Here is a 288,358-nt window from a genome sequence, read left to right on the forward strand (position 1 = left end):
CGAGCAGGGGAAATACTCGTCCGAGCAACGAGCCGTTTCGAGTACCTTTATACTCAAACGAGCATCAAGCTCAGACGAGTATACTCGCTCATCTCTAGTGAACTCTTAAAGATTGTTCTCCCCCGACCTAAATCTTTATATTAGGAATAGAACTTACAGCTAAAGGAAATTTAGTAATTTTGCCAAATTCTTGCAAAAAAATATTCCGCAAATTCTGTATTGATAAAACTGTGCCAATTTGATACATATTTGTGAAGTCGGAGTCAGTTTATTTTATCAGGACTCCCCCAAAATGGTCTCCAACTCCACAGCCCTGCTTAGGAGTACAAATTATACACAATCCAGCCAAATTATACAGCACCAATATAAATACATATTTTACAAGGGCTTAAAGGGTTTGGCCACTTATGCAATACTTTAGAAGGGTAAGTTATAGACCCTAATAGGGGCACCTATATTATACTTACCCGGGTAAAGTCTCTCGCAGCTCCCTGTGGCTACTGAAAATCTTTACCAGACTAAGTATAATATAGGTGACCATATTAGGGTCTATTACTTACCCTAGTAAAGTTTTGTATAAATGGCCAACCCCTTACAATCCCCTCCATGTATAATAATTTGTCTGAATTATATACAATTTGTACCCCTAAGTATCTAGTTTTTAGTGGAAAGGAAAAGTGTGGGCGAAAGTAGATAGCTAGGGGCCTGTCTGATCTGCCTCAGTTAACTATGAATGCCATAATCTCACTTTTAGTTACATTTCTCATAGAGGCTGTATCATGGTTTGAGCCATAAATATAGTGATTATGTTCTCCCCACTGTAAAAAAAATTGAGAAATGATTGACTGACAAAATATTGTAGTCAAAAGGAAATGGAAAAAGGAAATATATTGGCTACGCTTTGCTTGACTTTGGAAATACCCACCAATCTTTTTTCTGTTTAGTATTACTATTTCTGATACTACACATATTTAGATAAGTTATTTGCCCTTGAAAAAATCTGCACTTACATCACCCATTGGTTATACCTCTAGCACCTGGAAATATTCACACTATACGTTAGCACTTCATGAATGGTATATAAGGAGACACCTCAGACAGGTTGGTACGGAAGGTTTCCCAGGGAATCAGCTCACAATGATCAGGCTTCTTGTTCTCGCTGCTCTTGTCATTTGCGGTACGTTCTCCCTTTCTTTGTGCACTGAGAGGAACAAGATTATTCATTATTAGGGGAGAAAATATTAATGATGATATTATATACTGTATCAATACCAAAATTACACCCCAAAAAATCTGATTATTTATATTGTGGCTAGTGATGGAGATGTTTCAAAATCTTTTTTTCTTTTTAATAGATTGTTTTGGTGTTTGGCCATTAATTGTCTAACATTATTTGCTTATTTGGATAATCTGCTCACAATGACTAATAAGTTTGCTTATCTAGACTGGATTGTTTTCAGAGAATCTCCCACTCTACCTGGTGTCCTTATGTATTAGGCAGAGCTTAAGTGACCTTAATAATTTCCCAAATAGTCTTTAAATTTTTTACACTATTAATGTAATCTAATCTGATCTACATTGACCTTGTAAACTCATATTGTCAATGTAATGTATTATTGAATGGCTAATTTCTGTACAAAATATAACATACATATATAATTTAACATATTGTACATAATAACTGTTGATCCATACACCTGTCATGTAACATTTCCTTGTAAGAAATCTACAAAATGTTTTTATTTTTGCATTTTTAATCTCATTATTATTCTGCCCATAGGACAATGTCTTGATGACATCCGCTATATTGAAGACATTGAAAATGATAATGGACGTGTGGTAGGAGGAACTAATGCCGCAAAGAACGCCTGGCCCTGGCAGGTCAGTATTTACATTTATGCAGTAAAAGATAAAAATTTTATAGAAAAAGCTTACTAGTAACATGTATTAAGTATTGTGACTAGAGATAGTCCACCCTTTTATTTCTGTCAGTTGCCTAATAACCTAACATTAATCCACTTGCTTCTAGTTCATGATTCTCATTTGTAGCAATAAGAAATAAGTTTGTATGCACTGAGCTACTGGAGAGCTTGTGTTGTAACAGTGGAGTAAGAATAGGATGAGCTTTTCTGTAAAAAGGAAAGACAGGGGCAAATAATTAAAGCGTATTCTTCCTTTATGTGCATTAAGTTGGGATTGCTATAGAGAAAGCCCAACATGGTATGAATCTGTATTTAATAACCTAACCTAACCTGTTAAAAGCTTTATTTTATTAATATGTAAATTAACTGCAGAGGCTACTGGAGCGTGTACTAGCCTGACTGGGCATTGGGATTTAAGGCTACTCCACGCCCCAGTAGCCTAATGGTAGGTTTCCTTTAAGTTAAAGTGTAATTTACAATGTTTTCTATCATTGGTTTCCTCCAGGTATCTCTCCAGTATCTCTCTGGCAGCAGCTGGTACCACACCTGTGGAGCTTCCCTCATCCGTGCTAACCGCGTTCTGACTGCTGCTCACTGTGTGGACAGGTAATCCTGAATTTTTAAATATCTTCTCACTGCCCACTCTCAATGTGCCTGTGGGGCCCCATCTGTCTTGTGCCAGCAACCATATCTTAAGACAACAGGAGGCTGTAGCTAAAGGACAAGTTAGCATCATTTAAATACAAACAATCGAAGAAATGTATTTCTATAGCTTATAAATGAAATAAAAGGCATATAGGTGAGATGGGAATACCCCTTCAAGTATAATTTCTTACGTCATGACATTTCTAACATTCCACTCCAAAATCAAAAAAGTACTCAAGATCTTTAATCAGTTGCTAAGTGTGAAGTCACTCTTAAAACAGTAATTCCATTGGGAAACTTTGCTATATCCACAGATGAGATAGAAGTCTTGACTCTTGACCACAATACTCCTACTGAAGTGAATAGAGTTAACTCCCTATGCATAATGACTATCTCTTCACCCACTACAGCTGGTTTGGGGGGACCCCTCATTTTGATTGTGATACATAGAAGGTCTAAGTTGAGACCTGAATCTGTCGGACATCATAAACTGCCCATCAATAAGCACATACAGATAACACAGTTCATTCTATAAGGTTCATACAAAATAAATCAGGCAAGTTTAGCTTCTTGATATTTGATAAATTAATTTGCTAAAAGCAAATGTTTAAGCAGCAAATACAGGCCATAAAGTATGGCTCTATGTTAAACACGCTGGAAAATATATATGTAAATGTTATCTTATATAGACAGTTAACCAACAATTTTTGTGACCATACATCTATTACCCAAAATGCAAAAGGTTTCATGTTGCTTTGAAAAATGAGTTTTTGTATCTAAAAGTTTGTATCTAATTTTTGTATCTAACAGAGTTGTTTCCTTCCGTGTGGCCCTTGGAGAGCACAGTCTTAGTGCTAATGATGGCACCGAGCAGTATATTTCCGTCTCTACCATCAGAAAACACGCTAGCTGGAACACCAACAATGTGGCTGCTGGGTAAATCTTTTTTTTATGTAGAATTTAATGTCTAAAATTTCCAAACTGTGTATAATGCAGGGTGCGGCAAATTCATGATTTCTGGCAAAGGTTCTTCATGAATCTGGTGCTCCCTGCACTGTCCCGACAGAGTGCACAGACTTTTTTTTGGTGCATCTCTAACATAGGGCATGCAACACATTTCTGTCGGATTCTGCATGATAAATGTGTCACACGGCGCGACTGAGCACCAAAACTCCCCTTCCAGCGACAAAATTTGTGTCGTGTGAAGAATAGTGCAGCTGTCACTGACACTTTACAAATACATGCGCAGGCAGTTTGCATATAAAAATGGGCAAGGTCCAACAGAAAACCTGCGCAAGAACCTTAGTAAATGTGCCCAAATTTATTGTAGAGATCTAAGTCAATTTTTCATTCATCCCCTTTTCTATGCCAATGAACTCATATCACAAACCTATCTCATGGAAGCCACTTACCTCTAGCACTGTTAATATATTTTAGGATGTTTAACATTTCTATGACAAAACTCTCCATGGTGTATATTGTATCATTTTCCCATACAGATATGATATCGCCATCCTGTGGCTGGCCTCCAGTGCTACCCTGAACAGTTCTGTGAAACTCGCCACCCTGCCCGCTAGTGGATCTACCCTGGCCCATAACTACAACTGTGTCGTTACTGGATGGGGTAGAACCAGCAGTAAGTTCTTTGTGTAAAATCATCTCTAAGACTAGGGGACTTTTTTTGGGACTTGCAAGCTAATTAACGCTTCTGGTTTGTTCGCATATATTAGGTGCTGTTACTTTTTTATTCTAAAATCATATTCTTTGGATCAGATTAACCATCAGCTGTGTTGATTTGAGTTTAAAATAACTGATGGCAATTGATTTAGTCATCCAAAAAAGGAAAATATATTTGACAATATATTACCGTAATTAAATTAGAAATTCCTTAATAGTCACACATAAGTACAGCACACTCAGCCTGCTACATTTATACACTTTCACACAGCCCTGCTACATCTATACAATTCCACACAGCTCTGCTACATCTATACAATTCCATACAACTCTGCTACATCTTTACACTCACACACAGCACTGCTACATCCATTCACTCATCCACAGGACTCCTACTTCCATTCTCTCACACACAGCTCAGTTATATCTATACACTTACACACAGCGTTGCTTCCTCTATACAATCACTCAGGTCTTCCTACATACATACACTCACATGAACACACTCAGCTCTGCTACATCCATACACTCTCTTTCTCTCTCACACACACAGCTCTTCATCATACCCAGTCCCAGCAAAAACTTATTTTCTGACTTCTCTGGCCCCATCTCCTGGCAGCAAGAAAGGGTTTAGGGACCATATAGTGGTGCAGGAACCATGTGATCAGTCAGATACTTCTGATATAACTTTAGGTCCTGCAGTTATTCTCACTTCTGATCTCCAGAACAGCCAAGAGATTCTGGCAGTCCAAAAATTGTTGGATTCCCTGTTGATAACCCAGTTTAATAATTCTCACAAGCAAAGTGGCATGTACACAAATGTAACCTAATGAAATTTTCTATACCAAAAACAATACTATTATTTCCCACACAGCTGGAGGATCTCTTGCCACTATCCTGCAGCAAGCCACTCTGCCCATTGTTGCCCACTCTACTTGCTCTCTGAGCTCCTGGTGGGGCAGCACTGTGAAGACCACCATGGTCTGCGCTGGTGGAGATGGAGTCAAATCTTCCTGCAATGTAAGTTGAAATGTTGCTGAAATGTTTACCCTAAACAGAGAATATAGCGAGTGCAACCATTACTCAAAATTTTACTCACGTCATTTTAAACATGATTCTATATCTTAGGGTGACTCTGGTGGACCCCTCAACTGCGCTGTCAACGGTGTGTACGAGGTCCATGGTATTGTCAGCTTTGGATCCTCTCTTGGATGCAACTATTACCAGAAACCTTCCGTCTTTACCAAAGTCTCCTCTTACATCTCCTGGATCAACAGCGTAAGTGAATGATTCCAATAATATGATACAGGATTTGTCCTTATAATAGCTATAATCTCCTGTATCAACAGCTAAAGGGATTGATATGATTTAATTGAATGTACTTAAGCACCTGCCCCATATATCAACCATATACTATGATGTCGGTATTAAAGGAAACCTACCATTTCAAATGGTAGGTTTAAGCTGTAAACAACGAGCACCAGCTCAGGGTGAGCTGGTGCCGGTGCTTAGTTTCGTTAGTGTTAAAACCGCGGTATCGCGGTTTTAACACTTTTTAAACTTTATAGCATAAACTGCTTCGGCGCTGCGTGCGCACTTTTTAAACTATAAAGTTTAAAAAGTGTTAAAACCGCGATACCGCGGTTTTAACACTAACAAAACTAAGCACCGGCACCAGCTCACCCTGAGCTGGTGCTCGGTGTTTACAGCTTAAACCTACCATTTGAAATGGTAGGTTTCCTTTAAGCCCCTTTCACACACGCCGTGTGGGGAGCTATATCTATATGTCCCCATAGATGGCTATGGTGACCCGGCAGAGGTATGAAGCCAAACACGTACACAGGGAAAAGATAGAGCTTGCTGTATATTTTCCCTTGTTTATGGCCATGAAGCACATGTTCATGAGAATGCAGCCTTACATAATATCTCAAGGATCTACGGTAATACATACAAGATAAGTGCATCAGATTTATAAATACAATGCACTTGTATCTCACAAAACAAGAGCTGCCTATCCCTAAGTATCATAGAAAAATTGCATAGAACGTGTCCCGGAGACTATACAAATATCTGTAAGCTCATTCTGCATGAGGGCAGGGGAGGAGGGAGCAGGATGTAGAGTAGAAAGCAGTGTGAAGATAACTGGTTACTCTGTGACTCCATTCTCTTTGCTGTCAGGGAGCCACAAATATTTTTATAAACCTTTAAAAGTGAGTGAAATCAGTAATGTGAACTAATTAAGCAGATTGGAAGTTAGTATTAAAAAGCCTGGGAACCTGTCATTAAGTGAAGAAGTGAAATCATGATGACAGGGTCGCTTTGAGCTATAAAATCACTGAAGCTAAAACGTATACAAATGAAAAGCTTATATTTTGTATATTTTCTCTTGCAGAACATCTAAATGGATGGCACTTTTCTACCTTGAGGAAACAGCAACATCTCACAACCTACCTGTGTTGTTTTACATGCCAGATCGCTAATAAAGAAATTACCTCCACTAAACATTACACTCTCTGATTCATTACTACTTGATAGTATATGATAGAATTATTGGACATCTCACCCAACATTTGAGGCTGATAAGATAAATAGTAATGAATCCTATTAGAGAAAAAACTACTTTTTTTGTCTGTCCGACTCTTCTTCATCCCTTAATTGGTATTCACTTTGCAATTTCTACTGCAGCTCAAAGAGGTGCCAGATTTCATAACGGGGCGGTAGGAAGAAGTTAGATTTAACTGAAAAGGGGAATACAGGGGAATAGAGGCTATTACTGCTAAATTGTGGGTGTTTGATATGCATGTGATACTCAGTACTTGTGTAATGAGGCTGACAAGGGATGTACATCCAAGGAAAAAAATTAAGGGAGAATGATGAACCTTAACGTTACACCCATCCAGCTCTTCCAACCAACTTGCAAGATGGTAGACGACGACTAGGTGTGGTTTTCTACCCAGCGCCACTTGATCTCCTTCTTGAACATAAATAATGCACACTTACAAGAAGAAAAAGATATCAAAATACAACAAGATCAACTTTATTCATATGTCAATTGTTGAAACACAGAAAACTTGATGATGAAAGCATCTGTCATCACAACTAGCTTAACTGTCTGCAGCTTTAAGTACAGAAGTTAATGTTAAATGTGCTGAGCACAAATGTTACATTACTCATTCTTTTATGAGGAGCCACAGGACTCTCATTGGCCACACCATTCTTGGGAGGGTTCTGGTGATGGTATATTTTGAGAAGACAACAGACATTGAGGTCCTTGTCAGAGACCCTTGTTCGTACCTCAGAACCATAACCCTACCTAATGAACGAGGTACTGGACAGAGTTATGGGCCAGACAATACTGGACTACAATTGGAACTGGCGGTGAGACACATAGATAATAGAGGAGGAACTTTTTTTAATGGAATATAATGTATAGAGTCCATGCTAGGCAACTGTAATCTAAACAAAAGTGGATAAATAATGTCAATTATACTGCACGCACCAATATATAACGTGGATCACATTTCCAGACATAACCCTGAGGCATAGGTTTTAGTAAACAGCAACAACTGTTGCCCTAAAACATAATCAGGACCAGAAGAACCATTTTTATTAGCCTTATGTTGTTGCCTATTTTGAGCTTTATCCAGGATCAAAAGAGCCTGGACTCAGACTGTGCAGTCATTGATACATTAGCTCAGCAGTGGGGTTAACAGACATGAAGGAAGGCGCAAAATACTTTATTATATACTTTTATTACACATAGTGATGGTTACTGGCATAGGCCAGCTATGTAAAGCAGTTTTAGACTTCTGATCATTTTATTTCAAACATACGGCTGGGCTCAGAAAGAAGAACTGGCATTTGGAAAACAGACGTTTTACATATTTTATTTTAGCTGCCCTTAGGGCCATTATAGAACTGAGCTAATTTGGAATCTACACCCCTCCATGAGTTAATCTAGGGGTGTATCGAGCATTTTAACCCTACAGGTGGACCCCAAGGAGAATGCGTACTGAATAGTGCATAGTAAAAATGATGTCATCTTGTGCGCAGTTCTTGCCACGGGAGGCAAACACCCCAAAAATCATGATGTGGGTTCAGCAATACCACATATGTGGCTATAATCTGCAGATTGGGCACATGGCAGGACTCAGAAGGGAAGATGCGGCATGATATATCAGCTGTGCAGAGTACATGAGGGTAAATCATCCAGAAAATAAAAAAATTACATATCCAGGGAGCTGGGATAAATCCTAAAACAATCCTCCATACTTGGTTCAGGTTTTTCAGGGCATGTGTAACACTGGGAAACGGTTTGTCTTAAACCCCTTTTGTAGCACATCCTGCACCTTTTTAGATTCCTTCCCCTGCTGGCAGTTTGGGGAACTTCTCCTGAAAAGTGCTGCCCTTGCACAATATGTGTGGCCTCCAGAAATACTGGCATTCCCCCTGTCCTAGTCTCACATGCTTGACTACCAACTCTTAAAATTCCAGGAAAGTTCCCCTCTGGCCTGAACAATGTAACACATAAGCATTATACAGTACCATCTGCATGATGTGCATGACCAGCTTCTTGTACTACACCTTCGACTTCCGCATAGCGTTATATGACTGAAGCACCTGGTCCGACAAGTCAACCCTTCCTATGTACTTATTGTAGTCCAAAATGCAATCACATTTAGGAGTTTCTGTTCTGGTACCTCGTACTGGGAAAGAGGTGTTACCCTTTTCCCCCTAGCAGCGATTTAAGGAGACCTCTTTGATTTCGTCTTACAGTGCCGCATGCCGCAGCATTTTTGGAAGCGAGGCACTTTAACAGGGTAGTGCTGGTGTAAAAATTGTCAGGTAGCCCTGGTCCAGTAGTGGGTGCACCAAACCCCAGACTACTTTTCCAGGGGGGGGGGGGGGCATTCTGCGGGCACTATTCTGGAGTCCTTTCCTTCATACACTCTAACCTTGTATATGTACCCTGATGCACTCTCACCCAGCTTATACATCTTCACGCTATACCTGTCGAATGAAGTCTCCCTTTAAAATATACCAGGGATTCGTCAGTAGATATGTGCTTCTCTGGGGTATATACTTCCATATATTTGGCACTCAAATGGTCTATGATGGGCCTAACCTTATATAAACAATCATATCTGTGGTCATCTCAGGGTGGGCATTGTGTATTGTTGGCATAATGCAAAAACTTCAAAGCTCATCCTACTCATCACCGTGTGGAACATCGGATGTGGTACAAAATGTCTGTTCTCAAATAGTCCCTGATTTGGAGCTTTTTTACCAGTCCCATAAAAGGTACCATGCCTCAATATTTTTTCCATCTCTGCTGCAGTGACAGGGGTCCACCTGTGGGGTTGTTTGTAAAAAGAAGTGGGGTTTTGTTGTTATTATTATTATTAGGCAATATGTTGTGCAGCATAGGGATTTTCTGGGATACTATCATACTAATTAGGTCCTCACTAGATAAAATCTTAAAATAGTCCACTAGTCTGAGCACTGCCGTGTCTATGTGTGTCCCAGGACTGGCCATAAAATCAGGGACCTGAGGGGCATAGTTACTGGGGGTCACCCATGTGGGGTCAGAAGTCCCAAACACTTCTTCAGCAAAAAACCTGGGCACTTCCTCAGCACTAGTCCAAAGGCACCTTCTTGGGGGTTCCACTGGGTAACTATTTGATGATGAGGATGACAAATAAAATGGGCATTCGCCCCCATCAGCAGATTCCGTATTGGAGGCAATAAAACTGTACTCCTCCAATGTTGTATATGTTTTACAAGTCATGATTTTCCCTGACCTGAAAAAAGGAAAACAGAAAATCGGAGGGTAAGTACACAAACAAGGCGTGCACAACTACCTCCTCCACAGGCGACATACACTACTTCGAACGTCACATACAGCGTTCGCTACTTCCTCCTTCACACACGGCATGCACAACTATATCCTCCAAACATGGTGTGCACAACTCCCTCCTCTAAACATGTGTGCACTACTATCTCCTCCAAACACACATGGTGTGCATTACTACCTCCTCCACACACGGAATGTACTACTACCTCCTCAACACACGGCATGCACTACTAACCCTCCCCGCATGGCGTGTACTACTACCTCCTCCACACATGATGTGCATTACTTTCTCCTCCACACACGGCAAGTACTAATACCTCCTCAACACACACCATGCACTACTACCTCCTCCCCGCATGGCGTGTACTACTACCTCCTCCACAAACGGCATGCACTACTACCTCCTTCACACACGGCGTGTACTACTACATCCTCCACACACGGCATGCACTACTACCTCCTCCACACTACTACCGCCTCCACACATTGTGTGCTCTACTACCTCATCCACACATGCCATGCTCTACTCCCTTCTCCAAAAACACGAGCACTACTACCTCCTCCGCACTACTACCTCCACCACAGACAGCGTGCACTACTACCTCCTACAGAAACCACTCTTCCATGCACTACTCCTACTATCACTGGGTTGACTGGTCAGACCAGAAGCTTGTCCCCTATAGCACCATGTAGAAATCAAGGGTGCAACATCTCCCACCGGGGCCTAGAATTTTCTTGGGGCCTGGAGACAGCCGGGACCCAGAATACCGGAGTGGCTGGCTAGTGTGGCCTAGGGCACGCTGTTTTTCAGGTACTTGGTATGGGAACTGGAGGGATGTCCCCTTATTGAACCTCAAACAGTAGGCAACAGCCCAAACACGATTAACATCAGATTCTGGTTCCTGGAGTGGTCATGGAGAGTGGTCCGCGGGAAAGGTGCACGAGTCTGATAGTAGATGCAGGCTGGGATAGTTGAGGTGGACCTGTGTCCAAATTGTGAAAGCTGCAACTATGGGATAGAGTGCCCTGACTCAGTTCCTGGGATTGTTATCAGTGGCAGAACTGAAGGTGTACTGCACACTCTATCTCTCTGTTCACCCTGACTCTGCAGTCTGAACCAACAGACCAACAGACAAAGATCATGTGCTCCCACTGCACAGGGGTTTTATACTCCCCCTGGTCAGGTGGTAGCATCTCTCCAATCACACTCAAGCTTACAATACAGCCACATAATTGGATAATTACTTACACCCATTTAACTATTGCCGTTCCAGTCAGAATCTACAGCTGCAATTTACCTAGCATTATCCGCTCACCAGATAGATCCTGATATGGAGAGGGCACTATTCACAACTACCACCTTGCCTATTCTTTGGCAGGGGTGTTGCAAGGGTGTGGTACAAGAAGCTGGCTGTGCACATCATGCAGATAGCACTGTATAATGCATACATGTTACATTGATGTGTTGGTCTGAAGGAACTTTCCTGGAGTTTCAAGAGGTGGTTATCAAGCATTTGCTTTATGGAGACCATGAAGTGGGGAGTGCTAGTGCATTTGGAAGAGAGGCCACACGGCTTGTATCAGGGCAGCACTTTCCAGGAATAGTTCCTCAAACTTCTGGCAAGTATAGGAATAAAAAAAAGGTCCAGGACGTGCTACACAGGCATACAAAGGGAATTCATTTACCAGTGTGACACGTGCCCCAATAAACCCGGACTATGTATAAAGGAAAGTATCACAACTCCCTGGATGTTTAATTGTTTTTTTTTTATTATTATGATTTACCCTGATGTACAATTCACAGCTTATACATAATGCTGCATGCCGCCTCCTCCCTTCTGAGCCCTGCCGTGTGCCCTGACAGTAGATTATTGCCACAAATTGGATATTGCTGTACCCGGGAGTAAAAGGACATGTTTGAGAAAAGATTCTATTTTTATGCTGCACCATGCAATAAATGCCGTAATGTTACTTTTACATTTCTCATAGGGGCTGTATCAAGGTTTGATAAAGGTCTGCTAAATATAGTGATTATGTTCTACCGACTGTAACAACTGAGAAATGATTGACAAAGTATTTTAGTCAAAAGGAAATGGAAAACGGAAATGGCTTTGGAAAAACCCACCAATCTTTTTTCTGTTTAGTATTACTATTTCTGATACTACACATAGTATAGATAAGTTACTTGACCTTGAAAAAACTGGGCTTACATCTCCCATTGGTTATACCTCTAGCACCTGGAAATATTCCCACTATACGTTAGCACTTCATGAATGGTATATAAGGAGACACCTCAGACAGGTTGGTACGGAAGGTTTCTCAAGGAATCAGCTCACAATGATCAGGCTTCTTGTACTCGCTGCTCTTGTCATTTGCGGTAAGTTCTCCCTTTCTTTCTGGTGGCATCTTCCAGAAAATCAACTTTAAAGTGACATGTAATTGGTTGTATAAAGTCAAAGAGGTGGAGAGTTTAACACTGAAGTCAAGCTTTCCTCACTTTATTAACCAGATCTCCTTCTTTCTGAGGTGAGTGGAACTTGACTTCAAGGCTGAGCTCTCCGCCTCCATGACTTTAAACAACCAATTTCCATATCACTTTAAAGTTGATTTTCTGAATGATGCCACTACACAGAGCCACTAAAGAAACATGATCTTGAAGGTATTCATCTGAGAAGTTGCGTGACTAGGAGAGGCAGGGCCCCATAGCAGGCCTCCCCCCACCATACATTGTATACATACACATACAGCATATATAGATCACATATATGTACAATGTGCAGCATAATATGTATATAATGGTGCACATCCTCCACTTTTCAGTTTGTCAGGTCAGATGATGGGGTCCCTGAAGCTGTGGGCCCCATAGCAGCTGCTATGGCTGCTACCACTGTAGTTACGCACCTTCGTCTGAGTCACAACATACTGGTAATGGTTAAGTAGGTTCGATTTCTGATGACAGGTTCCTTTTAAATGTCTTATTATTTGCATATTTGGATAATCTGCTCACAATGAGCAATTGTTCACATGTTTTCTTATCTAGACTGGATTGTCTTCTAAAATTGTTTCAAATAATCTCTACCAGCTCAGTCTGGTGTCCCTATGTATTAGACAGAGCCTAATTAACTAAGTTCCCAAATAGTCTTTAAATTTTTTTACACTATTAATCTAATGTGATCTACTTTCATCTTGTAGACTAACATTATCAATGTGATGTATTATTGAATGGCTCATTTCTCTACAAGATACAACATCTTGTATATTATAACTGTTGATCCATACACCTGTCATGTAACATTTCCTTGTAAAAAATCTAAGTAAGAAATCTACAAAATGTTTTTCTTTTTACATTTTTAATCTCATTATTATTCTGCCCATAGGACAATGTCTTGATGACATCCGCTATATTGAAGACATTGAAAATGATAATGGACGTGTGGTAGGAGGAACTAATGCCGCAAAGAACGCCTGGCCCTGGCAGGTCAGTATTTACATTTATGCAATCGTATCAATTTTCGCAATAAGAGAGAAAGTGTGTTCTTAGATAGTTCTGCATAGAGAAGGGTTAAAAACATGAATATTAGTTGATATTATCCCTTCTCAAAATGTAGTATCATATAAAGTGAATATTTACATTATCTGTGAGGTGCAGCAGCTCCTGTGTGCAGTAAATTCTCCCTGTAATCTGATGGCTAAGAATCTGGTGGGGGAAGGGGGGCGGCACTTATGGGGGATATATCTTTGGCTCTGTGACACATAGAACCTCACTTCTTTTTTCCTACAAAGAAGAGAGTCTCCTCTTTTATATGAAAATGTCAGGAAAATGGAGATATTAACTGTTAAACTGCCATCGGGAGTGATTTTTTTTTATATAAAAATGGCACCTGATATTCTCACTTTAAACCTGAATATCTCTGGATTCATAGAACCTAGAAACAAAATTCAAGATTCATTTGAAAGAAGAGATTCTCCCCTTGCCCTGGGCAATTGCCCACTTTTCTTACCCATAGAGCCGGCCCTGTCCGGACTCACCAAACCAGTGATTTTCATATACTTGTCTCATTATGGGAAAAAAATAAGCATGGACTACAAGTTTTAATATCAATAATCTTTGTCCAGCGTCTATAATTTCACAGGCTACTGGGGTGAGTACTAGCCTGGCCGGGCACTGGGAGCTAAGGCTACTGCATGCCCAATAGCCTCTGCAGTTAATTTACATAACTTACATTACTTAAATAATCTTTTTAACAAGTTAAAAAGTTTCATTTAACTTATAATGTCATTTACAATATTTTCTATCATTGGTTTCCTCCAGGTATCCCTCCAGTATCTCTCTGGCAGCAGCTGGTACCACACCTGTGGAGCTTCCCTCATCCGTGCTAACCGTGTTCTGACCGCTGCTCACTGTGTGGACAGGTAATCCTGAATTTTTAAATATCTTCACATTTTCTATATTACTGTGTCATATAATATATATAACTGCCCACTCTCAATGCGGGGCCACCTCTGCCTTGGGGCAGCAGTCACATCTAATGACAACAGGAGGCTGTAGCTAAAGGGCAAGTAATCTCCATTAAAATACAACCAATCGAAGAAATGTATTTATATAGCTTATAAATGGAATAAAAGGCATATAGTGTGAATACCTTCAAGTGTAATGTCATAGTATATTTTTTTACATCATGACATAATGAACATTCCACTCCAAAATCAAAAAAACACTCCAGATCTTAAATCATGTGTGAAATCACTCTTAAAACAGTAATCCCTCTGGAAAAATTTGCTATATCCACAGCTAAGAGAGAGTTTTCTTAACCTCAAAAGTCTTCTGAAGTGAATAGAGTTAGATGACTGATGCATGATGACTATCGCTTCATACACTACAGTTGACAGGTTTGGGGGACCCTTGTTTTTGATTCTGATACATAGAAGGTCTAAGAGTTGAGAACTGAATCTGTCGGACATCATAAACTGCCCATCAATAAGCCCATACGGATGACACCATTCAGACTATAATGTTTATACAAAATAAATCAGGCTTCTTGATATATGACAAATTAATTTGCTTAAAGCAAAGTTTTAAGCACCAAACATGAGCCACAAAGTATGGCTCTATGTAAAACATGATGGAATATATATGTGCAAATGTCATGTTATACAGACAGTTAACAAACAATTTTTGTCATACATCTATTACCCAAAATGTAAATGGTTTCATGTTGCTGTGAAAAATGCATCTATCTTTCAATCCTGTCTTCTCCAACAGAGTTGTTTCCTTCCGTGTGGCCCTTGGAGAGCACAGTCTTAGTGCTAATGATGGCACCGAGCAGTACATTTCCGTCTCTACCATCAGAAAACACGCTAGCTGGAATACCAACAATGTTGCTGCTGGGTAAATCTTTTTTAAGTAGAATTTAATGTCTAAAATTTCCAAACTAATCAAAAGAGAAATATCTCTGCTATAGTAGTACATACTATCACTACCTCTAATGTACAATATTATTTAGTGATTTTTAATATAATAAATTGTTTTTATGATAACCTCCTGGGACCAAATTTACTGCAGAGATCTTAGTTAATGTTTAATTCATCCCCTTACCTATGCCAATGAACGCATATGACAAGCCTATCTCATGTAAGCCACTTACCTCTAGCACTGTAAATATATATTACGGTATACATATATATTATAAATAATAATTATATCATAATTATAGGTATATATTATGTTTTCTGAATTATATTTCAATGATAAAACTCTCCATGATGTATATTGTATCATTTTCCCATACAGATATGATATCGCCATCCTGTGGCTGGCCTCCAGTGCTACCCTGAACAGTTCTGTGAAACTCGCCACCCTGCCCGCTAGTGGATCTACCCTGGCCCACAACTACAACTGTGTCGTTACTGGATGGGGTAGAACCAGCAGTAAGTTCTTTGTGTAAAATCATCTCTAAGACTAGGGGACTTTTTTTGGGACTTGCAAGCAAAGTAACGCTTCTGGTTTGTTCGCATATATTAGGTGCTGTTACTTTTTTATTCTAAAATCATATTCTTTGGATCAGATTTACCATCAGCTGTGTAGATTGGAGTCTTAAATAACTGACGGCAATTGATACATGTGATATATACCACATTTCCCGACTATTAGACACACCCCAGACTGAGTCATCCAAAACAGTAAAAATATGTTTCATATCAATTAAAAAATCCCCAATGGTCACACATAAGCACAGCACACACAGCTCAGCTACAGCCATTTACTCCCAGACAGCTCTGCTACATCTATACACTCACCCACAGCTCTACTACATCTTTACACACACACAGCTCGGCTACATCCTTTCACTCACACACAGCTCTGCTGTATCTAGACACTCACACACAGCTCTGCTACAGCCATTCACTCACACACAGCTTCGCTACATCTATACACTCACACAGAGCTTCGCTACATCTATACACTCACACATATCTCTGCTACATCTATCCACTCACACACAGCTCTGCTACATCTATACACTTGCACACTGCAACACTTCATTTATTTACTCACACATAGCTCTATTATATCCATTAACTCACTCAGGTCTGCTAACATACATGCACTCACATGAGCACACTCAGCCCTGCTACATCGATTCACAGTTCTTCGTCATACCCCGTCCCAGCAGCCATTTCTTTCTGAGTTCTCTGGGTTTAGGGACCATGTAGTGGTGCAGGAACCATATGATCAGTCAGGTACTTCTGATATCACTTTAGGTCCTGCAGTTATTCTCACTTCTGATCTCCAGAACATCCAGGAAGGTCTGGGATGCTGAGATCCCCTGCTGGGGACCTAGTTTTATAATTGTCACAAGCAAAGTGGCACGTACACAAAGTAACATAATGCAATTTTCTATACCATTAAATACTATTATTTCCCCCACAGCTGGAGGATCTCTTGCCACTATCCTGCAGCAAGCCACTCTGCCCGTTGTTGCCCACTCTACCTGCTCTCTGAGCTCCTGGTGGGGCAGCACTGTGAAGACCACCATGGTCTGCGCTGGTGGAGATGGAGTCAAATCTTCCTGCAATGTAAGTTGAAATGTTGCTGAAATGTTTACCCTAAACAGAGAATATAGCGAGTGCAACCATTACTCAAAATTTTACTCCCGTCATTTTAAACATGATTCTATATCTTAGGGTGACTCTGGTGGACCCCTCAACTGCGCTGTCAACGGTGTGTACGAGGTCCATGGTATTGTCAGCTTTGGATCCTCTCTTGGATGCAACTATTACCAGAAACCTTCCGTCTTTACCAAAGTCTCCTCTTACACCTCCTGGATCAACAGCGTAAGTGAATGATTCCAATAATATAATACAGGATCTGTCCATATAATAGCTATAATCTCCTGTATCAACAGCTAAAGGGATTTATATGAATTTATTGATTCTACTTAAGGACCTGCCCATATATCAACTGTATACTATTTATACACTTTATTATATTTTCCTGCTTTGGATAGATGTTTTATTATACCTGGTCACGATTGGATGGCCATACTGTTTCTCACTGCACCATGGGGGTTATTTAAGAGGGCTTCTATGGCAGAAACTGTGAAATATCCACAAATGCTAGTGATCTGCCAGCACTTGCATTATTTTCCCCTTCACGGCAAGGGGCATGAAGGTGAGCTAGGCCAGCGGGAAAGTGAAGGCCAACGAGGCGAGCCAGAACATTATACACTTTAAAGGGTTTTAATAAATAACCCCCGTGACTAAGCCGTGAAGCCAAGCTGCTAAATATAGAGCAAGTCCTATTCCTGCCCAAATGTGAGTTGAGGATGCTCAGCTTTCAGCTTCCTCAGTTTCCCACCCTCCTTCTCCACTCAGCCAAAACAGGCCTCAAACTCTAGGCCACAAAACACTAGGTTGGCATAGGTCAATTGAATTGCAAGTATTACAACTTGGGGCTGTTTGCATCACCGTCACTTTTGGGCCAAGGCTTGGCTGCACAGCCACCACTAAGTGTGAAAACACCTTGAGGTAATGCTTGAAATTAGACTATAAAATTTCTTTTGGCACACTTCTGCATGAGGGGAGGGGGAGGAGGGAGCAGGAAGTAGAGTTGTGAGAGCAGTGTGAAGATAACTGGTTACTTAGCCACAAATACATTAATTAACTTTTAAAAGTGAGTGGAAGCAGTAATGTGAATTATATAGGCAGATTAAAAATAAGTATTACAAAGCCTATGGGAACCTGTCATTGAGTGAAAATGTGAAATCATGATGACAGGGTCGCTTTGAGCTATAAAATTATTGAAGCTAAAAGGTATACGAATGAAAAGCTTATATTTTGTATGTTTTCTCTTGCAGAACATCTAAATTGATGGCTCCTTTCTACCTTGAGGAAACAGCAACATCTCACAACCTACCTGTGTTGTTTTACATGCCAGATCGCTAATAAAGAAATTACCTCCACTAAACATTACACTCTCTGATTCATTACTACTTGATAGTATTTGCAATTATTCATTGGACATCTCACCCAACAATTGAGCCTTTTAAAAGAAATAGTAAACTTTTTTTTGTCCATCCAACCCCTCTTCACCCCTTAATTCACTTTGCAATTTCTACTGAATTAATCTTGTTAGAGCAAGACAGACTGCAGCTCAATGAGGTGTCAGATAAAGGGGGATAGGAAGAAGTGGAATTTAACAAAGAAAGGGGAAGACAGGAGAATAAAGGCTACTAGAGTTAAATTGTGGGTGTTTGATATGCATGTTATGCTCAGCACTTGTGTAATGAGGCTGACAAGGGATGTACATCCAAGGAAAAAAACTAAGGGAGAATGATGAACCTTAACGTTACACACATTCAGCTCTCTCTACCAACTTGCTGACCCTACCCAAGATGATAGGCGACAACTAGGTGTTGTTTCCCATGAGGCCCCACAACATCTCTTACTTAAGCATAAACAATGTACACTTGCAATAAGAAAGAAATATCAAATTACCACAAAACCAACTTTATTGGTCGTAACATAATTACTACCAGAAGAGCATTTTCTATTAGCCTAATGTAGTTGACGTTGTCTGATTTGAGCTTTAGCCAGGTTCAAAAGACCCTGGACTCAGACTGTGCACAATCATTGACATGTTAGCTTAGCAGTCTTAAGATCTTCATTTAAAGGATTCTTGACTTCCTTTGCTGCTGCTGCCGGGTGCTCTTGTGACTCATAGCACCTGGTGGCTACGGAGAAACTTTACGAGGGTAACCCTTTCCAAACCTTTTAGGTCCTTGCGCGAAAGTTATAAATTAATTCTGAATAATATTTTGTGATAAAGTATCAATCTTTTAGTGGAATGGACAAGTTGCCGAAGTAGGTAATGGGGGGGCTGTCTGACCTGCCTCGGTTGACTGTAAATCCCTTGCTTGAGTTTCTCATAGGGAATGTACCAAGGTTTGAGCCATAAATATAGTGATTATGTTCTGCCTGCTGTAAAATCTGAGAAACAATTGATTGACTAAATATTTTGAAAAAGACAGCAATCTATTATTCTGTTTAGCATTACTGTTACTAAACATATTTGTAGTAGTTACTTGCCCTTGAGAAAAAATGGGCTTATATCTCACACCTGTAAATATTCCCACTTCATGAATGGTGTATAAGGAGACATCTTAGACAGGTTGTTCCCGAAGAATTTCAGACAATAAGCTCACAATGATCCGGCTTCTTGTTCTCGGTGCTCTTGTCATTCACTGCAGGTTCTCCCTTACTTTATGAACTGAGAGAAACAAGGTTATTGATAATTAGAAAAATTAGTAACTAATGCCGTAAAGAACACCTGGCCCTGGAATATCAGTATTGTGAACCTACTGCTCTATCTATTAGGTTTGTCTTTGGGCATTCTCCTTGGACCTCTCCGGGATTCATCCTTTTAACCCTTTACAGGGATCTCTTGTGGTGGTCCCAGTATTAATGTCAATCCGGTCCTCCTGGCTTTCTTCTTCATCCTCCACTTCTATCCCGCTTCTTGCTTGCTTAGTGAGCAGAATATTCCTCTCAAGATTGTCAATTGCTCGAAGATGCGAAATATCTTACTCCAGATCTCTAACACGAGCTTCCAAATGAAAAATATGGGCACATCAGTCACAGCGCTATTTACCCTGGAACTGGTCCAGCAGTGTATATATACGGCAGAGTGTGCACAGGAGCATACCATAGACATATCCAAGTTACAAAACCTTGAAGAGTATTTAAATAAAAAGATATGCAATGTGGATTACTTACAGTTCTGTGAACCCCTCCTTTTTGGAACTCTGCTTGTTTCCACAAGCCAAAAAGAGGTGCAGCAGGAACAGCGAACACACAGATAGGCAGACACCCACACATAGAAAAACAGAGAACACATAGGGGCTTATTTACTAATTGTCCCGTGGCGGCATTTTGGTTGGGTTTCCCCGACTTTGTCGCACACAATCGTTTTGTGTCGCAATCACACTGGCTTTCACATCGGACAGGTCGACGGACGATCCGAAGGATTCGGACTACGCGCGGGATTTAACAATTCAAATTATGTCGACGGGAATAAGAAGGTGAACTCCGGCGGACTTGAGCGGGGAAGCAACACATGCAGGATCTTGGGGGCACGATCTTGTTGAATCGTTGCAGACTTCATCCTCGTCGGACATCGCACCTTGGGGATCGCGCAGAGACCGGGTAAGTAAATGCGCCCCATACTTACCTCAGTCTCCCCTCAGCAGTGCTGCAAACTTATGGCATACTTATGCCATACAGATATGATATTGCCATCCTGTGGATGGCCTCCAGTACTACCCTGAACAATCATGTGAAAGTGGCTGGTCTGCCAGCAAATGGATTTACCCTAGACCACAACTTCAACTGTGTCGTTACCCGAGGGGGTTCTACTTAACTTTAATGCATCTAGAGGCAATTCAGACCATTTTTGGTTGAGCGCCAATTCATCAAACCTTTGGACCACAATATTTACGGTCTGTGTGCCAAAATTCATGAAAGCCCCCCTTTGTTTACCAAACAATTTCACAAATGAAATGTGATTTAACAGTGGTAAAAAAAATGCTCAAAATCACATGGGCGACTACAAGTGTGCCATGTATTTAGAGAGGACCTGTAACCAGATTTTGACCAGTAACAATGCCTGCTGATAAAGGGGTTACAATTCTCCCCATTTCACCTAAAATTAGCTGCCAGTGAGACTTTGTACCTTAATTACAGACATTTTTCTGATATGCAAATTAGCTTTACTGACTCATGTCTGGTGTTTGTGACTCTTCTCTCTCTCAGGCTGGCAGTGAACTACGTCCCATTATTCAACTACAGACATATAAAGCTTTATGTACAGATGGGAAATATTGGGGCAAATTTATTTACCTGGTCCTGTCGCGATCCCCGATTCGGACGGTCCGATGAGGATGAAGTCTGGCGCGATTCATGAAGATCGTGCGCCCAAGTTCCTGCACCCGTCGCTTCCCTGCTGAGGTCCGCCGGAGTTCACCTTCTTCTTCCCGGTGCTTGTAAGTACGTGTCTTGCGACACAATTCTAAATGTTAAATCTTGTGTATTGTCCGAATCCGGCGGGTTGTCCGACGGCCAACCCCCCCATTTCTGATGCATGCAAGCTGATGCGCCAAAATCCGATTGTGTGCGCCAAAATCCCCTGTTAAATGCGCCGCAAAACGGAAATTGTCGGGAAACCTGACGAAAATGTGCTCCGCTGACCCATAGTAAATGAGCCCCATTGTGTCAATTTTTTACGGTGCCTTGTGTTACAATCATCATGTGACATCATCCTAGGTCCTTCAGCCTTCTATACTGTTTAATTTCTTTGTAATATTTATTTTATTCTGTATCTTAGGGTGACTCTGGTGGATCCCCGTAATGCACTTTCAGTGGTGTGTACGAGGTTCATGGTATTGTCATTGTCAGCTTTGGATCCTCTCAACTTTTACCAGAAACCAGCAGAGTTCACCAAAGTCTCCTCTTACACCTCCTGGATCAACAGTGTAAGTGATGTGTATGAATATTATCCAGAATATGTCCATATATCAGTGACAATCCCTGGGAATCAATAGCTGAAGTCATTTGTATAATTTTATTATTTCTACATTGAAGGACCTGCCCCATGTATCAACTATATGCGATAATTTCAATATTACTTACATTGATATCTGCTGTGCTGCTATTAAAATTCACCTTATTTGCGTATTTGGGATTGGACCTTGTAGCACCACTTAAGTAAAACTTAAAGCTATAGGAATCTTGAAGCTAAAATCTTAATTTATTCATCTTGACAACTGAAGTATACAAATGAAAAACTTTTCAGTTTTTTTTTTTGCAAAACATCTAAAAGAGATGACTCCTTTCTACCTTGAGGAAACCTGGTAATAGCAACATCACACAACCTAATAAAGAGCGTACCCCCAGTAAATATTGCACTCTTTGATTCATAACTATGTGATAGTATTTCTGGTTATACATTGGCAATCCCTGCTAAATTTTATGGTTTTCAAAGCCATAGTAGTAGATATAATCAGAGAGATTCTTTGTCTGTCAGACTCCCCTTTGCCCCTAAATTTGCATTCACTTTGCAACTGCTCCAGAATCCTTCTTGATAAAGCAAGACAGACTGCGAAGGGAAAGACACAGGAATAGACAGTGAACTTAATTGTGGGGGTATATGATATTTACATGATGTGCAGTCCTGGTCTCTTAGAATGTATACAATGCTGCTTCTCCTCTTTCTGTGCAGTTTATGGGAGACAATAGAGGGGCTATCTACTCCTCTATCAGCTCTGTGATTTATATAAGAGACCAGGAACCACTTTGCACAGAACAGGGGAAATGTATCAATCTGTATCTGCCAATACTGGAGTAATTTGTACCCGAAATTGCTTGTGCCACATTTATTAAGTTTTTCCTATTCAGTAGGAAACTAGACTAAACGCTCATCTAAAGTAGATCCACAGTTGTAAACTACTTAAGATATATCATCCAGTCTGATTTATTCCATATGAGTCTAATTTTGAACTGGTGTATTTATCTATATTTATATTAAATTTCCCCATTTACTTTGTAAATCTGTATAGTTGTGCAGGTAATAAATTACATATCCTCACTATATATATCTATAACATATCCATATAAAATATACTGTCTACTGGAATTTGCTCTCAACCAAAACTATGTATTGATAAGAAAAGTAAATAATGGAAAAATAAGGCTTTGTAATATATGTACACGTCGGACATTGGAAATTGTTTTATGTTTATAGCGAACATATTTATTAGCTATTTGCCCTTGAATGAAATTTGGCACCATTTTGCCCACAGTTTTATCTACAACACCTGGACATGTTCTCATTGTTTGTGCCCACTTTCCAGTGGTATATAAAGGAAGAGACCACAAGTAGGTTCTTACAGGAGATTTCTCGTGGAATCATATCACCATGCTTAGGCTTCTTGTGCTTGCTACTCTTGTCCTTTGTGGTAAGTATCTATCCAAGATACAAGGAACAAGATGTTTTCTTAAGAATATAGCACTGAATATAATTAAACTGTATGCTTTTATATGAAGCTATGCCATGAGTCATGAAAAGGGCAGAATTTTCATAATCTAATTATATTTCAGAATTTTAGACGGTTAATACTCCAGCTTCATACAACCATAGAATTGCATGATAAAAATTAAGGAGCAGTACAGGTAGTTTAAAGACATAGATGTGAATCTCTAATATATCTCCATCACATTGATTTTGGCAGAACATGAAATTTCATCTAGTTTAGCAAATCGGCAATAAAAAATGTGCTCGCTCTGCAATATGGTCAATAATATCTGTACAGTGGTCCAACACTAGGTAAACCTTAGTAAATGCCATACCCACTGGGTTTTTGGATAAATGTATGGTATGCAGAGGCCCATATACACCCATGGTCATCCCTTTATGTGAAGACATCTGGTTGTAACGTTTGTAGGTTTCAATGGCGTTGCTCGACAACATGTCCACCCTTATTGTAGCTCAAATTTGTTGAAGTACTAAATTTACCTATATCTCAACATGTGTAATCAAGAGGAAATACATCGAAGGACATATCCGTCTAACCTCATAAGTATCATATATTGGAGGATCTAGCATAGGCTAATGTACATTTGCATTATTGATCAAAGCTATTTAACAATGTTAGTCCTGTTTACGGAAAGTAATTATTAAATTTTTCTTATTGGAATTGTTTGTATTATTTAACACAAAGGATATTGTCATGATGATGACATCCGCTATTTTGAAGACAATGAAAATGGACGTGTGGTAGGAGGAACCAATGCAGCTAAGAACGCCTGGCCCTGGCAGGTCAGTACTGGTGATCATGATATGCAAAGGACGAAAAAGAGAAAACAAAAAATTGGATAATATAATGTTTTATTTAAGTTATTTCTGGGTGCCTATTAATTGTATGGTGCTATAAATATTTAAAGTACAACTGTAATGTCTAAAAACTTTTGCCTAACACTGGCGTAAGCAAAAATAAGCAATTATCTAATTTATTCTAATTAGATTTCTGCAGGTATGTAGCAGATAGCATAGACTTTACATTCCCCCTGGCTCCTCTCCATTTGTCATGCTTTCTGGTAACCATGGGAAACCGTATAGGACAGCTAAAGAGGAGGCTTATTGGGAGGAGCTGTAGGACCCAGAGTGATGTAACAAGCATGTGACTCACCACATGCTTTAGGTTGTCCAATTATAAAACTTGCTATCCTTATTGATGTGAAAGACCACAGGACTTGCAGTGATGTCACAAGCATGTGACTCATATCATGCTTCAGGTTGTCCAATTACAAACATGGTGGCTTCACTGGCTTGAGCTGATGTCACAACCATGAAGTGTCGCCCACATGAGAATAGCTGAATATGATTTATAACAAGGGGTGAAAGATATATAAGGCTACCGTATATACTCGAGTATAAGCCGACCCGAGTATAAGCCGAGACCCCTAACTATACCACAAAAAAACTGAGAAAACCTATTGACTCGAGTATAAGCCGAGGGTGGGAAATGCATCGGTCACAGCCTCCCCAGTATATAGCCAGCCCCTGTCCCAGTATACAGCCTGCCAGCCCCCTGCCCCAGTATACAGCCTGCCAGCCCCCTGCCCCAGTATACAGCCTGCCAGCCCCCTGCCCCAGTAGATAGCGTCTCCCCCGTCCCATCCATCAGCGGCTCCCCCGCCCCGTCCACCAGCGGCTCCCCTGCCCCGTCCACCAGCGGCTCCCCCGTCCCTTCGGGCAGTGGCTCAGCCATCTCGTCCATTAGTGGCTCCCCCGTCCCTTCGGGCAGCAGCTCACCCATCTCGTCCATCAGCGGCACCCCCGTCCAGTTGATGAAAAAAATAAATAAATGAAAACCCACCTTTCCGGTGGCCCCCGCGGGTCTTCTGTGTGATTCGCCCGGGAGCGGCAGCGGTCCATGCGGCGCACAGCTCTGACGTCAGCCGACACCGCTGACATCGAGAGTGTGTGCCGGCTGCCGGCACACACAATACCATGTGACGTCGCACGGACCTGCCGCCGCTGCCGGACAGATCGCACGGAAGACCTGTGGGGGCCGCCGGAATGGTAAGTTTTGAGTTATCTATTTTTTTGACTCGAGTACAAGCCGAGTTTGAATTTTTCAGCACTTTTTTTGTGCTGAAAAACGCGGCTTATACTCGAGTATATACGGTATATCTCCAGAAGGGAAGAAGCCAGAAGCATAATATAGTATTGTTGAAATTGTTGTCAATGGCTCTCTCCAGCTGTGCTAAAACTAGTTTTTGTCAGTAACATTAAAGTTACGCTTTAAAAATTGTACAAACATAATACAATAAAGGAACAATAAAGTGCAACTCACTGGGGTTTATTCATCAGGCACTGGCACTCCTCCCATCACTCCAGAAATATCTAGAGGCTTTGGCCAAGCAATTCTACCTCACGTCCTGCCTGCCATAGAACCGCACCAGTTCATGCCGCAGGCTATAGCTATATCCCTCTCTACCTCCTGGTGTGGCCCCCCTACAGCTCTGTATGACCACTTGTTGTGGAGGTGGCATTAGGGAGGAAATACTAGCAATTCCTGGCCATTTACTATTTTTTTAAGGTTTATGTGCCAAAACTGTCTGGTGCAGTATGGGAGAAGCTTTAAATCTATAAGGAAAGGGTGATTAAGACTGGAAAAGTTTATCCTTTCTGAGAAAAAGGGATCACATATATAGCATTGTATGAAATATTATCCTGCTTTTAGGCAATCATATCTTTCGTAAGTGCATGAGCAAGGGAAGTATGCACCCTACAGCTCAATTGTTACTACAATTTGAAAATGAACAATTTTGTTTGTCAAGTTTAGGTAATGTACTATTTTCCTGTCCTTCTCCAGGTATCTCTCCAGTATCTTTCTGGCAATAGCTGGTACCATACCTGTGGGGCTACCCTGATCCGCGCTAACCGTGTACTGACTGCTGCCCATTGTGTGGACAGGTAACAAAAAATATGAATTAATCTTTGCAAAAACAATGTAATATACCGTGTGTTATTAAAGTGCTTCTTACTCTAAATAGCAGATGTCTATTTCCAACATCCACACTCCAAGCACTGACTATAACTGATCACTCACACGAACTCTGTAGTCAGAAAGATTATTAGCCTCATTGAGAGTAGAATATGAGGTTTCTGACAGAGATAGAACTATAGAGCCACACAGTGGCACTGCTGCTACTTATTGCTGCTGTATAATGTCCTTCGTGTTGCTGATATTGCTGCGTGTTTGTGAGATGTATGGTATTTGGAATATATATAACAAGTAGTTTACAACTCTAAGAAATGCATTAATTGACCATATGGTCAAAAATAGTGTTTTTTCCTCTAGTGTACATACACAGAATTACAACAAAACACATTGGAGTGGCATCAGAAGCACAGTACAATGTTTGGCTAACTATGCCAGTACCCGAAATATGAAATTTAGTACTAATGTGCTGTTCAAACAAATTCTGTTCATCCAGAATTGGGCCTCATTCTTTTGCCTGGAAAGATAAAGTTATTGGCTGAATAAGCTAAAATAATTATAGCTTTCAAAGTACAACCAACAAAAATATAATTCTCACTCCTTTTCTTTTATCAGATCTCTTACATTCCGAGTTGGGCTTGGAGAGCACAGTCTTAGTGCTAACGATGGCACAGAACAGTACATTTCTGTCTCCTCCAAAAGGGTCCATGCTAGCTGGAACACTAACAGTGTTGCTTCTGGGTAAGTTTACATAATTTTGCATTTAAAGTTTCCATTTTTAGTGTGTAGTTTTAACTTTTATAGTCACTACATCTATAGTGACTCCTATTACAGTATGAGCGACACAGATCTCATCTACCATGTGCCAATTATTACACTGGTGTTAGTTATCTCTTGTTGCGGAGTGGCCTATGGGTCCCCCTAGAAACAGGACCTGGGGTGCCTGCTATCTGTACCCTGTATGTAGCTACATTATTATAACCACAGTACCTCTCTGTACAGCACTTTCTTCAATGCATCGATTATTTCTTAAAATAGGTACTAAAAGGTCAGCCTCCAAGGTTCAAAAATAGTAGATTTAGCATAAGATGTATTAGATATCTTAGATGTCTTGTTTAAAAAGGCACATATCTCATAAGATTGAAGGCACTTGAAGGGTTTATGCATCTGCAAGAGTCTACAAGCTACATCTCAGTTGGTTAATAGATACATCTAAATCACAGGGACTACATCAATTTGCATCAACGTTACTCAGATTCCATATCTTAACCTTAGTGAGCAGAAGATCTAATATAAAAGTGAGTAAAATGCAACATTAAATGCAACAAAGCAAACAGTTTAGACAAAAGATACCCAGTGACTAAAATGACAATTACTGTACACCCAGCACACTGACATGCTGGTGTGCAGCCCCTCTGGCAGGATGTGCTCTATTTTAAGCTTCTAATGCCTTTTGTTTTAAGAAAATTATGCAAATGAGCTGGAGGGACTCCAGGCTCCATTAATACTTATGGAACCTGGAGCCCCTTAGGCTCATTTGCACAAATTCAAAACCCAGGACATAAGAAACTAAAAGAGGAGCGGTTCTTGTCAGAGGTGGTGCACACCAGTATGTCAGTGTGCTTGGTTTACAATGGTAGATTTCCTTTAAATAGGGGGCTAACAAACATACCAATTACTTAGGTAAGTGTCAAAGCACTGAAACATATTGTCTAGTTTTACCCATTTGTTTCATTATGACAAACATCACTTCCCTTTCAATACAGATATGATATTGCCATCCTGTGGCTGGCCTCCAGTGCTTCCCTGAACAATGCTGTGCAGTTGGCCGCTCTGCCAGCAAGTGGAGCTACCCTGGCCCACAACTACAACTGTGTTGTCACCGGATGGGGTAGATTAAGCAGTAAGTTCTTTCTGTGTTGTATTTATCAGACAGTGAGCCCCCCTGCTCAAAATAAGTTATCTAAGCCTATGTTTTGGGGGCATCTTTGTTGCCCATTATAACCATAATAGCACAACTTTTATTTTAAAAAAAATCTAATATATGTTGTAATTGGCTACTAGATAAAACAGTTTCATAAGTTTGCCCAAATGTTCAGTAGCTAATGCACTTAATACAATAGAACTGGCGCACCCTTGTTATTGTGTATTGTGTATTTTAGACGGTATTCTGAGGTTTTAATATTGTTAGATCTTTCACCTCTCAAAAAAATTAGAGGGTTCAGAGAAGGTTTTGGGAACTAAGAATCAACTAAAGAACTATTTGTAATACAAAACATAACATTCAATGATCAATGAATCATTATGCTTGAAGGGATTTTTCAGGCTTCTTTTTCGATGGTCTAATGTCAATATATTACATTGTGTCTGCAGCTCAGCTCCTATTCACTTTAACGGCTCATCACTACAAAGGTTGACTGTTGGCAAAAACTGATGAGATGTTGGATGGAAAAAAAAGTTTTGAAAATCCCTTTCAAATAATGGTTAAAGATCACAATTGTGTAACACAAGGGCAAGCATAGATGAATTTTGGCTTATTCTTGTTTTGTGCACCAAATATTTGAAACAATAGAAACAATACCGAACTGTGTTGAAGAACCAGTTAAGCATCTGGCACTGCACTTACAAAGCAGCTGTGTGTCTAAATTAAAGGAAGCATACTAAACTAAACAGGCAGGACTAGGGCTGGCTAAGCAGGCCCTGGGCGACAGAGCCTTAGTGGGACCTTTTTCAGTAAACTTTCGTTCCGGTCCACACCACCTCCTCCGGTCCACACCACCTCCTCCGGTCCACACCACCTAGCCACATTGCCCCCCCCCAAGTAGCCAAACTGCCTCCCTCCCCCCCTGATAGCCACACTGTCCATCCTACTCCAGTAGCCACACTGTCTTCACCCCAACCCCACCCCCCATTAGCCACAATGTCCTCACCACCCCATAAGCCACACTGTTCCCCCCCAGTAGCCAAACTGTCCTAACCCCCCTCTCCCCGGTAGCCACAGTGACCTCATCCCCCAGTAGCCACAGTATCCTCATCTTACACCCCCCCCCCCCCCCCGTTGGTCACATTTTCCCTCATTCCTCCTTCCCACCACTTGCTCACCATTCCTCGCTCCCCCGAAGCGGCTTCCTTCTTTCTTCAGTGTTCGAACACTGTTTATGCTGGCTTTGGAGCTTTGCGCCTACAGCGGGAGCGCAGCTTTGGGGGAGCAAGGAAAGCTGAGTTTTGGATTCAGTCTCTAGGCAGAAAGTAAAAGCCGGAATGTGATAATTTGTACCAGTGTCTTAAAGCGACACTGGTACAAATAATTTTTCTTTCAACCCCCGCTAGCACCCTTGGGCCCTGGCACTTCCCTGGGCAAGCGAGTGCTGGTGCCGGGGACCATGGGGAGGGAGGCAGGTCAGGTTCACAGCACCAATCAAATAAGCAGAGTAGAGGAACTTATTCGGTTGTTTTTGCAGCCCCAAAATACAAAAAACAGCGTAACATTTAGCTTGCAAGGGAACAAGTGTAACAACGTAATGTTTCCATGATACCCAAGTGAATAATGTAAATAAAATTGTACATACATTGCCTATTAAAAATAAGGTGAGAAACATTTGCAAGGTTCCAAAAAAGAGAAAAGATGTTTAATTAAAAAGGGCTTTGGGATATAGACATTACTTGTTGCCAAACAAAGAACACGTAAAATTGAACATTCATTTGCCCCCAATGACATGCTGTTTTGTTGTTGATGGATCTGGTGTCTGAGTCCATTTTGAGCTCTCCACCTTGGAATCAATTTTTTTTTTGTTTAGGACAAGTTTCTGCTTGTTTTTTCATGCGCCACTAAAAAGCCGAAAAGAAAACTGTGGTGTGTGGACCATGATAAATGCCCCCCAAGATGTCTACAGGGTGTGTACACATGGGAAATATACAGTTACAATAGCATCAGTATCATATTTTTCCAAATATATGTAAATTCTTCTCCAGTGCAGTTTTTGAGTTGGCAACATGTCAATTTATACTGTTAATTTTCAATGGCGATTTTACACATCTGTGGCCAGTGTCAGACAGTGTCCTAGGACCCAGTAAAGGAAAATATTCAGGGGACCTATCCTTCAGTATCACAAAAATTTAGGTTACCTTCTGCTGTATCTCGGAGGCCCAGTATTAGGTTAAAGTCTAAGCCATCCTCTGGTGGGTCAGTCCAATCCATCTGTGGCAAAATAACTGCATTGTGGATGTTGCCTTGATTCACCAAACCTTCCTGCTTTCCATGACATAACCTAACGGTGAATATGATAATATCCTATATTATGATAAACTCCTGTCTACATAATAAAAACGTATATTTTGCAGCCGGAGGATCTCTTGCCACTATCCTGCAGCAAGCCACCCTGCCCGTCGTTGCCCACTCTACCTGCACTCTGAGCAACTGGTGGGGCAGCACTGTCAAGTCCACCATGATCTGCGCTGGTGGAGATGGAATTAAGTCTTCCTGCAATGTAAGTTGTCATTTTTATCAACATTTATATTTAACAGAGAACACATTAGGGTACAGTATACTGTGTAATATCTACTGTAAATCTTTACTATCTTCATTTTTTAAACATGACATGAAATATTTTAACACCTTGAAACATGCAGTAAGATGACTGATGGCAAATACAGAACATAAATTCATGGTCCTATTGAAAAAACATTAGTATTATCAAATGAACTTCAAAATATTTTTTTTTTACATCCTAGGGTGACTCTGGTGGACCCCTCAACTGCGCTGTTAATGGTCAATACCAGGTCCATGGTATTGTCAGCTTTGGATCCTCTCTTGGATGCAACTATTACCAGAAACCTTCTGTCTTTACCAAAGTCTCCTCTTACACCTCCTGGATCAACAGCGTAAGTGACAAATATGAATAGTTCCAATAATTTTATCCATAATTAAAGATGAACGGATGAGGGTCACACAGCTGAACCCCTACCCTAAGTCCAAACACAAACATCTCTATCCATAATCTGTGTATATAACGGTAATAAACTATGATTTAAAAATATGGCAGTCAACTGATATCATATTTTGGGCGATGGTCATTCAGCTGACTCAGGAAAAATGTAATAGATACAATTCTGGATGGTTGGGCATGTTAGTATACACAGCACTCCAGCTTGGTAGATATGGGTGGAAGTGGTCATTGAGGTAATATGCAGATGGGTTATATTTGTGAGAAAACCCTTTTACACCTAAAAAATATAACTTTAAAGTTTAAGATTACTATAAAGATTAAGACTATGGCCATGCAAAGACTAATGGTTGCATGTAATTCTCTGTTGACCACTACACAACTAATGATCAGCTTTCCAACCATTGAAAAAAACACAAATCAGTTAAACTTATTGCAATGTTTACAAGTCTTAGGGGGTCATACATTAGTCTGGACATTTGTGCATGTCTTTTTTGTTTTTTTTCCTAAGATTTTGGACTTTTGATTTGATTTATCCCAGAGGGTAATTTATGAAACATGTGTGACTGTGGTTGCTTTGCGATTTTCTTTTTAAACGGACACAAAAATGTTTAAAAACCCTTTTGAACTTATTCTTACATCCACACAGGAATAGAGTTGATTTGCTGCTAGATTTAAACTTTTTTGCAGTGACTTGCGCCACGGTTGCAACTGTTTTATATGTACACATTTGGATTGTAAAGATGTATCAGACGCAACACTTTAAAACTCTGTAGAAAGGTTAAACATTTTGTGCATGAAAATGAACCAAAATACTCACATATAAAAGAGAAAAAGAATAAGAAAAGACTAAGATAAATGACTCCCTTAGAGTTTAACCAATGCAATGGGAGGGATTTATTATTTCTGGTGCTAGGTGTTGTTAGCTTTTGCTCGATTTTAGCATTGTTTTGCACAATGATTATATATTGTGGAGCACGGCCTTAATGCCTTAAGCAGTTGGTCTGCTTATGCAGTAATAAAAAATGTCAGGAGACTAGAACTGCAGAAAAAGTATTGGGAATAGAGATGAGCGAGCACTAAAATGCTCGAGTGCTCGTTATTCAAGACGAACTTTTCCTGATGCTCGAGTGCTCGTCTCGAATAACGAGCCCCATTGAAGTCAATGGGAGACTCGAGCATTTTTCAAAGGGACCATGGTTCGGGAATAAAATGTGTTAATTAATTGAAAAAGAATGTCTTCTGATAAGTTAGCAGATGTATGCAAACATCTGCAATCTATTCTTCACTGTTCCGCGTGTATATTATCTCCCGACAAGTTAGCAGATGTGAAGAACAGTGAAGAATAGAATAAAAACAGTGAACACAGGATCATTTAAGTGAAAAACACAGTGAAAAACACAGTGAAGAATAGATTGCAGATGTTCGGCACATCTGCTTACTTGTCGGGAGATACGCTGTCCCGGGATCCGCTGCTCTTCTTCCACTGAAGTCTCCCCGATGTCTCCGTGCCGCTGCCCGATGTCTCCGTGCCCCTATGTCTCCGTGCCCCTATGTCTCCGTGCCCCTATGTCACCGTGCCCCGATGTCACCGTGCCCCGATGTCTCCGTGCCCCGATGTCACCGTGCCCCGATGTCTCCGTGCCCCGATGTCTCCGTGCCCCTATGTCTCCGTGCCCCTATGTCTCCGTGCCCCGATGTCTCCGTGCCCCTATGTCTCCGTGCCCCGATGTCTCCGTGCCCCGATGTCACCGTGCTCCGATGTCTCCGTGCCCCGATGTCTCCGTGCCCCGATGTCTCCGTGCCCCTATGTCTCCGTGCCCCGATGTCTCCGTGCCCCGATGTCTCCGTGCCCCGATGTCTCCGTGCCCCGATGTCTCCGTGCCGCTCCGTGCCGCTGCCCGATGTCTCCGTGCCCCGATGTCTCCGTGCCGCTATGTCTCCGTGCCCCTATGTCTACGTGCCGCTCCGTGCCGCTGCCCGATGTCTCCGTGCCACTGCCCGATGTCTCCGTGCCGCTCCCTGGTGTCTCTGTGCTGCTCCCCGGTGTCTCTGTGCTGCTCCCCGGTGTCTCTGTCCTGCTCACCGTGTTCTTCAATGTGTTCTTCACACATATATATTGTTCTTCACATACTATTTTGTTCGCACCGTTCCGCGCGTATCTTCCGACAAGTAAGCAGATGTGCCGAACATCTGTAATCTATTCTTCACTGTGTTCTTTACTGTGTTTTTCACTTAAAGAGAACCCGTCATGCAAAATAACCCCCCTAAACTAAATATATTTTCATAATCTGCCATTAGAGAGCATTGCCTCTATCCCTTCATTGTCCCTCTACATGCCTGTAAACCTAAGCAATGAGGTCCTAAAGCTGTATGCAAATGACCTGTGAAATGTCCAATGAAGCATTAGCATATTCAAGCTGTCCACTCTATTCATGAGTGGGAGGCACAGCCACACCCCCAGTGCATGACTGACAGCCTGTATAATGATGTGAGGCTGTATAATGATGTGCTTCCTGGTGCTGGTGGCCACGCCCCCTGCAGCCTGTGTGTGCATGTGTGTGTGTGTTTAGGAGAGATACAGCAGCTCCAGGCTGCAGCCATGTTACAGCAGAACATGTCAGATTCATGTGTAGCTGATGTCTGTGTCTCTCACCTGTATATTAGGAGGATGCAGCATGTCAGCAGGTACAGCACTCACACTAGCCATGCTTTACTATACATTACACACAGACATGAGCAGGGGGAGGAGAGGGGCGGGGTAACAAGGGTGACATCAATGCCTCTGACCATGTGACCAGCCTCATTTACATGATAAAAAATAGATGATTTTACAATGAATAATGTATGAAATAACTAGATAAAGGCTGGGATGTGATCCTTGTGAGCTGCTCCAACAGGTAGAGGTGACAGGACTAGTGGCAGAGACCTGATGACAGGTGTCCTTTAAATGATCCTGTGTTCACAGTGTTCACTGTTTTTATTCTATTCTTCATTGTTCTTCACTGTGTTTTTTTAATTAAATGCTCGATCTCGAGCAGGGGAAATACTCGTCCGAGCAACGAGCCGTTTCGAGTACCTTAATACTCGAACGAGCATCAAGCTCGGACGAGTATACTCGCTCATCTCTAATTGGGAATCAAATTGCGCCACAAAAATAAAAAAAAAAAAGCTGTGAGTGGGGCCAACACAAATAGATGCAACCAAGATTGCCCGACAAAAAACAGACCCAAAAACTTAAATATGCCCCAACGTTACCAGTATAACACAGCCCTTCTCAAAAATTGTGCAACGTGCAAAAATGTAGATTTTTTTTCCATTTTTACAGACTTATGTGAAAAGTTACATTTGAAACTTAAAGAGAACCCGTCATGCAAAATAACCCCCCTAAACTAAATATATTTTCATAAACTGCCATTAGAGAGCATTGCCTCTATCCCTTCATTCTCCCTCTACATGCCTGTAAACCTAAGCAATGAGGTCCTAAAGTTGTATGCAAATGACCTGTGAAATGTCCAATGAAGCATTAGCATATTCAAGCTGTACAGCTTATTCATGAGTGGGAGGCACAGCCACACCCCCAGTGCATGACTGACAGCCTGTATAATGATGTGAGGCTGTATAATGATGTGCTTCCTGGTGCTGGTGGCCACGCCCCCTGCAGCCTGTGTGTGCATGTGTGTGTGTCTAGGAGAGATACAGTAGCTCCAGGCAGCCATGTTACAGCAGAACATGTCAGATTCATGTGTAGCTGATGTCTGTGTCTCTCACCTGTATATTAGGAGGATGCAGCATGTCAGCAGATGCAGCACACACTAGCAATGCTTTACTATACATTACACACAGACATGAGCAGGGGGAGGAGAGGGGAGGGGGAACAGGGGTGACATCACTGCCTCTGACCATGTGACCAGCCTCATTTACATGATAAAAAATAGATGATTTTACAATGAATAATGTATGAAATAACTAGATAAAGGCTGGGATGGGATCCTTGTGAGCTGCTCCAACAGGTAGTAGTGACAGGACAAGTGACACAGACCTGATGACAGATGTCCTTTGATCTCTGATATAGTATTCACTATTTATGGCTTAAATAAAATATCACATAATTAATGCTTTTAACTGCATATAATTTCTTTTTATTTTTAGAACATCTAAATGGATGAAATCTTCCGTCTTTCCCCCAAGGTGAAAATATGCAACAGAACATTATTCTGTATTAGTTTCCACAAAGACAACATTGAATAAAGAACCAGCAAAAATTTTGTCTTTCATTTGTTCATGTAATTGGTGATGTATGATGAGTACAGAAAAGGGTTTGATCTCTTCTGATTAATTCCGGATTTTACACATCTCCAAGCTAAAACTATAATCTAGCTCCTGCTTCTTCTTCTAAATCCAGGCCTCATGTCATCCAAACCTACTTTGGTTGTGATATGGTCTAACATGGCAAGAAGTCCAAAATCAGATAAAAGCCTTACCTCTTACTAGGAAAATATGCAAATAAGTTTTCCTGGATGGGATAAGGAAAAACATGTCTCTTTTAGCTACCTTGTAAGGCAGCTCCCTTGACATCAAGCATGACCTACAAGAAGCCTTGTGACATTATGCGGGACTAAAACCAAACCAGTATATCTATTCCAGTCTATAATTGGCAGTCTCTTGGTCTGGAGAGCTCTTACTTCCCTTACATCTTACTAGACATTCATATCTCTCCATCTCACTGGTGTTCTGCTGTAAGATATCACATTGTTGTGTGTACAGAAAAAACAGCATTGTTCCTGCCCCTTATATAACTTGTATATAGCATTATTTAGCGGTGTTCCCCTCTACAGGCTCAATTTCTATTTTTAGTTGTATCAAAACAAGTGGTTGGGAAAAATCTACTATGATGTCCCCGCATAGTCCACAGAGATAGATTGTCTTTACACATACGTGTTCTGCCTCTGGAATCAGACCCATGTACTAATCACATCCCATTGATCAAACAAGAATATGATGCAAGGACTCGCTGTCTGCCATCTGAACTTCAGCGTCTGTTACAGTGCCGGCTCTGCAGGAAGACAAGGACTCCTTGCATCATATTTCTCTATGACCACATGACCGAAAACTCTTTCAGCCAAGACAGAGGTATAAACAATGTTGACTTGCTTTAAATGTATTTTACATCACAATATTTTAGAGCTTTAATATTACAATACTATACTACATATCACTTAGGATTCCACTCCTCAGAGCTCCAAAGTGACATGACGTAACCTATCATTCAAGGCCAGATCATGCTTAAGTCACAATAAGTTCAGTTTTTCTTTATGGGATAAAAAAGTTACAAACATGTGTGTTGGAAACATGGTGATAATCTCAAGGCCGCTAGTGATTTTATTTTTTATTCATGGAAAAACATTCATAGTGTAGTAGCAATTTTAACTCATGTGTCTTCATGAAGCCCTAATCTCAAAGACAACATAATTAAGTAGATCAAATACGTATACCTTTGAATAGTGGCGATATAATTCCTGCTATGTTCTATATCTGTACTATAATCAAAGTACAGGTATCAAACACACAATTTTACTATGCCACTGCTGATTCAAAGTCAAAGTATTTGGCATACAATCCAACTTTCCCAACACTATCAATAAATTATCTGAATAGTACCAAATTTTGTTTTCCAAACTGAAGAACAAACTGTTTTAGTGTTAAATTAGCAATAATAAACTTATTTGACCCTTCTGTTTTGGCGCTGGATCAGAGGGCTCAGATATGTTTATAATTGTTAGTTTAACACTATGGGGCAGATTTACTTACCCGGCCCATTTGCGATCCAGCGGCGCGTTCTCTGAACAGGATTCGGGTCCGGACGGGATTTATGAAGGTAGTTCCTCCGCCGTCCACCAGTGGGCGCTGCTGCGCTGAAAATCATCTGAACGCGCCGGAATACACCGAGCTGGACCAGGTGAAGGTAAGCGCTTCCCAAGCGACACATTTTCGGTTTTTAAATACAGCGTTTTTTCCGAATACGTCGGGTTTTCGTTCGGCCACGCCCCCCGATTTCCGTCGCGTGCATGCCAGCGCCGATGCGCCACAATCCGATCGCGTGCGCCAAAATCCCCGGTCAATTCAGGTACAATCGGCGCAAATCGGAAATATTCGGGTAACACGTCGGGAAAACGCGAATCGGGCCCTTAGTAAATGACCCCCTATGTTTTGCATTTGTAGAGATCACTACCCAGGGAGTGGTAAAATCCAGCTCTGATCTGTCCTAAACAGCACATGGGGATACATTAACTAAGAATAGGGCTGTGCCTGTGTAGTGTGCAGTGGTGCCAGTTTCAGGATTTCTGGCACCCGTTCTTCATGAATCTGGCGCTCCCTGCCCTGACAAAGTGCACAAACTTTGTTTTGGTGCACCTTTAATATAGGACTTGCAACACAATTCTGTCAGATTTGCATTAAAAATATGGCGCACGGTCCGACTGAGCACCGGCACGCCCCCTAATTTATGTCACATGATGCCTAGTGAGGCTGCGCCAAAAAAGGGTCACGTGCGACACAAATGTGGTGCAGACACTTCTTAAATACTTGAAAGAACACTAGAAAGAATGTGCAAAGTCAGACAGAAAACCTGCGCACAGTCCTTAGTAAATGTGCACTATTATATGAGAACAGCTGAAATGAAGCATTACAAGGAGGAAGGCACCTTTATATCAGTTATATAAACACAAAGCTACATTGAAGAATATTTGTGTTTGAGATAGACTACCCTTTTTAGGAAAAAAGTGAAAAAATAGAACAAATAGTATACCTCCCTCACCAGACGACCCCCTCCTGCAAAAGCTCTTTATCCTCTAGTCCATTGAATAAAAAGACATTGGGGCTCATTTAATAAGGGTCCGCAGACTACAATTCCGACGGGTTTCCCGAATATTTCCTTTTTGCAACGAATTGTCCTGGGTTTTTGGCGCATGCGATCGGATTGTGGCGCATCGGCGTCGGCTTGCATGCGACAGAAATCGTGTCGCAAGATCAGCACTCACATGCACCAGGAAGAAGAAGGTGAACTCCGGCGGATCTCAGCGGGGAAGCGACACATGAAGGAAATTGGACGCTCGACCTTAAGTAAATCTGCCCCATTATGTCAAGTAAATTGTACATGCTTTAGCCATATCTACTTATAATACAATAAAACCACTCTTTGATTTCGGGAAGTTTTAGGTTTTAATTGCATTTAATATTAGGCTCAAACACCTAGACCTTACACTTAGATGAGATCTTATCTAATTATATATGTTCTGTGAATGAATAGCTTTATTTCCAAATTGTTATGAAATGATTAGAAAAAGAGGAAAATCTCCATGTTATACTTACAGTATACTGTACAGTAAATTACAGAGAGATTGCTGATGGAACAAGAAGTTACACATGTCACAGGCATAGAATCAAAATAATAAAGCAAATAAATAGTTAAATTTCAGTACAGTACTTTCAGTATATACTACAGTATAACACAGGCAACTTTACTGGGTTCATAGTTACCCAAAGAATCGATAGAGCACAGTTTTCCAGTAACACCTATTAATATTTCCATTTATATATATACATGTCTCCAGGTTTCTATTTATACCATTAGTAACAGTTTCATAGGTTTGTCCTTGTTTGTTAGATTATCTAACTTACTATTTGTAACACCTGCAATGTTCTCATTACTCATGTAACGGATACAGTACAGCTCAATATATATGTCAGCTCTTTACTCCAACACAGCATACAGTACAGGTAACATGTTGCGTCTAGTGCTGCTGGCTACCCTCGTCCTCTTAGGTAAGATTCCTTTTGTAGCTATACACAAAGTATGACTAAGTGTCCATTGTATTGTATCTGTAATATTAAAAATACATTAACAATATAAACATAAACTTGATATCCACAACATGTCCATATGCCCCGGATAGTTTCATGGGACATTCCACATGTGCAATGCATAGGTTAAAAGCTATGACAAATCCACAAATACATGTGGATTTTCAGCATTTTTTTTGCTGAATTAATCTTACATTTTAGACAGATGATTGAGTGGTGTTGACTTAATATCAGCAGGTTTAGAGGATATTTATCTTTGGACATAAAGATCTGTATTATCCATCATACTCTCTACTTCTTATTTCAAATATTGATCATTGTGTTCTTAGGGAGATAAGTCACTGTTGCTTTTTTCCTGTTCACCTTTCAGATTATTTGCTATACATGAGTATGGGTTAGGCAAGTGACCAACATTTATTTTACACACATAATAATAATAATTCCTTTATTTATATAGCACATACAGATTACGCAGCACTACACAGAGCTGCCCAAATCAGTCCCTGTCACCATGGGTACATGTCACATGTCTGTAACTTATGCAACATATGAACTAACAAAAATATGTATTATAGGTCTGATACTGGTGGAATGTGTTTTTCTGTAGCTTCTACAGTGACTTGCATATTATTCACTTACATTTTTACATCTACAACAATAATAAAAATGCATACATTGAGTATATATGTGGTCCCCAACTTAAGGACCCAACTTACAAATGACCCCACCTAGTTACAGACAGAGCCCTCTGCCCACTGTGTCCTCTGGTGAAGCTCTCTGGATACATTACTTTAGTTCCAGGCTGCAATGATCAGCTGTAAGGTGTCTGTAATGAAGCTTTATAGATCATTCTTGTTCTCATAATAGCAAAATTGTTACAAATCCAAAAAAAAAAATTATGTCTGGAGATACAATTACAAAATATATCAAATCAACTTAAGAACAAACCTAAAGAAACTTTTTTGTACATAACCAGGGGCAGAGCCAGTTTTAGAAGAAGTGGGAACCTTGCAAAACTAAAAGTGGGGCCCCAAAATAAAACTATTTTATGTCACAGTCACAAGTCAGTAAGAGGCTCCTATAGTCCTGTACAATAATATCACTGTAGGAGAAGGTAGATGGATGATAGAAGATAAATATGAAAGATGATAGAGATTTATAGATGCATAACTATAAAGTACATTATGTAGACATTAGATATATGCTATAAGATACATATATATTAGAGATAAATACAGCAGAAGAGAGATTGACTTCATATTGATATTTTCACATGAATAAATCATCATACTATGACTAAAACTGTAATAACTAGATATCTGCTTTTCAGCTAGAAATTTTAAGACATTCATAACCTGCAAAATATAGCAATGAAACAGATAAAAAAGTAAAGGCACCTTTAAACCCGATATATTTTTTGAAAGCAGACAACCAGATTATTGCATTTGCCTTGATAGCCTGTTGACAGTTGACAGCCTGTACCACCCTCATGTAACTTTGTGATAAATTATTAAACAAAAAATTCATTGACAATGCGATGAAAACATAAAATTAAGATCAAAGCGGAGGTTTCCGCACAAAAAGGGATTTAAAAATAATAACACAAAGTGAGCAGATTTATATATACCACAATACACAACATCAATAATTTACACTCCCAAAAATGCTAAAACAGAAACCATGCAATATTTGGTTGCTATCCAGAAATGTGTTTAAAATATATTACATGTGTTTAAAAATATATCATTTTTTTCCCAGAAATCATCAAATAAAAAAATAACTTTTTAATTCATACCCAAGACTACCTCCATGCAACTTTGCAGCAAACAGTAATAAAATACAAAAATTGCATTAAAATTAAAAATTTCCTCTAATATACATACAAATCCAGAATACTTATATAAAACAGTGAGATGTGAGGAGACCATACAGACCCCACATGTGTAAATTCACCAAAATATGTAGCAAAGGGAATGTTGAATCCACAGGGGGCGCCAAACATTTTTGCATAAAATTCCACTGAGCTTCACACAGATCTATCATTGTATGTTCCTTACACAATGGTAACCCAAATAATAACTATATATCCATAAACCAAGCTGATGAGATAATAAAAGTCACTTTTAGATGTGCGTCATTGTATTAGCCGCCCAATAAGGGAACCCTTGGCGCTTCATAAGAATTTGAGTGAGAACATCATAACATAGGTGTAAATAATGGAGGATCGTGTGAAAATAAAAAACTTTACTCTGGAAAGTTCTTCGATTGTTCTGTATAAGAGAGGGTTAAAATCATGAACGTTAGTTGATATTATCCCTTAACAAAATTTAGTTATATATAAAGAAATTTATGACCGTGCGCCCAACCGTGCGTCCTGCATGTGTCACTTCCCTGCTCAGGTCCGACAGACTTCACTTTCTTCTTCCTGGTCTATGTAAGTGCAACACAATTTGAAAGTTAAATCCCACGCTCAGTTCAAATCTGTCAGATCGGCCGACGCCCCCCCCCCCAATTTGTGTTGCATGGAAGCCTGTGTAACTACGCCAAAAACCAATCGTGTGCAACGCAATCCCAGCGCAGACACCTGTTAAATACCTGACAAAGCCGTGCAATCCCTGAAAAAGTCCAACAAAAGTGAGCAGCCGGGCCCTTAGTAAATAAGGCCCAATTTCCATTACCTGTGAGGTGCAGCAGCTCCTGTGAGGAGTATCCCCTGCAGCCTGATGGCTAAGGGGGGTACAATTCAGGGGTCTGTATCTCTGGCTTTGTGACACCTAGACTCTCACTTCTATTTTCCTATAAAAGAGGAGAATCTCCTCTTTTATAAGAATCTAAGCTTGTGTTTCTAGGTGTCAGAAAAAGGGAGATATCAAAATAATATAAAAATTGCACCGAAATTCTAACTTTAAACATGAATATCTCCGGTTCCCTGACACCTAGAAACACAATTTTAGATTCATTTGAAAGAAGAGAATCTCCATTTTTAGTGGCCTAGTGCTGGCCCTGACCCGGGGACTGCCTGTATACTAAATATGATGGAGCAGAGTTTGTTACATTGTATTTAGCAAACATTAGACAACTGTGAAATCTTTCTGATATTTTCTATGTGTAAATCGATAGGAGATGCAAATAACAAACAACCACATTTGGCTGGGAAAGAATGCGGGAAAAGGGTTTTGAACTAATTCTATGGGCGACATGCAAAGAGCTAACAATTGGTTACTTCATGATATATTTATGAACTTAATAGGTTAAGTAAGGTTTTTATTTCTAGTGCTTCGCTTTTGCATATATTTAAGTAGAATCTAGCCATTCCTTTCAATACAGCGCAACAGCTCCTGAATAAAATAAATACATATTCTTATTCATGACATTGGCTTGACACACATGGCAAATAATTTACTAAGAGTCTTTTTATTTACATTTATTGACATTTTGGTTTTGTCAAAAATAAATTTGGGGGCTCTTTTTTTTTTCCTAAGGACAATGTGATGAAGACTTTGCTGACCAAAATGGCCGCGTAGTAGGAGGAACAGATGCTGTTAAGAATAGCTGGCCTTGGCAGGTAAGTGAATATTATATTGGGAAAAGATATAGCTATATAAATGAATACTATATTAATATTAATTTTTCCCTCCACCGGTGCTCTGCAGCCTAAATCCACTAAGAGGCTCTGGCCTCATAGTAGATCCAGAAAGCAATGTCCACCAGGTCAAACTTGTTTAGACCTGGCGTAGATTTTGGCTATAATCTTTTTGCCAAAATAGTAAAATTCAGCTGTAATCTCTGGCGGAATTAGTAAATATGGCAGACTGGGGCATTCACACCCCCTCCTGCCCCATCATGCTCAAAGTGGCTCGTGACAACTGACAAAGAAGGCAATGCAAATTCCCCAAAATGTGTTATCATATCAATATTAACCTGAAAAATAGCTTTTAGCACTTTGTAAATGTCTTACTTTAAAGTTATGCACAGAATAGCACATGGATTTTTTCTTCCCAGCTGCTGACAACACAATGGGGGGGGGGGGGGGTTACTAACGCACATGCACTACAATTCTGGTGGTTCTGCGTCAAAAACCGTGTCAAAAATGCCTTGCACTACAGTTATAAAGGCTTTTAGACCTTTTTTGGCATCTTCCCGGCTTGTCCGACTAAGGGAGCGTGGCTTTCAGGGAAATGGGCGTGGTTTCATGAGAAATGGTTGTGGCCTGTGGGAAATCGTCAGTGCACCCAAAATTCTGGTGCAGAGTTTAGACCAACTAAAAGCAGGTCTAAAGTAGGAACCGACTGTCTTATCCTGCACCAGGATTCATCATCACAGTGATAAATCTGGTGCAGCAAAAGAATAGTGTTTTCTATCTAGAAACTGGCGGAACCTGAGACACATTGTTAAATCCCCCCCAATAAATCAGCTCCTTACTGGTCTACCTATTAATTTAGCGACCATCTATCAGTTTTATGTTCTTTTAACATATAGTTATTGCACACTTGACTTGCCCAATTGGATTTCAGTTTTTTGTAGGAAAGGGGAATAAGCTACAGCTATTCCTCAACATATGCATTTTTTATGGAAGAATTAGTTGACCCTTTTACTCACTGGACGATCAGCAATGTGGTTTTAATTAAATTGTGCACAATCCATTGTTAAAACTGTAGGGTAAATATTGACATAAATAATATGATGACTTTTAACATTTTAGGTCACTCTGCAATACCAATCTGGAGGTTATTGGTACCACACCTGTGGGGGCTCCCTGATTCGTACTAACTGGGTGCTGACAGCTGCTCATTGTGTAGATACGTAAGTTATCTCTTTATTTTAAAATTTTTTAAGGAGACCATTTTTAGGGAGTGATAACTATTTAATTTTAACACATATCTATCTGTTAGACCAGCAACTTACCGTGTGGGGCTTGGAGATCATGGTCTGTACCAGAGTGATGGCACTGAGCAGGTTATTTCTGTGGCTAAAGTCATCTATCACTCCAGATGGAACTCAAACAATCTGGCTAATGGGTACGTATGGTGTTCACTATCAAAGACCAGACATGAATCTGTTCCTCAGTCCAACCATTGTGATATGAATTCATTGACATATGATTCTTGTATGTCAGAGCTACACTTGTCCATTGTCTTGGCCTAGGATTATCATGTGATTTTCCTTTTAGCTTTGATATTGCAGTACTCCGTCTAGCCTCTGATGCTGTACTCAACAACGCTGTCCAGCTCGCTACTCTACCCAGCGAAGAAGTTGTCCTTCCCCATGATCATCCATGTGTTGTTACAGGGTGGGGCTACACTGACAGTAAGTTTACTCAAATGTAAGCTGCACTTGCAATGAAGCATTAAAGGGATCTCTCCTGGGATTCCTCCGGATATACAGTATAATCTTCTCATATATTTATGGTCATTGGAATTTCCGATTTTATATTACAGCAAATGGGTCTGTTGCCCCTATTCTACAGCAGGCCCCTCTGCCTGTTGTATCACATGATGTCTGTTCTACAAGTGCCTACTGGGGAAGAACAGTCAAGACCACCATGGTGTGCGCCGGAGGCAATGGAATCCACTCTGGATGCTTTGTAAGATGTTTTATTATTATTATTATTATTATTATTATTTGTGGTTAAACAAGTATTAATCAAGTAAATGTATATCATAAACAGTGCATATTCATCATTTGAAAAATGCTTAAAGAATCCAAGCAACATTTAGCATGTAATACAGCAGGATAAGCAGAGAAGATTGATATAAAGTTTAGTGGGGAAAGATTCAATATAACCATTTCTAGAGAACTAGGACTTGAAAGTCGCTCTTCAAAATACCCAGGAATGGTGAACCTACTATTATATTATGATATTATTATATAATATTATTATATATTCCTCAATACATAAACACTCCAGAACCATTGCAAACAGTTCTTACCTGTTACACATAAAGGAGGTCTCACAACACTGATACGTGTCAGGGAATGTGTCATCACCAAATGGCCCTTTTAAGCAAGTTTTTATGTTAAACTTATTATTTGGGAATTAAAAAAAAAAATCCATTTTCAATCTGTCTACACCAGGAAACTGGAGTCATTTGCACCTGAAATGCCCTGAGCTACAGTAACTGAAGGTTTTAGACCAATTTTAGTCTATTATCCAACACTTACAAAAAAGGGGCGTGTCCTTGATCAAAGGGGATGTGTCTGCACCAGAAATAACCTGTGCACCAGTAAATTCAGTCTGTGCACCTGAAAATTAAATATTGTGGTGAAGAAAACTAGACCAACTAAAGGAGGTGCAAAGTAGATCTCGTCAATCTTATACTGCACCAGATTCATCATCCAGCAAGAAGAAAAAAAGTTTTTTTCAGCTCACCGACTTATGTCCACTGGCTGTGCAGATCGCTGCTCTAGGACCATGAGACCAAAACTGGAACATGAGGAGAAAATCGCATTTCTTTTGGATTCATGGATTTCGGACTGGTCCCCACACAGTATGTCCGTGCACCGGCTGCCTGAATTAGGCTACATTCACACTGACGTATGGAGGACGTATATACGGCCGACATATATACGGCCGATATACGTCCTCCATAGACGTCAATGGGCGCATGGCGCAGCACACGTGCGGTACCATACCGCTCCGTACCCGGAAAAAGATAGGACCTGTCCTGTTTCTCCGTAGTACGGCGCCGTGCGCCATTAATTCCTATGGAGAGGAGCGGGGGTGAGCTGTGCTCACCTCCTCCTCCTCTCCCCGTACACTGCCGTTGCCCGCCTGTACCGTAACGTAACAGTGTGAATATAGCCTTAGCCAGCATTGAACCTACAAACATACGGGGAGCTGAAATATACTTTTTTTCTTTATTCATATTTCCTTTAAAAAAAATGATGAAAAAGTAGTATTATAGTCTACAGCAATGCATCCTGAGCAACACTGGGGTTAGATGTAGTGGGAAAAAACCTACTCGTTTCAGGCATATACTCATGGTTTTATATGCCTGAAACACAGTTTTTTTCCCACTACATTTAACCCCAGTGTTGCGGAGGATGTAATACTACTACTAATATAATACTACTTTTTCATCATTTTTTAAATGGAAATATGAATAAAGAAAAATGTTTTTAATCCACTCCTGGTGCGGAATGTGATTTTCATCCAGCATCTGACACAATGATAAATGTGGCGGAGCAGAGAATTGTCCAGATCTACTCTGCACTGGTCTAAGGACCAACGCATCTATAAATCTCCCCCAGTGTGTAGACAGGGAAAAGGAAAACTACAGACTTCTGGAAAGTAAGAAGATGATGAGATACATGGTATTACGGCAGCAAATTAGTTTAACAATTGCCAAGTTTTAATCATTTGTCTCTCTGTTATTTTAGGGTGATTCAGGAGGTCCCCTCAATTGCCCAGTAGGCAATGGTTATGAAGTTCATGGTGTGACCAGTTTTGTGTCATCCCTTGGATGTAATGCCATCCGCAAACCAACAGTTTTCACCAGGGTTTCTGCATACATTGGATGGATCAATGATGTAAGTTCAGTCGTCTTGTTCACTATTACCTATTCAGTCTGTAATTTAAAGCCTTACAATCATAGCTGCCCTATAGAGATTTCATCATTATAAAATTAAGCCTCAAGTACTTAACAGTTTTTGTTGTTGGATTTCATACACTTCATCACCTGCCATATACTTGGAGCTATTTCTCTGTGGAAGTATTTCTGCTATATGAAAATATAGTACAGCACATTATTGAGCCTGTATGGTAACTAATGAAAACTTGTAGGGTCGGATTGGCCCAATTGACACTTGTTGGCCCCACCCTTGTCGCCCGCTGACTTTGCTGTTAGCATCGCTCCTCTGCTGTAGCTAAATGCAGCAGAGACTGGCATGTGTTATGTAATGATAACATCCCATCTGCCGGCATCACTGCACAAAGCAACAGCAGAGGAAGAAGAGAAGAGTAGAGCTGCTGAGGAACCAGGAGAGGTGAGTACTTGGTACCTTAATGCTGCAAAACATATGTAGCAACTTGCCAAACACAATCGTTTATCTCTGAACATATACACGTTCAGGTAGGAGATACTCCGAATACATTTTAAATGTGCTTGAAACTGCAATTCAATCGTATTCTGTGAATAAGGCCTTAGGCTGCCTTCAGACTATGGGGTACATTTACTTACCCGTCACGTCGCGATCCCTGAGGTGCGTTGTCCGATGAGGATTCGGAACTGCCGCGATTCACTAAGATTGTGCGTCCAATTTCCTGCATGTGTCGCTTACCCGCTCAGGTCCGCCGCAGTTCACCTTCTTCTTCCCGGTGGACGTACTGTAAGTGCATGGCTTGCAATTTTGAATGTTAAATGCCGCGCGTTGTCCAAATCCGTCGGATCCGATTTCTGTCGCGTGAAAGTCTTTGCATTTGCACCAAAATCCGATCCTGTGCGCCAAAAAGCCCTTCTAAATGCGGCGCACATCTGAAATCTTCGGGTATTCCGACGATAGTGCGGACCCTATGTGTTGTATTGCATATTGGGAAAATGCAGCTCAAAAATTCATGTTTTACTATCCTTAATAATGATGTGCTTTGGGATTCGTTTTGCCTGATGCATTTGCAATGGGTTTCAAAATGAAATGAATTATATGAAAGCAGACTAAAAATGTACAGGTAATATTTCCATGTAATAGTAGGTAGGCCCCCTAATCTGTTTCACTAGTGGGCCCTAGGACCAACCCTGAAAACCTGCATTGGCTTCTTATAGATTCAATGTAGACAGATCTGCTATGGGTCCAAATTGTTTTATAATATCTATAGGTTTTACTTTACTTTTAGCATCAGTTGTGCGCTAAAAGATCAGTCCAACATTTTGCAGACCAAAATATATTGATACCATATATTGAACATCTGTTTTATATAGTGGATTTTAAAAATACTTTATTCACATATTTTGGTTATATGAAATTACCTACTCTATAGCTTGTTAATTTAAGGGGTCATAAGAATAATGGTCCCTTGTACTGTGTGGTTCAATGGACCCCCAATTCACACGATCATGAGAGTACTAACGATTGGACCCCCACCATCCAAGAACAAAGTTCTCCTCTGCACTATAAATGGGGGTAACTTTTATAACTAGGGTACCACATTAACCTTTTTATCTCACATTGAGTTACATTCACCGAATTTTATATTCACAACGTTTGCATTCACTATAAATTCTTATGTTTCATTTTAAACTTATAGCATATTTTTCATTTTTTTCAGACTATCAACGCCAACTAAAATTGCAAAGAAGAGGAGCTGCTTTAAATTCTAAAGCAAGTGTTAAATAAAAATTGAATCTTATTTTTTGTGTGTGCTGTATTGCTTGCAGTCAGTCAGTACAAGTTTCTTGATTCTTCATGAAACTATTAGAAAAAAACTGAAATTGCAAAACTTCATCACATTGCGATGTATATTTAAAAAACAGAAACACATTCAGAACTCAGGGAAATCCTGAAAAATTGTGAATTGCTACAAAAAAAGCATTGCAAAAGTTCCTGTGTGTAAAATGGAAGTCTACTTCACATTTTGATTCTAAGCTTTACTTTTCTCCCCTATCACATGACGGGAACGAGGCAGAGCTTCCTATGACATCTAGTCTGCTGATCACACGGATTGCTTTCCTGTAAGCCCCAACCCCTTAGATGACACAATGTAATATGATGGCACAATAGAAATAAAGATGTTTTATCCTCATTATTATTAATATCCAGAAGGTCCAGTAAATGTGAAGTCCATAAAGGAGAACAGAAACCAAGCTCAAAACCTTTTCTACTTGCTAGCCACAGGTCATCTTGTTCTAACATGGTGGCCATATTACTAATGAGTTAGAGCGAAGTTATTTCCTTCAGACAAATCCCATATGCATGGAAAGAAGGCAAGACTACCGTATTTTTCGGACTATAAGGTGCACCAAATTATAAGGCGCACCATCAATAAATGCCTGCTAAAAGGTCTAGGTTCATATATAAGGTGCACCAGATTATAAGGATGAATGACCAGCAGGTGGCAGACCTGTGCACAGTTCAAGGCAGCTGTTGTCTGTAAGTACGGTTCATATATAAGGCGCACTGGACTATAAGGCGCACCTTTAATTTCTGAGAAAATCAAAGGATTTTTTGTGCGCCTTATAGTTCAAAAAATATAGTACGTTCTTATCTGAAGAAATAGTAAAAGAAACAGCAGAATATTACATAAAATCAATGTCCAGCTTATTCTCAATATTAAGTGGTTTATACATTTAGGGAAAAGAATCAGGATAAGTTGTTATTGACTCATTTACATTTCTGCTCTTTCTGGATTTAGGAGTCCAGTGGGCGGTCCTTGCCAGTGACTGACTGCTGTGTGAACCCAATCATAAAGGGAAACAAAAGTATGTAGAGGAACTACCTGTTGGAACTGCATCTGTATAAGCATACCACATTAGTTCTACTTCTATATATTGTATTGTATATAAATTGTATTTCTTCTCCAAATTTACACTTGGGGGGGGAGGGGCTGGCCATTGTTATTTCTGGTAAACTTTACTGTTTTTAAATACAAGATTCATATTACTCCTTTTCTTAGCCTTCATCCAAATGTTATGGCGCACTTTTATCAAATAGTCATTACTCATGTTACCTGCTATATACATTTTTGGTGTTTCAAGAGGATTTTGGAAGTGATGTGGCCATAACTAACACCGTAGCTGCCATGGGCCAAAGGTGTTAGGGCCTACAGATTAGCCAACAAAGGATTAGAAAATGATGCATAACTTAATTCTACTCAGTTAAATTAAAGATACATATCTGATCTTTCAGAGATACAGACAAAGACATAGTTGAAAATGCAAGCTGCAGAATAATGACACAGTTCCCACCTATTATTTAACTGCCCGTATCTCTGGTTCTGAGATCCATGAGCCTGATGGGTTCTTGTTTTTAATATGACACATAAAGCATGCTGCTGGGTACTACAGAACCAAAGATAGTGGCGTCTGAAGTGACAACACCCTTGCAACCATGAAACTTGACTCATCTCATGTGAAAATGGGATGAGAAAAATCATATTTGCCTGACATTGGAGATGATTTTTATAGCTGAATGGGTGAGATTTCAAATAAAAGAGGGAATTGTTTCATACTCTACTTTAGGGGACTAGTAGTTTAGTGGGGAAAACCTGGTGACAGGTTCCCTTTAAAGAAGCCAATATCTGTAGTAAGGGATGGAGAAATAACATTGTTAAATTGCAGAAATTGTAGAAAACTACAGTTACTAATAAACCCAGATATATAGAAAAATACTTCCGTAGCTGACATACGTTACAGTATATTATGACACAGAATGTGCTTTTACCAGTTTAGTTACTGCACCTTGCGCAATAGAGATTTTTGCAGATCATATCACTATAGTGGATTCAGTTTCAGTCACTGCACAATTTTTGCAGTACAAGACACTACCAGAAATACAACAGAAAGAAATACAAAAAGTGAAGTGGTTTTAGAAATCTTTCAGCGGAAGATGTAGAGCTTAGGAGGAGCTAACACTTCTCTGTAGCAGCAAACATCCCCTAAACAGAAGTAGGAAACCACATATACTGGCAAACAGCTATGGCAGAAACTAAGCAAGGGGGTGCGGGGATTTTTGCCAAAAATGTCCAGAAAAGATTCTCCCGTGCCCAGGAAAAGGTATTGTATCTTTTTACCTACCTATTTTATAACTATATGATGGTGTTTAGGCAATTGAATGCAGCGACAAAGGGAGGTTACACAGTGCGTGTAGGAAAAAAACCTTTTGTGACAGTTCATGCAGTTTTTTGGGCTATAGTCAGAAATGGATGCAAGTAAAATAGGAAATATATAGAAAAGGACGTCATCTTCTTCTGAAATTACACTTCCGTGGGGTCTTCCAGTGTGAAGACCCCACTGTGAGCAATTTCAGGACTGTATAATGTGCTTCTAGAGTTCTACCATTAGGTCTTTGTCACTAAATGTTCTTTATATTTATGATATACAATGTTAAGACAAAAAATTTCACAATTGCAGTTGAATGAAACCTGTTTTGTCCCTTACTGTACTATATACATAGAGACACTATATTCACACGTATTTAGGCCTTGGAAATAAACATTGGTTTATAAAACAGTTTCAGCCTTCTTTTTTGGTTTTGCCTTCTTAAATGTCCAGGGCCTTTAAAACAGCATACACATTTCAGACTTTTTTGAATTTCATTGTTAGAGCTCCATTTACATTTACAATACATTCATACCATAATTATATATTTTGTCGTATGTAAAATGGCAGGCGTGAGTGGAATTTTCTTGTCTTTAACCTTTTCTATTTTATGTTTATAGTCTCCCATTGGATAAAATTTTTCATTCGGTATAATGCAAATCTTCTTAATTAATAATAATAATAATGAGATCACTCACATCCAAAACTAGCTACAGTGCAAAACAATGATTATGCCAGTCTTACTGTTAAGTAATAGGCAGACTGTAACTCCAGTATTAAAAAACATATAAAAACTCGTAAATCTTCTTTATTGCCTTATATTTTAGTTTCCCGGCTGTAATGAAAACGCAGGTGGGAAACTGGCACCCAAATATGAAATTGCAGGGAAGCTAGTCAGTAAGAGAACCATCCAGATGTCTAATGCATAGTAATAAATTGGTTAAAGGGTTTTCCACAGGATAGAGAATAACAATCTTATAAGGGTCCAACAGCAGGAAACCCAACCGATCACAGGAAGGGACCCCCAAGCAATCTCCAGATCTCCAGTCTCATTCTCAAGAAAGGATGGTGCAACAGGTTGAGTACACGTCCTGCCACACCATTCAATAATATGGTTGTGTTGGAAATTGCCAAGCACAGTGCTCTGTTGTCTATGTGGCCCTAATCACTGTGCCACACTCATCAAAAGTAATGAAAACTGCAATAGGTAGACCTCAATATGCCTACCCAAGCTTTGGGAGCAAGCATGACCGAATGCAGCAATCTATGACGTCTGTTACCCCAAATGAAATTAAAAACATCTCCTTGTGAGGCACTTTTACCAACAAAGTCTGGAAATAGTATAATAGCATAGTAAGCCAAGCAGGGGTGTAACTAGGACAGCCTGGACCCCATAGTCGATTTCTGCATGGGGCCCATTACTGCTTAAAAATGTTTTGGCGGCTGTGAAGGGAGAGTGGACGGCTGTGCTGTTGGGCTGGCAGAAGGGCAGCCAGTTGTGCATTTGGGCAGGAAGGTGGGTGGGCGTGTGTGACGGCAGGCACGTAGGAGTTTGGGCAGCTGTGTGGGCGGTTGGGAGAGTGGGCAGCCAACACAATTGGCGGCTCTCTAGGTGGGCTGGTGCCATCAGCAGGGAGAGAAGGGCCCAGGAGAACAGCAATGATAAATTTTTGTACCGCCGTCCATCCAGTGCCCCTGTGCAATGCGGGCCCCGTAGCTATGGCTGCTATGGGTGTTGTTACAGTAAACCAAGTCTTTTTGACCGCTGCCACACAAAGCAGGGATCTGTGGTGTGTCACCTAGTCAGCATAGCCTTTCGGTCCCTAAGGAGAGAGGGGTAGTTGGTCTCTTAGAGAGAAGAATACTGCATCTCCTTCTTTTATGTATCGTTTTATTCTTGTCATAGCCGCAGGTGATTTCATGCTCGGAATGATGAATCTTTTGTAATGGTGAGCTGGTATACGTTAGGATAATGTTGCTACTTTTTTTCATTGCCATACGTTTAACCTCGTAACCTCCTCAGGTTTCACTAAATAAAACCTCATTGTTCTATGAGAAAAATTACTTTTAGTAGGTTACACTGTTTGGCTTACACCTATTTCCTACAACAAAACAGAACTGTGAAAATATTGCAGCTTTAAGTGTGATATTGTGGTTTTAACTTCCTGTATAGTAAGTATAAAAAAGAAACACAACAGGAAGTGTTCCTATAATACAAATAAAGGACAATGCAGACTAACCTTTAAAAATTGTGACATGTAGTAGTACATAGGGTACTGTGTTGCGTAATTATAAAATGATTTTGTAATATCTTAAAATGTGCTAAATACTTCACAGTGTGTGTCAAAAAGGAAAAACTGGGACAACACAAATTCTGGACGAAGGCACTAAAGCAGAAAATTTTAGTTTTAGTTTGTTTGCATTTTTTTATTTAGGTTCTACAGAAATTGGGCAGAACAATAGAAACCAAGGATGAACTTTTTGAGCAGTGTGCATATGATTTCAACAAGCAGCAGGTAACTCCAGGGGCGTAATGCCATCACGTGATACACAAGAATACTATAGGACATTATTCATCTTCCAAAGTCTATATAATCCATCCACGTTCAGAGTTTGATCACTTTACTTCTAATAATCTATAGTTTAATCAGAATCTTTTAAATGAATAGTTATGTTTATTATCTTACCATTAAAAGAAAAACTTATCCTATAGTTATTCTTTGAACACATACATATTAATTGTGTTTTTATGTGTTTTTCATTTTCCATTAATTTCTATTATTTCTCATTGCTTATTTTATATCAGAATGAAGGTAACAGGTTATATAAGGATTTAAAGGCAGCCTTCAGTGCTGTTAAAGGTAAGACAATTGATTTAGGAATATCTATAAAGTAAATTAATATTGTAAATACTATAACATGCAACTTTGTGAGAATCAAATTATCATCAGGAAAAACCCATTGTACAATTTCTAGTGTTGAAATCCTCACCAACATGGTTGTACAATATAAGCTCTATCTGGAGCCTGTGTTGCAGATTCCACCACACTTGATGGTAAAAATATTGCTTTGTTATCCCTTTGATAAATCAGTGGAATCTGTAGGGCGTCACTCATATCTGATGTATGACAGATCTGGAAAAGGACTGTAATTACAAAGCCTCCATACTAGTTTCATGGGATATGTCTATCAATGCTGACCTGAGATCTAATGATTAATAGTAAGTTTTAAAAGTTGAAAACCTTTTTTCCTCGTAGGGAAATATAATGTAGAGTTATCTTACTCTGAAGAGTCTGACTTGTCTTTCCAGGGTGAACTGCATATCAACTGCAATGTAATCAGTTTTAATGTGGTTCCTTAATGTAACAGGTGAAATACATGAACTGAACATGTTTATTGGACAGGTTTCTGCTTCAAAATCAAATTCAGCTGTTCAGTTCTTGTCTATTATTTGTAAAATTATGTAACTGCACCTAAAACCACCTCAAAACTGGTTACGATGCAGTTTAGATGCACACCCAATCTTTTGAAAGCAATATTTTGACTCTATTGTCTAAAAGAAAAACTATCAGCAGAATCATGTAATATAAACCAACACTTGCATGTTGTTGAGAGACTACTCATTCAGTATCTTCCTAGTAGTTTTACAATTATGGTATGAACCTGAGGGGCTCTGATGGGCATTATCAGAGATCTTCTGGGCTCCATCATCTCACAATGATTTGCAACACCCCTGCCAATGTGCATGGCAGAGGATGTTGCAGATGCAAGCAGCCAACAGTAGACCTTACTATCCGCTATCTTCCTCTTCCAGCCAAGCCAGAGAGCAAGTGATGTCAACTATCTCTCAGCAATTCCTGCTCATGTGATGATGACTCTTCAATTTGCAGCTGAATTGAGGAGTACCTGGCTGCACGGTGGCTCAGTGGTTAGCAATACAGCCTTGCAGCGCTAGGGACATGGGTCCCATCTAGGTCAACATCTGCAAAAGAGTTTGTATGTTCTCTCCTTGTTTGCATGGGTTTTCTCCAGGTCCTCTGGTTTCCACCAAAACATACTGGTAGGTTGATTAGATTGTAAGCCCCATGGGGGCAATGACTGATGTGCAGCGCTAAGAAATCTGTGTAATTATTATCTGTGTAATTATTATTATGGGAATTGACAAGGGCTAGGTGATATCACTGGTTCTGTGGCTCAGGGAAGAAGGAGATGAGCAGTAAGGTCTGCTGGGGGAGTACATAATCATGAGAGGATGCAGCCAATTATGGTGCAAATTACGGTATGTCTCCAATTATGGTCATCAGAGCCACTCAGGCCTATTAGCATAATTTTAAAACTAATTTGTAAGGCAAACTAGGCCATAAAAAAGAAAGAGAAAAGCAGATGCTGAACAGAGGGGCCAATAGCATGTAAGTGATTGAGGTTTATGTTACAGTATTTTGCTGGTAGTTTTCCTTTAATATATCAAAGCTGTCATACAATTGCATGGATTCATTACATTTAAAGGAAACCTACCACTTCGGGTAGGGCTTATAAGCTGGACATGCCGTGCACCAGCTCAGGGTGAGCTGGTGCCAGCGCTTATCTCCGTTATGTTTTTAAACAGTTTGAAAGTGTTTTAACAGTTTATTAATTTTTATATCCTTACTGGCTTCCCCGCACCGGGGTCCGCGCTCGGCGCACCATGCGCGCTACCACTTCCTATTCAGATGCACGCACGGTCGTGCGCATGGTGCGCCGAGCGAGGACCACGGTGCGGGGAAGCCAGTAAGTATATAAAAATTAATAAACTGTTAAAACACTTTCAAACTGTTTAAAAACATTACGGAGATAAGCGCTGGCACCAGCTCACCCTGAGCTGGTGCACGGCATGTCCAGCTTATAAGCCCTACCCGAAGTGGTAGGTTTCCTTTAAGTACAGTTGTGCAGTAAACTTCACTGCAACCACAATTCTCCAGTTTTTTAGCCTAATTACATTTTTCAATATTCACATCAAAACTTTCATAAACTGATGCAACTTTTAAAATTCACTGCAGATTATAACCAGCGCATGTTATTTTTTATTCTTAGCGATGCATGAAAGTTCTAAAAGATTATCAGAAACACTTCATGTCATCTACAGAGCAGACTGGGATGGATATGACAACCTGAAAGCAATTGTAGAGGTAAATGTTTAGGTGGATTATATAATTTTCCAATTATTGCACTAGTAATATATAATTTCAGTTGTGATTCATTGGGGGACATGTATTATTGTATCTGAGCCCAAAAAATGCTGGGATTTTACATTTTTTTGGGGCGCAGAATTGTTGCGGATCATTTATAATGAGTTTGCGCCAGAAAGAACAGATGTTTCCGACACTTTTGGCGCAAGTGGACATGGCCTAACGTTTCCACATTATCCTCCACATTTATGTGTATTTTGTCATCATTTTTAGGTGCAATTTTTGGCACATGAAAGACCAGGAAAAATTGGTCACATAGCAAAATTAAGGCGCAGTCCATGTAAGATTTTGGCGCACATCTCATTGATGTCGGCATTTTTATGGTGCCCAACTGATCAGTTCTGTCTACCCATTAATTACTAACAGCCCTGCGAAACTTTAAAACATCAGGCTGTGCTTTGCGGAGACTGATCCATATAGAAATTTAAGATCAGATGAATGACCATACTGCAGAAATGTACCCGATATCCCACATTTATTAAATGCCCTGCACCAGTTTTTTGTCTGTCTGACTTTGCACTTTCTGTTCAGTGCAAACTTCGTGTACATGTATTTATATGTGTCCATGATACACTTTAAGCGATGTGACACAAAATGATGCACTGAAAGGAGTGTTCTGGTTCACAGTCAGACCACATTTATTAAGTACAGTTCAACAGGATTGTGTTGCACGCCCTATGTTAAAAAAAAGTTGGTGCACGCTGTCGGAGCGGCCAGATTCATGAAGAACAGGCGCCACAAATTATAAATCTGGCGCACCGTGCACATGTCACAGGCAAACTGCACATATTGCATTGCTTTTGATAAAAGTAGGCCATTGTGTATGGCATAAGGACAAAAATATGTATTTGTGCTACATTCATTCATATGGGATAAGCACAGAATTTTCATGCTGCTTTTATTTTCCAGCCTTTATTTTTCCAGTTTTCTACAATGTAAAAAGCTGTTAGCACAGGCTCTTTAGTAAAAAGTTACTCACTAACCCTTTGCAATAAGTTCAGAAGCTTAGAACTGAGGTCAGTGTTTGGAGAAGTTGAGTTACAAAGGAAATGCGGTCAGATAACTCTGATGTTGTGAACACAATCAGCAATAGGACACAGCAACCAGACCATATTTAAAGAATTATCTCCATCTCAAAGTAGTTGTGAGATGTAGATAATCTCTTTATAAATACAATACATCATAAAACTAAGGAACCAACCAACTCTAACATGTAAGCTATATACTGTATGATAACCCCCTATCAGGTTTTTACAGTGGTCATTTCGGGTAATTCTTCAGAAGAATATTGCAGGACATCGGGTCCTGCTGGTGTTCGGGCTGGGCTGTGTTATCATCTCTGTAACCTACTTAAATTACTGTATATACTCAAGTATAAGCCAAGTTTTTCAGCTTATACTCGATTCTATGGAAAATACAAACAAACCCTGTACTCAAATTTGCGAGGCCCCCATCTTCTGAAGCTGCGGCTCCCTCTTCGGATCCCTGTTGCGTCCCACATGATGTCAGCAAGTGGCTGATGTCATAGTATATGTGACGATGCGCAGGGACCCAGAGACGGAGCTTCAGAAGGCAGAAAAGGACCTGTGGGGGGCGTCGGAAAGTTGAGTACAGAGGTTTTTTTTTTAATTGGCTGGGCATAGAGGGCTGCTGGTTATACATAAGGAGGGCAGGCACTGGCTATACACTAAGGGGGTAGGCACTGGCTACATACTAAGGGGCTGCTGGCTATATACAAGGGAGCAGGCACTGGCTATGTACTAGGTGGCAGGGGGCTGGCAAAATACTAGGGGACAAGGGCTGCTGACTATATACTAGGGGGCAGGAATTGGGTATATACTGGGGGGCTGCTGGCTATATAATGGAGGGCATATGTTGGCTGGCTAAATACTGAGTGTAAGCTGTATTTCGTGTAAAAATTAGGTACCTCAGCTTTTACGCAGGTCAGCTTATACTCGAGTATATACGGTACCGTTAAACTTGATGTATCGGGCTGCGAACTCGCAGCGGCAGGGCTATCATACGCTGGTGCGCGACCGCCAGCGTATGATAAATATGCCCCCATGTGTATATCCTTCTTGATCTCCAAAACCTGAGGACTGAAAATAAGTTAAAAAAGCAAATGGGCTTAATACGAAAAATGTCTTAATAATATTTACCACAGTTCTTTCCTGTACTGATTCTGTCACAATTTAAAGTTTATGTACCAATAACACATATTAATGCTGATAATTCAGTGCCCTTTAAAAATATTTGTTCCTGCAGTTGAATTAATTTAGTAAAATTCATGTCCTTACAAAATCAAATCTAAAGATACATCTTTCAACCAATCATATCAACATAAAAATGAGTGAAAAGTTAAAAAAAATCTAGTATTTTCTTGAGTAGATGGGCAGAATGTGATATACAGTCAGTTGCGTGTTCAGGGATGGAAAGTTCTGTAAATCTATATTCCTATGATCTCAGCAGATATGATTCCTGCTGTATTTGTTTACTACTATTCCCACAACACCTTGCACACCAGGCTGTGTGTGTGTAGTCAGAACTTCCTCCCTGCCCGTCTCAGATCTTGTAGTTCAATCCAGTCAATAAAGGAATTCCAACAATTCTTACCTTAATACAACACTTTCTTCATCTGACTCATCCTAACATTATTATTCAACCTCCTAGAGTACAAGCGAGAAGAGAAAAAGAAAGAGAATCCAAAAGTAAAGACTAGTGATACAACATTTTATTTATACGGATTGCTTTGCTTACACGTAGACTGAGGCTTTTTTGTGATTTGTCTCTAGAACACTGACCTTCTCTGGACTGATTATGAAGAAAAATTAGCTGACCAGGCCGTCCACATCATGGAGAATTACATGTCTCAGTTCTCAGAAATGAAGGTGATACCGAAACAAAAATATTTCCTTACATTCCCTATTTTTTTTAGTTTAAGTTATAACTGTACTAAAAAGAAATAGAAATCAGAGAAATTACATCCACATACTATTATTATAACAAACACATTGGGGGTCATTTACTAAGGGCCCGATTCGCGTTTTCCCGACGTGTTACCCGAATATTTCCGATTTGCACCGCTTGTACATGAATTGCCCCGGGTTTTTGGCGCACGCGATCGGATTGTGGCGCATCGGGGCCGGCATGCGCGCGACAGAAATCGGGGGGCGCGGCCGAACGAAAACCCGACGTATTCGGAAAAACCGCCGCATTTAAAAACCGAAAATGTGTCGCTTGGGGAGCGCTCACCTTCACCTTCTATGGGATGGTGCATTCCGGGGCGTTAAGATTATTTTCGGCGCTGCAGCGCCACCTGGTGGACGGCGGAGGAACTACCATCTTAAATCCCAGCCGGACCCGAATCCTGTGCAGAGAACGCGCCGCTGGATCGCGAATGGGCCGGGTAAGTAAATGTGCCCCATTATATAGAGGCAGTTTTGTTTTATTGAAAACATTTGTGTTTCTAAATATGTTCATATCTACATTTTGGTACTATATAATCCATACATATAGGGGCAGATTTATCAAGCTGTCTGAAAGTCAGAATATTTCTAGTTACCCATGGCAACCAATCACAGCTCAGCTTACATTTTACCAGAGCTCATGAATATTTCAAAGGGGAGCTGTGATTAGTTACCATGGGCAACTAGAAATATTCTGACTTTCAGACAGCTTGATAAATCTGCCCCATAGACTTTTAAAATGTAAACCAAATAATGTAATGTAAACCAAATAATGGCCAGTTCACACCTGTAATTTCATTTGTTTATTGCATTAGTTGTCAAAACCAGGTGTGTTTCAACAAGGTGCTCAGTTGTGATAAGAATCAATGGACGGAGCACAGTGCAGTGGATGGGAGAGATTAAACCATAGTAATATATGATGCAAGAAGTCCAGCTGAGTTTCAGAAAGTCCTGCAGACATGGACTCCTTGCATCATTGACCGAGCACGATTGTGTGCAGCCAGTCTTATACCATATCTATGTGTAGTCTTCAAACCTTTCCTTTACAAGTAGTAAATGATCTAATACTGTAAATTTTACAGGAAAGAATAGCAAAACGAGGGAGAAAACTGGTAGATTATGACAGTGCAAGACACCACCTGGAAGCGTTGCAAAGTGCTAAGAAGAAAGATGAGGCAAAAATTGCTAAGGTAAAAGGAATGGTGGTCAGTAACTAATGGCCACAGTCTATAAGTAAAACCATTTGGTCTAAATTATATTTCCAGTGCATTGATGACAAATCACAAAGCCTGATCACTATCCTAGAGTCATCATTATGTTACCTAAAATGGACTTTTCTTTCACGGGAACAAGGTTTGGGGTTTGTTGAAATCTAGTATCACACATATTACTTACTTCAGGTGGGCCCCATATTGACCAGATAGAAAGCCAATCCTGTGAATATCAGCAGGCTTATTCCTCAGAGTAACCAACTAAAGTTCTTAAAATTAGCAGTTACAGCAGTTACTTTTTCATTTACTTATCTTAATGCTTTACATAGTCCCTGAGACTCTGTGTAGCCATTGGAAGTTAAGAGGAATATGTCATCAGGACCACACATTTTCATAGTCATTCTCGTGACTGGTTTCCATAGGCTGTTTAATGCTTATTCCCAATCTACTTGTATAATTCACATTGCTGCTTCCACTCACTTTTAAAAGTATATAAAAGTTTACCTGTTTCCCTGAGGGCCGAAAGTCTGTTACAAGGCTGCAATCAACATCATTATCTTCTCTCTGTTAGCTTTTCCTATTTCCTCCCTCCTCCTCACTCATGCAGTCGCAAGCTGACCCTGTGCTCCAAACAAATCTCTGTCAGTTCATATCTGATGAAGGCCGGGGGGGGGGAAAAGGAAGAGGGATAGAGCTATCAGGGCAGACAGGAGATAATGATGATGATGAGCCTAGGGAATCCAACAAGATACAATTTGCAGGTAAACACTTTTATCAACTTTGACTGGAACCATTAATGTTAATTATAAAAGCAGATTGGGTAACAGCATTAAAAAGGCGATGGTAACTTGTAGGTGAAAATGTGTGCCATGATGGCAAGTTCCTTTGAAGAAAATACATTTTGTATGTTATAGTAACATAGGATATCATTAACTGACAAAAGAGTGATTTAAGAGGTACAGAAGGGGGTAATAGAGGTTCCAATTCTATATGTGTTATTAAGGTGCTTAATTTTAGACTAATACAGTTTTAAATGTCATGCTTTTATGGCTTTTATGTGACCATGTAAATGTCTTATATAGGCAGAAGAAGATTTTAATAAAGCACAGATGATATTTGAAGACTTAAACAAAGAATTAAGGGAAGAGCTGCCCGTTCTCTACAGCAGGTACAAGGGAAATAGCAGAGCATTTACTCCATGAACTCTTTATAAATTTAAAAAATAAATTGCTACTCACCAACTGGTTTTAACACAGTGGCTCCCATTTATTAGCTAGAGTTAGACTAAACTAGTAGTGTTATCAGCTCCCGAGAGCGGCAGCATGCGTGATTAGCCGTAAATTTTGCAGTTAAACTTCTTTAAATCAAGTCAAAAAGTGTGTTAATGGACGCTGCCCAGCTTATCTACTGAGATACTTTTTAACAGATGAACCATATATAGTGATCATTTAATATCTGAGTGTTCAATAACAATGTTGGATTCCTTTTACATCTTCTTTTAAATCTGTAATAAAGACAAACAAGAAAGGGATCTTTCAGTATACACCATCATGTATACACCAGAATTCTGCATAATGGACATACAGGGGTACATTTACTAAGGGTCTTTCGGACGCATTTCCGCCAGGTTTCCCGAATTTTTCCATTTTGCACTGAATTGCCCCGGGTTTTTGGCTCACGCAATCGGATTGTGGCGCATCGGCGCAGGCTTTCAGGCGGCACAAATCGGGGGGCGTGGTCGACGGAAAACGCGACTGGTTCGGTCAAACCGCGGAATTTAAAAATTAAATTGTGTCGCAAGATCAGCACTCCCATGCACCGAGAAGAAGAAGGGGAACTCCGGCGGACCTCAGCGGGGAAGCGACATATGCAGGAAATTGAACGCACGTTCTTAGCGAGTCACAGCAGCTCCAAATCCTCGTCGGATATTACGGATCGACGGCGGCAACGGGACGGGTAAGTAAATGTGCCCCACAGTGTTCTGTTTTGGCCGTATGGTTAAATGCAAACAAAAGACACTTTGATATGTATAACAAAAAATGTATTCTGGCATACACTAGTTATGTAATGCCAAAGAGAAATAAGGTGGCCGCTGCCCTACAGTCTATACCACAAAGAGATGCTCAGCACTTAGGCTACATTCACACTGACGTATGGAGGACGTATATACGGCCGACGTATATACGGCCGATATACGTCCTCCATATCACGTCAATGGGCGCACGGCGCCCTACGGGAGCGGTACACGTGCGGCACCGTACCCGGAAAAAGATAGGACCTGTCCTATCTTTCTCCGTAGTACGGCACCGTGCGCCATTAATTCCTATGGAGAGGGGCGGGGGAGAGCTGCGCTCACCTCCTCCTCCTCTCCCCGTACACTGCCGTTGCCCGCTACGGTACGGTACGGGCGGGCAACGGCAGTGTGAATATAGCCTAACAGTTCTTAAAATTGTATTATGAAAATGTTAATTATTTGAAGGTGTTGTCCCATCGTAGCTGGTTAGGCCCTATCCAAGTCAGCTCCATAAAGATGAACAGGGCAGCCCTCACATGCGCGACTAGCTGCTCCCGTCATCTAAGGGTGTGAAAGGGGTAAATCAAACCGCTGTTCTTGGATCCTTGGAGGTCCCACCACTGAGACCACCCCACTGATTAGCAAGTTAGTTACTAGAAAGTTTCTACAGGAAAGGGCCTAACTTGCTACAATGGGGCAACCCCTTTAATCCCTATAACAGTGGTGGCGAACCTATGGCACGGGTGCCAAAGGTGGCACTCAGAGCCCTTCCTGTGGGCACCCAGGCCTTCACCCCAACACAGAGTTTGCCAGACAGGACTCAAGGCTTCCTCCTGCGCTCCAATACAGCCCAGGACGTGCCATGCTCAGCACCATTTTAAATCAACATCCTTGACTGCCAGGGCTACAGGAGTAACGAGAATGTGCGGATAGAGATAGATTATTGTTGGATTTCCCGCTCTGGGAACCCTGCTTCTTCCTCTTCAGAGGACCATGGAGGGAAGCAAAAATCCAAAATTCTCTATGATCTTTCTATTGTATTGGTGAACTCATGACGCTAATACGATTGAAACCTGTGATACAGCAGAGATCAATAAATTACTTCTTACATTGTCATGTTGGCACTCTCCGACATATAAGTGGGTTTTGGTTGTACTTTGGGCACTCTATCTCCAAAAGGTTCGCCATCACTGCCCTATAACATCCAGCAGGATTTATAGGAATAAAAGAATCAAACCCTGACATATTTCAGACCTAAATCTTTGAGTTCCTTTGCCCTCATGCAAACAACCTCAGTCCTCAGGTATTACAGACTTGGTTTTTGTTGCTTGTCTTTCTATGGGCTAACAGACACCTGAGGATTTAACATTCCTGTGTCCGAGTACAGTACACCAGAGAAAACTCAGAGAAGTTCCTATTCTTGGCCACAATTGCGGCTCTGCTATGGAAGTCAAGGGGGCTAAGAAAGACTACTGGTGCAACACAGATGGCATATGTATGCCGCTCGTATTTGTGGATCCGTTAGATAACACACCAGCCTGTGTTTTTTGTGGATCTGAAAAAAGAATGACAAATGACCCATTTTTGCGGACCTACAGCTTAGCCCTCATGCATACTACCGCTTTTTCCAAATTCAAGTACAAGTACAAACCTAAAGAACCTATCTTGCCTGTACACATGTCATGCAAAAATACTTTGCGACCATAGGAAAAATACTTTTGTTCAGTGTACGGACTGACTGCCAAAGTCCTTTCAAAGTGCCTGATGCAGCCACCCGGCACATTCACATTGATACATGACAGACTCTGCACACCGCCACCGTGCACAATACAAGTCAAAGGGGGTCATGGGCTCAACGCAACAGCTACAGCTAGCTCACAGCCCTTATACAAGGTTGAGTACATGAGGCCTTACTAATATCATAAGCTCCAGTTTATGGGTGTCGCTCTATTCTTAGCAAACAATTGCATTAGCTCTTCTGACATACTCATGGAGGTATTGGACAAGTCTATAGGTATGGTTTAGGGAATACTGCTGTAATATAGTTCAAATTTGTAGATTGAGGCGTGGATAGAGTATTTTTGTGATTATAACAAAATTCCTGTTTAGACAAAAAAAAAACTTCCACTATAATGTTTTACGATATAATGTTATTTACTGCTGCCATCTAGTGGTACTCAGTATTACTACATACCTTTGCTTCACCACAAGGTTAATCATTTTGCTTCTCATCTCCTTCTCTAAGTTTTATATTTTGACTTTTTCACTGTAAAATTCTGTGTTGCCATTTTCATGTTCTATAGATATGATGATAGTACACACTGATCAGATGACTTATGTTTTCCATTTTACAGTCGGGTCGGTTGTTATGTAATCATTTTTCAGAATATTTCCAATCTTAGAGATGTTTTCTATAAGGAGATGAGTAAGGTAAGGGAATGGTTTCTATATCATATAACACTTGATAAATATATATATACTGAATTATAAAACGGCAGATGCATAACTAACAATAATTATCCAATGAGAAGGAACAGGTTTTGTGACGTAAAGAATTAAGTAATGGTGAATTATGTTAAAACATGAAATAGAACTAGAATAAAGTTACAATAGAATATAAATCTGAAAAACATATCATTTTTAAAACTAACCTTTTTTATGCCCTTGGCTAACTGTAGAATGCCATTAGTGCCATAATAAGTGGAGTACAGGCTGTCCCCTAGTTACGACACCCGACTTACAGACGACCCCAAGTTAAAGACGTACCCCTCTGCCCACTGTTATCTTTGGTGAAGCTTTCTGAATGCTTTACTTTACTCCCAGGCTGTAATGATCAGCTGTAAGGTGTTTGTTATGACGGTTTATTGATAATCCTTGGTCCTTGACACAGTATATCCCATTTGTACATAGAGCTTTATTTGACTGCAGTTGAATATTAGCAGATGGTCCCTAAGTACAAGGGGGCAGAGCAGTGATTTGAAGACACACAGAGCTGTCAGTCAGAATAATGGGGTGTGGCTCACTTCCAGCCTGAGACAGAGAAGAGTCACAGATACCAGACATCACAAAAGCTAATTTGCATATCAGAAAAAAAATCTGTGATTAGGGTACAGTACCTCACTGGCAGTTAACTTTTGGTGATATGGGAAGGACCTGTAACCCTGTATAAGCAGCCATTGTTACTCAGGGTTGTCAAAATCTGGTGAAAGGTCCTCTTTAACTCCTCACCTTCCAAAGGCCATAACCTTTTTATTTTGCCATTTCCAAAACTATATAAGGCTTGTTATCTGCAGCACAGACTGTGCTTTCTATTGGTACCAATTAATAATCAGTGCCATGTACTGGGAAGCTGGAAAAATGTCAAATGCTGTAGAATTTGTTAAAAAACACATGTATTTTTCTTATAGGTTTTTTTTTAACTTTCAGTGCGTGGTACAGAGGGCACCTCACTTTCATTCTTTTGGTCATTTACCACCCCCCATTATCAAGCAGAAAGCAACTCCCTAGGCGATGTTGTCAAATTGTCACATGGGTGGTGCACCCCTGCAGACACAATAATGTTCTCACCACAATTCAGTCTCTTCTCACTAATGGATGCAGCTTTACATAAAATCTTTACATTCCATGAACTCACCAGAAAAAATAAAAAAAATAATTTGTCCGATGTATGTAGAAAACAAAATTATTTGTCTTTATTAAAAATGTTCTACTTTGACCATTTTCAAGGCAGAATTGTGCATTTCCATAGTAGCAAACTACAAACAAATTCTGCAGTCTAGTCCTGCAATTATATTACCATATGTTCCCTTCTAAAGGGAATGTGTTATCAGAAAATTACCTACTGTTTTTTAAGTTTTATGTTAAATGTAATCTGTTACATTTTTGTTTACTTTAATATTTGAAGTTATTGGGGCACATTTACTAAGACTAGTGCAAACTTCACCATGTGCAGTGACCACTAGACAGATCTCAGACCAGGATCATGTGATCAATGGGAACAATCTCCAGTTAGAGATCACATGACCCTCCATCTGCGGCCATTTTATGGACAGGAATGTCTGGCTGATGAGGTAAAAGACAGGAGGCTTCATTTTACATATCAAAACTGTTAATAGATGTAATGTATATTGGTAAATTACCTAATATCCTGCTCCCCACACATTACACAAAATATGAGGTATTGTGCCCAACCCATTGAAGTTTCCATAACGTAGACCCTATGGTTTCTGTGCATATAACCATCTGCATGCTACAAGCTCAGGTCATATTCCCTTCCATTACAAACATATCAGAGACCATAACCACTTTCACACAGTCAGTATTTGTAAGTAGAAACCAGAAGTGGAACCTACACAGAAGATGAACAAATTTTTCCTTATATTTTTTCTCTATTCATGTTCCTTTCCTAGTTTTTAGTTAACATGTACTGAGACCAAAATACTTCTATTTATAGCTGGGGGATTGATTAAGACTAGACTCACACCTCATTTTTTAAACGCTCTGTTTTTGCCTCTGTCTGCACAGTATATATGTATGTATGTATGCAGTATATGTAGTACACAGTGCAAAACTCGGGATAGAAAAACTCTGCAATCTACGTTTTCCATCCTGCTCCCTCCTTCTATACAATCAGCAGAGGAAATCGAAAATTATGAGGGGCGGATGCAGCAGTACATCACACCCTGGCTTTTACTCAGTATATGCTCAGGGAGGTTCCCTGTCACTGTCTATATTAGAGACATCCTGGTGATTGGTTGCTGCCGATGGTCACTAATTACAAATTCTCCATTTTTAACAAAAATATAGGGACGCCCATATTAATATCTACACCAGTCCCGAGCCAGGGTAGATTTTACCTTTCAAGCTTGTTTTAAAAGTGGTTTACATGGCGCAAAGGGGTTAATATGTTGCAACATGATACACCAGCCCCAATATAGTCTTTTAAAAGGTTATATATGCCAGAAAAGAGGTGTAAATTGCTTACTAATGTGAAGGATATTATATATTGTTAGAGGCTTCATAATATAACATGAGATTTTAGTTTATTTATCTATAGACAGTTTCCATACACCTTTCCCTACAATACACAAAATGTATAAAGTGGAAAGTTGTCCATAGCAAGTAATCAGCAATGTTTGGGTTTTGTGTGTACTAGCTTTTGTAGACGAGGCACTTTGTCTGTCAGCAACAATCAGGTCAGAGCAATTAATTTACTGAATCTATCTCATCCTCCCTGCAGCTGAACCATGACCTGTATGAAGTTATGAGTAAACTAGAACGACAACATTCCAACAAAGTCTTTGTTGTGAAAGGTGTCAAAAGGTATGATTTGTTTCCTCAAAATAATACACAAGAATATGACTTTGAACTTGAAGATAGTGTCAAAAAATCAGGATAAATGTGTCCAAGCTGTGGCTTGTTTCATAGCTTGTTAGCTGATTATTGTCGCTTTTCACACTGTACACATGCAAACTGCTTCAGGATTTTGTATCTGGTTATCCTTCCTGCTGTGTCACACCAGTACAATACGTATCCTACATGTACTTGCTATTTTTTAGATAGCGAGAAAGATGTTGTCCAACAATTAACAGTAACTGCATGTGGCCAGGCTGTACAGCATACAGGATCCCCAATAGCCTAGTCCAGTGATAGCAATCCTTTGAGCAAGTGCACAAAATAACCCAAACAAAAAAATCCACCTATTTATGGCAAAGTGCCAACACAGCTTTATAAAGGAAATCTACCCCTAGTATTTTTGTAATCACACTTTCATGCTGGTGGTTTAATGCTTAAACAGGATTGTATCTTCAATATAGCTATAAATCATCAATATAAATAGATTTATAAAAATAAGTAAATTTGGCTTTGGAACTCCTGCTAGTGGAACCACGCTGCACAGCACTCCGTTGACTTAAAATTATTAGCGCTTATTCCCTCTATACTGAATACTATACACAAGATATAATCCTGTTTTGAGGAGCATACCGCCGTCATGTGGGTGTGACTTCATAAAAACTTCCAAGGCAAGTGGTGGATTTCCTTTAAGCAGTAACTTATTGCTAACCGTTCTGCCACACCACTAAATTGTATCTGCATCCTAAGGACACCAATGCCATTAAAGGAAGGAAGAAAAATTTGGAGTATCATCGCAGCTTCACACGGGGCCCCCAAACATGAATAATTGCAGGCAGTGCAACACCTAGGACAACTAACTGGATATCCCCCCCCCTTAGCAAACAAGTTTCTTGTACCTGTACCCTGTATATAGATAGCCCCAGCACAAGCCCCCTCAGTACATAAATAGCCGCAGCACGACCTCAGTAGCTAAGCCGCACCTAGGAATTTTGAGACACCTAACTGGATATTTTTGGGGGGCCTCCTCTCCCCTAAACACATGAGTTTCCCATTATATACAGATAAGCGGACCTGACATTCCCATACCCTGTATTTAGATAACCACAGAAACATGCCCCCTCAGTGTATAGATAGCTCCAGCACATGCCCCCTCAGTACATAGGTAGCCAAAGCACAAATTCCCTCAGTATATAGATAGCCCCAGCACATGTCCCCTTGGTGCATAGATAGATAGCTCCAACACATGCCCCCTCATTAAATAGATAGCCCCAACACTTGCCCCCTTCGTACATATATAATCACAGCCCATGACCCCTCCGTATAAAGATAGTCACCGCACATGCCCACTTAGTGCATAGATAGCCCCATCACATGCCCCCTGAGTATATAGATAGCCCCAGCCATTGCCCCCTTAGTACATAGATAGTCACAGCACATGACCACTCCGTATAATGACAGTCCCCGCATATGCCCCCTCAGTACATAGGTAGCACCAGCACATGCCCTCACGGTCCATATATAGCCCCCTGCAGCCATGCCCACACAGTCCATATAAAGCCCCCCAGAAAATGCCACCTTATAGTCCAAGAATAGTAAAAAAAAAACCAATTATAAACATCTTCCCGGAGCAGCTATTCTTTGTCAAAGCGTAGGGTCTCTGGGTCCAGTGATCAGCACTGTGTGAACCTTCAAGACACAGCACTAATCACTATTGAGGGTCGGGATGGCACTGGGGGGGGGGGGGTTGTTTGCAAAATGGCGGTTCCTATGAACAGAGTCCCACTATACCACTCATGATGGCAGCTGTGATTGCAAGGACTGGTGGCAGGAACTGTAATAACTCCTCTGATAGTATACAATTCTTGTTTTCAGTAAAAGAAGTTCTCTGCTGATCTCATCACCCATAAGTTCTTCAAGTTCATTTTTCATGGCTTCAATAGATCCAGGAACGAGCATTTCAATAAATGAAAAAGGTTTATTAGATGGGAAATCTGAGACCAATCCTTCAAATGAAGCCCAAGAATTCAGCACAGATGAAAACACTTCCACTTCAACTGAGGAAGTGGCTTGTGAAGAATCGATCATCATTCAAGGTGCAGAAGAATTGGAAGAATCTGTTAGTCAGAACATAGTGGAATGTGTACAGGATGATACATCACTACCTAAGGAAACTGAAAGCCTGGAGACCGAAACAGAAAGTGACTCAAAGCATGACCCTAAGGAAATATCACAGAAACACCAAATTGTAACATATGAGAAGATGTCAGAAAATGTAACACCGAATAATACTGACATCAGTACACAAGGTGCAACTGAAGACAAGATAATCCTTAAAACTCCAGACAACTCCAGTAAAATTGTTGAAGAAGAAGTCCATGAAGGTGCTAATGATACCAAGCAAGTGGTCACTGAGAACCTAAAAGACGGAGATAGTCAGAAAGGTGCAGGTGGCACAAAAGCAAGTTGTGTTGAGAGTCCCAAGACAGACTTAAAAGGATCAGACAATGGAAATGAAAATAAGGTGTCCACAGAAGGAAAGGAAGGGGATGCTGAAGACACATTCAGCAGTGATCAACACCAGACTAGAGCAGAGAACCTTACAAAAGAAGTGCCTAGTGAAGATGTAGTAGGAGGAAATGATTGTGAACGACGGACAAAATCACCTTCCTCAGTGCAAAGTACCAGTCAACCATTTCCAACTCATGAAGAGAAGATTTCAAATGAGGAACTTACTTCTTCTGTGGCAGAGTCCTACAAATCTTGCCCAACTGATAAAGTGACAGATCAAAGTGATGCACCATCTTCTTCTGTTCCAACCTCCTGTCCAATTTATCCAACTGTTAAAGTGAGGAATTCAAGAGATGAATCTCTGTTTCCAAATTCCTGCACACCGTGTCCAACCAATGAAGGAAAGCAGGATGAGATTGATGCGCCCTCTTCTTCTGATCCACATCCATGCCAGTCATGCTCAACAGATGACGTAAACCAGAATCTAAATAATGAACCATCGGAGAAAACAACAGGAACACTGCAAAGTGAATCAGGTATGCTGGAACGTTTTGTTACAGTGCAATATTAAAACTTTACTAAACAACTAGGCTAAGACTGCTCCACTCAAAATCCCCACCACCTCCAAGTCATGTACAGAGCATAATACTCACTATGCTATCCACAGATCACAGAGCATCCATATGCTTAATGGTATTATCTAACAAACAGGGAAAAGTGGACAGAAGCTACACCTGTCCAAGAGTTTCCCAAATTAGAAATAACTATTTTTTACCTTTTTAATTTATCAGTTTAAAGTATAGACAGTGACTTATGTATTTTAATCTGCTGCCAATGTAAATTATAGGAACATTTGCAAAACCGGTATCAGTCAACACATAATAACAATGAATATTATAACAGTCAGAAAAAAACAAGAAATGTAAACTGACTACTCCTTGCAGTTTTCTGAAACCATGCAGCCACATTTAAGCTGTTCAGCAGCCTTTGGCCCAGATTTACTAAAAATTGTGCAAACTGCACCATTCAGGATTTCTGGCACACGTTTTTTAATGAATCTGGTGCCCTCTGCACTGCCCCGACAGAGTGCACTCACTTTTTTTGGTGCATCTATAACATGGGGCATGCGTCACACTTCTATTGGACTTTGCATGTTAAATCCGGCACGTGAAGAATAGTGCAGCCACGACACAAAAGGGTGCACAAATGTGGCATGGGCACTTGTTAAATGGGTTTTCTCACCAATCAAGTTAGGCCCTATCCAAAGGATAGGTGACGAGAACCCCACAGATCATGAAAACAGGGGGGTCCGAAGGTGTCCCAGGTACTGGAATAGTCCGCTTAAAGTGAACCTGTTATTATGAAAGTGCAGAATCCTCTGGCAGAATGCTGTAGAGAAGAAGATAGAGAACAGTAGATTGTACATAGTATTTTATTTACAGGCAGCATGTTATAGAGCAGGATGAGCTAAACAGATTGTAAATAGTTTCCTATCTGCACACAGCATGTTATATAGCAGGAGGAGCTGAACAGATTGTACATAGTGTCCTATCTGCAGGGAGGATGTTATAGATGAGGAGTAGCAGAACAGATAGTAAATAGTTTCCTATCTACAGGCAGCATTCCATATAGCAGGAGGAGCATCTGCAGGAAAAAATGCGATAGATGAGGAGGAGCTGAGCAGATTGTACATATTGTCCAATCCGAAGGCAGCATATTATAGAGCAGCGGGATCTGAACAGATTGTACATAGTGTCCTTTCTGTAGGCAGCATATTATTGAGCAGGAGGAGCTGAGCAGATTGTATACAGTGTCCTTTCTTCAGGCAGCATATTATAAAGCAGGAGGAGCTGAGCAGATTGTACATAGTGTCCTATCTGAAGACAGCATATTATAGAGCAGGAGCAGCTGAGCTGTTTGTACAATATGAATAAATTGCAGGCTCACTTTAGCATGCCTCCCAAACATTTTCTTTTGAATGTGGTTGTCCTGCCACATGGGTCACAAAGTGAGCATTGCAGGACATTTTGCTACAACAGGGACCTAAGATGGGCTCACAAAAGGTTGTTTGATAGTTATTCATCTAGGCGTGGACAGTACCCTGAGCACCGCGATTAACGGAGTGCCGTCTACCTACAAGTATTGATTGGGCTTTTTTTCTACTAACCATATAAGGTATATTATTTATATATGATTGTGTTTTGTCTTATAATAATATGTGTTTTCTCTTATGCAGCCGGAAAAGATGAAATGATGACACAACTATAAATTCTGACAACAGATGCAGAATAACAGCTAATGTCAGAAACAGATTCATCAGAATGGATCCCAGCCTCTTGAGTAAATAGTGTACAGTCTTAGGCCCTCTACACAGGAATGTTATAACAACTATTATAGTTATATTTCTATATGATGCAAGGCCTCCTGTCCACTGCACATTTGTCCTTATACATAGAGTTTGTCATATCTCTGTTAGCCATAAAGGTATATCATGTAGATATTATCTTATTCTTTATATTGTGTTGTCACTTTTTACCATTGTTAATATGATATTACTATGCTGCACCTTTTAATAAAAGTTACAACTTTTATTTGTAACTTTCTCTGAGAATACTTAACATAAAGCAAGTGTGCAAAAAGGATTGGCCACGATCAACAAATTATTGCCCATTACATGCACTAGTCAGATGCAACCTCATGGCAGCAGACGAAGTTTCAGCACACAGTGGGAGTGGGGGAAGTGATTCGGTGAACAACCTGTGAAGCTACAGCAAGAAGAAGCTCTGGTTATGTCACACAAAACCCTTCTGGCTCATTAGCATAATTTTTAAAGTTGATTTTAGAAGGAAGGATGGATAACAATAAATACAATATTACCACATTGCCTGGAAATATAAGTAAGTACCCCTGCTTGACATTGATGGTAGATTTTCTTTAAGAACCCTTTGTTAACAATCGATAATGTATAAATCCCAGACAACCCCTTTAAGTGTATTAAAATGCATTTTTATCTATGCCCAAAAGACAATGCAGCATTGTATAGATTACTTTGAAGCTTTGTCTTCTAGTGATGTGCCTTCTTAAAGTAAACGTCATTTTAAATTACCTTCTTGGTGCATTTGGGTAATGGGCAGCACGGTGGCTCAGTGGTTAGCATTACAGCCTTGCAGCGCTGGGGTCCTGAGTTCATATCTCAGGTCAACATCTGCAAAGAGTTTTTATGTTCCCTCAGTGTTTGCATGGGTTTCCTCTGGATCCTCCGGTTTCCTTCCAAAATATACTGGTAAGTTGATTATATTGTGAGTCCCATGGGCACAGGGACTTATTTGACAAGCTTTGTGCAGCACTGTGTAATCTGTGTGCACTATATAAATAAAGGGATTATTATTAATTATTATTAGAGTGGGGCAGTGCACCATTTTTCTCATTTATATGCCTGTGACACTCCTTTACATACAGTGGGTATGAAAAGTATTCAGACCCCTTTAAATTTTTCACTCTTTTTTTCATTGCAGCCAATTGGTGAGATCAAAAATGTTCCTTTTTTAGTCATTAATGTACACTCTGTACCTTATCTTGACAGAAAAAAAACTGAAATGTAGATATTTTTGCAAATGCATTAAACAAGAAAAACTGAAATATCACACAGTCATAAGTATTCAGCCCGTTTGCTGTGAGTGTAAAGAAAAATAACTTTTCTGATCTTACCAATTGGTTGCAATGAAGCAAAGGGTGAAAACATTTGTCTGAACCCTGAATAATTAAGGAGTCTGAATTATTTCCATACCCACTGTAATAACCATGTACAGCCATGACCCTGGTGCACCAGAAAGCTGAAATGATTCGTATATAGCAGCTGGGGGATGGTGCAGCGATTGATTGCCTCTGCCTGTCAAGGCCAACACAGTGATGACATATTCTCGGCTTATGCTGGAATGGACAAGGCTGGAGCAGGGCATAATTAGTGTGAGAAGAAGCACTGAGCCAGCCAAAGGAGAGAAAGAGCCTCATTATCATAATTTTATCATTGTTTTTTCAGCAAAACCACTCGGTTCAGGGATTAAACAAGATATGTTTCTGCATCAGTGTAGCTATGTTAAGGTATGGTTGGTTCATAATGCATCAAAGCAAATGGGAGTCATATCTTGTCTTATGTCTGTGTTAGCACTGTATACTTAGCAGGTCACTGTATACTTTGCTGGTACTCCATTAACTTAGCATCAAAAGTGACCCAAACAGACTGGTGTTCTCTCATTATTTCTTTGCTTCAATTGTTTTGAGGGTTGAGTAACGGTAAACTAGAATTCCATTTAACAAAGAAGCATAAGAAAGTAAAGCAGATGGTGCCATTATTTAAAAGAGCCAGACCTTTTACTATAAAACACTTTTAAATGTACACAGGTTCCAGTTCCAGTGAATTACAGGTTGCACACAAGCCTAGACCACAAGTATAAAGAGGGGCGGCACTGATAATTTACAGTCCACTAAACTCTGAAGAAAAACACTGGCATGCAAAATAAATACAGGACCGGTTGGTTTGGGTATAGGTTTCATTTCTTGTCAAGGCTTTGGATCTGTACATTCCATGTATTACAGAAAAAATGAAGAGGTACGAATTGGTGTGAATGGGTAAGTAAGTGATAATCGTGTGGTTACTGTACTGGTACTAAGCAGCCACAAGTCATAGATATGAAATCATAACTTTACCATGTAATAAAATCTAGTAATACTTGCCCTGTTTAACTATGCCCTCCCTACCTGTTTTCTGGCAGAGAGGGCATATAACTAGCCACATCTCCACCAGTTTTTAAGCTGCTCTGCCCCCCTTACCACTTAGGTGTGAGTGCCCCAGCCCACCATATGTACAATAATCTCTGCCAGACAACTGTCAGAAAGTATAGCTACGATCTCTGCCAAATCAGACTCGGTCTAAAGAGGTCTGATCTGGCAGAGAAGGGTTCCAGATCTTTGGGCAAAGATTAAGACTGCCCTGACAAACACTTAAAGGAGTATTCGCCTCTGGGCATTAACATATAATTATCTGTCATTTCTTCATTTAGATGTTATGAAAAAAACATGCACCTGCGTGAAGATAATTTCCCGTAAAAGCAGTTATCCCACAGAAATGAGATAGGTGTCCTTGGATACAATCACCTCTGCACTCTGGCAGTGATGGCCAGACATGTGCTATTGAGCCCTGCCTGACCACCTGGATGCTGGATGCAGTAATTCAAAGCTATTTCATATGTAAAATGAATTTGTTTCATTCTTCAATCACTCCAGCATCAGTGGTTGTATCCAAGAACAACTATCTACTGGACAACAATCTAACGGACAATATGGCTATGAGAAATTGTTTTAATAACATCCAATTGAAGAAATGTATCTACAGTATATGGAAGGAGAATTAAAATCCACAGTTTAAGATGTAAACTATCCATATACTTTGAGAAGTCTACCCTCTTAGAAAACCATTTTGCTATTTTCTGTGTTTATCTCAGAAAGGGCACAACATCTCTTTCCCTTTTTTAACATGGAATCTGCTGTTTACAAAACATGAGAGAAGTCAGCAGAAAATGTGTGCAAAAAAGAGGATTATTCATTTCAGTTTAATTTTGTAAAAATAGACAAATGACAATCAACAAAATATATGTTTAAATGTATGTTTTTATGTGAGCAGCAGCATATTGTTGAAATAAAAGTGCAATTAAAGAAACATCTCATGTCTGTGTGACTATTCACATGTCTTTTTTTCACTGACCTGCTGTGCATTGGGAAATAATTGGATGCATTATTTTTTTTCACGTTTGCGGACCACGGATTTCCATAGGAGTCAGTGGAGGGAATTTATTAAGTTCCCCTCACTCACAAATCAGGCCGGATATACTAAAAGGCTATGGTGACATGCGGGGCGGGGAGTCTGTGTGACTCTGGCTGTGTGACTCTTCATGGCTTGTACAGCATTAAATTGACTCCAATGGCTCCATAAAATGGTATTTTATCATCTCATTTTTGCAAATAATGGGAGATTAATACAAAATAGTGCATATACAATACTGGCACAAAACGGACTGAAAATGGATGGAATTTTTGAGGCCACTGAACAGAGGATGGTAGATCCGGACAAGATATGGACTGAGTTTTACAAAGTGATTTTAGTTGCTTGATCATTCTCATATTATACAAAAACAAAGGGACCTTATGTGTCGGCAGGGATACAAGACTCAATAATATTTACAGATTTGCCACTGGCAAACTAAATTACCCATATCCAGACACATTATTGTGTGTTTAAAACGTAACTTTTATTTTTGTGTCTACTAATAGAGCCAATATTGATGGCAAATTTAGGTGCTCAGTACTCAAACTACTACAGTGATTAAAAACACAGTGTCACACATACTCATAGGTAGAGCCAGGTTGAGTAAACTAGTAATGTGTCTGTTGAAGTACAGTCAATGGTTATTATACTTGTGGCTGTGCTGGATGAGTCACCGCAGGGTGTCCCTTTATGATTATTGTCACTCACTCCTGTGTCAGTGTAAGTACCAGTGGAGTATACCACAACAACATCTCTGATGTGGCTAAAAGTTATTATTGATCATTCTCAGTACCAGTTTTGTCAAGGGTTACTCACAACAGAACTGCTAGTTATGTCAAAGATGACATTATACTAGTTATACTTCAGTTAAGCCTATACTTTAATTATAATCATTTGTTCTATTTATTCTCATGATTTGATCCAGATTTAACTATGTAATACTCTTTCATTATATAAAGCTGTTTGTGTGAGATTATTATTCTAATAAATTCAATGACTAGCCTTAGTCATCCACATCGCACTTGTAGTAAAACTGGAAAGTCAAGAGCAAGGAAACGCCTTTAACTATGTAAGCATTAACCTCGCTGTTAAAAATTGTCCCCAACCCCGGAACAGTGTGAACAAGCCTTACTCCGTCCTTGAACAGCTCCTAAGGTACGTACTATATTATAGCCTTTATCAGTCCTTTCTGAATACTTGATTCTTGTGTTTGTTGAACACAATGGAAAGAAGTTATTGTATGTTAGGAGCAATTATAAAGGATTTCATGCAACAGCCCAAATTTCTAGATACTTCCTGGAATGAATTTGCTAAACAAGATTCTTATTCTAGAACAATAGTAGAATAGTATGTTATACGTTATGCAATGTCTTCAAATACATTTGGAAGTGTGTCTAAAACGATGGTATAGCAGAGCTATGTATAATACATACCCATATTGATAAGCATTATTAATAAATTGTTATTATTATTGATAAATTAGGTCTAATTTATATGGGTGGCTTAGTGGGTAGCACTTCTGCCTTGCAGCACTGGGGTCCTGGGTTCAAATCCCACCCAGGTCAACATCTGCAAAGAGTTTGTATGTTCTCTCTGTACAAAATATACAGTTATATGTTTAGATTATGAGCCCCCATGGGAAAAGGGACCTATTTGACATACTTTGTGCAGCGCTGCGTAAGCTGTAGGCACTATATGAAATAAAGAATTATTATTAATACCCCTGCTAATTAGTTTCATTTATAGTTCTGGTACTGATTTTTGAAAATTGGATAGAGATTCCAGTTAAGCCCCCTTAGGTTTCTAGGCCAACCACATACTCTGGACCCCTTAAAGTTATCTTGGCTTCACAGAATAAAACTTTAAAGATAAATCTTTTGATATGATGGTATTTTTGTAATTTTCTTTTCGGTAAATTGAAAAAAAAAAAGATTTGGAATTGCAGCAACCTGCCCAGATGAATTTTACCCTCACATGTCCTCATGTCAGGTGCAGATTTCTTACCACAGAATGGCAGATCACAATCATCATAGCGGCAAATAGAAAAGTCAGTGAAGATACTGGAGCCCATAAAAAATATTTCATGGAGATTCCCTAACTATAAAAGTAGGCATGAGCTAAATTGCTAAGAAAAAAATTAACATCATATGTGAAAAGTAGATATTCATTCTTATGATGGGTCAGTTAACCAAGACAGAAGACTGATTCATAGCAGTCCACAAACTTTCCCAAGCAAGTACATGTTTTAGTCACACGTCGATTTCTCCTGCAATATTGAGAGTGACTCATAGGCTACCTGTCTGCCGGTAACCAGTACAGATATGACAGTGCTAGTCTTTACCTCCTCACCAGCCACATGGACAAAGCAGATGTTAAGACACAGAAGAAAAGTACAATGACATCACCTACCAACTTAACATAAGAAAACTACAACTGTCTCGGGCAGTCCCCGGTATAGCAGTTCAACTTCATTCTATTGAATAGATTTGAACTCTTCAGATGTATCAATGCTTTATTTTTATTGCTAAGTCCTTAAATATATTGTACAGTCTTGTCTATCAAATTTACTACACTTTGTAATGCCACTTTGTAACTTCACAATGCAGAGCATTTTTAAAACTAGTAGACTGGACTGCTCCCTATTATAACAAAAAAAACTACTGTATGTTCTATACCATCCATTACTACAGTGGGTTTTATTGTGGACCCATTGCTGTCCAGTCTGGGTTTATCACTATAGAAGTTTGGCTGTATAAATCTTATACATCCAACAACAGTGACAACAGTGTGGCAGTGTAGTAGAGACTGCCTCTTAGATCATCTTTACAGGGGTCTAGTAGTACTAGACTGTCCTCTAAAACTTCAGTCTGACAGTTTTTCCTAAGTCAGTCATGTATCAAAACTTATATTAAGAAAAATTACTTTTTATTGCATTAGTATTAAAGCAAAGAAGATACAAGACACGATGTATCTTCTTTGTTTTAATACTAATGCAATAAAAAGTAATTTTTCTTAATATATGATTTATGAGTTCCCCTTTTTGTAGGGTGTCTGGGGGAAGTCATCCTAACTCTGGTTAAGGATGTATTTTGGGTTTTATTGTATGTATCAAAACTTGTAAAAATGTAAAAAAAAAAAAAACAGCATAACTTGGGTGCTGTGTCAATTCAAGAAAAACTCAAGTGTTCCATTCCCCCAGTAACTGTGTTGGGGTACAGAGGCAGCACAGCGAGGTCACACCATATATACATACAGGGTATACTTACATACATACAATACCCGTGCATGATATACACAGACATACAGCATATATACATCACATATTCACACACATATCGAACGTATACACATCACCTATACGCACACATACAGCAGATACATACAATACCATATACGACATACAGCATATACACATACATCCAGTATATACACACTACACACACATACAGAATATACACACCCAATAACCCAGCTGCTGGGGCCCCCTGATACTGTGGGCTCCATACCAGCTGCTATGGCTGCTAGCCCTGTAGTTACTCCCCTGTCTCTTCCCCCAGCGTGGCAGAGCAATAACTGTGGTGGGTACACTCGTAGCAGTTTGAGATTTCACAGAGCTAGCCAAATCAGTCCCTGTCCCCAATGAGGCTCACAATCTAATCAACATTTGTAGTGTTCCCAGCTGTCTGCAATAAGTGTAAGTCTGCAATAATTTTAATGTGGGTTGAGCTCTGTTTTTCTGCTAACGGAGGTAAGATGGCCACGGTTCGCTATGTCCGAATTCTGACCCTGCCAGGGAATGAAGCGACAACAACAATCAGACAGCCAAGGGCGTGACTACAGCGGTAGAAGCCATAGCAGCTAGTATGGGGCCCGCACTTTTCTACAGTCCTGGTATCCGACCTGATACACTTAATAATGGATTTGCACCATTATATACATATTATACTGCACATTGTACAGTATAATATGTATGTTACATCTTACACAGTACACAGCATAAATCGGCAGCGCAGATAAAAAAATGACGGGGGAGAGGGAGGGGACAACAGGACTTGGGATCTCTCATCTCTAATTATTGCCATCTACTTTCCCCATGTGATCAGCAGCTAGGGGGAAAGATCTGTGTAAGTGTATAAATGTATGTACAAGTGCATAAATATGTGCCCAAGTGTATAAATGTAGAATGAGAGTATTCAAATGAAATAATATATTTTCTGAGGATTTAGGGGGGCGGGGTCTGCATTTAGAAGTCTGATAAGGGATTCCTCCACTCCTAGTTACGCCCCTGCAGACAGCATCAGCATCCAAAGGTGTGGCAACACTCAGCAGGAGAGTTACCCAAAATTTGGATGTGTTGAAGCAAAAATGTCAAATCGTGTCATCTCTGTTAAGTCAAAGGTTAGAAGTCACTGTTCTATGCGCACCTAAATAATATTACTAAGTGGACCAAGCTGGCACTTATAACATCAGTATCTAAGTCTGCAATACATTCACACTAAAGCACCAGTATATCTCTACCAAAGATACTCTAGGCTACTCATTGTAATATGAAAATGGAGGTCTAGATTTGCCCCATTAGACTGTTATGGGAGTCTAGTCTAACTTGACACCTATAACATCAGTGAGTGAGGCTAGTCTACTAGCACGGGCATAACTTGAAGGGGTGCACAGGGTGCGGGCACAACCATAAGGTGTCACTTTACCATATGAGAAGACTAGTACTATAAACCACAAACTTTTCTTATTTATATGAAACACAAGTGATTCGGGGGGCGTCATAGGAAATCCTCCGGCAGCAGTGAGTATCAGCTCTGTACTACTGCAAGATTTCAGCAGACAGTGGGCAGGGCAGAGAGCACTGGGAGCACTAAGGCATTTACAAGTAATTTGGGGGGACGTGTAATAGCCAGAGCCCCAGGGCACAGAGGTCTGGTAACATCCCTCCAAAGCAATTGTGCTTCATTTAAATGAAGATAAACGTCAATTTTATAAATAAACTACTGGAGAAACACTTCTAAGTAACATCTGCCTTAAAAGATTGTCAATTGTTTTTCCCCATAATGAACATGTTGGTTGAAGGTACGGTCATGTGTACAGAGTAAGTTTGCAGCCAGGTCGAGGAGACACACCCTATAAACCTTTGTTGATCCAGACAATATTTGGCCTTGTAGTTTGTGATATGGATTGAGAGCTTTAATAAGACACACACTTAAGTTTGTTTCTCATGGTATTAAACTTTAAAAAAGTGAAAGTACGTAGTGTTATAATCTGTGTAAATCCAACCTCTGTGAACCCCTAAGTTTCATGGGTAAAGAGACTATAGTACAGATTAAATTCTGTCTAACTTCAGTAGGACAGCAGAGTGGCTGGCACTACGGCCTTGCAGCGCTGGGGTCCTGGGTTCAAGTCCCATCCAGGTCAACATGCAAATAGTTTGTATGTTGTCTCTGTGTTTGTGTGGGTTTCATAAGAGGTTTTCTCCCACACTCCAAATCATACTGGTAGGTTGATTGGATTGTGAGCCCCATTTCAGACAGTGACTGATTTGACAGACTCTGTGTGCCCTATATAAATAAAGGAATTATTATTATTAGGATTTTTAGGGATACACTGGGAGGATTCCCTAAGTGTCCTTGTATAACACTTGTTCCTACTCTCTGACCTGAAAGCAGTAAGAGGAGTGAAGATTGGCAGCAGCCAGTGATTGGTTGCTGCTCATTTTCAGGGTGTTTCCCCAATAAATTAAATGCTCTTTTATGGGCAATTACATCACTGGGGACCTCCCCGAGCATACTGTACATTATAGTAAATAGGAGTGGGGGAGTAGAGTTACCAGTATATAGGGATGGGAACACAGGTCTTAATGGCAGAGACCTGGGAAACCATGAAGAGAGGCAATGTATAGGAGTGGGGGCATGGAGGTATGTTATATAAAAAGTGCCTATATATTTATATATATATATATATATATCTTGCAATAACGCCTCACCATGCATCAATAACGTATGATCAGGCATCATTAACTTGGAAATTATCCCCTGTAGCACACAGGTTGAGCGGTCCGGCGCATTCTGCAATCCTGCAAAGGAGGGAAACAGTGTAAGTGATGACAGTATGTGCGAAGTGTACACTATGTGTGTGTGCGCGTGCGAAGTGTACAGTGTATGTGCACGCGCAAAGTGTACAGTGTATGTGTGCGCGCGAAGTGTACGGTGTGTGTTTGTGCGTGGAGCGTACGGTGTGTGTGTGCATGCGGAGTGTACAGTGTGTGTGCACGGAGTGAGCGGTGTGTGTGTGTACGCGCGCGGAGTAAACGGTGTGTGTGTGCACTGAGTTTTAGACTGTGTGGGCGCGCATAGTGTACAGTGTGGACTGTGTGTCACATGGACAGCCTGATTCTTTATTGTGACAGGGGTCTGATATCATCAGTCCCCTGTCAATGCAGCCCTTGAACACAGCGTTCCTACTAAGCGCTGTGCATGCAGAGGGATCTAGTGACGTCACTAATATGACGTCACTGGGATCCTCCAAGAAGGGTTAGATGCATGCAGAAAAGATGCAATGTGCATCCCTTCTTCATGTCTGTATACCGATCACTGATAACAATGATCCTATGGTATGTTACCATAAGATCGCTGTTATATGTTATGTGCATAAAAGAACAGTCCCTAAAAACACCCAAAAATTAAACACACAAATTCAATAAAAAAAAATGTAAACAAAATTAAAGCATTAATCCCCTCACCCACAAAAAAAAATATGTATTTTTTTTTTTTAAAAAAAAGCTCATTATTTATCTCAGCATCCATCTGGGGTGAGGGCAGCATCAGCTACAGCCTGGTCTGGGGTGGGGGGGTTGTTTGGGAATGATCAGACCATCTAGGGTTAATGTACCATAGAGGGTCTAAAAAAAAGGGGAAAAAAAAATTTAAAAAATGTAAAAAACTTAAGGCCAGTTAGGTTAAAGAGTAACTATACAGTTTTTTTGTTTTCCCGAAAACAATAGCTCTTGGGGTGTAAAACAACTTTGCCTATTATCTATATAACCTATATGCAGCAGTTTCCTTGCTATAGACCTCAGAGTACCTTAGTGAGGGGAGGAGGTCATGTAACAGTGTATGTAGCAGTGCTGGAAGTGTCCAAGACAGTGAATGCAGATGTCTCCTGCACAGAATAGTGAGGTGCAAGATCCTCCCTGTTCCCTATCAGTCCCTCCATCCCAGTCTGTGATTCTACAGATGTTTCTACAGAAGTCCATCTCTGCTCTTCTAGCTGCTCCGCTACCCCACCTTTTCATGGCAGTATCAGCTCTGTCCTAATAAACTATTAACCCTTATTGGTCACACAGCACAGGCTATGGACTACATGTAACTGGATTACTTATGATTTATTTCGCTTATTGCATGTTCCCTGCTCCTCCATGTGATGGAAGCTGCCAGGCTGTCACCATATACATCCTGTATGTACAGTGCATGTCCCTGGTGCCGCCATGTGATGGAAGCAGCCAGGCTGTCACCATATACATCCTGTATGTGCTCTGTGCATGTCCCCTGCTCCTCCATGTGATGGAAGCTGCCAGGCTGTCACCATATACATCCTGTATGTGCTCTGTGCATGTCCCCGGTGCCGCCATGTGATGGAAGCAGCCAGGCTGTCACCATATACATCCTGTATGTGCTCTGTGCATGTCCCCTGCTCCTCCATGTGATGGAAGCTGCCAGGCTGTCACCATATACATCCTGTATGTGCTCTGTGCATGTCCCCTGCTCCTCCATGTGATGGAAGCTAACAGGCTGTCACCATATACATCCTGTATGTGCTCTGTGCATGTCCCCTGCTCCTCCATGTGATGGAAGCTGCCAGGCTGTCACCATAAACATCCTGTATATTCTGTGCATGTCCCCGGCGCCGCCATGTGATGGAAGCTGCCAGGCTGTCACCATATACATCCTGTATGTGCTCTGTGCATGTCCCCTGCTCCTCCATGTGATGGAAGCTTCCAGTCAGTCACCTTATACATCCTGTATGTGCACTGTACGTCCCCTGCTCCGCCATGTGATTTAAGCTTCCAGGCTGTCACCATATACATCCTGTGTGTGCTCTGTGCATGTTCCCTGCTCCTCCATGTGATGGAAGCTGCCAGGCTGTCACCATATACATCCTGTATGTGCTCTGTGCATGTCCCCTGCTCCTCCATGTGATGGAAGCTCCCAGGCTGTCACCATATACATCCTGCATGTACTGTGCATGTCCCCGGCGCCGCCATGTGATGGAAGCTGCCAGGCTGTCACCATATACATCCTGTATGTACTGTGCATGTCCCCGGCGCCGCCATGTGATGGAAGCTGCCAGGCTGTCACCATATACATCCTGCATGTACTGTGCATGTCCCCGGCGCCGCCATGTGATGTAAGCTGCCAGGCTGTCACCATATACATCCTGTATGTGCTCTGTGCATGTCCCCTGCTCCTCCATGTGATGGAAGCTTCCAGGCTGTCACCATATACATCCTGTATGTGCTCTGTGCATGTTCCCTGCTCCTCCATGTGATGGAAGCTTCCAGACTGTCACCATATACATCCTGTATGTGCTCTGTGCATGTTCCCTGCTCCTCCATGTGATGGAAGCTGCCAGGCTGTCACCATACACATCCTGTATATTCTGTGCATGTCCCTGGTGCCGCCATGTGATGGAAGCTGCCAGGCTGTAACCATATACATCCTGCATGTACTGTGCATGTCCCCGGCGCCGCCATGTGATGGAAGCTGCCAGACTGTCACCATGTACATCCTGTATGTGCTCTGTGCGTGTCCCCTGCTCCTCCATGTGATGGAAGCTTCCAGACTGTCACCATATACATCCTGTATGTGCACTGTACGTCCCCTGCTCCGCCATGTGATGTAAGCTTCCAGGCTGTCACCATATACATCCTGTATGTGCTCTGTGCATGTCCCCTGCTCCTCCATGTGATCGAAGCTGCCAGGCTGTCACCATATACATCCTGTATGTGCTCTCTGCATGTTCCCTGCTCCTCCATGTGATGGAAGATGCCAGGCTGTCACCATATACATCCTGTATGTGCTCTGTGCATGTCCCCTGCTCCTCCATGTGATGGAAGCTTCCAGGCTGTCACCATATACATCCTGTATGTGCTCTGTGCATGTTCCCTGCTCCTCCATGTGATAGAAGCTTCCAGGCTGTCACCATATACATCCTGTATGTGCTCTGTGCATGTTCCCTGCTCCTCCATGTGATGGAAGCTGCCAGGCTGTCACCATATACATCCTGTATGTGCACTGTACATGTCCCCTGCTCCGCCATGTGATGGAAGCTGCCAGGCTGTAACCATATACATCCTGTATGTGCTCTGTGCATGTCCCCTGCTCCTCCATGTGATGAAAGCTGCCAGGCTGTAACCATATACATCCTGTATGTGCTCTGTGCATGTACCCTGCTCCTCCATGTGATGGAAGCTGCCAGGCTGTCACCATATACATTCTGTATGTGCACTGTACATGTCCCCTGCTCCGCCATGTGATGGAAGCTGCCAGGCTGTCACCATACACATCCTGTATATTCTGTGCATGTCCCCTGCTCCGCCATGTGATGGAAGCTGCCAGGCTGTAACCATATGCATCCTGTATGTACTGTACATGTCCCCTGCTTCTCCATGTGATGGAAGCTGCCAGGCTCTCAACATATACATCCTGTATGTGCTGTACATGTTCCCTGCTCCTCCATGTGATGGAAGCTGCTGGGCTCGTAGAACAATAGTGACCGCACACTGTTTCAGGGAGTCGGTGCTGAATGTGGGATTCTCAATCCGCCTTCATCAATATAGAGAACATGGCACACACCACAGTAGATTTTAAAGTTTAAGGCTGGTGCCACACGTAGCGCTTTGTCTGCGCTTGCAAACGCAAACAAAGCCGCGCCCACCTGGCCTCGGGCCGATCTCATCGGCGTTAATTTAACGCAAAACACCGGCGTCTCGTTCCCGAACGCAGGCGTTTCCATAGAAACGCCGATGCGATCGGGCCGTGGCCCCCGTGGGCGCGGCTTTGTCTGCGTTTGCAAGCGCAGACAAAGCGCTACGTGTGGCACCAGCCTTAATGTATATTTCACATTGCATAGGCTTCACCGTGATAAATGAGCATAAGAAAAAGTATATTATGCAGTTCAGAAGCAGTTTACGATGTTTTGGTCATCATGACCTTTGTCAAGTAAGATCTGGTTATGGAAGGCACAGTGTAGGAGTATGGTGAGGCAGCGGGCAGCAACATAAGCAAACACGGAGAAAACATACAAGCTCTTTGCAGATGTTGATCTGGGCGACGCCTTCCCACATGGCGTTTTTCTTGCGTTTTTAAATGCATCCAATTCAAAAGTGGGAGGGGGGTTTGCCCGAAACACATGCAAACGCATTCCAAATGCGTTTCAGTCAAACCCCCTCCCACTTTCGTTTTGGATGCGTTTAAAAACGCTGTGTGGGAAGGCGCCCTGGTGGGACCTGAGGCTGTAATGCATTGTGTGAACGCGCCCTGAGCATCTATCTAAATCTAAAAACGGTTATTGCCAGCAGTGAACCCCATGGTGTAAAATAGCACTCTGAGGGTGATGTCAGACGTGGCGCTTTGTCTGCGCAGACAAAGCCGCGGCCCACGGCCCGATCACATCGGCTATGTAAACGCCTGCGATCGGGAACGAGCCGCCGGTGTTTTGCATTAAATTAACGCAAAACACCGGCCGCTCGTTCCCGATCGCAGGCGTTTCCATAGAAACGCTGATGCGATCGGGCCGCGGGCCGCCCCGGTGGGCGCGGCTTTGTCTGCGTTTGCAAGTGCAGACAAAGCGCCACTTCTGACATCACCCTTACACCGTTTAACATCACATAAAAAAATTTAATGAAAAGTGTTCATAAAGTCACACAGTCCTCAAAATGGCAGCAATTAAACCGCCAGCTCATCTCATAAATAGTATTGTACAGCAGTATGATTGAGGTATTAGCGTCAGAAGATGGCAGAGTCGCTGTACTTTCCTAGTATATGAATGTGCATGAGGCATAGGCAGCTGTGCACATGATGAGGTGACCCCAGGGACAGTGAAGGGTTACTCTCCGGGCGGCGCTGGGTGGGGCACAATATAACAGCTCTGCACCTGTCCTCCTGTTATGTGCAGGCGGGGGACGGCAGGAGACGGCAGGAGACATTAGCTGGTAAGTACTGGCGGGAAGTCCGGCATCACCCTCCTCCCGGACACACGGCTCGGTAATACTGGGGGGCGCTCATACACTTGTTACTGGATGGGATGTCCCGAGGGGCAGCCATGATGCTTAGAGTGTTGTATATAGCGAGTACCGGCTGCAGGACTACAAGTCCCAGCACAGCGATCACGTGGTCTGTTGCATGTGAGTGGCCATTACTGGACTGTGTGTGTGACCATGAGAGCCCATGCTGTATGTATGTGAGGATGGCGATGCGTGGCAGAGGACAGCTCATTCTAATCCCATTCACACTGTAGTATTTGATGCTGCGTCTCTAGTGGATATCTGTGACTGGTTCCATATCAGTACCTGCTGTTGTCCTATTATGATGTGAATTTTGTTTGCCATTCTACTTCTGTTTGGGGGCCAATGTCCCACAGACTTGTGGGGAGGGGGCTTTGCGGAAAGGGACAGCTTTGCTTTGTGACTCCTAAGGCCGCATTCACATGCTGTTAGAATTGAGATCCAAATGAAGGTAAATGGGGAGGATTCTTGTCACCATTGCAGATAGTCACTCCTAGAGGCTTGCGACTGGCAATGTGTGTGTTTTGCATGTAAACAATGCAAAACGTGTGGTGCTCATTCCCCATTGTTTTAGGTGTGAAGATTTCAGATTTACTTCTCCCTTCAAAATGAGATGCAAGTGAAATGTGTCAATGTGGCCTGAGGGTTTGTTGACAAGGCAAAGGGTGGTACTTCCTATGGCAGTGGTGGCGAACCTATGGCACTGGTGCCAGAGGCGGCACTCAGAGCCATTTCTGTGGGCACTCGAGCCATCGCCCCAGCACACCATAAAGGACTCAAAGAATCTTCCTGCAGTTCCAAGCAACTTAAAAGATGCTGCTTTCAGTCATATTTTGATACTTACTTCACTATTTAGGACTGTAGGAAGAGGGAAAATGAATAGACAGGGCCGAATTATCTTTAGAGGACCTCCTGCTGGCCCCTACAGGTCTACAGAGGGACACTGGAAAGAAGTGATGCAAATTTTCCATCTTTCTACTGTGTTGCTGTCCTAAGGAGGCCAATATGATTGTTGAAGAACAGGGAGCAGTAAGTTACTGCTTTAATTTTTGGTTGGCACCTCCCGATAAATAAGGGGGGTTTTGGGTGTCTTTTTGGGCACTCAGCCGCTAAAAGGTTCGCCATCACTGTCCTATGGGATTGATGGAAGGGTCCTATGACTTCTGCTTTCTGATGTCTAAGTGCCTAACACACGTTGCACACTAGCAGCCTGTAAAGATACTGCACGGAGGGGCTCTAGTAATGCCTGAATAATATTAGAATAATTCTAAAAGTTGACTTTTGTAGGAATGCAGGTATGGGTAACTTATGTAAGATTCCCACACTCGTGGTGTGTGGATCCATGAGTAAGTTCCTAGTTTTATCGGGGTTTATTTTAATGGTGGATTTCCTTTACCGTCTCATACAGTGCAAGGGGAGACTGCTGTGAGGTCCTTCTATCCCAGGTGCTGCTCTTCATACAGGTTTCGGTATGTAAATGCATGCTTGGAAACTGATCAAAAATGCCACACATGGCGTTTTTGGTGCGTTTTTTAGTCCGTTTAAAATCGCATGCGTTTTTAAAATGCATCTGTTTTTTTCCTGTTTATCATGTGTTTGGCTGCTTTGAACCTAATTATCTATTAAGATAAACGGGTTGTAAGCAACCAAACGCATGGTAAATGGTCTAAAAACTGATGTGTTTTTAAACGGTCTAAAAATGGACCAAAAAGCCACGTGTGGCATCACCCCAAGGCTGCGTTCACACATGTTCACTTTTTTTTTGCTTTTTTTGACTCCTACTAAAGGCTTAAACTGTGATCACATGCTGAGGTTACATTGTGTTTTAGCAAATGCAATAGAAACACAATGGGGGACATTTACTATGGTGTTTCCGACAGTTTTGTGGCGCTTTCACCGCATCTTCTGCTCTCCTACAAAAAATTACTTTTTCCGTCTGCTCCGACTCTTCTCCGAAAAGGGGCGTGGCTTTGGCGGAGTGGAAACTCAGACACAATTGATATGTGTCGCAGCCCTTTTTGGGCGCTGTAAACTGGAAAGTAGACCAAAAGAAAACTGGCCTAGCAGGGACTGTTGGATACATTTCTGGTGCTCGGGACAGATTTTGGTCCCAGGGACAGAAAATGGTCTCGGCGCCAGAAATGTCTCTGCACAGCTCCACAATATTAAATGTGTATCTTCTTTCCGAGAGCAGGTCGGTAACAAAGCCAATGCAGACACCGACACTTTATGTAAATGTCCCCCAATGTATTCTTAGTATGTGAACAAGGCTGAAGCCTTTGGAATGCGGCAAAAAATGCATGTGCTTACCTGGTTTGAATTTGTTTTTCTTATTTTCTGGAAATGTAGGTAGCTGTATTAACACTTCCACAGTTGTTTAAACTTCCACAAATTAAGAAAAATGGATTAAATCCAGCCAAACACTTATAAAACATGCAAAAATCGCATACGCTTTTAGCATTTAAAAACGCACAGAGAACAGTGTGAACGCAGCCTTATGGAACTGTCCATGGAAAGTGGCAGTCTGCTGACACGTTACATCAGCTCTTGATACAAACCAATGTAAAGAGAATGGGGAAAAAATTAAATCTGAGATGAAGACCCCTAATCCATAGTTTGTAGCACCTCAGGTTAGCACTTGCCAGGACTAGTACAGGGTGATGCTGCTAGAATATACCCAGACAATGTAGTTGGCACTTGGCTACCTTTTCTGCTCCTGCCATGAGTAGGACACAATGCCGCACAATCTTGGATTTAGCTTAGACTTGATATTATAGTGTTATAAACTATAATGTGCTTGTTTGCAGATTTGCCACCATACACATCAGACTGATTGCCTTAGAAAGACGGAAACATCTTCATTATGATTTTCTCAACCGCAGCGACTTCCTCTGCAGGTAAAAGCCATGTTCTGCGATAACAACTTTATTGCCTTGTGTAAAGTAATGAAAGGACTCATAAAAATGGTCCCGCTGGGCTCTGAGTCAATATTACTATAGACTATATTGTTTTAGTGCTGTAGAACAACGTGTGACACTAGTAACCATAGAAGTACAATGTGATTGTCAACTAATCCCACTGCAACCTATTACTGCTATCACAGACGGCTGGTGCTGTGACGTCTGACAGTCCCTGTGGCCTTTGACTTGGAATGATGGGGTGATTGTCACTATGGCGCACACTGGTAGTCAAAATTGATTCAGGGAGTACTTCACAACAAATCTGTTTATTGGTGTTTCGGTAACACACCGCGTTTTGGAATCAGCGGCGATTCCTTTTTCAAGTGAGGAGAGACTAGAAGCTCAGGTCTTAAGTGTCTTTCCAGAGCTGTCACAGAACCTGAGCTTCTAGTCTCTCCTCACTTGAAAAAGGAATCTCCGCTGATTTCGAAACGCGTTGTGTTACGGAAACACCAATAAACAGATTTGTTGTGAAGTACTCTCCGAATCAATTTTAACTACCGGTATGCGCCATAGTGACAATCAAGCCATTATCCCATGCATCTGATCCAGACCGGTGTGGCTACTGCGCTCTGATGATCCCGTCAACGGGCAGCACCTGATTAGTACTCAGCTCAAGCCTTCCACTAGTGTTGTGCCTGGAACTTGCACAACTCTATCTGGTGAGCCTCATTCTTTCCTCCCCCATCTGAATTTGTCCATTGTTGTACAAACTACTACTCAATGGGGGACATTTACTTAGTGTCGGTGTCTGCATTGGCTTTGTTACCGACCTGCTCTGGGAAAGAAGATACACATTTAATATTGTGGAGCTGTGCAGAGACATTTCTGGCGCCGAGACCATTTTCTGTCCCTGGGACCAAAATCTGTCCCGAGCACCAGAAATGTGTCCAACAGTCCCTGCTAGACCAGTTTTCTTTTGGTCTACTTTCCGCCAGTTTACAGCGCCCAAAAAGGGCTGCGACACATATTAATTGTGTCTGAGTTTCCACTCCGCCAAAGCCACGCCCCTTTTCGGAGAAGAGTCGGAGCAGACGGAAAAAGTCATTTTTTCTGTCCCCGACAGCTAATAAATAGGTAGGAGAGCAGAAGATGCGGTGAGAGCGCCACAAAACTGGCGGAAACTCCATAGTAAATGTCCCCCTATGAGCGCTTTTTGGTCCCTCCCTGTTCGCCTTTGATTTGGATTCAGACTGCAATGTCAAGAAATGGTGGCTCTTATGTTGTTTTTGCAGTGTCTGATAAATACTAAGATTACCCAGCATCATCTGCGGAAAAAAAAATGGACTTAATAAATGTCATTTAATACATTAGATGCATACATTTGGGGCTCATTATACAGTGTTAGAACCTACCTCCTGTTTTTGGAGAGTCTTGTCTTGCTCCAGCCAGCAGTTAAATGAATTGGAACAGTTTAAGACTATAAGACTTCATGTCGCAATTTCATTCTGGCTTGTACTTCCAATCCCCGAAAGATACTCCTACAGCCCTCCATATGACAGCAGTTGACTGGCTAGTTTCCCATATACTGTAGATGCCGGATGTTTATTTGCTTGTTGAGTTTTTATTGGATTAGGTGCAATGTCTCTTAAAGGACACCTGTCATCAGGTCTCTGCCACTAGTCCTGTCACCTCTACCTGTTGGAGCAGCTCACAAGGATCCCATCCCAGCCTTTATCTAGTTTTCCACCACGTTCCATGACGGCCCCCACCTGGAGGATGCTCCTATATCCTGTAGGGACAGGAAGCGCAAGAGATTAAAAGCTCCTCCCTAGCACCCAACACCAGTGTCTTCCTGTCCCTTCGGGATATAGGATGCAAGAGTCTCCCTAGGGAGACACGAGTTTCTTTTTACTTTTACTTTTTTACTTTTTTACTTTAATGGGTTCCGCCTCACAACCGAGTGGGGGGAACGCCAAAATATACCTCCTCCCCGCCCCCCGTTCTGCCAGCCCAACCAACGGTCCCGGGAGACCAATGCTGGGTGGTTGCGGGGGGGACATGCAGCGGTACCTGTGCCGGGGCCCTTTCTCTGCTGGAGGACCGGTGTGTGAGGGGCATCGGTCCTCGGCGGTGAGGGATTCCGGCTCCGGTAGGTGTTTTCGTGCGCGCGCGCACGTGCTGCTGGTGTGCGTGGTCCGGAATGGCCGCGTACCGGAAGTCGGCCGCAGACGCGACTTCCGGTGTACACGTCAGAGCGACAGGGTCGCGTCATTGGGGGCGGACCCGAAAGTCGGCTCCGTGGACGCATGCGCAGTCCAGGAGCCCGATCGCTTCCGGTTTGAACCGGAAGGGGGAGGAGGGACGAGCCTCTCCAGAACGCGGGAAAAAATCAAATTTAAGCGTTCCTGGAGGGAAAACCTAGTCGGTGGCTCTGGTGCTTCCAGCAAAATGGCTGATGACGCATCCAACCTGTTCCAGGTCCTGGTACCCGTAAGTACAAGCCCTGGGCTGTCCTCTTCTCTCTCACCATACATTTCATACCTGTTATTAACTGTTATCATGTATGCTTCTCTTAGGGGAAAGAGCAGAAAGAACCTAAAGAGAAAGAACAGAGAGAGAGAGATAAACCCCTTAAAAAACCCTCTAAAAGATGTGGCTTATGTAGTTCTAAATTACCAGAGGACTATAGGAAAAGCCTGTGTTCAGATTGTCTGACCAAAATTTTAAGAGGAAAGGTCGTCATTAATGGACGAAATAAGGTCCGCAATAAAGGAAGAAGTTTCTTCCTCTATTGCTGCTCATTTACCCGAACCACCTAGGAAAAAACCTAGATACGTTCAGTCTTCCTCTTCTGATCAAGACTCAGATTTCCCTTCCTGTTCTTTAGATGATAGACCGGAAGAAAGTCTAGAGGGGGGACATTCAAAAGATCAGGGGCACACAAAGTATTTGTTTGCGTCCGAGGATCTAGACAGCTTATTAAAAGCCTTGAGAAACACACTAGAAATAGAGGATGTGTCTGAACCAACCTCTGTACAGAGTGATCTCTTTGGGGGACTCAAATACAGAAAGAAAAGTTTCTTTCCTGTAATTGACACACTAAAAGACTTAGTGTTATCAGAATGGAAGGAGCCAGAAAAAAGAATTTCTATCCCCAAAGAATTCCGAAATAGATTACAATTTGAGGACAATACTTTATGGGAGGAAATACCTAAAGTCGACATTCAGGTGGCTAAAGTAGTAAAAAAGACGGATCTCCCATTTGAAGATAGTGCCCAATTAAAAGACCCCCTTGACCGTAAATCTGATGCTTTACTTAAAAGGGCTTGGGAGACGTCTTCTTTAAATATTAAGACCAACATTGCCTCCACTTCTGTCGCCAGGACTTTATATTTCTGGTTGTCAGAATTGGAATCACACCTGGTAAATAAAACCTCTAGGGATTCCATTATAGAGTCTTTACCCCTCCTCAAATCTGCCACAGCCTTTTTAGCAGATGCTTCTGCTGAAGCTTTAAGGTTTTCGGCCAAAGAGGCGGCCTTGACCAATTCTGTCCGGAGATCTCTCTGGCTAAAACAGTGGGGTGGGGATACGAAATCTAAGTCTATGCTCTGCGGTATCCCATTCCAAGGTGAATTTTTGTTTGGCAGCGAATTAGACTCTATACTAGAAAATGCTGCAGACAGAAAAAAGGGGTTTCCGATTAATAGAATTCCCCCTAAAAAACCTTCCTTTCCCTTTCCCTTTCGTTCCTCCAGGGAAGAGAAACCTCCCTTTAGGGGCAAAGGAAAGACAGGTAGATGGAGCTACACAAAAGGAGGCGCAGGTCGAGGGTTTTTCTCTAACCCCGACCACAAGCAGAGGAAACAATGACGAACAGGTGGGGGGGAGACTTTCCCATTTCAGGCCCGAATGGGAAAAAATCTGCCAAAACCCTTGGATTCTCCAGACCATCCAGTCAGGTTACAGGGTAGAATTTCTCCATATTCCCCCACAACATTTTCAGAACCCAAATCTGCCAGAAAGTCAAACTCTCCATCTCTGGACCAACATCCAACAATTGCTTCAGATGGATGTGATTGTTCCAGTCCAGGAGATAGAAAAAGGGGAAGGATTTTATTCCCCTCTTTTTTTGATAAAAAAACCCAATGGGTCTTACCGTCTAATTATAAATCTAAAAAAACTAAACAAATTTATAAAGTACAAACACTTCAAGATGGAGTCGATAAAGTCAGCGACCCCCTTGATAGGAAAAAATTATTTTCTTTGTACGATCGATCTAAAAGACGCGTACTATCACGTCCCTATTTGCCAGGATCACCAAAAATACCTAAGATTCACAGTTCGTTCCCCGGGGGGAAAAATACTTCATTTTCAGTTCAAAGCCCTACCATTCGGGATCTCTTCGGCACCCCGTATCTTTACAAAAATTATGGCAGAGGTAGTGGCCCACCTAAGATTGAAGGGCATAATTATAGTTCCTTACCTAGACGACCTTCTTCTAGTTGCAAAGACCAAATCAGACCTAAAGACCCACCTTCAGTTAGTCATAGGTCTCCTCCAGGACTTAGGTTGGGTCATAAACAGGGAAAAATCAGATTTAAAACCAGAGATGGTGAAAAAATTTCTAGGGGTAAAACTAGATTCCGTGAAGCAGAGTTCTTTTCTACCGTTAGAAAAGATCCAAAAAATAAAGGAAAACATAAGTCTCTTCCAGAGGAAAGAGTCGTGCAGCATTCGAGCAGCTCTGAGTCTTCTGGGCCTTCTGACGTCCTGTATCCAGTGCGTGTCTTGGGCTCAAAACCACACAAGGACTATGCAGGCTTGGACTATTCGGGTGTGGGACAAAAACCCTCTACATCTAGACCACAAGGTAAAGATTCCCCTTTTAGTCAAACATTCACTATCCTGGTGGAAGAGTCCCATAAACTTAAAGAAGGGAGTTTGGTGGAATCCAAACCCAATCTTAACAATTCAAACAGACGCAAGCCTGTCAGGTTGGGGAGCTGCGTTGGCAGGCCACTATTTTCAGGGTCAGTGGGACAGCCAGACTTGTTCTAGGTCCTCAAACTTTCGGGAGTTAAAGGCAGTCCTAGAAACATTCAAAAAGGGCCACTTGCATATAAAAAATCAACACATAAGAATCCTCTCTGATAACACTACTACAGTAGCTTATTTGCGCAGGCAAGGGGGCACAAAGTCTAAATCTTTGTCTGAGTTATCACATCAAATTTTTAGGTGGGCAGAAACACACTTTCTATCCCTCTCAGCTATCCATCTCAAAGGTACAGAAAATATAGAAGCAGACTTCTTAAGCCGGGTTACATTAGATCCTCATGAATGGTCTTTAAACCCACAAACTTTCGGGGAAATCTGTCATATCTGGGGGACCCCAACCTTAGATCTTTTCGCAACCTATCTAAATAATAAATCCCCTAAATACTTTTCTTTAGACCATAGGGGCTCTCCTACGGGGTTAGATGCCTTCAGTCATACATGGGGGTCGGGGTTAGTCTATGCCTTCCCTCCCATACCCCTAATTCCCAAAATCCTGCAGAAACTAAGATCAGAACGGGCATTATTAATCCTTATTGCTCCATTCTGGCCAAAAAGAAGTTGGTTCCCGGTTATTCAGGAACTAGCTATAGATAATCCTGTTCATCTTCCTTATCGTCAGGATCTTCTTCTACAGGGTCCACTGTTTCATCAGGACGTGCGACATCTAAAGCTTACGGCCTGGATCCTGAGAGGGCATACCTAATGACCAAAGGCCTTTCTACCGGAGTGATCGACACTATTCAAGCAAGCAGGAAACCAGTGACTAACGCTATTTATGCCAAGATCTGGAAAAAATTCTGTACTTGGTGTGGGGATTATCCTCCTTCTCCAGAAAATCCAAACTTAGGCCAAATTTTAGATTTCTTACAGGCTGGGTTTTCTCTAGGTCTTAAACCAAGCACCCTTAAGGTCCAGATTTCGGCTTTAAGTATATATTTTGACTTTCCCTTAGCAGATCACAGATGGATCAGGAGATTCATTAAGGGCTGTTCCCGTATTAAACCACGTATACACAACCCAGTCCCTTCTTGGGATCTCTCTCTGGTCCTGAATATTCTCACAGAGCCCCCCTTTGAGCCTCTGGATTCTGCAAACATAAAAATCCTCACATTTAAAACTATCTTCCTGATAGCAATTACCACAGCACGTAGATTGGGTGAAATCCAGGCCCTCTCTCGCAGAGAACCCTTTTTAAATATCTTAGATGACAAAATAATTCTCAAACTAGATCCCCTCTTCCTTCCTAAAGTTGTGTCCGAATTCCACCGTAAACAGGAAATTATTCTTCCCTCCTTCTGTGCTAATCCTAAATCTGAACGGGAAAGGAAGTGGCAAACCTTAGATGTTAGGAGATGTGTTCTCCTTTACTTAGAAGCAACAAAAGAGTGGTGTAAAGATTCCAGTTTACTAGTTAACTTTGGGGGAAAGAATAGAGGGTTGAAAGCCTCAAAGGCAACCTTAGCCAGATGGATAAAATCCACTATATCTCTCTGCTACAAGACCACAAACACTTCCCTTCCGGGGGATATTAAAGCCCATTCCACTAGGGCCATGGCGACATCCTGGGCCGAAAAAAGGGGTGCATCTCTGGACCAAATATGCCGAGCAGCAACGTGGTCAAGTTCCTCGACATTTGCAAAGCACTATCGGTTGGATATTGCCTCCCAGGAGGACCTGGCATTCGGCAGGAAAATCCTGCAGGCGGTGGTCCCTCCCTAATAATGGGGTAATCTGGTAAGTCTCCAGGTGGGGGCCGTCATGGAACGTGGTGGAAATATGGAATTAGACTTACCGGTAATTCGGTTTCCACTAGTGACCATGACGGCCCCCCATTATTTCCCTCCCTTTCTTCCTTCTTGGAGATGGTTCTATGTGAAATTCCTTGCACTTGCATCCTTCCGGGTGGTACTTTGGTAGACACTGGTGTTGGGTGCTAGGGAGGAGCTTTTAATCTCTTGCGCTTCCTGTCCCTACAGGATATAGGAGCATCCTCCAGGTGGGGGCCGTCATGGTCACTAGTGGAAACCGAATTACCGGTAAGTCTAATTCCATATATTTCATACATTAATCATTGTAAAATCATCTATTCTTTATCATGTAAATGAGGCTGGCCACATGGTCAGAGGCAGCGATGTCACCCCTGTTACCCCTCCCCTCTCCTCCCCCTGCTCATGTCTGTGTGTAATGTATAGTAAAGCATGGATAGTGTGTGCTGCATCTGCTGACATGCTGCATCCTCCTAATATACAGGTGAGACACAGACATCAGCTACACATGAATCTGACATGTTCTGCTGTAACATGGCTGCAGCCTGGAGCTGCTGTATCTCTCCTATACACACACATGCTGCAGGGGGCGTGGCCACCAGCACCAGGAAGCACATCATTATACAGCCTCACATCATTATACAGGCTGTCAGTCAAGCACTGGGGGTGTGGCTGCCTCCCACTCATGAATAGAGTGGACAGCTTGAATATGCTAATGCTTCATTGGACATTTCACAGGTCATTTGCATACAGCTTTAGGACCTCATTGCTTAGGTTTACAGGCATGTAGAGGGACAATGAAGGGATAGAGGCAATGCTCTCTAATAGCAGTTTATGAAAATCTATTTAGTTTAGGGGGTTATTTTGCATGACGGGTTCTCTTTAATGAGGGAACACAAGTCGGCATGGAAAATAGCGTCAGAACTCGCAAGAAAAGAGCCATGACCCTTCCTGTCCTGCTGAGGAAGACTTCTGACTGGTGGTTATAGAACGGAAAAAAAGCCATAATTTTTGGAAGGGTATTATGGGAGAAAGTATGGACTCTAAAAAGGGATTTCGACACTACAGCACTTTGTTAAAAATTTGTATGAATGTGTACTCTGACATTCAGTTTAGCCTCCAGGTGTCAGCTAGTCAATACAGTGGTTTTGTGACGCTGGACTAATACACTATACTCCGGCTATTGTGTGAATGTGGTGCAACGCAGGCACATTTGCAGTGTATCGGAGGTGTTCTTCTCGGGCTTCACAGTAGCACTAGACTTGTGGATTCAGATAAGGATAAGGATTCTCATCATTGTTTGATAATTTTCATTATGTGCATTTCCTCCATTTGTCCAGGTTGACGGTATTTCTCCCTTTGCCACCGTCACTGTACTGCCTATTTCTAAGCACCTTATTGATGGGTGCCAATAAGTGTTTTATTTATTTAGTCTTGTTTTCTTTCCCCTTATTTCAAAGGGTACCATTGGCTTTTTCTATCATCACATGGAGGCATTAGACTTGGTGTGGCCATCCATATAGGGATGCCATTATACAATGGGTATTTGTTACGTTAGTCACCCACATATATTTATCTCTACCGCATTTCCCTCTTCCTGTTATATATATTCTTTATTCTGACTTGAGGATACTCCACTTACAGACAAGCCCTAGTTAGAAGGACCCCTCTGCCCATAGTTCTCTGCATAAATTGCTTTAGTCCTAAGCTGCAATGATCAGCTGTTAGGTGTATGTAGCAAAGATTGAGCATCTGTGTTCCATGACAGTACAAAATTTTGAACATACAACGGGCCAAAAAAAAATTGTCTGAAGCTACACTTTTATGCTAAATTTACTAGTTCGACTTTCAAAAGAATTCAAGTCAAGAACAAACAGAAAGAACCTTTCTTTTAACCCAGGGACTACCTGTATAACTAAAATCTTTTTTTTTTTTTTTTTTTTTTTTTCTTTTTGGGGAAGGGGTAATTGCTTGAGAAAATCGTCCTTACAATATTTAAGTTTATGCATTTTATTTTTTTTCTTTTTCAATTTAGTGGAGTCTCCACCAGACTTCAATGAAACTACAAGTGCTTCATCTGATGTGGAAAGTTTTGATACAGCTGTCGTTGCAGGTAACCAACTTGTTCTTGAAATTCAGTGATAGAAGTGTTGAATGTAGATATGTTTGGGCTGTATTAACAGACCGCTAACTTTACAGGGGGTTTTAACAAGTTTGCAAATAATTTCCCCCCCTCCCTTCATCCACAGGGTGGAGTATATCAAGCTGGTTGTGTTGATGTGACCAGTGGGGGTCCCAGTTGTTACAAGCCTACCAGAAATCCAGAGAATGGGATTCTGTTCTCACTGATAGGTGAAGAGAGAGGTTGAGCATTTGGCCTGTCATGCTGCAAATTACCAAGTGCAGTGCTTACTGATCGCCGCTTACCTAGAAGGCAAATGGAACTACTGGAGATACCCTGACCCTCCCATACTATTGATTGGAGCACCAGTATTCATCCGTGACCTGCGGCTTCATCAGTTGGTTGAGAACAAGATCCACATTCTGAGCAGTTGTACCTTTGCGGCTCCAATGTTATCCTGTGGATAGGGTATAATTGGGTACAACACACCAGAACCTGGTAACCAATCGCATGCGTTTCCCTTGAAGTGCATATGCGATCAGGCCAAGGCCACATGCGGTTAGCGGCGCATTATGAACACAGCAATAGCGGAATGTGTGACCGTGGCCTTAAAGTGGTTTTCCAGGAAAATTATGGGGCCATGGAAAAGTAACAAAGCGTTTGTGGCTGCATCTTGCAACCAGTATCATGATGGTCATTATTGCACTGTTTCTGGTATTTTGTAGGGGGTAACTTCGATTCATACCTGTCATTGTTTTTAATGTATTTGTAAACCTAACCATTGTTGTTGGGTGTGGGTTTTTTTTTTTTTTCTCCATTTAAAATATTATCCCTTTGTTATATTCCCTAGTTTGAGATACAATGGGTATTATGTCAGTTACAGTTGAATCCTAAATGAAGGAAAAAAGCCTACTTTTACAATGGTAACTTTTCACAAGATATTTCTACAGCTGAAAATCTAGTTTAGGTAAATGAGGTCCTTTTAACCATTATGGCTCTTTAGGCTGCATTCACCCGCTGCATTTGAATGGCATTTAGAGACAAAGTTGATGTGCAGCAGATTCTCCCAAACGCAGATGCATTGACCCAAATGCTTGCGATTAGAAAGGGACACATTTTGCTGGTAATCAATACAAAACATGTTGCTCCCTTCTGCAGGTAAACTACTCCTTATTCCATGCTCTAATCTCTCTGCATTTCCTTCTAGGTGTAATCGCTGCTGCTGTCGTAACACTGGTGATCGTGTTGGCGCTGATTGCCGTCTACTTGTACAAACACAAGGGCAGCTACCATACCCAGGAGACGGATGAGGAAGAGGAGGCACAGAAAGCCTTGCAGATGAACCCTGAGCCTGCTGAAGAGAAACAGGAATACTTCATGTGATCTGTATCCAATGTTGACCAGATGTAATGGACTTGATGAATTTCCTATTTATTTGGTGTACTGCCTCAGTAATCTCCTAAAGTAGATGAAGCGGAGCAGAAAACTCTGGATGCCAACTATGTGGCCATGGAGCTCCACAACCATCTGCAGATTTCCCAGGGGATAAAGAAACTTAAAGGAATTTTGTGTGTGTGTGTATATAATATTTTTTTTTTTTTTTCTAAAACCTTTTAACACTTGCCATTCTACACTTGCTCCCACACCACCTTAGTCTTTCACACCATGTGTTTATACATTTATTTTGTTACTGATGTAAATACCACAGTGTTTTGCAGTGTGACGTTATTTCATGTAAATATTTGTAACTTTGCTATAATCTAATGGATGTTTTCTATAGTTTTGTAAAGTTTCCAAGCCGGATCCAAAATTTTCTCAATAAAACTCTTGCTTTTTCTTTTTATTCTTGTCTTTTACTTGTACTTAAGTTGCTTTAACACTTGGAGTCATTGGAGGAATGCATTGGGCACCAGAGTGTGATAAAAACCCCACCACAGCGCTGAATATATCAGGAGGCCCTGCCTGGTGTAGAATTGTGCTATAACCTGTTCTGGTTAAAGCTAGTGTGGTACTGGTCCACTGCACCGTCCCAATCACACCTGCTGGTAGGGTGGGTGGTATGTAATCCCTGACAATTGGCAACTAATTGCAATTATTTAGGGCTTTTGCACTAGAAAACTTGTGTAAAAACCCTGGTCACGTGGAGCAGCTCATCCAGGATCACCCATCAATGGGAGCTGTGGAAAGAAGGTTAGTTGTGTCTATCAGTACAGAACATGGAGCAGACACCAGGAGAAAATTATGGGGCCTCTAGGGCAGTGATGGCAAACCTTTTAGAGACAGAGTGCCCAAACTATAACAAAGATCCCCTTATTTATCGCAAAGTGCCAACACAGAAATGTAATTTGTGATTTATACTCCCTTCTTTGTCACAGTTTTCATTGATATCAGCACCCTGAGGACACCAATAAAGCAGAAAATAGTCCCAGGTAGAGCTGTCACTTTAAAATATCTCTGTGCACAGCAAGTCCTGGGCTGTCTGGGACTACAGGAAGATACCTGGAGTCATCTCTGGTGATGGCCTGAGTGCCCATAGAGAGGGCTCTGAGTGCCACCTCTGGCACCAGTGCCATAGGTTAGCCATCACTGCTCTAGGGATACCACAATCCAGCAGCATAACTGCTCACTACCTCCTCCTTTGTGCAAGGAGGATTCTGAAACATGCATTTATGTTAACTATGCGTTTTCCAGCTTTGAAAGCATTTTTCTTTGTTGGAAGTGTAATTGGCTGTGGGACACAGCTGCTTACACTTCAATGACAAACATTCAAAGCTGGAAAATGCATGCATCAGAACGCCAAGTGTGAACGAGCCCTTAGAGCCAGGATGTCAAGAGAGCCTGATAGTCAGTGTTGTGTTGATTTGTCACTTTATTTTTTTTCCCCTGGAGACTGGTGAAAAGGGACTGTAAACTAGACTTTACTTTCTCCTTGACAATTCTTGTTATTGTGGAAAATATCCTCAGCAGTAAGCCTATATTCCACACTGTGCAGGCAATTCTCTGCCATGAAAATAGATATATATATATATTTTTTTTTTTATGGAAAACCTGGATCTGTGGCATTCTGATTTTTACTGATCCTCATCCTATATAGTCTTGGTGATCAGTCAAAAATTGTTCATTGACTAGCACATCTGTACTTCAGTGGAACCTTAATGTAGCCATGTGAATTATTATTGCAAGTGTAGCCTCCTGCTGACGCACATTGCTGTTATATGAAGCAAAAACATAAGGGCTTATGAAATTGTTCCTCATCATGCTAATTTGCCTGGTCAGAACAAGATTTGTGACTCCAATCAAGAGGTTTTAAACACCTAAAATATCAACAGCAGACGCCTCCGTTCTGGTAGTCCAACTTGGTCTACCTGCAGAAGAAAGTGGCCAAAATTGCTTTTGAAAGACTGACAGTCTTCCATTTACAACATTTGCTTCAGTCAGGCATTAGTTTATCAGAAATTATGAAAATCTAATAGTCTTGAGTGATCCATGAAACAGGAATATGAACGTCTGAAAAACCCATAATGCTATACATAAATGAATATAACAAAACTCAATGTCGTTAGTCACAAAATGGAGCTAAAATACCGTATATACTCGTGTATAAGCCGAGTTTTTCAGCACAAAAAAATGTGCTGAAAAACCTCGGCTTGTACACAAGTCAAGTAAAAAAAAAACTTAATGCTCACGGCTACAGAAGAAAGAAGAGCCGCCGGGACCCGCGCCAACAATCCGGACACCGGAGGGCGAGTATTAAGTTTTTATTTTTTTATGCGCTTGGCAGGGGGCTGGCTGTATACTACACCCTTGGCTTATACTCAAGTCAATAGGTTCTCCCAGTGCAGGGAAAATTAAAGGGCTGGTAGCATTTTAATTCTTCATTAGTCTGTCACCAGCATTTTCTGCTTAGCAGAAATAAACTAATTACATATGAGCTTATATTTTAAGAACCCATTTGTATATGAATTATGTTTATTCCCGGAATACCCCTTTAATGACCAGAGAATATTTAGCAAATTTTCGTACGTGGCAGTTTAAGGGCCATAACTTTTTTTTTTTTTAAGGTGCTACCTTAAAATTTTTTTGCTGCATTGTTTTTTTGGATACATAGAGCTAATTAAAATGTAAAAATGAAAAAAAATCTTTACTTTATTGGTTTTATTTTAAATTAAATGTGGAAAAAAATGTAATTTATAGTATATATTGTTTTTAATTTTAAAATTAACTCAAAATGAACATTAATTTCCCTATTTTGCTTTGATTTCTGCTTAACAAATTGCACTTCATAGTGACGGTATTTAATATTCCATGCCGTGTACTGGGAAGTGGAAATATAATTCTGAATGCAGTGAAAATGATGAAAACACGCATTTGCTCCATTTTGTTGTGGGCTTGGATTTTACAGCTTTCACTGTGCACCGTAACATGACATGTTATGCACATTGTCACAGCCTGTGAAGCTAGAGCATGGAGGAGCTCAGGTAAAATTTAGGAAAAGGGAGGCCATGGATAACAAATATAAGAAGATTGTCACGGTGCCTGGATCTATGAGTAAGTGTCCCTGGTTTATCATGATTTATTTTGTTGCTAGATTTCCTTTAACAAATTAGTTGGGTGGTCTGTTAATACAGGTCCATTGAAATTAACGTGAAAGCTTTAATACGGTCTTACTAAGAAGTGGCAGCTAGAAAACAAAATGACAACATAGGCTATTTTGAGATTTTCATTTACGAGGTTTATTTCAACGTCTTCAGTTTATTCAAATCTTCAAAATAATTTTTTTTATTCTACATTTGTTTTTAGTATACAGATATATATATAAAAAAAATCCACAAGTGCACCACAGTGTATTAAACATATGGACTGTTAAATGCCCTTTAGCATATCAGTCATAGTTACAGCCAACACGCACAGAATGGAGTGACTGGGCCTCGCTCAAGATATGTGCAGCCTATGCTGAAGAACACGCAGGCCACCATCTTTCTTTATCTCTCTGATGGACCTTGAAGAGCAGATTTTCTGCCTATTGCTTGGGAGCATGACGAAATAGAAACCAAATGGAAGATCTTTGGAACAGCAGGGACTTGCAGAACAATAAAGTGACTTCAACAAGCAGCTAAATGACCACATACTCAACAATGGAACTGGATCCCTGAAATCTCTCATCGGATAGACATTTAAAGGGACACTAACATTAAAGATATGTACAGGCAGTCCCCGGGTTACATACAAGATAGGGACTGTAGGTTTGTTCTTAAGTTGAATTTGTATGTAAGTCGAAACTGTATATTTTATCATTGTAGTTCCCGACAATTTTTTTTTTTTGCCCCAGTGACAATTGGAGTTTCAAATTTTTTTGCTGTAATAGGACCAAGAATTATCAATAAAGCTTCATTGCAGACAATTTTAAGCTGATTATTGCAATCTGGGACTATTTTAAAGCATCCAGAGAGCTTCACCAGAGGTCACAGTGGGCAGAGGGGTCCGTCTGTAACTATGGGTTGTCTGTAAGTCGGGTGTCCTTAAGTAGGGGACCGCCTGTACTAGGTTAATAGGTTTAGCATGAATGAAAGAGAACTACTTTAGTACAAACCAAAATTGCAAGTTATGGCTTCTATGGAGAAAATTTGAGCAGCATGGACAGCTTGTGTGATCCTTTTACTAATCGAAATGATGAAATCTTTACTCTGTTTTAGGCTACATTCACACGACCGTCGAGGGGGGGCGTGTATACGGCCCCCATAGACGACAATGACCGCGATACTGTGCCGCCTGTACACGCGGGAAAAGATAGGACATGTCCTATCTTTCCCCATGTTACGGCGCCACGCATCTATATGGAGAGGGAAGGGGGTCATCGCGGCGAACGTATACCCCATATGTTTGTGTTGAATGCAGCCTAATGGTATTGAAATTGTATATATAGCTATATAGCCAATCTTTAAGATAGTGTCCCTCTAAAATAAAGAATAATCATTTATAACATCATTTGAGGTGCTTAGGAGGTCATTGGGTGTCCACACATAAAGGTATTCAGTCTGCTGCAAAAAATATCTTTATATATGAAAGCCCATTGCCTGACATTATAAACATTTAACTCTTATTGCATTCAGAAGACATCAAGACTCTTTCAGCAGCTCCGTTTGGAAGAACATATGCCTCGCTCTGGAGACGTGAGCATTTGTATGTATAGAAAAGGACAATGATATAAAACTAGAGCAGGTCCCTTTCCAGCCACCTGTGACATCGTGAATGAATGTGGGAAAGGCTACAGAAATGTACCATAGACACACTTTGTAAGATTGAACCTAATATGCTTGGTGCTTATACCTTGCCTCTTTCACAGATCTTCGTGACTACGAAACATGGAGATCAATATTTTCAATCATCTTTTTAGAAATGTAGGTTACAGCCAGAATTTGTTCTATGGACTTTTGGTCTTCTTAATTGTTAAAACTTGCAGCCATAGAAATGCCCATAAAGCAAAAGTAATTGGTCAAAAGCAATGGTCTAAAGTGTACATGTAGCTGACATGATGCTAGCTCTTATACATTATTACAGGGTGTCAAAATGCTTTGCCACAAAGCAAAAATGCTGAACAGGGTAGCAGCTTCCATATTGTATTTAGCCGTCAAATGTGCCCATACGTTCATTATTTACACTACAGAGGCAAGAAGAGTGGCCTCACTTATGTTTTATGGAATAGAGCAATACCCTACAATCAGAGGTATAACTTGAAGCTGTTGGACCCTAGTTTATAGTACTAGTCTTCTCTTATGGTGAAAGTTACACCTTATGGGTCCCCTAAGCCTCTTATGATGAATGCGACCGCACCCCCTATAGTTACGACCTTGCCTACAATTTTATTTTAAAAAATCTTTATCGCAGATGGAAGCCTCCCGGTAACAGATGTCACTGTATGTTTATCCAGTTTCACATATTGGAGGTATGTGTGGCAATTCCCTAAAGGCTAAAATCTGTATACGGTACCAGCAGCTTGTGTACTGTATACACATCCCAGCATCATCACTACCAGATATGATGTTTAGACTCCAAGTACAGATTTGTGCTGACAAAATAGCTTTAAACTATACGACACTTGCCCATAGGAATGCAGTATGTAACGTGACTACAGCACCAGTTTACACTGTAGTTAAAACCGGCTGCAACCGAACTCAGATTTTAGAAATGAATAGGGGCTACAGCTGCCATGCTGCTTTTTCCATTCATCCCTACTGAAGTGTGGAGTAAAATTACTATCACAAATATGAAAATGCAAATCTAGAAGACATGTATGTATCTGAACTGAACTCAGACAATCCAGATCCAGGCCGTCCCCGGGTTACGCACAGGATAGTTTCTGTAGGTTTGTTCTTAAGTTGAATTTGTATGTAAGTCGGAACTGTATATTTTATAATTATAATGTATACCCAGCCATTTTTGATCTATGTGACAATTGGATTTAAAAATTGTTCGGTTGTCATAAGAACCAGGATTAACAATAAAGCTTCATTGCAGACACATTTTATAACTGTTACAGCTGTTTTTTTGTAACTTAAGGCTAAAGTACCGTACTGTAAATTACCAATAACCACAGGTCCGTTTGTAACTAGGGATCGTCTATAAGTCGGGTGTTCTTAAGTAGGAGACCGTCTGTAGTTGTTGTCGACTTAAAGGGATATTTTACAGAATCTATGGAGCCATTAGATGTCATTCTTACTGGCTGTGAAGTTTTGGAGCTACTCATCCGCCTTCTGACCTCAGGTCACTACAGATTTTATTCTTGAAAATGTCTGACACCAACATATAAAACACGACAGCAAAGTATGAAAATGATGTGATTCTACTCAGGGACCACAGCTGGACATTGAAATAGTAGCGCTATGAAATAAAACCTGAAAATGTCTGATGTTTAGTGGTACAAATCCACCTACTGGCCAACCTTCATCTATTCAGTGTCTACAAGGCGTCACTTTATGGTACCGTACGGGCACTTGATCGTTCTGTAGGCATTGAGCAGAAAAGACATGGAGGGTTCATGGCTGAGATAAACTCTTCATGTGTTTGTATACTGGCATTATCATGTGCTTTCACTCCAGAATATACGTGCCCTTTTCTATAGATGATGGAGAACATAAATTGTCTTAGCAACAAAGTCGAGAAAAAACCTGCTGAGGCTCCGAGATATCAATGTGTTCTTATCTTGTTCCCCCTTCCTAAGCTGAAGGTCCTATCAGCATGTTTAGTTATAATAAAGGGGTGAAGAGAAGTGTAAGTGGGAGGTAGGAAGTGATATAAAGGGATGTAAAGCTTTTTTTTTTTTGTTTTCTGTTAAATATTTTTTTAGTTTTTTTGTTGTTGGTGTTTTTACATTTTTTCCTCTTTATACAGGACCTCCAGCAGGAGTACAAAGCACCAAGCAGACATCCCACGGCGTTGTTTCTAAACTTCAATCTTGGGTTAATATTCTAAAGCAGAGCATTGTGGGGAGTGCTCACGCAGTGAGATGTCATTCCTTGTACAAAATTATTAGCCGCTTTTATTTTCATTTTGTTACTTTACGCCCCCCGTCCGTGCCTGCGGATTGATCCTTCTCACCACATGGTATAGCCGCCATCTGAGCCACCCATAAAATAGTTGCCTTTTCTTTGTGTAACTATAACATTGGCCCCTTGCATGGCGGCCAGCTGAGCGGCATTGGGAGGGCAGCCAGGAGGTGGAGGCTGGAAAAGAAGAGAAATTAAAGACATGAAAAATTATTTTTACATCAGAAAGTAGGCAATTACTATATCATAAACGCCTAAGCATATGGTCACATGCAGTGTAATATTGGGAACATTTCCCCATTTACCCAGTAGTAATTCCATAGCAATTCCAAAAGCATCAGAAACCTGCGTGAAGTTTTTTTTTTTGTTGCATTTTTATGCTGCATTTTTACTGAGCCAGGGGGCGGAGCTCAGCCTTTACACTGCAAAAGCTGATTTCCAATCCGTGCAGATTTTTCCTTGCAGGATGTATAAAGGATTTGGATAACTCCCATTCACTATGAAGCTATTGCGTAGTGTGCAGATAACCTTAGGGTCCACCAACATTGCAAATGAAAGAAAATCTACAATTTGTTTTTATGCATTGTGAACCAAACATACCTTGAGAATAAGGTAGCTACACGGATGCAGAAACATATCTTGTTTAATCCCTGAACTGAGTGGTTTTTCTGAAAACTATTATTAAAATGTGAGTGCTTCAGCACTTCTCCTCACCCCAATTATGCACAGCTCCAGCCTTCTCTTACCCAGCATAAGCCGGGAATGTGTCATCACTGTGTTGTCCCTTACAAGCAGAAGTAATCAATCGCTTGACCATCCCCCAGCTCAGGTTGATTAGTCCTGTCTGGAAAATTTAGGAAGTGCCATGTTTAATGTGTTTACGTATGCACCCAGCTTTCCCAAAGTCCTGAATTTTATAATTGATTTTTCAACAAAACCACATAGTTCAGGCATTAAACAAGATATGTTTCTGCAGAATTCTCAAGGTATGTTTGGTCCACAATGCTTAAAAACAAATGTTAGATTTCCTTTAAATTATTAAATCTCATCAACATGCTGTTACACAAAACCCACATCAATGCAAGTTTGCAACCCTCAGCATGTATGTATCTATGCTGCAAGCCTCCTTGCTTTTTGCATTCTATGAAATGCAAAGGATGAAAGTTGCATTCACACAGTGCTCTTTGATTGCATTTTGAGACACAATAAAAAAGGCTTCCCCCTTGATCACATGTTGAGGTAACATTGTGTTTCCATCACGTTTAACAAACGCTATGGACACAATTTTATCACAATTGCATCTCATAAAGCAATCAAAACTCACATTATAAATGAGGCCTTAGCCAATGATATGATAACAACAGGAATGCCCCCCACCAAATATTGGGCTTTTTGCTGTAGCAGTAAACCAGAAGTTTTCCACAACAGAAATTCAGAAATTTTTTCCCAGTACATATTCCTAAAGAATAACCTTCGATGATGCATCTCCCTGCATAACTTTATAATTAAAGATGAGGCAGGGAAAAGGTTTTTGGCAAAGACAACTGTATACGTGTATTGTGTGAATTGCTTTCTGCATTAAATGGTTACCGGAATATATCTCCCCCTTTCAGACTTGGTTCCTAGTCATCATCTATCAAATCACTAACATTCAGTAAATTGGATGCGTTGTGTGAACTTAAATACTGTGTATTACTGCTTTAATAACATTTATATAGGAATATATTCCACATATAGAGCAGCAAGAGATTGTTCTGTTTTGTATGGAAAGGAAAATCCCTGAAGGGCAACGCAGAAATGCGGCCAAACTATTACCTCCCAGTGGTTCCAGAGTTAAAAACATCAGCATAAATATAAAAAAAAAAAAAAAAAAAACACATAATGCATTCAGGTATCCAGGTATACCACTACTGGTATAAGGGTCCTGACAATGAGATCCTCAAGATCACAGATTTCAAACTGCATTGACTTAAAGGGGTTGTCCACTTTTAGTGACCCCTCCTCCCTCCATAGAGAATAGCGGCACACGGCCGCACACACGCCGAAAGATAGAGCATGCTCTATCTTTTTGCGGTGTGCGGCCCGGATCGGTGCCACACATGTATCTGCGCCGTGCTATTGCCGTCTATGGAGAGGTACATGCGGCCGCGCAGACGGCCATGTGAATGAGCCCTTATACAATTTTCCAATATACTTTCAGTATCAATTAGTTGTGGTTTTCCAGATCTCTACTATCCGTTATTCTATAGGAAGCTTCTATGTTTCTTTTCACTTGATAGAAATGTGTCCACGGTCATGTGATGGACACACAGTTGCACAAACCATTATTATCACAGAGAGTAATTAGAACTGTGTAATACTAACTACTTGTGCACCTGCAGGTCCATCACATCACCAGGGACAGATTTCTACCCACTGGAGAGAAGCTTTCTATAGAATGACAGCAAGCAGAGATCTAGAAAACTGTGAGGAATTGATACACAAAGTATATTGGAAAACGTATCCTTACATAGACCATATCAATTATTTGCTAAAAGTGGAAAAACCCTTTAAGGAGAATATCATTTCTATATCATTACTGTATACACAATGTGAAGATAACTTACCGGCACATTCGCTGAACTTCCTGCACCAAACCTTGCACCAGCATCAAATCCTCCATCAACTAGGACTGTGGAACCTGGGGGATACACTGGTCCAATCGGGTAGTAAGCCATGGGAACAGAGGAACCCATCGGTGCAACTGGCACTGTCTGAGCCATTGGCAAATACATGGAGGTTCCTGGGTAAGGTGCAGACATATGAGCCATATTGGCAGCAGGTGGGTGAACATACCCTTGGCGATAAAGCTGTGCAAAATAATAAGACACATGGGAATAGTATTAACATCTAGACATTGGGGCACATGTATCATTGTATTTCTGCTGCCTCTTAAAATTGCATACCTTCAGCACACCTTTGAGTTCTTATGTATCTCAGTCTGAGATACATAAAAATATGTTTTTTGGGGGGATTTGTCAATTTGCACATTTTTTGTGCACCTATAAAAGTAGGCGCAAGTTATACTTTGATTTGTGCCTAATAAAGCCTCTAATTTATTCAAAAATTGGGGGTGAAGAAGTAGCAAATTAAAGAAAACATCTGTCTTGCAAAGATACATTGAGAACACTGTAACAGACACACACATCGGCAAATTTTTTAACACCCTGGTGAAAGGGCAAAAGAAAGATTAGCAAATTCTCCCACAAAGGGGCAAAAAAATTACAAGAAAATGTATCAAAAAGAAAATAAATAAGTCAAAATAAAGATACATATCCCTCACAGCTAGCAACATGCATCTGCCCGAATGGGGGGCACCAACAGTTGGCAGTCCATTGTTCACAAGTAATTGTACTTTGCACACAAGTGCCCTGCTGGTACTCCCTCTATCTTTGGGAACACAGTATATAGCAGGTTATGGTGTTGTGCTATGGTCCAAAACCGCCCTCACCCTGCCAATTGCACAAGTACTTTAATATGCTTATGGGAAGGGAGACCCCCTTTACGATGAAAGTGACAGAATGTAATTGGGTGATCACACTATATGTATAGTTTTAGTTGACATCCGACTAAACTATTTTTGTGTAGACATGGGAGGGCTGTCAGCCATAGCACTGCAGAGTCATTAAAAGGGTTTTAGCAAATAGATGTTATTGGTTGAATAACCAAAAGTTATACAATTTTCCAATATACTTTCTGTATCAATTCATCACGGTTTTCTAGATCTCTGCTTGCTGTCCTTCTATAGAAAGCTTCTAGGTTTACTTCCAGTGGATAGAAATCTTTGGGCTTGATAGTATCATAGGGGGAGATTTATCATCAAGTTTCTAATGTAAGTGTTCTAGTTACCTATGGAAACCAATCAGAGCTCAGCTGAGCTATGATTGGTTGCCATGGGCAACTAGAACAGTTCTGCTCTAAGAGACTTGTGATAAATCTCCCCCATAGAGAGTAATCAGAGCTGTGTGATATAACGAGCTGTGCACCTGTGTGACCATGGACAGATTTCTATCTACTGGAAGTAAACATAGAAACGTTCCATACCAGGACAGCAAGCAGAGATCTAGAAAACCGTGAGGAATTGATACAGAAAGTATATTGGAAAATTGTATAATTTTTCGTAATACAAACCATAACATTAATTTGCTGAAAAGGGAATACCCCTTTGACCCTGTGTGGAGAGGACCCCAAGGCTGAGACCCGTCGTTGACAGTCGTGGACACTTTTTATAAAAGAAAGAATACGTGTCTTGTGTGACCCAGTTAAAACGAACGAACATCAGCACATTCATCTTACAAAACAATCTATTCAGATATTTCATTCAAACTGAATACATTTTGTAAGGCAGCAGATTGCCAGAGGTTATTATACTTTACCTCAGAATAAGCAGGAGGAGCATCGGTGTAAGGAGGAGCTTGAGGGAGATGCATGGCTGCCGGGGGGTACACAGACTGAGGATTGGGGGCCTGGGTTGGATAGGCTGGAGGAGTGGGGTACTGTCCTGCAGAGGGAAGTGTAAAAACGTCAATGCACACACAATCTAAACATCAATATATGTCAATTAACCCAAGCATTTCTCACAATATTCTTGACAGTCCCTACTGAGTCAATACAGTGAAGTGTTACAAGGAATAAATTCTAATAAATTGACAGCTTTATGATACATTGGCACATGAAGTCTTCCAGATCTGTGAGATATCACTCCAAGTGCAATACCAAATAGGGTGCCAGCCTCAAGCGAACCCTTCAAGTTCATGTGTATTTAGGGGAAAAAACTTAAAAGGGGTTGGCTACTTTATCTCATGTATTTTGTAATTTGTGTGTAAGTGGGGGGGGGGCGCGGATATCAGGTAATTTACCAACATACATCTATTCATAGTTCTCTGCTTTTTTGATATGTAAAGTGAAGCCTCCTGTATTTTACCTCATCAGCCAGACATCCCTGTCCATAAAATGGCCGCAGATGGAGGGTCATGTGATATCTAATTGGCGATTGCTCATGGACAGAGAGATAATATGACCCTCCATCCGCAGCTATTTTATGGTCAGGAATATCTTATATCACATATCAAGAACTTTTAATCTATGTATATTGCTAAATTACCTAATATCCTGCCCCCCCCCCCCCACACACACTTATACACACATTACAAAAAAACATGAGGAAAAATAGCCAACCCCTTTAAGAAGTATGGCCAATTTTTAAGGGTTGCCATAATCAGCATAGCGGTAGAGAGCTTATGCAGTCGATGGGGTTTGTGGATTATTTAAGGTTACAAAACATTTGCTATTTCCGCCTTAAAAATTGTCCAAAAACTATTAAGCGAGATCACTCAGTCTATTCATACTGGTAGAGATTTACTAGTTAGACTATTATCCCACATCATGTCACCAGGCTTCCTGAAAGTCAGTATTGATGTACATGGAGCTGCCTAACTTAAGCCCTTAACGACTGTCAAAAGGCTATATACGTCATATTTTCACTTGCCCTGCGCAGATAGCATGTATGTATACGTTAAGACAGTGTCAAGCGGGCATATGTCCTGAACTGTGGCACCTAGAAACACAATTCTTATGTCCTATTAATGTAATATCAGGAATGTGTTTCTAGGTGAAACAGAACCAGAGATATCCACTGTTAAAGGAAATCAACCATCAACATCCATCATGATAACGCAGGGACACTTACTCATAGATCCAGGCACTGTGACTGTGGTAATCTACTTGTATTTATTATCCATGGCCTCCTTCCTTTTAGTATCAACATTTAAAATTATGCTAATGAGCCTGAAGGGTCCAGGGGGGGGGGTGTTTCCAGAGACCCGACCCTCAGTGCTGTAGCTTCACAGGTTGGTACAATGAACACAGCAGGTCTCCCCTCCTCCTACACTTCCTGCTGCTGCAGAGGGAGGGGGGGGGGGGGGGGGGAGACATGTTCTGCTTATTATAAAAGCCTGAGAAGCTGCAGCACGGAGGGGTTCTAGTAACAACCCCAGAGCTTTTCAGGCTCATAAGAACAATTTTAAATGTAGCCGATTTTAGAAGGAAGGAGGCCATGGGTAACAAATATAAGAAGATCACCACATTCATGGTGCCTGGACCTATGAGTACTAAGGGTCCCTGATTTATCATGCTTGGTTTTGATGGTAGATTTCCTTTAAAGTTTAAATATTTGATTTTTAAATACAGACCTCAATTCCCGACTTTAACTAACAGTGGATATCTCTGGTTCCATTTTCATCTAGAAACACCATACTGATAGGACATTAAATGATTGCATTTCTAGGTGCTACGGTTCAAGAGATATGAGCCCCCCTGGACCTGGAAGATGGTGATGGATCGACAATGTAGATATTAATAAGAAATTTTGTTAATGGTTTATAAAATTTTACCACTTATTAATACAAAATTGCATTATTATAAAACATATACACACACACTTCTCCTTTAAGCGTTGATGTAGACGAGTTACATCCCGGCAGCCCTCCTGCTGCGCTGACTATTATAATTGTAAAGCAGTGTATCTCGCCAGTCAGTCCTGTCTGCGGCACCACATAGAATATTAACACAAGGAGGTTGTTGTTAGATTGCCGTGTGCATAGTAACTTTCCTGCTCGCCCCTGAGGGCTCTTCTTTCGGCAGGTCCCTGTGGGCCCTGCTTGGCACCACTGCAGTCAGCATGGATTCACCAGCTCATGTTAGCAACGCAGCAGAAAAATAATTGTCAGGAACAGCCTAGTCAGCTCTTCTGCCAGGGGACAGGAATAAAATACACGCTGGATGGAGCAGCCTTGTTCCCTGTTATACGGGATGACTGCAGTATGACATAAGCCATACATCTACAACTGTAGCCATGGATGCAGTGTATGTGTAGGGGTGGAGGGGCAGGAAATGGATGAAAGTGGCATATGGTTCACTGGCACGCTGCCACCATCTGCTGCTTGTGTTAAATAAGGACACGAATATTGGCAGCCTATGCAACGCAGCAATTTGGTAATTTTAGACCAGACAAATATATTTCTTTACTTACAAGAAATGACTGTTCTTTATAGGTAGGCATGTAGCGAATATAACTTATATGATACATATAAGCAGTGCCATATATTGTGGGGCATAAAGAATCTACACAAAGAACGTGATCTGCACATGAAATGGTATTGGAGAGTCAGAAAACCTCTAGCAGAAAGTCCTGAAGCTCCAAAGTCCCCACTGAATTACTCTCCTCCCCCACAGTGAACGCCAGGCATACATCCAGATCTCCATATAGAATCTGCATGTGTCTATACACTGCACAAGACACAATTAGACTGCAGCTTATTCAATAATAGTAAATCCGAATGACTCCACACTTAAAAGGGAATCTGTCAGCAGTTTTGACCATACAAAGCTGTAGACGGTGACAAGTTCCTGGAGATCTGTATGACCATACCATTGTGTCAGTAGCAGGAAGACTTTGAAAATTTAATTTTGCAATATTCCAGGATTGTAGCTGAACTTAGTGCACTGATGCACCAGTACACCAGAGTGTTGCGTATCCAGCTCAAATCCTTGAATAATAGTAAATTTTCTCAGTCCTGCTGCTACTAACAACACAATCATAAGTAAGGTTATGCAGATCTTCAGGGCTGCTAACCAACAGTGCCTGCACTTTTGTATGGTTAAAACTGTGGTCAGATTACCTTTAAGATAAAGGCTTTAACATTCACCGGGACCTCCAGGTCCGATATTTTAAGGTATTGTCCAAATAGGCCACGGTTACACGTACCGCTAGGAGTCCGTTCATAACGCGACGCTAGCGCACAGGGGGCAGTCCTCGTCCCTGGAAACGCATGTGTGTTCGGGCTGAGGACCTCCCCCCTGTGCGCTAGCGTCACATTATGAACGGACGCCTAACGGTACGTGTGACCGCGGCCATACTTTTCACATTACAGCTTTTACCAAATTATCAGACCTTTGCCAGTGCTGTAGAAATCATGCAAATAGTGATAAACACAATTACATCCCCTTGCTAGAAAAACGCTGGACATCAAACAGTTTCCAAGTACCAATACAACCTCACTCCGCATCCAACGGCAGAGGCAGGAGCGTGTTCACAACCCCCTTAGTGGAACCATGACAATAAAATATTATAATGGAATCCAAAAGAATGTCAATAATTCCAGTGTATATTCGGGGATGAGATCCACCTTCTCCTGCTTGGTAGAACAGGATTAATAACTTTTTCATAAAGGAAAACTGAAGAAACAAACTAATGGAAGCCAAAGCATGAAAATGTAGAGATGAACGGGTACATTGATGGCAATGCTTCCCATATTTGACAATTACATACATTTTTAGTAATATATCTATATAGATGTGACCAAAGACTCAACTTGTGTGACCACCATGATCTAACCCCACAAGAAGATTCCTGGATTGCTCTGTCTACACCATACTTAGATTTATGTACTGATCACCAGATGTTGCTAACTCCCAGCGTGCTCCTGACTGTCAGGGGATAATAGGAGTTGCAGGTCCCTATTAAGTTGTGTGATGACCTAGTGACGGATGATAAACGATGTGATATGTGAGGACTAACTACAAGAATGGAAAATAATTGCTTGTCACATTGCACAACCGTCATGTCATAAAGTAATGTGATCCGCCTTCACAATAGATCACTGGGAGCAGGACCTGTCACCTTGAACGTCACACAGTGGAATCATGAATCACCTGATAAAGGTATGGTTTCTGTAACAACATGGCACAGGTCGGGTTGGGGCACGTCCACACAGGAATATATACTGTAGATTGCTAACAGCAGCTAAAAAAACATAATAAGCCATGTTTGCTGCATAATTCATGGTGAAATTGCTGAAGCTTTGGATCTTTGATAGAAAACTGGTGCTGGTCCAGGACCTGCCACCAGTACCGCAGCTTAGCTCCTTTCCATCTGAATAGCTGCATCGTACCATTCAGGCACCAGATTCATCGCACGCCAAGGTTCAGATATTGATAACCTGACATGAGGATACATGATAACTTCCTAAAAGATCTTGATTGTGTGAATTACTACAAATTTGTTCAGTACCGGAGAACAAATTTGAGAAAATTCCGCACGTACGCTCTGTGTGAACACATCCCTACTATTACTATAACAGCAGTCACAGGCTCAGAAGATGCAGTACTCCCTTCCTACAGATGGGGGGCGCTCTGATTCTCTATGGGAGGAATGTCTGGATATTTATAGACGGCTCAGGGGGTCATGCAGAGTCTATCCTGTGCATAGGACCGATACAAGCAGGATATGTGACAAGACGCTGGGACTTGTAGTTCCTCCACCGCTAGGTAGTAAATTATTCCACCGTGTAAAGGGTTAATCGCAAGGCATGACGGTACCTGCGCCATCTCTTCTCCCCAGACCCTGCGTAACAAGGTGCGCCCCCCGCTGCCCGGGCTCCTGTGCCCAGCCCTGACTCCCGCCCCAGCACCCTGGCAGTGCCCCCGCAGCCGGGACTCACCCTTGTTATTCATGTCTCCGGAGCTGTGCTGCGCTGTCTGTGTTGTTGTTGGGGATGATTCCACTTCCGCTTCTCTGCACTTCCTTATTGTGTGTTGTGCTCTCTACACAACATGGAGCAGCGCCCCCTGGCGGCACTGTCACGTCACACAGTCACCTCCACTGCACTGAGCCTGGCCTCCATTATATACACTGTACTATCAGCCGTCTAGATTGTCTCTCATCTATCACAAAGGGGCGAGTCAGGGCTTTACTTTTGGGTTTAAAGGGGTATTCTCATCTCGGCACTTACATTCAATTTCATTAATCTGCCATATGTAAACATTTCTTCAATTGGATGTTATTAAAAAAACTGTTCCTGTGTGAAGATAATTTCTCATAAATGTAGTCATGTTGTCCCTCAGAAACGAGATAGCTTCCTCGGATACGGCCACGTCTGATAGATTGAGTGCACAAAGAAACAAAAGGTTATTGTATATAAAATGTCCGGGAGTTACTGCATGTCGCACAGCCGTCCTGTGGTAATGATCACTGAATCCTGGTGGTTTGCCAGGACTCTATAGCGCAAGTCTGGCCACCGCTGCCAGAGTATGACGTGGTCGTATCCGAGGAAGCAATCTCGTTTCTAAGGGACAGCATAGCTACATTATCTTCACACAGGAACATTTTTTTTTAATAACATCCAATTGAAGAAATGTTTACATAAGGCAAATGAATTTAATTAAATGTAAATGCCCAGATGGGAATACCCCTTTAAGGACACCCAACTTACAGAAAACCCATAGTTTTGACCTCTGACCTCTGGTGAAACTCTCTGGATGCTATGACTGCAATGATCAGCTGTAAGGTGTCTGTAATGAAGCTTTATTGATAATCCTTGGTCCCATTACAGCAAAAAAATTTTAAACTCCAATTGTCACTTGGGCCAAAAATTTTTTTGTCTGGAGCTACAATTATAAAATATACAGTTTCGACTTACATACAAATTCAACTTAAGAACAAACCTCCGGACCCTATCTTGTACGTAACCCGGGGACTGCCTGTATTTGCCTCTTTTTATGTAGCTCATTCCAGTGGGTAGGTAAGTGAACATGGCTAGTACATACCTCCCAACATTTGTGACAAAGAGGCAAAACTAAATACATTTCTGAAGTGCACTGCAAAAAATTATTATGTGCTAAGCTACTCTCACACACAGTATTCTCACCCAGTATTATGCCCATGGCCCCCCAACCTGTAAAATGCAATCCTAAGGAGAGGACCCCACAAAATGTTACACCCCACTCTGTAAAATGCCCTCTTTCCTGTGGCGCACCCACACTGTATAACGCTGCCTTCCTGTGGCCCCCATTGTATAATGCATTCTGTCCTGTCGCCACCCCCCCCCAAGCTGTATAATGGCCCCTTATGAACTCCATAGATAACACCCTATAAAGTTGCCCACTAACATAAAATGCCCCCTTTTCCCTTTATCACCCTCACATACAATGCTCCCCTTCATTTTAACCCCCACTTATAATTGGCCTCCCACTGATGTCCCATTTTGTGTGTCCCCCACTCCCCTTTTCTGTTGTTCGCGCACATAAAATGCCCCCATTACTTTTGATCCACTAGCAATAGGCCTATTATTTATTCCCTCCCCTTACTTAAAACGGCTTACCTTTCTGTGCTCCCTTCCCATTCATGTTGTAGCCCCCTCTTCCTCTCACATTATGGACTTTCCTTCCCCCTCGCATTGTGGCCTCACCTTCCCCCTCCCATTGTGGCCTCCCCTTCCATCTTGCTTTGTGGCACCTCCTTCTCCCTCACTTTCTGGGCCCTTTCCACTCACAAATTGGTCTCTCTTTCCATCTCACAATGGAGCCATTCCTTCCCCATTTTTGTGTCTCTCCTTCCATCTAACATTGCAGCTCCCACTTTTTTTGTTGCTGTATAATTTAAAAAAGCAACCCTTTCCATTTCTAGCTTCTCAGCCATGGCTGTATGCGACCCAGATGCTGGCAGATACAATGACATCATCACACTGCGCCCACCGGGTTTGGCTCTTGACAGCCACTGCGGAGACTCAATAGTGATGTGGCTACCTGCATCGCCATTGCATTTAACTCTGTCTATGTCCTCCAGATGAGATAGCGGTGTAGCCCAGGGCATGCCACTACACCCAAGACAACAGGGCAGACCTGGACTGTCCCATCGGATCTAGGATGGCTGAGAAGTATGGATGCATCAACGGTGACTTTAAAAAGAGACAACAAAATCATAATCTCATTCCAGGAGACTTGTGGCATGAAGAGTGAAATAAGAACTAGAGACCGAGACATAAATGTGCCCTAGATTTAAAGCACATATACGAATATATGGATTGTAAACCAAGCACACTGACATACTGGTGTGTGCCTCCTCTGCCAGGGCCCGCTCTTATTTTAGCTTTTTATGCCGTGGTTTGTAAAAAAAAAAAAAAAAAACTTTTAGTATTATGCAAATAAGCCTGAGGGGCTCCAGGCTCCTTTGGTGTTAATGGATCTTGGAGCCCCCCAGCCTTATTTGCATAATTTTTTAAGCCTTTTTTTTTTTTAACTCAGGCATAAGAAGTTTTAACAGAACAGGAAAAGGTAGAGATCTACCTTTTCCTGTTCTGTGATTGCTTCAGGGCGTTCCGACAAGCCCATTTGGGATACGTGCACCGGACTCTACAGAGGTGTTTCCCACGGCTCTTCAAGGTCCACGTGAGTGAGCGGCTAGCTCAAAGTGTTGTTGTATACATAAGAAGTTTTAAGAAGATCAGATCCTGCCAGAGGGGTCGCACACCAGTATATGAGTGTGTTGGTTTGCAAACCTTAAACCTGGTAGTAGATTTCCTTTAATGTTTGGTGGACTTGATGAACCTGCATCTTTATTCTGTCTTATCTGCTATGAAACTATGACTACTATGACTGTGTGAGACTAAGGCGTCTCAGGTTGCAATATATTGATCTATCAATGGTCATCCTGGAAGAAACAATATTGTCACCTGTATTGTGTCTTGTATCAATACATTTGATCCACTAGATGGAGCTTTAATCATCTAAGATCATATTGCTGCATGATAAAACATGTACAATATCCTCAGCTCCTCCTTTCACCTGCCTGATTCTACAGTAAAAATTGACAAGTACTAAATCATACCTTTTGTGAAAGACAAGGGTCAGCGGAACGCACTTTCATTGGATTTTGAAAATTTTCGGGATTTTTCAAAGGGGATTGTGTCGCATTTGATTGGATTCTAGCGCAATTGCGCAGGCTTTCATGCGACAGAAATGGGGGGAGGGCCGTCGGGAGATCCGATGGATTCGGACTGAGCGTGGGATTTAACTTTAAAGTTGTGTTGCAAAACATGCACTTCAATGCACCAGGAACAAGATGGTGAACTCCGGCGGACCTGAGCGGCGAAGGGACAGATGCAGGAAATCAGGCGCACGATCTTTGTGAATGGCGGCAAAGTTAATTCTTGTCGGACAACGGACAGCGGGGATCGCGCAGGAACGGGTAAGTAAATGTGCCCCATTGTATGGGATGTATCTTAACCCCTTCAGGACGCAGCCACTTTATAGCTTAAGGCTCAGCCCCAACTTTGTATTCTGACGTGTCGCTTTCTATGGTTATAACTTTGGAACACATCCAGAAGAATTTTTTTTTTTTTATTGGCTTGACTCCGCGTTATCTTTTTATGGCCCAAATACAATGTCCAACCCAATTAAGATGTGAAAAGACAGCGCAGGATCAGTTCAGGATTACTGTCCTCTTCTTCTCAGCTTAAAGGGAACCTGTCATCAGAAATTGGCCTAATAACTCACTACCAGTATGTTGTCAAGCAATTGAACACCTTCCAGATCATATTCCTTTCATGACCCATTATGGTGACATCATCCAGAAAATCAACTTTTGATGTTAAAGTCAAGGAGGCGGAGAGTTTAACACTAAAGTCAAGCTGTCACAGACTTTGTATACCTTCTCCCATGTGATTGACATTGTGCGTCAGACTTCAGGAGATCTGATCAATGATGTTACTGGACGCAGGACCAATAATTACAGTGAAGGGGGTATTTTAAGGCAAGAAAAGCCTCATTTCAGTGTTAAACTCTCTGCCTCCTTGACTTCATAAAGCCAATTTACATGTCACTTCAAAGTTGATTTTCTGGGTGATGCCACCACACTGGACCATGAAAGAAACATAATCTAGAAGCTGCTCAGCTGCTTGACAACAGACTGGTAGTGGTTTATGAGGCCAATTTCTGATGGCAGGTTCCCTTTAAACGTTTAAGTTCACAAGCACTCATATGTCTATAATGGGTGAAAATATAAGAAATTATTGGTTTTGTGAAAAGTCTGGGCCCAACCAAGCTGGTCCCTTAACGGTTGAAGGGGTTGGCCACTTTATGTTTTTTGTAATGTGGAGGTTCTATAATTTAAGGTAACTTACCTATTTAAATCTATTAAAAGTGTCCCTGCCTTTTGCCTGTGTGTTTGCATGGAGCCTTAGTCTGGTAATTGTTACGTCCAGTGACTATGTACTTTGAGTCCAGGCTCCAGACTCGATAGATGTCAATGGAGCTTGGATCCCCAAAGGCTCATCTGCATGATTTTTAAAACCTCTTTTTCTTAAAAACAAAGGCATACGAAACTACAAGAAGAGCAGCTTCTGCCAGAGGGGGCACACACCAGTATGCTAGTGTGCTTGGTTTATAATCCTTCATCCTGGTAGTAGATTTCCTTTAATGACCACAGCAGAGACCACTGCCGACCAGTTTGAAAGCTACAAACACTTGCGTTCTGTATATCACATGTACCAAAGAGCCAACTACTAACATTATCAGTCGCTGCTCAGATTACCTCATCAACGGCCCTCCATCAAAAATGGACTAAAATGGAGCCTTTCATGATCCCATTGGTATCATCAGCCCATGTACATCAATTTGGACAGAAGACACAACTCAAATAAACATAGGGAGGTATACCTCAACATACATAGTTAATACAGGTTCCATAAATCTTGTTGCCTGTGTCCTGACTGTGTTGGGGATGCCACAGTTAAAATAGGGGACAATATAGTGCCCAGTAATAGAGAAGAATTGAATTCTGGACATTTGTGGACATATGACTATTTTCCCTATACAAAGTCAGCAACTCTTTATTTTACATCATGGGTTAACTTGCATCAATCTATAGTGTTTTGATATATACATTCTATTTATTATTGCTGCATGTGTATAGACTAGTAGATAGAGTTAAAGAGGTTGGTCACTTTACCTCATGTTTTTTGTAATGTGTGTGTAAGTGTGAGGGAGCAGGACACTAGGTAATTTACCAATATACATCTATTAATAGTTCTTCTCTGCTTTCTTGATATGTAAAGTGAAACCTCCTGTCTTTTACCTCATCAGCCAGACATTCCTGTCCATAAAATGGGTGCAGATGGAGGGTCATGTGATCTCTGTCCATGAACAATCTCCATGGGGAGATCACATGACCCTCCATCTGCGGCCATTTTATGGACAAGAATGTCTGCCGCCCTAGGAGGCAGTGACACACGCGCCAGATTGCGGGAGACATCGCTGGAGTGTGTAAGTCAGCCTGCCATGGTCGTGCTAGGGAACAGAGGGGTCATGGGTCGCAGGAGCACCCGTGACAGGAATAGAGCTTGGAGTAGAAGACTACCAGTCTTCCTGAGAAAGCAGATGAAGAACCTGAGACAGAGATACTCTGCCATAGACCCTTGGCTCCTAGCCTTTGAGAAAGCCTTCTACAAGCCTTCTGAGAAAGAGAGGGACAGCTAGCTCAGGCCTTTCCTTAGAGTAGAACCTTTCCTTTGCCAGGGAGGGGATTGGAGAAGTCAGCCCTTTGCTTTGCTTGTAATGTACCATCGTCAGGCTATTAGAGATCACTATCCATCGCTGGCCTACAAGTCTCTATGAGACTGTAGTCTACCATGACAAGTGATCAGTACCCTCCGATGTCATCATGGGGGTGCCAATCGGCCATGATGGCCTAAGATGGCAGTGCCCACTGGTGGCTCTGTTAGGTGCTGCAGGTGACTGCGGGACTCAACAGGTTAACTGCCAGATAGTGCCAACACCGACCGAGGCAATTACAGGCGGGTGTCAGGCGGTGTACGGAGAGAGCTCAACCAGTGATCCAATGATCGGAATCGCAGGAATGGTATGGAGTTAACTAAGAAGAACCTCTATAGCGAGCCCTCTAAGAAGGGTGAATAAGATGTTTATGTGATCCCAGAGCTCTAGCTCTCACAGTGATTATTTCTACTAATGTATCTATGTAGTAATCTAGGTTCCGTTTAGGGTGACGTCAGTGACTGAAGATGCAAGCTAATTTTTGCCGGTATTAATTTATTTTTTGGCGGTATTTATTCATTTTTTTTCATTCTTCTTTCTGACCGTCAAAGGTCATTTAGGGTTTCTGTGCAGCCACAGTTACATTTTGTTACATTCACCTACATTTTGGTTTTAAAAGTACAACCGAGGAAATGATGTGGAGAAAATGCACATGAAGATTATATCAGCTATCTTGATTTTAATGCATGAGGTGTTTCAACCTAGTACTTGGATCTTCCTCAGACGAGAGTGCGTGTTTTGGGACTCTGACGGGGGCTAACCCATGCTAACCCATATGGATGTCAAGACTGCTTGTTGTGCCTATTTCACTTATGATAAGGTGAGAGTCTTTCCTACTGTTGGAGTCCTAGCTCATACGTTCCCTTGAATCTAGTGTGCTTTCTTTTGTCACCTATCTTTTCTATGCATTACCAGGGACCCCAACACCCTTAACGAGCTTCCCGCCTCTTTCCCAGCTTCAACATTTTGGTTTTAAGATATTTATTCAAATCAATAGGGGATAAAATTGTATGAAAATGGAGAACTGTGTGTGACCGCCTTATGCGGGAAAACTAGACCCAAAGATTCCGAGTTGAATCGGCAGCACAATGTCCTCAGGTATACTGCAATTTCTTTGTCACCGTTTGCAACTAAGGTAGGAACTATTTGGTTAAACTATTTGGTTATATTTAAGTTCGGCCCATCAGTGCCTTAACACGTTGATGTAAAAATAAGCTAAAACAGGCAACGTGTTTTGGGCTTGTCCCCTACGCTCTGCTCTACAAACATCAACACATTCTAATGAGGTATATCTATTTTGACCCTAACAACCAACTCAGGATTAAAATTGCATACTTTGGAAATAACTTTGTGCGCAGATTTTATTCTATGGACAATAATTAGCATTGATAGGGTTAATACCGTTTAATTTTGTCATCTTTTGCCTTTTTGTGTAAAGAAGACACATCAATGTTCATATATAGATTGCCAGTTATTATGTTAATAGAATTAAAGGTTAAAATGTCTTCTAAAAAACTTCCAAAGAAATACAGGCAACAGCTGCATCACTAAGAGTTTATGTGTGGCCCTCATGAATTATTTATACCAGACTGATGAATATGCACACTGGCTATTATGCTATTATGCCTGGAAGGGCCTCATGTATAATGTATAAGGATGCAATGTTTTTTACCCAGCATGTGTACAGTGAATAAACTATATTTTAGTGGAATGTTTTAAACATTTGGATGGTTTTATAGAAAAAAAACCCAAACCTTTCAATTACCTGTATGATTATGTGTTTGCGATGATAAAATAAAAAGGTTGTCCCATAAATACTGGTAACTTTTTTTTAGGACACAGAAAACTAAAAACCACAAACACAGAACTGCACCAAGCTAATCCACTTATATGTATGAGTAGGGATATACCCGTATATACTTGAGTATAAGCCAACCCGAGTATAAGCCGAGACACCTAATTTTAACACAAAAAAACTGGGGAAAACCTATTGACTCGAGTATAGGCCTAGGGTGGGAAATCCATTTGTCACAGCCTCCCCAGTATGTAGACAGCAAGCACATGCCCTCGAGTATATAGCCAGCGTATGCCCCTAGTATGTAGTCACTAGCCCCCTACCCCAGTATATAGCCAGCAGGCCACGTCCCCCAGTAAATATCCTGCAGCCCCCTGGTATTTAGCAAGCCCCCCAAGTATATAGCCAGCAGCCCATTTCCCCTAATATATAGCCAAAAGCCCCCTGCGCCCTAGTATATAGCTAGCAGCCCCCTTGAATATAGCCAATGCATGCCCCCTTGTATATAGCCAGCACCCCACTGCCCCCAGTATATAGCTAGTACCTGCTCCCTTGTATTTAGCCCCTGCCTGTCCCCCTGTATATAGCCAGTGCCTGCAACCCAGTATATGGCCATTGCCTGATCCCCAGTATATAGCCAGTGGCTGCCCCTTCCCTCTGAAGATGGAGCCAGAGCTGAAGACCGAAGAGGACCTGGCTTTGGAAAGATGAGCACAGACTCTAGTATTGTGATGAAAAACTCAAGAGTATAAACTCAAGTATATTATGGTAATCTAGTTCAGTTATGCTTTTTTTTATTTTTTTTTTTATTTAAATGCCAGACATTAGTAGATTATACTCTAGAAGCTATGTGTCACAGTGGTCAAAATGCCATATTGATTGCCATCAGCAAATTGTGATTATAAAATTAATTTGAGAATAAAGAAAACCGTAAATGTTAACGCAACTTATGGCCAGGTTCACACGTGGTGTTTAAATTGCATATTGAAACACGTGGTGCTTGTTCCCGGTTGCATGCATTTTGGTGTAAGCACATGTAATCGAAAGTAACTCCTTCCTGAACAGAGTTTTAAAATGCAATTGAAACACTAGAATGTGAAAGTGGCCAAAGGCCCCCTACATACAAACATTGTTTTGGACTGTGTACATCTACAGTGGCCATTTACTAAGGGTGGCGTTGCTCTCTTTCATCGGACTGTGCACCTTTTTCGGGGATTACACGGCTTGCACAGATATTTAAGAAGTCTGCCCTGGGATTTTGGTGCATGCAATCCATTTTTAGCGCAGCTGCGCTGGCTTCCATGCGACACAAATTAGGGGGTGGAACATCGGACAATTCGACTTATTCGGACTGAGCGCCGGATTTAACTTTCAAATTGTGTCGCAAGCCCAGGCACTTACATGCACCACTAGGTACATGCCTCTGGGCCCTGGGTTCTTTCTTTACACCCTGTGGAGGAATTTTAGATGGTTTTAATCTTGTCCCATATATTGTATTTTGTTATTTACCTCATTTATTTTCTATTTTCTAGTCTATTATACGCATTCTCTGTTTTTTCTTTTCTGGTTTACATCGTGTATAAGTGTATAAGATTAGTTTTTCAGCACAAAAAATGTGCTGGAAAACCCCACCTCGGCTTATATATGAGCCAATAAACTCACATACTCACCTTCAGGCGCCCCCAATGCTCGGCACGGCTCCCCTTCTTTCTTCTCTCCGCTGTTTTAGCCAGCAAAGAGAAGAAAGAAGAGGAGCCGCAGGGAGCATCAGGGGAGCCACGCCGTGCATCGGGGGCGTCGGAAGGTGAGTATGTAAGTTTATTTTTTTATGTGCTGGGCTGTATACTAAAGGGGGCTGGCTACATACTAAAGGGGGCTGGCAGGCTATATACTACAGGGGACTGGCTGGCTATATACTACAGGGGGCTAGCTGGCTATATACTACAGGGGGCTAGCTGGCTATAAACTGGGAGGCTGTAACCAATGCATTTCCCAATGCACTGAATTTTTTGTCATTTCTTTTTTTTTACGTGATTAAATGTTTTTTGTAAAAAATGTTTTACTGTTATTTCAGCCACCACAAAGTTTAACATTAAAGGGCTTTACCACCAGGAGGAAGGATTGTATGCAAATGAGCCTGAAAGGCTCCAGAATCCATTAAAACCTATGGAGCCTGGGGCCCATTGGGCTCATTTGCATAGAGTCTTTTATCCTGGTGGTAGATGTCCTTTAAAGTTAAATAATATAACCTGCTTTTATGTAACAGCCAGTGAGCAGCCTGCATACAGCCCTTAACACTTTATAACAATATAGTTGTAGTGGAAGTGGTTAAGTACAATTAACGGCTTAGTCATACAGGCATAGAGGAACTGATACAAAAGTGTATTGGAAATTTCTACAGTGGGTACGGAAAGTTTTTAGACACCTTTAAATTTTTCACTATCTTTCATTGCAGCCAATTGGTAAGATCAAAAAGTTATTTTTTATTTGCTCATTAATGTACACTCTGCAACCCATCTACAGAAATGTAGATATATTAGATTTATATTTTATTTATTTATTAAATTATTATTTAACAAGAAAAACTGAAATATCACATGGTCACGAGTATTCAGCCCCTTTGCTCAGTATTGAGTGGAAGAAGCTTTTGAGCTAGGAGTCTTCTTGGGAATGATCCAACAAGTTTTTCACACCTGGATTTGGGGATCCTCTGCCTCTTCCTTGCAGATCCTCTCCAGTTCCCTCAGGTTGGATGGTGAACGTTGGTGGAAGCCATTTTCAAGCCTCTCCAGAGATGCTCAATTGGGTTAAGGTCAGGGCTCTGTCTGGGCCAGTCAGGAATGGTCACAGAGGTTCTGAAGCCACTGCTTTGTTATTTTAGCTATGTGATTAGGGTCTCTGTCTTGTAGGAAGGAGTCTGAAAAACATCCCCATAACATGATGCTGCCACAACCATGTTTCACTGTATTTGGCATGTGAAAAACAGGGCCTGGATTTAAATATTGCTTAGAATTAACACCAAAAAGTTAAATCTTCAACTCATCAGACCAGATAATCTTATTCTTCCTAGTCTTCCTAGTCCTTCCAGCATGTTTTGCAGACTATATGCGGGATTTCATGTCTTGCACTTAGGAAAGGCTTCTTTTGGCACACTCTATCATAAAGCCCAAAATGGTGGAGGCTGCAGTGAAAGGAGAAAGCTCTACAAAGTAAACTATCACCCTTCTGCAACTGAGCCACAATGTTCTTGGGGTTCTTCTTTACCTCTCCCACCAAGGCTCTTCTTCCATGATTGCTTAGTTTGGCTGGATGGCCTGGTCGAGGAAGAGCTGTGGTCGTCCCAAACTTCTTCCATTCGATGATTATGGAGGCCACTGTGCTCTTAGGAACCTTGAGTGCTGTAGAAATTTGTTTTTAACCTTGGCCAGATCTGTGCCATGCCACAATTCTGTCTTTGAGCTACTTGGGCAGTTCCTTAATCCTCATGATACATATGTGCTCTGACATGCACTGTGAGGTCTTATATAGACAGAGCTGTGCCTTTCATAATCAAGTCCAATCAGTTTAGTTAAACACATCCGGACTCCAATGAAGGAGTAGAACCATCTCAAGGAGGATAAGACAGCACTCCTAGTCTTTAACATTAGTTAATGATAAACGGCCCAAAATGATCCAGAAGATAAAAGCAGCAGCACTCTTTATGTCCACTGAGATGAAAAAGTGTACATAATTAACGGAAAATCAAGCGTCTTGGCTGCTGCTTGTGCATCTCCTACGAAACATATACATTCCCTATACACATGTAATAAAGTAAAAAAAAACACAAAATCGCCCAAAAAACCCCCACATATTTGGTATTGCTGCATCCGTAACAATCCATACAACAACTCAGAAACATTATTGGACTCGTTCGGTGAACGCCGTTATAACAAAATCCCAAAAACTTGCCAAAAATGTACACTTTTCATAAAATCCCTTCACAAAAATGTTCCAAAAATGATCAAAAAAAGTTATATGCGCCAAAATGGTACCACTGAAAAGGACAGCTCAACACATAAAAAATAAGCCCTAAACTAGCTCTGTCAACTAAAAAATGTTAAAGTTACGTCTCCGTAAAGATGGTGATGCAAAAGCAAATGAGATTTTAGTTTTTTCTAGTAAAATTGTAAAAATATATGAAAAACTATATAAATGAGGTATCACCGTAATCGTAGTGATCTATAGAATAAAGATAATATAGTATTTTTAGTGTATGGGGCACGACCCCCAAATAATACAAAAAGAAAGAAAACCAAAAGTGTCAATTTTCTTTTCACCCATACACTCAAGAGTTAATAAAATCTCATCAATAAGCTAATGACCCACTAAAATGAAGTATTTGTAAAGTGCATCTCATATCCCTTATATGTCCAAATTGCCAAAAAAATAAAGATTGTATAGGCAATAAAAAGTGCCAATGCATATTCTGCTCTGAATGGCGGAGCTTCCCTTCCATGCCCTAGCGCAGTGGTGGCGAACCTATGGCACGGGTGCCCGAGGCGGCAAACAGAGCCCTTTCTGTGGGCACCCGGGCCATTGCCCCAGCAGTGGAGTAACTAGGAGAGGCTGGGCCCCATAGCAGATTTCTGCATGGGGCCCCTCCTTCCCCCCCAAAAAATAGACATATGTAGGCTGCATTCACATAAACGTGTACACGCCAGGCTAGAGCCTGGCAGGCACACATCAGACGCGCTGGGGAGATGATCGCGGCTCACCCCTCCCCTCTCCATAGAGTATAGAGCCGCATGGTCATTCTAATGGCCACAGATCTCTGTTACGGCCACGGCTCGAAACAGTGAGTACTCGTTGTGCTCACTGTACTGAGCCGAGGCGCTATAGTCGCCTATGAGGGATGTATATCTGTCAGCAAATTGCAGCCAGATATACGTCCCCCATACGTTCTTGTGAATTGCCCCTACACAGACATATTTCTACAATTACACAAATTTATACACTGATATATACACACCTTTATATACTTAGCAGTAAAACAACAAGTGAGGCAGCACTCCGTATGGGTAAAGTGAACTTCACTTTACCCATACGGAGTGCTGCCTCACTTGTTGTTTTACTGCTACGACTAACGGGGTTTGTCGGACCCCCGACGAAGACCTGCACCCTCCCAGTTTCTGCACGGTGCCGCTCCACCCTTTGCTTTCTCCTTTATATACTTATATACACACACATAAAGTTCTACACGTGTATAGTTGCACCCATATACATACAAGTATACACACACATTTATGCACTAATACAGAGTGTATACAAACTCACAGTATATACACTGACCATATATACACATGCAGTATAAAAAGACCAAATACACACATACTGCATATACATACAGAATATACACACATACAATAAATACACACACATTCAGTATATACAGCATATACATACATACTGTATGCACAGCATATACAAAAACACACATACATATACATATATTTATATATATACACACAATAAATACAGCATTTGCATCTATGCATATATACACGCTATATTCATATATACACATATACACAGTATATTAATAAACACAGTATATACATATATATATATACACAATATACACAGTATATACATATATATATACACAATATACACAGTATATACATATATATATACACAATATACACAGTATATACATATATATATACACAACATACACAGTATACACATATATATATACACAATATACACAGTATATACATATATACACAATATACACAGTATATACATATATACACAATATACACAGTATATACATATATATATATACACAACATACACAGTATATACATATATATATACACAATATACACAGTATATACATATATATATATATATACACAATATACACAGTATATACATATATATACACACACAATATACACAGTATATACATATATATACACACACAATATACACAGTATATACATATATATATATATATATGTATATGTATATGTATTTACTTACCTTTTAGGATGTGTAGGTGACCACCCGGCCGTGGCGTCAGGCGGTTGTTCCGGTGGGTGTTCGGGCAGGAGGGGGGGGGGTTATGGTTGTGCACTCGGGCGGGGGAGGGGGTGCGTTCGCCGGGCGGGAGGGAGAGGGCGATGCGTTCGCTGGGGCGGGAGGGAGAGGGCGATGCGTTCGCTGGGGCGGGAGGGAGAGGGCGATGCGTTCGCTGGGGCGGGAGGGAGAGGGCGATGCGTTCGCTGGGGCGGGGGGCGTGGTCATCAACTGTGCCTCGCTATGCAGGGGCTAGGCGGGCCGCGGTTACCTGTGCCGGCGGACGGGGAAGGGACTGGGCGATCCAGGAGTGGAGGGTGGGCCAGGAGAGAGGTGGGCGGTAGCCGGAACACAGAGGGAGGGGCCCGGGGACACGATGTGCCAGGCACCTGGCAGTGCACTGCCGGACCACTTGGCAAAGCACTGACCACAGGGTCCGTGCATCCCCGGGCCCCTGAACCTCATGGGCCCCGTAGCAGCTGCTACGGCGGTAGTTACGCCACTGTGCCCCAGCACACCAGACAGGACCCGGAGAATCTTCCTGCAGTTCCAAGCAACTTAGAAAATGCTGCTTTCAGTCATATGTTGATACTTACTTCGCTACTTGGGACTGTAGGAAGAGGAAGAATGAATAGACAGTGCCGAATTATCTTTGGAGGACCTCCTGCTGGCCCTTACAGGTCTACAGACCTGTCCTCGGGAGGCCAAAATGATTGTTGAAGAACAAGAGAGCAGTAAGTTACTGCTTTAATTTTTGGTTGGCGCCTCACAATAAATAAGGGGGGTTTGGGGTGCCTTTTTGGGCACTCAGCCGCGAAAAGGTTCGCCATCACTGCCCTAGCGTGCGCCCACCACAGGTTACCACCACATATGGGGTATTGTTATACTCGGGAGAGATTGGGTATCAAATTTTGTGGAGCGTTTTGGTATTTTATCCACTGAGAATTTATACATTTTTTGAAAAACACATTCATTTAGCCAAAAAAATTTAACTTTCAAAATTGCATCCGATTTTGTTTTAACCCCTGTAAAACAATTAAAGGGTTAACAAACTTCATAAAAGTTGTTTTACGCACGTTGAGGGGTATAGTTTCTATAATGAGGTAATTTATGGGGTTTTAACTTTATTTAGGCCTCTCAAAGTGACTTGAAACCTGAGCAGGTCCCTCAGTAGTAGGATTTTGCGTTTTTTATGAAAATGTGAAAAATCGCACCTAATGTTCAAAGCTCCATAACATCCTACAAAAATAAGAGTATGCATAAAAAAACATGGAGGCATAAAGTAGACATTCGGTGAATGTTAATTATTAAGTTTTTTTGCGGTTATGACTATGTGTGGAAAAAGTAGAACATTTTGAAGCTCGAAAATCGAGAATTTTTCCAGATTTTCACCAAATATCTGATTTTCTCATAAATAAATGCAAAACATACCACCAAAATTTTTCAACTATCATGAAGTACAAAGTGTCACGAGAAAACAATTTCAAAATCACTTGGCTATGTTAAAGCGTTCCGCAGACCTTTAGTAAATAAAACCCATAGTTGGTGATGTGTGTCAGAGCTCTTTATATCACTGAAAGCAATTGCAGACACCTGTGAAAATTAGTTTGGCAGGTGTGTCCAATATAAGGCAAGACTTCTTAAGAAGTCTGTCCCCCATTATTACGCAGCCTAAATTTTCAGCCAAAATGGGAAAGAAAAAGGATGTATCAACTGCTGAAAAGCAACAAATTGTGGAGTGTTTAGGTCAAGGCATGACTACAATCAACATTGCCAAGACACTTCATCGTGATCATCACACAATCATGAAGTATGTAGCTGATTCACAGTACCCCCGTGTGCGTGCTGAAAATTGAGGACTCTTTCCACCAGGCAATTACGTCAGGTTAAAAGAGCAGCTGCAAAAATGCCTTGTCATAGCAGCAGACATGTTTTTGAAGCTGCTGGTGCCTCCAACGTCCCTTGTACAACAAAATGCAGGGTCCTTCAGAGGTTTGCAGCTGTGCATAAACCATCCTGTCGACCTCCACTGCACACATGCAGAAACGGCTCCAGTGGGCCAAACAATACATGAAGAGTGACTGCAAAACTGTTTTGTTCACCGATGAGTGCCGTGCAACACTTGATGGTCCAGATGGATGGAGTGGAGGATGGACACCCCATGCAAACACGGTTACAGGGCCAACAAGGAGGAGGTGGAGTAATGTTTTGGGCTGGAATCATGGGGAGTGAGATTGTGGGCCCCTTAGGGATCCCTGAAGGGGTAAAGATGAACTCTATAATATATGTGGAATTTCTCAAACAGCCATTCCTGCCATGGTTCAAGAAGAAGAACCGTGCATTACACAGCAAGATCATTTTCATTCATGATAATGCACTGTCTCATGCTGCAAAAAAATATTTGCATCTCTGGCTGCTCTGGGCATAAAAGAGGACAAACTTATGGTGTGGCCCCCATGCTCCCCTAACCTCAACCCCATTGAGAACCTCTGGAGCATCATCAAAAGGAAAGTCTATGATGGCGGGAGGGAGTTCACTTCTAAGCAACAGCTCTGGGAGGGTATTCTGTCCTCATGCAAAACAATTGAAGCAGAAAACATCCAAAGACTCGCGGAAATTCAATGGACAAGAGAGTTCAGAAGCTCCTTTCGAACAAGGGGTCCTATGTGCAAATGTAACATCACCTAGAATGCATTTTTGACTTGAAAACTGTTTGATTTCAGTTTGTAAAAACCTGCTTATGCTTATAATGTCGCACATGACCATTTTTTTGTTCATAATAAAAATGTAAAGGTTGAATACTCTGCTGTGCATAATAATTTAGAACATGCCTTTTGATTGTTTATATTTAAAAAAATATATATATACTGTTATCAGAGGCAGTTTGTTCAAAAACATTTCAATTATACTTGAATAGTTAATGACTGGAAGATTACAATGACTGCAATTCATATAGGTAATTTTGGGAAATATGAAAAAATATTATTTGCATAATTTAGAACACAGTGGGGCTCATTTACTAAGGGTTCGTGCAGCACATTTTCGTCAATTTCCGTTTTGCGCTGCATGATTAGATTTTGGTGCACATGATTAGATTTTGGCGCATCGGCGCAAGCTTGCACGCAACAAGTACGATGGACAGTCCATTGGACAGTCCGATGGATTCGGACTAAGCGCGGGATTTAACATTTCGAATTGTGTCGCAAGGCACGCACTTACAAGCACCGGGAAGAAGAAGGTGAACTCTGGCGGACCTCGGCGGGGAAGCGACGGATGCAGGAAATTGGGCACACGTGCCGGACTTCATCTTTTTCGGACAGTCCGAATTGGGGATCGCGACAGGACCAGGTAAGTAAATTTGCCACAGTGTATTCTGTGATAAAATGTAGCCGCAGTAAACCTTTAAGGAATAACATTTAAAATGTGAACTGAATTAATTAGTTGTTCCATTTCTCATTTAAATTATGGTAATGTTATTTCAGATATTGCTATTAATATCATCATTGTATTCAAATCAAGCACAGAGCGTTACAATCCAGGTCTATTACTGAATTCAAAAACAACGCTCATTTTGCTGCAGTAGGAACTAGATCTTTGTTTCATCTAGCCTGAATAGCAACACATTTTGATCAATTATTGTCATTGATAAAATCCTTATATAAAAGAGGCGCCAAAGATGTCAAAATTTTAATTGCTGGGAATAAGTAATAATTTTATGGTCTATGGACCTTATAACCAAGTCTTGATAATGCCTATGGCACAGGTAGACTTTCCACATGAATGTTATTTACCATTGCTTGTTCTGTTCACTAGTGGTGATTCTAAATTAAGCCTACACTTATGTATTAGTATCTGCAATCAGATGATTGCTTGTGCATGTCCCATGGTAGAATTAATAAAAAAAAGTTAAAAAAAAAAGTTCTTAAGTAAAAATCATAAATTATTAAAAATGCTGATAATCCCCATAAACATATCTAAAGTACAGTAAATTACCAATATCCAGAGGTCCGTTTGTAACTAGGGGCGTCTGCAAGTCGGGTGTTCTTAAGTAGGGGACCGCCTGTAATGCAAAAAAAGGAGAAATCATAACACAAAACCTGCAAATATAGTATGGCTGTGTCTTTAACAGCCCGCAGAATGTTAAAAGAATTTTATTGATTAAATAAACACCGTAAAAAAGCTGTTAAAAACCCACCAAAAATAATGATTTTTACCTATTTAATCCCACACAAAATTCTATAAAAAGGGCAGAGTAGGAAGAAGGCGCAGACATGACGCAAGGACTGTGCAATTGGAGCCAGTGACTATTATGGGGGAGTTGGAGTCAGAGCTGGTTATATTGAAGAGTTGAAGTTGGAAGTTTGGTTTACTGACTCCGTCGGCATTGGTCAATGACATGGAAGACAGTGTTTCAATTTCCGTGGGTTTATCTTCACCACTCTCAACCTCCCCCTCTCTCTGACTATGCCTCTAGGTCTATTCATCGGTGCACAGACCTAGTTTTTAGGTATTGTATTATGTAGCAATGGCTTTAGGAAGACATTCATTGGATTTATATATATTTAGCTAATTGTGTGGATTAGTATTTGTGGTTATCATCATCACATACTACTAATCACTTTTTATTCTTGGTACTTTAGGCAGACTGTAGCAGGAGGTAAAGGCTCCATTTGTGGCCCTTGGTAGCCATGTACAACATACAGGATTATTTTTAAGTGTTTTTATATTGTCCTGTACTTTACATGTTTGTTGTATCGATTTTTTTCACGAAACTTGTTTGATGTACTTTGTTAGTCCCATGTATGCATCCAACTGTTTCTTTGCTTGTTCAAATCCAGTACTAGTACCACAGTTTGGTAATGTCCTGTCTCTGCCTGCTCCAAGTTCCTCTGGAGCTAGTAGGTGCCAGGATGTGCAGCGTGTACTGGTAGGCCCCAATAGGCTACACAAAGTGGAGACATTGGTCAAATATTGGTCGAGAGGCCATCTCATTCCCCAAAAAAGAAGGATGTGATGCCACCACTAACACCATCGGCGTCACCAAGCCTGTCCACATCTTTCGTTTAGCTCTCCATCCCCCAAATCATGGAGAGAAAGAAAAAGTTTATTCCATTGCAGGCAGGGGTTTTGCCCTGATTAATTGCTGGGGTGGGTTGCCGGAACAGTGGTTTGCTACTTCAGTGTCCAGCCAGGGAACAGTTTTGGAGCAGGAGGCAGAGTTGGGTGACACCCAGGAAAGCTCATGGAGCATTACTGAAGCAAGGTTAGGGAATGGAAAGGAACATAAAAAGTTAGACCACCACTGCCACAATTTGGAATTTCATGTTGACTATTGCTCAACCTACACCACCATCAGTTGGGGCACTGAGTACCAGGAGACAGAACATGACTCACATGATGCTGGATTATCTTATTACGTATACGTCTCCCGGAACTGAAGGATGGGTCTTCCCTGTTAAATTTCTAGGTAGGAAAATTGGACACGTGTGTGTTCAGCACTGTTGGTGGTGTCATTACTGATCGAGATTTTTATCTAGGACTCAAAACAGTCTTTACTTCAGTTGTAAATGTGACTTTCTAATTAACTCTTTCATGGCTGCCAGGTACCGGTGCAAAACCAAAGAAACACCTTCTCTTAGTGAATGTAGAATCTCTCTCCAATCTTTATTTGCGCTCAGCCGCATATATGAAATACAGAGTCATCAGGAAAAAGGGGAGTGACAAGGAGATAGAATACTGAAATGCTATTGGCCATAATGAATTTTACCAGGACATTCTCCGAAAAGGTTAATGAATTGTGCACTGTCTTCCCAGGCCTTATTCACAGACATGTTTATATTATCCCAGCTACAGAATTTACTGAGAATGACTCCAAAAAGCTTCTTGCTAACCAAAACAAGATAAGGGGAAGAACAGGCCCAAAAACAATCATCTATAACAAGTGTCAAGAAGAAACTTTTACAGGCAGGTTACACACAAATGGCTGAATCATGACATTAGCTGGACATTGGTCAACATGACCCCCGGCTAAGACTTAAAATGGCCGCTTGATCTCCAAAATGGCCGCTGTTTGGTTCTTTTGGTTCAAGATGGCTGCTGTATCATTAACATTCTCCCCTATTTGAGACTGCAGACCTATAACCTCCTAAAGCAATCTCCTCAAACTCCGAGTACCTTCAGGTGGGTAAACCCTCACTTTTTTATGGCTTCACCAGATCCCCCAGATTCCAGTCACTTTAGGGTTAAAGGTCTGCATACTCAAATCACATAAGTGAGTTTCCAGAGTTCACAGGCTGGTTCTCCAACAGGCAGTATCATCCTCCACTCCGGGCACTTCTCCTGTCGTGGTACTTACCGCCTGGACGGCCATCTGGGACATGGTGGACCCGATAAGGGGGACCACGCAACATGCAATAAGTGACAAGAGCACAATCACAATCCCCAATATCACCCCCACTTAAAGGAAACCCTCCCAACCACTAAGTGAAGGACAAAGTGTCCACTCCACAGTTTCTCTTGAGTTCCCTGGACAGTCTTTCAATCTTTTCAAGGGCATGGGTAATGGATCCATAGGGGGCGATGTCATCTGGGATGTACATGCAACAAGCTGCTCCCACCATCTTAGACTCCTCTCTCAGCAATGATCACGTCCAAAGCCATTCAGTTCTGGAAAGCATCTTGGATATAATTCACAAATCTCTGTCGATTACAATAAAAACCATTAACCCAATCAACATTTTGTTCATAGCTATCTGGTGAATAATGGACTTTAGACCTGCCCATATCTGATTGTGGGCCTTGTACTCATCTTGGACCCCCCCCCCCCTTGGTACTCCTACTGTATCTATATAAACATGTAATCGAGGTGCTTCTCTCTTAGACCTTCAGAATCCTGGGGGATTCTCTACCTTTTCTTTTGCATCTGATCAAACTTATCCTTGGGGAACCTCGTCCATTACCATACCCCCCTTCTGGGGCTGTTTCCTAGAATGGGCCACTCACTTCAGTCCCTTCGGTAATGTCTCCTCCATGCTAGTTGAAGCACCCCCACATGGGTCTGGCCCCTCACAGCACCGGAACTGTTGTCAGACTCACTTTGGTAGTGGTCTGTGAAACTACTGATCCTGGTCTCTGTTTCTCCCTGTCACAGTCTTATCAGTCCCTCTGTATGCAAGTCTGGCAGAGATGTCTGTAGTCCGTTCTAACTGCTTACGTCTCTGCTTTATCTGATCTAGACATATGAGATTCTCCCCTCACTATTTCCAGCCCAGAGTTCTGTGCTACCTATAAAGTTCCTGGCCAGACTGCAGCATCTCAACAAAAGCCAGGTAAACTTAAATGAAGTGTTGGTCTGTTCATGGAGTACACAGCTGGACATCATCAGCACATTACGTGACATAAACAGGACATACTGGGTCAAATTTGCTTACCTGGTCCTGTCACGATCCCCAATTCGGACAGTCCGACGAAGATGAAGTCCAGCGTGATTCACGTAGCTCACGCGCCCGAGTTCCTGCATCCGACGCTTCCCCGTCGAGGACCGCCGGAGTTCTCCTTCTTCTTTCTGGTGCTTGTAAGTGCGTGTCTTGCGTCACAATTTGAAATGTTAAATCCTGCGCGTTGTCCGAGTCCGTCGGGTTGTCCAACCGCCCGCCCCCCTATTTGTGTCGCGTGCGAGGCGCCAAAATCCCCTGTTAAATATGGCGCAAAACGGAAATTGTCGTAAAGCCCGATGAAAATGTGCTCCACGGACCATTAGTAAATGAGCCCCACTGTATTCATTCTTGCATCACCACAGATCAATATGGAGAATATGGGTCCTCTGACACATCCCAAAAGCTTCAAACCTTCACTTCTGCTTTTCTTTTCACCACAATGCTACCAGTCCTTATGTTCCATTATATCAACTTTGCACTTTTCCATCAGTCCTACTTAACTCAACAACCAACTGTCTGTGCATCTTTCCCTTCATGTGAAAAACAATCTGAGTCTCTTATCCGCAATGCACTTGGCTCAATTCCAATTCACTCTGATCACTACCTGTGTCTACAACTACCGTTACAGGGACACATCCCCAAAGATTCAGCGGATGCTGACACCTCGATTTAATGACAAACAAAGAAACTAGATACCAGAGAATTTCTCACAAAGGACGCTACACCAAGTCACAATCTTTCAGGCCCTGACTAAAACATGCTGCTGTCCTTCACTAGTTCTCACAGTCACACAAGACCGCTCAGACTCCCCGAAGGGAGTGGAATGCACACCTGGCCAGGGTAGGTCTCTGCAATCTGAACACAATCTATGGGCAAAACCAGTCCCAAACAAACAGTATTTCAGACACTATGATAATTTGACAATCACAACAGAATAATCAATACAGAATACTGTAGAATACTACACTGTTGCATTGCGGACATCTTAGGGTTACTCCTTCCCGTCTCACAGCTTCAGCTAACATCACAGACTGTCTGAACATCCATCACTGTCCAGTCACTGTTAGTCACCTTAGAAGTGGTTCTTTGCCACAAATGTAGTGAGCATTCTGTTATATACGGACATTTAAAGGCATTCTTGGAGCTTCAACTTGAAATTGTTCAACTCCGTATTCCTGTAACTTACAATTTTTCAATTCCGCATTCCCGTAACTCCAATTTAAAATTTTCCAGTTCTGCTTTTACTACTTTAAAACACCCTGAAATGTTGTATTGTAATGGGTGAATAAATTACCTTTATGAATTTGGAGTACTGCTTCCATGGAGACTTTTCTTCTGGATTGATACTGGCCATTGAATCAAGCTTTGAGGAAGTGTGCACCCGCCATCTTTTTGCTTTGACCCTAGTGTTTTGCAGTGCTGCTCCTGCAACTTATCTTTCTGGTTTTAAACATTCAATAAATGTGGTGCACATCATTTCATTATTTCACCTCAGTCAACAATCTATCTCTACCTGGAAAATGTACTTGCATATTTCCCTACTACAGTCATGGCCTAAAGTTTTAAGAAAGATACAAATGTTAATTTTTACAAAGTCTACTGCATCAGATTTTATAATGGCAATTTGTATATACTCCAGAATGTTATAGAGAGTGATGAGCTTAACAGCAATTAATTGCAAAGTAAAATTTTGCCTAGAAAATGAACTTTTTCCCCCAAAATACATTTCAACTGCATTGCAGGCCTGCCTTAAAAGGAGCAGCTAACATTGTTTCAGTGATTGCTACATTAACACAGGTGTGGTGTTGATGAGGACAGGGCTGGAGATCAATCTGTCATGATTAAAGGAAACCTACCACTGCTAATGGTAGGTATTAGCTGTAAACACCGGGCACCAGCTCAGGGTGGGCTGGTGCCGGAACTTACCTTTGCTAGTGTTTTAAACAGCTATATAGAGGTTTATACACATTTTGATGAACAGACCCGAAGCAGCTACCTCGGGTAGCTACCTCAGGTCTGTTCACTAGCAAAGGTAAGTTCCGGCACCAGCTCACCCTGAGCTGGTGTCCGGTGTTTACAGCTAATACCTACCATTAGCAGTGGTAGGTTTCCTTTAAGTAAGAATCACACCACTGAACACTTTAAAAGGAGGCTGGTGCCTTGCATCATTGTTTCTCTTCTGTTAACCATGGTTATCTCTAAAGAAACACATGCAGTCATCATTGCACTGCACAAAACTGGTCTAACAGGGAAGAGTATTGCAGCTAGAAAGATTGCACCTCAGTCAACAATCTATCACATCATCAAGGAATTCAAGGAGAGAGGTTCCATTGTTGCCAAAAAGGCTCCAGGTGCCCAAGAAGGACCAGCAAGCTCCAGGACCGTCTCTTAAAAGTGTTTCAGCTTGGGCATCGGGCTACCAGCAGTGCAGAGCTTGCTTAGGAATGGCAGCAGGCAGGTGTGAGTGCATCTGCACGCACTATGAGACTGCGGAGACTCTTGGAGCAAGGCCTGGTGTCAAGGAGGGCAGCAAAGAAGCCACTTCTCTCCAGAAAAAACATCAGGGACAGACTGATATTCTAGAAAAGGTACAGGGAGTGGACTGCTGAGGACTGGGGTAAAGTCATTTTCTCTGATGAATCCCCTTTCCGATTGTTTGGAACATCTGGAAAACAGCTTGTTTGGAGAAGATAAGGTGAGCGATACCACCAGTCTTGTCTCATGCCAACTGTAAAGCATCCTGCAACCATTCATGTGTGGGGTGGCTTCTCAGCCAATGGAATTGGCTCTCTCACAGTCTAAAAACACATCCATGAATAAAGAATGGAAACCAGAATGCCCTCCAAGAGCAACTTCTCCCAACCGTAATACCAAGAGGTATTAGACTATAAAATGATCTCCTTGTATCTCCATTATTGTAATGACCCCTAGGAAAAAAAGGGATGTGCTATTTAGATTATATAGTGAAAGCCATAATACATTTCTTTGGTCAAAACATAACTTCCCACCAAACGAGTTATGCCCTATCCTAACTTGATGACCTGTGGGGGTCTCAGTGATGAAACCCCTACAGATCACGAGAATGAGGGTACCAAGGTACCTCCGTTGGACACCTTGTCGCTCCTGGAGAGGAGTGGAGCATAAGACCACACATGTCCATTCTGTTCCATTCATCTCTATGGAGTTGACGGAGATTGCCAAGCGTGGCGCTCGGACCCTCCGTTCTCGTGATCTGTGGGGGGGTCTCATCACTGAGATCAGCAAGTTAGGCCCTATCCCCAACTTGTTTGGTGAGAAAACCCCTTTAACATTTTTCAGCTTCCCAATACATTGCTTGGAATATTAAATATTGCCCCTAGGAAGTACAACTGGTCCTGCAGAAAACAAGTCATCTTACATCTCTGTAAATAGTAACATAAAGAAGATATCATATATATATAGAATTATTTAGTGATTACACCAGGAGGTTTGTGTCCCCCTCCTGTCAGGCACAGGCAGCAGAGAAAAGGGAGCCATGGCTCTTTAAGAGCAGCAGCAGCACTCCCCCTGCTCCTCACTCCATATTCAGCCTCAGTATGCAGCGCTCGTCCTGCATATATTATGTTCATGACGCAGCTGCAAAAAAATGTTCATGTAAAAACTGCATTCAACTTTATAAGAGGAGACGGCGGATTTGTGTATTTCCTTGTGTAACATTACACGGCATGAGGCTCGGGCAGCCGGTGCGGGCACAAGACGGGGCCACCCGATGATTAAATATTAATAAGAGGTGTCCCTGCTCTGCACCGAGCCCTCGTTATTCATGCAAATGCCCCTATTGTGCGGAGCCCCGGCTACAAGTGCTTTGTGACGGGAATTTATAATGAGCCGTCCCGGGTCACCGGAGCTGTGAGACCGACACCGAGGACGACGACTACTACTCCCGCCCGGAGCAGCCGCCATACGGGTGAGTAACTGTCCTTTCCTCACACCGCCGGGTGTACTGCTCATTACTAATGAAGAGAATGCGCGGAGGGCGGAAAATTCATGTTTTTACCTGTATTTTTTTATTAATATGCAATGTTGTTAATTAGCATAATTTATATATTTATGATAAGGGAGGGGGCGGGGAGCACAGGCCGCCGTTTTGCATGGGTCGTGTTGTGACTGCAGGACACGGGGGAGAAGTGATGAGGGAGGGGGCGGGGGATGGCGTACAATACAAGGAGAAGGGAAAAAGCACCCGGCAGCGGCGCTGCGGAGGGATACTCGTGTCATGTGGCGGCGCTATTTTCTCTCCCCCCTCAGTGTTCTCTGCTAATGGAGATGGAATTAACAATGCTAAAGCCTGCAGAATAGTACTCATACAGGGGGAAGTGCTCATTACCATGTTACTGTAACTCCTTCTTTTCCAGAGCTCATAAAAACAAGTTTTTTTTGTGTTTTAATTATAGTGGGGAAATAATGATGCAATAACATAGGTCATCGGAAGTAGTGACCGATCATAGTCATGCATCAATTATTGCGATGTATGCAGCAAAAGATTGTACTCCCTATGGGCGAATTCCACGTGTTTTTGTTGCGTTTTTAAGTGCATCCTAAACGCAAGGAGGAGGGAGTTTGGCCAAAATGCATATGACTTCACAATGAAATGCATGCGTTTCATGGGCAACACTTATGGGTTTTAGCCAAACCCCCTCCAACTTGCGTCTTGGATGCGTATAAAGATGCGACAAAAATGCCACGTGGGAATCCGCCCTATGAGTGAATTTTTCGGGTCCCCATGTACGCCACATATTACACAGATAATCTGAATGAAGTATCTGCAGCGTAATACAATAGTATAGGTTTTTATCCAAATCCCATGCACACTGCAGAAATTCTTACTTTATAAAGATTACCTCAGCCCCACTGCCGCAACAAACATTAAGAATTGACTGGTTTCTGATGCTTGCGGAAATGTTGTGACGTTCCCCAATCACTATCTTACAAAGTTTTCCACCATGTTTCCTGATGGGTGTGAGGACACCCTTCAGCACATAAAAGCACATTCCTTATTATTTCTTACAGCTGCCATTTGCAAAGAGTAAGGCTACATTCACATGATGTGTGCCCACCGTACCATAGTATGACGGGCATACATTGGGTCCAGGGAGAGGAAGAGGGGATGTCCTATCTTTCTTCTAGCTTTCTTGCGGCACTGCACCGTTCCTGTAGGGTGCCGTGTGCCCATTGCTATGTATGGGGGATGTATATACGTTCGTGAGAATGTAGCCTAAAGCCATGTTCAGGCGTTATGCTTCAACTGCATCTGAAGCCGCGATAGGAAGATTAACTCCAGAATTCAGATGGCTTTCAGGAACTAGCACCTTGGGGCACATTTACTTACCCGGCCCATTCGCGATCCAGCGGCGCATTCTCTGCACAGGATTCGGGTCCGGCCGGGATTTGTTAAGGTAGTTCCTCCGCCGTCCACCAGGTGGCGCTGCTGCGCTGAAAATCATCTCAACGCGCCGGAATGCACCACCTCGGACCAGGTGAAGGTAAGCGCTTCCTGAGCGACACTTTTTCGGTTTTTAAATGCGGCGGTTTTTCCGAATACGTCGGGTTTTCGTTCGGCCACGCCCCCCGATTTCCGTCGCGCGCATGCCGGCGCCGATGCGCCACAATCCGATCGCGTGCGCCAAAAACCCGGGGCAATTCATGTACAAGCGGCGCAAATCGGAAATATTCGGGTAACACGTCGGGAAAACGCGAATCGGGCCCTTAGTAAATGACCCCCCTTGTGTTTTGTCAGTTTTGCATTTTTGTTACTCCTCCCCAATGTGATGAAATTTTGTTTCAAAGCCAATTCAAACACAAGTTGTGAACGCAACCATACACAGATGATTGTCTGACCTACCAAAATCTTTGGGTTTGCCAAAAATCACCTGAGGGTGTGTTCACAGCTATGCTAGCGCTGCGTTTACAAACAGGCTTCGGCCCAATCGCGTATGGGTTTCTATTGAAACTTATACTCCATTCCAGGTTTGGACATCAAAAACTGAATATTCGGTCGCACCTTTAGCATCTGCTGAGAAGCATGTGTACCCTAGAAAATTATTTGGTTTGCAAGATACCACCAGAGGCAAGATGCCACCTGAGCAGGCCTCCATGACCTTGCTTGTTTCACTTTGCTATGGCAACCTGAGGGAACCAACTGGGCACAACAGTGTCATAAACGATGATACTTCTGCGTTTTTAAACACGTCCAAAATGCAAGTGGGAGGGGGTTAAGCTAAATGCATTTTGGTCAAAGCCCTCCCACTTTCTGGCATAGGAGCGCTGAAATAATCGTACTGCAAGAAATTGCAATTATTTTTGCGGCTATGGATCTGGAAGTGGATGTTATATATCTGGACTTTTCAAAGGCATTTGACACCGTGCCACATAAAAGGTTGGTATATAAAATGAGACTGCTGGGAATAGGAGAAAATCTGTGTATTTGGGTAAGTAATTGGCTTAGTGATAGAAAACAGAGGGTGGTCATTAATGGCAGATTCTCAGATTGGGTTGATGTTACCAGTGGAGTGCCACAGGGGTCAGTATTGGGGCCACTTCTTTTTAATATTTTTATTAATGACCTTGTAGTGGGTTTACACAGTCAAGTTTCAATATTTGCAGATGATACTAAGCTGTGTAAAGTAATAAATACTGAGGTCGATAGTTTAGCATTACAGAGGGATTTGTGGAAGCTTGAGGAGTGGGCAGAGAAATGGTTGATGAGATTTAATGTAGATAAATGTAAAGTTATGCACTTGGGCCATGAAAACAAAAAGTATAATTATGTTCTAAACGGTCAATTACTTAGTAAAACTGGAGCTGAAAAGGACTTGGGGGGATAGATGGTAAACTTAATTTTAGTGACCAGAGCCAGGCAGCTGCTGCCAAAGCAAATAAAATTATGGGATTTATCAAGAGAGGAATAGATTCTCATGATAAAGACATAGTTTTGCCCTTATACAAATCGCTGGTCAGACCACACATGGAATATTGTGTACAGTTTTGGGCACCAGTGTATAAAAAGGACATAGTAGAGCTGGAACGGGTGCAGAGGAGAGCAACCAGGATTATTAGGGGAATGGGGGAACTAGAATACACTGACAGATTACAAAATTTGGTATTACTCTGTTTAGAAAAAAGACGACTGAGGGGAGACCTCATTACAATGTACAAATACCTGAACGGACAGTACAAGGATCTCTCCAAAGATCTTTTTATACCTAGGCCTGTGACCAGGACAAGGGGGCATCCTCTACGCCTAGAGGAGAGGCGATTTTACCATCACCATAGACAAAGGTTCTTTACTGTAAGATCAGTGAGACTATGGAACTCTCTGCCGCAGGAGGTTGTTATGGCGAACTCTATGTACATGTTCAAGAGAGGCCTGGATGACTTTCTGGAGAGAAAAAATATCACTGGTTATGGGGATAAAACATTTAATTGTTAAAGGTTGGACTTGATGGACTTGCGACTTTTTCCAGCCTTATATACTATGATACTATGAAATAGACACCGTGTAGGTGTGTAGGGGTGTGGGCACCGGTGAAGTGGGCCAGCATGGGGTGTTCCTGCCCCGTGCCTGCGTATTTTGTAAAAACATTCAAAACATTTTTACGCATAGGTACGCCATGTAAAGCGCACACATTCTGATGCATGCATTTAAACGCATCCCAAAACGCCACAGCTACCCTGGGACTGCTTTCACACTTGCTGTTTTTGCTGCGTTTTGAAATGCATCAAGGAAAAAGGCATCTTATAATAGTTTATTTTTATCTTCACCAAAAAGTATGAGTTTGGGCAGAAACGTAGGGCAGAAACGTCACATGGGAATGCGCCCTCAGGCCACCAGCCCACGTGGCATGATGGCTGCTGGATTTACCCCTGGGGTTAGTCCACATCCATTATATATGCACCAGAAACTTGATGATGTAGTGTGGTTTCTCATAGGTCTTATGTTGTGATTTTGCCGCAAAATTTGCATTGCAAAGGTTAATTTTTGTACCATGATCTGCAGCAATGAGTAAGTCTCTTATTCACATTTCCGCTGCAGAATTTATACGAAATACAATTCACCGTTACTGTATTAGCTGTAGATTTACATCACAGAAATACAGCAAATCCTCAGGTAATCCACAACGTATGCAGTTATCCTAAAGCTGCTAAACCCCAGCTTCTGCACCCCCTCATGCTTCATCCCCTGATGCCTCCATGTATTGACATCTACATAATTCATGTTCAAATTAATAAATGGACTCCAAAATCTCTCCATAATCTTGGCCGCAAAGACGGTCTTCGCGAGATCTAGTTGTCTTCGTCATACATTAGCCTTATGCAGGGAAGCAGGAGTTAACGCTGAGGGGGAGTGGTGGTGGAAGATCTGGGGAGAGGTCTGCGAAGTGAGCTATAAATTATGTGCTCCTGGGCTGCTGGGAGGGTGAGAGGAGTCCTCTGCTGTGTGTCTGAGGTCTGATTATGTATTCCTGAAGGGCTGAGCTATCATTAGCATGCTACTTACAAGACTCGCACTGTAACCATGCTTGGCAGACAGCTTGGAGTCTGCTCTATGTAATGCGCTGGAGCTCTGCATGACTACCTACTGCACTTACCTCTTGTTTGCACATTTCTAATGTCTACATAGCCAAATGCATTGTCTGAAACCCTATTAAACACAATTTACAACCCCCAATTTAGTTAATTAGATCCCGGGCATTATTTTTATTTTTTTTACTAGGACATTTGTAGGTTTTATAGGATGTAATAAAGAGGTTTTGGCTTTTTCTCCTGCAATCATTAAAACCCTGAAGGTTCATGGTTTAGAGACTAGAACAAACCTTTTTACTACGGAGGTTTTCAACCTTTTATTACGTCGCTGTCTGATCTTGAGTTAAAAATAAAGTAAAAGTGAAATGTGCTACCTGCATGATTTGTGACAAGCTGCAATTATAGAATTTTTCAGACCATTTGCTGTGGTACAGGGAATTTATCAACAGATAATGCTATATTTTTTTTTGTATCATTGATGACTTTCAAACAACAACTCACAATTTTTAGTACAATTGGTACTGGTTCAGTTTTCATTTGTTTTTTTTTTCATTTTTGCAGTCATTATTTTTTTCTTTTTTGTGCAGTTCCATGGAACTAATAGCCATGATTCAATGCAGTCTGTATTTTTACAATAAGAATGTTTTTCAAGGACAGCTTCCACGTATTTTTGCTGATGCCAGAAAAATGGAATGAGGACGTCTGGTCAGATCCTACGGACCAAGCAACGTGCAGTGGATAAGAGTCCTTGCTTCAAAAAGAAATATGATGCTAGGAGTCCCTGTATGTTGGCCAAACTACAGCAGTTACAGTGTCTATTCAGTGGCTATTCAGCCAAATGACAGGGACTTCTTGCATCATATTTCTCTATGTGCACTGCACTGTACTTGGTCCATGGGATCTGACACATGGGTCTGTTTCTACTGACCAACCATGCTCTTCTGCAGCCGGCGGGCGGATTGCCATGTGGCATTTTGGCCACGTTATTAAACACATCCAAAACGCAAGTGAGAGGGGGTTAGGCCAAAACGCTAAAAAAACCCTACGTGGGAATCTGCCCTAAGAGCTCATGTACACGAATGGACAGCTAGCAAACATACCCATATCTTTCTATAGCTTCTCAGTCTGTCCGAAAGCAGAAATGTTATCTAATTTATTAAAGGGGACTTGTTACCATGGACCTCATTTTCACTAAAGACAGGTTGTAGAAGCCCATCACACCTGCAGTGCAAATGTGTCTTTCTGCCTTTTCTAAGCAATTGCGTTACAATATAATTGTGTGTTATAAATTACCTTGGATCCTGACAAAGTGCTCTGTTGAGTCACAGGGGTTGGGCTTTGGTTTGGATGCATATCAAAAAACAACACACAACTTGTCTGTGTTGCAGACTCTTCAGCTGTCAGCCCCCATCTTTGTGCTCCTGTACAGCTCCTCCCTCCTGCATCTTCACAGAGCTTACAGCCTGGTGAGCTGACATCAGTGGAAGAGGGAGGAGCTGTACAGGAGCACAAAGGTGGGGACTGAGAGCAGAGGAGTGAGAAACACAAACAAGTCACTTTTTTTTAAATGCATCCAAACCAAAGCCCAGCCCCTGTGACTTAACAGAGGATTTTGTCAGGGTGCAAAGTAAGTTATAACACACAATTATATAGTGATGCAAATGCTTAAAAAAGGCATATTTGCACTGCAGGTGTGATGGGCTTCTGCAACCTGTGAAAATGAGGTACCTGGTGAGAGGTTCCCTTTAAAATTTGAATTTTCCCCTTTCTTATTTAAGCAGTTTGTTTAAATCTTAAATCCTGTAGCCAGCCTGTCCCATGTAGTATACAGCTAACCTGCCCCCTGTAGTATACAGCCAGCCAGCCCCCTGTAGTATACAGCCAGCCCCCTGTAGTATACAGCCAGCCAGCCCCCTGGAGTATACAGCCAGCCCCCTGGAGTATATAAAACAACATGGAAAAGACAGAGGGCGGCGCCTCAAGTAATTCCTCACGACAAGTGAATAATCAGGGTCCCACATGTGTGGGGCTGCTCACCTTGCTGTTTCTTGGGTGGAAGCAATACATAACAACTTGGAACTGGAAAAGGTTTTCCGATGATCCTCAGTAGTTGTCAATGGAACGTAGCCAAGACCATGTGCTAGAATCAGCTGCCAATATTCCAAAAAAAGGGCCGAAAACCCCAAAAAACACAGGGTCCCCGAGATAATATGGAATACAACAGAGGGGGCTAAATAGGAACTGCCAAACATAGGCCAGACCTATAGGCGCTGAAAGCAGGCACTATAGTTCTACATAAGGGTGTCTATATCAAAAGGAGTTTTGACTCTTACTCCAAATAAAGTTAAATGGTTTTAATATTATAAAACAATGTAAAAACAAAGTATCCAATGATACAATAAAAAGACAAGTTAAGAACAGTCCTTGTTTACATGTTTCGGGATGGCACCTTCAAGAGAACCCGTCATGCAAAATAACCCCCCTAAACTAAATATATTTTCATAAACTGCCATTAGAGAGCATTGCCTCTATCCCTTCATTGTCCCTCTACATGCCTGTAAACCTAAGCAATGAGGTCCTAAAGCTGTATGCAAATGACCTGTGAAATGTCCAATGAAGCATTAGCATATTCAAGCTGTCCACTCTATTCATGAGTGGGAGGCACAGCCACACCCCCAGTGCTTGACTGACAGCCTGTATAATGATGTGAGGCTGTATAATATATGCTTCCTGGTGCTGGTGGCCACTCCCCCTGCAGCATGTGTGTGTGTTTAGGAGAGATACAGCAGCTCCAGGCTGCAGCCATGTTACAGCAGAACGTGTCAGATTCATGTGTAGCTGATGTCTGTGTCTCTCACCTGTATATTAGGAGGATGCAGCATGTCAGCAGATGACATACACACACTAGCAATGCTTTACTATACATTACACACAGACATGAGCAGGGGGAGGAGAGGGGAGGGGTAACAGGGGTGACATCGCTGCCTCTGACCATGTGACCAGCCTCATTTACATGATAAAGAATAGATGATTTTACAATAATTAATGTATGAAATAACTAGATAAAGGCTGTGATGGGATCCTTGTGAGCTGCTCCAACAGGTAGAGGTGACAGGACTAGTGACACAGACCTGATGACAGGTGTCCTTTCAATGAGAATAGGATACCCATTCCCTGGATAGCTGGGGGGCCCATTCTAATGATCAGTGGGGGACCAAGCAATCCTGAGAATAGGGGATAACTTAAATACTTGGGACAACCCCTTTAAAGAAGTCTTACATTTGTAATCATGACATATATGTAAGACTTACTATTGTCCTTCAGAAAATATTTTTGGGCAGACAATAACAGATGGCATATTCCTGTTATGTGCAGTGGCTGTATCCTAGTAGATAAACACCCTTTTCTCTATATACTAGGGAATGTAGCATCCTTTAGAGCAGTTCCCTAGGTAACGTTGTACATGTGCTGCTAAAATATACAATAGGTGAAATGTATGCATGCAATAATTAGGATCTGAATGTCATCCAAGCTGGTGATTCAGGATGCCAATGAAGTAAAAATAACACAAGGGCAGCACTAATGGAATTAACAGCTTCAGCAACTTGACAAATAGAAGCTGAGAAAATCTGGAACAATTACATTGGCGGTTCAGATGCATATGCAGGACAAGAAGTAATTTAAATTTTGGATTTGCAACAATTCACACACTAGTAAATCTGACAATACTTTTTTTTAGCATGTATGATAATTGGGACATGTTTGGATTATTTGAGTCAAAAGATTGCATAACTGGGTTTTCCCATCTTGTGTGTTTATGAAATATCTACAGGAACAATTCAAGGTGACAGGCAGCTATGTGCACATGATGTCCCCTGCTGTACACAAAGCCTGGCATGTACAGGTGGTCCCCAACTTAAAGGGGTTTTCCCAGGAAAGAAAATTCTCACATTTCAATTCCCTAGTGATGTTAACACAATAAAGATCATTTTAACCCTTTATTTTACAATTTTACTCAGTTTTATTGCTGTTTTATCTTATATCTCTCCCTCAACTGCTCAATGCAAAATCCCAGAGTGTGGGCGGGCCCTCTCTAAGCAGACACATAATGTGTCTTATGACCCATTATGACCCATCTAGATTTGTGGGGCGACAATGTGGTCAATGAGACAGACAGAAATCTCATCTGCACAATCTCATCCAAGATGGCAGCCCACCCTAAGTCAGAAGTTACTTGTGAGGGTTGTGTCTAAGGGCAACTGAAATTGTGTACACCAGGACTGATAGAGACTGGTTGGACTTTCACATATCTGTGAAATGCAGCATTTTTGTTAATAACAGTGCATTAGAGAATGTGTTTATTTTGTTATCTTGAGTACATATAAGAAACTTGTCTTCTTGGGAATACCCCTTTAAGGACACCTGATTTACAGACGACCCCAGGTTACAGACTGACCTCTCTACCCACTGTGACCTCTGGTGAAGCTCTCTGGATGGTTTACTTTAGTCCCAGACTACAATTATCAACTGTAAGGTGTTCCTGTGACAGGAAAAAATGTGGAAAATCTAATTGTCAGGGCCAAAAAAAATTCTCGGGAGCTATAATTAGAAAATATACCAGTTCCATCTTGCATACATATTTAACTTAAGAACAAACCTAGAGAACCTATCTTTTACATAATCTGGGGACTTCCTGTAAACCAGAATGACGTTAGAGGAGAAACATGCTAAAGACCTGGTATAAATGCTAAAAAATTATTTGTACCGTGTTAGCCAGTGGTTATGAAGATGAAATTACTCAATTTTTGATACCTTGCATTGGCTACCCCACCAGTAACACCTGCCATTGGTGCTGGCACCCACAAGGTTTGGTGTGAACCTGAACTTTTGGTTTTGACTTATTGAAGTTATTATAAATTTAATGATGGATAAAATTCTATCAGATGCAAATGAACATATGCTTGCCCGGCTGTAGCCTGGGCTAGCATACAGCTGGGCACTGAAGGGAGGAAGGGAGCCTGGCCGTACGAACAGGAAAAGTTTGAGCAAGCTCTATCTTTTTTCCATTTATGGTACGGTACAGTGGGCGAAATGTCCATTAATATGAATGGAAGTATTGCCCATTGAAATTAATGCGGCTGTATGGTACCCGTACCGAAATGGGTAGCATACAACTGAAATAAAGTGATCATGTGCAAGGGGCCTTTATCAGTAATATACAGTATAAAAACATATTTACTAAAAACAAACATTTGGGGTGCAGTCAGCAAAAACTGTAGCACTTGCATGAAACATGGTTTTTAATGTATAATGTATCCAAATGCATTGTGGGAGTGCATCTTAAAGGGGTTGTCTTATTTTAAGAAGTTATCCTCAGTCCACCAGATAGGGGATAACTTCCTATTCAGTGAGGATCTGACAGCTGCAATCCCCATGATTATGAGAACGGGACCCTCAGCAATTAGGACAATGCAGATCCTGTCCCCCCTATGTGTGGAGTGGCAAGCCCTGTGCTCCATCAATTCTATAAGAGCAGATGAAGATTGCCAAGCACATTACTCAGCTAATTCTAGCTGATCATATAGAACTTAAAGGGGTATTCTCAATAGGGCATTCATATCTGGATAAATGTATTTCAAAAATATATAACATTTTCCAAATAAATGTTATTAAAAAAAAATTACCACTTTTCAGCTTTCTTCATTACACTGCATCTCTGCCATGGCTGTGTAAAGCCACGGTAGTCAATGGTTACGGCCCCGCAGCAGTTCGGTAGCGGTGGCCGCGCAGGTGCAAAGAAACTAGTAGTTTGCCATGAGTGAGACCGCCGGGGATCGCGAACGCGCACTACCTACGCATGCGCCATTGAATTATTCCCGGCCACCTCACTCCCAGCCGGCTGTATTGTCACCGCCAGCGGCCGCGCATGCGCGCTACAATCATGCACGGCCGCCTCAGAAGTCCTCCCACCCACCTCAATACTTCCCGCCCAACTCAAGCAACTCCCATGCAGTTTCAAACAGGGCAGCCGAGGGACATGCGCAGTAGCCCCTGTGCCGTCCTGCTTACCTCACTGATTTCTGAAGTGACATAAGTATACCCCGGGTCCCCATGTAATAAAAATAAATGTCTAAATATCAATAATTTCACATTGAACACAGTATAAAATAAGTGTATATATATGAGTGTGTGTATATATATATATTTGTATTTGAATATACATGCGCACACACACACACATATATATATGTGTGTGTGTGCATGTATATTCATATACAAATATATATACACACACACTCATATATATACACATACATACACAGATATATATACATAAATAAATATATACATTATATATGTATGTGTATAAACGTATGAGTATATATATATGTATGTATATAAATGTATATGGATGCATATGTGTGTATGTATATATCTATGTGTATGTATATATATATATGTGTAAATGTATATAATGAGGCACATTTACTAATGGTGCAAACGCCGCACTTTCGTCTGGTTTCACGAAATTTTCCGATTTGCGCCAAATTACCCCAGGTTTTTGGGCATCGCCGCCAGCATGCACGTGACGGAAATAGGGGGGGGGGCGGCGGCGGCGTGGCCGTAAGAAAACCCGACGGATTCGAAAAAAATGCCGTATTAAAAAAAAAAAAGGGTTGCTTGACACGCGCTTACCTGCGCCCAGCGTAGGTTGGTGAACTCCGACGAACTTCAGCGCAGCAGCGACACCTGGTGGACATCGGGCGCACTACCTTAGTGAATCGCCGGAAGACCCGAATCCTGCACAGACAACGCGCCGCTGAATCGCGACAGGACCGGGTAAGTAAATCTGCCCCATTGTGGCTACCATTTTGCTATGTGCCCACACCTGCATCCCCAGACACATTGTGGCTGCCATTCCCATCTCTGCCCAGACCTGCATCCCCAGACACACCGTTGGTGCCATTTTGCTATGTGCCCACACCTGCATCCACAGACACATTGGGGGTCATTTACTAAGGGCCCGAATCGCGTTTTTCTGACAGGTTATCCGAAAAATTCAGATTTGCGCCGATTTTCCCTGAATTGCCCTGGATTTTGGTGCACACGATCGGACTGTGGCGCATTGGCGCTGGCATGCACGCGACAGAAATTGGGGGGCGTGGTCGTATGAAAACCCGACGGATTCGGAAAAGTGTCACTTGACACGCGCTTACCTGCACCCAAGATAGGACGGTGAACTTCAGTGCATTCCGATGAACTTCAGCGCAGCAGAGACACCTGGTGGATGTCGGAGGAACTACCTTAGTGAATCCTGGCAGAACCAGAATCCTCCGCAGAGAACGCACCGCTGGATCGCGAATGGACCGGGTAAGTAAATCTGCCCCATTGTGGCTGCCATTCCCATCTCTGCCCAGACTTGCATGCCTAGACACATTGGGGCAGATTTACTTACCTGGTCCCGTCGCGATCCCGCGGTACGTTGTCTGACAAGGATTCGGGTCTGGCGCGATTCACTAACATCGTGCGCCCAAGTTCCTGCAGGTGTCCCTGCTGCGCCGAGGTCCGCAAGAGTGCACCTTCTTCCTGGTGCATGTGAGTGCTTGATCTTGCGACACATTTCGTTTTTAAATTCCACGTTTTATTCAGAAGCCGTCGGGTTGTCCGGCGGCCATGCCCCCCCGATTTATGTCGTGTACGAGCCGATGTCACGTACGAGCTGATGCGCCAAAATCCCAGGTCAATTCGGTGCAAAACGGAAATATTTGGGAAACCCAACGAAACTGCGACTTTCGGACCCTTAGTAAATGAGCCCCATTGTGGCTGCTATTCCCCTTTGTACCCACACCTGCATCCCTAGACAGATTGTGGCTGGAATTCCTCTCTGTGCCCAGACCTGCATCCCCAGACACACTGGGGCAGATTCATCAAGCTGTCTAAAAGACAGAATATTCTTAGTTGCCCATGGCAACCAATCACAGCTCTCCTTTGAAATATATATTCATGAGCACTAAAATGAAAGCTGAGCTGTAATTGGTTGCCATGGGCTACTAACAATATTCTGACTTTTAGACAGCTTGATAAATCTGCCCGACTGACTGCCATTTTCCTATGTGCCCACACCTGTTTGCCAGAAACATTCTGTATGAAGCTGGCAGTAGAGCTAACCTAGGAGCTACTGATTTCTGACAGAATAAAACTGTCAATGAGATGTGTTCAGGAAGATCTAATCCTGTCAGATGAGGATGATCGATGCAGGGGACGGGGTGGGCTGAATGTGACTGGGAAAGAGTGATATTTTATGTGGGAAGAGGGAAGGTAAGTAATGTGAATACAGTGAACTGATGGTTCTCTGCATAACACTACATACCTCTTCTTCTTCCAACTATACTGGAGCTGCAGGAGCGTGCACGTGCTTCTACAGCTCCTCCAGTGGGTGTGATAGAAGCCCCGCCCACACAGCAGACATGATGATGACGTTCTGTGCTACAGAATGAGCTGTGATGGCAGCTATTGCTCAATAAATATGCCACATCCCATGCTCCAATACTTTTAAAACACACTTATATTCATTATGAGGGCATTGTGTTTTTCAAAGCCCTTGATGAGAATACCCCTTTAATGCATCGTCAGGGCACATGCTTGGCCTGCAGCTCTACACAATAGTGGGAACAGGATCCCATTTCTCCACGTTGTTTAGGGGTCATGTTCTCATTATGGGTCCTAGCTGTTATGCCCTGTCCAATAGATAACCACCTTAAAGCAGAACAAAGTTCATTGCATGGGTTTATTTTGGGTTAGCAGCCTTCCCACTTGGTGTTTAAAAAAAAACCAGAAGAAATCTTAAAAAAATATGTTTACAGATGGGTTGCTAGAAATCTTATGGTAAATCTGGAAGTCTGCAAGCGAAATAGACTGTTTGGCCCTGAACCACATGTTTCCTGGCAAAATTCACGACCTGAACGGGTGATGTACAACTTTTCTCTTATGTGGTCCCTGTGTGATACATTAGGACGTTCAGTATGCAGAACACATCGCTTCTCCCTGAAAGGTTCTCTTTAAAGGGGTTTTCCAGCTTATTGATATTAATGACCTACCAATTGGATTTGACGCCTTTTCAATAAAAAATTTCTAAATGTATAATTATTCATTTGTATTTGTATTTATTTGCCACAGTGAAAATCAATGCTTTGCTGTGAAATGGATATTACTGAAACTGAGTATCAACAGAAAAATCCACTAGTTACTTCAAGCACTGAAGACTACTAGGTAAGTCATCATGTGCTCTTTACCTACAACATAGAGAAGTAGTACACAACGTGCAGACACTAGTTACGGGATACATTCTTCTTGCTTATACAAACTAATAAGCTTTCCGTTCAGTACATTAGTGGTTCATCAGTACAGGGGCCTTGGGTAGCTTACATCTGACAAATACTCACTGCCCTCCAGTCTTCTCTTGCTCCAGTTCCCAATGTATGATGTGTCCTGACACTCTATGAACACTACAGCAAGTGTGGTCTGGAGCAGAAGAAGAGTGAGGGGAGGTGAGTAATTATTTATTTTATTATCGAGGTTGGAGTCCTAATTATAATGATCTGGGGTCTAAATTATTATTCATTATCTGGTCTGGGAGGTATGCATTTCTTTCATTATTTAATTTGGGGGTCTGTAGGCTGATTTTTATTAATTATTTGGTTTCGAGTTTGTATATTTATTAAAGGGAGCATGGCATATCTGGATACCTCTGCAAGTAATGGGTGAGAAATCCTACTTTTAGATTCAGTTTGGAACATGGCCACCGACTTGAAAGCTGCCGTACTGGATCAAGGGCAAATTTATTCCAGTGGGAACGTGGTCATGTACCTTATCAGAGAAGACAAGAATTGTCTCAGAAATCGATTGTCACAATCAGATCTGCAATATCTTTTATGGTTGTGGTTGTAAAGTTATCAGCAGAGATATTCTCATGCAGATTTAATCGTATGTACACCTTGAGTTCGGTGTTCAGCACCATGGACAACATGTCAAATAACTGTGCATTGTAACGTTCTGTGTTGATGACTTTTGAACCACAAGAGATATTAGGAATCTGATTGTGGCAATTGATTTCTGCTCTGCTTTGACAGCTACATGATTCCCTTCGCATTGGAAAAACTTGCCTTTGACCTAATATAGCAGCTTACTAAACGGTGGTCCGGTTCTGAACATAGCCTAAAAGATCGTCCCCCTCATCCATTACTGGCTGGGTATCACATTTTTTCATTTTCGTTTCTCAGAAAAAACCCTTTTGATGATATTTTGTGGTAAACTATAAACCTCTAGTTAGTGGGTTTTTCTTTATAAATGTATTTTAAAGAGATATCTATGCAGGTTAATATCTATAGTGAAGTCTAGAATTTACACCTGGCATACTATATATTCACTTGCTGTGACACCTACCACACTAGGATAATATATCTTGGACTGTCTTGTTTCTTAGCATGCAGGAGGCGTGAGGGCATCTTCATAACACTATGGATACTGGTACTGTAAAAAAGCATGATTCGCCACTTACAGTCAATGAACAGGTAATTTTTACTATATCAATATATATAATATTGATATTTGTAATATAAATTACATAATTTGACCATGGCCCAATGCTAAATGCTAAATTCATTATCCAGGCTGTGAATTAGGTTATTATTGAGTTATTTGTTATAAGGTGTTATTGTTTATCTCTTTAGATTAAAACACGCCCAGTAGAGTCGAATGACATTGGTAAGCTAAAAATGGAAAATTGTGTTAAGCATCATGCACACGACCATGTGCTGATAGGGGCAGAAAACAGAGGAATGATTGTGACCCATTTCGGCCGGCCCATTTCGACACTCACCCCTCCTTGGTAGTTGGATGGCCAAGAATAGGACCTGCTATACAATCTGCTGTGGTTAGACATGGCGGCCTCACCGCAGCATAAAAGAGGTCAATGGTGGCCATGTATGGTTGTGTTCATGAGGCCTAATAATCAAAGGGTTGTACCTAGTTAGCAAGTTTTAGTGATAACTTCATGATCAGTGGGGGACTAATTGATTCCAAGAATGGAGTTCCATTCCCCAATATGAATGGAGCAGCTGCTCTGTTTGTCTCTAATGAGACAGCTGGAGAATTGTGTACTCAACTATGGCTGTGCCAATGTGGATATATGGAGGGCATTTGCTTTTGCAATCCTTTTGGGAAAGGTAACCTTTGGATAGTTGATAACTTGCTGACTCGGTCCAACACCTTTAAAGGGGTGTTCCCATTTAAGCAAATTAATGAATGTTATTGTTTGCATTATACAACTTTCCAGTATATGTTCTGTATCCATTCCTCACGATTTTCTAGAGCTCTGCTTGCTGTCATTCTATAGAAAGCTTTTATGTTTACTGCCAGTGGACAGAAATCTGTCCATGATCACACAGCTCTAATTAATCTCTATGATAAGAGCCGTGCACCTGTGTGACCATGGTCAGATTTCTGTCCACTGGCAGTAAACATAAACGCTTTCTATAGAATGACAGCAAGCAGAGATCTAGAAAACCTTAAGGAATGGATACAGAAAGTCGATTGGAAAATTGTATAACTTTTTATCTTAAAACATTAACATTAATATTGCACATAATACAGTATCATATAGGCCGATTACACATAGATGTATGCAGCCTGTATATATGTGCTGTATGGTGGCATGATCCCACGGGTTGCACACAGTACAGTGGACACGAGTCCCTGCATTATATATATATACAGATGGCAGAGCGAACTTGCCTGCATTATATTTCTATAGCTGTACAATATTATATACTAGACATCAGAAACAGCTTACACAGATTTTCATCATATTACTCATCTGGAATAACATGTATCTTAATCCTAAATTGTATTCATCTAGTATAGAATGACTATTGTACAGTTGTGTTTTTATAATGTTATGTCTGTTTGGGAATCTTCCTTTGCAGGTGATTGTGATGTCTGGTCATGAGACCATTCGGGTGTTAGAAGTAGGTGTTGATGCACCAACTCAACCAGAAGAGTCTGGAAAGGCCTTGGACCCGCCAGTAACTGAACCTTCACTTATTAATAGTTTATCAAGAGAGATGCTGCTGTGCCAAGCTGAGAATTCAAGTACAGAGTCTGTAGGTATGGTTTTGGTGAAAAAGTGGATGCAATTTATCCTAAGAACATCTTAGGGCTCATGCACGCAAACCGAGCCTCAAAAAATCAGGCTGTGCGCCCGGCAGACATGGGCGCACCCCTACCCATATCCATTTAAAGTGCCTGGCTGCACCGCGATCCAGGCAGGAATATCACTGTTCTATATTTTGCAGCATAGTGGAGTCTAATAGAAATAAATGAGCTAGCTGCAATTTGTGTATGAGGCCTTATAGTAATGTACAGCAGTAACTAAATTTTCCTTGCATAGCCAATAGGCACTGGATCTGAAACAAGGGCACCAAAATTTCATTTAACCCTTTAAGGATCTCGCCCTTTTTTGTTTTTTTCATTTTTATTTTTCACTCCCCACAATCAAAAATGTATAGCTCTTTTTTTTTTTTTTAACACGTAAAGAGCTCTGTGACGGCTTGAGTCTGTATAACAAATTGCACTTCGTAGTGATGGTATTTATTATTCCATGTACTGGGAAGCAGGAAAAAAAATTAAAAATGCAGTGGTATTGTTAAATAACGCTTTTGCTGTGTTTTCTTGTGGGCTTGGAATTTACGGCTTTCACTGTGCGCCACAAATGACATGTCTTCTTTATTCTTTGGGTCGGTGTGATCACGTGGATACCAAATTTGTATAGGTTTTATGATGTTTTCATACATTTACAAAAATTAAAAACTTGTGTAGAATTTTTTTTTTTAATTTTGCCATCTTCTGGCGCTAATAACTTTTTTTTTATAGTTTGGTGTACAGAGCTGAGGGTGGTATTTTTTGTGACTTCTCATGAAGTTTTCAATGCTATCATTTTTAAGACTGTATGACCTTTTGATCACTTTTTATTGGTTTTTTTATATTTTTAAAAATGGCAAAAAAGTGGCTAGTTTCCGTTACGGTGTTAAATGCATTGAAAAACGGTTATTATATTTTGATAGAGCGGGCATTTTCAGATGCGGCGATACCTAATGTGTTTGGGATTTTTACTGTTTATTTATATTTATATCCGTTCTAGGGAAAGGGGGGTGATTTGAATTTTTAGGTTTTTTTTATTATAGTTTTTTTAAAACTTTTTAAAATTTTTACTTATACTTTTTTTCACACTCCCTAGGGTACTTTAACCCTAGGTTGTCTGATTGATCCTACCATATACTGCCATACTACAGTGGGGATTTTCCTCATCATTCATTACAATGTGCTGATAGCACATTGTAATGAAAGTGCTAAAACGAGACGGTCTCGTTTCTTCACATTAACCGAGGCTGTCATGGCTGCACATCGCCGCTCCCCGATGACGTCTCGGGCGGTGATGTGTGGGCTAACACCCGTGGATGTTACCGGTAAGCCCATGGGCCCTCTCCATGGATGTTACCAGTCAGCCCATGAGCCCTCTTCATGCACCCGCAGCCGACCTGTGACGTGTTATAACGTCACGGGTTGTGAAAGGGTTAAAGAAGACATGTCGCCATAATTTTACCCCCCAGACTTACAATGTCTGCTGATAAAGGGTTACAAGTTCTAACCATATCATCTAAAATTAGCTGCCAGAGAGGCACTGTACCTTAATTACAGCCATTTTTCTGATATGCAAATTAGCTTTACTGACTCAAGTCTAGTGGCTGTGACTCTTCTCTCTTCCAGGCTGCCAGTGAAACCACGCCCCCTGACATCTCTGTGTCTCTTCGAATCACTGCTCTGTTTTCTTGTACTTAGGGACTGTCTTCTAATATTGAAATACAGACATATAAAGCTCTATCTACTTATAGAAAATATTGTGTCAATATTAACCGACCCCCCCCCCCATTTCTGTCGCATGAAAGCCGACGTAGTTGTGCCAAAATCCGTTCGCGTGCAACACAATCCACTGTTACAGCCGCACAAAACCAGAAAACGTTGGGAAGTCCGCTGAAAGTGTGTCCACTGACCCTTAGTAAATAAGCCCCACAGTATACCGGCTGGTATATGATGCATCTCTATGGGAGGGAGTAGCTTGATTTTATTTTACAAACTATGCAGAATTTGTTAATGAAATATATTGGAAAAACGTTCACCACATCCACCTACACATAATATAAAAAATTATCTCACATGATGGTTACACTTTAAATTAAAAGTCAATTAAAATCTGCCGCTTTTCACTGTTTGTCTTATTTTTTTCATAGAGCTCTGTCATCAGATTAAATGTTTTTCATTTACCATTTGTTGTTTTCTATCTCCATCTATTCTTATACTGTGAAGTGAAATCTTCAGCCGGAATAGTCCCTCCTTCTATGCCAACGCTTTTCACTCCCGCTGCAAGCCATCCTCAGGCGACCCTTGCATCTTTTGCTCTACAGGCAGCCCCCCAGGTGAGGTTTGGACTTATGTCACTTATGCACATTCCTGTACAGGTCTGGGGTCGCAAACAATGTGGACCATCGTTTGCAGCTGTCTGTCATCGGCTGGTGAACGCTGATCATGTGCTAAATAGGACCTGATCTATCATAGAAAGTTATAGTGCTGTGTGCCAGCACGGAATCAATGACTGGCATAGAGCCCAAAACAAGGACAGGTAATCTATAAGCTAATGAGATCTACAACCTTAGGGTGTCAACTTATTACAGACATGAATTGTTTGGGTGTTAACCAACATTTGGTGTAATATTTCATGTTTATTCCACGTTGTCATTATTGTCTGACTCAAAAAGTAGAAGTTGTAATCTCTGCAACTACTACTTACTGTGGTGTGGACAGACCACACATGCATGGCCTGATAAACATGGTATAACTAAAACTTTGAAGCACATTTTGTACTGCAGAAATGAGTTGTGCAGGTTATAATAGGAAACTTGGTTATATACAGGCAGTCCCCGGGTTAAGTACAAGATAGGGTCTGGAGGTTTGTTCTTAAGTTGAATTTGTATGTAAAGTATACTTTATAATTGTAGATCCAGACAAAAAAGTTTTTGGGCCCAGTGACAATTGGAGTTTAAACATTTTTTGCTCCAATGGGACCAATGATTATCAATAAAGCTTCATTACAGACACCTTACAGCTGATTATTGCAGTCTGGGAATATAGTAAAGCATTCAGAAAGCTTCCCCAGAAGTCAGAGGGGTCTGTCTGTAACTATGGGTTGTCTGTAAGTCGGGTGTCCTTAAGTAGGGGACCGCCTGTACTTCATTAAGTAAAGCAGCTTCTCTGTGCTTCTTTCTGCTCCTTCCTCCTCTTGCAGTGAGTAGTATATCTGATGTCCCCTACACAGCGTATAAATAAGGAAAAGGGCTGAAGACTAACTCAATGGGGGTCATTTACTAAGGGCCCGATTCGCGTTTTCCCGACGTGTTACCCGAATATTTCCGATTTGCGCCGATTTTCCCTGAATTGCCCCGGGATTTTGGCGCACGCGAATGGAATGTGGCGCATCGGCGCTGGTATGCACTCGACGGAAATTGGGGTGTGGCCGAACGAAAACCCAACGGATTTGGAAAAACTGGCACATTTTAAAAAAAAAAAAAGTGTTGCGGAACTCGCGCTTACCTCCGCCAGGAATAGGCCGGTGAACTTCAGTGCATTCCAGCGGGCCTCGGCGGACATCAGCGCAGCAGCGACACCTGGTGGACGTCGGAGGAACTACCTTAGTGAATCCCAGCCGGACCCGAATCCACCGCAGAGAACGCGCTGCTGGATCGCGAATGGACCGGGTAAGTAAATCTGCCCCAATATCTAGAGAATATTTTACTATATGATTCAGCTTAGTTAAAAGATAAGACTATCCTATGACTGCAGAGTTAGACATTTTATCAGGTTCCTTTATCTCTCAGCTGTCAGTGTATACAGGACAGAAAGCTGATTTACACAAACTGCTTAAATAACGAAAGAAAGGCAGAGGAAAAAGAAGGACACAGGTGCAGATTAACTTAATAAAGTATATTACAAAATGTTCTGTTATCCTCCGTACTATTGAGTTATGCCATTTTGGTGTACTTCAAGCCTAAAATATATTTAATGAAAGCATAAGTAAACAGTTTAATTTAATTTTTTTTAATTTTTTTTGTGGGCAAGAATGGTAAGCTTTGTAATATATTTTACTAAAGGAACATGAGTAACCTTTGCCACCGAAGCTCACTTGGGCTACTCCATGCGCCCAGAAGCCCTTACAATTAATTTGCATTAAAAAGAAAAAAGTGAACTCTGTAAAGTTTGGTAAAAACTGTTTGGAGATTGGGCAGAGAAGGGAATTCTACATCGGAACTACAGTATTTCGGAAAGTAGATTCCTGATGGTAGATTTCCTTTAAAGCTAATGTTACCATGAGTTTATATGTAACACGTTATAGATCATTAATTTCCATGGTATGTAGCATGTTAAACATCAAGCTTAATATGATGGAATAATAATATATCATATTTAATTATATATATAATTAATAATTAAAAATTATATTCATTATGGACACTCCCCGGCCAGACTGATGGTGCTCATGGACCCTCATGGTGGACATGATTAATATATGTGTCGGTATGTGATGTCAACTAAACATGAATTTTGCCATTGACCTTTATTTCTAAGTAAACGAAAGGAAATACTTGTAAGCCATGGTTTTAGTAACTAAGGAGTGCAGTCCTGTAGACAATAGGGGACATTTATTAGGACTTGTAAACCATTTTTTCGTATGTACAAGCCCTGAAATAATGGCAATTACTGGTGCAGCTCAGTAATTGTGACTATTTCCCTATTTATGCCATATCCACGCCAAGTGGGCATGGAGTATGTGAAAAAGGGGGCACAGTCAGTGGCAGAGCGGGCCAGTGGGCGGCGTTTATAAGTGAAAGTTGTCAAGCAGCAGCGTAATTCTTCATAGAAATGTACGCCCCTGGAGTATATGACGGCACTGGAGGGGCGGGCAGTTCGGGCGAATGATAAATGACAGAAAGATTTCCTAATAAAATGTATAAACAATTTTTCTTTTAAAGGTCTTGACTCAGGAAAACTTAGCAACTCTTGTCACAGGGGTAATGGCTCCCACAGGGGCAGTCAGTCAACCTGTTCTTATCCCCATCACTATTCCTGGGCAAGTGGCTGGTCAGCAGGGTCTAGCGGTCTGGAATTTCCCTACTGCAACTCTGGCCACTATTCCTGGATTAGCAGCAACTCCCCCTGCTGGCGGACTGTTCAAACTGCCTCTAGCAAACTTGCAAGGTAAGATGCCTCAGTAACCTGCTTATTACAACTTTTGGATGTTACAGATAGTACAATGTAGTTTTTCAATTATACACTTGGGAGGGCGGGGTGTAATGATTACCAGAATGTATCATGCACAATTATGAGCAGTTGTACTGTGCAATACATTTCGGCAAGTGTTAGATCAGATAGCAGAATGTTCCTGGAGGAACTATAAGAAAACAAAGGCCCATTTGAGTGTAATAAAAGGCATATTTAAGTAATGCACCATTTTTCCTTATTTATGTCTTTACAGCAGCATCAGTCTTGAATACTGCCCTTCAAACTCCTATCCAGGCAGCTCCTGCCATCCAGACTGTTTACCAGGCACAGCCGGCACTTCAGGCCCAAGCTGCCCTGCAAGCCGCTGTACAGCCCCAGACTGCACTGCAGGTCCCAGCAAATTTACAGGCCCAAACATCCATGATGGCTAGTAATGTAGCCAAAGCAGAACCTCAGACACATCTTACTGTCCAGCCGGCAAGCTTCACTTTCAACCCAGCTATTGTAAGTATCCGCATAGGTTTGTTCCACAGATCATTTCATTTTGCAGGAATAAAACACTGGAATTTTTTTCTGTATCAATATCTTTACTATCTTTTTCCACTTTGCTGACTTTTTTTTATTATATTAAACTCTTAATGCAGAGTGACATGGTATAGACAGGTATATCATTTACAGGCATTGCAGAATGTATATGGCAGTACAGCATTTTGGTTAATGATACTTGTTTTTCACATGGCAAAAAGTTAAAAAAAATGGAGATATTGGTATTGCAGTATTTGTAGTAATAGAAATTACTACATTGGATGGGGGGTTGTAGGGGCTGTGGGTATGATAATGTTATGGTTATTGTTGTTTATTATTCTTGCTCTCCTATATAACCATTTTCGGCTGTGTAAGCCGTATTGTTTGTTACTGTAAGGGGGGGAAATCTATGCCAAAATTGACCAAAAAGTTACAGGATAGCAGATATCGTTCAGGTTTTTTTTCACTGGTGTAAGAACTTTTGATCATATGAATTATTGTTGTTTCTTATTCATCATATCAATAATAATATTACGGTATTCTTCCTTTTTTCAGATCAGTGCAGCATCATTAGGAGGTCAAACCCAGTTGTTGAACTCCCTTGCTGCCCCGATTATTGCTAACGCTATTCCTGGAGTACAGGGAATTACTAGCCAGATTATAACCAATGCTCAGGGCCAGGTAAGTACTATTTGCTCTTCACTGTTATGACTCATTTTTGTGAATTTGATAAGCATTAATTTAGTGTTTTATGGTAGATGGTACTTTTCTATTTTAACTCCCCATCTTCCAAAATCCATTACAAGCTTTTTTATTTTTCCATTACAATTTATCTGAAGGATAACGTGAACTTCATATTGACATCATTTAATATTATTCAACCCAAATTAAATACGTCCTACATAGGAGTTAGGGTGACTTCCCCCCAACCTAAATCATAACGCCCTACAAACAGGGAAACTCACAAATGTAGGGCGTTATCATTTAATATTATGTCCGATGTACAGGGAAGCAGGAAAAAAATTCCAGATGAGTTGGAATAGATGAAAACACCCAGGTGCATTTAATTTAATTTTATTCAAACATATTTATTTGTTCCCCCTGGGGCAAAGTATGCAATATTATGCAAAGCAAAAGTCAATAGTAATTTGAAAGGAGGATAATCTTACACATTTGAAGTGTCTATGTCACTATGTCACCTGGTTTCTGTTGCATAAAACAGCAGACACCGAGTGGCTGAAGAACCCACTCAGCTCCTCAGTGTGTCCCCTGTACATGTCTGGCACCCATTGCCTAGGATTTAAATTGCAGGTTTGTGTTTTTCTATAAAATATTACTGTCTGGCTGCTAACTACTATTGTTTATAATTGGATAGGTGCAAGGAACTTGTATTGATTGACTTCTGAACATCACTTATAAATGCATTCTTTCATTGAAGGTCATTGGCGCTCTCCCATGGTTATTGAACTCACCAGGGATCACTGCGGGTGCTGCGGCACCTGCTGTATCTGCTGCAAATGTTCTGCAGGCTGTAACTCCTCAGCTGCTCTTAAACGCCCAAGGACAGATAATAGCCACTCTTGCTAGCAATGCCATCCAGCCAGCAGCTATACGGAAACAAGCCCCCCAGGACATACCAGCCAAGACAGAACATCAGGTAATAATATATGCATATATACAGAAAAACAGTTTTTTAAGCAATTGAACATAAGATACTGCTTATGTGCCTTATGTGAGCATATAGAAAAGTTAAATCTAATGGCTGCATAAAAAAAATCTCTGCTATAACATGCAGGAATATTGCTATGAGCATCTATATCCATTATGATCAACTTAACTCAAAAGTGCATAAGGCTACAACTTGTTTTCTCTCCATTATTCTCATATTTAGCCTGTTCAGCAAATCCAGCCTGCTCCTGCTATAACACAGCCATCAGTAGTTGTCACAAATCCAGCGCCAGCCATCACATCTACTTCTACCCAAGTACACGTCAGCTGTCCAGAGCCCCCGACTGTTGGTCAGCTTGTGTCAAGTAAGTACCAATTGTCTCCCAAAGTGCACTTTACATATTAGAAGACTCAATGCATTCTTACCTTTATAGAACCTTCCTAGAGTGTGCTGTAAATGTGTGGTGCTGACAGCTGTCAATGCTTGGTGCTGGACATTTATGGCAGTATTGACACGTGGGCACAGCAGTTCTACCAAAGTGATAAACCACAGCCCCAATGCTACAACTTACTGTATATACTGGGGTTTAAGACGAGTTTTTCAGCACAAAAATTGTGCTGAAAACCCTATCTGGCTTATACTCGAGCCTATAAATAAATTAACACAGTACTCACCTTTCTGACCTATAGGTCCTCTTCTTGCTTATGGGTGCTATGGCTCCCTCTTTGGGTCCTCCGGGTCTTCTTCTGGTTTTTCCAACTCCTCTTCGGGATCCTTCAGCTACTCTTCGGGTCCCCTCGCGATGACGCCCGTGCTCATACAATAACGTTGGCAAGCGGCTGACGTCATTGTGTGTACCGAACGCGAGTGGGAACCATAAGAGGACCTGGAGGACCTGAAGACAGAGCAGACCCGAAGCAAGAAGGGTCGTCGGAAAGGTTAGTACAGTGTTAATTTTTTTAGATTAGAGCCTTGGCATGCTCGGGGCAAGGGATGGGCTGTCTGTATACTGAGGGCAGGAGCTGGTAGGGTAGATGTTGGGGGCAGGGGCTGGCTGTATACCGGGGCGTCGGGGGCTGGCAGGCTATATATTGGGGGATATGGGCTGGCAGGCTGTATACGGGGGGCAGGGGCTGGCTGTATACTGGGGGTCAGCTTATACTCGGCTTATACTCGAGTATATACGGTAGCTTGAAGAAGACAAACTAGCATATTCTGTATGTATTAAAATATCAATGGCAGCATGTAATATGCAATCATACCAAAGATACATATTTGCATGTTAACAGATTATAGATATTTCACAATTTACTACCCGTACATAACCTTTAATGAACAGCATATATTTATACAGCAGCATTGAAACTTTAACATTTTTTTCAATGTTAAGAACCACACTCTGGAAACTATGATGAGGATGGAATCAACTTGGAAGAAATCCGTGAATTTGCCAAGGATTTTAAGATCCGTCGATTATCCCTTGGTCTGACGCAGACACAAGTAGGGCAAGCCCTGACAGCCACAGAAGGACCAGCATACAGTCAGTCAGCCATCTGTCGGTAAGATTCATAGTTTACTGTGCAAACCGTTCTGACATATGTTTTTGGTACACGTTGATCTAATTGGCTCTTTGAGGCTACTTCTGCTTCTTTATTGCACTTATTTCTCCCCTTGCCCATATTAAATTCCTGTGTATCATTGTATCCCAGAAAACCAGCCTATGGCATGGTCTAGTCCTTGCTGTAGAGTGTCTTTTTATAGTGACCTTTACAGACTCTATAGTGCCAGCAAATGTCCGTTTTTCTTGCAACAAACAATAAGATTATAATTAAAAAAAAAGTCAATGAATTGGTTGCAGGATTTAAGATGGACAATGTTTCAGATTATTTATCCTTATCAGTAAGTAGGAGAATAATTGGAGCATATACCATAATGAGGAGTTAACATGCTTAGGACACTAAAAAGAGAGCTGCTTGCATTGATCTAGATTGAAATTTTATGTTAGCAGCAGCTTACAGGGAACCTGTCAAGAGCTTTTTGCTGCCTTAACCATAAGCAGCTTGAAATCCTGTCAGGATCCCCCCGCTACAAATCAAGGGTAATCAAGACCAGCACAAAATAAAAATGCAGGTCTTGATAAATGGCTTCCATTGAATGATGATTGATGTTGTGGTTCTGTGCTGAAGCCGGTACACCTAGGCTTAAGCTGAGGAGAACCCCCTAACCCCTCAATAAAAAACTGGGAGAGCCAGGGCTAAGTCAGATGAGGACATCAGGGTCATCTTTTAGCAAAAAAGAAATTGCACACTGCACAAAGACTATATTTAGTAGGGCACATAAGGATCTGCTGATGGTTTAGTGTCTTAATTCACATGACAGGTTCCCTTTAATACCATACTGTGATGTGTACCCAAATACCAAGCAGCCCAAGAGTTGAAATGTCACTGAGCAATGTAAAGAGGAATTGGATGTCTTGATAGTTACTATGGTTATCAGTATATCATTTGTTGACTCATTTTCCTCTTTTTTCTAGATGCTATTATTTGTACATGAATTGCCCCGGGTTTTTGGCGCACGCGATCGGATTGTGGCGCATCGGGGCCGGCATGCGCGCGACAGAAATCGGGGGGGCGTGGCCGAACGAAAACCCGACGTATTCGGAAAAACCGCCGCATTTAAAAACCGAAAATGTGTCGCTTGGGGAGCGCTCACCTTCACCTTCTATGGGATGGTGCATTCCGGGGCGTTAAGATTATTTTCGGCGCTGCAGCGCCACCTGGTGGACGGCGGAGGAACTACCATCTTAAATCCCAGCCGGACCCGAATCCTGTGCAGAGAACGCGCCGCTGGATCGCGAATGGGCCGGGTAAGTAAATGTGCCCCATTATAGTGTTTATAATGGCCTTGCTTTGAAATAACAATGGGAGTCATCTGAAAATAGAGTTAGACATCCAAGGATATAAAAAAAATCTTAGCCCTTTCAGGACCATCTCTCTGATGCCTGAATCACAGCCCAATTTCACCTTTGGTATGACACATCGTAAGCTTAATATTTTTTTAGTTTTATACTTAAAGAAGACCTGTCACAAAAAGGTTACCCCTCACACCAGTTTTACCTACTGTTAAAGGGTTAAAAGTCCTGCTCATATCACCTCAAATTTTCTGCCACTGAGGCACTGTACCTTAATTACATTTTTCTGATATGCAAATGAGTAGACGTGAGTCAAGTTTTCTCCAGGCCGTTAGCAAACCACGCCTCCTCATTTTGACAGACAGGTCTATGTTTCTTAAAATCTGAAACTGAGCAGACATGTAAATTTCGCAGTGAGCACCAGTTGGGAAACTTGCAATTTCACGCACCCTACCTTGGGTGAAGCCAAGTTGTGGTAGGTGAAGCCATAGACAAAGGCATAAAAAGTTTGGGGACTGCACTTTTCAACAAAGGCACAGTGTGGAGTGGGGGGGGGGGGTATTGTAAATGTTTCCTTTTAGGCAACATTTTTTTTTGCTAGTTTTTGTTGGTTTTTATGATAGGAAAAATGTGTCAATTTTCTTAAGTTTTCCTTTTATAATTGAAAATTATTCTTTTAACAAAATGGCACACCATAATCCCCTCTCTTATGTGTACAACTATATCAAGCATGTCTGCTTTTACCAAATTACAAAGTAGCTAGAATGCCTAAGAACATGTGATCTATGTGCTTCATTTTACAATGAATATTATAAAAAAAAGTTTTTTTACTGTGGTCAAATAAAGTAATCTTCTTGAGATTGTGATACCTTTTAATGGCTAACTGAAATATAAGATGTTATAATCATGTCTCGTGAATTATATAGAATAGTATTGACACAGGAATACATTAACCCTAGACTGCAGAAGGCTTGGGCCCATAATCTGACACTTTAAAGGACATCTGCCACTAGGATGAAGGATTGTAAACCACGCACACTCACATACCTCTGGAAGGATATGTGCTTCTTTTAGCTTCTTATGCCCTTGTTTTTAAGAAAAGAAGTCTTTCAGAATTATGCAAATGAGCCTGAGAAGCTCCAGGCTCCATTCATATTTTCACATTTTTAAAGCCCTTTTTTGTGAAAACAAGGACATAAGAATCTAAAAGAAGAGCAAATCCTGCCAGAGGGGGCTTACACCAGTATGCCAGTATGTTTGGTTCACAATCCTTGATACTGGTAGATGACCTTTAACCTCTTGGATGTCATGGATGTCACATCAAAACTGCACCATAAAAAGCAGAAACCAGATGACCTTTACTACATCTGCTAATAGTCTTTGGGTGTTATTAGATAATTATTAACCTGGATGCTAACTATTATCATCTGCCTTTACCTATAAGGTTTCTTCTGGACATGTAACCTGAAACAATGCATGTCCAAAAGCAGCCTGGCACTTAATAGGGAAGCACAAGCACAAACAGTGAAACTAATGCTCACAAAATACCTTTATAACAAAAATGGCTCATTGGAGGGTAAAAATCAATAATGCAGAAATGAAGCAAATAGCGACATGTCCTGACTGCATTAAGTATCAGCGCCCAAAATGCCGCCGCCCGGGAAGAGGGGTTCAACTTGCCTCATGGCTGGTGCGCCCTTGTGCACAGGTCACAGTAAATTGAGACTTAACTCTGTAGATTGTATTAGCAAGAAGGTTAAAGGTGTTGACCACAGTTGCCAAAGCTTACTAGGGTACATACAATGCCTTAATAGGGTCACCCATATTGTACACAATTACAGTGATGGTTAGACATCGTTTTAGCTAAATAGCCAGTTAGTCTGTATTGGTCACCCATATTGTACTTACCCTGGTAAACTTTGGCCTCCTGACTTTACAAGATGTGGGTCACCTGACCTAAGGACATCAACATGCCCTTAAATCCAGTAACATGGGAGTAGTGTTCATAAAGGATAGGTGCATACAGTGATGATTGCATGTAAACTCTCGTCCTTCTGACCTTCCGGGTAATGGATGTCACCTGAGCTTGTGCAGACAGAAGTACAAAGGGGGCTGGACGTTGGTTTGGATGCAATCAAATAACAACATGTGACCTCACTGAGCTGCAGTCAAGACACACATATTTGATTTATCACTAATGTGCATATGAAACTGGTGGGTTCGGTACCTCAAACACAGTTAAGAACTACTGATCTAGACTTTATTTTTTCTGAAACAGCCACAAATGACTGAGTATTGCCCAGTGTGTAGCATAACATTTTGCATCTGGCGGCTGCTACCACTAGGGGACAATTGTACATTGTATTTCATAATAAAACTTTATTCAGTGAACCCCCTCTAGTGGTAGTTTCACATCTCTGCGGGAGTGATGTAGTTGAGTCACGTACTATAACACGGACAGATTTCACCATTGATACAGTTTCCTTATAGACTTTATATGTACCATTTGTTACACATTCTAAAAATAAGATATTTTTTCAAATACATTCTTTAACCCCCTACCACAGGTTTGAAAAGCTGGACATAACACCGAAGAGCGCTCAGAAGCTGAAACCAGTCTTGGAGAAATGGCTAAATGAGGCAGAAATGAGGAACCAGGAGGGACAACAAAATTTGATGGAATTTGTAGGCGGGGAGCCATCAAAGAAGAGGAAAAGACGCACATCTTTTACTCCTCAGGCTGTGGAAGCCCTGAACACTTACTTTGAGAAGAACGCTCTACCCACCGGCCAGGAGATCACAGATATTGCCAAGGAATTGAACTATGACCGTGAGGTGGTGAGGGTATGGTTTTGTAACAGGCGCCAGACTCTAAAAAACACCAGCAAGCTGAACGTCTTTCAGATCCCCTAGAGGAGATAAATGGGACCCTCTACCACCAGCACTTCCTCCTTGCCACATATGCTAGAGGTAGAGCCGCCTGACTTTCATCTGTAAAGCACTTTTGTGGTTGTATATATGCTTCACCCATATAATAGCAAGCTATATCTTCTACTTCCCTTGCCTCATGTTTTTATATGACCGAAGCCTAGTGCCATTCTATGGCATTGTAACACATGTACCCTATATGCCGGAAATTTTCACCAATTTAACCCCTAATTGTTGCTGACATTCATATGTACTTTGTGGAGTGCCACATTCAATTCTTAACATGTACAGTATATATATCCTGCTCCAAAGTCCTAGGACACTAGCCAACCTGCTTTTATACCAGAAACCATTTCATTGTTTTACTTGCTTTGGATTTTATGGTATCATTCAGTCTTTATGTGCACTTTTATGTATTTATTTACATTTTTCTTAACTTTTTTTAATAATGCATCATACTTAAAGGGGTTGGCCAAAGATCTTTTGGATGTTGTTTCTTGTGCAGCATAACATAATAATAATAATAATTCCTTTATTTATATAGCGCACACAGATTATGCAGCGCTGCACAGAGCTTTACCAGATCAGTCCCTGTCCCCAATGGAGCCCACAATCTAATCAATCTACCAGTATGTTTTGGATTGTGGGAGGAAACAGGAGGAAACCCACACAAACACGGAGAGAACTCTTTGCAGATGTTGACCCTGGGACTTGAACCAACGTCCCTAGTATTCTTGCTTCCCATTTCTTTTCAACACATAATTGACATATTGGGTCTAGCTTTGTAGTTTCAGTCACTGCATTTGCCTGAAAATTGTTTACCCTTCAAGCCGTTTTCTTATGTATATGCTGGTTTATGCAGCTTTTATATACCAGGCTTAAAGGGATACTGTCAGCAGATTAAACTACAGGCGGTCCCCTACTTAAGGACACCCGACTTACAGACAACCCATAGTTACAGACGGACCCCTCTGCCCACTGTGACCTCTGGTGAAGCTCTGTGGATGCTTTACTATAGTCCCAGACTGCAATGATCAGCTGTAAGATGTCTGTAATGAAGATTTATTGATAATTCTTGGTCCAATTACACCAAAAATTTTGAAACTCCAATTGTCACTGGGGCAAAAGAAAAAAAATTGTCTAGAACTTCCATTATAAAATATACAGTTTCGACTTACATACAAATTCAACTTAAGAACAAACCTCCAGACCCTATCTTGTATGTAACCCGGGGACTGCCTGTACTAGCACTCTTAGGCCCGTTCCACACTAATGTTGCATTTCACGTCAGGGTGCAATGCGTGAAAAATTGATGTTTTTGGCTGCATTTTTGTTCCATTTTTCCTTGGAGTCATTAGCGTTTTTGCGTAAATCACATCGTCTCGAATAACGAGCCCCATTGAAGTCAATGGGAGACTCGAGCATTTTTCAAAGGGACCATGGTTCGGGAATAAAATGTGTTATTTAATTGAAAAAGAATGTCTTCTGATAAGTTAGCAGATGTATGCAAACATCTGCAATCTATTCTTCACTGTTCCGCGCGTATATTATCTCCCGACAAGTTAGCAGATGTGAAGAACAGTGAAGAATACAATAAAACAGTGAACACAGGATCATTTAAGTGAAAACCACAGTGAAGAATAGATTACAGATGTTCGGCACATCTGCTTACTTGTCGGGAGATACGCGCGGAACGGTGCGAACAAAATGGCATGTGAAGAACAATATATATGTGTGAAGAACACATTGCAGATGTTTCCATAAATGATCCTGTGTTCACTGTGTTCACTGTTTTTATTCTATTCTTCACTGTTCTTCACTGTGTTTTTTTAATTAAATGATCGATCTCGAGCAGGGGAAATACTCGTCCGAGCAAATACTCACTCATCTCTATTCATGACTTTTATTCATGTCACCTAGCAACACATCCGTTTAAAACGCAATTCACTCGCATTGCACTTCCAATGCTTGCGAGTGCAATGCGTTTTTGATGCATCTCCATAGACTTGAATGGGGTGGAAAAACGCGTGTGAAATGCAAAACTAGAGCATGCTGCGATTTTGACGCGCGTCCAAACAAACGCAAGCACGCGCGTGAAAAAAAACCTAAATGAGGAAAGGCCCATTGGAAACAATGGGACAGAGTGCAATGCAAGTTCTGCGTCCAGCCAATATTATATGCAAAAAAGAGAAAAGTCATGTATTGCTGGAGATGAGTGACTTTTAGAGGCTGAAGGTGCAGCTTGAATTTAGATGCCTGTAATACCTAGAACTGTGCTTTTGGCATCAATTTAAGATATGAATCTCTTCTTTCAGATCACATACAATTTTAACCTCTGAGCTACAGAACCAGAAATACATGCATTTAAAGACAGAGGGGGTTATTTATCATACAAATTATTTAATCGATCCTCTGCCAGATAAATATGGAGGTTCCAGGTCATGATGTATTCAGCATTTGGCTGCTGGCGGGACTGTGATTGTTGGCAATTCAATACCTGGCCCTGCCTGGTGTAGAGTTGCACTTTATCCTGTACCCGTTCATCCTTGAATGACCGCAGGGTATAGGGAGTGTGCAGGCAAGCTCTTTGACATCTCCATTGCCATTGAGGTGGTGTAAAGGGGGGAATAATCAAAATTACTGCTGGTGTGACAGAAATTGTTATTATTTCAGGGCTTGTATGTCAGAAACCCCAGAGACATAAGTCCCTTTAAAGGGTTTTTCCCCTTTCCTAAAGTTAAGAAGAAAAGTACGCAAATGAATTTATCGTTGTGGAAACAATCCTCAACAAAAAAAAAATCTTCCTACAAAAATGTTTATTATTTATAACAAAAAGAAAAGATTCCCCAGAATTGTACAATCACAGGAAATTGATATGAGATGAGAGCTGTCAGCTCCTCTTTGATCTAGTGGTGTTTACTTGATTAAAATCCAGAATTTGGTATTGATGCAGAAATCTTTACGTACGACTGGCCAACCCCTTTAAGAGATGTCCACAAGATATGTCTCCCTAGTATTATTATATATTTGCTCTTTTTGAGTTTTATTTATATGTATTAACCAAACCATTGTTTTTTATAATAGTATTTCTTATATGGAAGACAGCATTGTTTTAGTGCAAAATCATGTATTGTGAAAAACCTTAAATTTCTTCCAGTGCAACATTGGTATAGATTCTGAACTCAAGTGGAGTTATACAGGTATGGTTACAGTGTGTGATGTAATAAGTAAAAACAGCAGATGATAAAACCTTTTCCTCTAGCATACTCATGTATGGAACAGAAGTGGGTCAGTAAGTTCTGTCCATTAACATATGAACAGAGGTTGTGGATGGAAACAGATGTGCAAACATAGCTTTGTTACTGTGTAGAGAGGTCTACAAGTAGAGGGAACAAAATATATGTAAATGAGGATGCAAGTGCCCAGTGGGCTGTCCCTAGCCTGGCAAGTGCTCGGGTTAAATGGCAGCTCCTGTGATTCTAATATTACAATCTCTTCAAGTGAAATAAATGTGCATCAACAATAGGGATCGCACACCACATGTATGAGATCCCATAGCAGAGTCCTTGCAGGAACTGTGAATTAAAGGGGCCACTTTACCTCAATGTGTGTGTAAGTGGGGTAGGATATTAGGTAATTTACCAATAAACATCTATACATAGTTTTTCTCTGCTTGCTTGATATGTAAAGTGAAGCCTCCTGTCTTTTACCTCATCAGCCAGACATTCCTGTCCATAAAATAGCCGCAGATCAATGGTCATGTGATCTCTGTCCATGAACAATTGCCCTGCCAGGACCTTAATCTTAGATTTATGAATACAATCATAAGGTCTTGGCAGACTTGGCGGATGAGGAAAGAGACTTCATTTTATATAACAAGAAAGTGGTCCAAAACTTTTAATAGATGTATATTGGTAAATAACATAATATCCAACCCCCACAACGCACACATTACAAAGAAAAAGGGGCATAAGTTGCCAACCCCTTTTAAATAAAAGGGAAAGGTGCAGCACAGCATAGGGCATGTGCATTTGTAAGGCTTGGAACAGCCCATTGACTTTTGTGACTTAAGTTGGATTTGTGATCATTCTACAGTTTCTCTTTTCATGTCTACAGATTTCTGTTTGCACATCAGTTTAAAGGGGGTTTCACAGGGTAATGATATTGATGAAATACCCATGATCTGAGGAATAAAAGGATTCTAGAAGCTTTTTGGTGCTAGAGTAATAACAGAAAAGGGCTGATTCATACTTCCCTTTTCATCCTTGAATCACAGTGTTCTGCTTCAGGGATCGACCACAGTGTGGAGGACGGTGCTATGTGCATCATAGTCATACATGATGTAAAGAGCAGCCCGAACTGTAGTCATGACAGCAGTGGGGGATAAGGGACTCCTTGCATCATGTATCACTATGATACACTCAGAAGCAGATTTACTTACCCGGTCCATTTGCGACCCAGCGGCACATTCTCTGTGGAGGACTCGGGTCTTCCGGCGATTCACTAAGGTAGTGCGCCCGATGTCCACCAGGTGTTGCTGCTGCGCTGCTGTCCGTCGGAGTTCACCAAGCTACCCTGGGTGCAGGTAAGTAACAAGAGGTTTTTCCGAATCCGTAGATTTTCTTACGGCCACGCCCCCCAATTTCCGTCGCGTGCATGCCGACGCTGATGCGCCACAATCTGATCACGTGCCAAAAACCTGGGGCAATTCAGGGAGAATCAATTCAGGGAAAATCAATTCGGGTAACCCGCCGGAAAAACGTGATTCGGGCCCTTAGTAAATGACCCCCAGAATCTCATCCTCTGCACTGTGGTCGGACTGCAAAACCAGACACTGCACGTTCAGCGATTCATGGTACGACCACGGAAGTGCAAATCTGCCCAAACATGCAAGAAGTTCAACAAAAAACTATGTGTGGATAGGTCATCAATGTTATTATCCAGGAAAACACTCCCAAATGTATTTCTATGTTCTTTAATAAGTATAATGGAAATAAATTGACCAATATATCCCTACCCTCATAGGGTAAGAGTTATCATTGAATATTTACACACTAAGAAATATCTGAAAGCAGAGCATGTGACTAAACAATATGTTTGCATAGTTTGTAATATGGCTGCATAGTTCTCTTGAAGGTAAACCAGCTGCTTTTCCTTATAGTTCCAGGCACTAACCTGGTGCCCCTAGACCAGTGATGACGAACCTTTTAGAGACTGAGTGCCCAAACTACAACCAAAATCCACTTATTTACCGTGAAGTGCCAACATGGCATTTTAAGCATTAACTGCTATGTGTTCTTCCACATCTTTCAATTGTATCGGCCGCCTAATGCCACTAATACAGTTGAAAGAAAGAGGGCAAATAGATTCTCTCCAGGGTCTCTCTGTACAGGAAGAATGGTGGGTCTAGCCGGATGACCTCCAAAGACAATGCAGTTTTGTCAACACCTTCTCACTTTTCCCGCGGTTCCAAACAGCCAATGAAGTGTCGCTTTAAAATATCGCTGAGAGCAGCATCTCATAAGTTGCCTGCGACCGCAGAAAGATTTTGTGGATTTGGTCCTGTTTGTGTACTCTGTCCTGCAGTAATGGCCTGAGTGCCACGTCTGGCACCCGTGCCATAGGTTCGCCACCACTTCCCTAGACCCACTGGTTACACAGTTGGCCTGTTTTCAAAAGTTTCCCACAGCTCCTGGCACATGTAGTGGGTGCAGTTGCTGCTGATTTAAGTTACCTAAATCTAGTGAAAGATTCCCTTTCATATCTGAAATTATTGATAATGTTAGACATTTTATGGGCCGCTTTAAAGGGATGTTTCATCCAAATAAAATGCTATTTATAAATAATAATAAATCTTTGTGTCTATAGAGCCGTCATATTCTGCTGCACGTTACAGATCCTGGGGGACATTCACAAACTAACTAACTACAGAATGAGAACAAGGTTAGATGGTACAATAGGAGTGAGGGCCCGGCTCACAAAAGCTTACAATCTATGAGGAGGAAGCGGGTGACACAGGATGATAAAGAGCTTGTACAATTGTCCAGTCATTCTTAGAGGGGATCAAAATACTTAAATAAATAATGCTGCTACATTAAACAGTCATCAGCTGCCAGAGCCAGGAGAAGGGGAAGGCAGAGGTAGGCGATCGCCTAGGGCACCACATCTGCTTTGCCTTTGGGGGGGCCCAAAGTGAATCTACACTGCAGGGCTGACAGCTGGGGCTGGAGATTCTCCTGAATTGTCTTCTGTGCAGCCAGCCCCACCAGGGCCGGGACGAGGGGTAGGCATTGGTAGGTGATTGCCTAGGGCACCCACTTTGTTGTGCCTGTGGGGGCAGGGGGGTTGCAAGTTGTATCTGCACTGTAGAGCTGACAGAGGGAGCATGAGATTCTCCTATGCTCAGTTCTGTGCTGCCAGCACCACCTATCTGATTGTTTGGCTGCATCGGGCTCCAGAGCTGGAGAGGTAGCTGCACTTCCTCCAGCTACAAAAGACCCGCCACCATAACGTGTGCTGCTTACCAGGAGAAACATTGAGGAGCGGAACAGGAAACCAGTGGTAAGTGAGATTTGTGTAGTCTTTGGGGGAGGTGAGAGTTTGTGTATTGTCAGTGAGTGAGAAGGAGCTTGTATGTAGTCAGTAAGGAGTTGTGTGAGGGGGGGGGGGTGTTGTCAGCTGGGGGAACTTGTGTGTTGTAATTTGGGGAGGGGGAGGGTGCGTTGCAATGGGGGACTGGAACTGTGTTGTGGGTGGGTAAAAGGTGACTGTGCTATCAGTGGGGGAGGGAGGAGCGTGTGTTGTCAGTGAGGGGGAGCTTGTGTGTTGTTAGTGGTGGAGAGCATGTGTTGTCAGTGGGGGAAGGGTGTGTGTTATCAGTGGGAGAGGCCAGTAGCACATTGTAATGTATAATCTGTAAAATCTCCATGTATTGCCATACTGTAGTAGCAGTATATGGTAGGATGAATCAGGCAACCTAGGGTAAAAGTACCCTAGGTGGTCTGAAAAACATTTTTCAACATGTAATAAAAAGTGATCAACAGTGCTCAAAATGATAGCATTGAAAACGTCACAACTCTGTACACTGAAGGAAGTATGAAAAGGTTATTAGCTCCATAAGATGGCAAAATGAAGAATTTATTTTGCACGTTTTAATTTTTGGAAATGTATGAAAACATCTATATAATTTGCGTCACAGAAAAAGCATAACACTTTCAAGAGAAAGTAGAAAAATAAGCCGGCTCACCCAACCATTAGACCGTCCTAGTTGTCCACACTCCGTGGAAGTCCTCTGGTGCTCGGAACTAGTCCATAGTCAAGTAGAAATCCAGGGAAAAAGCAAGGATACCGGCACTTCAAGAAGGACGTCACAGGGTGCGATAACAAAGTGTTTTCTTTATTGTTTAAAACGCCATGACACGAGGACTGATAGGTTGACGCGTTTCGACGGAGACCGTCTTAATCATAACCTGCCAAACGCTCTCTGAGCTAGCACCTTTTAAACTGTGCGGTTGTCACGTGGATCGAGTCGCGCCCCCAAGTCACATGACAGAAAACTCCTCCCACCTTAGTCACATGACCGGGAACGCGGCTCGAGAGTGCACAGCTCAGGTGAGTGATTACATACTTAAAAACCTCTATTACGTAAAAACATTTTGGCAACTCCATTGGTGTTAGTTGTTTACACTGTTCACCAAATGGATGTCATAAACTCTGTACACAGGGAACAACCTATGATCTATATAATTTGGTATCTCCATGATTGTACCGACCCAAAGAATAAAGCAAGCCCTCTCACAGCTCTTTACTTGGAAAAATAAAAAGATATAGATTTTTGAAAGTGGGGAGTGAAAAATAAAAACTCAAAAATAAAAAAAAGGGTCTGGTCGTTAATACAATCATGGCCAAAACTTTTGAGAATGATACAAATGTTAATTTTTACAAAGTCTACTGCATCAGTTTTTATGATGGCAATTTGCATATACTCCAGAATGTTATAGAGAGTGATCAGCTTAACAGTAATTAATTACAAAGTCAATATTTGTCTATAAAATGAACTTTTTCCCCCAAAACACATTTCAACTTCATTGCAGGCCTGCCTTAAAAGGAGCAGCTAACATTGTTTCAGTGATTGCTCCATTAACACTGGTGTGGGTGATGATGAGGACAGGGCCGGAGATCAATCTGTCATGATTAAGTAAGAATCACACCACTTGACATATTAAAGGGAGGCTGCTGTTTGGCATCATTGTTTCTCTTCTGTTAACCATGGTTATCTCTAAAGCAACACATGCAGTCATCATTGCACTGCACAAAACTGGCCTAACAGGGAAGAGTATCGCAGCTAGAAAGATTGTTGACTGAGGTGCAATCTATCGCATCATCAAGGAATTCAAGGAAAGAGGTTCCATGGTTGCCAAAAAGGCTCCAGGGCACCCAAGAAGGACCAGCAAGCGCCAGGAGACTCTGGTGTCAAGGAGGGCAGCAAAGAAGCCACTTCTCTCCAAAAAAAAACATAAGAGACAGACTGATATTCTGCAAAAGGTACAGTGAGTGGGCTGCTGAGGACTGGGGTAAAGTCATTTTCTCTGATTAATCTCCTTTCCGATTGTTCGGAACATCTGGAAAACAGCTTGTTCGGAGAAGACAAGGTGAGCGATACCACCAGTCTTGTCTCATACCAACTGTAAAGCATCCTGCAACCATTCATGTGTGGGGCGGCTTTTCAGCCAAGGGAATCGGCTCTCTCACAATCTCGCCTAAAAAACACATCCATGAATAAAGAATGGTACCAGAATGTCCTCCAAGAGCAACTTCTCCCAACCGTCCAAGAGCAGTTTGGTGATCAACAATGCCTTTTACAGCATGATGGAGCACCTTGCCATAAAGTAAAGGTGATAACTAAATGGCACATGGAACAAAACAAATTGTGATAAAATGCAAGCATTGATTGTGCAAGAATGGACTGCTATCAGTCAGGATTTGGTCCAGAAGTTGATTGAGAGCTGCCAGGGAGAATTGGAGAGGTCCTGAAGAAGAAGGGTCAACACTGTAAATATTGACTTGCTGCATTTACTCATTATGTCAATAAAAGCTTTTGTTACTCATAATATGATTGCACTTGTGTACTTGCACACATAAAAACCAGAGGGCAACAGATCATGTGAAAATATAATATTTGTGTCATTCTCAAAACTTTTGGCCATGACTGTATACAGTCTGCATACAGACTGTCCCCAATTAAGTATCCTCTTCTAAAGAGCAAGTCGGACATAGGTCCAGGACAGATTTGTCGCAGCAACAACAAGCCATTCAGGAGGAACAATATGTTGAGGGGCTGGTTCATCTCTAAGGCACATCAAAGGCACAAGAGACGGTATCAGCTTTGACATTCTTCTCTGCAGGACAGAAATGGATCAGGTAGTTAAAGCGACAGGCAATGAGCCTGTTGGGATTGAGACGCTGAGCGGTCTGGAGATAGAGGAGATTTTTGTGATCAGTATAGATACAAGCTCCTTCCAGACGGTAACGGCACTCTTCCAAGGCAAGCTTTATAATCAGAAGCTCCCTATCACCATGGAGTAGTTCCTGTCTGCGACTGAGAAGGTTTTCGAGAAGAAGCCTCAAGTGAGAGTTTGGCCTTTGGGCCTTTTCTGAGTGAGAATGGCTCCAGCTCCTACCGAGGAGGCGACAACCTCTAGCAGGAACGGTTTCTCTATCAGGCCAAGTGAGTACAGGAGCAGACTTTAGCTTGGATAAAGTTTCTTCAGTAGACGGAGGCCAGAGCCTAGGTTTGGTGTTTTTCTTGCTTAACGCCACAATGGGAGACACAAGGAAGGAAAAATGTGCTATGAACAGCCTGTAGTAATTAGCGAAGCCCAGGAACCTCTGCATAGAACAAAGTCCCACTGGGCGGGGCACTTTAGTCCCTTGTTAGAGATGATATACCTGAGTAAAGGAAGACTCTTTCGGTGGAAAAGGCCCTTCTCGAGCTTGGCATATAGGCGATTGGCCCTTAGGCGCCTGAAAACTATCCTGATGGGATTCATGGTCAGCAGAAAACACCAGGATATTGTCCAGGTAGACCACAACACAGATATATAGCAGGTCTCTGAAAATGTTGTTGATGAACTCCTGGAATCTGAATGGAGCGTTACAGAGCCCAAATGGCATGACGAGATACTCAAAGTGTTCATCACAAATATTGAAGGCTGTCTTCCATTTGTCGCCTTTGCCATTGCGGATGAAATTATATGCTCCACGTAGGTGTTTAAAGAGTTCTGTGATTAGGCGCAGTGGGTAGCGATTCTTCACGGTAATTTTTTTAAGTCTGCGATAGAACCCAACACCAGCAGGAAAAGAGGATTTGCGGATGAACCCCTTCTGTAGATTCTTCTTTACATAAGCTGACATAGCTGTGGTTTCAGGCACAGAAAGTGGATACACCTTGTCAGGCTTCTGGGGTTGTGAACCCTCTGGACCACCACGGACGATGACACAAGCTGACACCTGGGAGCGGAATCTAAGTGGCACCCGGTTTTCACAAGAGCCCGCCGCAAAGTGGGTTGGACTTGCTGCGGCGTGGTACCACCAGGTCGTTCCACAGGTGGCAGCCAAAGTCTAGGTACAAAGTCAGCAGGTAATCTCATGGTCGGGGACAGGCAGGAGGTCAAGACAGGCGGCAAAGGTTTAGGGTCAGAGACGGAGCAGGAGGTCAGGGCTGGCAGCTGAAGAGCGTAATCTGAAACAGGTCCAGGGTCATAACAGGAGGTCAACACACAGGAATAACTCACAAGAAACAGCTTTCTCTTAGGCATTGAGTGCAAAGATCAGGCAGAGTGTGCAGGGACAGTGCCAATTAACGGTGCGCTGGCCCTTTAAATTTCCTGAAGCCAGCTTGTATGCATAGTAGGAAACGGGGACGCGTGTGCACGGGCCGGAATCAGAGGGGCATGGGTGAGCCCGCGATATAATTCCTGGGTGCACCCGTGACACACCTGACCTAATGGAGTTGTGTCTGGCAACAGTTCTACAGCACAGTCATAGGGTCGGTGTGCTGGTAGAGTCTACACTTGCTTCTCAGAATATCCAAATGCAAAAGATCAGATTTGGGGGGAAGAAGGGACAGGGAACAAATAATAACCAAGTGGTGTTAAATCCCTCTGATCCTAGCCTGCAGTGGTCCCCCACTTTTTATGATATACGCATGGGGTTAAGAACCTCAAAACATGATAAAGACTAATGGTATCCCACCAAGAAAAAAACTGGAGGGAAAAGAGGAATAACCAAGACAGTGTGTAGAAGGTAAAACAAAATTATTTTATTGCTTACAAAATAAAAATGAACAAGACATGTAGATCAAATACAGTGTGGTGATGACACAGAGAGAATGGCGGTCAGAGCCGAAGGCAGTAAAGGAACCTGAGAATATACATTATGCTGGGCTGTGTGCAAAAAGGGGGGGACCCATTAAAGTGCTGGCTGGTAAAAAATACCGTGCCCGGCCATAGGCCAATAATGTGGGAATCTACCCAATGTTGACTGAAGCCCTTACCAGTTGTAATAGTGACAAAGTGTTCCACTGCCTAGGATGAACCGCCCGCCCCGACGCGCGTTTAGGCTCAGGGATGAGCCTTCGTCTGGGGGTGGCGTCATGGTGTTAGAGGGCCCTATGATAAATGATCTATCAACCAATGAAAACTTGCAAAGTTGTGCACGTGAGCGGTGGGTGAGATTGTGCCTCCCATCGTGATGCCGAGACATCGCGAGTTCGCGTCACGTGATCGCGAGATCACGCGCACGCAGCATCGCGATGCCTGGAATCGTTACGGAGCTGCTGAAGGTAATAGTTTTTATCGGGGGCATCTGGCAAGCGCATGCGCTCAGCTACGATGCACCGCTCTACTGGAAATAGATACATCTTTTTAGTGGCGTGAATTGCAGATATTGGATAGATCGATAAGTGAATGAAGTTAAGTAATGCCATAATAAATTAAATGACGTCTACAACATATGCTTGTGTGGTTACTAACTACAATTTGAAAGTGCAAGTTATGTTGCCAAATAATTCTACGTGCATAATGCTAGTTAAACCATAAATACCATAATTGGTGTACAATAACCTGTTAAGAGAAATATATGCTAATATATCCTTATGTGACTACAGGTTACAATTATTGAAAGTGCAATATCATATACCAAATAAACTGGAAATGAGTAAAGTGTTATGTGCATGATACAATTTGAACCGTACATTACATAATTGACGTACAAAGACTTAAGAGAAATATACATGACATATTATAAAAAGTGCTACAATTATTTGATCAATGATTGATCGAGTATGTATAGATTCATATTACATGATAACCAAAGTAAAAGAAAAATTCATATTAGAATCATTAATCATATTTGACATTTCAGTTGATAATAATAAGTGCTAGTGCAAAAAGTGAAAACACACAAGTGAAAAAAATGGGGGGAGGGGGAGGGAGGAAGGAAGGGAAAATGTGAGGGAAGAGGGAAGGGTTGAATAGTGAGGGGATGTGAGGGACAAAAAGTGCATCGTGCATAAAACGTTATTAATGTAGATAGTTGCTACACTGATGATTATATTATAGATAATAATTGCATATTGAGACCTGTATCCTAAAATTTAACCTGGCTTGATAAGAGAGTACACTGAATAATAGTATCACAATTTTAACTAAATCTTCTTATATGAGTATCAGTGCACTTATTTTAGTCGCAAATCCACGAAGTTGAATGATAATGTATGAGGGATAATCCACTCTTATTGAACTTGATGAAGAGGAGGTTTATGCGGGTAAGCGATTTCCTAAAGAACCATAGGAGCCCATATACAACAAATATTACGGTTTCTGAAAGTGCAAAAGAAAATAATCAAAATAAAATTAGACATATGAGATAATAAAAACACTTTAAAAACTGGTGCACAATTGACGCCAGTGAATGAGAGTTTTAGGCATTCTGCAGAGACAAGAAAAAAATATATATTAATTACGGGGAGAGCAAAGTGGAACGGAGACAATCTACTAGAGGTAGGGGGCGAAACTCAATGTTTCATTTAGGCCCTTTGGTTTGAGTGTATTTAAAGGAAACCTGCCACTTGTAGTGGCAGGTTTCCGATGGCAATACCGGGCACCAGCTGAGCTGGTGCCGGAGCTTATTTTAGTTAGCGTTTTAAACCGCGGTATCGCGGTTTAAAACACTTTTTAAACTTTATAGCCGGCGCAGGCAGGTACGCGCTCGGCGCTTACCGTGCACGCGGCTACATAGGAAGTGAATGAGAGCTGCGTGCACGTACCTGCCTGCGCCGGCTATAACGTTTAAAAAGTGTTTTAAACCGCGATACCGCGGTTTAAAACACTAACTAAAATAAGCTCCGGCACCAGCTCACCCTGAGCTGGTGCCCGGTATTTCCATCGGAAACCTGCCACTACAAGTGGTAGGTTTCCTTTAAGGTCCAAATCCACCGTGTTTCACACTGTGCTAGACGTTGCTGGATTGGGCCCCCTCTGATTCCTAAATCGATTTTGTCAGTGCCACGCACTTTTAGTACACTTGGATCAGAGTGATGCTTGTCTCTAAAATGTTGTGCTACCGGTTTCCCTTCCAGAAGTACATTTGTATCTGCCCCAGCCTTAATGTCTCGCATATGTTCTCTAATCCGTATTTTTAGAGGGCGAGATGTTAGGCCTATGTAAATTAAATCGCATGGGCAGGTTGCGTAGTAAACTACTGCCTTTGTACTGCAAGTGATATTCTGGGTGATGTTGTAAATTCTGGTACCCGTAGAATCTGTAAACGTGTTGGTCCGTTCTTGCTTCTCAGAGAAAACATCAGTAAAGTCCATTTATGAAGCAGGGAGACCCACCAGGGGTTTGCAGGAGATTGGAGAAATTGACGTGGAGACAGGATGAAGTGTCACTAGACAGCGTGACCGGCATTCATGTCCCCAACAAAGGACTTCCCCATTCTGCTAGTTCAGCACAGGAGTTACTGTGGATATGCAGAGAAAAAGAGAGGGAGACAAAAAAAAATAGCGCTACCTAGTGCGAGATTATCCTTGGTTAGTTATGGGGTGCTCTTGAGTAAGAGGTGCTCTTGGGTGAGATTGGGTACTCACCTTTGCTAGTTGTGCTAGAGACAGGCACAACGCTGGGTCAGGCGTGTTAAGTGTGATAAGTAACCGCTGCCGCGTCCCCACCCTCACCCCAAGGTTGGGTAACAAGGGCGTATAGCAAATGGGCTGGAGGTTAGGTCACTGGTTGTGCCACCCTATGTGTAAAAATGGGACATCATAAAAGGTTTCCTTTTATTCAGAGATTTTTTTGACAACGCGTTTCGCACTCCTACGAGTGCTTCCTCAGGTCTAGGCTTGTTGTGCACCACTCCAGCACAACAAGCCTAGACCTGAGGAAGCACTCGTAGGAGTGCGAAACGCATTGTCCAATAAAAGGAAACCTTTTACCCCTGATGACCAGCACCTTTCTGACGTCCCATTTTTACACATAGGGTGGCACAACCAGTGACCTACCCTCCAGCCCATTTGAGCACAGGAGCATAGAGCTGCAACCATGGCAGATCCAGAAGAACAGAAGACATAGACCGGGGTAGCACTTTAAACAACAATCTCTGTTTGTGCAACGCCCCCAACTAGATCTAGAGGCTCGGTGCGGTCGCTGCGTAGGCATCAGCTGCAATCGGACGCAGCCAATTAGCAGTGTGCTGGCCCTTTAAATTTCACAGAGCCGGCGCGCACAGGAGTTGTCGCTGGAGCGCAGATAGTTAAAAATGACTGCTGTGCTGGGGTGCCGCTGCACGGAGTGACACAGGTGCGCTTGCGACCTGAGACGTAGCTTGCAGGAGCACAGGTGACAGTATTACAGTGAAAGGTGTTGGATACTTGACCAGAATCAATGGTCTCAAAACTGAGCTATTTGTAAGTATTCTACTAGATGAGATCATACACTTAAGTACTTAAAGACAACATTGTATTCCAGTAAGGCAACTTACCTAAAGCATACTTGGAGACTGGTAAAGAAAAGATACAATTGCAATGAAGTAGAGTTGCTGGATTGGCCCCTACAGTTCCCAGAGGTAAACCCACTTGTAAGTAGTGTTGTAAAAAAACCCTGTTTACTGGGGACTATGAGGTTATTACTCATAGGTGGTAGCAGTCTTCTAAACCTATTGTTATGGAGAATGTTTGTCCAGGTATAAAAGAGGGATTGTTTTTTTTACTATATATATATATATATATATATATATATATATATATATACAGTACAGACCAAAAGTTTGGACACACCTTTTCATTCAAAGAGTTTTCTGTATTTTCATGACTATAAAAATTGTAGATTCACACTGAAAATCAAAACTATGAATTAACACATGTGGAATTATATACTAAACAAAAAAGTGTGAAACAACTGAAAATAGTCTTATATTTTAAGGTTCTTCAAAGTAGCCACCTATTGCTTTGATTACTGCTTTGCACACTCTTGGCATTCTCTTGATGAGCTTCAAGAGGTAGTCACCAAAAAAGGTTTTCACATCACAGGTTTAATAAGTGGGATTTATTGGCTTATAAATGGGTTTGGGACCATCAGTTGTGTTGTGTCCTACTGAATAGACTGTTAGTATTATTGCTAGAAAAAAGCAGCTACGCAAAAAGAAAAAACCATGAAGGTCAGTCAGTCCGAAAAATTGGGAAAACTTTGAAAGTGTCCCCAAGTGCAGTTGCAAAAACCATCAAGCGCTACAAAGAAACTGGCTCACGTGAGGAAAGGCCCAGGAAAGAAAGACCAAGAGTCACCTCTGCTTCAGAGGATAGGTTCATCTGAGCCACCAGCCTCAGAAATCGCAGGTTAACAGCAGCTCAGATTAGATACCAAGCCAATGCCACACAGATTTCTAACAGCAGAAGCAAATCTACAACAACTCATGAGGACAGGCAACAAGCAGAAGGGACTTGTTTGGGCTTAAGAACACAAGGAATAAACATTAGACCAGGGGAAATCTGTGCTTTGGAATGATGAGTCCAAATATGAGATCTTTGGTTCCAACCACAATGTCTTTGTGGGACGCATGAAAGGTGAACGAATGATTCCCACCGTGAAGCATGGAGGAGGGGTATGAAGGTGTGGGGGGGGGGGTGCCTTGCTGGTAACACTGTTGGATTTATTCAAAATTAAAGGTATACTGAAACAGCATGGTTACTACAGCACCTTGCAGCGGCATGCTATTCCATCCCCTTTGCATTTAGTTGGACCATCATTTTTTTTTCAATGGGACAATTACCCCAAACACTCCTCCAGGCTGTGTAAGGGCTATTTGACCAAGAAGGAGAATGATGGGGTGCTACGTCAGATAACCTGGCCTCCACAGTCACCGGACCTGAACCAAACTGAGATGGTTTGCAGTGAGCTGGGCCGCAGAGAGAAGGCAAAAGGGCCAACAAATGCTAAGCATCTCTGTGGAAGACTGTTGGAAGACCATTTCAGGTGACTACCTCTTGAAGCTCTTCAAGAGAATGCCAAGACTGTAAGAGCAGTGAGACTATGGAACTCTCTGCCGCAGGAGGTTGTTATGGTGGACTCTGTGTACATGTTCAAGAGAGGCATGGATGCCTTTCTGGAGAGCAAAAATATCACGGGTTATGGGGATAAAACATTTATTTAATTCTTAAAGGTTGGACTTGATGGACTTGTGTCTTTTTCCAGCCTTATATACTATGATACTATGAAGACTGTACAAAGCAATAATCAAAGCAAAAGGTGGCTATTTTGAAGAACCTTGAATATAAAACATATTTTCAGTTGTTTCACACTTTTTTGATAAGTATTTAATTTCATATGTTAACACCTAGGCGCACCACGACGTTATACTACGTCCCCGGGGCTAGATGTTTAGCACACCGGGACGTAGTATAACGTCCAGCTTCTGGGACCGGCTCACGAACGGAGCCGGTACCAGAAGCAGCGGCTGTCAGCTGTCTATTATAGCTGACACCGCGCTGTAACACCCGCAATCGGAGCCGACTCCGATCACGGGTGTTAACCCCTTACACGCCGCTGTCAAGCATGACCGTGGCGTGTAAGGGTGTTCCTGCTGTGGATCGGATCCCCCGTGCCGCTTACCGGGGGATCCGATCCTCTTCTGGGCAGCTCCGAGGACTGGCATGTGCCCCGGAGCTGCCCGGTCTCCATGGCAGCCAGACCCCTTCCGGGTCTGACTGTAAACTGTCTGAGCATGCGCAAGCTTGCTCAGACAGTTTACACTGCTCTACAATAAAATAGTATTGTAGAGCAGTGTATTGAACTTAAACCAGTGATCAGAGCATCACTGGTTTAAGTTCAAGTATGTATAAGTAAAAAAAAATGCAAAAACAGTTAACACTACACATTATAATAAATAAAAAATAACTACATAAAATATAAGCCCCTAAAATGTCACTTTCCCATAAAAAAACTTAATAAAGTATAAAAAACATAAAAACACAAAAAAATATTTAAAAAAAAATATTTGGTATTGCCGCGTCCGTAACAATCTGCATAATAAAACAGAATTGTTACTGGACCCGCACGGTAAACGCCGGAGGAAAAAAACGCAAAAAACGTTCTGAAAAAAGATAATTTTTAATTAATACCCTATAAAAAATGCTCTAAAAAGTGATTTAAAAAATTTTATGCACTCCAAAATAAGCCCACTAAAAAGAACAACTGTTCTCGCATAAAATAAGCCCCTAACAAGATTTGTCAGCCAAAAAATAAAAAAGTTATGTATATAAAAAGATGGTGATGCTAAAATGAATAAGATTTTCTCCAAATTAGTTTTTATTCAGTACAATTGAATAAAATACACAAACCCCCCACATATTTGGTATCGCTGCGTCCGTAACAATCTGCATAATAAAACAGAATCGTTATTAGATCCGCAAAGTGAACCCCGTAAAAAACAACCTAAAAAAACTCTCTCTGATAAAGATGATTTTTTATTAATGCCCTTTAAAAATGCTCTAAAAAAGTGATTTTAAAAAGTTACGCAATCTAAAATAAGACCACTAAAAAGAGCTATCATTCTTGCAAAAAATAAGCCCTTAAACAGATTTGTGAGGTGAAAAATAAAAAAGTTATGCATATGAAAGACGGTGATGCTAAAATTAACAACAATTTTGCCAAATTACTTTTTATTCAGTAAAAATGGGAAAAAGTTAAAAATATATATAAATGAAGTATTTTCATAAACTTGGCGACCCATAGAATAAAAATAATATACTATTTTCATGGTATGGTTAACGGCCCCAAAAAAAAAACACATAAAAATTTTCCTAAAAATTGATGATTTTCATTTCCTCCACCAACAAAGAGTTAATTAAATCTCACCAATTAGCTATGGATGCCCCAAAATTATGTACCAGAAAAGTGCATCTCATGTGGCAAAAGAAATAAGCCCCTATAGGTCCTCAATAAAAAAAAGAAAAAAATTATAGCCTGTACAATGTGACATAGCAAATCTGATCTGGATGGCGCCTCCTTCCCTTCTATGCCCGGCCGTGCGCCCATACAGCAGGTTACCAGCACATATGGGGTATCGGTGTACGCAGGAGGAATTGGGTATCAAACTTTGTGGAGCCTTTTTTAATTTAATCCATTATAAATGTTTAATTTTCCACCCAAAATGAGTGTATTGTGAAAAAATATTACAATTTGCAGACTCCACCTCCATTTTGTTTTAACCCCTATAAAACACGTAAAGGGTTAACAAACTTCTTAAAAGTGGTTTTTCATACGTTGAGGGGTGTAGTTTCCACAATGGGGTAATTTATGAGTCTCGCTATTATTTAGGCCTCTCAGTGTCAATTAGAAATTGAGCAGGTCCATCTAAATACGGGTTTTGGCGATTTTACAGAAAATGTGAAAAATGGCACCCAAATTCTGAGCCTCATAACATTCTAGTAAAATATGTGGAATCTTAAAAAACCATGCCAACATAAAGCAGACATTTGGGAAATGTAAGTTTTGAATTTATTTGGGTGCTTTGACTATCTGCATCAAAAGTAGAGAATTTAGAACGTTGAAAATAAAGAATTTTTCAAAATTTTTGCCAAATTTTGTTCTTTTTCATAACTAAACGCAAAAGATTTCATCCAAATTTTTAAACTAATTTGAAGTACAATGTGTCACGAGAAAACAATCTCAAAATCCCCTGGATATCTCATAGCGTTCCCACGCTATAACCACTTATAGTGACACAGGCCAGATTTGAAAAATGGGTCCGCGTCCTTTAGGCCAAAAGAGGCTGAGTCCTGTAGGGGTTAATTCATAGTTTTGATGCCTTCAGTGTGAATCTACAATTTTTATAGTCATGAAAATATAGAAAATACAGTGTGTCCAAACCTTTGGTATATTTTTTATATGTTCTTCTCTTGATGTACCTACTGTATAAATTTCACATTGTATGCCATTGTTTGTAGGTTTGTTGATTAAAGAGTGCAAGGAAGTTGCAATGTTTTTGTCTCTGTTTTGAACAAAGAAATTCCTAAAAGTGGACTTGTGTAGGGTCAAAACTAGAAAATTGAATTCCCTATTCTACCACCATAAAGCATGCTATGTTATTACAGCTACGATTACCAGTCAGAAAGTCTGTTCATGTGTAGGAATCCTTTAACTACACTGGATTCTGTCCCATTTTCCTGCTAACAGGTGGAGGCATAGAACAGGGAAGCACATAAGGGACAGTCAACCAATGAAGTAAGGTGCAATTCCGGAAGAAAAAGAAATGGAGCTACAACCTAAATATGTCACCTGTGACAGAAGCTTACAGTGTCTTGTGCCAATAATGCAATAATATCTACTTTAGTGCAAGAGAAGGACAAAAAATGTTCTCAGAATTTTCACTGATTACAGCTGGAACACAGAGAATTCGAAGTAAACCTGGAAGCCTTGAAGAAAAACTGCTAAATTGAAAGCACAAGTTAGTAAAAAGGAGGAAGAATTGCACGTCACACCCTTTAAAAACCCGGAAAATACTCATAAAAAAAGGAATAATGTGTAAACTTTGGAATCTGAAAAAACTGCCATAGTGGAAGAGAGAAGAAAGCTGCAAAGAGAAGGATGTTACAGGTGGTCTAAATTGTGAGAGCTTTCAGAAAACCCATGTTACTGTGAAAATGGATTTTGGATATTCAAGGATGATTTTCTCAACCAAGATTGAGGAGCGTAACTTCTCTCCTGATCCCAGCCTTGATGCTATCAAATACATAAACAGTCAGCTCCATCTTCCTACAACAAAGAGATGTATAATCAGACTAGAAAAGTAAATGTAAACCTACAGGTTGTTGAAGAGGTGAAACCATTGCCTGTAGTTGTGAAACACAATGGAGTTGAAGTGAAGATAAAATAGATAAAAGACAAGTTTGAGAAATCAAAACGAGTCCAGCACTATGAGTGCCATAAACCAGCTGATAAGGTCAAACTAGGTCCAAAGGGCAGTACACGAAAGGGTAACTAGATGTATCTTGTCAAAATGATTACAATGTGTAACCCAATTGTGGATAAACATGTAGATTTCCCTGCTTCAAAAATATTGTTTAGACTTCTGGGGGTGGGACATCAGGTATGGCCACGCTTTACCTCAACTCCGCACCAGATGCCCTCTAACGGACCCCTTGGCACCCCTGGGGCATCTCCAGATTATCCCCACAGCGTGGCCCTCTCTCCATACACACCTGAGGACCTTTGTGGGTCGTAGCAGACCGTAATTGAGCTGCTTTGCTATCTTTAGACTAGTCTGGGTATTGCGCAGAACATAAGTGGCCTGATAATACAGACTATTCAAGAGTTGTTTTGCCATCTGTGTTAGAGTTGTTTTGCTATCTTCAGCTCAGCCTGGATTTTGTGTAGCACACAAGTGACTTGATAACAGACTTTTCTGGAGCTGTTTTGCTATCCACAGCCTGACCATGAGCCTATTCTACAGTTTTCAAATGTGTCTCCAATACGGATCATCAGAGTAACCCACAACTCTCTGTCGCCACCTTGAGACGACAAAGAATATACATATATAACATCCTAGTGTTCCTGTGTTCCTGGATATATATATATATATATATATATATATATATATATATATACAGGCGGTCCCCTACTTGAGAACACCTAACTTACATACGACCCCTAGTTACAAACGGACCTCTGGATGTTGGCAATTTACTGTACTTTAGTCTTAGGCTACAATAAACAGCTATAACAGTTACCACTGGTGTCTACAATGAAGCTTTATTGTTAATCCTAGTTCTTATGACAACCCAACATTTTTAAAATCCAATTGTCCCAGAGACCAAAAAAAAATTTGGCTGGGGTTACAATGATAAAGTATACAGTTCCGACTTACATACAAACTCATCTTAAGAACAAACCTACAGTCCCTATCTTGTATGTAACCCGGGGACTGCCTGTATATATATATAAGGACATCATCATTACATGTCTTGTGCCAATGGGAACAAGAGATTATAATAGATAATGACACTTGAATTTTAGAGTACAAATTATGCAACAGCTCTTGGACACTATCTGCATGATTTTGCAGGTTGCCACACAACTAGTAACAAGTAGTGGGCAACTTATTGGGGCACATTTACTTACCCGCTCCGGAGGAGATTCCGAAAGCCGCGATTCGAGAAGATTGTGCGCCCGATATCATGCATGTGTCGCTTCCCCGCTCAGGTTCACCGGAGTTCACCTTCTTCCATCAGGTGCATGTAAGTGCATTGTCTTGAGACACAATTTTTAAATTAAATCACTCGCTCAGTCCGAATCTGTCGGATCGTCCAACGGCCCGCCCCCCCCCCCCCCCGATTTCTGACGCATGAAAGCCAGCGCCGATATGTCAAAATCCGATCGTGTGCAACACAATACCCTTCTATATCCCTGTCCCAGCGGCGCAATACCCGAAAATGTCGGAAAACCCGACGGAAATGCGTCCGCGGGACCCTTAGTAAATAAGCCCCATTGTCTAAGGGAGTGCTGGAGATAGACAAAGGCTGTGCTCAGCAATTTTTGACAATTCCCAAACTTTAGTCTCAGGTATCACAGACTATGGCTTTAAATGTGAGGTTCTTAGCTCAATTGTGCGAGCCCATCTGCCATGTCATTGCAACCTCATTCAGATGGTTCAGGGGGATATTTATCATACAAGCGCCGGCATATGATAGCCCCGCCGCCGCATTTTTGTAGCTTGATAAATCAAGAGGCTTTAGCGGGGTGGGGTGCTGTGCAGCGTTTATTGTAGAAATAAACGCAGCCGGCAACTTATAACCACCCCGATTATTTCAGGGCTTCTACGCCACTGACGTGGGGCAGAGGCCCTAATGAATATGCCTCTAAGACTTTATCTGTGTAATAAATTTTGTACCCCATATAGACACACTCTAGTCAAAGCTGAGTCATTAAATTGTATCTTGTGCAGGGCCTGAAGAGAGGAGCATCACTCTAGGTGCTAGTGCAACATGCCCAACCGGGGCCTAACTTTTTCCTGGGGCCTGGAGGCAGCTGGGGCCCAGAATACCGGAGTGGCTGGCTATTGCGGCCCTGGGCACGCTGTGGTCACGGTGCTTGGTATGGGGACTGGAGGGCTGTCTTACAGCCTGGCAGGTCTCCAGCAGGAGGTGTGTGCCAGAAATATGGAGGGAGAGGCTGATATACTGTTTCTCCCTGGGGCAACCCCTGAGTGTCCGTAATATATGTCTCTGGGTGATGGATGGGGAGCCCTTGGTGGTACAGCCTTATCCAAAGAACAGACGGAGGCAACATAGTGCAAAATAACTCATGGTTCTTTATTAGAACAACTGGAGGCAAAGGGCCAAAATGATCTTGGTACAGATTCCGGATTACTGGAGTGGTCATGGAGAGTGGAATTGGGTCACCAGCCTGGTAGCAGATGCAGGCTGGGATGGAGCTGTGTCCAGTTGTGGAAGCTGCAGCTTTATCCTGAGTTTAGCTGAGTGTTAGTGCACAGAAACTGTTTCTATCCTCTGTGACAGGAGGTGCTGTATAGTGAGAGCTGAGGCCTAAGAGGCCTGTGCTAAGAGCATGTGCTCTCAGTGGTTTCTGGAACTCAAAAAGACCTAGATCCCAAGAGACCTAGCCCCTCCCTGCCCAAGGGTTTTGTTATCCTAGTCAGTGGTGGCTTACTCTCCAATCACACTCCAGTGCATATGGTGCAATACAATTGGTAGACAGAATCACATCCACTTAACCCTTGCCCATTCAGGCAGAATCTACAGCTGCTGATTACCTAATAACCTAGTGTTAGAACCTACTCTTCAGACAGCTCCTAACCTGGTCAGGGCGCTGTTCGCAACTACTCCTCTGTCCATGTATTGGCAAGGGTGTTGCATTAGCAATGTATACAATATATCTAGGAATACAATGAAAATGATTCATGCTGATGATTCTTGCCATTTCTAGCATTACTGTATCTGTGCTAATGTGGCTGATGCTTGCATGTATGTGCTTAGTGCGCTGCTCACTGCTGCCAATAGGCATCAGTGACTTTAATATTTCCATATTTAGGGTAAAGTTGGGATACCTTTTTTTAGACTGTTTTATTTAACCCCTTAGCGCTCTGTGGCGGATATATCCGCCACTGAGCTGATGCCGGCTTTGGATCGGAGCCGAACCAGCATCTTGGCACTTGGCATGGAGGTGGCGTGAGGAGGAAGTACAGGCGGTCACCCGACTTACATACCCACCCCTAGTTACAGACGGACTTCTCTGCCCACTATGGCCTCTGGTGAAGCTCTCAGGATGCTTTAATTTAGTCTCAGGGTGAAATGATCAACTGTATGGGCCCATGCACATGAACGTGTGGGGGACGTATATAAGGCCGCATATACCTACCACATGGTTGTCCATGGCACCCGGGCTCGGTACGGTGAGCACTAAATGTGCAAAAAAGATAGAGCGTGCTCTATCTTTGGCCATAAGAACAGCCGTGCACCACTATTCTCTATGGAGAGGGGTGGGGCGAGCAGTCTTCTTCTCCTCTCTAGTGCGCCCGACGTGTGCATGGACCCTTAGGTGTCTGTATTTAAATTTTATTGATAATCCTTGTCCTCATTAAAGCCAAAAATTTGGAAAATCAAATTGCCACAGGTACCATAAAATTGTGTCTGTAGTTACAATAATAAAATATACCTGTTCCAACTGATATACAAATTCGACTTAAAGGGAACCTACCACCACAAATCTACCTATAAAGGTAGATCGGGTGGTAGGTGGATCAATGGGACGTGAGGATAGCCCTTTTAAGGGCTAATCCTCACGTCCCCGCACTGCTTTAGTAACTTTTATTTGACTATTTTCTTATGCGGCTACTGGGGCGTGGAGTAGCCGCATTTGAGGTTACACGAGGCGGCTACTCCACTCCCCGATAGCCATTTTACCCCTCCTACTCACCATCTTCAGCGCGCAGCTGCTCGTATCTGCGCATCCTCGTCCGACGATCCTGCAGTCTGCGCATGCGCAGAACAGCAGGCCCGCACCTGCGCGGTCACTGCTCCGAAGCCGGGGCTGCACAGGCGCGGGCCTGCTGTTCTGCGCAGACGGCAGGATCGTCGGACGAGGGCGCGCAGCTACGAGCAGCTGCGCGCCGAAGATGGTGAGTAGGAGGGGTAAAGTGGCTACCGGGGCGTGGAGTAGCCGCCTCGTGTAACCTCAGATGCGGCTACTCCACGCCCCAGTAGCCGCATAATAAAATTACCATAAATGTCAAATAAAAGTTACTAAAGAAGTGCGGGGACGTGAGGATTAGCCCTTAAAAGGGCTATCCTCACATCCCATTGATCCACCTACCACCCGATCTACCTTTATAGGTAGATTTGTGGTGGTAGGTTCCCTTTAAGAACAAATCTAAAGAACTTATCTTGTACGTAAGCTGGGGAGTAGTCATTCAGAAAATCTTTATATTTCATGCGATTTCTGTTATGAGTATTGATGCAGATTTTTCAGCTGTGATCTAACATGCTACCCATAAAAAAATCTCCATGAAATTTTCATCAATAGCTATTGCCAATTTCATGTTAAAGGGAAACTATCCTCAAAAATTGACCTAACATTATCAGTACATTATCAGTATGTTGTGAAGCAGAGAGATAACGTTTCTTTCATGACCCAGTGTGGTGGCATCATCTGGAAAATCAACTTTGGAGCCAGTTGTAAATTGGTTGTATAAAGTCATGGAGGCGGAGAGCTCAGCATTGAAGTCAAGCTTTCCTCAGAAGGAGATATGGTTAGTGATGTCATTCTGAAGTGAGATAAATTTGACTTCACTTGACTCTCTGCCTCCTTGACTTCATACAACCAAATTACATGTCAATTCAAGATAGATATTCTGCACAATGCCACCCGCTGGGCCATCACATAGACATGATCTAAGCTGTTCAGCTGCTAGATGACATACTGGTAGTGGTTTATTAGGTCAATTTCTGCTGACAGGTTCCCTTTAAAAAAGCTGTGCCCAAAAATTCAGTGTCCACCACTAAAAAAATTGAAGTTGCTTATTTTATTTTCAACATAACAGGCCAATTTTCTCAAGGGATAAGTAACACAATGTTTGAATTACTTTGGTTAAATCTAATCTACTTGAATGCTACTGCATTACATTGTAGCTTTCCCACTGATAAATCTTGGATTACTACACATCATGTGCACATGTTGTAGGTTCTATACATTGTACTGCTCGGTTTTTCAGACGCCTGTTCAGCTCACCTACAGAATTTTTTTAAAAACGCACTATGAGTACAGAGTACACTCCGCTCTATGCGGACATACACAGCTCCGTCTGTCCCAGTGTCCCGGCCGGCGGGGTCACTGCGCTTATGTAATAGGTCCCGCACACTCTCTACTTCCCGTGTGACATGTTGCTACGTCACGCTCCATGCTCATTTAACTAATAGGCCAATCAGAGAGCAGTTCCGCCTATTAGCCCCTCCCGCTGTCTGCCGCCCCGCTAGTAGTGCGCCGTGAGTCTGCCAGCCTCCCCTCTGGGACGTTCGTGACAAGCCTCTGATTGGTGGATTGCTGCCGAGTAGAGGGCGTGTTCCAGTGACGTCACGCTGTGCGTCGTGTCGGCAGCCGCTGCTCTTGCTCTTCCTCCATGTTGCCTTGTTGAGCCGCCTGACTGCTTGTCACTTGTGTCCCGCGGGAGCCAGCGGAGAGGAGCCCGGCCGGAGGTACCCGCTACATGTCCTGAGTGACGAGGCGCGCACTACCCCCTCCCAGCAGCACGGTGCAGCCTCCCTCAGCGCCCACCATGATCTCCTAGGAAGCTGCGCGCAGGGCTCCTGCATACATACATGTCTGTGTAGCCGGGCAGCCATCCGCAGGAGTGACCCAGCCCTGGCATGTCCTCCTCCGACAGCCATATTACCGCGTACACTGGGGGCTGCGCTCCGGGGCTTAGGGGTTAATAAGGACATTGTGTAGTAGGTCTCTTGTGTCTCCACTCACCGAGAACTCTCTCCACTGTAACAGCTACAAGACCGGCTCCTGCAAGCATGGCCTGGGCACTCAAGCTGCCGCTGGCAGACGAAGTCATCGAGTCTGGACTGGTGCAGGACTTTGATGCCAGTCTATCCGGGATTGGGCAAGAGTTGGGTGCTGGCGCCTACAGTATGAGGTAAATATCTGATTACCGGGTCATGTTGAGATCTGTCCATGTCACTGGGTCGTGTGTATTAGGCTCCCTGCTGGCCCTCTCCCTGGGGGTTTAGGAGGGTCCCTGATCATACCCCCCAGCTTTATCAGATCCTCGCTGGGGTTATTGCAGGTCCCCCCACCAACCTGCAGGGGTGCAGGGACTATGGGAGTCCCAGCATTATTTGGGGTCCCTGCCCCACCCTGAAGCGGTGGTGGGATTAGGGATGTCCCTGCACCAATTTACAGTGGTGGGGGGATCTCTGCAACACCCCAGAACAGTGGAGGGCATTATGAGGGTCTCTACAACACCCTGGGGGGCATTATGGGGGTCTCTGCACCACCCTGGAGTGGTGAGGGTAGGCTGGGGTTTCCTGCACCACCCACAGGGGTGGTGGCTGGGGCGGGCGGGTCCCGCAGGGAGTGAGAGTTATGGGGGTCCCTGTGCCACCCTGAAGGCAATTGGATGGTTCTGATAAACCATGGAGAGAACTTGTTTAGAAGTAAGATGTCAGCATTATGAGAATATCATAAAGTTATGTTTAGACTATTTGTTTCTTTGTAAACCATCTTGATCATTTTCTTGTCATAATATTGTAAGGGGGAGAGAAAAAAAAAAACTTTCAAGGATAATGAGGAGTTTCTGGTGTGAACCGTTCAGATCTTTAAAAACAATAAAAAAAATAAGTGGTTGTTATTGGACAACTCCTCCACCTTTTCATGTTTTACACTCCCATTAAAACTGGATGTTTTTTCATTCCAAGGCTGTTTCTCAGCTTCATCACTTTAGCAGTGGACTGTTTAGATGCTTTTTGCTGTTTTCAAGCAGGCTCCTACCATATGGTATGCATTAAGGGGTTTGGCAATTTATAGCTATGCAGAGATACTAAGTTTCTGGCCAGTAAGGAATTGACCACTTTGGATTCCCACCAGTTGCCTCTTTTAACCCTTTCTGAATTTAGTAATAGTCAGACTAATACATGTGTTTGGGCTTTCTGTTGTACTCTGATGTAACAGAAACTAAAAATGGAAAGTGATCAAAAAGTTTGCAGTTCACCTTCCATTACCTGTAGACTTTAGTGAACCTCCCGTTACACATTCTGTTGTTAGTAGTGCAGGCGGCTGTGCTATTCTTTCTGCTGGTAGTGAAGGAATGTTTAATGTTATCTGTCATACGTGGGTGTAAACTTAGCCTGAAATCTGTATGGAAAACTAAGTGCAGAACTTCATTATCTCTGGCAGTTCTGCAGAGATGTATGACCAGTGCTCTATCCGTGCAGGGGTAACATGGGCACCCCCATCACCTGTAGGGCCTGTGTATGTGGGTGAGACACTATATGAATGCATTTGGAAGAAGTTTTTTTTTTTTTTTAATTTATTCACATTCCACCTGCTCCAACCCCTGTACAGTGTAAAGAGGGGTATACATGTAACACTGATGTGATGTCATTCTCCCACCACTCCCTATAGCTCTGCCGGCATACCGCAGGTATTTTACAGTATCTGAGCATGCAGCCAGCAGAAGTGGTAGGACAGGTGATATTTAAAGAAAAGGGCGACTAGAGCCTGTAGAAAGATATTCAGATATGGAATTCCTTGAGAGAGTCTAAGAGAACTGGAGCCATTGGGGGGGAGGGGGGGGTGGATGTAAGAGGGTTTAGAAAAAAAAAAACGCAAAAAGCATCTAACACTTATTTATTTATTTATTTTTTTCCTTGTAAAAGGATTTTGAAAATGTTGCGCTGCAATAGGGAACAAAGCTTATTAATAAAGCTACATTGCAAACACCATTGATGCTGTCCATTCAACCTGTGGCTAAAGTTCAGCATTAATAATTCTTTATTTATATAGCACACACAGATTACACAGAGCTTGCCAAATTGTTCACCAGCATTCAGAGGGCTTCATTTAAGGTCACAGTGGGCAGAGAGGTCTGTAAGTTGATTGTTCTTAAAGGGGTATTCGCAAGGAGACAAGAGTCTTAAATATACTGAGGATCACGAAATAACACATTCTCTAATACACGGTTATCAACAAATATACAGCATTTCACATATCTAATTCCAATCTGTCTCTATCAGTCCTTGTTTTTTACAATTTGGTTGCCCCTGGATACGACTGTAAATCTTCTGAATATTGCCTGATTTTTCTTATCAATACCTTCTCTTGTATTCACACAACAGGGCTCTCTGTCTCCTACCCCTCCCCCTGCATTATGAGGCCAAATCAGACACTTCCTTCCAGAAAACAGCAGGGTGCAGGCACTTGCTCTTCTAGCTACAGACGGATAAGGTCTTCATCCAGGGAAGGGATAAATATAGCAGAGCTGACTGTGTGTATTATAGGGGAGTTTGCATAGCTGAGGGTGTCATTGTGTTTTATATACATCTCGTGAATTTCATCATCATTGATATGTCTCCTCTTTCTATGTGTCAGGAACAAATAATTTAGCTTTTTAACATTGTAACAGTGTAGATAAACCCTGAACTATGATAATCTAAGCACAGTGTCTCATAGCACAGAAGGATCATGAAGTGTCTTCTTAGAGAGTCCCCGCCCACCCATCAATAAAATGGGGTAAAATTGTAAGAGGGAAATCACAGTGCCTGGACCTATAAGTAAATGTCCCTGGTTTATCCATGCTGGACTGTCTGCTTTCTGTTGTTTTCAGTTACTATCTTTATATAATTTATGTTAGACAGTATATAATTTATATTAGACAGAAAGTATTTAAAAAGCATCTGCTTCCAGATGTCAAAGAAAACCTTTTATCTTTAACAAATAAATACAGCAAAAATATCATAAAATAAATGGGAAGCTCCAAACAGTCCATTGACGATGGTTCCTTTACAGATTATAACAGAAATGAAAACTGTGATGTGAATTGACCCTATCGCTTTGCTACAACTTGATTTATAGTTGCTTTTTGTTTTATTTTTTTGAGATAGGACTCTAGAAAGATTTTTATTTTCCCTAAATCTCCCTTATTTCTATGGAACATATCTAAAAGTTTCCTGAAGTGATGAAATAAATTCAGATCCCGATTTTCCAGGAATGTTGAGCTCCCAGGCAGAGCTCTAGGTGTTGTGCGGTGACTATATCCTTGGCCAGGCATCCTATAGGTCAGTGATGGCTAACCTATGGCACTGGTGCCAGAGGTGGCACTCTGAGCCCTTTCCATGGGCACTTAGGCCATCACCAGAGATGACTCCAGGTATATTCCTGCAGTCCCAGACAGCCCAGGACTTGCTGTGCACAGAGCTATTTTAAAGTGACAGGGCTACCTGGGACTATTTTCTGCTTTATTGGTGTCCTCAGGTGCTGGTATCAATGAAAACTGTGACAGAGAAGGGAGTATAAATCACAAATTAAATTTGTGTTGGCACTTTGCCATAAATAAGCGGGTCTTTGTTGTAGTTTGGGCACTCGGTCCCTAAAAGGTTTACCATCACTGTTATAGGTCATGGAAACATTGACATCAGTTTTAATTTCCATAAGAGAACATTTTCTTAGTTACAATAATATAATTAACATTTTACCTTCTACTGATTGCGACTCGGCTACAGAAGTAATGGAAGGGAGAACGTCTGTTTATGATGGGGCTGGTGGTTCCCATGTATGCACAGGCCTACATGAACCTTTGGTCTTGGTTACTATGGAAGTCTATTATCGTTATTCTTTGCTCTTCATTCTGACCGTGTTCCTCATCTGTGAAACGCTCATCAGACCGTTATTAATGATGGTGCTCGCTCATGCCCCAGAAAAAAAAAAAGATTTCCAGTTGTCTGAGAGATGGTTATGAGTCTTAAGGGTCACACAAAACAAAATCCCCCCCCCCCCCCCCCTATTTATGTGAAGTTTTGGGAGACATCATTACCTCTGGTCTCCTCCTCCCAGTACTGAGGTGACTAAGAAGTAATGGACTGAAAAATGATTGTGTGGCCATAAGTAATGTTCATGGCTCATCCTGACATGTCACTTTTTGGGATGATAATGCACTTTTCTGCTGTGTATTGGTATGTCTGTAGTAAAGATCTATTTGAAGAACTACATTTAGTCATAATGCTCTATCTGGTGGGCGAGTAATCTAGCAAGATTTCCCTGTGTGTTTGGTTGTGGACAGTAAACATTTCTCAGATAGTACAGATGATCAGCAGTGTATGAGGGCTTGACTACCCCCCAGATAAGTGGCACCAGAAGTGTCTGGAAGCAGTTTATCTCCAGTCCTTCATAGGGGCGTTAGTGAAATGTTACTACTGACTTTTTGTGATAGTATTTTTAGTAACACCTTTGCTTATTAGTGGGTTCCCCATTGAGCTATACTCTGTCCATACCCACTCAAGTCCTCAGAAACTTGTAGGTACTTCAGCATTTCATAGTTTGTTTCCATACCAAACACAACAATCTTGGTAGTCTTGGATCTTGATGTGAATTTCATGTTTACAGTACAGATGTTCCCTCCACGTCCTGTCAGAGTTGTTCTTCCGGTTAGACGTATGGTGGACAAGTAAAACTTGTGTGTGATTATCTTGTAAACTATGGGTGTAGTGCTGGAGGGGGGAAAAACGATTTTAGGTTTTACATTAATGTTATGGAAGAGACATTATGCAATGTGTAGACTCTCTTGTCTGCTGCCTGAAAACTTTTTGAAATTCTGTCAGACCATTGCACAATGAGCAGTTTTTTTGTATTTCAAATGTAAACAAAATTCTGGCAACTCGAAACTTTTTGGAAATCTGACATTGTGGATGACACAAGCTTATAGCCATCTTTTCAGCAGGAACAGTCTGATTTCATTGTACATGGGATGTAAAAAAAAATTTTTAATTAGATTTTTGACTTTTTGTTGTGTTTTACGGTGGCTTAGTTGCCGGGGTATGCTGAATGTGATGCGGGATCTGTGCCTGGAATGTGTTCAGTAGGTTCATTTGAGCTTTGTTTGTTTTAGTCCTGCATCCACGTTTCATCATGCTGTATTAGATGCAGGTATGGAAAAATGTCCCTTTTTAATACATTGTGCTTACACAAAGCCAGCAGTTGTTTCCCATGTGTGCCAAGGCAAGCAACATTCCTATGAGACAGACACTGGGACCTTTTGCCATTGCTACCTTCCATTCACGTACTTCGCAAACTTTTCAGCATGGTGCCAACTCATTATTTGGGATTTGGCAGATTTATTTTCAGGCATAGCAGCCATTGTAAACATGACTACAGACTTGAATACAAAAAAAACATGAGGGTAATGGTGGTTGGAAACTCATCAGCTACAAATGAGATTCCTGACAGTTTAAGGTTTTCTTATTGAAGTAGTAACCTCTTATGCATTGTAGGGGCGAAGGTTCACATGTTGTGGTGGGGTCTGTTGTGCCATTTGATTTGCATGACCTGTCTGGTGCGGGGCAATCTAACAGTCCTTCTTTATTGGTTTTCTTAAATTCCTCACTCTGTGGTCCCATATTGTACACCTTTTACCTCAGACTCATGGTGCCTTTTTTTATAGCCCGTCTGTCATTGGTGTGTGAGGTCCACTCTTGTGCTGATGACTGTAGGAAAGATTGGCCATGCCTCGGGGCATTGATAGGACCTGCTCTATAATCTGTGGCCCGGGGTGTCGCCTCGTACACAGGGACATGGAAGCCACTGCTGTGTATGAGTCTATAGAACTATATAGGTATGCTTGCTATCTGTTGGAAACAATGGATATCACACACATTCCTATAGACTGCGGCTGCAGATGAAAGTTCCCTGAGATGAACCCTTCTGCTTTGTCTGCTACATACCCCCCCTAGACCGGATCCTTTCCAACTGATCCTAAGCACAGTCATTAGTTCCATGTTCCCAGCTCATGGTTATTTGGCTCTGCCCTCAGATGACTTTTTCTTGTTTTTACGAGATGGACAATTTCTATTAGGCCACACTTATTTGTCATCTGCCTGCAGCTATATCTTCAAAGCGCCAAGTTTATGCCAGGCAGATCCTTATCTTGGTATGGGTTGCCGCTCTAATAGGCGGCCAGTCACACAGGATTTCTTCTGATAGATGCTTTGGTAATGGTTTGCTAGGGATGGTTGTGCTGTTTAGGAGCATTTTGTGGGGTTTCAACATTTGGCACAGATTAAAAGTAATTAGTACATAAGTATTGTGTCTTATTAAATCAGGTCTGTGCTTCACACATCGGGTCCCATGATATGAAGATGCTGTGGTTCCTCTCTTTTCCTTCTGTCTGAAGTGGTGTCTTACATTTTCTGGAATGGTAACGTTTTATTAACAATTAGTTAAGCTGGCAGCATGCCCTCCCAATCTTTCCTATATGGAGTGGTTAGAATTTACCAAAAGTGTTCCAAAGGAGAGTGTCGTCTGTCCAGCACTGAATCTATTAGCATCTGAGGTAGAAACAAAAAAAATTAATTGAATGTTTTTCTAAGTGGTTTTAGATTTTGATATAATACAGTGCGTACAAACTGCTTCTTATCTGATATCGTGTGCGGTCAGCACATTTGTGGTGTCTTCATATTACGTCTGGATGAAATATGTAGTTTACACATCTACTAAGTGCATAACGGTTCCTGTTTCCAGCTCATACAAGTAGCTACCGTACTTCACGTCGTTGTTGATGCCTGTAATATGCCATAATGTGGCATATTGGAATAACACTCTTTATTTTGGGAAGTGCCCAGTGTCTAACTAGAAATTCACTGTTGGTAGCCTGGGGGGATTTTCTGCATTTTGTTTTTGACATGTACTGAGAAATATAGTGGAAGATTAATATAAAAAAAAATGGTTCACCTATACAGTAATTTTAGCTGTTTGGGCCAACTTGATAATTTTATCTTTGGTAAAGGTCCTTAAATATAGGTAGATGACTGCCTGTTGCATGCATCGGTCAACAATATAGTCATGCACAGCCGATGAACCACAAATTAGCAACTTGGAGCTATGGCACATGGAAGTGCCTGACCATGGTTTTCTGCAAGACAATACGGGTCAAATACCATAATTCCCTGTATGGCTTTCTGGCGCCTTCCAATGGATGTGTGAGAGGGATTTTGCCATGGCTTTTCCAGGGTCTTCAAAGAGTTTTCGTTCTGCACACAGGATCTAATTTTTTTAAAAATTGCATTCCAGTAATGCCATTATGATACAGCCCAGCATCACATGGGCAGCTAGAGACATCTCTGCCTTTTGCGAGAACTATGTGATAATCCTTTTTGTATCCTCCTTTAATGGTTTGTCCACTTTAAGCCAATAATTAATATTGTTTGCGTATTGAAACGTTAGTATGTCTTCCAATATACTTTATCAATTTCACCCTGTCTGATAGGTCTCTGCTGTCATTCTACAGTAAACTTCGTTGTGCACTTCCTGTGCATACACACTGCTCCATGGTCATACATATGGTCGTGATGTCATACAGGTGCTTGGCTCATTACAATAATCATAGCTGTTAGAAAACTGATATAGAACAATGTGAGGAATTGATACAGAAAGTATATTGTAAAATTGTATATAACAATATGGGTTATCTGCAGAAAGTGGACATCTCCTTTTGACTGGAGCATTCTAGCGTTCCAGCCTATAATGATGTAGAAGTATTTGTGGTCTATGTAATATGTATGACATTCTTCATCCAGAGTATCGACCTATAAAGTCTTGCTGAGCTTGCTTTGTTTTGTTCTAGTGATGTACTTGCCCTGCCTATCTTCAAGCAAGAAGAGTCAAGTCTGCCTTCCGAAAATGAAAACAAGATCCTCCCTTTCCAGTATGTGCTGTGTACGGCTACCTCCCCCGCTGTGAAGCTTCACGAAGAGACCCTAACTTATCTCAATCAAGGTGAATTATTTGCGTTATCATACAGTTCATGTAGACAATATCTAGTTTGGCTATGGCTGATACCATATTTTGGCTTTCGCTATATTACCTCTTAACACAAAGTACTTCTTCTCTTCTATTGCATCAGTTGCATGGAGCTCTTTTGGGATTTATCACTACTGTTGGTCATTGTGCTATTCCTAAAGTGTTTTTGTAGCTCAGCTGGCTCTTCTGCTGTCACTGGTTTGTGACTCGGCCACACACGCCTATTCTATATGGGCTGCGAAAATTGGACCGCGGCACATGTTTACAGACAGTTTCAGAATGTACGTTGGGACCTTTCCTGTTGTATATACTGAATGTTTACTGAAAACACATTTATCAAACCATGGCCCAGTCTCTTTGATTTCTTTGTTTTGGATATGCATTTTTTTTTTAACTATTGCTATATGGATCCTCTTTCATATCTGTTACATTAGGCAAGATTATCATTAGATTTCTAAAATGAACTCAAAATCTACAGCATAATGTAATTCATGTAAAGATTTAAGTTTCTCTCAACACTGAGAAAAATTGACATGCAGCAATTGTAAAATCAGCTGAGAACCAAAATGTCATAGACAAGTTACACCTTTACTATTGTATGCAGTGGATGTTCTGCACACATTTAGTGCAGTGAAACCAATGCAAATACATGCTGTATGCATTTACATGGATGTGTTGAGAAGGAGAATCCTCTATACTGGATTGTTCATGACTTGTAGCCCTGCAGAGTCTGCTCTCTGTGCACATATATTATGATGGAAGGGCTGTCACATTCTTTGCTTCCAGGGGATCACGGTCTGTAAGTCATTATGTATAAACATGAATTCCTCTGTGTAAGAAATATTACCTCTTCGCCCACTTCTGAGACATCCACCTACTTTTTTCTGTACGTGTTCATAACCTCCTTTTCGGAGCTGACAAACTCCTTGCAGCGTTGCCTGCTTGTCAGTATGGGCAAACATCCAAGGTCAGGTGCAAACCTACTGGATTTTCAGCAAATAGTACAGTACCAGTGAAATTTACTGTTCACTTTTTCATTTTAATGTGATTTTTACTATCCAAGGGCAAAAAAAAAAAAAAAATTAAAAAAGTGAGGAAAAGTCATCTCTAAATATCTGCAAAGAAGCTACTTTTTGTAAGCAAAACCCAACAATAAATATAAAGAAACTACTCGGGTAACTTATACCATTGTTTTGTTGTAAAAATAAAACTACAGGGTCAGATTTATTAAAAGGGAAAACAAAGGCAGAAGTGAGATGGTCACTCGCTTCATATCTGGTTCCTGCCCACCAATTTTGGGACACGTCTTTAGGATTCCCAATGCATCATTATAATGGAGGGAAGCCACATTACAATGCAATTTTTTTTCCCAGAAAAGAGGGAGGAGTGAATACCTGCGGCAGGCAGTGATTTACAGCTGCCTGTGTTCAGGGTGTCTCCACAGCACCTGCTCTGAAAAAGTAGACCAAAAACAACTATGGCCAGATCCTGCAGCAGGGTGCAAAGAGGACTCTTCCCTGTGGCGTCTCTGCTGTCAGAATGGCGATCACAAGCACAGGGACTTCTGTATTTAGGCCATGCTGTCTTGAAATACCATAGAAATCTATGGAGCGCAGGATAGTGCTTTGTCCTGTTCTCCATTGACTTCTGTTGAAATTCTGGGTTCTGTTATGTTAACTGATTGAAAGTATAGACACTTTGCGTTTTAGTTATTTTTTTTTTATTTTAATTTTTTAAACTCCAACTTATTTATTGCCTACAGGCCAGTCCTATGAAATCAGGATGTTGGATAATAGAAAACTAGGAGAACTGCCTGAGCTGAATAGCAAGCTAGTAAAGGTAAGTATTTGACATGTGCTGCTTCTCATACATTGAACTGGTTACATCCCTGCTGTGACCACACACAAGGGGGAGCGGAGTGGAGGACAAATCATACCATAGTGGACAGTGGATTGTTAGTGGGTATGAAACTTGTAGCAGCAAACTATCCTAGATGTGGTGTGTGCTCATGCTAATGTATAGATGAAGGATGCTGTAAGTGGATAGAAGTATCTAAAATGTGTTCTGAAGTAGTTTCCTTGTTTCTCTGCTTATAGAGCATCTTCAGAGTAGTATTTCATGACCGGCGCTTGCAGTACACGGAGCACCAGCAGCTGGAGGGCTGGCGGTGGAACAGGCCTGGAGACCGAATACTTGATATAGGTAACAAATCTGAAAAACTGATAAATTACAGTTCCTAAATCTGCTTAATATTGGATTCCTCTCTTGCCACATTCTGCAACATAATTGGCAGTTTTTTACCCTAGTAGCATTTTGGTTGCAATATCTGCAGCTTGAGTTTAGTGGGGGGAGATTTATCAGAAGTGTCTGATAGCAGAACTGTTTTGGTTGCTCATGGCTGAGCTCTGATTTGATTCCATGGACATCTAGAACAGTTTTACTTCAGACACCTCTGATGAATTTCCCCCAATGTGCAAGAAAGTTGCCCTTCGATTTTTATGTTTTCATGATTTTTCTTCAGCACAGAAAATCCACAATGCAGAGTCAGAGTGCGGTACCGTTCTGTACCCAGGGAAAAGATGGGACTTGTCCTATCTTTCCCCGTATTACCGCGCCATACACAATCTATCTCTATAGAGGGGCGAACAGCGCTCACCCCCTCCTCCTCCTCTCCCGCGTGCTGATGTGTGTCTGCCATGCTGCAGCACGACGGGCACACGTTAGTGTCAATGTAGCCTTAGATGAATTGAGCAGCTTGTTGCACATGCACCCAGATGCTCTATTTTAATCTCGGGGATGCGGAATCTGGCGAATAGAGTGAAGTATGGTGCTCCGCTATCTCTGTCCCCGTACCATAGTGATGAATAGAGTTGCGTGATCAGCTGCTCTGTTATTCTTTGGGTACAACACACCGCCAATCTGTGAGGATCCTATCAAGGGGACCCCTTTAATTCTGTGGCCAGGGGCTTACTTGTTGTCACTGGGGAAACCGCTTTAAGCATTCATGATGTGTTTTTATCATGCCTTGTACACCACTTGCACCTCTCCCTCCTCACGCCACTAGTTTGAATATTGGGAGTGTAGGAGCAGGGACATCCCAAATTTAATATAGCCTAAACAGTATCACCGGCACAGTTTATAGCTGATTTCTACAATAAGCTGAACGTGGGGTAGAATTGATTTGGGCTAGGGCCTCTTGGTATATCTGCCACGTCTTCTGCTTATCTTCAGGCTATGTTTGTACTGCACATGTTGTTTTGTTCTAAAGATAAAATTATTTGTCCTGATGGAGGTCAATAGATTCAAATCGCTCACATATTTTCTGGATTACTTAAAGTTCTTATTTCCAGACATTAATCTTCTACAAATTGATCATTAGAAGTTGCTGCTGAACCATGGTGTTTTTGGTGTTCAGATCTTGTAATGTTATGTGGTGCCTATGGATTTTATCCTTTTATTATGACGGTCCCAGGTACACAAGTTGTGGAGTATTTAAATGTTGCTTCGTTACAGTTCCCCCGCACATTGGAAATGCAAAGCATCTTTGTGAATTGCCGAATACCCACATATTTATTGTTTTTTAATTTTAGAACCTTGGTATGAAGAGAGGTTATTAACCTCAAAAAACATCTATTCTGTTTTTATATGGTCTTAGAATAAATACTCCTTTTCTAATAATTCTAGATGTCCCCATGTCTGTGGGTATTATTGACCCAAGAGCGAATCCAACTCAACTGAACACTGTTGAATTTCTCTGGGATCCTGCCAAAAGAACATCTGTCTTTATACAAGTAAGAGAATTTGTGTTATTTTTATTGTTCTGTATCCTGTGCAATTGGAGGTGCAGTAAGTGTTTCCCCTGCTCCCTTCATTCTGTGCACCTTCTCCATCAACCCCATAAAAGTGAAAAATGCATTTGTTACTTTCTTCTCTGTGCTTGTACTACCCAGTGAAAGGCACTTGCAATGTTCTATGGGGGGCAGTCCTGCAGTTATCAGAAATGATACATATATATTATACAAGCTTTGTAGAGTTTGGTCCTTTCCCACTTTATCCACAAAGGACACTGGTTGTTGCTAAAGAAGAATATTTCATTTACACCATACCTTAGTCCTAGTTTGTCAACAACAATCTGTCCATGGACGTTATTAAAAAAAAATGGTTAACAAATATATTTTATCTGTGGTGATGAAACTATTTATATAAACTAACACAAAAATGACTAAAGCTCCCATGTATCTTCCTGCAATGACTGGTGAGTTATGTGGTACCTGCATGCTTTACAAGAGGGACTTTTTAGCTAAAGCAGAGTGGAAATTATTCAAACTTTACATTTTATTGGAGGACTTTTGGCTGCGTTCAGTTTTACAGGTGGAGTTTTTGAGGCCCAAACCAGGTGTGGATTATAATGGGTGAGAGCATATCATTGAGACCTGCTACTCCTCTCCTTTATTTTCTCATTCTACTCCTGGTTTGGAGAACAAAAACTGCATCTGTAAAACTGAACGTCTGAACGCACTGTATCACTAGGACAGCTCTGTTTCCATGCATTAAAGCTGCTGAGGCTAATTTTGTTCTCTAGTTAAAATAAAATAAAAAAACAGAATTAGCAATTGGTCTGGGAGTGGAGGGCTAAAAAGGAGACTATCAGCAGCCTTGTCCTTACAAAGCTACAGAAGGTATTGGGTACCATCCCTGTAGTGTAGGCACATAGCATTTGTATTCCTGGATTGTAATTGGATTTGGAACAGTGTGGTGCGCTGGTGTGTGCGGACTGCTTAGAGCTCAATACACATCCTACCCCCTGTAGTAGGTGTTTGGCAGGAGGAGGGGCTCATGGAAGAGGGCTCGCACACCAGTTCACATAATCCAGCTACAATCCCAGAATATAAATTCATGAATCAGTCTTGCTGCATCTAGCAACATGCACAAAGCTGTGGTTACACAACAGGGATGCTAGCCTTACTGCAGTAGTTTTATATGGTAAAAAGAGTCCCTTTTAGAAGGTGGGAAGTAATCTGATATATGAAATGCGCTACTGACTTATTTGGCTTCTGTATTTTGTATCGTGGTAGGTTCACTGCATTAGTACCGAATTTACAATGAGGAAGCACGGGGGTGAGAAGGGTGTACCTTTCCGAATCCAAATTGACACTTTCAAAGAAAATGAGAACGGTGAATACACGGAGCACCTGCATTCGGCCAGCTGCCAGATCAAAGTGTTCAAGGTATGTTGGTTTTTGTAGCCTACAGCTACAGCGTAGAACATTTTACATCTCTTTGGTGTAATTCGGCTTTGCAGACGTCTCAAAAATAGTGATCTAAAATCTGCTTCTATGTCTGAACATTTTACGAATTATTTGCACAGTTATAATAATCAGTGGTGAGGTTGTCAAATATCCCATTCTTGTTTTCATGAGGTTCATTAAGGCTTCCAGGTATACACAAATAGAATCTGCCTTTGAAAGCTATTTTAGCTATTCAGGTCAGGGAGTAACCTGCTTGACCTTGGAGTTACCAGAAATCTTGTAAATTGAGTTTTCTTTTAAACTGTCAAAGTATACAGATGATCTTATACTGGAGTATACAGTGGGTGCGGACAGTAGTCAGACCTTTTACAATTTTTCACTTTGTTTTATTGCAGCCAATTGATAAGTTAAAAAAAAAATTTTTGCCCATTAATTTACACTCATCACCCCATCTTGATTTAAAAAACAAAAAAATGTAGATATTTTTGCTAATTTATTAAACAAGAAATACTGAAATATCACATGTTCATTATCACAGTATTCAGCCCATTTGGTTCTATTGAGTAGAAGCAGCTTTTGAGCTAGGACAGTCATGAGTCTTCTTGGGAAGGATGCAACAAGTTTTGGAGTAACTCCCGGCCATTTCATATGTTTGTGCAATCACTCCAGCAGAGGTGGCCATATCCAAGTACACCCACTGACCTTAGTTTCTAAGGGACCATATGACAACATTTATTGGAAACTGGCATCGTGCTCCTGCGATGTTCAACCATCACACAGGTGGTGCTTTGTGGAGGTGATTTAAGTGGTATATTTCCTTTTTGTTTTTTTTCCCCATTGTCCTCTTCCTCTTGTCTCTGGGTAACGCTTAGGCCACTGATAAAGGTAGAGCCCAAACAGACTAAGGACCGCTTTATTAAGAAATCTACTGAATCAAATCCGAGAACAGTATGGGAAAATTTATCATGTATCTGGAGTAGTACAAGACACTGTAGTCTAGGCCATTAACCAAAACCACTTATTCCACAGTTTCCCTGCATTGCACATTAAGCTTCTCTTCCGCACATCCTCTCAACGTTACAGGATTGGGCTGAGAAACCTTGAGACTTTCCATCCTGATGTAGAAAAAGGAGTCTCTCTGAAAGTTAATAGTCAAAGAATAACCAAATGTGATAAGTGGCATACTACTTTAGTCCTCACGTTTATTGACTGGGTTATAGTCTGTTCGTTACAATGGCTCATTCTAGGAATTTTAGTAATCTATACGGCTACAACTGGTTTGACTACTATTCTGCTACAAAGACTCCTTTTTTCATGCCAGACTTGAGCTTTTTGTGCCTCAGGTGGTTTGCCTTCATTTAAATAGAAATGGCATTTCTCCAGTTGTGAACCTTCAGCTACTCTTGGCTGGAGTAAGCCAACTCTTACGCACCAGATATTTGGAACAAAGGCGCAGTACAGGAATCTGTAACAAGAGCTTTTCTAATCATTGTCATCCTTTTATTTCACGCAGGGCCTTGCTATGTTAGATATGTCTTGCCAAAATAGTCTAGTTTGTGTATTTTTAATTTTAGTAAAATCAAGTGTAAGCCACAAGAAGTCAACTAGGTCCTGCATGACCTAAATCTAAGCATTTGCTATAGCCCCCCCAGATCAAGTTGTGCCATGTGCAGTATCTCTGTAAGGAGAGCAAATACATATACCAAAGCTATTACTGTCGTGCAACCCTTAAAAAGTTTGCAATTTCTGGCGCAAGTTACACCTACATTTATAAATATGGGAGACCCCTTTGTTCTATTTTCACATAAGACTTCTGGGCCTCTGAAGCAGAACAAGCCCAGATGGAGGAAATCAATGCTTCCCAAAAGACTACAATATGGGGTTTCTTACCTGCAGTAGTTTTTCTGTTTGTCAGCAGGCGAACTTGTGAAAGTTCACCTGCTACAAGGAGAGTGCAGGTACATCTCACACATCTCCTCCACCCCTTGGTGTAAAGGGGGAAATAATCACATTTGCGGGTGGTTTGGTACACCACTTTTCTGCTATAGAAGCCCTGATAAATGTCTTCCATAGTTTTGGGACCCATGCTATATGTTTCAGCAGTTGGTACACATTCCTATGTATTCTATAGACTTGCACACAGCCAATGACTGGTGCGTCCTGCTGTGTTTTATGGTCACATGCAATACATCTTGCAGAATGTTAATGTACCTTTTATAGAAACTGCTTCCTGGCCATGAAGGTTTGCAACATAAATTCATTCTTGAGAATCATTGGTCTTGCAATTTTTCACCGCCTCTGTTGGGCCGAGTTAGACACAGACCTGTATGTTGGCCCAATCCCACAGTTCTTGTGCAGATTGGAAGTCCTTGCGTTATACCGATATATGATGCATTGGCAGTTTATCATATTTCAATATGACTCAAGGACTCCCGTTCTGTACAGTTTGCAGTCCATGGGATGAGGCCAACATATGGATTCCTTTCCAAATGTTCGTGTGCATTCAGCTAAAAGTAGACTGTACTGTCAAAGGAAATATATATATTTTCTTGTGTAAAAGTAATCAGATTATAAGTTAATTTAACTTATAAATTCATTCTGGTTGCTTTAAGAACATTCAGCATTTGTCTTAAGTCCGAGGTATTCCGACTCCTTAGGGCGTCAGCGACCTTGGGTCAAGGACAAAGTTAGCAGTTCCTTGAGGAATTCATTAAGTGTGCCTGGAGTTATTAATGTAAAGCATGTGTGTGTTCATTTAGCTGCTTTAGAGATCATTATGTTATGTTGGAAAAGGTTTTAACCATTGAGCTCGGTTACTTTCCTACATGGCATTACTTCTGTTGCAATCCTGTTTTTGCTGTTGAACCAATAAAATATACACAGGACCTACAATGAAAAGTGTGGCGACAGAGGTTTTGTGTACAGTGTCTGCTGGGAATACGCCAACATCTGCAGATTTTAGATGGACATTTATCTTCTGACCTTCAGTCACTGGTGCTAATCTCATTAAAAACGCCAATAGGTTCCACTAACCAAGCATAATGATGAGTGGCAGGTTATCCAGGATTGTGACCAATTGTCAAATTAAGTTCTAAGCCGTGGAGATGTTATTTGTAAGGCTCAAGTTAAAGCGGAATATAGTTTGGTATGTACTTTTTCATTGGTCATGTTGCCCCTGAAAGAAAGTTCTCAAAAAAATGATCTTTATTGTGTAAACATTACTCGGGGATTAAAATACCTTTAAAATTTTACTTAAAGTTTTATATCTGTTTTAGCTCCATCGCTCAGTTGATGGTCAGTGTAGCGTTCCAGAGTGTGGGCAGGGATTCTTTAACCAGACACTTCCTGATATTTCTGTGCTATGAAATGCTGTGTGCTGACAATGTTCTTAGATTATTAGGGTACAGGGTTTATCTACACGTGTATTTGCTTCTGTACATTCACTAGTATCTGACACGTAGAAAAAGAGAGATGACAGATCAGAGATGAGATGGCTATAAAACACAATTACCCTAATAATAATTCCTTTTATATAGCGCACACAGATTACACAGAGGTTGCCAATTCAGTCCCTGCCCCCATGGAGATTACAACAATCTAATCAACCTACTGTGCAAAGATGGAGAACATACAAACTCTTTGCAGATGTTGACCTGGATGGGACTTGAACCCAAGACGCCAGTGCTACACAGCTGTAGTGCTAACTGTTGAGCCACCGTGCTGCCCTCTCTCAACTCTCTAACTCCACTATAGCGCACACACTGCTCGCAACGGTGAGCACTCTTATGGTCACCGTACCCAGCCCGGGAGCCATAGCCGGCTATAAGTTACTTTGTGGCCATATATATGGTGCTCCGATGGTCGTGTGAATGCACCCTAAGTCTCTGCACGCTACTTGCTGGCAGCAAGTGTCTGAGCTGGTCTTGTAAAGCAAGAGGGAGGGTCAGGAGAAAGAGACCACTGCATTGTGTAGACAAGAGAAGCTATTCATGAGAAGAATCTGACCATAGTCGGAAGATTTATGGTCAGATCGGGGACAACCAAGATTTTATACACAGGTTGACAAGTATAGACAGGTTGGAATTATATATGTGAATTTCTGTATTTTTGTAAATAACATTGAATTGGAGAATGTTATTTTGTTATCCTGTGTACACTTAAGAATCTTACCTAAAAGGGAATCTGTCACCAGGGACCTCATTTTCAGGTTACAGAAACCCATTACAGCTGCATTGTAAATATGTCTTTCTGACTTTTATAAGCATTTGCATTACAATATAATTGTGTGTTTTAACTTGCCTATTTCAAAAAACAGCATGTGACTTGCCTGTGCTGCTCACTCGTTCCTCAGCACTCAGCCCCCCCCCCCCTTTGTGCTCCACAAAAATGGGGGGGGGGGGGTAAGAGCTGAGGAGTGAGCCGCACAGACAAGTCACGTGTTGTTTTTTTGAAATGCATCCAAACCAAAGCCCAACCCCTGGGACTATACAGAGGAATCAAGGTAAGTTATAACGCACAATGATATTCTAATGCAAATGCTTAGAGAAGGCAAAAGCTTGCTACAGCTTTCAGTCCAGTCTTTTTGCACAAATACGTTGTATGTGGAGCATATACTAAACAGGAGGTTTTACGTTAAAAGGGGGTTTTGAACACCACAAACATTTGGACAGCCTCCCTTCCAAGTTGAGAGTGCTGCGAACATCAACGACTGTCTCCATTCTTGGTCATCATATATGTGACCTTCTCTTATGTCTGTCTTGACCATTTTATTTTTTTTAAAGTATAATTCAATCCTCTTTTAGCCTAAAGGAGCAGATCGAAAGCAGAAAACTGACAGAGAAAAGATGGAAAAGCGAACACCACAAGAAAAGGAAAAATATCAACCTTCTTATGAAACCACCATTTTAACAGAGGTGAATAAATGGTTTATTACATTTTTTTTTTTTTTTTTTTCTTTTTATACTGATTGAGGAATTAAAGAAAAAAGATACTCCTGACCATTCCTGTCCAATGTAAACAATAGACAGGAAAAGTATAAAAAGCCTTCTTACTTGCAAAGCCTGCTGGGGAAGGATGTGCAGCTATAGGTGTCGTGCTGTAGCTCCTTGTTTAAGTTGACCACTTCATCTATGGCTATACTCCTGTTAACCTCACACTAAAATCCATCTGAATCTAAGACACTTTACCCACTTGCGATTTTCAAGCATCTAACTTTATCACTCATAGCATGTGCTTTCTGGAATGTCCAGCCCAAATACTGACAACCGGACCTGGCCTGAACTACTTATTTCAGTTCCGATTGCTCATTGTTCGGGGGCTTGACGCTCCAGCCAGCACGTGCTGTAATGCAAGTTACACATATCACACTTGCTGGTGGGTAAGGGGTTTCACTTTGTCAACTCCCTCTATTTTCTTATGCATGAGCCTCTGTTACAAGCTCCAGCAAGTTCTGGAAAACTCTGTAACATGTGTTTTGGGTTTCCATAGCCATTAAGCTATGACAAATGGATGCACGTATGATCCTGTTAGTGATAATGTTGACCTTTGTTTTGCAGTGCTCTCCGTGGCCGGAGATCACATATGTCCCTAATGCTCCTTCCCCCGGCTTTAACAGCTCACACAATAGTTTTACAATAAGTGAAGGGTAAGTTGTCTCCTGCTTTCACTGTTACTGGACACACGTTGTGGAGTAATAATTTAAAGATGATTTCTCTGTATTCCAGTAATGGTTCTCCAAACCATCAGCCTGAACCGCCCGCACCTATCGTGGATGTAAGTTCGGCAATGACGTCGGTTCAGGTACATGTTTGATTACTATTTGAGGCCTTATATGGTACATGGCCACCATCATACTTTGGTGCTATTCAGTTTTGAAATATTGTTCCTTTACCCAAAGAAGAAATGTATATGTCAACTAATGGTACCACTGTGGGCCTCTTGTATAATGCTGTTCCCAATTTTAGTTCGGAAGAATTCATTAGTCGGGCTTCCCGATTGTTCTTGTGAGCGCTTTTCATCTTATGTATCATAATACATTAATTTATTTCCATTTAAAATTGTATTGATAACTTGTTCTGTTCCTCTGTTGTTCCTCCGAGAAATCTCTGCTTTCATTGTTCACACCAGTCTGATATTCTTACTTATCTTGGTGTCAGCTTAATTAATTTCTAGGAGGAATAACAGAGGCATGTTGTGTAAAATTAAGTGACAAGGTTCCCCATTATCTTTACAATACGAATGTCTGAAAGGTGACCAGTCCTCTTTAGTATGTAATAATGGTTTTCTATTTTGTTTTATTTAAATGTAATTGTCATATTAGTAGCAAATGTATTAGGCTGAATCCCTTCCCACTAGATACTATTGTTAGGTGATTAATAGATGTCTCCCAACATCAGTCTCTCTCCTTGGCGATTGTGGAGGTGGTCAAAACGCGCTCTCTCCAATTTAGTTGACGCAAGTGGCTTTTATATAGAAGCTGCTATTTTCATCACGAACATGGACTATAATTGAGAGTTCTGACCACATCTCTAAATTCGGGCAGAGAGGAGACTTCCATTCTGGAGACGGGTTGGGTTCCAGAAGAGGGAATGAGGAAAATGCCAGTCTTCATGCCCTAGTACTGTTCATGTATGAGACATGTCGCATTGTTCCCTACCATGTAGGTAGAATTTATCCATAGAATCAGGCACATAAACAATGAGGTAAGACTGTAGTTAATATCTAAAATTCTGGTTTAAGATGAGGCAACGAGTAGGTTGAGTAGCTAAAGATGCCAAAAATCTGTATTCCTTCATGTAAAAGACAGGACACTAGATTTAAAGCATATCTAACTTTGCAGCAATCTGTAGTCCTGTGTGTTCATTCATAAGCAGTAGCAATGTTCCTTCTTCTTTGTCCAGCAGCTCTTAAAGGGAACCTGTCACCACATTTTTCACAAATACAGCTAGTGGCAGGTTCTCATTGAGTTTTTTTTTAATTAAATGCCACCATTATTTTTAGCTAAAAATTGTATTCCTCACATTCCCATAAAAATCAGCTTTGTTATTCACCTGGCATCAGATGGGGTGTGTCCTGCTTTGCCAGCCCCTCCCATCTACTCCTCCCATGCATATGCCTCCTCACTATTCAACAGTTTGTCACGTGACCAGGGCCATCACATTAATATCTACCCGATGTATGCATCTGATTACATGAAATCACAGCATGACTCCATGGACTACTACGTGTACTCATGCAGTTTGTAAATGCAATGTTGACAGCAATGTAATCAGTCAAATCTCCTCCTCTCAGCTGTTGTAATGCGTTTCAAAACACGTGTTAACGCTGCCTATGAGCGTGCCCTCAATCTGCAGTCTTGTCTGAGTTTGCAGTAGGGAGGAGAATCTGCTGCTCCCCCTTCCTCCTCCATAGAGTTTTTCATGTAATCTGAGACCTCAATGAGCTGCTGCCTTACTGCTTGTATGGTGGATTTCACATTAATATCAGCAAAATGTCATCATCAGGAGGGTGGGAGAGGATGATTCAAAGCACATGGACAAAGAAGAACTTTTTGATACTTGTAGTCACTTGTTCTACTGATTTATGCAAAGTTTGATGAAACCTTAATGATCGTTTTATAAGGTCTGTTGGACAAGTTTAGTTAATCTGTCGGATTTCGTTAAATGCATCTACACATGAAACCTGCATTAGGGCTTGAGGTTGCTCACATCTGAGTTACATAGTGGTAGGGGCTTTCTATCACACACAATACATAGTAAGAAGCAGTAAGAGATGTGCCGCACACAGCAGAACCTCATTGCAGGTTGAATCCAGTCTTCTAGAAGAGGAAATGCCCTTTTTCAGTGAGACACTGATCTGTTACATAATGTACACAATGGAGTTTTGTGGAGCTCTCTTTATGCATTTCTCTTGTAGAACCTCTTGCCTACAACAACCCCTCAGGAGGCACAACAGTGGCTACATAGAAATAGATTTGCTGCATACTCGCGGCTATTCACAAATTTCTCAGGTAACTCCTTAGGAGGAAAAGTGTTAATGCAGTGCTGTTTCACACTCCCTCAACCTGCAACCTACTTTCTCTCCCTCCCCAGCTCCATGCACTTGTGTATACTTCTCTACCACATGGGTGACAAACGGCTGAGCATGAAAAAATACTGCGTCCTGGTGCACAAAGGCAAATTCTAAACACTGAACTGATCCTCAAACTTAAGACGTTCTTTACTGTAAGCAGAAGCGGCTCCTGTAAGCCATAGCCGTCCGATGTGGCAGGTAGCCAGTCGTTCCCCACCTTGGCTAGACTTTGTGGGAATACAACACTGCTCCGCTTTAGTAATGCATGGTGGATTTTTGCTTTACATACCAGTTAGCTAAAATTCTTTTACAAAAAAAAAAATATTTAATCTCCTTATATAACTTCACACCATATGTGCAAGTTGTCTTAAAACCTGTAATGTTAATGTCTCTGTTTTACATTACAGGTTCTTTCTCTGTAAATCTTGTGCAAAGGCATAAGAATATAGTGAATGGATTAGTTACCTTGTTGTTAGATGAGTTAAGCCCAGCTTTGGCAGTCTCATAGTGTCGAATGGAGCAGCAGTGGACAGACACAACCATCATGCACGCATGTTCTAATGATTGGTGGGATAGTGGTAGACAGATTAGTAATGAAGCCCTCTCTATTTTATGGGCATGGAATAGGTCTTGCTCATAAGATGGCCCTTTAAAAATAAAGTTGAGGTATCCTCCAGGCTACACATTCCTGTGCACCCTTCACATTTGGCACAGAGAGCTGCATATGCACATTGGATTGGATAACTAAGGCCTCATGCACACAATTGTATGTAACCCATATGCCACCGTCAATTGGTCACCTTAAGAGACCGGCTGGCACCCACTTTGTGTTTTCCTCGGCAACCCACCACAAAAACCGGCTGTATCGGTTTTTCTCTTGCGTAATAATGTAAAAAAAATAGGACCTGTTCTATTTTTTTTTACTTTGCAGTCTGACGGCCACCGTTCAATGGCTGCTCTTTTTTTTTAGACTCAAAAAAATAAAACTTGCGGTGGACATTTTTACATCTGAGGCCTAAAATAAATAAAATAGATGGGATTCCTTGCATCTTGGTGAACTGGGTCTTTCAGATTTGACAGTGAACGGTGTCCACAAGCCGGGCACGATCATGTGCACTGCTCTTGTTACAGATAATCTATCATCAAAATCAAGCCTGATAAACCAGTGACTCCTACTCATAGATCCAGGCACTGTGATAATCGGTAATCTTTTATTTGTTATCCATGGCCTTTTTCCTTCTAAAATTTTGTAATCTTATAAAAATGTAAGGTGAGATACATGACTGAGAATCTATCAGTCCATGGTATGTAATGTAGCAGAAATCCTCCTTGTAAATATTCTGGAGCTCTGCTTAAAGAACAGCTTGCTATGGATACTTGTATTCCTGCTTCTGCTGCTATGTTACAGCATTGGGGCAGGTCTCTAAGAGAGAATATCCAGACGGCTGCTTTTCTGTGCTCAGCTATATCACTCAGAAGTATACATAATCTTGGAGCTTTCCAACTATGCAACACACATTTGCTTAGCACATCCAACCAAATCTTTCTTTACTTAGACTTTATATTCTCTTGTTTTATTTCTGTGTTAAAGGAAACCTACCAAGAGGAATCTACTACAAGAAGTAGATCTGATGGTAGATTCCTCCTACCTGCTTCTGCCCTAATCTGTTATTTAAGGTTTTAGGTTAGCATCCAGGATTTTTATTTCAGTAATATGTAGATTAACTGCAGAGGCTACTGGGGTGTGTACTAGCCTGGCCGGGCACTGGGAGGTGAGGGCTAGTACCCGCCCCAGTAGCCTCTGCAGTTAATTTACATATTATTAAATAAAATAAAGTTCTTAACAAGTAAGGTTATGTTCCAGGATTATTAAATGACAGACTAGGGCAGAGGCTAGCGGTTAGGTTCCTTGTAAAGCGTACCTAATGTCTTTTTGGGAAACTTTGAAAGAATCACCGGCACAGTGTGTAACAGTGGGAATAGCATTATTTGTAGACATTGTGTGACTTGTGTTATGTATTTTCAGCACTCCTCTCTGCAGCTCCTAGTTGTCATGTACACTTGTGGGGGAGACCTAGCAGCTGCAACTCGGCTTCTCTCTGCAAACTTCTGCCTTGCGAGGCTGTGTTCACACATTGCATCTGGATTGCACGTCAAAAGAGCACTATGTGTTCAGTAATGGGTGAATGCAGTCTTGGAAAGATGGAGTTGGCTGCGATTTCAGAGAAACTAATTAAACCAGAGTGGAGGGTGGATGAGAAGAGCCAAGTAAATGGAGAAATAAAAACATAATTTTAATGAGATATTTTACAATGTTTCCTCTATTCACCTGTACCAGTGATTTTTGCAAAGTTTGTTGAAAAAATATTGACTATGTAAGTGTCTTTACCACAGCTCTTATTTTTATTATTATTATTATTATTTTTTTTTTTTTGTGAAAATCCCTCCTCATGCACAGGTTGACAATAAAGAATTAAATGTGAGGGATAGTCTGTACTCCAGAATATTACGTAAGAAGATTGTGTAAGGGTAAACTATAGCCACACTAGGAAGAACAAATCTCTGTCCACACAGGTTGCATCTGCTGCCGAACTGAAAGTGACTACGATCTGCCGTTACCATCTACCTGTTTTTTTTTTTGCTGCATGATTAAAAGAAATCTACCTTCAAAATAAATCAAGTTTGATTAAACCAGGGGCACTTACTCATAGATCAAGGCACCGTGACACTGGCAATCTTATATGTATCGTGACTGCTGTCTTTCTAAAAATCAATTTGTAAAATTATGCTAATAAGCCAGAAGGGTCCTTGAGGTATTTCCAAAGCCCCTCTGTGCTTTAGCTTCACAGACCAATACACTGTCTTTCCCTCCCTCTGATCCTTCAGCACTTCCCCCTCTTTAAAGGACCTGTCATCAGGTCTCTGTCACTAGTCCTGTCACCTCAACCTGTTGGAGCAGCTCACAAGGATTCCATCCCAGCCTTTATCTAGTTATTTCATACATTAATCATTATAAAATCATCTTTTCTTTATTATGTAAATGAGGCTGGTCACATGGTCAGAGGCAGTGATGTCACCCCTATTACCCTCCCCTCTCCTCCCCCTGCTTAGCTCTGTGTAATGTATAGTAAAGCATTGCTGGTGTGTGTGCTTTACCTGCTGACATGCTCTCCCTCCTAATACACATGTGTGATACACAGACATCAGCTACACGAGTACCTGACATGTTCTGCTATAACATGGCTGCCTGGAGCTGTTGTATCTCCTATACACACACAGGGTGCAGGCCACCAGCAAGCACATGGAGGAGCCATTACACCATTATACAGGCTGTCAGTCAAGCACTGGGGGTGTGGCTGTGCCTCCCACTCATGAATAAGCTTGAATATGCTAATGACTCATTGGACATTTCACAGGTCATTTGCATACAGCTTTAGGGCCTCATTGCTTAGGTTTACAGGCATGTAGAGGGACAATGAAGGGATAGAGGCAATGCTCTCTAATGGCAGTTTAAGAAAATATATTTAAGATTAGGGGGTTATTTTGCATGACGGGTTCTCTTTAAAGGGCACCTACCACCACAAATCTACCTATAAAGGTAGATTGGGTGGTAGGTGCATCAATGGGAGGTGAGGATAGCCCTTTTAAGGGCTAATCCTCACGTCCCCTCACTTTTTTGGTAACTTTTATTCCACAGATATTTAAATTTACTTATGCGGCTACCGGGGCGTGGAGTAGCCGCATATGAGATTACATGAGGCGGCTACTCCACGCCCCGGTACCCACTTTACCCCTCCTACTCACCCATCTTCGGCGCGCAGCTCCGCACGCCCCGGTAGCCGCATAAGTAAATTTAAATATCTGTGGAATAAAAGTTACCAAAAAAGTGAGGGGACGTGAGGATTAGCCCTTAAAAGGGCTATCCTCACGTCCCATTGGTGCACCTACCACCCAATCTACCTTTATAGGTAGATTTGTGGTGGTAGGTTTCCTTTAAGTTTCAGCACACTAAGGGAGCAGAGTGGGGGGCAGAGAGTGTAATTATACAAGAATAATTTTTAATAGTTGATTTTAGAAGGAAGGAGGCCAAGGATAGCAAATATAAGCACATTCCGAAAGTCATAGAGCCTGGATCTATGAGTAAGTGTCCTTGATGGATTTTTATGGTAGTCTTTCTTGAATGCACTGCAGATATTCATGCAATAAAATGAGGAAAAATAGGTTTCAATGCGAACCACGTCTACTTTTTTTGTGATTGTAAAGCACAGGAATTTCTGCAGTGGATCTGACTTTTGTGGACAGCACCTCACTCTGTCCCTGCACATACATTGTGGTCTTTTTAGTTTAAGGTACAAGAAATTTCACAGTAGGACTGAGAACTCTACATTGGCTGACTTCCAGATAAATGTAGAAGATTATTTACCAAGTACTTTGTTTTAAAGGGGTTTTCACATGACCATTTATTTTGTTTGTCTCTTTTATGACCTATCTATTAGATAAGTTATAAGGCTGGGGTTACACATTCAGCTTTTTATGATGCTTTTAAAGCCAAAGCTGGGTGCGGATCATAAACAGAGAACCTATAAAGGACAGATGGTTCTATTCCTTTGTGAATTCATTTCTGATTTTTGGCTTCAAAAATCTGGATCAGGGTTAAAACTCTGGGACCTCTCCATATAATGGTGTGAGCACTGGAAAGAGCTGAGCACTCACATGCATCACTTTCTTTTTGCTTCATTTGCATTTATTCTAATGGACAAACCAGTTGAACAGGAAACGAGCCATCACTAAAATATATAAAAATCTATTAAATTTAAAGATTGATCCTTGTGGGAGTCGTGTACTCAGGATCTAAACACTCTGCATAGTGGTGGCTCTTTTTTTATCCTGTATCTGTATTGATTAATTAGTTGGATGACCCTAAGCTGAAGATGCCAAGCCAACTTAACATGTTCCATTTGTTTCAGGGGCAGATTTATTAAAGCTAACTAGGGATGATGTCATTCAGATCTGTGGACCTGCTGACGGGATCCGGCTATTCAATGCACTGAAAGGGAGGTAAGCTGATGGCCTTGACATTCGTGTTGCATGTTTACTTACCACTGTATATCACTCCTGCACAAATGATTTGTTTTCCCAAGTGGTGACTTGTCAACCGATGCCTCATGTTGAGATAAGAATTCTTTAATTTATTATAAAACAACAAAACAACTTTCATTCTAGGATTAGGATGTGTCCTTCTTTCAGACAGAAACCTTCTTTCTGCTGCAGGATTGACTATTTATTTTCCCATTTAGCTGAGGAACTTGAGCAGCTTTATATATAGATCCATGATAGATATATATCTGCATATTACAGAGGTCCAGACCCCACAGTTACTAAAGTCGCATGAACTTGAGATGCCACGCTATGATTGAGGGGGCTAGATCTCTTTGGTACACCAGAATAAAATTGTCACATCACTCTCTGTTATATAGTATATAAGTATATGTATATACAATTGGTGTGTGCCTCACTGTACCATGACAGAGCTCAATGGTGACCTCAGTTTGTGTGGATAGCTCATGGCACCCCAAAACTGTTGTGTTTGTGTGTGAGGCCCATGAATGTATAAATGTACAGATCTGTGTTTTTTTTTGTTTTTTGTTTTTTTTTTTAAATTGTCTTGTCACAACAGTCTGACAGACGCACCTCCAACTGGTAACCACATTGTCAATTTATTTATACATTTTAGAAGGAACAATAAAGAAACTGTAACGCTATGCATAAAAGATGTGATATTTACTGAAACCAGTATTTAGTACAGCAGATGGCAGAAGAATTGACAGATCCTCCTTTATAACTGCCTGTCTTGGGGACCACAAATTTTCTGATTTTAGAGCTTGATTTACCAAAGCATGAAAATCTTCTTCTTTTCTTTGATTACTAGGGTGGTACGGCCTAGGCTCACAATTTATGTCTGCCAAGAGTCACAGCAGTTAAGGGAGCACCAGCAACAGAAGCATGAAAATGGGGAGCAAGGAAATGGGGCTTTTTTTGGTAAGTATTAAGTCCATTTACAGGTTTAGGTTTTAGAGTACCATTTTTCAAGCCTAAATGACAACAGGAGGGGGGCGGTGTCTTGGTGTTTGCGCTGCATTTTTAAACGTATTGCAGAAACGCATGCGTTTTCACATGTTAACAAACGTTTGGCTAGCTTGAAAGTGTTTTTCTTCATTGCTAGTGTATGCAGCTTTCAAAATATTAACACAGCACCTTACACTTGCAGCAATGAAGAAAAACCCTTTCAAAGCTGCGAAAAGCTTGGTAACGTGTGAAAATGCATGCATATTGATGCAACCAAAACTCCACTTGTGAACGCACCTTCAGGGCAACAATAATTTTTCTCTTCCTTTATGTTCAACACCTGATTTTGTCTTCACTGCACAAAAAAAACTTAGGCCCGTTCCACACTTGCGAGTGTGATGCGATGAACTCTCATCACACTCGCAACGCATGCTGCCGGGAACGCATGGCCCGAACGCTGCACCGCGGGAGTGAACTCAGCATGTCAGCGTTCGGGCCGTGCGTTCCCGGCATCATGCGTTGCGAGTGTGACGCGAGTTTATCGCATCACACTCGCAAGTGTGGAACGGGCCTTAAAGTGCTACTTATGGAAAAAAAAACAGACCTGTGTAAGATGGACTGTGCACTGACCGGATATCAGACAGACCACAGCACGGGGATGGGACTCCACAGATCTGAGCAGCTGTTTTGCAGATGCTTGATCACAATTTCTGTTTAGAGGTGAAGCGGGGATATTCCGCATATCACTAGGATGCACCAAGTCCTGTCCCCTTCACTGTGGTCAGTCCATGAAATCTGGCCATCACGTGGTTTATTCGTCACAGACAGTTGTGTGCTACAGATCTAACACTCTTTCAGCGCAAGTTGGTGGTTGTGCATTTCCTTTGGAACTTGGGAGAAGTAATAATCTTAATAACAATTTATTTATATTGCGCAATCAAATTATGTTTTTGCTTCTTCGTCTTCTAAACAGTATATCATGCAATCTACCTGGAAGAGCTGACGTCGCTGGAATTAACTGAAAAGCTTGCCCAACTCTTCAACATTTCTCCTCATCAAATTAACCAGATTTACAAACAGGGGCCCACAGGGATCCATGTTCTTATAAGTGATGAGGTAAGGCACAAGTGCTCACACAGGAACAGGTGACCTGATTCTAGCCATGTGCACATGGATTATAACTTTATCAGACACTGAATAAATCGGTAGCCCCTCGTGTATTGGTTCAGAACATTATAAAACACTTGACGGTGATTTTTAATTTTTTTTTAATGATTCTCTGGGCTCAGATAGTGGAAGAATAAAGCTGCCGTCTTATCTTCGCACATTTACAAGAAGACAAAACAAAGTGCATTTTCTACCATTCCCCAGCAATCTGTAACATAAACTCTTTCTGACCATGAACCTTAGAAAGCATGGCGTGTGTGCCTTTCAGAGCCCACGAGAGCCTGCTGCGAATAAAAACAATAACCATGTAGTTTGAAGGTCGTTTTATGGCTGTAAAAGCTACTAATGTGTCTGATTTATGAGGCTAGTACATATATAGGCTACTTGCACATCCTTTAGTGGTTTCTTTAAAGTATCTAATGCACTTCCATGGCTTTTTTCCTGTATTGCAGGTGTATTTTATACCTGATAAAATCTCTACAAACCTTTTTAAAAAACGGCCTGGTGGAGAAGAGGGGGAGGAGTGATCACTCCTCACCCCTCCCCTCTCATAGAACTCTATGAATCTATATGGTCATGTGAATAGGACCTCAGGTGATAATTTGTTGAGTCTGCAAATGCTAAAATTTTGGATCTGTCAGCTCTACTTACCTGTGTGTGTTAGTTAATAGTTAACTAAAGTCTTGTATTTCTCATAATTGTATAAATTCTTTATGATCGCAGGTTTTTTATATTAAACACCTGAGAGTAATAACAAAGACCTGTCCCCAAGGGCTCATTTACACATCTGTTTCTCCCTCGAAAAACTTGCTGAGCCTATGTCTATTCACATGTATTTTTTTTTTTTTATATATGTTTTTTTATTTAATTCTGACCTGTGGTCTGCTAGAAGATTTGTAGCATGTTCAATTTATTTTATGTTTGGACCACTGGATCAAACCAACAGGTGTGTTTGTTTTTAAATTTTGTGGACCTGTAAATAATAGACAGACTGACGGGGGGAAAAAAAGTATGCTAATACAATAGACACAATACGGATTGAAAGCAGATTTTTATTTTTTATTTTTTGCTAAAACTAAGCGGGCATGCCTGTGTGAACAAGGTCTCGGTCAGTACTTGATACTTTAATTTTTTTAAGTTTTGTGACTTTCCCACATCTTGGCAGTAAAAATTTTGTTGTAAAAAAATGCAGTGCGAAGTACAGTAGACTCCTGTATAGCGTTCCTATATGTCGGTCTCTTCAGTGAAAAGAAGTGACAATTTACCACTGTTACTGTTGCTATCCAGTGTATTCTCATTAACATTTTTGTACTTGATTTTTATTAGATGATTCAAAACTTTCAGGACGAGTCTTGTTTTGTGTTGGATACAATGAAAGGTAGGACACCACTTCCCTGTAAGATCTTGTGTAAATCATTTGACTATACTGTATATACTCGAGTATAAGCCGAGGCCCCTAATTTTACCACAAAAACCTGGTAAAACCTTTTTTTTTTTTACTCGAGTATAAGCCGAATTGGGGTTTCAGCACTTTTTTTTTGTGCTGAAAAACTAGGCTTATACTCAAGTATATTATGGTACTTTGACCATAATTCTAGTGTCTAGGAATCTTCTGTGTTTCTCCTTTTTGTATGATTCTTTCTGTTACTAATGTAATTACAAATTCCAGAGGATTAACCAGTAGCGGTAGCTATACTTATCCTGCCGTAGGTTCATTGGTGGTGAAATCTATGTATTACAGTCTAAATTTTTCTCTAATGGGGGAGGTGGTTCTACAAAACAATTGTTTGTGACCACAAAGTTAAAAAAAAAATTATTCAATGTTCCAAACTGTATTATTAACATTGTGATAAGTTTTATTTTAACGTTCTAAAACTTATAGCTGCCAAGTTGTCAGAAGTAAAAATGCCAAAATAATTAGATCTTCAAGAGACTTGTATAATAACAGACTGAGCTCATATGGGCACTATAGATTAAAGTGGTTTGCCACTTTTCAATAAATATCTTCCATTAAACATATCTTCACATATATGTACCTGTACCTTTGCCTCCTGTGAGAGCTTCAGCTTTTCCATGCTGCACTTTGCATCTCTATACAACTTCCTGTTTTTCACTCCTTCAGTACATCATAATGGAAGCCCCCAGTGTGTGCCCCCCCTCCTCTCAGTTCGTCACTGTGACAAAGGGAGAGAAAGCAGTATGGGTCTTAATCTGAGTCATAATCTCCTGCTACGGGTCCCTTTGCAGGATCTTTGTTTACATGTCTGAACACTGATAAATCAGAGTGCGCATAGTCTGCACACAGCACTAAAGAAAGCATCAGGGATGATGACTCAATTGCTCAACATTCAGTAAATATCAAGGCAGTAAAGGCACATGAGCAATGTGTTAGTGGCAAACCCCTTTAAAGTGAACTTGTCAGCAGAAATTGACCACTTAAATTACTAGTATGTTTTCAAGCAGCTAAACACCTTCCAGATTGTTTCTTTCATGGCCCAGAAAGGTGGCATCATTAAAAAAAGTCAACTATGAAGAGGCGTAAATTTGCTATGTCACACCCTCCATTGTTATTGACCTCATTCACCAGACTTAATGAGACTTCAAAGGGGGCATTCTGAGGTTCAGAGAACTTGACTTCATGCAAACTCCCCACCTCTAAGACTTTAACTCTGAAGTGAGCTGTAAATTGGCTGTATAGTTTCCTGGGTGATGCCGCCACACTGAACAATGAGATAACGATTAACAGTGCTGCAGGCATATTTGCAATCAGCTGCTCTACTCATTGGAAAGGTACAATGGACCCTAGTTCTTGGGTCCCCCACAGGTCACACCATTTGGGCCCCTACCGAACAGCAAGTTGTCATCGATCCTATGCACAGGGGATAACTTTACCAGAATACCCTTTTTAAGGGTACATTCAGAGATCTAGGTGCATGCCCGGTGCGGGGTTAGGAGGGTTGAGTGCTCTTCAAATGTCCTATATTTTGCAATGTGGCTGCCCGTCTCGGTTACTGTGGTGACACACTGTGTGCTCACCCAAATAATGGGCCCAGATCATAGCCCCATAATGGCCATTTGATTGTATGCCTAGAGAGGATCATTTCTAGTCTGCATGTTTTATTCCTAGACAAATATGCAAATAAGTTTTCCAGGATGGGATAAGGAAAACTACGCCTCCTTTAGTTTCCTCGTAAGGCGGCTCCCTTGACATCAAGCATGACCTACAAGAGGCCTTATGACAAGATGCAGGAATAAAATACTTACGTTTTCCAGGATGGAATAAGGAAAAAAAATATTTGCATATTTTCCCAGAATCCCCCTAGTAGAGCATCCATGTCTATAAGTTTCCACACGCCTACATGGTGGCCTTAATTGGCAGTCTCCATAAGGAGAGCTCTTACTTCTCAACCTCATTCCTAGACACACAGCCTGGCAGAGCCCTCTAGTGGCCATTCTTGGAACAACAGCAGACCTTATAATTAATTTTTTTATATTATGAAGGCTTCTCACATGTGCATGTCATTTTGAAGGTACAGTCACATTTTATTATAGTTAAAAACAGGTTAGCATTTAAAGGGGTTGTCCACTTTAATCACATTACAGCAAATAAATAATAATCTTTTTTTTAAATGAAAAGTTCTACAATTTTCCAATATACTTTCTGTATCAATTCCTCAGTATTCTAGAGCTCTGCTGGCTGTCATTCTGTCGAGGAGCAGCAATTTGTTGCTATGACAGCCAAGGCTGTTTCGTTTTAACATATTTGTTACAATGTGTGATTTGCACATTGTAATAGATGATGTAGAATATACCCATATATTGCCATACTGCAGTATGGCAGTATATGGTAGGATCAATCGGGCAACCTAGGGCTAAAGTGCCCTAGGGGTCTGAAAAATGGTAAAATAAAAAAGTTAAAAAAAAAATTTCACTATGAAGTGCTTGTTACGCAGAAAACAAGCCCTCGCACAGCTCCGTACATGGGAAAAATAAAAAAGTTATGGCGTGAAAACTAAAGAGCCTGGTTAACCCCTTAAGGACACAGCCTAATTTGAGACTGTATATCATGTTAAAAAATATATCACTCAAATGTTTCAATTATTTCTTTATGGGAAAAAAAAGAATTTTTCCAATTTTTTTTTTTTTTTTTTACTTTTTTTTTGCTATCTTTCACTTTGCTCGATTACAAGAGCTCAAAGTTTAAAAAAGTCATACCACAAAAGTTACTTAAATAACATTCACCATATGTCTGCTTTATGTTGGCAACTTTTTTTTTTTTTTAATTCTTTTGTATCTGTAGAATGGTAGAAGCCATTTTAAAGAAAATTTCCAAATGCATTTTATAAGGGGCCGTTAAATTTCTCAGGTGATTTTAATGGACCTAAACTACACCCCTTTAAATGACTCAAAACTGCTTTTAGGAGCTTTATTAACCCTTTTAGGTTTTTCTTCAACATTAAATCAAAATGGAGAGGAGAGCACAGAGGGGAGAGGTATGTAGCTGGGCAGTGAAGGGGTTCATTGTTTGTGGAGTGCAAGTGATTGATGGTGTGGAGGGTCACTGTAGGTATCTGGTCTCCTTTCTTTGTAAAGCAGAATGAGGAGATTGGATACTAATCCTGGGAGTCCTGCTGGGAGAGCCTGCTTTCTGCTGTGATTGGTCAGTCTGTTCTAATTGACCAAACGCGGCAATGACTTGGAGTGGGGAGACTTCTATTCCTCCCCTGACATGTTGCTGAGAGCCTTGGCTCTCAGAAACCACTGGACCTTTGATCCTGTTACCCTGTGTTTGGTCAGGGTGATAGACAGAAGCCATGCCCTTCCACAGCGTCATGGTATCTTTATGCACTGCTGCCCATGACGTTGGGGAGCGCCATTGTGGCTTAAGGGGTTAATATAATTGGTATACTGTGCACCCATGTATTTTGACTTTTTTTTTTTTTTTTCCTCTTCTTCTTGATACAGCTGAAACCAACGATGGCTACCACATCATCTTAAAGTAAAGTGCTGCACGAGCTCCACCTTGTCCCCTCATCACTGAAGACCCAGAACTGGTCTCGACGCTCTCCAATAGGTTCACAAGACTTGAATGCACTAGAGACAAATGAATTTTCAGCGTGTTGCCTCATGACTAGCGGAGCACGCGCCCCTCGCTTCTTCCATACTGAGACAGCCATACTGCTCCTGCTTGTGTGGACTTGAATCCCATCCACCTGAATATTGTAGGGATTACATCTCATAGGGGTGGGGTTTGGCCTGCACAAGGATGAGCAGTTCTACTTGATGACATGAACATAATAATGTACACACTGGCCGTACCACTACATTGGCTGGCATCGTCCTTTTTATACTTGGCATTTTCAGCTGATCTCACAGGCTGCGGAAGAGGCGGATACAATATTCTTGAAGCGTATTGGTGTATGTTATTGGTTACCCCATCAAGCTGTACTGTCTGATGTGGATGGTAATGGGGGGGGGGGGGTAGTATTTTTTTATGTAGCATGTGTCTTTTTGTATGATGCTTTTTGTAACACCAGCCATCTTCCCCAGTTGCCCCCTGTTCTTCTCAAGCCCACAGATTTTTATATATATCATTTTTTTCTTTTATAAATTGCCACAGGAGATGCTGAATATTATGACTGCAGGACAGGGGAAGTTCCTGATCTTATCAGTTATTTTCAGATATAGGTGATGTTATACATTATCATTTGTGCTAACAGCTGTCTCCAAAACAAGAAAAGAAGACCCTCCAACCTGTAACATTTATTCCCAAATTCCAGATTCCTGCATGCAGTGTCTTTGTAGGGCAGGGATTGATGTGACCTGGACACGGGGTCATTGAGCAATCCTGTGGGAAGCGAAGAGTCAATCTATCCTTTTTATCCCCTCCTTCTTTAATCCCCCTCCTCCCTTCTTCTATTTTACATTAAGTTCTCTGGTCCCTTTTTTTTTTTTTTTTTTTTTTCCTTTCCAATTTTTTTTTTTTAAGCCTTATTTTTGTAACCTTGTTAAGATCTATATAAAGATATTTTCTTTTTTTAGCTATTGCAAATAAATTCCAAAAGACTTGCTCCTCTATCTCTAGAGGCTTTTGTGGCATTTGTGGGACAGTGAATACCTCTAATAATAAAAAAATGACTGCTGGCATTTCAAGGATCCACTGATCCCGCTGTCTTATAAAAGGTGTCATTTCTTTCTTAACTGAATCAGGACTAAAAGCATGACATGACGTCCAGTATGGATGAAAAGTGTAGAGATGTGTTCATTTATTTCAGAAATTTATACGCCACTTTGTATGTTTTCATTGTTGTGTGGATTATTTCCAATATTTGCATGGAAATACTGTGTGAATGTCTGAGTCCCCGTCAGCAGATCTACATCTAAGAAGGAAGCAAAGCCCATTTTATTTCTAAACTTTTAAGTACAGTATAATGTATTTCATAATAAATGGATAAACTAATTTTGGCTTAAAAATCAATTATTATGTCTCTGGAGTGGTTTTCCTCAGCAATGTTTGATGTACGTATGTGCACCATATTTGTAGGGTCGTGAAGTAAAAGTTCTTCTTACAGGGTCTTTGCCAATTAAGGCCACCTTGCAGGTGTGTGGAGACTTACAGCTATTGATGCACTACTGGGGGATTCTGGGAAATAAATAACTCTTCCTGGAAAAAAATAAGGAAAACATTGCCACTTGGTTACCCTGTAAGGCAGCCCCCTTAGCAGTGCTGTCTACCATTTGGGATCTGTTCCTCCTGGAATGGATATACTGGTTTGGATTTCATACAACAACATGTCATTAGGCTTCCTGCCAAGACAATGGTTTCCTTATCCCATCCTGGAAAATGTCTGCCATATTTCTGTAACCATCATGGAGACTGAGTCTTTTCCTCCTTGCCAAATTACTGTTTTATAGCATAATCATTTTTTTTTTAGTATGTGGCACTTTTCCTGCAGGGGTTACCAGCAATGTAGATGACTATGATGCTGAAAGTCCAGTTCCCTGCTTAGTGGTAGGCAGGTGCATCACTAGGTTAAAAGATCAGAGTCCTGTGGCGCGGATAAGCAGGTCCCGTTGTCTGGGCAACAACCCCCCCCCCCCACCACCACCACCACTCATTACGATCTGTGACCTCAGAACGCAGATGGGCATTGGTACTGTGGTGTAAAACGGAGCAGTCGGCTCTGTTCTCCACTACAGAGAGCAGGAGACACTGACGCCATCACACAGCACCTCTTCCTGCTTCAGGCATCTGACTACAGTGCCGGGAGCATGAGATGTGAGGTTATGACATCACGGCGCCCCACCCAGCTGGGAGCTATGGGGAGATTACTTAGTGTAAGTAATATTATGGGGAGTTGCGCGGCAACAGTTTAGAAACTCAAACTCAAGGCAAACCCCTGTGGGCACTTCTCAGCGCTCACATACGCGTTTCCATAGAAATGCATGCGATCGTAAACCAGCAACCACTGTTTTTCATTGTTTTAAAAGCGCGGCAAACGCCACATATGAACACGGCCTTGCTGTATTTCGGGGTGAGTGTTAGGGGAGCAAAATATAGGGACATTGAAGAACATAAGATGTCTGTGTGGTGAACTCCACAGGAACGACATGTGGCCTAATGGAGAACAACTACAGTCCGAGGACTCGTGACCTGCAGGCACTGGATGTAACAAGTAGGGATTCCTCCTGTGTTTTCTGTTGCTCTATACAAGTACAGTTGCTACTGGCACAACCAAATGTGAGGGGTTAATATACAGGAGGTGGCACAACTAAAAGTACAATGCTTATGCATTCTGGTCCATGTCCTGGATCCTTCTAACACCCTAGCAACACCCCCGGTGGTATGTCAGGGTATTACATGAATTGTTATGATAAATCACATTTTTTAAGCAGTTTTGGGTATGTTACAGGTAAGTTGGGACATACCCAGATATAGTGCCTTAGCTGCTAAAGGTACTATTGATGACCTAGGTGGAGGCTGTCACGTGGCTGTTTAATTCTAAATGGGTCCCATTCAAATAATTGGGTGAGCCACAATACCAGGCACAGCTACTATACAGTGTACAGCGCTGTGCTTGGTAAGTAGTGAAGAGCGCAGCCATCGATTTGCAGTCTGATAGTCCTCACCTACTCAAAGGGCACACAAGGGCAGTTTTGCTCAACCGTGATTATACCATGAATTTTCAGTTTCTTGATTTATTTCGGACACACGGCTTTCATCAGTGTATTTCATCAGTAAAAGCTGGAGAGTCAAAAAAAAACTAATGATTAACCCAGTGCTTACCATGTAAACTGTCCTTACGTGGCTGAGGATGGTCACCTAATTCAGTAATGGAACATCCCTATTGGGTTACAGCCAGCTGTGAGGCTCTTGGCTTCCATTGTTTCATCTTATGTACATGAGCTGTTCACTGTTTTAACCTTTTAATGCAAAGTAGGTATGCAATGCCTCATGGCTATCAACTCTCGGCAAAGCTATTACATTCAGGCTTAGGTCCATATGAAAGCCGGATTATTTTCTTTCAAATGATACCAAGTGCTTTAATTTAGGTGTAATGTTTGGAAAGTTTTTCTTCCTGGTTGTGTGAAGGGGAGGGAGTGGGAGGTGAGAACGCTGCAAGTGACATCAGAAAGAAATATCCCAGTCGCTTACTTTCATCTCTACCCATGTAAGGCTCCGGGGGAGAGGATACAGGAACCTTATTATCCACACCCCTTACAAGGGACTATATGCGCCCTCTGAGTGTGGTAGTTGCTTTACATATTCTGACATCTTCCTTGCATCTGCTGGTGTGATGCTACATGTAGGCTCATACGGGTAAGTGTAAGTCTAAATATTTTGTTATATCATCTTCAAATTCATATTTTACCACAATTATGAATGATGCATTTTTATTTTTTTTACCAAAAAAAAGTTGCATGGGGTGCTTGTTATTGGGGTGTTTTAGGATTCAAATTAAGATTTTTGTGTGCAACTTGTCCTGGCAATGAGTGATTTCATGAGGTGATTGATAACTTTTTTCCAGTAAACTAATAGACTGGTTGTACCTGTCCTAGTGACCAGAATACGAGTTAACTTACACTTTTAGCATTTCCTTATCATGTACATACTTCATAATGGGTACAGGCTTACTGTGCAACTTCCACAACACAATGTATTTCAATGTTCTTGAGGGTCTTTGATAACTCCCTGAATACCTATAGGAATAAATTTTTAAGAAAATCCACTTGATGGGTGCCATTCCGATTTCTCTTAAAGGAAATTTACCATTTGATTTGATGCATTATGAAGCATACCTTGTGAATGCTGTAGCTACACTGATGCAGCATCATATCTTGGTTAATCCCTGAACTGAGTGGTTTTGCTGAACAAAAAAAAAAATAAAAAATTATAAAATGATTATAAGTCTCTGTTGCTCCTGTGCTTCTCCTCTTACCCTAAGAGGCCATGTCCTGCCCAGCATAAGCCTAGATCCACCGTGTTGTCCCAGACAGGCAGAAGTAATCAATCCCTGCACCATTCCCCGGCTGCTGTGTATAATTCATCCAACTCATGTTGATTAGTCCTCTCTGGCAGCGATCTGGGCCGTACACCGCAAAAAGATAGAGCATGCTCTATCTTTCAGCAGATGTGCGTCCGTGTGCCGCTATTTCCTATGGAGGGAGGAGGGGTCACCACCTCCTCCTCTCCAGCACACGGTGGTATGCCCGCACGGCAGGCATACCACGTGTGAATGTACCCTTAGTCTGCTACACTCTTATTGTTATGGTCACATGTACTGGACTTTTTTGGTATTGCATCACACTAAGGCTATATTCACACGAACGTATGGAGGACGTATATACGGCCAATATACGTCCCCCATACACTCCTATGGGCGCACGGCACCCTACGGGAGCGGTACGGTGCAGCACACGTGCGGCACCGTACCATTCCGTACCCGGGAAAAAGATAGGACCTGTCCTATCTTTTACCGTAATACGGCGCCGTGCGCCATAGGTTGCTATGGAGAGGGGCGGGGGTGAGCTGCGCTCACCTCCTCCTCCTCTCCCCGTACACTGCAGTTGCCCGGTACGGTACGGGCGGGCAACGGCAGTGTGAATATAGCCTAAAGCTGGATAAATAACAATAGCTATAGCAGCGTGCCAAAATAAACATTTATAAAGCTTATGCTTTTCAGCGAGAACCAGATAATGTAGTGTCCCTCTCGCTGGAGGCATTGAGGAAAAAGGGTTGTAAGAAGAATAAACACTTTAATAAGTGATCAAAACATGACTTGGGTCTTATGCACACAAACATATTTTTGATTGTGTGTTTGCCATTGTTTCACTGGATATCACGTGACCCTGTGCATTTCTCTGGGCTCATACAAACAGCTGGATGTTTCCATGGCTCCGTGTATGACTGCCAGGACCACAGATTATAGCGCACGTCATATTCATACCTGGGACCATCCCTTTTTTTTAACTGACCTTTTCTACTAAATGTGTGACTGGTCCCTAGTTTGTGGCCCACATTTCCACGCCTTATGCACGTGCATATATTCTTGCATAAGTATACAGCTGGGTGCAGGAGGGGTGAGCGCTCCTCCCCATTGAACGCACGTAATGTGGCCCAGTCACCGTGCGGTGAGACCGCTTGTGCTTCTGTACTGTGATTTGGTGTCATAAACCTCTATGGCGGCTGTAGAAATGGCCCTTCATCCATTTGTCTGCTTGGGGCCTAAGGCTGGTTTACATATACATTGTGTTTAGCCTGTATAGAATTGGGGAGTTTTATTATATTTTTTTAATTAAAATTGCTTCAGGTGTGGTTTGAGAAAAATAAAAATCTGTCCTGCATAGTGCTATGCACTGTATTAATAGGTATTTTATTATAGTGCACACAGAGCTTGACCATTTGATGATAAGGGTGTGTATAGCCCATTTTATAAGATATGAAAATATGAATGTTAAGAATGTTTCAGAATACTGTAATTAAAAAGCATTATATTTAAGCATTGGGGTTGCAGTCACATGTGCCACTCTGGTTGCGTTTTTACTGCACTTTTTCATTGTGTTTTAAAACCTGTTTCCAAGCCTCCAGCAAAGCAAATGCATTTGGGTTAAACCACCCGTGCTTTCATAGGATGCGTTTTGCACGATTGGTTTTGGAATGCATTTCAAAAACGCAACTACGGTCTTATAATGCTGACACAATGGTGTGTGAATAAGCCCTAAGGCTAAAGCTACAAGGTCATGTGATCTGTTTACTATGTGCTTCAGTATTGAAGTTACATGACTACGTCACTGTGTAATTTGGCTATGAGCCATGTGCAATTAGGGAATAACACCCTTTAGACACAAAAATCAGGTAACAGGTTATTGGCAGAAACTTTAAAGTGAACATGTTCTTGTGTGATGTTTCAAACTGAACTTCCTCTTCGGCAACACGTTGAAAGGGAACCTGTTGGGGATTTGGGACTCTGAAGCACCCACCTGTCCTTTATGGACCGATGTTTAGTGTCACAAATCATCCTTTCAGCTAGTCCTTACATGCCCACTATCAAATTTAAAAAATGTTATAGCTACCTCCTTCCGGTGCTGCCTATTGTGTTGCACAATGCATACAGTCATGGCCATAAGTTTTGAGAATGACACAAATATTATATATTTTCACATGATCTGTTGCCCTCTGGTTTTTATGTGTGTTTTTCAGATGTTTTTTTATCACATACAGAAATAAAAGTGCAATCATATGACAGTTAGAATGAGTTAATGCAGCAAGTCAATATTTGCAGTGACCCTTCTTCTTCAGGACCTCTGCAATTCTCCCTGGCAGCTCTCAGTCATCTTCTGACCAAATCCTGACTGATAGCCGTCCATTCTTACACATCAATGCTTGCATTTTGTCACAATTTGTTGGTTTTTGTTTGTCCACAGGTTCTCAATGGGAAATTCCAGGCCATGGACCCAAAATATCTGTTTTGTTCCCTGAGCCATTTAGTTATCACCTTTGCATTATGGCAAGGTCCTACCATCATGCTGGAAAAGGCATTGTTGATCACCAAACTACCGTATTTTCCGGACTATAAGGCGCACTTAAAAGCCTTGGATTTCCTTGGAAATCCAAAGTGCGCCTTATAGTCCGGTGCGCCCTATATGAGGGCAGCGGACCCTACTTACATAGGTCCCCGCTACCGGAGACAGCAGATCTCCAGCGGGAACTGCAGACCACGCGGCACGAACAACTTCTGCCGCGTGGTCTGCAGTTCCCGCTGGAGATCTGCTGTCTCCGGTAGCGGGGACCTATGTAAGTAGGGTCTGCTGCCATCCTCCACCTCCCCGCGTCTCTTCTCGGCGTCGCGTCCCGTCGGGTCTCCGCTCCGCCCCCGGACCTCCGCCACGCCCCCGACCCTGCGCCTTATAGTCCGATGCGCCTTATATATGGAATTATTACATATATAAGGCGCATCGGACTGTTGCGCCTTATATTCCGGTGCGCCTAATGGCCCGGAAAATACGGTACTCTTGGACGGTTGGGAGAAGTTGCTCTTGGAGGACATTCTGGTCCCATTCTTTATTCGTAGATGTGTTTTTAGGCAAGACTGTGAGAGAGTCGATTCCCTTGGCTGAGAAGCCGCCCCACACATGAATGGTTGCAGGATGCTTTACAGTTGGCATGAGACAAGACTGGTGGTATCGCTCACCTTGTCTTCTCCCAAGAAGCTGTTTTCCAGATGTCCCAAACAATCGGAAAGGGGATTCATCAGAGAAAATGACTTTACCCCAGTCCTCAGCAGTCCACTCCCTGTACCTTTTGCAGAATATCAGTCTGTCCCTGATGTTTTTTCTGGAGAGAAGTGGCTTCTTTGCTGCCCTCCTTGACACCAGGCCTTGCTCCAAGAGTCTCCGCAGTCTCACAGTGCGTGCAGATGCACTCACACCAGCCTGCTGCCATTCCTGAGCAAGCTCTGCACTGCTGGTAGCCCGATCCCCAAGCTGAAACACTTTTAAGAGACGGTCCTGGCGCTTGCTGGTCCTTCTTGGGCCCTGGAGCCTTTTTGGCAACAATGGAACCTCTCTCCTTGAATTCCTTGATGATGCGATAGATTGGTGACTGAGGTGCAATCTTTCTAGCTGCGATACTCTTCTCTGTTAGGCCAGTTTTGTGCAGTGCAATGATGACTGCATGTGTTTCTTTAGAGATAACCATGGTTAACAGAAGAGAAACAATGATGCCAAGCACCAGCCTCCTTTTAAAGTGTCCAGTGGTGTGATTCTTACTTAATCATGACAGATTGATCTCCGGCCCTGTCCTCATCAACACCCACACCTGTGTTACTGGAGCAATCACTGAAACAATGTAAGCTGCTCCTTTTAAGGCAGGCCTGCAATGAAGTTGAAATGTGTTTTGGGGGGGAAAAGTTCATTTTCTAGGCAAATATTGACTTTGCCATTAATTGCTGTTAAGCTGATCACTCTTTATAACATTGTGGAGTATATGCAAATTGCCATTATAGAACCTGATGCAGTAGACTTTGTAAAAATTAACATTTGTATCATTCTCAAAACTTATGGCCATGACTGTATACCCCGGCTTCATTGCGTGTGCGCTTTGGGTACAGCGATTTTGCAATAAAGCATGGGGTGTAATGCTAAAGCTTCATTCCATTACCGCGCAAGGGGCAACAGAGATGGGTCTGATGTGCGTTATCTGACCCCTTTATATATAAAGGTTTGTGATTTTTATTTTAAGTTTATGGTTGGTTTACAGTAGTGTCCTAAATTGCCTCAACCAGTCCCCTCAAAGGGTTTCTGTAGACATCGATGAGCATAGTACTAACCACATTAACACTGCAAGTCTCCCATCTATGCCTTGTAAAAGCTGATTTCCGAACCATGATCCGCTTCATTATGTGACTAGTCCCTTATTTCTCACAAATGTGTGTTTGGGATGGTTTTTAATCCCTTACACTATACATTGCTGTATTACACTGAAATGTAATAATACGTTCCCTGGATCCTCCATGGCTTAGGGCTAGGAGGATTTCCATTATATGGATAAGAGGCTACACCCAATTCTATGTAACATTTATATCTCACAATCATATTCGGCAGATCATGGGCTCCATATACAATCTGTTCTAATTCTTCATGTTAACCTAACACCTGCATCGTTATATACTGCTGTGCGGCTTCTGGAATGACAGGTCCCTAGAGGTTGGTGACTTTTGGCTCCAGACCTCTAGTTAATGTTACTAATATGTGTGAGGCGGGGAATGGAATCCTAATGCAGTAATTGCTCCCCTGCGTAATACTTATGTAATGCCGCGGCCTCGGTTAGAGCCTTATCTCCACAGTGCGGTATTATGTCTATCCCCGCGCCACATCCACAGCTCCGCGCGTCACGTGACCAGCCGCCGCTTCTCCCCCAACACAAAAGATGAAGACTTCTCCACAGCAACCACACGGCCTGCTGCCCGCGGCCAAACCACGCGAGACTTGCCGGTAGCTCAGCGATATGGCGACGCCCCTGTGAAGAAGAACAGCGCGATCCACCGTGAAAACGCCCGGTGTCTCTCCAGAGGGTCTGAGCGTCTTCTTCCCGCACTGTCCTCTCACTGTATCTGGTCCCAGCAGAGGGACCAGTGTCCTCCGTCCTCCCTCATAACCCTTGAACCCCCCCTCCCACACACTGCAGCATCTCCCGGCATGCCGCGCGCGCCCGGGCCGGACTACATTTCCCAGGGAGCCGCGGGGCGCCGCGTGACGTCACAATGCCTATAAGTGGAGGCATTGTAACGCTCTCAGCCCATTGTTACCGATGTATCGAGCCGGGGCGGACAGGGCAGGACGTGGACGCTTTCCCCGAGTGCTTTGCTGTTGAGGTGAAACCGGGTCGTGGGAAAACCATCCCCATCCTGTCCTCCGCAGCCGCCGGCCCCTGCTCCTGACAGAAATAAATCAATAAACGCCCTTTGCTTTGTGCTGCTGTGCGGGACTGTACCCCCATCCTCAATCCTCAGTAGAAAGGAGATGACATTACAGCGACCTGCGGCATCTCCGGCCACGGCAGATTGCATGTTACCCCTCCTGCCCCTGTAGCCTTATTACCCCCTACACCGACTCCTTCCGCCCCGGCTTCGATTCCACTCCCAATGCTCCACCCGGTACCGATCCGTTCGCATACACCCTCCAGCCATCGCACCGGCTCGTGATTCGTGTGCGGTATAGCCCCCCCTAAAGAGAAACATCCGAGCCCCCCAACATCAACAGGACTCGCCCTTCAGAACAGCAAATAACCGGCAACCAATCACACCACCGAGCAGATCGGGCGATCAGCAGACTAGGAGGAAGCTCGCCTCAAAAAGTAGGTAATCTCCATGGTTTGTGTGTGATCTGCTGCTGGGCTCAGGCTTTAAACCCCACGTCTGGAATGCTGGGCTTGTCCCTGTTCACACTAGTCACTTTGTGTATGAAGATGACAGGTCATTGCTATTTCTGCTGCCTCCACCAGGCATGTAGTAGTAATAATAGATTGTATTTCCTCCTCACATGTTGTGCTGAGGGTAAAGATTAAAGCAGTGGACGCTATAGTGTCATGTGATTATATGTACTGTATCTATATAGTAATATCATTCCCTCAGCTGCTGCAGAACACCATGAGAAGCTGCTCATTGTGATTGACACCTCCCCGGACTGACGGCATTATGTAAAGATTTCTATGTGTTTCCTCTAAAGTATAGGTGCAAGGAGGACCACATGACATTTAAGGGCTAAATGGCTGACAATTTATACAGATAAGCGCCATCATATACAGATAATAGGGAACATATACAGAAAAAAATATTAGAGTAATAACATAGTAACAGAAGTGTAACCCCCCTCAGGAGGACTGGCAGTGACATACAGGATGTGATGGGGGGGTCAGGGTTGACCTAGGAGCTTCCAAGAAAGGTCTGAAACAGTTTCTCGTACACTAGACTGGCCAAATATTTCCATTAAAAATGGTTTTGCTTCAGTCTGTCATCCATTTTTTTTTTTTTCCCCTTCGGATCCTCATAAACTATAGTCTATGATCCTTGTAACCGGTTCTGAGTAGGTCATGATCTACTTTTTAAGGGATTAATCTGTTAGAATAGCGTCCATGGTCCCTGATCCCTTAAAAAAAAAAAAAAAAAAAAATTTAGTGCGAACGATTCCAAAAAAATCGGAGGTCACATGGATGATTTTCGCTGTTATGTGCTTCTGCCCTTTCTGCTTTTCAGGGTCTGACGTCACTTTTTATGTGTCTTGTCACAGAATCGCTGGCATCATTTTTAAATGGTTTCATTGATTGGCGTGATTTTGTCAGTTCCATTGAACAGAGAAAATTGACGTGTCTTTGAACTAAGGCCCAGTTCACACGTATTTGCCCTGGGAGATTAAATACAGAAGCTGATTGGAAGGTTTTCAGTTCCCCATAGACTTTCATGGACTCTTGCGTTATCATCCGGTAATAGTGGGCAAAATATACACGCTACTGTACAACTTTCTCCACTATTTATTACAGAATGTGTAACTGAACCATACAAACGCAAGTGTGAACTTGGCCTAAGCCTGTAGTTACATGCACACACTGCTGGATTCTTTTTTTTTTTTTTTTTTTTTTTTTTGAGGGTGGGGCTTGTTTTTACCAACAGAGATGCCCTTTAAATTGAACCTGTCTGATACCCTGGCATGGAGGAAAATCCTCCATGTGTTCATTATATTAATGAACACAAGTTGTATTTCTTACGCAGACACATAATAATAAATGTATCAATTTGGAAGCCTCGGTTACGAACTTACTGTACAGATCTCTGCATTGCAAGGTTGCGTTCACACATGACATTAACGCATGCGTTTTCAAACGCATCACAACAGCTGAGAAGAGATTTGCGTAATGACGTTGCTGTCAACATTGAATTAAATGTGTTAACACCATGTTAACGTGTTTGTTAACGTATGTTGACGGCAATGTAATGAGGCAAATCTCTTCTCTGCTGTTCTGATACGTTTGAAAACTTGGCCTGGTGACTGGCTGCATCAGTATCTGATTATGATAGACGAGTTTTGTTTTTCAATTTCCTATTTGTGTTTATCATTAATCGCTACTACCATATCTGTAGTGTTTTTGATTTATTTTGAACAGTCCCCCTCCCCCTCTGGCTTTGGGAGCAGCAATTGTTACTAGTTTCTCCTTGACCAGTGGTCCTTGTAAGATGTGGCCTCAAATCATACTCTGCTGGAATGTGAGATATTCCTGGGACGCCTGCCAAAGCTTAAATGTATAGGATGTGCGAGGACGTCTCGCTGCCACCATGTGATGTGCGTCTCTCCTCCCACAATGTATGGATTGTGCTGGCTCTGTTGTATCTGCTATATCATTTACTATATTTGCTAACAGCGTGGTTTTCTGCATTGTCCTTCCAGCAGCTATAGTCTGGTAATGGTAACAGAGGAACACATTGTAGGGTAGAGCTGAATATTTCATCTCCCACCAATATTTTGTGTATGTAAAATATAAAAGGAATATGTGGACATGTCACTATACAGCAGAGGAGAATCTGTATAGATTGTACGCAGGATCCTATTTGCTGGCAGCATGTTATAGAGCAGGAGGAGCTGAACAGATTGTACATGGTGCCCTATCTGCAGGCAGTGTGTTATAGAGCAGGTGGAGCTGAGTGTACATGGTGGATTAGCAGGCTACACAGCAGGAGGAACTGATAAGATTGTATACAGTATAGGTGCTGAGTGAATTGATATTCCAAAAGGTGGGGAGACTAACATCTGTAAATCATGCAAAATATTGGGAGGAAATTTTATCCTTTAAACATCATTTACACGATTTCTTCAGCCACAGTATCAGTATTTTTATTTATTATTTTATTATGTTCCCATAACCTTTCCAGGTATAAGGTGGCTTTACATTGGACTATGAATGGAATGTGACTTTGGTGCCATTGTGAAATTTTTGCCTAACTTTAGAGGCACTTGCGTCTTTACTGCATCACAACACCATGTACCTTTTTATTGACGTCATTTGGATCTGTGGCAGGGAAAACCACATGTAAAATGAGCTTTCACGTTCCCCATTGAAGCCGTTCTGAGAGGGAGAAAACATAGGCGCCTTTGTATGCAGACGTTTTTACCACTTTCCATGTGGTGCCAGTCTCCATCACTGTCTATATAGCTGAACGAGGCCTAAGGTTATGTGTTTTTTTTTTTGTTTTTTTCCAAAGGACTGAAACATTCCATGTTTTTCTGCAGAATCCGCAGCTGAAAAAATGCAGCATAAGCTGAAAATCCATAATAAAGCGATATTTGAATATTGTGCAATGACTTTGTTAGGAATTCTTGTTATGTCATCCAACATGCTGCAAATGTTCTGCATAAAAATCTGCAGTTTTAGTTCAACAAATTTGGAACAAATCTGATCCAACGTTTCTTGGCAACTTGATGTCACTGGTTTCCACTATGGCACACAACAGGCTTACTGCCACTATCTGTTCTAGAACAGGTCACAGCAGTTAATGGCAGGTGTCTGCCGTATAATACAGTAGACACCATGACGCTCCATACACCCTTCATGGAACCACGACACAGTTATGTTACATGCAATAGTGAAAAATCAATGTAACTACACATAAGAGTACTTAAAGGGGCTGTCCTTTAATAGAACATTTGCGTGGTCCCCCTGCCCTACCCTCCAACATGGAGTAAAATAGGTAAAATTTTCTAAGCCCGGCTTAGTGGTTAGCATTACAGGCTTGCAGCGCTGCGGTTATGGGTTCATGTCCCAGGGTCAACATCTGCAGAGAGTTTGTATGTTCTCTCCGTGTTTGCGTGGGTTTCCTCAGGGTCCTCCAGTTTCCTCCCACACTCAAAAACATTGTTTGGTTGATTAGATTGTGAGCCTCATTGGGGACAGGGACCAATTTGGCAAGCGCTGCGTAATCTATGTGCGCTATATAAAGGAATTAACCCCTTTAAGGGGTCTTAACACTGAATATAAGACGTTTGTGCACCTTCTGTAATCCTGAGGATAGGTATAGTTTTAATGCGGCGAGTCGGACATTAATATACATTACACTTATATTGTCTACATGTAGTAAAACAATGTATTTCCCATTGTCTTTCTAGAGACTTTATTCAATGACTTCATAGGGATTGAGAAATGGTCCCGGTGTCATCACATGGGCAGAACTGAGCCAGTCAGTGATGTCTTGTCCTCTTAGCATGGTTGTCACATTACACACCAGTCATCATCACATTGTTAGGAAACGTGTATGTGTCGTGGTAGAGCGTCACAGGGAGTTTCAGGGTTGTGGCTGCGCTTTGCCCTTGACACCCATTGTAAATGATTCTCAATGCAAATTACCGTAACTACATTCATAAAGTGTTTTCTTTTCCCTTTTTCCTGTGTTTTACGTTTTTTTGCAGGACTGAGTTGGCACAGCTCCGGGTCCTATTAGCAAGAAGGGTTAGTATATAAGAGAGGATATCAAGTGAAGATGTGTATGTATGTATGTATGTATGTATAAATGTGTGATGTGCTGTGTCCTGCTGATTGTATACATTGTTCATTGTGTAATTTTCATGTATACAGCGCTGCAAGGTGTTTTTTTTTGTTTGGCTGAATGCCATTACATTACATGGAGATTGATCATTGATTTCTGGAGTTGTGTTATGCGGCCTGTAACTCCTGATATCTGCAATGTTTGGCTGTGGTGTTGAAAATCTGCTTGTGACTTACCATGGAACCACAAATTTGTTTGCACTGCTGCGAGGTGGCTGGGCACAATATATTGTAATATTCACTAAACCTTTTTTAAATTTTTTTTAAATTATAGGCTCAATATTTAGTTTGACTGTCAGAAGCCTATTGGCTTGGGGTGGAAGTAGCCAATGGTGGTCGGTGTGAGAATCTTATATCATGGCCTAAGCACAGTGCCGGCTTCATAGTGTCCTTGGCACTGTGTCCAGCATACTGACCATCCCCATCTTCTGCTTTTGGCCTTGATAGATGAATGATTGGGGTGTGATACCCAGCACTCCTGACAATCAGCTGCTATACACTACTTTCGGAGCCGGAGGAAGTAAAATCTGTGCTGCAGCTCAGCCGATACACTAAAGACAGAGCTCTCTGCTTCCAGCTTTGAGTAGTATAGCCGCACCAGTGGACTGTGAGTGCATTGCCCCAGGTATATGGTGAGAGTAGCGGCCCATGCTAACCATCATTTTCTGAGAAGTGGCAGCAAAAAATGCACATGGCACATTATAACATAAAGTATATCAGCACATGTCATGGAATGGCTCCGGGAATCCTGTATCCATTCACAAGCATCAGAAATGACGTAAAAACTGTTTCTTATGCGGATGTTGGCCCGATTCTGCCAGGGCCGGTGCACAGCTTTTACATTGCAAAGGTTGATTTAAAAAAATCCGCAGCAAAAAGGCTTTTCCATGTTGTCTTCAATCCCATACTTGTACTGTAATACACTGCGGATTAGCGTTGCAGATACCTCTAGAAAGTCATTTTATACATAGGAATTTGAGAACAAATAATAAAAAGGGGATTTCGCTATTCTAGTTCCTCCATGTCTTTCCATTGCCGTGTTTATATATTTTTTCCTTTGTGGCTGTGCTTTTTTATAAGGTCACACATTGCGGTCATGTTTTTGCTTCTGACCTACAAGCTGCTGTCAACATTGCTGGCGAGGGGCTTGGAAAGCTGGAGAAAGGAGAAGTTGTGTGTCATGGAGGCCGTGAAGGGGATAAAAAGACAGGATGTTATTGAGTCAGGAGTGAAACTGGATCCTTGGCTGTGGAATAGTGGAGCGTATTTCTACAGCAGGTTATAGCATCTATGTCCTTGGTTAACCCTTACTCCAAATTGCCTGAACAGTGGAGTAATGTAACCCCTTATAAGCCGCACTGACATATATTACAGATGTAGCAGTGTTTCTAGTGGAGCCTTCATTATATTAGACTATAGTATAATATTATATTGTAGTACATGAGGCTTTAGTATGTTATTAATTTTTGAAGAGTGAAAAATGAACGAAAAAAACTGTCCTTAAGGGGTTAAGCAGAAACAGATGAATGAGTAGCCGCTGTATAAAGCAGATTTGTTTTATTACATTATTAGTGACCTGAGCAGACTCGGTGATGTCTCCTCCTTGGCTCTGTGCACTGATCAGCAGCCCTGCAGAGTCATCCCCTTGGCAGATAATTTCCTGGTCACAATGAGTATCCGGATCAAACATTTGGATGTGCTTTGCTTAGAATAGATGAGAAAATGGCTAATTAAATGGGATTTGGCATTGAGGAAGCTGTTGATGTGTTTACAAGCCATGCAAATTAGCTCCAAGAGTGGATGTTCTGGAATGTTCCGTCAAGTAATGGATCAGCGCTGGATGAAATGAAACTTTGAAAAGTGGTGACAATTCCTGACCATTTTTGTACATCTGGAGCTGATACTGATGTGAAAATATCAAAGGAAAAATCGCACAAATCCACACGATAATTTCAATGAGTACTAATAAAAAATATATTTATTAATTATTTATATCTTTTTTTTTATTAGTACTCACATTGAAATTATAGTGTGGATTGGTGCTTGGTGCAATTTTTACTTTGATATTTTTACATTATTACATTATTATTTTTCACAGCTAGCACATCCACTGCTCTATCATTACAGCATCGGCATTGGGAAAGTACAGAGACTCGTTTTAACTGATGTGAAAATGGTGATCGGGATAAAGTGCTTCCAACTCAACAAAATGCAGTCCGTCCATGTCAAAAGGGATTTTTAAAGCTTATATTTATAAGGTTCTAATGTTTTTTTTTCCGTAGTATATGCCCACATACCCCGTTACCAGCTTTTCCCTGACCCCACCACATTCTACATCCTGATATCTATCTGGGTATATAGATACCCCTTTCCCTATTACCGTAATTAAAAATTAATATCACAATTTTTTATTTTTTTTTTATTCTTCAAGGTAGGGTTTAGAATCTCTGGGACCTCCTTAGCCAAGATTTGCTTTTGCCTACACTGTCCATGCCAAAATATGGCCATACAGAGTACCCTTAGTACCCGCATTTACCACCCCTTGTGGCTCCAGTTAGCATAAGGCTCCCCATCTCACATGCCAGCCACTCCTGCTGTTAGCCAGAGGATGACTCCCCATTCCCTTGCCAATATGTGCAGGAAAACGTGGTCCCGGATAAATCTGTCGTATAAGAAACCTTCCACACTAAAGCAGTATGGTGGTGGTAGATAAGTCATGCCTCAAAACTGTCCTGAGAACGGGCTGTAAAGTGGGCTTGCAGAAATTCACTTTTTTGGGGGCATTTCCTAGGTTTAACAAGGAGAACCTGTTCACTGAGAGCAGTGTTATACATTGTGGGTTATTTTTTATTTTTTTTTTTTAACTCTACATTAAATAAAGTTTTTACATCAGAATTGTTTTCTTGTGACGCCGCATTACTTAGCTCCATTAACATGCTCTAGATGTTCTTCAGTTTATTATGCAACAAGACTAGATGACCTTTTGGATGCAGTCTGAATGATTGGTTTAGGTAAGGGGGCTACGATCTGGATATGTGAAAAGTGGTTGGTTGTTCATAGAAAGCGGCTTGATATGTGACCAGCACTATGATAGCAGCTAAAACATGCGTGTTATTGATGTCTGAATGAATGAGTACTGCTGGTGCTTGCTGGGACTACAAGGCACATGACTACGGCTGTGTACAATGTATGGTAATCCAGGGACACTTAGTCATTGATCCAGGTTATCTGACACGGGTAATCTTATAATTGTTATCCATGGTTTCCTTCCTTCTAAAATCCACTTTTAAAAGTAGGCTAATGAGCAGGAAGGGCTCTAGATGGTGTTACCTGAGCACCTCCATACTGTATTTTGATGGGCAGCTATACTGTCTCCTCCTCCCTCAGCACTTCACCCTCTCCCTCTGCCTGATGTAATCTCTCTGCAGCAGAGGAAGTTTTATCACATGTTGGCAATAAGGGATCATGCACAATGAAGCTGCAGCTCAGCGGGGCTCTGATAACACCCACAGAGCCCTTCTGGCTCATTAGCATAATTTTAAAGTTAATTGTAGAAGGAAGCCATGCGGAAATATAAGATTACCACAGTCCCTGTGCCTGGACCTATATGGAAGTGTTGGTTTCTCATACTAGATTCTGATGGTAGATTTCCTTTAATGCATCTCTCTCATGGACATGAGCTTTTCTCATATTGTTACATGTTTATTACACTCAAAACTACCGTATCATACTTTGTTCCAGTAAAGTCCTTGAACAGTTACAGCAAGCTGGTTGGCTTCATGTCAGTAACTCATTTCTGGGGGGGTGTAATGTGAAATGTAGTGGTATTTTGGGGGATCTACATCCCTGTCCATGCCATGTCTACATTCTGTGTCTCCTCTCAATCAGCACTTTGCACCTTTGAGTTGGGCTTCGGTTCTCTTGGGTCATTTGTTACCAGCGTCACCTGCTGTCAGCTTGTACAGCTGTGATTCCTGGTGACTGTCGGCGCAATGTCTCATAGGAGCGATCCAAGTTCACGTTTTTTCCACGCCGTAACACTGGAGATTGACAGTAGAACGAGGATTGTGCCTTCATGCCAGACTCTTCTTCTGCATGTTCCGCAGGCAAGTCTGGCTATACCAAGGCTTAGTCATTTGCCCTTTAAATGACACCTGTTATCAGGTTTGTGTCACTATTTCTGTCACCACTACCTGTTGGAGCAGCTCACAAGGATCCCATCCCAGCCTTTATCTAGTTATTTCATACATTAATCATTAGAAAATCATCTTTTCTTTATTATGTAAATGAGGCTGGTCACATGGTCAGAGGCAGTGATGTCACCCCTGTTACCCCTCCCTTCTCCTCCCCCTGCTCATTTCTGTGTGTAATGTATAGTAAAGCATGGCTAGTGTGTGTGCTGCATCTGCTGACATGCTGCATCCTCCCAGGCACAGACATCAGCTACACAAGTACCTGACATGTTCTGCTATAACATGGCTGCATCCTGGAGCTGTTGTATCTCTCCTATACACGCACAGGCTGCAGGAGGCGTGGGCACCAGCGAGCACATAGAGCAGCCATTACATGGAGCAGCTGTCAGTCATGCACTGGGGGTGTGGCTGTGCCTCCCACTCATGAATAAGCTGGACAGCTTGAATATGCTAATGCTTCATTGGACATTTCACAGGTCATTTGCATACAGCTTTAGGACCTCATAGCTTAGGTTTACAGGCATGTAGAGGGACAATGAAGGGATAGAGGCAATGCTTTCTAATGGCAGTTTATCAAAATATATTTAGTTTAGGGGGTTATTTTGCATGACGGGTTCTCTTCAAGTCTTTATGTTCAATATTTAGGATGCATTCACACAGCAGTATGCCCGCCTGGCAGGTGACTTCTCCCCCTCCATAAAATTCAGTAATTTCCAAGGCTGGTAGATTGTATCACCCTCTTCCTCTGCAACCCTCACCTCGACCTGATGTAATATCATGCAAACAGTGGGAGGGGTAAGTGCAGCTAGGGGGGGGGGGGGCTCTGATAACACCGCCAGAGCACTTCTGTCAAATTAGCATAATTTTAAAAGTTGATGTTGATGGGAAAGGATTCCATGGATAACAAATATATGATTACTGCAGTCACACTGCCTTCATATTAGTGTAACTGGTTTATCGTTCTTCATTTTGATAAGTAGATTTTTTGTATTTAGACAGCTGCTTTTTTTTATATAATATGTAAAATATATATATTTGAAATTTTTATTTCTCACCTGAATATTAAAAAGCCAATACATATTCTTCCCATTAGCATGTGCAATGTAGATGCACAGTCACGAATCCTCTGACAGCTTTTCTGTGCCAGGTTCTTGTAAAAATGTTCTGAGGCAGATGCAGTCACTGGTTTCATGTTGCCTAGCAACCAGGGTTTTTTTGTTTTTAAAAAATAAAATCGTGAGTGACGGAATACATAATCTATAAAGAAAAGCTGTATATTATAGATTGGTGAGGTTTCCTAAAATACGTCCACATTTATACATTTATTAACGAATAAATGAAGATCTGTATACAATGTAACAATGGCTGTATGTGCTGCATCTTATATCGGGTGACCACCTCCAGGGTATCAGGGTAATACAGGCCCGGCCGTTCTACTGGATACAGTCACTCACAGTTCTGTCATTTGGTAATTTTCTCCATCTGATTGTCCCTGAGTGAGGGGGTCTCCAATATTGGTATATATCTGCTCTGGGCCCCCCAGTATTAGTATATGTCTGTTCTGTGTGGGGGGGGGGGGGGGGGGAGTTGTCCAATATTGGTATACTTCTGATTTGGGGGGAGGGTGTTTCCAGTATTGGTATTTGTCTGTTTGGGTGATATTTATTACTGGACTATTGCAGTGACTTCTAATGTGTGTCTCTAGGCCTATATAGTTCTATAACAAAACCAAATCGGCCCCTACACTCCTTCACAGATCATATATGCCTCTCCAACTATATACTCTGAAAACCAAAAAAGAACCAGAGCGGCAAAAAACAATTATTTGCATAAAATAATACTCTTTATTGAAAGCAAATACACAAATTCAGCATGTATATCCCTCAAATGGGAAAGTATAAGTACAGTATATGGGGGACACAAGTAGCCCCAGGTGGAAGATAGGGCAGCACAGAAGACCAGTGGCCACCCCAAGAGAGAAAGGGATAAAGTGGCAATAGTGCAGTGAAGAGTAAACTATATACACACTGGAGGTACCATCCAGTATTCAGAAATTCATGTTGCTATTGGACACTTACCGGCAAACATGATGAACTGACACTGGGCAGATCAGGGGAAGGCCAAAGGGTACAGGTATAGATCTAGAAGTGTTTTGGGCTGAGCTGTAGAAGCAAACACAACTGCTATACTAAATGTACATCATGCTGTGTGTGGGGAGGATTTAAGAGATGACAATATCCTCTAATATTGGGAATACGTTATCAATATAAAACCACTGAATAACACTTTTATTTGCCCAGTAGATGTGACTCTACAGGGAAATTGATCATAGATTGTCCGATTTATCCTACAGACTACAGATGATTGCTGCGGTCCCCATAATGGGATCAGCTTAGGGATTCTACTAACAAGCAAAGATCACCTAAAGTGGAGAATGCCTTCAAAGAATTAGTCGCCCTTTTAGCAGCGTCTTTATTAGTTTTACAATTTTTCTTGATTTAAATAAAAATGTTTCTTTTCATTCAAGTTCTAGTTACCTATAAACGTGCGTTACCAAATGGCAATATTACAATACAACTGGGGATCATCAGAGATGGAGATGAGCAGCCATGGCTAGTGGTTAGGTTAGTTAGGCAAGATGTCCAGTTCACGTGGGCCGCACCCAGACTCGAAGTAGTCTGTAGTATAAGGGCTTTTTTTGTCCCTGTAAAAGTTTGTTGAGTCATAACAAGACTTAAAATAGAAAGGAAATGCAAATCAGTAAATAAATGGCACAGAACATGTCTGTGTATACAAATGTCAGCATCTGCATGCTGCCTGGTGGAGCTCTCGGCATTCATTTTAGCTGTTTGGTAGATTTATTTCATCCTTATGGGTAACGGAAATTGTTTTATGATTCATGTTCATGCCAGAAAATGTGCAAACTTAACACGAGAGGTGGTTATTGAGCTCCCAAGAGTTTGGCCCTCCAGCCCCAGGGTTAGGGGGTCTCCGTATGAGAGCCGACCCTTAGTGTTCTCAATAGACGGAGCAGCAGCATCGTGTAATACGTGTAGCTGGGAAAGCACAATGTCCCTTGGGTGCCATGCGCTGATATATTTAGCTCCTGGTGTATGGGAAGCCTCCCCAGATCATACATATTCAGAGCTTGGATGTCAACCAGGTAGTACTGTTATTGTGTTCTTCTTCAATAATATTGGGGGCTTAGACTGAAATGTATCATAAAATATGTATGGAAAAGTGATTGCAGATCACAGCTATCAGGGTGTGGGGAATACGGAGCTTTTGTTAATGGGTCCAAATAAAACCCATACTGAGACTGAGGAAGGAGCCATAGTGTGGCTATGAGAAGCTCTGAGAAGAGGCCAGGAACTATATGTATCATAGCAATGAATATAATATATTACTATTGTTATTACTAAAGTAAGCAGCTCCTAGTGCTTAAACAAACGCCGCAGTGTTAGGATATCGTTACCAGAATCCTCCAGTAACGCAGTAACACTGCGGTGGGGTACAATGTAAACGCTGTACCACTCCCAACGTTGTCCTACGTATTCATGAGGGGGCGGTCCAAGGTGCTGCCTCTTCCCCGGACCGCCCCTCTTGCTCTTCTTAGATGAGAAGTTTTCACGTCCATATGTCTGAATACTCACTGTACATCCATTATTTTCTAGGGGGCTATTTAGGCATCCGTTCCCCCCCCCCCCCCCCTCCCCCACTATATCGGTGAGAAAAGAATATGCAGACAGCACTATTCCCACACATGCAGTGCAGCTTTCCAAAAAATGACAGATCAATACATCTGCAAAAGAGAACCTGCTCGGATGATGCTGGAGATGTAGCCTTAACCCCTAGGCGCACCACGACGTTATACTACGTCCCCGGGGCTAGATGCTTAGCGCACCGGGACGTAGTATAACGTCTAGCTTCTGGGACCGGCTAACGAACGGAGCCGGTACCAGAAGCAGCGGCTGTCAGCTGTCTATCACAGCTGACACCGCGCTGTAACACCCGCGATCGGAGCCGGCTCCGATCGCGGGTGTTAACCCCTTACACGCCGCGGTCAAGCATGACCGCGGCGTGTTAGGGTGTTCCTGCTGTGGATCGGATCCCCCGTGCCGCTTACCGGGGGATCCGATCCTCTTCCGGGCAGCTCCGAGGACTGGCATGTGCCCCGGAGCTGCCCGGTCTCCATGGCAGCCAGACCCCTTCCGGGTCTGGCTGTAAACTGTCTGAGCATGCGCAAGCTTGCTCAGACAGTTTACACTGCTCTACAATAAAATAGTATTGTAGAGCAGTGTATTGAACTTAAACCAGTGATCAGAGCATCACTGGTTTAAGTTCAAGTATGTATAAGTAAAAAAAAATGCAAAAACAGTTAACACTACACATTATAATAAATAAAAAATAAATACATAAAATATAAGCCCCTAAAATGTCACTTTCCCATAAAAAAACTTAATAAAGTATAAAAAACATAAAAACACAAAAAAAACCTGCATATTTGGTATTGCCGCGTCCGTAACAATCTGCATAATAAAACAGAATTGTTACTGGACCCGCACGGTAAACGCCGGAGGAAAAAAACGCAAAAAACGTTCCGAAAAAAGATAATTTTTAATTAATACCCTATAAAAAATGCTCTAAAAAGTGATTTTAAAAATTTTATGCACTCTAAAATAAGCCCACTAAAAAGAACAACTGTTCTCGCAAAAAATAAGCCCCTAACCAGATTTGTCAGCCAAAAAATAAAAAAGTTATGCATATGAAAAGATGGTGATGCTAAAATGAATAAGATTTTCTCCAAATTTGTTTTTATTCAGTACAATTGAATAAAATACACAAAACCCCCACATATTTGGTATCCCTGCGTCCGTAACAATCTGTATAATAAAACAGAATTGTTATTAGATCCGCAAAGTGAACCCCGTAAAAAACAACCTAAAAAAACTCTCTCTGAAAAAGATGATTTTTTATTAATGCCCTTTAAAAATGCTCTAAAAAAAGTGATTTTAAAAAGTTACGCAATCTAAAATAAGACCACTAAAAAGAGCTATCATTCTTGCAAAAAATAAGCCCTTAAACAGATTTGTGAGGTGAAAAATAAAAAAGTTATACATATGAAAGACGGTGATGCTAAAATTAACAACAATTTTGCCAAATTACTTTTTATTCAGTAAAAATGGTAAAAAATTAAAAATATATATAAATGAAGTATTTTCATAATCGTGGCGACCCATAGAATAAAAATAATATACTATTTTTATGGTATGGTTAACGGCCAAATAAAAAACACATAAAAATTTTCCTAAAAATTGATGATTTTCATTTCCTCCACCAACAAAGAGTTAATTAAATCTCACCAATTAAATGTAGATGCCCCAAAATTACATACCAGAAAAGTGCATCTCATGTGGCAAAAGAAATAAGCCCCTATAGGTCCTCATTAAAAAAAAGAAAAAAATTATAGCCTGTACAATGTGACATAGCAAATCTGATTTGGATGGCGCCTCCTTCCCTTCTATGCCCGGCCGTGCGCCCATACAGAAGTTACCACCACATATAGAGTATCCGTGTACTCGGGAGAAATTGGGTATCAAACTTTGTGGAGCCTTTTTTAATTTAATCCATTTTAAATGTTTAATTTTCCACCCAAAATGAGTGTATTGTGAAAAAATATTACAATTTGCAGACTGCACCTCCATTTTGTTTTAACCCCTATAAAACACATAAAGGGTTAACAAACTTCTTAAAAGTAGTTTTTCATACGTTGAGGGGTGTAGTTTCCACAATGGGGTAATTTACGAGTCTTGCTATTATTTAGGCCTCTCAGTGTCAATTAGAAGTTGATCAGGTCCATCTAAGTACGGGTTTTGGCGATTTTACAAAAAATGTGAAAAATGGCACCCAAATTCTGAGCCTCATAACATTCTAGTAAAATATGTGGAATCTTAAAAAACCATGCCAACATAAAGCAGACATTTGGGAAATGTAAGTTATGAATTTATTTGGGTGCTATGACTTTCTGAATCAAAAGTAGAGAATTTAGAACGTTGAAAATAAAGAATTTTTCAAAATTTTTGCCAAATTTTGTTTTTTTTCATAACTAAACGCAAAAGATTTCATCCAAATTTTTAAACTAATTTGAAGTACAATGTGTCACGAGAAAACAATCTCAAAATCCCCTGGATATCTCACAGCGTTCCCACGCTATAACCACTTATAGTGACACAGGCCAGATTTGAAAAATGGGGCCGCGTCCTTTAGGCCAAAAGATGCTGTGTCCCGTAGGGGTTAATAACGTAAAAAAACGGATGCGGTTACAACACTGACATAAACCGTCGTGAAAATTGTGGATTTTTCTGGGGATGTGAAAGTCTGAAGGCCCCAGAAGTTTGGGATTACATTAGTATATGAGGTGGGGGAGATTCTATATGGCCGGGTATTGTTCATGCCTGTATAATGATGATATATAATTCATAGTAACCTATAAGTATGTGCCATGTGGGTCACTATTCCAGTTACTGCAGTAACATATTGTGGATCTCACATTATTTCTAGATAAAATCTATCTACCGTTAATGCATAATACACTATCAGCGCTGTGGTTGTCAGGCCGGCTCCGCACATCCATCCTGGATCCGTGAATCCTGCCTTAACAAACGGAAGATTGTTACCCAGGCAACCAAGCTAAATGACTAGATGGGGAGGTGTGTAACGGACAAGCAGCTGCGACGCAGGGAAGAGAATAACACGGGCAATGAACCGAGCACAGGGAGAGGGCCATAACCATTCCCGCATTTGGGAAATTGGATGGAGAGCGCTGTATGCTGCACATAAGAGACTGAAGCCTTATGTATGAATGCTGTCCACAATAATTTTTGTTAGGCAATGTTCACACTAGTGTTTATACAGGGGGCTACATCCCTTTTTGTGTCCATCTGGCTTTGTCTTTGACAGGTAGTATAATGTAGTATATGGCATTGTGGTGGGAAAAGAGCATATGGTTGGTCCTTGTGACATTATGTGAAAATATCCGCAAAATTTATGAATGAAAATAGGGAACTGAAGAAATCAATTAGATCAAATCAATAGTATTATCACGGGAAATCCGAAGCTCTGAGACTTTTGGATGTACATTTTTATTTTTTACCCAGTTGATCCTGGTTACCCTCTATTCATGTGGGATCCAGGCCTAATAACACGAAGCTCATATACTCAGGCATTTTCATTCTAAAATGCCATAAATTATTCAGATTATTTTCCCAGTTCCCATAGATCCAGAGGGCTTGTTCCAGGATGTGCAGCTGGAAATGTTCAGGTTTTTTTATTTTTTTTTCCATGTCCACTTTTTTTTTTTTTTTTCACTTGGATATTTTTTTTTTTCTCACTTCATGCTTTTCAAAAGTCAGGAGTGAAAATTACTGGGCCACCAACTCCACCAATTGTGCCATGTTTAAAAGGGAACCTGTTATGTTTTACCCCACTAAACTACTTGCCTACACAACTACAGGTCGTATATGAAATGTCCTTTCAAGAATAACTTTTGTGAAAACTCGCGCATTTAACAATAAAAATATAAAAATACCCCCCCCCCCTCAAAGACAAGCAAATATGACTCTCTTCACCAATAAGATGAGTCACGTTTAGAGGCTTCCAGAGGAGCCCTATCTTACACTCTATAGTACACAGGCTTTGTGTGTTACAGAACCGGAGATAGTTAAAAACATATTTGGGAATGCACGCCGTAGACAAAGATCCAATTTTTTTCAACTGCCTGTATGTCCAGTTTTGTAGCTCAGTGAACCTTAAAGGGAACCTGATAGCAGAAATTGGCCTAATAAACCGCTGAACAGCTTCCAGACCATGCTTAATGACGGAGATCCGGTTAGTAATGTCTCTGGATGCAGGACCATCAATTACAGTGATGGGGGCTTTCTGCGGAAGAGAGTATGATAACAACTCTCTCCGCCTCCTTGACTTTATACCACCAATTAACATTTTCACTTCAAAGTCAAGGAGGCGGTGAGAGTTGTTATCATACTCTCTTCCTCAGAAATCCCCCTTCACTGTAATTGATGGTCCTAGATCCAGAGACATCACTAACCAGATCTCCTGAAGTCTGATGCATGACCTCAGTAATAGAGGAAGAGGAGTTCAGAGCTCCCCACCTTGACTTCAGCGTTTAACTCCTCCTCCTGGACTAATTTACATTTCAATTCAAAGTTGATTTTCTGGATGATGCCACCATACAGGATCATGAAAGAAACAAAAACTAGGTGTTTGACAATATTCTGGTAATGGTTTACTGGGATAATTGCTGTGCACAGGTTCCCTTTAAGCTTGATGGATGTGAAAGATGACATAAAAAGCATATTTCTACACCAGCACTGCCCTTCCTGTGAGCTGCAAGATGCTGCACTTCATAAATAACCCCCAATGTTAATTTAATAAAGTTGCACAGAATTTAGTCATTACTTTTTTTTTTTTTAATCAAATACATTTTTGAGAAATTTCCCGTTTTTAACATTACAAACATACAGAACAAACTCCCTCCCTCCCCATCCACTTGACTGTACAATAGTCAGTTGTCGCACCACCATCAAATATTGGAAGTATATCAGGTGTTTACAGCATATTACTTTGAGAACTAGGACCCCGGGAATGCTAGGTTTTATTTGGACCTAGGTTAAAAGGGTGTCCAGGACCATGGCAAACTTGGGTGGAGTTGTGTTGAAGCCCCAGCTTAATAAAGGAAATCTATAGTCAAAATCTGTAATGGTTAACCAGGGGCTCTTACTCATAGATCCAGGCACAGTGACTGTGGTAATCATCTTATATGTGTTATCCATGGTCTCATTCCTTCTAAAAATCCTTTTATAATTATTCTAATGAGCCTGAAGGGCTATATTAAATGGCTTATTTAATATTGATAATAAAACATTTAGAAACTGATGCATTAACTTTGTTAGGGGTGTTTCATAGCACTGCTGCTACTTTCAGATCCTCTTTGCTTGAGAATTTTTGTTGCCAGGATTCGGCTTTCTGGCCAGAAACACCAGGACTTTAATCCTAATAGACTATTTCCAGCCTTTTCTATTGCTCAGGACTGAATGTTATAGCGCAGATATCATGTTGGGAACGGGCCTCATCCCCTGGATGTTATCATAGGCCGTTTCCTACAAGAAGCAGGAAATATTGTGCCTACAGTTTCCTGACATTATGGGCACTGCTGTTACTATCTGGAGCCCACGATAAGAATACCTTGTGTTTAGCTGCCAGGAGCCTCAGCTTTGATGTAAATAATTTGTAAATGAATTTAGAAGTCAGTAAATAGAAATGCAGAGTATACTTGGTGTATGATAGTCCATAACTTTTCAGCAAACTTTGACTAGTAATGTGCATCTTATAAGAAGTCCTTTGCACACACCGAGAGAAGCAGAAATGTATACAAAAGACTGCTGCAGCTAATAGTAGGTTTTGTATCTGACCACAAGTGCTTAGTTGACATTGGCACTGGCCATTACTTTTGTATGATATTCTCTGCAGTGCTGCTTTCTCCTGAGTATGTGATAGGGAGCAGAACTGCCTTATTTCACCACATGCTGACTATAGCAGATATGATGAAGGCTTATCACTAGCTCCAGGACAATTTAGAACTAAACTTAGCCAAAAATAGAAGTCCTATGTAGTTGTGGGTGTGTTTCAGTGTTACACATTTCTATCTTCTGTTTCCACCAGGCAACCCTGAAACAAATGGATGCTGTGACGAGCAGAAGCCTGAAAAGAAAGTTTGAAGAAGTAGACGCTGGCTCGCCAATTTCTACATCAAAAGACTCAGACGATGAGATATCCAACAGTGACAGCGCAGACAGCTGTGACAGCATCAATGCTCCCACCACCACCGGACTTATCCGTAAGAGCTATTCTGTGCTGGGACGGATTTGGGTCTGTCCTTAGTTCCTATCAGTGTGATGCCCTGGGACACCATGTTAAATATTAAAGGTTTTGTGTGTTTTCCCTGCCAGTACCTGTTTGTGTTCCTCAGATGTTCTTTCTACTGCAACAAGAAGTTGCTGCCATACCATGCTATAGTTGGGTGCTACTGAGAGCGAAGTGGTATTCCCAATTCTACATGTACTGTGACGGATAAAGAATATCTATTTCTACAAATGTATGTAAAAAAAAAAACCTGTTCCAAACTGAGGGTCATCTTCACTTTCTTCTCTTATGATATCCAGAACAAGAGATGAACAACCCTATTTGTTGGTTTGAGATTTAGCACCAAATCTTTTCAGCCTTGCTTCAAACAAATCTTTTACAAAGTTGTCTAGCTACTGCTGTCATCAATCCCAGAGCTCAGGCAAGGGGATGGAACATGGACACAAAAAAACTCTAAAAAGTTTGTCACGATAGATGTGTTCTTATGAAAAAGGAGGATGTTATATGCCAATTAATAGGACAGTCGGAGCAACATTGTATTTGAAACCGAACAGATCTCTTGAAAAATTTGTCAATGCTTGGGCGCAGCAAATCTTGTATGATTTTGCTCATCTCTACCTGCAGGCATCCTAGTGTCTGTGCAGTAGCTCCCAGCCTCTCCTCCTCGGCCCTATATATTTATAGTATAGCTCCCAGGCATGTCCTATAGTGCTGCAGACTAGGACAAAGCTGTTCTTATCCCCAGGGCTGCTATAGCAAAGCTGTGAGTTCCATATTTTAGTGAGTGGGGATAATGCCAGCCACCTACTGCTACTGGAAATATGAAGCCACTAAACACACAAAATAGATACAGATATATTGGATTGGTTGAATATCAGTCTTCTTAAATGCTGGACCCATGAGAACTGGCAAAAGAATATAACTAAGAATATAATTTATACTTGTGAGACTGAGGTTGATGGAATATTCCTAAATTATGCTATAGGTGTCAAATAAGTGTGGGTCCAACAGCCGAGGGTCCAGAAAGTCTCTAAATCTCGGGTGATTCCTGGACCATGTTCTGAACAGGTTTCATGGGACATCCATAGTCGTGTGTCTATGGCCTAAGGGCCAAGTGGCTAATGCTAGTTAATGGCGTTGTCCAGGATTACAACCTATCTTCCCATCCCCAAAATGTCACCATATCTGTTACCCATCAAACACATTCTGTGGACAGGTGTTTTCCAAACCCTGGACAAGCCCTTCACTGGTGTACACATGACGGGATATATTGACATTGAGCAGTCTTTGTCTTAATTTTAATAACTTCTCTAAATGTGAAATGTCTTTATTTTAGCAACGTCCATCCTGAAGCGACAGAAACTTATGAGACAGAAGAATGTCCGTTTCGACCAGGTCACTGTCTATTACTTTTCACGTCGCCAAGGTTTCACCAGCGTGCCAAGCCAGGGGGGCAGCTCGTTGGGAATGGCCCAGCACCACAACTCTGTGCAAAAGTACACGCTATGCGAGTTTGCCCAAGAGCAAGAGGTGACCCATCGGGAAATTCTGCGTGAGCACCTAAAGGAGGAGAAACTTCACACAAAAAAGATGAAGGTTAGAAACTTTGTTCTACCTGCATATGTACATATGATATAACTTTCAATAAGAACCTTCTTCTACTTTACAAGTAGTTCAACTGTGACTGAAGTGACCCCCTGCATCTCTCTTCACCATGTTGTGTGCATCTATTCCAAAACATTAAGGGGTCTATGGTACGCAGATGTCCAGGTTTTCTTGTCAACTTGTGCGTTCCAATGATGGACAATATTTAGGGTGTAGGACAGAGTACCTCTAGTTTTCTGTTGAAGGACAATGGTGTGTGAACATTTTATATTGGTAAAAGTCATGCTTGATTTTGATGGTAGATTTCCTTTAACATATATTAAAGGGAACCTACCACCACAAATCTACCTATAAAGGTAGATTGGGTGGTAGGTGGATCAATGGGACATGAGGATAGCTCTTTTAAGGGCTAATCCTCACGTCCCCACACTTTTTTGTTAACTTTTATTAGACATATATTCAAATTTACTTATGCGGCTACCGGGGCGTGGAACCTCGTGTAACCTCAGATGCGGCTACTCCACGCCCCGGTAGCCTCTTTTCCCCTCCTACTCACCCATCTTCGGCGCGCAGCTCCGCGTAGCTGCGCGCCCTCGTCCGGCGATCCTGCCGTCTGCGCAGAAGAGCAGGCCCGCGCCTGTTTCGGAGCAGTGACCGCGCAGACGGCAGGATCGCCGGACGAGGGCGCGCAGCTCCGCGTAGCTGCGCGCCAAAGATGGGTGAGTAGGAGGGGGAAACAGGCTACCGGGGCGTGGAGTAGCCGCCTCGTGTAACCTCAGATGCGGCTACTCCACGCCCCAGTAGCCGCATAAGTAAATTTTAATATATGTCTAATAAAAGTTAACAAAAAAGTGTGGGGACGTGAGGATTAGCCCTTAAAAGGGCTATCCTCACGTCCCATTGATCCACCTACCACCCAATCTACCTTTTATAGGTAGATTTGTGGTGGTAGGTTCCCTTTAACCAATAGATCCAGGCACCATGACTGTTAATCTTCTTCCATTTGTAATCCATGGCCTCCTTCCTTCCCTTCTCAAATCAAATTATGCTAATGAGCTGAAAGGGGGTCCTTGGTTTGTTACTTGAGCCCCTCTGGTACAAGTGCCCCTGCAAGTCTTTGAAGCTGCACCACAGTGGGGCTCATTAACATGTTTATAAAAGCTGATTTTGGAAGGAAGTAGACCATGGGTAACAAATATCAGTTTTGGTGTTTGTAATTTGATCGCCCCTGGATAAAATTGTAAAGTAAGGGGATTAAAAATTATCTTGATTGTGTAAACATCACTAGGGGATTAAAATTTGAAATGCCTTTAATTGATGGACTTGTACCTGTGCACATGGTTGAACGTATGCTTCTCCCACTGCCTGCACTAGGTGAGCATTACACTTGCATCATGCAGCTCCATGTCCTTTGTTCCCTGAGGTGTGAATGATGAAACCTCCCTATGAAGGATATTATCTGTCACTAGCAGAGTGATCCTTGTTATAATAATTGCTTTTCGACTAAAGACTATATGTTAGATCTGTAGCATCCATTGGTGACATGCTTGATTTAGTAGGGACTTCATGAATTCTCTAATAGTTTTAACGTTTATGTCTTGACTAATATCAGACATGTAAAAGTTACACTTTTTAATGCAGCAACACAAGGTTTTTTAGCAGAATCTTCCCTTTTTGCTTTGGCCAGGTTGTATTCATATATTTGGTTGATGCCAAATCAATAATTTTTCTCTAAAATCGTGTGCGGCATATGTGGTCACCAACTTCTTACAAGCAGTAGATTTTTAGAAGTCTCCCCGTATATTTAGAGTCAGGGGTTCTGGAAAGTTGTAAGTGTAGCTGTTGTGTAGTGTGCACTGCAGATCGAAGGAATATTTCATCCGTAGAAATATAGCAAGTCTTAGTAGTCTAATATTATGGCCATCCCTTCTGCGATCCAAGGCAGCTGCTGATAACCATAGTCTTGCCATGCCAATCTCTCCCCACGGCCCCCCGCCCGGATTTGTCAGTAGCTCCAAAAGCCGATGGCTATGGGTTGGGCATTGCATATTTTTTTTATTAAAGCATAGAAAATCAAAGCCTTACATTTTCCATGTGAAGGCATGACATATCTATGTATGATTATTTCAGCACACCACCCTAGCAATGTTCAGCCCTTTTATTCACAATGACTGGTATTCTCTCCATCTTTAGCTGACAAAGAATGGTACAGTAGAATCGGAAGAAGCCGAAGGCCTCACCTTGGAGGATGTCTCGGATGAAGATATTGATGTAGATAATGTCGAAGTGGATGATTACTTCTTCCTTCAGCCGTTGCCAACAAAGAGACGTAGAGCTCTTCTCCGAGCAGCCGGGGTCCATCGCATTGATGCTGAAGAGAAGCAGGAGCTCCGAGCCATCCGTGTCTCCAGAGAGGAATGTGGGTGTGACTGTCGGATCTTCTGTGATCCGGAAGTTTGTCCATGCAGTCAGGCTGGGATCAAATGTCAGGTGAGGACTAACGTTGTGTTTGCTGGTGACGCTGTGGGATATGTATGTTAGACGTGTAAAGTTATGGAATCTGATTCAAACCTATTGACACATTACCCTCCTGTAAGCTTGATATGTGTTATGTTTCAGGTTGTGAAAATGATAAATTAAGAGTAAGACAAACAGAACGGTGAGAGAGGGGAGGATAGGGAAGCACTGGGGGGAAAAACATTCCTGGCTCCTATAAGAGGCACACCCTGGGTAAGGGGTCCCCCCCCCCCAAACTGTCCTGGGACATGAATGTGAATGAGCTCACCATTGATCTGATAGCAGGAGGAGGACTTATCCTCATCACTTGCTTCTCTTTACCACAACTGATGCTTTTTATTTTGGAACAACTGCCCAATAAGGTTTCATGTTTCCCCTAGCAACAAATGAGATTTAATATTCTTCAAAACTTTGCATAACTAATAATGAAGTCTGTTAACTAAGCAGAAGTTTCCCATTTACAGTGATTAGCAACTAATTGTTTGTTTCACTTCTGTTTATCCATTTGTTCCTTATACACATGAAGTCTCTTACAGAATTCCTTCCTTTGTCTTCTCCTGCACTTACAGGTGGATCGTATGTCCTTTCCATGTGGATGTTCTCGGGATGGCTGCAATAATATAGCTGGCAGGATAGAATTTAACCCTATACGTGTACGGACCCATTATCTTCATACGATCATGAAACTTGAGCTGGAAAATAAGCGCCAGCAGCCACGACCTCCACCCCTAGAAGAGGAGCTTCCTCATGCCTCTTTTGATGTCCATCCTCATCAAGAGACACAGGACTTCCATGAATTCATTGCTGAGAACTATCACCTGGAGAACGAGGCTGCTGTTAGACACCTGCAAAGTGCGGAGGAGCGCCAGAGGCTCTTGGATGAGGGTGATGAGGCTTCTTCTAGTGGTTCTAGTCTCAGCCTGGACTCGAGTGTGGAGTCTCTAGATGTATGTCTTCTGGAGACTCCTATCTCACTGCCACCTTCCACCTGCCATTCCTCCACCAATCCTGTTTTGTTGTCCTCTAGCTCTTCTGTCCTCTGTTATACTGATGAGGACTCTGGGAGACCAGCCACCCCACCGGATTATACTGATGGAAATTTGTCCATTTACAGTTCACCAGGATTAGACACAGGGTCAGACATGACAGAATCTGTTCACTCTGAGGCTAGTGAACCGAGTGGCCCTGGGAAGGTTAACGCGGAGGTTTGCACTATAATGACCCCCTGCTCTAAAGAGGTGGCCCCATCCTCTGAGCCTGGGGACAATGCCTCTGACTTGGCATCTCAGACTAATGGGCCTCTAGGCACCTGCATAAGTGAAGGGGGGAAGCTGCAAGAAGATCCTGTGAGCCAAACCTCCTGGTCAGGCCAGCCTTTTTCTGCAGATAAAAACCTGACCGCCTGACACTTTTGGCAAAGATTTTGCACATGCCACTCCCAACTTACCCCCTCCACTTATAACCCCATGATTCCCTCATCTTACTAAGTGCACCTGTGAATGAAATCTATTTATACAGGCCTTGTCCTACTTTACTAAGGTCCATTTTTGTTATGAGGAAGAAAAAAACAATCACTCCATTTGTGAGACTATAAAAAACCCATCGCCCTATTATTTTTTTGTTCTCTTGCAAGAGCAAATATGACTTGTACAAGTAACTCTCGAGTAGCCAATCGATGATTTCGGCTCACTTGGCTGTGACTAGGTCTGGTTAATAGGCATTGACCTTTTTTTCTGGGTTTTGTTGCAATATTTCCCCTGCAATCATTTTAGGTACATTTGGCCTGGTTGCCGCAACTTGAAACTCTGTTCGGAAAATTACAGCTGTGCAGATGTAGATGTATTTATGGCTCAAAAATGTGGTCCGCTGCTTGTTTCTGACTTTTTAGGATTGATCTATCCCGGAGCCATTTGTTTAACCCTTAGACAGCCTTTACATAATTGGAGCCTACGTGTAAATGAAGAAAACCTGCCCAGGTAGTATGGTGCTATTGAGTAGGGTCACAGTACGGAGAAGCTGCGCTGCCTTTTTTGTCCTATTTTTTTTAAAATATTTTTTTTTAATTGTCTTTTAAAGTTTCAAGTCCCAGTGCAGCTGCACTTTAACTTCAAGGCAAGTCTTCAAAACAGGACTGACCTACAGGACTCTCCTCTACTTTATAAAGCTGCTAATCTCTCCACCTGGACAATACATGGGGACTTGTGATGTTCTCTAACGTGCTAGTCCATCCGGATTTACGGTATCCATTTCAAGCGGTGACCCCATTCACTAGGGGGTTGGTGCCGATGTGTAAACAAGCAGTATGTATAGTTTTTTTTTTTTAACAAAAAAATTAGGTTTTTAAATTGAATTATTGTGTTAAATTATGAAACTAGAGAGACGGATACAGAATATTTATGTCCAGTCCAACCTTACGGTCCTAACATTAAGAGGACTCCAAACTATCGTTCAGTTTGGGTCACAACTGGTTATAATAAATGTTGCCACCTACAGCTAGGATGGTAAAGAGTTTTGGTCTTAGTGTGATTTTTTTAAATTTTTTTTTACTAATAGGTCATGTTTTTTTTTTTCCCCCAAATTTTTGGATTTCCTTTTTTAAATGTAGAATTGGACGTGTTCCAAAATATCTTTGCAATGAGACGGTTCTGGAAATAATTGCAATTCTGTAACGAATATATATTTCATAATGTCACATTCCTCTTGTTCTATGATATGTCACTTCTACATTGTCCCTCTGTAGTCGTGATATCAGTGCGGATTATACATTGTAGCTAGTGGAGGGTCCTATCCGGGACACACATTTTCCATCACCACCAAATGTTATTTATCTGAACAGGTCATCACCAGAAAGGATGTTGTTTTTGCATTATCTAAGTAAAAAAAATTAAGATTTTCATCTATTTCCATTGAGCGTTTAAGCACCATTGTCATCACTTTAATACTATCACACTCCACTGAGGCGTCTATTGATGTAGTACATGTGGCCTCTAAGGTCCTGTACATGTAATAATCCTGTGGCTGCAACTTCTAGTTCTCTCTTAACAGTAACATCAAGTTTTGCACATTTCATGGTCCTATCACGTTATATACACTACAACAAATTCTAGCATCTGTTCATCTGCTTTAGATATCTGTCTATATATGTTCTGCTCCATAATTTCCATTTTCTTTGTATTCTTTGGTCTAAGCACACACAAGACAGACTTTGGTATTTGCAGGAAAGGAAAGTGTTTCTGCAGCATATGAAATGGGCTCGTCCAGAATTTATTTACAACTATTACAGGGTCAGGGGTCAACATGCTGGTCAGTTGGGTTTCCCCAATTGATTGTGAGAATAGGGATCACATTGCTCTATATGACTGAAGTTGCATCCACACTGTATATGGGAGCGCCATAGAGGATGAGTGACAGGCCGTGTGATTGTGTATACAGGCAGTTCCTGGCTTAAAGGGGTTTTCCCACTCAGACAAGTAAGGCCCCATCTCGTGGATAGGGCCTATCTTGCTGATCAGTGGGGGGCTTAGTGATGAGGCCCCCGCAGATCGCAAAAATGGAGCCGACGGCCGGACACGATCGTTCTGCTCCATTAATCTCTATGGAGCTGACGGAGATCACCGAGCGCGGCGCTCTGCAATTTCCGTCAGCTCCATAGAGATTATCCCAAACTAGTACAGCGCAAAATTTAAAAAAAACAATTATCACTAAAAAAAATAAAATTGTATAAAATATACCTGTTCTGACCTACAACTTAAGAACAAACCTAAAGAACTCATCCTGTATGTTACGCGGGGACGGCCTGTACTGGTGATTAGATGGATTCCCACTGATAAGAATGTTATAACATCAAAACTTGGGCCAACCTCTTTAAAGGGACCTTCCAAGCAATGATTCGGGGCCTGAGTAAATATGACTTGGAAAGTGTGTTTGGTGGTTAGCTATTTCTTGTCATGTTCCACCTCTCCTTCTCTTTTATGAATCATAACGCAATGCCTGGAGTGTTCCTTTAATGTGCAGATAATCCTATAATTGATATATTAAAGGGGTTGGCCACTTTACCTTGTGTTTTTTAATGTGGGGGGCAGGATATTAGGTTATTTACTAATCTAAATCTAATAAAAGTTCTGCTCCACTTTCTTGATATGTAAAGTGAAGCCTCCTGTCTTTTACCTCATCAGCCAGACATTCCTGTCCATAAAATGGCCGCAGATGGAGGGTCATGTGATCTCTGTCCACAATCGCCCTGCCAGGAGCTTGATCTTATATTCATGAATAGTAGAAGGCCCTGGCAGGGTGATTGAGGGTCATGTGATCTCTAACTGTCCATGAACAATCTGCGGCCATTTTATGGACAGGAATGTCTGGCTGTTGAGGTCTAAGACCAAAGGCTTCACTTTATCTATTAAAAGTAGTTCTCTGCTTTCTTGATATGTAAACAGGCAGTCCCCTACTTAAGAACACCCGACTTACAGACGACCCCTAGTTACAAACGGCCACTGGATGTTGGTAATTTACTGTACTTTATCCTCCGGCTACAATAAACAGCTGTAACAGTTATCACGGGCATCTAGAAGTTAAGTTTTATCGTTAATCCTGGTTCTTATGACAACCCAACATTTTTAAAATCCAATTGTCACAGAGACCAAAAAAAAAATTGGTTGACGTTACAAAATACTGTTATAAAATAATAAAATACAGTTCCGACTTACATACAATGGCAGTGATTCCCGTAGGGATTTCTGCCCCCATGTGGGAGATATCTGTACAGAGATTGTATAATGGAGTAGACCATAATAATGTGCTGCATTCTTACAGCCGTTCAGAGGATTAGGCTGGGAATCATTTCATCCCTGTGATGTTTTGTGGAAAGCTTTAATTGCGGCTATTTTTATTTGCTTCACGGTGTGGGGGAGGGAGACAAATTAGCATCTTACAATGAAGATGTCCGGCATTTATTCCAGTTTTAGTGCTCGGTAATACTCTGCGTCCTATACTCACCACCACTACTCCTGGAGGTAGACATGGTATGTTACCAGGACCTGGTACTGAAGGAGAGGGGTCTCCATTAGCCACTGATATGGAGTCTTTCCTATATGGTAATCGGGATTAATTACTATTAACCTCTGAGAAAAGATAGTTTCACACAGCACAGCCATATTTGTTGACTGCAGGTTATAGATCATTCCTCTAAGCCGTAGTCTACAACCTATGGAGTCCCAGGGTATGTTAAGATCACAGAGCAAGATGGAGCTGCTTCAGAACATCTTCTGATGGGACCAGGTTCTAAAATGGTAATGCCAGGGCCCATGATGCTCAGCAGCATACCCATCCACAGACTTTAATGCTTTAGCCAAGGGGGGGTAAAATAACCTATGAGCCCGTACTGATGTGTCCTGTGTATAGGGGGAGGGGGCGAGTCCTTTGGTTTGGTCACTTATATACATTTCTGCTCTATAAGCTTCAGATTTATTGTATTCATGAAGTATACAGTACTATCCATTCATTACACCAATGACTTTTGTTAGAGTTCCGGGTAATTGTATGGAAAGAAGAGCCAACTATTTTGGTTGTCCAAAATTTGGAAACACTATGGGATCTCATTACATTGGGATCTTATGGAGACTGACCTGGCATTGTGCCATTTTAATGTACATTGAGACTTTAGGTGGAATTGGGGAAATGTACAGATGGATTTCTGTGTCACACTTGTCTATATACAGTATGTGGTATTGCGGATTATCCCAATTTTAGTTGTTTCTGGAGCAGAAAGATAAAAAAAGCAAATCCAGGAAACCTGTGTGTATGTAAAACTGGTACCATCCGTCATGTCCATGGAAGCGGCAATCCCCTAACAGTATGAACGTGTAGACCCCCGGCTATAATGATTAATGGTACTGTATAGTGACAGCTCAGCAGTCCAGGTACTGGAGCAGTTATTAATAGCAAGTTTATGACTAAAGCTCGATGATTCAGCTCCATGTCACTCCAGGCCAGTAAGATACTGAATGGTCGCATTTGCAGGATGCATTACAATGAACCAGCAGTAGGTAAAGAATATGTGAGCTGCTGCACTGTGCCTGGCAGTAAAGGCAGCCTGTTCACGGTTTTCTAGATCTCTGCTTGCTGTCCTTCTATAGAAAGCTTTCTATGTTTACTTCCAGAGGATAGAAATCTGTTCATGGTCATGTGATGTCACACAGGTGCACAAGCCATTAGTATCAAACAGCCGATTACTGATATGGTGCACCTGTGTGACTTCACATGACCATGAACAGATTTCTATCCACTGGAAGTAAACATAAAAGCTTTCTATAGCAGAGATCTAGAAAACAGTGAGGAATGGATGCAGGAAGTATATTGGAAAAATATATAACTGTTCCTTACACAACCCAAATCAATTATTGCCTGAAAGTGCACAACCCCTTTTAAGGGGGTTGTCTGTCTAGTACAAATATTTTAAAATGTGCTCCTAATTGGGTTAAAAATCAACATTACTCGCCTCTCTTATCTCTGGCTCTCCCTTTAGGACCTTGTAGGGATCTACTGTTTGTTCTCTGCTTCCTGGTTTCTTTTGAATCGCAGGAAGTATGTGTTCAGCCAATCACATGTCTGGACCAGTGATTGGTGGAGCATATATTTCCTACAGGTCAAGATGGCACCCGGAGAAAGAGAGCATCAGGCACTAGAGAAGATGCAGAGGACAATCCATTTCATCACTGCATAGGTGTTGGTTAGGGACCATATCATTCCCCAATATAACTGAAAATTCAGTCTTGTGGGGGGGGGGGGGATTCTTTTGTTTCAAAAGAAGTAGAATGATGTAAAAGTAATATTTTAGCCGCAATTGTTTTCTTAAAAACTTCTACCTGTGCCATAACCACATGAAAAGACAAATCAATACCTTCACATATTGCATTGGTCAATAATGAGTAATAAAAATAAACTTCATCTCTTTAGAACATCGCTTTGCAGCAGCGCAGGGTTTGTTCTCTTCATGTCGTGTATTCAAGTCTTTGGGGTTAATATTGACTGTGAGCCCCAGGAAGGAGCCATAAAGTTCTGCGGTGCAAGTCAGAAAGCTGCTGCTTCTATGGAGTAGTCTCCATGTACTGAGCTACACCATGTAGATGAGGGCAGGGTCATCAATTACCTTTCATCCAATCAAAACCCACCATTGTATGTTTTACATGATTAGGATTGATGATCTAAAGGGCAATCTTCTTCAAGGTTTGCTTCTATCAAAGCACAATCTTGGGTCCACTACAGATATTTGTGCTATGAATCTCATAGTTTAGGCCATGGGGCCTCTGTTTTGTGTGAGGGGTGTCTTACTGCACAGGTTATTAAATTGTCTTGTAAGAGGTTTTGCTTATTGCAAATTCCTAATTTTATTTTCCCTGCGCAACCTGATGCAAAGGATTTATTATTATTTTCTAAGGTGGTTGTGATAAATGTAAATGATAAAGTATAGTTCTACAGCAATACTGTATATCACCAGCCTGTTACACGTAGCAGGATATTTAGGTTTATAACCTTATGCGACTCTAGCCTCGGTAAGCTAAATAAAAAAAAACAAAAAACACTCTGCTTGGTTGCAAATGGTACTGCGAGTGGCGCCATCTTTACACTTGCAGTGCATTTACTTGGCTCCATACTGTTTACCTATTAGGTTGTTAGGTGGAACCTCACCATGGCTGCTTTGTCTTTACACGTATAATGCTAGATGGACGACAATCCAATCAATCCTAGTCACAATGGCTTAATGCTACACTACAGAAGGCATTATATATAGATCTATATTCTGGAAGTTTATGGTGTAGAAATCTCCACCCCAGCATATTGGCTGGCTTGTATCTACCTGTCCAGGGTCTCGGCAGTATGATGTGTGTGCCTGACTTATACTTGAAATAGCTGTTACTAAAGTGAACTATTTGTTTTATTGAAAGAAAAATCACATAAATGTGCTATAAAAGATTAATACATGGCTTGCACACAAAGAATAATATGTTGCTAGGGCAGCGTGCAAGAATGTTATACTGTATAGAGTGCTATGTATTGTAAGAACAAGATGTAAAGAGATGTATACGTGGCAATCAATGCATAGTTTTATATGGCCACACTACGGTGCAGAGAGCTCTAACCAGAACAGCAGGGTGGTCACACGTGTACAAAACTATGTCCATAAGAATTTCAAGTCCATTACATGGGATTTATGTCGTTTTGGGTGTTTTGACTTTTTGGTTCCTCTATATCCCCTTGTTCATTGCCCATCAGGTGTCTGCATTGTGTAGATCTCCTGCTGATCTTATTTTGATGTGATGGGGGCAAAGCCCTATACCGCCACCTTGTGGGAGACATCATGAAATACGTCTAACGTAAAATAGGACTCTGTTTACACGATGTCACAAAGGTTTAATTTTGTAGTGTTAGCTTATTCTTCTTCCCCAGCTCTCCTGTTTACTCGTGTAACTCATTCTCCATTTCTCTAATCCACTTCCTTTCTTTTGAAACTGTACACAAGTTTATTATTTCCTTGTAAATTCAAAGCTTGCCATGTTTCCCCCGCATTCTCATTTTGCGTTTCTAGGATTTCTGAATTGTGACAATTCTGTATTTAAAATAATATTTAAATGTAAAAATAAATAATTATGATCAAACCGCAGCGACTCAGACTGGTTGTTCTTGCATGAAATCGCAGACAGATGTGGAAATCAAATGTCCTTCATCTTTACCTGTCACCGACTCTCTTTATGATACGCACAGATCAGGAATACGCTACAACATATAACCATCTACAAACATTCATCATGTCTTCCTGCACCAGAAGCCTCCACAACTTGACTTTTCTGTTTCAGGCAGACCCTTGTGAAGTGACTAAAACATGTCCAGTTATCCATTTCCCAGCTGAGAAAAGCCATGTGTAACCTGAGATCCCCCCCCCCCCCCCCCTCCTACACGCAAACCTGTCTATGGAATAGGAAAACTACCTTGAATATGACCTTGAAGGGAACTTACCATATTATACCCTATTAAACGACCTAGGCCAATGGTGGTGAACCTGTGGCACTCAGAGCCCTCTCTGTGGGCACCCAGACAATCACCCAGCACAAAGTTCAGCATTCAGGACTCAAGACCTCGTCCTGCAGTCACAGGAAGCCCAGGACGTACCACGTTCAGCACTCAGTCGCCATCACTGACCTAGGCCATAGCTGAGAAAATCCAAGAATACTAAACTTTTGTCCTGTGTGATAGACTGAAAGGGGGGTTTTTCTTTTGAGTCTGTGAATACAGAAGTGTCAGAAAAGAGATGTTCTGAATACTGCCCTCTGCCTTTTGATGGTAGGTGCTGATCACTGCATTGGGTCTCCGGCTGTCAGACACTAGGGAGAAGGTAGAAGCGGTTTATTACGGTTTCTGCCTTCTCTTTTTTTTCTTCACTAGATAGCATTGAGGTAGTGCTATTAAGTGAATATGTCAGCCAGCACAGCCGCTAGATCTGAAAGAGTTAAGCTGAGCTGCTGTGTCTAATCAAACCTAGTACAGCTCTGCTCCCACAGGGGGCGTTGTCTCCTGTGAGGGTGCATTCAGACAGCTGTGCGCCCATCCGGACCATATCCGAGGTGGGAGGGGTGAGCGCTCAATAGGCAGACGGGCGGTTGTACTGCAAGTCTGACGAGATATGGCACATGTCCTATATTTTGCAGCACAGTCGCTCAACTCAGTCACAGTAACAAGAGCCAAAGACTTATATTGGGGCTGTGATCGCTCACTGCAGCCATCTGAATAAGCCCAGTTACAGTCCTCCGTGCCTTTTTTTTAACGTCACCATAAAATGTCCTTTTCAGGCCTCGTCGTTAAGGGCTTGTGGATGCACATACATTTGTGAGGCCTCAGGCCCAATTCACACTTGGGTCTGAGCCTTGTGTTACCCTGTTTAAGAAGAGCATAACAGAGACTAAAAACAAAAAGGTGGTCAGAAGGATCATTCACCTTCCGTTCCCCATAGACTTTAATGGACCTTCCCCTATCTACAGTTGTGCATCCATTATTAATAAGGGGGGGAGGAGAGTAGGTTATTTTTCTGCTATGTATAATTTAATCAGTAATGATATCTGCCAATTCTGCTGCACTGAACATACCTTCTTGTCTTCATTAGATCAAAGGTTACCATGCAATACCAACCAATAGTAAAATAAGATGAAGTTGCTGTAATTGTCCCATTTTACGTTTCATGTATTTTTTTTTTTTATATATTTTTTTTTTTTACAGTTCCGCAGCATTAACATCAAAGTATAACAAACATTTAACTTGCTAAATAATATAAAAAACTAAAAGTAAGATATAAAATAGAATAACTTTCCACAAAGTGACTAAATGCAGAATTTTGTCAGTGGTTTCTTTAAAGTGGCAGCAGTTTAGTAGCTGCAGGAGCCGGTCACTTGCGCCACCTCTGCTGAATGGGAAAACAAAGACCCATACGAGTGAGTTTGATGTGTGATATTTGCATCGTGTGCTGGCTGGAACATCTGGCCCAAACGCTTGAACTGGACCTGTTCAGAGTTCAGTTTCGGTTTATGAGGGTTCAGGTCGGACGTTTCAGCCAGAACATATATCACACATCAAACTCGTTCATGGGCAATAGGCCTAACAGTGGTTCAATGGAGTAAAAATAACAGTGTTGTAAAAAGCCATATAACCAAAATCACATACACAGCCAGCGTACAACATTCCTCAGTGGTATACAATTATAGCATATACAGTACGTTCTTAGCACCTACATAGCATATTGGTCCTTTCTCAAGGGGTTGACTTCTTGCTGCTCTTGTTCAGGGGTGGTCATACTAACTTGTATTATTGTGCCCATTTATCCATTGTTTTAATCACTTTTTAGACATTTATGACTTTGCAACACAAGTTTCTGCTGCAAGCTAAGCCAATGAGCTGGTGAAGCCTAGCTAGACAGTCTAACATTGAAACTGATCTATGCCAAGATAAATCTACTGTGTTTTACGGCTATAATACATCAACAAATGGAGTCATAAATAACACCTAGCGCATTAAAACATTACATTTATTCATTATACCATATAAAAACTCCATGTACAACATCAAACAATAACAGTAATATTACAAATACATATACAGCCAATACCAAGTAGATCACATACATAAAATAAGGATTAATTTTATTACCATCTCTCCCTCTGTAGACAAGGTTGTCAGTCTATATGCTATACAGAGGCGATTAGTCTCAAAAGTATAGGAGATCTACTAGCTCTAATAGCCCTATATCCTATTCAGTATATATGGATGTACCCATATCTAGACAGTCCTTGACTGTACTGCCAGAGATATGAGTATATCCATATATTCTGAATAGAATGGCAGAGATAGTAATACAACTAATCCTTACTTTATGTATGTGATCTACTTGCTATTGGCTGTATTGTTGATGTTTGTTGTATATGGAATTTACAATGAATAAATAAATGTAATGTTTTAATGAGCTGTTATTTAGAACCCTGTTCTTTGGTCTACTTCAGTGTAAAGGAGTTTATTTCCATTTATAATAAATGGGAGGTCTATGACGTTAGGCTTAACCCAGGAAATACAGACTTGGGGCTCATTTACACAAAAATAACGGGGACTGATATGCGGCCGAAAATAACATCTATGGCGCCCTGTCACTGTACAGTGAGCACATGTGGTCTCACCGCACGACGAAATATGGGACTAGTCCCGTATTTCTCTGTGTAACGGCACCGTCCCTGCGCTGCTCTATGGAAAGAGGAGGGGGAGCAGCCCTCATCCCCCCCTATCCAGCACGGCTGTATGTTCGCCTGGGCATGTCATGTGAATGTACCCTTATAGGATGCAGTTATTAATGCATTTTGAAATTTTTTAGTCTAACTTTTAGAAAGCATTAGGATATCCGCCCTACTGTTCCTGGATAAAATGCAAAGCTCTTCTTTCTAATCCTGGACAACCCCATTAATTTATTCCCCATATAAAATTCCTAATAAATACCCTGTATACAATTCATCCACAACATGAATAGTTCAGGTCGGTGTTATGGTTCATCAATAAGAGAAGTCACCGGGGTAATTGTCAGAGCTCTTCTAAGATGAAGGTTTTTCCTTGTTTATTTGGTCCCAATCTTCTCAACTTTTCTCCAGGATAAGAATTATTTCACCCAAAAGCTTCATACAACATGCCCGTACCAAATAGGTCTGACAAAAGGACGGTTTACATAAACGTTCTATGTCCTGAAATAAAGAAACCTCTTAATAGTGTCCAATGTACAATTCTCCAGATCAAGTCTGTCTGGCCCACAGCCGGAAAGACACAGCCCAAGAAGCGTCTGTCTGTGGAGCACTTCACATTCACTTCTCCAAGGACTGGAGGTAGTTTGCAGATAGAAGGACCATGCTGTGTAATAATAATGATGACTCTGACTCTGGAAAAGAATATTAGTAATATTCAAGATATGGTAAAAGTATAAATTTTTAAAAGCAAAGGCCAAACAAAACTGTATTCAGTGGTAAGTATTGGCCATGGAGATCTGTTTAACCATATCTTTATGTGTTATTTGTAGCAGCAGAACTGAAAAACTTTATATTCCAGGATTGTAGCTTGACCTGTAGTGTTGTCACACTGCCGTGCTGTTAGATCTATATGATCTGCTCCACAGTTCTCGCTTTTGCTAGTACAAGCTGTAGAAGGTTTCGGGTTGCATACCACAGCAGTCGCTTAGCAGAGGGAAGGGGCCTGTTGAGCAGTTTAGGCCAGGTCCATAGAGAACAGCAGTGTGAGGACACTATCTCCCGGTGCTACAAGACCCCCAAGTTACCTATAAAAAGGTTTATCAATACTGATCACTAAACCACAGAATAGATGGCAGGGATCTGATCAGTGATAAAAATGGAGAAAAGGATGAGCATATTCTGCTCCATTCAATCTCTGCTAAATAGCGCTCAACTATGTTTGGATTGATAAAGGGCAATCTATGGCCTCAATAAACACCCTTTTTCCACTGAATGGTAATGTGTGGACCCATATTGCCTAAACTCAGATCAGGTACTGCACGGATTATATACTGTGGAAAAGCGGAGTAAAGGTGAGCTTGCACTATGCTTTCAGAGAACCTTGCACCGCCGCACACATGTGGAGATGGACATACTATTACGTATGGGCTGACACATATATTCAGGGGCACTTTGAATTTTCTTTCTAGCGCCCACGGCTGGCAAGATATCAGTCCAAATATTTGACCATAACAATCTTCTCCAATGTCAGAGAGGAGGAGATGGAGCAGAGGAGGTGGTGTGTGTTATGATTCTCCCAGCACATCCTCTCTGACAGAGGAGAGGATTACAATGGTCCAATACTGGGAGTGATATCTCAGCAACTATGGGGGCTACAAAGAAAATTCCAAGTACTCCATAATCTGTGTAAGAGCCCCTACATGATTCCAATATCGTTGTCCTCAAGTGTATGAGGTGGTGCAATTCTAACCTCAAAATCAAGCATGGATAAACCAGGGACACTTGCTGATAGATCCAGGCACCATAACCATGGAGATCTTCTTATATTGGTTATCAATGTCCTTCTTCCTTCTATAAAAAGATGACCACAGTCATGGAACCTGGATCTATGAGTAAGTGTCCCTGGTTTATCATGCTAGATTTTTCTGCAAGTATTCATTGTGTATTGTTGTGGGCAGATGGTTGTATAGTAGCACATGAGCATGCAGAGATTATTGCTCCAAGTTAGACATGAGTAATGTGAACAGACACTTTTCACACTGACAGATTACAAAAAGCACAAAATTATCCGGTTCCCCCATGCTTACTTTACATGAAGCGCTCTGCCTTGTAAAGGAAATTATTTTGTTAGGGAATGGTTGAGAATGTGACTTTCCTTAGATCTAAGTGAATAATACCAAAGGACATAATCACACACCAGTTATAGGGTGGACAGAGGTTACCTTTTAATTTCCCTGAAAGCTGAAGCCAGCAATGTAACCATGTTCTACATTCTTCTGCACTGAGGGACGCTGAGTTGAGTCCTCTAATATAACATGCCTGAGATTAAAGAATCACAGAGTAAATGGAGGGACAGAGCAGCCACTACTAGTAGTACAGTATTCTGCAGCACAGACCAGAGAACAGCGGTCAGACCCCCAGAGATCCGATATTGAGATTATATCCTATAATATACACTTGAAAAAATAAAGGAAACACCAAAATATCACATCCTACATATTAAGAAGTTAAATATTCCAGTTGCAATTCTTTTTTCATCACATAGTGGAATGGATTCAGACCAATAAAACCAAAAAATGATCCATGAAAATCATAATTTTTATCGCATGGAGGTCTGGATTTTTTAAAATAAAATTTCAGTCGGTTCCAACTTCAGTGGTACCTGGATATTCTCCTGATGAGGGATGTTCTTCTGAGGGATCTCTACCAGGCCTGGATTAAAGAGCATTATTTGAAGCCGGTGACAGGTTCCAATAGTCTATGCTATGCCGATTTAAAAAATGCCTTTGTCAGTATTCTAAATAATTTCATTAGTTTATAAAAGCTTATTTCACATTACCCGTTTCCCTGCCAGCAGCATGTGGCGAGTCCTGGGGAGGGGCAGCTGCAGCCTGTCTGTGCCTGTATCTCCTCACTCAGTCTTCCTCTACTCCTCACCATCCCTCCTCCTCCCCTCAATGCACATGACAGGAAGTGGGGAGGCGGAGGGAGTTGGAGGAATTTGGAGGAGAGAAGACTGACATATTCACACACAGGCTGCAGCTGTCCCTCCAGGAATGTTACTAGGTAATAAAAATATAAAAACTTAAACTATTAAATGACTCAGGACACTGACAAAGGCATTTAGTATAGCATAGGCCAGTGATGGCGAACCTTTTAGAGACCGAGTGCCCAAACTTCAACAAAGTCCCGCTTATTTATCGCAAAGTGCCAACACAGAAATTTAATTTGTGATTTATACTCCCTTCTCTGTCACAGTTTTCATTGATACCAGCACCTGAGGCACCAATAAAGCAGAAAATAGTCCCAGGTAGAGATGTCACTTTAAAATACCTCTTTGCACAGCAAGTCCTGGGCTGTCTGGGACTGCAGGAAGATACCTGGAGTCATCTCTGGTGATGGCCTGAGTGCCCACAGAAAGGGCTCCGAGTGCCACCTCTGGCACCAGTGCCATAGGTTAGCCATCACTGGCATAGGCTATTGGAACCTGTTACAGGCTAAGAATTACATTCCTGGTGACAGGTTCACTTTAAAGCACCAGTCAACCCCTGGACAGTCTGTGGTGCAACATGGATTGAGGTCTGGGGAACGGGCGGGCCAGTCCATAGCATTAATGCCTTCTTCCTGCAGGAACTGCTGAGACACTACAGACACACAAGGCTTAGCGTTGTCATGCTTCAGAAGTAATCTAAGGCCTACTGCACCTGTATGTGGTCTCACACTGTGTTTGAGGATCTCATCCTGGTACCCAACGGCAGTCAGGTCACTCTGGTTAGCAAATGCCTATGCACACCATTATTGACCCACTGCCAAACCGCTCATGCCCTCCTTTGGGCCCCATCCACATCTCCTGGTGTATTGGCCTGTCTTCTGGTATCTGCTCCATGCTCTGGACATAGTCCTGACACTGCTAATCATCTTGCCATTCTGGAAGAGCTGCTCTACCTGACCAACTAAAGTAGGTTGTAGACACCACCTTGTGCTACCTCCAGGGGTGAAAGCAATTAACAAAACATAAAAGTGACCAAAGACAACAGCCAAAAAGGACAACGAAAAAATGGTCTGTGGTCACCACCTACAGAACCACTCATTTTAGAGGTTGTCATGCTCATTTCTATCTATTGGCTGTTCCATTTGCATTACAGCTGGAGAAATTGATTCACAATCAGTGTTGATTCATAAATGGACAGGTTAATTTCACAGAAGTGTGATGGACCAGGAGTTACTTTGTTTTGTTTAAGTGTTCCCTTTATTTTTTAGGACCAAAACCAGTGGGGCATGAGGACATGCTGGTGGTTTAGTGTCCTCAAAACTACTGACAGGTTCATCTTAAAACTTGATATACACTAAAGAAAAGGCTACTGAATCCATCAATATTAAAAACATCGGCCAACATTTTCATGCATATGGTGGTCTATCAGCAACCTCTTCCAAAACTGTTAGTCCCAACTAGTGACCCCATCAATCATAAAAATTAAGGTGCGAAACAGTAAAAAATATAAGATAAATAATAAAAATAATGTGTAATATGCTTATACACATCTCACCCTCACAACTTCTTCATCCGTGAGTTCTTTCACTCCAAGCTGGAGCAGGGCACTGTCCAGGTGATGAATTTCAAAAATGTGTGACCTGAGGCGACGCTGAAGGAAAAACGCTGGAAGGTGCGGGGTCAGGAACATAATACGGCTCAGAGTTTTCTGTACAAACAAAGGACTGTATTAGCCATCCAAGTGTCACAGGACAGCGTTTCTCACGACTCTAGCAAAGCACAAAACAAAGCAGATTTTGTGAATTCCTTTGGAAAACAGGTGGTTGTGTTACCCTGGATCTGAAGTAGCATGATAAATATGCTTGCAGATTTAATAGTTATTTTAAGCTGTTATTACACCTATGGGCAGTAATGTATCTTCATATAGCTCTGATTTCATATAGAGGTCCTGTTGCCTGAAATATACAGAATCCATCAGATACCATTCTCCCGCACAGATCTCCTCTTGATGCATTGTTTGTAGGGAGAACATGTTTGTCATATGATGCTGAATACAGCTGCCATAACACAGCAAATGGAATAGGAAGGAAACTTTGGAGCCCCCTGTTCTGCTATGGATGCCATGTGATTGGCTTCAAACAAAGCATGGCAGGTATAAGAGTGCCAGAACGTGAACCACAACATAACATTTTTGGAACACATTGGTCACTCAAAATATTAGACGAGAGACATCTATAGCTGGGACCCCTGGCGATCTGAAAATGGGGGAAAACACCGGATCCCCTGAGCTCCCCCAAAATATAAAAGAACTCCATCCTTCCCATAGAGATCCCGGGGGTGCTGAACAAACTTTCCAAGGTGACAGGATGTGGAGCCTTGAGAACATAATGGGGCTCATTTACTAAGGGTCTGCGGATCGCGATTCTGTCAGGTTTCCCAAATATTTCCTTTTTTGCGCCAAATTGCCCCGGGTTTTTGGCGCACGAGATTGGATTGTGGCGCATCGGCTTGCATGCGACAGAAATCGGGGGGCGTGGCCGTCGGACAACCCGACGAAATTTGGACAAACCAAGGAATTTATGTACCAGGAGGAAGGTGAACTCTGGCGGATCTCAGCGCGGAAGCAACACATGCAGGAAATTGGACGCACAAACTTAAGTGAATTGCAGCAGACCCAAATCCTCGTCGGACAACGCACCGTGGGATCGCGACGGGACCAGTTAAGTAAATCTGCCCTAGTGTATTTAAATAAAACATATCGCACTTACCATTTGGTAACCATCAAGGCTCTCTATACAGAAAGGTGGTGCAGAGAACGCTGATTTGATCTCTTGAATATTTTGTACCTTTGGGTGTACCCCTTGTTGTACCTAAAAATAAGAAAAAAATAAGAATTGTACCTAAATATTAGAAGAATACCATGTATACTTGAGTATAAGCCGACCGAGTATAAGCAGAGGTACCTAATTTTAAACACAAAAAAACTGGGAAAGCCTATTGACCCGAGTAGAAGTCCAGGGTGGGAAATGCATTGTTCACAACCTCCAGCCAGTATATACCTGCCCCCTAGTATATAGCCAGCCAGCCCCTATCCCACAATATACAACCAGCCACCCAGCCCCTGCCCCCCCAGCATACAGCCAGCCAGCCTCTGCCCCCCCAGCATACAGCCAGCCAGCTCCTGCCCCCCCAGCATACAGCCAGCCAGCTCCTGCCCCCCCAGCATACAGCCAGCCACCCAGCCCCTGCCCCCCCAGCATACAGCCAGCCACCCAGCCCCTGCCCCCCAGCATACAGCCAGCCACCCAGCCCCTGCCCCCCAGCATACAGCCAGCCACCCAGCCCCTGCCCCCCAGCATACAGCCAGCCACCCAGCCCCTGCCCCCCAGCATACAGCCAGCCACCCAGCCCCTGCCCCCCAGCATACAGCCAGCCACCCAGCCCCTGCCCCCCAGCATACAGCCAGCCACCCAGCATACAGCCAGCCACCCAGCCCCTGCCCCCCAGCATACAGCCAGCCAGCCTCTGCCCCCCCAGCATATAGCCAGCCCCTGCCCCCCAGCATACAGCCAGCCACCCAGCCCCTGCCCCCCAGCATACAGCCAGCCAGCCACCCAGCCCCTGCCCCCCAGCATACAGCCAGCCAGCCACCCAGCCCCTGCCCCCCAGCATACAGCCAGCCAGCCAGCCTCTGCCCCCCCAGTATACAGCCAGCCCCTGCCCCCCAGCATACAGCCAGCCACCCAGCCCCTGCCCCCCCAGCATATAGCCAGCCAGCCCCTGCCCCCCCAGCATATAGCCAGCCAGCCTCTGCCCCCCCAGCATACAGCCAGCCAGCTCCTGCCCCCCCAGCATACAGCCAGCCAGCCCCTGCCCCCCCAGCATACAGCCACCCAGCCCCTGCCCCCCCAGCATACAGCCACCCAGCCCCTGCCCCCCCAGCATACAGCCACCCAGCCCCTGCCCCCCAGCATACAGCCAGCCACCCAGCCCCTGCCCCCCAGCATACAGCCAGCCACCCAGCCCCTGCCCCCTAGCATACAGCCAGCCACCCAGCCCCTGCCCCCCAGCATACAGCCAGCCAGCCTCTGCCCCCCCAGCATATAGCCAGCCCCTGCCCCCCAGCATACAGCCAGCCACCCAGCCCCTGCCCCCCAGCATACAGCCAGCCAGCCACCCAGCCCCTGCCCCCCAGCATACAGCCAGCCAGCCACCCAGCCCCTGCCCCCCAGCATACAGCCAGCCAGCCAGCCTCTGCCCCCCCAGTATACAGCCAGCCCCTGCCCCCCAGCATACAGCCAGCCACCCAGCCCCTGCCCCCCCAGCATATAGCCAGCCAGCCCCTGCCCCCCCAGCATATAGCCAGCCAGCCTCTGCCCCCCCAGCATACAGCCAGCCAGCTCCTGCCCCCCCAGCATACAGCCAGCCAGCCCCTGCCCCCCCAGCATACAGCCACCCAGCCCCTGCCCCCCAGCATACAGCCAGCCACCCAGCCCCTGCCCCCCAGCATACAGCCAGCCACCCAGCCCCTGCCCCCCAGCATACAGCCAGCCACCCAGCCCCTGCCCCCTAGCATACAGCCAGCCACCCAGCCCCTGCCCCCCAGCATACAGCCAGCCAGCCCCTGCCCCCCAGCATACAGCCAGCCAGCCCCTGCCCTCCAGCATACAGCCAGCCAGCCCCTGCCCCCCAGCATACAGCCAGCCAGCCCCTGCCCCCCCCTAGTATATAGCCTGTCCATCTTCTGCCATGGGCACGCCAAGGCGATATATGTATATATATAATGAACGCTGTACTTAAACCTTTACAACGCCCCCCTGCAGGTCCTTTTCTTGCTTCAGGTCCTCCGACTCCTCTTCGGGGTCCTCAGTCTCCCCTTCGCGATCCCGCTAGATCACAAAATGACCTCAGCCGCTTGCCATGAGGGGCATCGTGAGGGGACCCTAAGAGGAGCCAAAGGTTCCCTAGGAGCCTGAAATGATCGAAGAGGACCCGGAGGACCTGAAGACTGAGCCGGAGCACCCGAAGCAAGAAGAGCACTTGCCGGGGGGTGTCTGAAAAGGTGAGTACAGTGTTAATTTTTTTATAGACTTCAGTATACGTCGAGTTGGGGTTTTTCAGCACAATTTTTGTTCTGAAAAACTCGGCTTATAATTGAGTATATACGCTAATACCTACCTAAAAGAACAAAAAAGTTACTTTATTTAACCCCTTAATGGAGCAGCCTTTTTTCACACCCCATCTTCAAAAAAAAAAAAAAAAAATCTATAGCTTTCATTTTTCCGTGTACAAAGCTGTGCAAGGGTTTATTTTCTACATAACAAATTTTACTTCTTAGTGATGTTATTTATTTTTCCCAAGCCGTGGACTGGGAAGCTGGAAAAAAATTCCAAATGTGGTGAAAAAACACATTTGCTTCACTTTCTTGTGGGCTCAGTTCTTACGACTTTCATTGTGCGCTCCAAACGATATATCTACTTTATTCTTTGGTTCACTACAATCACAGTGATACCAAATCTATATAGGTTTTAATACATTTTAAAAAATTAAAACAATATGTACAGCAAAAAAAATCTTCTGACCCTTATAACTTTTTCATATGGTGTATGGTGTATGGTGTATGGTGTATTGTGAGGTGTTATTTTTTTGCAAGATGAGCTTTTGAGGACTGTGTGACATTTTGATTCCTTTCTATTACATTTTTTAATGTTATGTGAAACAGTGTAAAAGTCGCGTTTCGATATTTGGGCACTATTTTCAGTTTTTATATTTTGATCGATCGGGCATTTTGGGACAGGGCAATACCGAACAAGTTTGTGATTTTTTATTTAGCTTTATATCAGTTCTAGGGAAAGGTCAGTGATTAGAATTAATATTTTAAATTTATTTTTTACTTTTTCTTAGACCCTCTAGGGCAGTGATGGCAAACCTTTTAGAGACCGAGTGCCCAAACTACAACAAAGACCCGCTTATTTATCGCAAAAGTGCCAACACAGAAATTTTATTTGTGATTTATACTCCCTTCTCTGTCACAGTTTTCATTGATACCAGCCCCTGAGGACACCAATAAAGCAGAAAATAGTCCCAGTTAGTGCTGTCACTTTAAAATAGCTCCGTGCACAGCAAGTCCTGGGCTGTCTGGGACTGCAGGAAGATACCTGGAATCATCTCTGGTGATGGCCTGAGTGCCCACAGAAAGGGCTCTGAGTGCCACCTCTGGCACCAGTGCCATAGGTTAGCCATCACTGCTCTAGGGTACCTAACCTTAGGTCGTCTGTATAGCAAAATACAGTGATCTGGCCACAAAATATGTGAGCAGATCAGAGCCCCCAAAGAGGTCTCCCACCCGATCAGTGTGGCCGCTCGGCTTTCTATGGAGAGGGGAGGGTTATGGCACAGCGAGCACACGTTCATATTCAAGGGGGGTAAGGCCTCTTTTATACTGCCGTATGGTGGCCCAGCGCTGCTCACCCCTCCCCTTTTCATAGCAAGGCATGGTGCACAGCCATATACAGGCAGTCTCCGGGTTATGTACAAGATAAGAACAAACCTCTGGAACCCAAGTTGAATTTGTATGCAAGTCGAAACTGTATATTTTATAATTGTAGATCCAGATAAACCATTTTTTTTGCCCCAATGACAATTGGAGTTTCAAAATTTTTTGCTGTAATTGGACCAAGGATTATCAATAAAACTTCATTAGACACCTTACAGCTGATTACTGCAGTCTGGGACTATAGTAAAGCATTCAGAGAGCTTCACCAGAGGTCACAGTGGGCAGAGGGGTCCGTCTTTAACTAGGGGTCGTCTGCAAGTCCTTAAGTGACCGCCTGTACACAGGAAAAGGTAGGGTATGCTCTATCTTCCTGTGCACGGTACGGTGGCACAGCTCGCCTTCGCGGGAAAACCCCTTTAAAGGTAACCTGTCATCAGAAATTGACCTAATAAACCACTACCAGAATGTTATGAAGCAGATTAACACCTTCCAGATCATGTTTCTTTCCTGGTCCAGTGTGGTGGCATCATCCAGGAATGCAAATATTTCTGTCCACACGTGTGCTGAATGCCACATTGCTTGTGACAAGTGTTGCCTGCTATGCCCATGCCCATACATACAGGCATAGGTGAGCTGTAATTTTCCTTCTTCTACTGAATCTGATTAAAATCTTAAAATGAGTTTCTGGATGTGAGCTACAGAAGGATGAATTGTGCTGCCGTGAGGCCACAAATACTTTGGCCTTATTCATGCGTGAACATCAGTCCTTAACCCTTACCTGTGTGACCAATTGATGAATCCGATCCTGCAGTTTCGGCTCAGGCAAAGCACTTATAGATTTCAACAAACTGTCCAGCACATCCTCATAAACATCTTTCCGCTTGTTATGATAAATCTCCAAGAACTCCCGCTGCTGTTTTGGAGTCCAAAAGTGTCGGATCAGCAATTGTCTGGGGAACAAATACCTAGGGGAAGCATAAACACCATTCATGCCATGAAGACCATAATTTTTTTTTTTCTTGTGGTAGTGATCATGGCTACTGAAGTATATGGAATCTGTATAATTTAGCATTTTGGTGGTTTTCTTAATCTGAAAATGAAAAGTTATTCACAAAATGTTCACTTTAAAGTACCGGACAGCAACAAGTCTGTCACAAGCAGGTCTTCTATACAGCTCCATTTAATAGTTTTATGCACTTACATTAAAACAAAGACCAGATAGTTGGCAAATGGTGGAAGAGAAATGAGCATCACAGGGGTAGCTTTGATGATATCTCTTCTGAACTAAGAGAGACAGAAATGGTTACTTTGGGCACACATACAGAGGCAAATATGGAATTATGGAAAGACATAACTATTCTGCGGTATCTTCTGACAGCTATGCCTCCTAACTTGCATGATTTGCTGTGGGAGGGAGGAAGCCCCACACTCAT

At 41.8% G+C, this 288,358-nt stretch overlaps 11 protein-coding genes across 28 annotated transcripts in view; 9 read left to right on the forward strand and 2 right to left on the reverse strand.

Annotated features, from left to right (window-relative positions):
* The first annotated feature begins 1,115 nt into the window (after positions 1-1,115).
* On the forward strand, positions 1,116-6,744 carry LOC140117751 (chymotrypsin-like elastase family member 1). 2 transcript variants are annotated; one of them, XM_072134774.1, is made up of 8 exons: positions 1,116-1,177; positions 1,781-1,881; positions 2,428-2,528; positions 3,378-3,503; positions 4,067-4,203; positions 5,119-5,264; positions 5,373-5,522; positions 6,637-6,744. In XM_072134774.1, the coding sequence occupies exons 1-8, from the start codon at positions 1,138-1,140 to the stop codon at positions 6,643-6,645; spliced, it is 810 nt and encodes a 269-aa protein (XP_071990875.1). In that variant the 5' UTR covers positions 1,116-1,137; the 3' UTR covers positions 6,646-6,744. The 2 variants fall into 2 exon arrangements, with proteins under 2 accessions (XP_071990875.1, XP_071990874.1); XM_072134773.1 differs by lacking the exon at positions 6,637-6,744 and having other exon boundaries at positions 5,373-5,534.
* Positions 6,745-12,398: 5,654 nt separating this feature from the next.
* Positions 12,399-17,445, forward strand: LOC140117750 (chymotrypsin-like elastase family member 1). The gene is made up of 7 exons (XM_072134771.1): positions 12,399-12,475; positions 13,476-13,576; positions 14,411-14,511; positions 15,362-15,487; positions 15,890-16,026; positions 17,030-17,175; positions 17,284-17,445. The coding sequence occupies exons 1-7, from the start codon at positions 12,436-12,438 to the stop codon at positions 17,443-17,445; spliced, it is 813 nt and encodes a 270-aa protein (XP_071990872.1). The 5' UTR covers positions 12,399-12,435.
* A 6,051-nt stretch (positions 17,446-23,496) lies between these two features.
* On the forward strand, positions 23,497-35,868 carry LOC140117753 (chymotrypsin-like elastase family member 1). Its single transcript, XM_072134776.1, has 8 exons — positions 23,497-23,609; positions 24,372-24,469; positions 26,532-26,632; positions 27,276-27,401; positions 28,427-28,563; positions 31,002-31,147; positions 31,392-31,541; positions 35,756-35,868. The coding sequence occupies exons 1-8, from the start codon at positions 23,570-23,572 to the stop codon at positions 35,762-35,764; spliced, it is 807 nt and encodes a 268-aa protein (XP_071990877.1). The 5' UTR covers positions 23,497-23,569; the 3' UTR covers positions 35,765-35,868.
* Positions 35,869-39,328: 3,460 nt separating this feature from the next.
* On the forward strand, positions 39,329-48,809 carry LOC140116512 (chymotrypsin-like elastase family member 1). The gene is made up of 8 exons (XM_072133027.1): positions 39,329-39,427; positions 42,949-43,031; positions 44,169-44,269; positions 44,359-44,484; positions 44,637-44,773; positions 44,905-45,050; positions 46,847-46,996; positions 48,729-48,809. The coding sequence occupies exons 1-8, from the start codon at positions 39,346-39,348 to the stop codon at positions 48,744-48,746; spliced, it is 843 nt and encodes a 280-aa protein (XP_071989128.1). The 5' UTR covers positions 39,329-39,345; the 3' UTR covers positions 48,747-48,809.
* A 2,224-nt stretch (positions 48,810-51,033) lies between these two features.
* BIN2 (bridging integrator 2) lies at positions 51,034-73,255 on the forward strand. Its single transcript, XM_072134780.1, has 11 exons — positions 51,034-51,171; positions 53,652-53,732; positions 54,023-54,077; positions 56,287-56,381; positions 59,234-59,329; positions 60,490-60,597; positions 61,701-61,786; positions 64,987-65,062; positions 67,872-67,954; positions 69,860-71,031; positions 72,732-73,255. The coding sequence occupies exons 1-11, from the start codon at positions 51,094-51,096 to the stop codon at positions 72,761-72,763; spliced, it is 1,962 nt and encodes a 653-aa protein (XP_071990881.1). The 5' UTR covers positions 51,034-51,093; the 3' UTR covers positions 72,764-73,255.
* A 4,093-nt stretch (positions 73,256-77,348) lies between these two features.
* On the forward strand, positions 77,349-101,293 carry SMAGP (small cell adhesion glycoprotein). 10 transcript variants are annotated; one of them, XM_072134782.1, is made up of 5 exons: positions 77,349-77,471; positions 90,411-90,500; positions 97,541-97,600; positions 99,366-99,443; positions 100,660-101,293. In XM_072134782.1, the coding sequence occupies exons 2-5, from the start codon at positions 90,467-90,469 to the stop codon at positions 100,833-100,835; spliced, it is 348 nt and encodes a 115-aa protein (XP_071990883.1). In that variant the 5' UTR covers positions 77,349-77,471; positions 90,411-90,466; the 3' UTR covers positions 100,836-101,293. The 10 variants fall into 10 exon arrangements, with proteins under 10 accessions (XP_071990883.1, XP_071990889.1, XP_071990882.1 ...); XM_072134781.1 differs by lacking the exon at positions 77,349-77,471 and adding an exon at positions 87,423-87,531; XM_072134783.1 differs by lacking the exon at positions 77,349-77,471 and adding an exon at positions 87,559-87,583.
* Positions 101,294-104,161: 2,868 nt separating this feature from the next.
* DAZAP2 (DAZ associated protein 2) lies at positions 104,162-117,686 on the reverse strand. Its single transcript, XM_072134792.1, has 4 exons — positions 117,535-117,686; positions 112,411-112,535; positions 110,602-110,844; positions 104,162-108,172 (listed from the first exon to the last, which is right to left on the reverse strand). The coding sequence occupies exons 1-4, from the start codon at positions 117,545-117,547 to the stop codon at positions 108,044-108,046; spliced, it is 510 nt and encodes a 169-aa protein (XP_071990893.1). The 5' UTR covers positions 117,548-117,686; the 3' UTR covers positions 104,162-108,043.
* A 6,492-nt stretch (positions 117,687-124,178) lies between these two features.
* Positions 124,179-177,714, forward strand: POU6F1 (POU class 6 homeobox 1). Of its 3 annotated transcripts, none has more exons than XM_072134794.1 (12): positions 124,179-124,241; positions 156,455-156,547; positions 157,761-157,848; positions 159,262-159,442; positions 161,699-161,808; positions 164,416-164,641; positions 164,919-165,169; positions 165,746-165,871; positions 166,629-166,847; positions 167,082-167,223; positions 168,250-168,418; positions 172,338-177,714. In XM_072134794.1, exons 3-12 carry the CDS (start codon positions 157,795-157,797, stop codon positions 172,681-172,683), a joined length of 1,824 nt encoding a protein of 607 aa, XP_071990895.1. In that variant the 5' UTR covers positions 124,179-124,241; positions 156,455-156,547; positions 157,761-157,794; the 3' UTR covers positions 172,684-177,714. The 3 variants fall into 3 exon arrangements, with proteins under 3 accessions (XP_071990895.1, XP_071990896.1, XP_071990894.1); XM_072134795.1 differs by lacking the exon at positions 124,179-124,241 and adding an exon at positions 142,273-142,661 and having other exon boundaries at positions 164,922-165,169; XM_072134793.1 differs by lacking the exon at positions 124,179-124,241 and adding an exon at positions 142,274-142,661.
* Positions 177,715-198,722: 21,008 nt separating this feature from the next.
* TFCP2 (transcription factor CP2) lies at positions 198,723-234,290 on the forward strand. Its single transcript, XM_072134797.1, has 16 exons — positions 198,723-198,961; positions 199,263-199,407; positions 207,103-207,254; positions 209,041-209,117; positions 209,375-209,480; positions 210,963-211,069; positions 212,354-212,506; positions 217,330-217,440; positions 218,083-218,171; positions 218,251-218,326; positions 220,442-220,535; positions 225,565-225,655; positions 226,527-226,636; positions 227,637-227,779; positions 229,157-229,208; positions 232,796-234,290. The coding sequence occupies exons 2-16, from the start codon at positions 199,286-199,288 to the stop codon at positions 232,831-232,833; spliced, it is 1,521 nt and encodes a 506-aa protein (XP_071990898.1). The 5' UTR covers positions 198,723-198,961; positions 199,263-199,285; the 3' UTR covers positions 232,834-234,290.
* Positions 234,291-242,326: 8,036 nt separating this feature from the next.
* CSRNP2 (cysteine and serine rich nuclear protein 2) lies at positions 242,327-274,329 on the forward strand. 2 transcript variants are annotated; one of them, XM_072134799.1, is made up of 6 exons: positions 242,327-243,185; positions 247,283-247,322; positions 261,353-261,527; positions 262,890-263,149; positions 265,352-265,648; positions 266,245-274,329. In XM_072134799.1, exons 3-6 carry the CDS (start codon positions 261,368-261,370, stop codon positions 267,079-267,081), a joined length of 1,554 nt encoding a protein of 517 aa, XP_071990900.1. In that variant the 5' UTR covers positions 242,327-243,185; positions 247,283-247,322; positions 261,353-261,367; the 3' UTR covers positions 267,082-274,329. The 2 variants fall into 2 exon arrangements, with proteins under 2 accessions (XP_071990900.1, XP_071990899.1); XM_072134798.1 differs by lacking the exon at positions 247,283-247,322 and having other exon boundaries at positions 242,329-243,185.
* A 3,445-nt stretch (positions 274,330-277,774) lies between these two features.
* LETMD1 (LETM1 domain containing 1) overlaps positions 277,775-288,358 on the reverse strand; it is a 20,495-nt gene continuing 9,911 nt past the window's right edge. For 4 of the 5 annotated variants that reach the window (XM_072134801.1, XM_072134800.1, XM_072134802.1 and 1 more), the window contains exons 4-9: positions 288,127-288,209; positions 287,704-287,890; positions 283,198-283,299; positions 281,985-282,137; positions 279,660-279,756; positions 277,775-278,129 (exon numbers count right to left, since the gene is read on the reverse strand). In XM_072134801.1, the coding sequence (XP_071990902.1) occupies positions 278,056-278,129; positions 279,660-279,756; positions 281,985-282,137; positions 283,198-283,299; positions 287,704-287,890; positions 288,127-288,209 (696 nt within the window). In that variant the 3' untranslated portion in view covers positions 277,775-278,055. The remainder of the gene's footprint in view (positions 278,130-279,659; positions 279,757-281,984; positions 282,138-283,197; positions 283,300-287,703; positions 287,891-288,126; positions 288,210-288,358) is intronic. The other variant, XM_072134804.1, reaches the window with a different exon arrangement.

Source organism: Engystomops pustulosus, chromosome 2, assembly GCF_040894005.1.
Source record: "Engystomops pustulosus chromosome 2, aEngPut4.maternal, whole genome shotgun sequence".
NCBI classification, from domain to species: Eukaryota; Metazoa; Chordata; class Amphibia; order Anura; family Leptodactylidae; genus Engystomops; species Engystomops pustulosus.

Bases quoted from the DNA above. Each gene is read 5' to 3' on its own strand.
- LOC140117751 (XM_072134773.1), top strand. From the start codon at position 1,138: ATGATCAGGCTTCTTGTTCTCGCTGCTCTTGTCATTTGCG. The intron at 1,178-1,780 runs GTACGTTCTCCC...TTCTGCCCATAG, and splicing joins CGCTGCTCTTGTCATTTGCG to GACAATGTCTTGATGACATC. The intron at 4,204-5,118 runs GTAAGTTCTTTG...TTTCCCACACAG, and splicing joins TGGATGGGGTAGAACCAGCA to CTGGAGGATCTCTTGCCACT.
- LOC140117750 (XM_072134771.1), top strand. From the start codon at position 12,436: ATGATCAGGCTTCTTGTACTCGCTGCTCTTGTCATTTGCG. The intron at 13,577-14,410 runs GTCAGTATTTAC...GGTTTCCTCCAG, and splicing joins AGAACGCCTGGCCCTGGCAG to GTATCCCTCCAGTATCTCTC. The intron at 17,176-17,283 runs GTAAGTTGAAAT...TCTATATCTTAG, and splicing joins GAGTCAAATCTTCCTGCAAT to GGTGACTCTGGTGGACCCCT.
- LOC140117753 (XM_072134776.1), top strand. From the start codon at position 23,570: ATGCTTAGGCTTCTTGTGCTTGCTACTCTTGTCCTTTGTG. The intron at 24,470-26,531 runs GTCAGTACTGGT...GTCCTTCTCCAG, and splicing joins AGAACGCCTGGCCCTGGCAG to GTATCTCTCCAGTATCTTTC. The intron at 27,402-28,426 runs GTAAGTTTACAT...CTTTCAATACAG, and splicing joins ACTAACAGTGTTGCTTCTGG to ATATGATATTGCCATCCTGT.
- LOC140116512 (XM_072133027.1), top strand. From the start codon at position 39,346: ATGTCAGCTCTTTACTCCAACACAGCATACAGTACAGGTAACATGTTG. The intron at 39,428-42,948 runs GTAAGATTCCTT...TTTTTTCCTAAG, and splicing joins GGCTACCCTCGTCCTCTTAG to GACAATGTGATGAAGACTTT. The intron at 45,051-46,846 runs GTAAGATGTTTT...CTGTTATTTTAG, and splicing joins GAATCCACTCTGGATGCTTT to GGTGATTCAGGAGGTCCCCT.
- BIN2 (XM_072134780.1), top strand. From the start codon at position 51,094: ATGGCAGAAACTAAGCAAGGGGGTGCGGGGATTTTTGCCAAAAATGTC. The intron at 53,733-54,022 runs GTAACTCCAGGG...ATTTTATATCAG, and splicing joins ATGATTTCAACAAGCAGCAG to AATGAAGGTAACAGGTTATA. The intron at 61,787-64,986 runs GTACAAGGGAAA...TCCATTTTACAG, and splicing joins CTGCCCGTTCTCTACAGCAG to TCGGGTCGGTTGTTATGTAA.
- SMAGP (XM_072134782.1), top strand. From the start codon at position 90,467: ATGATTTTCTCAACCGCAGCGACTTCCTCTGCAG. The intron at 97,601-99,365 runs GTAAGTCTAATT...TTTTCAATTTAG, and splicing joins TAGTGGAAACCGAATTACCG to TGGAGTCTCCACCAGACTTC. The intron at 99,444-100,659 runs GTAACCAACTTG...ATTTCCTTCTAG, and splicing joins TGATACAGCTGTCGTTGCAG to GTGTAATCGCTGCTGCTGTC.
- DAZAP2 (XM_072134792.1), bottom strand. The intron at 110,845-112,410 runs GTAAAGTATAAT...TATTTTGCACAG, and splicing joins CTCCTCCTGCTTATTCTGAG to CTTTATCGCCAAGGGTATGT. The intron at 108,173-110,601 runs GTAAGTTATCTT...CTTCTTTTCCAG, and splicing joins GAAGTTCAGCGAATGTGCCG to CCTCCACCTCCTGGCTGCCC.
- POU6F1 (XM_072134794.1), top strand. From the start codon at position 157,795: ATGGATACTGGTACTGTAAAAAAGCATGATTCGCCACTTACAGTCAAT. The intron at 165,872-166,628 runs GTAAGTACTATT...CTTTCATTGAAG, and splicing joins TAACCAATGCTCAGGGCCAG to GTCATTGGCGCTCTCCCATG. The intron at 168,419-172,337 runs GTAAGATTCATA...CCCCTACCACAG, and splicing joins AGTCAGTCAGCCATCTGTCG to GTTTGAAAAGCTGGACATAA.
- TFCP2 (XM_072134797.1), top strand. From the start codon at position 199,286: ATGGCCTGGGCACTCAAGCTGCCGCTGGCAGACGAAGTCATCGAGTCT. The intron at 199,408-207,102 runs GTAAATATCTGA...GTTTTGTTCTAG, and splicing joins GCTGGCGCCTACAGTATGAG to TGATGTACTTGCCCTGCCTA. The intron at 207,255-209,040 runs GTGAATTATTTG...TATTGCCTACAG, and splicing joins CCTAACTTATCTCAATCAAG to GCCAGTCCTATGAAATCAGG.
- CSRNP2 (XM_072134799.1), top strand. From the start codon at position 261,368: ATGGATGCTGTGACGAGCAGAAGCCTGAAAAGAAAGTTTGAAGAAGTA. The intron at 263,150-265,351 runs GTTAGAAACTTT...CTCCATCTTTAG, and splicing joins TTCACACAAAAAAGATGAAG to CTGACAAAGAATGGTACAGT. The intron at 265,649-266,244 runs GTGAGGACTAAC...CTGCACTTACAG, and splicing joins AGGCTGGGATCAAATGTCAG to GTGGATCGTATGTCCTTTCC.